General features: G+C 43.5%; 9 protein-coding genes and 2 long non-coding RNA genes across 16 annotated transcripts; 8 read left to right on the plus strand and 3 right to left on the minus strand.

Annotated features, from left to right (window-relative positions):
- Positions 1-2241: 2241 nt before the first annotated feature.
- Positions 2242-23833, plus strand: LOC105006089 (guanine nucleotide-binding protein G(I)/G(S)/G(O) subunit gamma-4). Its single transcript, XM_010864431.4, has 3 exons — positions 2242-2406; positions 10548-10655; positions 18729-23833. Exons 2-3 carry the CDS (start codon positions 10557-10559, stop codon positions 18855-18857), a joined length of 228 nt encoding a protein of 75 aa, XP_010862733.1. The 5' UTR covers positions 2242-2406; positions 10548-10556; the 3' UTR covers positions 18858-23833.
- A 2228-nt stretch (positions 23834-26061) lies between these two features.
- Positions 26062-37963, plus strand: b3galnt2 (beta-1,3-N-acetylgalactosaminyltransferase 2). The gene is made up of 12 exons (XM_034292216.1): positions 26062-26456; positions 26893-27019; positions 28497-28597; positions 29719-29921; positions 30036-30131; positions 30519-30629; positions 31480-31558; positions 31728-31911; positions 32525-32650; positions 33685-33844; positions 34647-34703; positions 35685-37963. The coding sequence occupies exons 1-12, from the start codon at positions 26354-26356 to the stop codon at positions 35823-35825; spliced, it is 1488 nt and encodes a 495-aa protein (XP_034148107.1). The 5' UTR covers positions 26062-26353; the 3' UTR covers positions 35826-37963.
- Positions 36615-59160, minus strand: ggps1 (geranylgeranyl diphosphate synthase 1). 2 transcript variants are annotated; one of them, XM_010864432.4, is made up of 6 exons: positions 58807-59160; positions 55434-55543; positions 50645-50715; positions 38406-38570; positions 38066-38281; positions 36615-37753 (listed from the first exon to the last, which is right to left on the minus strand). In XM_010864432.4, the coding sequence occupies exons 2-6, from the start codon at positions 55513-55515 to the stop codon at positions 37352-37354; spliced, it is 936 nt and encodes a 311-aa protein (XP_010862734.1). In that variant the 5' UTR covers positions 55516-55543; positions 58807-59160; the 3' UTR covers positions 36615-37351. The 2 variants fall into 2 exon arrangements, with proteins under 2 accessions (XP_010862734.1, XP_010862735.1); XM_010864433.4 differs by lacking the exons at positions 55434-55543; positions 58807-59160 and having other exon boundaries at positions 38406-38602.
- Positions 59161-59466: 306 nt separating this feature from the next.
- arid4b (AT-rich interaction domain 4B) lies at positions 59467-141891 on the plus strand. Of its 4 annotated transcripts, none has more exons than XM_029119750.2 (25): positions 59467-59677; positions 62414-62467; positions 80479-80589; positions 83852-83917; positions 84387-84477; positions 87272-87351; positions 91764-91855; positions 94930-95083; positions 97030-97109; positions 103134-103210; positions 105049-105197; positions 105284-105356; positions 108300-108394; positions 110112-110209; positions 111266-111518; positions 112527-112720; positions 125918-126133; positions 128144-128228; positions 128666-128819; positions 129949-131532; positions 133891-134070; positions 134641-134748; positions 136652-136939; positions 137748-137894; positions 138132-141891. In XM_029119750.2, exons 2-25 carry the CDS (start codon positions 62462-62464, stop codon positions 138275-138277), a joined length of 4527 nt encoding a protein of 1508 aa, XP_028975583.2. In that variant the 5' UTR covers positions 59467-59677; positions 62414-62461; the 3' UTR covers positions 138278-141891. The 4 variants fall into 4 exon arrangements, with proteins under 4 accessions (XP_028975583.2, XP_019902037.3, XP_028975584.2 ...); XM_029119751.2 differs by lacking the exon at positions 59467-59677 and adding an exon at positions 60174-60192; XM_034292215.1 differs by lacking the exon at positions 59467-59677 and adding an exon at positions 60712-60730.
- A 1288-nt stretch (positions 141892-143179) lies between these two features.
- Positions 143180-145898, plus strand: tomm20a (translocase of outer mitochondrial membrane 20). Its single transcript, XM_010864730.5, has 5 exons — positions 143180-143407; positions 143968-144011; positions 144250-144331; positions 144675-144817; positions 145298-145898. Exons 1-5 carry the CDS (start codon positions 143284-143286, stop codon positions 145340-145342), a joined length of 438 nt encoding a protein of 145 aa, XP_010863032.1. The 5' UTR covers positions 143180-143283; the 3' UTR covers positions 145343-145898.
- A 4022-nt stretch (positions 145899-149920) lies between these two features.
- LOC114839357 (extensin-1-like) lies at positions 149921-152299 on the minus strand. Its single transcript, XM_029120044.2, has 2 exons — positions 152231-152299; positions 149921-151468 (listed from the first exon to the last, which is right to left on the minus strand). Exons 1-2 carry the CDS (start codon positions 152297-152299, stop codon positions 149921-149923), a joined length of 1617 nt encoding a protein of 538 aa, XP_028975877.2.
- Positions 152300-168900: 16601 nt separating this feature from the next.
- LOC117594484 lies at positions 168901-175792 on the plus strand. Its single transcript, XR_004575735.1, has 3 exons — positions 168901-171958; positions 172983-173145; positions 173456-175792. It is a non-coding gene; the product is annotated as an uncharacterized LOC117594484 (long non-coding RNA).
- A 24168-nt stretch (positions 175793-199960) lies between these two features.
- irf2bp2a (interferon regulatory factor 2 binding protein 2a) lies at positions 199961-203211 on the plus strand. Its single transcript, XM_010864729.3, has 2 exons — positions 199961-201366; positions 201811-203211. The coding sequence occupies exons 1-2, from the start codon at positions 200559-200561 to the stop codon at positions 202572-202574; spliced, it is 1572 nt and encodes a 523-aa protein (XP_010863031.1). The 5' UTR covers positions 199961-200558; the 3' UTR covers positions 202575-203211.
- Positions 203212-227559: 24348 nt separating this feature from the next.
- LOC105006277 (E3 ubiquitin-protein ligase TRIM39) lies at positions 227560-229259 on the plus strand. Its single transcript, XM_010864728.3, has 2 exons — positions 227560-227808; positions 227962-229259. Exon 2 carries the CDS (start codon positions 228049-228051, stop codon positions 228805-228807), a length of 759 nt encoding a protein of 252 aa, XP_010863030.1. The 5' UTR covers positions 227560-227808; positions 227962-228048; the 3' UTR covers positions 228808-229259.
- A 5393-nt stretch (positions 229260-234652) lies between these two features.
- On the minus strand, positions 234653-237702 carry LOC105006276 (pyrin-like). 2 transcript variants are annotated; one of them, XM_010864725.3, is made up of 2 exons: positions 237608-237702; positions 234653-236978 (listed from the first exon to the last, which is right to left on the minus strand). In XM_010864725.3, the coding sequence occupies exon 2, from the start codon at positions 236558-236560 to the stop codon at positions 235331-235333; it is 1230 nt and encodes a 409-aa protein (XP_010863027.2). In that variant the 5' UTR covers positions 236561-236978; positions 237608-237702; the 3' UTR covers positions 234653-235330. The 2 variants fall into 2 exon arrangements, with proteins under 2 accessions (XP_010863027.2, XP_010863028.2); XM_010864726.3 differs by having other exon boundaries at positions 234653-236981; positions 237608-237641.
- Positions 237703-251372: 13670 nt separating this feature from the next.
- LOC117594529 lies at positions 251373-253776 on the plus strand. The gene is made up of 2 exons (XR_004575768.1): positions 251373-253070; positions 253130-253776. It is a non-coding gene; the product is annotated as an uncharacterized LOC117594529 (long non-coding RNA).
- Positions 253777-288358: the final 34582 nt, after the last annotated feature.

Here is a 288358-nt window from a genome sequence, read left to right on the forward strand (position 1 = left end):
TGGACACAACTACCCATTCAAGGGTATGTTTTTATCTTTACATTGTAGAAGAATAGTGAAGATATAACTGGTGAAAAAACACATCATGTAGTAACCTAAAAAGTGTTAAACAAATTTACATTTATGTTTTTGATTTTTCAAAGTAGCTCCCCTTTGCCTTCATGTTAGCACACTTGGCATTCTCTCTACCAGCTTCATGAGGTAGTCATCTGGACTGCTTTTCCAAAAGTCTTGAAGACCCTACATATGCTGAGTTTGTGTTTGCTGCTTTTCCTTCACGCTGCGGTCCAACTCATTCTAAACCATCTCAATTAGGTTGATGTTGAGTGATTGTGGAGACCCGGTCATCTGATGCAGTACTCCATCACTCTTAGCTGAATAGCCCTAACACAACCAGGAGGTGTGTTTGGGGCATTGTCCAGTTGAAAAACAAATGATAGTCCCACTAAGTTTCAACCAGATGTATTGCGGCATAATGATGTGGTAGCCATGCTGGTTGAGTGTGCCTTGAATTCTAGATGGATCACACTGTCACCAGCAAAGCACCATCACCCCCCCCCCCCCCCCCCCCCCCGCCTTCATTCTTCACCATTGGAACCACATTTGCACTGATCGTCAGTTCACCCATTCTGCTTCTCACAAAACCTCAGCGGTTAGAACCAGAAATCTCTAATTTGGACTCATCAGACCAAAGGACAAATTTCCACTGGTCTAATGTCAATTTCTTGTGTTTTTTGGTCCAAGTCTATATTTCTTATTTCCTTTGGCCATAAAGTCCTGATTCACACAGTCTCCTCTGAACAGTTTATGTTGAGATATGTCTGTTACTTAAACTCTGTGAAGCATTTATTTTGGCTGCAATATGAGTTATAGTTAATTTCTGAGGCTGGTAGCTGTTCTGATCTTGCCTTCCCTTCCTGTGATGGTCCTCATGAGACACAGTTTTATCGTAGCACTCTATGATTTTTGCGACTACACATGAAGAAACTAAGTTCTCAAAATGTTCCATATTGACTGACCTTCATGTGTTAAAGTAATGATGGACTGTCATTTCACTTTTCCTATTTGAGTTTTTCTTGCCATAATATGGACTCCTACAGTAGAGACAATGATGGTCTTCTGTATACCAACCCTACCTTGTCACCCTCTGTATTCCCACGCTAACACATTAAGAAATTCCACAAATGATATGTTAAGGCGCACCTGTTAATTGAAATGCATTCCAGGTGAGTCCCTCCTGAAGCAGGTTGAGAGAATGCAGTGTGCTGTCATCAAGGCAAATGGTGAACACTTTCAATAAACTACTATGTGCAATGCATTTTGGGGTTGCTACACGAGTACATGTGCTTTTTCATGGTTTTGATGTCTACACTATTATTCTGCAATGTGGAAAATAGTCAAACTAAAGAAATGCCCCGAATGAGTAGGTGTGTCCGAACTTCTGACTGGTACTGTAGGACAGAGTATAGTCAATTTAGGACACCGTATGTAGGTTCTGTTATCTGTTGAGATCTTTCCAAAATGCACAACCCACATTGATGTCCAAGCGGATTGTGGAATCCAGAAAGGATTTGTCTCCCGTCCCGTGTGCCTCAGGGCTTTCGCTATGTTGCCAAATGCACGCAAACTGAAAATGAGGTGGGTGCCATTTTCACACCTAGGTTGTAGAAGGAGACAACTACAGCTCTATATTAGTTTCCCAACTGGCAGCCTGCAGGCTAAATTCGGTACATTGGTCATTCCATTTTACTGACTGGAGGAGAAAAAACGGGATGGGAGGCTTAATACAGTGTGCATTTAAGTGTTCCTTCGTAGAATACAGCGCGAGAACGCGTGGTTTTCCCTTTCGTTCCAGAATTATGATACCGAGACGGTTCAGCGATCCAAACTGATGAATGGTATACTGTTTGGTGTTCGAGACAACTGCCCTTCCAACCTCTGAGAAACGTTCCTTGCTGCATCAGGGACTCGATACAGAGGTTCCTGACCCATATTTCCTCGTCATAGTGAGGTCTCCCTCAGCTGCCAGCATAATTCTCTCCTCCAGATACAGCTGTTAGCCTGCTAGGCTACTGATGGTAGCTACTCTGACTGGCCGCACAGACAGACCCGCCGCGGCGACAACATCCCTCCTCAAACGGAATATGCGTAAACGCACGGCACAATTTTTTTGGACGAGACGCAGCACAACCACAGCAGGCGGTTGATCACACAATACCTCATCGTCAACAATAAATATAATATTCGTGGACATCGTGCTCATCCTTCTATCTGGTCTGCAACGTTCCGGGGGATTCCTTTTTGAAATCGTTCATCCCCCTCGGTGTGATATTTGACAGGTCCCTTTGTTGGGTGGAGTCAAGTCCAGAATTGTCGACATTAGAATCATCACTGGTATTATTTCAGGTGGGTGAAAGAAACCGCGTTCACATGACGCCGTACGACATCTCCAAATGTTGCATGTACGTGTTGAAACAGGGATTATGCCATATTGGTTTTACGGACTAATTTACTCTTTGTAGGCAATAGGGGCGCGTGAAGGTTTATTCTGCCAGAACAGCCCATATTGAAGTGTTGATCAATAATCGGATTCAGCGCCTTAGATGCACAGTTAGGTAGCCTTGAGCGAATAATGCTCATAATTAAGTCGGTGTGTTCAGTTTTAATAGTCTCCGATTGTAAAATGTGTGCACATGGTTGGGATTAGGTTATCAAACCATTTATGTTGACCAGGTCGGTAACGACCGTTATGACCGGGTTATAGCGAGGTGTTTTGGGCGCACCCACCCTGGAAAATGATTCCATTGAATAGCCTTAGCTAGTCCGTCTAGTTACAGCCAGCCTCCTATCCAACCCAGCCGTGGTAGAGCTTTGACAAGAAGTGGCTTCAACAACCGTTACATTAAATGCAATAACCCGACGGATTGTCCATGCAAAGCTGTGCCGTATAGGAGACTGTTTTATCTGTTGAGACTTAGTTACCCATGCGTATGTATTGGTGGCCCCGGCAATCGAACACGTTACTCTGGAGATGCAAACATCACGATCCAATTTGCATACATGAAGGCAGGCAGGCAGGTGTGTGTGTGTGTCTGTGTGTTTATATGTATGTGTGTCTGTGTGTGTGTGTATATATATATATATATATATATATACGTACATACGTGTATATATACATATACATACATACATACATACATACGTACGTACGTACATACATACATACATACATACATACATACATACGTACGTACATACGTGTATATATACATATACATATACATACATACATGTGTATATATACATATACATACATACATGTGTATATATATATATATACATACATACATGTGTATATATATATATATATACATACATACATACATGTGTGTGTGTGTGTGTATATATATATATATATATATATATATATATATATATATATATATATATATATATATATATATATATATATACATACATACATACATGTGTGTATATACATACATACATACATGTGTGTATATACATACATACATGTGTGTATATACATACATACATACATGTGTGTATATACATACATACATACATGTGTGTATATATATATATATACATGTGTATGTGTGTGCGTATGTATGCATATATGATTCTGCGTGTGTGTGTGTGTGTGTATATACACTCACCTAAAGGATTATTAGGAACACCTGTTCAATTTCTCATTAATGCAATTATCTAATCAACCAATCACATGGCAGTTGCTTCAATGCATTTAGGGGTGTGGTCCCGGTCAAGACAATCTCCTGAACTCCAAACTGAATGTCAGAATGGGAAAGAAAGGTGATTTAAGCAATTTTGAGCGTGGCATGGTTGTTGGTGCCAGACGGCCCGGTCTGAGTATTTCACAATCTGCTCAGTTACTGGGATTTTCACCCACAACCATTTCTAGGGTTTACAAAGAATGGTGTGAAAAGGGAAAAACATCCAGTATGTGGCAGTCCTGTGGGCGAAAATGCCTTGTTGATGCTAGAGGTCAGAGGAGAATGGGCCGACTGATTCAAGCTGATAGAAGAGCAACTTTGACTGAAATAACCACTCGTTACAACCGAGGTATGCAGTAAAGCATTTGTGAAGCCACAACACGCACAACCTTGAGGCGGATGGGCTACAACAGCAGAAGACCCCACCGGGTACCACTCATCTCCACTACAAATAGGAAAAAGAGGCTACAATTTGCGGGAGCTCACCAAAATTGGACAGTTAAAGACTGGAAGAATGTTGCCTGGTCTGATGAGTCTCGATTTCTGTTGAGACATTCAGATGGTAGAGTCCGAATTTGGCGTTAAACAGAATGAGAACATGGATCCATCATGCCTTGTTACCACTTTGCAGGCTGGTGGTGGTGGTGTAATGGTGTGGGGGATGTTTTCTTGGCACACTTTAGGCCCCTTAGTGCCAATTGGGCATCGTTTAAATGCCACGGCCTACCTGAGCATTGTTTCTGACCATGTCCATCCCTTTATGACCACCATGTACCCATCCTCTGATGGTTACTTCCAGCAGGATAATGCACCATGTCACAAAGCTCGAATCATTTCAAATTGGAACATGACAATGAGTTCACTGTACTGAAATGGCCCCCACTGTCACCAGATCTCAACCCAATAGAGCATCTTTGGGATGTGGTGGAACGGGAGCTTCGTGCCCTGGATGTGCATCCCACAAATCTCCATCAACTGCAAGATGCTATTCTATCAATATGGGCCAACATTTCTAAAGAATTCTTTCAGCACCTTGTTGAATCAATGCCACGTAGAATTAAGGCAGTTCTGAAGGCGAAAGAATGTCAAACACAGTATTAGTATGGTGTTCCTAATAATCCTTTAGGTGAGTGTATATAATGGAGTGTTTTGAATCAAAAATGCTAATTGGCTGGTAGACGTGGTATGAGACTGTTTAACACAGGTATGATATCACATCACTTTCTACTGCTCTAATAACTTTGGTTTATAAGAGCAATAAGGCATCGTGGGGGTTTGTAACATATAACCCACACACCACTGTTAAGCATTGTGTCCAGGGACTCCGTGTGTATGTTTGTGTGTATGTATTTGTATGTGTGTGTGTGTATATATATATATATATATATATATATATCAACGTGAACAGTTAAGAGGTGACTCCGGGATGCTGGACCTCTAGGCAGAGTTCTTCCTCTGTCCAATGTCTGTGTGCTTTTGCCCATCCTAATCTTTTCTTTTAATTGGCCAGTCAGAGATATGGCTTTTTCTTAGCAATTCTGCCTGGAAGGCCATCATCCCAGAGTTGCCTCTTCACTGTTGATGTTTAGACTAGTGTTTTGTGGGTACCATTTAATGAAGCTGCCAGTTGAGGACCGGTGAGGCATCTGTTTTTCAAACTAGACACTTTAATGTATTTATTCTCTTGCTCAGTTGTTCACCAGGGCCTCCCACTGCTCTTTCTATTCTGGTTAGAGCCAGTTTGCACTGTCCTCTGAATGGAGTAGTACACAGCTCTGTACGAGATCTTTAGTTTCTTGGCACTTTCTCACATGGAATATCCTTAATTCCTCAGAACAAGAATAGACTAATGAGTTTCAGAAGGAAGTTCTTTGTTTCTGGCCATTTTCAGCCTGTTATCGAACCCAAAAACGCTGACGCTGAAGTTACTGAACTAGTCTAAAGAAAGACAGTTTTATTGCTTCCTTAATCAGCACAACCTTTTTCTGTGGTGCTAAGATAATTGCTAACAGGTTTTTAAATGATCAATTAGCTTTTTAAAATGATAAACTTGAATTAGCAAACACAACGTGCCACTGGAACACAGGAGTGATGGTGCTGATAATGGGCCTCTATATGCCTAAATAGATGTTCCATAAAAAATCTGCTGTTTCCACTACAATAGTCATTTACAGCATGAACAATGTCTACATTGTTCTGATCAATTTTGTTATTTTAAGTGACAAAATAAAATGCTTTTCTTTCAAAAACAAGGACATTTCTAAGTGACCCCAAACCTTTAAATGGTAGTCTGTGTGTATATGTATGTACAGTACAGGCCAAAAGTTTGGACACACCTCATTCAATGCGTTTTCTTTATTTTCATGCCTATTTACATTGTAGATTCTCACTGAAGGCATCAAAACTTTTAATGAACACATATGGAATTATGTACTTAACAAAAAAGTGTGAAATAACTGAAAACGTTATATTTTGGATTCCTCAAAGTAGCCACCCTTTGCTTTTTTGATAGCGCTGCAAACCCTTGGTGTTCTCTCAATGAGCTTCATGAGGTAGTCACCTGAAATGGTTTTCCCTTCACAGGTATGCCTTGTCAGGGTTAATTAGTGGAATTTTTTCCCTTATTAATGGGGTTGGGACCATCAGTTGTGTTGTGCTTAAGTCAGGTTGATACACAGCCAACAGCCCTATTGGACAACTGTTAGAATTCATATTATGGCAAGAACCAATCAACTAAGTAAAGAGAAACGAGTGGCCATCATTACTTTAACAAATGAAGGTCAGTCTGTCCGGAAAATTGTGAAAACTTTGAATGTGTCCCCAAGTGCAGTCGCAAAAAACATCAAGCGCTACAACGAAACTGGCTCACATGAGGACCGCCCCAGGAAAGGCAGACCAAGAGTCACCTCTGCTGATGAGGATGAGTTCATCCAAGTCACCAGCCTCAGAAATCGCAGGTTAACAGCAGCTCAGATTAGAGACCAGCCGAATGCCACAGAGAGTTCTAGCAGCAGACACCTCTATAGAACAACAGTTAAGAGGAGACTGCACGAATCAGGCCCTCATGGTCAAGTAGCTGCTAGGAAACCACTGCTAAGGAGAGGCAACAAGCAGAAGAGATTTGTTTTGGCCAAGAAACACAAGGAATGGACATTAGACCAGTGGAAATCTGTGCTTTGGTCTGATGAGTCCAAATTTGAGATCTTTGGATCCAACCGTCGTCTCTTTGTGCGACTCAGAAAAGATGAACGGATGGATTTTACATGCCTGGTTCCCACTGTGAAGCATGGAGGAGGAGATGTGATGGTGTGGGGGTGCTTTGCTGGTGACGCTGTTGGGGATTTATTCGAAATTGAAGGCATACTGAACCAGCATGGCTACCACAGCATCCTGCAGTGACATGCCATCCCACCCAGTTTGCGTTTAGTTGGACCATCATTTATTTTTCAACAGGACAATGACTCTAATTGCTGCGCCAGATGACCTGGCCTGCACAGTCACCGGACCTGAACCCAATCGAGATGGTTTGGGGTGAGCTGGACCGCAGAGTGAAGGCAAAAGGGCCAACAAGTGCTAAACATCTCTGGGAACTCCTTCAAGACTCTTGGAAAACCATTTCAGGTGACTACCTCTTGAAGCTCATCATGAGAATGCCAAGAGTGTGCAAAGCAGTAATCAGAGCAAAGGGTGGCTACATTGAAGAAACTAGAATATAAGACATTTCTACAATGTAAATAGTCATGAAAATAAAGGAAACGCATTGAATGAGAAGGTGTCTCCAAACTTTTGGCCTGTACTGTGTGTGTGTGTATATATATGTATGTATGTGTGTGTGTGTATATATATAAATACACACATACATACAGTATCTCACAAAAGTGAGTACACCCCTCACATTTTTGTTAATATTTGAGTATATCTTTGCTACAATGTAAAGTAGTGAATGTACAGCTTGTATAACAGTGTAAATTTGCCATTCATGTCTAATGGCTAATGGCAACAAAAGTGGGTACACCTCTAAGTGAAAATTATATATATATTTTACCCCATTTTACCCTGTGTAAAATGGAAATAAAAACAGAATGCTATGATGTGCAAATCATTTAAACCCTAAATTCAATAAAAAAAAGTACAAAGACAACATATCATATGTTGAAACTGAAAATGTTTGCTATTCCTTGAAAAATATATGCCCACTTTGAATTTGATGCCAGCGACATGTTTCAAAAAAGCTGGGACAGAGGCAACAAAAGACTGGAAAAGTATAATACAAAAAAGGCTAACATGGTGGAACATCTCACAACTTATTAGTCTATTAACAACAGGTCAGTAGCATGATTGGGTATAAAAAGAGCATTCCAGAGAGGATGAGTCTTTTCGGAAGTAAAGATGGGGACGGGCTCACCACTCTGTGAATGTCTGTGGGGGCAAATAATTTAAGAATAAGTTTGGGAATCTCAATCTACAGTACATAATGTGATTAAAAGATTCAGACAATCCAGAGAAATTTCTGTACGCAAGGGACAAGGCCAAAAACCAATATTGGATGGCTGTGATCTTAGGGCCCTCAGGCGACACTGTATTAAAAACAGACACAATTCTGTAGCGGACATCACTGCATGGCCTCAGGAACACTTCCGAAAACCACTGTCTGTGAACACAGTTTGTTGCTGCATCCACAAATGCAAGTTAAAACTCTACCATGCAAAGAAGAAACCAGATATAAACAATATCCAGAAATACCACTGCGTTCTCTGGGCCCAAGCTCATTAAAGATGGACTGAGGCGAAATGGAAAACTGTCCTGTGGTCAGTTTCAAAATGTGAAATTATTTTGGGGAATCATGGACACCACGTCCTTCAGGCTAAAGAGGAAAGGGACCATCTGGCTTGTTATCAGTGCACAGTTGAAAAGCCAGCTTCTGTGAAGGCACCATTAATGCTGAACTATATATACAGGTTTTTGGAGTAACATATGCTGCCATCCAGACTACATATTTTTCAGGGAAGGCCTTGCTTATTTCAGCAGAACAATGCCAAACCACATTCTGCATGTATTATAGTATGGCTCTGTAGTAAGAGCCTGGGTGCTAAACTGGCCTGCCTGCAGTTCAGACCGGTCACCCACTGAAAACATTTGGTGCATTATAAAATGAGAAATACAACAAAGGAGACCCTGAATTGTTGAGCTGCTGAAATCCTACATCTTGCAAGAATGGGAAAACATTTCACTTTCAAAACTACAGAAATTGGTCTCAGTTCCCAAACGCTTACGGATTGTTGTTAAAATAAGAGGTGATGCAACACAGTGGTAAACATGCCCCTGTCCCAACTTTTTTGAAATGTGTTTCAGGCATCAAATTCAATATGGGCTTCTATGTGTGAGATAATTCTGTGTGACTGTAAATGGATCACTGGTCCTTGTCCCCTTGAGCAAGACACTTAACCCTAATTTCTCCGGTAAGTTAATTATAAAAGTGTTGAAGAAATGTAAATGATATGTAAATCATAAATGCAGAACATAATTTGTTTTCCTGGTCTGGGTGGCAGCATAACTAGGCCAGCAGTGTATAATGGTGTGCAACATAATGGTGTGGACAATAAAATGATGTTGGAGTACCAAGCCCACTGCCATTACAAAGGACCCTGTTCTTCTACTTGACAATTTAATCTCATTCACTTTTATTTTACTTAATGAGGAGATGCTGCCTGCAACAAACAACATACAAAATACACCGTACATTATCAATAAATATAAAACGTAATTATAGTGTCTTGTAGTGCTGACCGTAAACAATTATATTTACTCCTACTGAGTAACGTGTGAATTACCTGTAAGTCAGTGGATAAGTGTCGGATAAATGGCAAAGATTTAAATGGTGTACTAGTTTATTGGAGGAGGAGATGGAGTCTGTACAGCAGGGAATAGATTGTCAGTATCAATGAGCCCCTCCTGCTGCAGGGAGTATAACCCAGTTCACTAAGGTCAGTGGACTGATGTCCTTCATCACTGGGCTCAGGGTTGTTCTGGGCTATCAGTGATGTTGAGAGGCATTCGATTAGTAATTAAATGTAATCAGGCTATTTACTATGATTCATTTAGGTAAGGCTGGTGGTGGGAGGCAGCCAGATCCATCGTCCTCCTGTCTCTGGTCAGCGTCTCTGATGGAAGTGTGGATTGACCTGTAGTAGAGGGGTCCAGCCTTGCAAAGGGGACTCTGACATCATTTATTTAGGTCTAGAAACAGGCGGAAAATAATTTCTGCCCTATGGGCCTTGGTTAGAAGCACAAAACTAAATCAAGGGAGGCTTGAGCAGCTTAAGATGAGCAGCAACTCCCCTCTCTGCAGACGTATGGAAGCCCCTGGTTGGTATCTGTATGGAAACAGCACTCAAACTGTTTCTACAGGTCAGAGCATGGCAGGGGGTCCCACAGGGCCAGGCTTTACAGCTGTGAATATCTTAGTGATTCTTCTACCTAACTGAAGATGAACAGATACAGAAAAGGCCAATTGTAATCACGGACAAATTCTGACCAGGCTGATCCGCCGTCCAGAGGAGTTCACTAAAATATTTTGTTGTGAGGCAGGGGGCACCCAAACTGTGTCAGCGGCCGCAGGGGCACAGCCTGCTTGCCCCCCACCCACGCCCTCCTGGGGACCAGTCACGACATCTGGAAATGCTTTTTATTTCTTCTACTCAAACTCTTGATCATCGTCATTATAATGACTGATGACAACATCACATCCATACATGTAGAAACCATAGCTCTTCATTTGTTTTCTTCTCCCAGGTCATCATCATGAAGGACAGTGTGGTAACCAACAGCACAGCCAGTATCTCACATGCCAGGAAGGCTGTGGAGCAACTGAAGATGGAGGCGTGTATGGACAGGATAAAGGTATGGTACTGTGCATGTGCCAGTGTGTGGAGACAGCAGAAGGCGAGTAAAACATAAATAAATTGCCATGTGGGGGCAATTTCCTGGCTTAGGGGTTAGGTTTAGGGTGAAACTTACAATCAGGGTTAGGTTTAGGGTGAAACTTACAATCAGGGTTAGATTTAGCGTGAAACTTACAATCAAGGTTAGGTTTAGGGTGAAACTTACAATCAGGGTTAGGTTTAGGGTGAAACTTACAATCAGGGTTAGGTTTAGGGTGAAACTTACAATCAGGGTTAGGTTTAGGGTGAAACTTACAATCAGGGTTAGGTTTAGCGTGAAACTTACAATCAGGGTTAGGTTTAGGGTGAAACTTACAATCAGGGTTAGGTTTAGGGTGAAACCTACAATCAGGGTTAGGTTTAGGGTGAAACTTACAATCAGGGTTAGGTTTAGGGTGAAACTTACAATCAGGGTTAGGTTTAGGGTGAAACTTCTAATTAAGGTTAGGGTTAGGTGTTAGTGCTCGATTAAGTCCAGATATTAAGGCTAGATTAGGTTTAGGTATAACTTAGATCATTGAGGTTAATAAAGTTAAGATCTGTTTAGTGTTATAAGTTGTGTGTGTGTGTGTGTGCCCGCTGGGAACTGCTGCCCTCCAGTCTGCAGGTTTGGGGTGTGTTGTTAAAATTTCGGAGTGTCTTGGTTGAGGTGGAGGGTGTTTTGTATTTCGGAGTGTCTTGGTTGAGGTGGAGGGTGTTTTATATTTCTGAGTGTCTTGGTTGAGGTGGAGGGTGTTTTGTATTTCTGAGTGTCTTGGTTGAGGTCGAGGGTGTTTTGTATTTCGGAGTGTCTTGGTTGAGGTGGAGGGTGTTTTGTATTTCTGAGTGTCTTGGTTGAGGTGGAGGATGTTTTATATTTCTGAGTGTCTTGGTTGAGGTGGAGGGTGTTTTGTATTTCGGAGTGTCTTGGTTGAAGTGGAGGGTGTTTTGTATTTCTGAGTGTCTTGGTTGAGGTGGAGGGTGTTTTGTATTTCGGAGTGTCTTGGTTGAGGTGGAGGGTGTTTTGTATTTCTGAGTGTCTTGGTTGAGGTGGAGGGTGTTTTGTATTTCGGAGTGTCTTGGTTGAGGTGGAGGGTGTTTTGTATTTCGGAGTGTCTTGGTTGAGGTGGAGGGTGTTTTATATTTCGGAGTGTCTTGGTTGAGGTGGAGGGTGTTGTTCATATTTCGGAGTGTCTTGGTTGAGGTGGAGGGTGTTTTATATTTCGGAGTGTCTTAGTTGAGGTGGAGGGTGTTTTATATTTCTGAGTGTCTTGGTTGAGGTGGAGGGTGTTTTATATTTCGGAGTGTCTTGGTTGAGGTGGAGGGTGTTGTTCATATTTCGGAGTGTCTTGGTTGAGGTGGAGGGTGTTGTTCATATTTCGGAGTGTCTTGGTTGAGGTGGAGGGTGTTGTTCATATTTCGGAGTGTCTTGGTTGAGGTGGAGGGTGTTTCATATTTCGGAGTGTCTTGGTTGAGGTGGAGGGTGTTGTTCATATTTCGGAGTGTCTTGGTTGAGGTGGAGGATGTTTTATATTTCGGAGTGTCTTGGTTGAGGTGGAGGATGTTTTATATTTCGGAGTGTCTTGGTTGAGGTGGAGGGTGTTTTGTATTTCTGAGTGTCTTGGTTGAGGTGGAGGGTGTTTTGTATTTCTGAGTGTCTTGGTTGAGGTGGCGGGCAGCAGTCTGACAGGATGTTAACAACACACATCCTCCACAAGCGTTGCCCTCAGTGTCATGTCAAAGTGACGTTCAACCTGCTACTCCAGAAACCCCTTCAATGTCTATCCTTCATATTTCCATTAACCAGACTGAAAACATGTCAACCATCGAGAATTGAACCTCAGCGTTTGCTGAAGCTTGGACGCTGCCATTGGATCTAAAGCAATGCAAGTAGCGTCACTGAGTTATTTATTAACTGTTGATGGCTGATGGCCACGCTGAACAACTGATGGCTGATGGCCACGCTGAACAACTGATGGCCACGCTGAACACCTGCTGGCTGATGGCCACACTGAACACCTGATGGCTGATGGCCACGCTGAACACCTGCTGGCTGATGGCCACACTGAACACCTGATGGCTGATGGCCACGCAGAACACCTGATGGCCACGCAGAACACCTGATGGCCACGCTGAACATCTGATGGCTGATGGCCACGCAGAACACTTGATGGCCACGCAGAACACTTGATGGCCATGCTGAACACCTGATGACTGATGGCCACGCTGAACACCAGATGGCCACGCTGAACACCTGCTGGCTGATGGCCACGCTGAACACCAGATGGCCACGCTGAACACCTGCTGGCTGATGGCCACGCTGAACACCAGATGGCCACGCTGAACACCAGATGGCCACGCTGAACACCTGCTGACTGATGGCCACGCTGAACACCAGATGGCCACGCTGAACACCAGATGGCCACACTGAACACCTGCTGACTGATGGCCACGCTGAACACCAGATGGCCACACTGAACACCAGATGGCCACACTGAACACCAGATGGCCACACTGAACACCTGCTGACTGATGGCCACGCTGAACACCAGATGGCCACGCTGAACACCAGATGGCCACACTGAACACCTGCTGACTGATGGCCACGCTGAACACCAGATGGCCACGCTGAACACCAGATGGCCACACTGAACACCTGCTGACTGATGGCCACGCTGAACACCAGATGGCCACGCTGAACACCAGATGGCCACGCTGAACACCAGATGGCCACGCTGAACACCAGATGGCCACGCTGAACACCAGATTGCCACACTGAACACCAGATGGCTGTAGTGTAGCTTCTAGGTGAAGTGGAGGGAAGCATCGAGGTGTTTCTGTTCTGTGAGGTGTGTGTTTCTGTTCTGTGAGGTGTGTGTTTCTGTTCTGTGAGGTGTGTGTTTCTGTTCTGTGAGGTGTGTGTTTCTGTTCTGTGAGATGTGAATGTTTTTATTCTGTGAGATGTGTGTGTTTCTGCTCTGTGAGGCTTGTGTGTTTCTGTTCTTTGTGGTTTGTCAGTGTTTTCATGTCTGGAAGGCTATATTGTTTATCTGTTGTAATTAGGGTTATCAGATCATCTAATGGCGGATATTGTTCGAAGCAGCGTTTGACCTTTATTAATAAGGTGGAGTAGCTAATATCATTATACTGGTAGAGATCATTTCAGGTTTATAGACTCAATTTCTTAGTGAGTTAGTCAGAGAGGGGTTTTAGTCAGAGAGGGGTTTTAGTCAGAGAGGAGCCTCAATGTCCTTGTCATCTGAAACCAGCTGCTCACAGGATCAGGAGGCTTCATGGCCTGGAGGACAGGAGCGCTGCAATGACACACACCTAAACTGAACACACACACTCAGTGTCATCTCCTGGCCTGGAAGGCTGCCATTCCTCATCACCCTCTTTCTCTAAAACATAGATGCAGACCTGGTCTTTGCCAGGATCAGCTGCTGTATGAATGATCTTAAATGGACCAGTGATGTCAGGGATTGCATCATCTCCATGACGTCTGTTGGTTCATATCTGAATAAAGTCTTGGCCCTTGTTGACCTCAGAGCTATTTACGGGTGCTGACATTTGGGGTTTTGGGTGTTGCTCTCCTCTCCACCTCAGAGTGTAAAAGAAGAGTGCTGTCTGTGACAGTCTGTAGAGTGCTGTCTGTGACAGTCTGTAGAGTGCTGTCTGTGACAGTCTGTAGAGTGCTGTCTGTGACAGTCTGTAGAGTGCTGTCTGTGACAGTCTGTAGAGTGCTGTCTTTGACACTCTGTAGAGTGCTGTCTTTGACACTCTGTAGAGGGTTGAACATTAACAATGGCCCGCTGGCCCGGGGCCAGTACACAAAGATAGTCAGTAACCCATCCGGGCCAGTGCTCAATTTCCACATTTAAATTCATAGTACTGTCATTACTGGTTTCATCTTTTTGACCAATAATATTAGATGGCTCGTCTGTTTAGACCAATTATAGTTCATAGTGTATTCTAGAGAGGGACCCAAACATGGTATTGTATGAGGCAAAGCAAACGCAATATTTTTTGTTTGTTTCCTGGGGCGAAAACTATAATGGCAAGGGTCACGTGTTTAGCCATACGTGTCGTGTGTTCCCGACAAAAGCCGATAAGGCAGGGTTGTTTTTCAAGGGATCGGACAACTCCCAAAAATGTGCTCTTGACAGCCATGATCAGTCCCTGCAGCGTGTTGCCTGTATTGCTCCGAATGAATTAGGTGGCGCTTATCCAAATTGAAAAACGAATTGCGACCACCTACCATGTTATGATGAGGGAGAAACCATTCACTGACTACTATTATCAAGCTTTTTATTTTACAAGTATCTTCATGAAAAGATAATAATGACATTTATAGTAATATTTTGATTACTATTTATTAAAAAGTAATGATTTACATTGTGTCATATTTATGTAAACAGCAATTGCTTGCATCAGCTCATGTCATATTACATGCAAAACGGTGGCATAAATCAAAACTATATACCCAATAAGGCCAGTGAGTCTAACTGGCCCAAACTAAATTAAAAAACACACACTACAATTGTGTATTAACATTGTATAAGTATTGTGTGTAAATATCAAATCATCAGAACACAATGCTTAATGGCGCCGAGCTACATATTACAGGCTAATATGCTTTTAAAAGGGGGGAGGGGGAGTCTGTGACTGTCTGCAGAGGGGGAGTCTGTGACTGTCCTCAGAGGGGGAGTCTGTGACTGTCCGCAGAGGGGGAGCCTGTGACTGTCCGCAGAGGGTTAGTCTGTGACTGTCCGCAGAGGGTTAGTCTGTGACTGTCCGCAGAGGGTTAGTCTGTGACTGTCCGCAGAGGGGGAGTCTGTGACTGTCCTCAGAGGGGGAGTCTGTGACTGTCCGCAGAGGGGGAGTCTGTGACTGTCCGCAGAGGGGGAGTCTGTGACTGTCCGCAGAGGGGGAGTCTGTGACTGTCCTCAGAGGGGGAGTCTGTGACTGTCCTCAGAGGGGGTGTCTGTGACTGTCCTCAGAGGGGGTGTCTGTGACTGTCCTCAGAGGGGGTGTCTGTGACTGTCCTCAGAGGGGGAGTCTGTGACTGTCCTCAGAGGGGGTGTCTGTGACTGTCCTCAGAGGGGGTGTCTGTGACTGTCCTCAGAGGGGGTGTCTGTGACTGTCCTCAGAGGGGGAGTCTGTGACTGTCCTCAGAGGGGGAGTGTGTAGAGGTTAATCTGTAAAAGTCTCTAGTTGGCTGATTAAATCTGTCTGATTGAGGGATTGCTGGAATCACTAAATGTCTTATCACAAATTCATTCTATCTGTGGTAATGAGCAGGACTCTCTTCTCCTCTCATTGGATCTCAAGGGCTATACTGTCATGACTGCCCATTTGGTGAAACAGAAGGAACCGTCGTTATTTCCCCCTTTTTTGAAACACTGGTGATACCATTTAGAAACAGGAATGGACAGAAACGGCATGTTAGCAAACAGTAGCCTAGCAAAGCATAGCATACTAGCATTGTGATGAACTAAATTAGTAACAATAGTATTAAGCGTTATTGAATATGCAGGTAATAGCAATAGACTTAGGGCAGTCTAAGTGAGCACAGCATTTGTAACCCTTAACGCAGAGCAGCGGTAATCAAACTGATAGAGTACTTCTATAGCATTGAGCTAGCATGTGAGCATTATCCAGTTAAATGATGCTAAACAGCATATAGTTGTTTAGTGCAGTGATGACAACTACTGACCAATAACAGGTGAACAGTACTAGACTTCACACAGTGACTGGTTTGGCACCTTGACAACTGTTCGACTGTCCGTCACATCAGGGGGCTGCTGCCAGCTCTGACTTGACAAATCAGATTAATGGAAAGATGCCGGCCTGTTGGCCAGGCCATCCCATTCTGAGAGTACCGCATGCAGGCGTGTGGTTGGAGTAGACACGAGAAACCAGACAGCCCCGTCAAAGATGTGCCCCCAGTTTTTGGATCCATGTTGTTCTGATAATTGCACCACAGAGAAATGCTGCAGAACATGAAATCTCACTCACACATCCTGGCCGTTGTTGCCTCTCCCTCTGGCCGATGATGCCCTGAAAATCATTGCATGCCCTACAGCCTCCATGGCTTTTGTTCCCCCACTAATGTCTAAATCTCATGGTCAGTAGTCGGTTTGTTTGTTCATAAGTTTGGGAGTAAAGTGTGTCTTAAACCAAATGTAAATGTTACATTGTAGTTGGCACAGAATTATGATTTCACCATGGACTATCAAGATTATCATCTGATGATTTTGGGAGCAGCGTCACACATCACGTTATTCAATGCCACTTGCAGAAGCTCAACTGAGAACAACCACAACAACGGACTACATGTAGGTAGGCAAGCTAGCTAATTATCGATCGACAGATAGCTGACTTAGGCCTAGTCCACACATATGTTTTTAAAATGGGGGGTTTTCTATGCATTTTTGTGTCGTTGTCTCTTTTGTTTGATGTCAGAGTGTGCGCTGTTGTCTTTGTTCACATGAGGCGATTTTGTGCAATGGCGGACCTAGCCAAAATAGTGCTGGTTTTAATCTTTTTAACAGGACTTTTTACATGTTTACACAAAATGTACAGTTACTCTCCCACTGTACTGAGGAACAGAGGCGTCAGAATGCAACGGAGGTCACTGCTGCACCCAACACCCGTGCCGTTGTTAGCCGACTGGAACCGGTAATAACCTTTTTCAGGCTTCTGATTGGCCAGCATGGTTTTTAAGTTAGGGTTGTATTGTTGCCTATTGGTTTGGCATGCTCTTGACAGGGCTTGACAGACAGATTTTTTTAAAACAGTGCTTGTATTGACAGGATTTGTTTGTAAGAACAAAGGCGATAAAAACACAGTTTTTAAAAAATCTGTGTATGTGTGGACTAGGCCTTATTTAGCGCTTAACTGAATCAAACCTGTTTTTGAAGGTGCATTCATAAGCAACAGAGAAATGGAAAGTTCTGACCTCCGAGTGGGAGAATACACCTGAACACCTTTTAAGAGATCAGAGAAGTAACGTTGAGTTTGACATCACTCGACATGGCAGCGTTTGTGGTGAAAGATTAAAAAACAAAAATGACTTGCTCCATGCACAAATAAGTCACTATATTTGTTTATTTAGGTCATACTCAGTAGTGCAGGTGATTGTGATGTTAAAGGGTACTTGTGGTTTACTTTTGTATGACTGAGGTAATGTAAGATCCAAATCCTTTTATTTCACTCAAGCCTGGACCACAGTCAGTTCAGCTTCTTAACGCCACAACGATCAGAAAAACATCTGACAGTGAAATGTCTTTCTGGGAAATTCAGGAGACATTTGAGGACATGAGAAACACCAGAATCTTAATATTGGTCCCTACACTCCTTCAAGGATCCAAATGGGCTCCAACACCAACATTAGCTTGAAGTACCTAAACAATAGCCACAAAATGATCAATATTCAGTTAGGCTGGGCGGAACATAATACATTCCTTACTGACCTGTGAGATTCACATCTCTTGATGACGCTTCTCTTTCTTTCCTTTTTATTTACCCTCCTTTCTCTTTCTCTCTCCTCTTGCTGCTCCTTCTTCTCCTCTGTCTTTCTCCTCCTCCCTCTGCAGATGGCTCAGGCCTCCACACCTATCCCAGAGCCCCAGCCTTTCCTGAATACACAGCTGTGCCTTTCCTCTCCCTCGCTGAGCAACAACCCCCACTTATGTTCCTTTCTGTCCAGAGGGGAAACACACAGCTCTGAGAGACTCGGTCAAGAGATTCACTGACAGCTGAAATGTAGTTGATATCGTGCTGTTGCAAGGGAGTGTGCATTCAGTGTGAAGCTCAAAGGGGTGATTTAAAGCTGTCCATAACCCTTGGTCCAGACCCAGTCTGATAACTACTGCTGCTTCCTATCGTATTCAGACAAGTCAGCCTTTAAGGTGATAATTCAGGAGTATGGCCCTGTGTCCAGCCTGGGGTCCAGGTTAGGTACTTGCACATGAAGCTGCCTGAACTATTTTGGCACCTGGCTATTTATGCCTATTTTTATTGGTATCTTTCTCCCCTGCCGCTTTTGTAGGTTTCCAAAGCAGCCGCTGACCTGATGGCGTACTGCGACGCGCACATACGCGATGACCCACTCATTGTGCCGGTGCCTGCTTCAGAGAACCCCTTCCGGGAGAAGAAATTCTTCTGCACCATCCTCTGATGCCCGATAGGGGGCAGACCAGCCCTAGGCCGGGCCCTGGTTCAGGCGTGGAATAACGCCTGCCGTCTCCTCTTCTGTCTTCACAACACCTGAAGCTAACAACACGCTGTGAAAGAAACCAGGAAGTGGCTGCCCTCTCAACCTTGTAGTTTTTCAACTTTTGTAGTTTTTTTGAATGGTCTTCAAGTGCAACTGTATGAAAATGTTCTTCATGAAGAAAAAAAAAACTTGATAAAAGGCATCTGATAGATGTAAATTCATTCACATATAGTTTTATGTATATCTTAAATGATCAAGTTTTTATTTTTTTTATTATATAACCTTGAAGCTCATTCAAAAGTTTATGGGATAGTGTCTGGAAGTAAAGTTTATGGGATAGTGTCTGGAAGTAATGTGAAAGTGTTCATCAGTTTTAAAGAAAACTAGCCAATGTTAATGCAGGTGTGACATTCTACTGGCTATTGTTGAGGTTAAGCTGAGGTTGCCAGGTGTGGACTGGGTGGTGGGTGAGGGCTGTCTCTGCTGTGTTTGGTGGGGCGGGTTACAGTTTCCTGTATTGTTTCAAACTGTTGGTTTCTTCTTATTGCCTGGGTATTGTTACAGAATAGCCTTGAACAGTGCTTTATGTAGGGTTGCAAAATCCTGGTAACACTCCCAAAACATGGTTTTCCAGAAATTATGATTTACAATGGACTATGGGAATCTAGAAATCTCTTGGGAAGATTTCTGGAAAACTGTTGGGGGGGTAATTGTAATTTTGCAACCCTTTATGATGAGATAATAATCTTTTTATTATTACTATGTCTTTTGAGATAATGGTTTTTTATTATTATTTTTTAGCCCAGTATTTTATATAGTCTTGGATCTTGAAAATATAGACTTTGTTAATCCATCCCTAGGATGAGGTGTAAATAGCATGTTAGCTCATGTGTTGTTTTTCCAACATAGTCCCATCTGGTGTTTTAGTAGGAAGGTAACAGTCACACTATATATACATCCCCAAACAACCCACCTGAGGCCTTGTTCCACCTGAGGCCCTGTTCCACCTGAGATCCAACTCTTTTATACACAGTAAGCATCTGCTCAAGAATGGGGGGAAACAAGCTTTCATCCAGGAGGATGGGGCAGGAAATGGGCAACAAGCAGTAATTCTAACCGTAGAACCAAAAATGAGAAGACATTTTACGGCATTATACAGCATCAAATTAATACATATAACTGGGGGTGTAACAGTGAAAGTCACGGTTTGGTACGTACCAAAGATTTTAAGGGACAGTTGAATACAATTTTGTTACAGTGGGAAAAGACACGCAAAACATGACATTTCTTTTAATTTATTATTACAATTACAGCATTTTGCAGTTACTCACTGGCAGAGGCGTCGCTAGGATCACAATACAATCAGGGCTTACCTGTTCCAAAAAAAGTGCTAACTCTGAGTTTGACATTCCTGGCCTTGCTAACATTAGCTTAGGGTTCCTGGTTGCTAGCTATAGACAGCTAGTCTACCTGGGGATGTCCATCTGCTTTTTGGGCTTTCGCTTGATTTTCTCATCGCTAGCCACTTGTGGGTATGTACACTTTGTTGTGTTTATCAGTGCCGGGAGTTCATGTTTACAAGCTCCTATAGCTAGCTAGCTAATACAGCTACATAGTAGTAGTATGAAGTCAATCCACACAGGTAGGATATCCAATAATTAGGTTAATGAAATTGGAATTGCTCTATAGGAGATGTCTGGAAAAGTGTACCTGACATACCTTTCTGATTGGCTGTTGCCCACCACTGGCAAGTGAAATTACATGTTCTAGGCTACTTCAGTTGCTATGTTACAGCTCCAAGATCCGTCTCCGGAGGGAAACTCATTCAGAATGTTAGTTTCACACAAAGAAAGAAACTTATGTGGTTAAAACTAGGCTATATTCATTCGGATCACAACGCGTACCCAACCGAATGTCCTGTACTGAACGGTACGGTACGGACACGTGTGCTGTTACACTCCTACATATAACCATTAAAACGGATCTGACTCATTTTATAGGATCTTATTTTCTTCTGGTGTCGCCCAGGTCTGGGTACCAGGTCCTCTTTAATGTCTTACTACTGGTGTCCCCCAGGGCTTAGTACCAGGTCCTCTTTAATGTCTTACTACTGGTGTCCCCAGGGCTTAGTACCAGGTCCTCTTTAATGTCTTAATAATGGTGTCCCCCAGGGCATGGTACTATGTCCTTTTTAATGTCTCACAGCTGGTGTCTCCCAGGGTTAAGTACTATGTCCTCTTTAATGTCTTACTACTGGTGTCCCCCAGGGCTTAATACCAGGTCCTCTTTAATGTCGTACTACTAATGTCCTCCAGGTCTTGGCACCAGGTTGTCTTTAACATCTTGCTACTGGTGTCCCCCAGGTCTTGAAACCAGGTCCTCATCAATGTCTTACTACTGGTGTCCCCCAGGGCTTGGTACTAGGTCCTATTTAATGTATAATTACTGATGTCCCCCAGGGCTTAGTACCAGGTCCTCTTTAATGTCTTACTGCTGGTGTCCTCCAGGGCTTGGTACTAAATCCTCTGTAATCTATCCTACAACAATCTTAAACCAGTCAATCCTGCTGTAACTGCAGAATCTAACATTTTGACAAAAGCCATCTGAAATTTTGAACATGTATTTTAATATTCTATGTTGATTGTTTCTTTATTTGTTTCATTTCTTCATTTATTTTGCTTGCCCACATCACTGGGCTGGTTTTCTGAGCCTTTATCGTTTTCTCTATATTTTTCTTGTGTCCTGAATTAGTGAATGGCAGTGAATGACTGTGAATGGCAAGGCCTTGGTCTCTCCTCTCGGCTGTGTCCCACACTAGGATGTACAATGTGTGTATCTTTCCCAAAATCTGGTGAAGTGTAGATGGTTGAAAGATTGTGGATTATTCCCTGCTGATTTTGGGGATGTCTCTGAAACATCTGGGTATTTTGGATATTTGTCAGCCCTATGTCCAACACATGTACCCCTCTGTTGTCAGAGCGGATTTGTTTGAGTTTGTGTCACAAATCACATCTGATTCCCTAGATTGTGCGCTACTTTTGATGATGGCCCATGTGGCTTTGTAGTGGACTAGTTTGGGAAAAGAGCGCAATTTGTAGGGCAGGGTTTAGACCAGGGGAGGGCAAACATTTCGGCTCAGGGGCCACATCAGGATTTAGAAATTAAATGGAGGGCCGCTTTTGTTTTGTAATTTGTCAGTCATAAAAGATTTATGGGCCAGAAAAGGGCAGTAATTAAAACATTCATACAGTAGGTCCATTATCTCTAAATAATTAAAACCAGATTCCAATGTATAGGACTGGGCTGGTGAGTTTTTTTTTTTTCCCTCAAAACTCTTTTATTACTACTGGATAGAACTGCCCCGTGGGCCAGATGAAACTGCCTCATGGGCCAGATGAAACTGCCCCGTGGGCCAGATGAAACTTCCTCATGGGCCGTATTCACCCGGCGGGCCATAGTTTGCCCTCCTCTGGTGTAGACTAGAGATGATACATCATCAGTGCCAATTTATGTGAGAACAGTGGATGTAGGAGGGGCCTATTCTCTACAAAACTGTCAATGTGCAGCCTTTTTATTTTATTTTATAAAAGCACAATGTGGCAAATGTTTCCTCTTCATAATGGTAGTTACTCATATAGCATTTGTAAATGTTTACAAAAAAAACTATTAAAAAAAGTCATTGTTATTATTACTGGTAATATTATTTATGATTGATCGGAAGAGAAGCACTAAAAAAGAAAACGTGAAATTTAGATAGTTTAGCTAATGACTGGAGCTTGTATGATACTTCGGTTTAAACCATTTATAAAATGTGATTACTGATACTTCTTTCTGAATCTTTTTTTTAACAAACTGAGGATCTGTTTACATGTTATAAGATCCTTGTCTTGTCCAGGTTTGATCTGTATCAACAGAAACTCTTTATGTTCTGTGAAAATCAAACAAAATGTTTGGTGTGTTTGCAACATTCTACTAACTTTCCCAAAATCCATGGAATCCAGAATAAACAAACAGGACATCCTTCAACCAGGAGTTTTGGAACGCCTGTGAATTTTCTGAGAAGTTACAGGAATCTTGCAATCCTACAATATTTCTTAAATGTTGGTCTTGGTACTGTATAGTAGTAGTGAGGTATCAAACACCTTTCCCAGAACCATCACAGAAACCAGATATTGAATTTAGCTTAGTCCTTCATTTTTAAAAAATGTTATTAAGAGTGTTTTTTTCTGTCTTAGTGATCTGAGATGTTTCTCAGGGTCTCTGATTATAGCTCTGGTCCACTGTCATGGCAGAACACTGTAGCTCTGGTCCACTGTCATGGCAGAACACTGTAGCTCTGGTCCACTGTCATGGCAGAACACTGTAGCTCTGGTCCACTGTCATGGCAGAACACTGTAGCTCTTGTCCACTGTCATGGCAGAACACTGTAGCTCTGGTCCACTGTCATGGCAGAACACTGTAGCTCTGGTCCACTGTCATGGCAGAACACTGTAGCTCTGGTCCACTGTCATGGCAGAACACTGTAGCTCTGGTCCACTGTCATGGCAGAACACTATAGGTCCAGTGTAATAACAGAAAGTTCAGTGACACTCTGGGCCAGAGCTTGCCTCTTACACAGACCTCAGTTCCTGATTGGGGCCAAATCAGAACAGGAGAAGTGGAATGTGTCCCAAATGGCACCTTTTCTCTAAATAGTGCATTGTATTACATTTAGTATTATATAGGGTTATATAACTTATTACATAGCATTATTGAACATTATGCAGTGTTATTTCTACAGGGAACCCCTTTGAGTAACTCATTGTAACATTACATAATATATATCACGTGACTAATAATTATACAACATTGCGTTATATAACCTTATGTAGCAGTATATTACATTACAATATATACAGTGGGGAGAACAAGTATTTGATAACCTGCTGATTTTTCAGGTTTTCCTACTTACAAAGCATGTAAAGGTCTGTAATTTTTATCATAGGAACTCTTCAACTGTGAGTGACTGAATCTAAAACAAAAATCCAGATAATCACATTATGATTTTTAAGTAATTAATTTGCATTTTATTGCATGACATAAGTATTTGATACATCAGAAAAAGGAGCCACTCCTTAGTTGTGTGTTTCAGGTTGTTGTCATGCTGGATGACTCATCTTCAATGCTCTTACTAAGGGAAAGAGGTTGTTGGCCAAGATCTCATGATACATGGCCCCATCCATCCTCCCCTCAATACGGTGCAGTCGTCCTGTCCCCTTTGCAGAAAAGCATCCCCAAAGAAGTTTCCACCTCCCTGCTTCACGGTTGGGATGGTGTTCTTGGGGTTGTACTCATCCTTCTTCTTCCTCCAAACACGGCTAGTGGAGTTTAGACCAAAAAGCTCTTTTTGTCTCATCAGACCACATGACCTTCTCCCATTCCTCCTCTGGATCATCCAGATGGTCATTGGCAAACTTCAGACGGGCCTGGACATGCGCTGGCTTGAGCAGGGGGACCTTGCGTGCACTGCAGGATTTTAATCCATGACGGTGTAGTGTGTTACTAATGGTTTTCTTTGAGACTGTGGTCCCAGCTCTCTTCAGGTCATTGACCAGGTCCTGCCGTGTAGTTCTGGGCTGATCCCTCACCTTCCTCATGATCATTGATGCCCCACGAGGTGAAATCTTGCATGGAGCCCCAGACCGAGGGAGATTGAGCGTCATCTTGAACTTCTTCCATTTTCTAATAATTGCGCCAACAGTTGTTGCCTTCTCACCAAGCTGCTTGCCTATTGTCCTGTAGCCAATCCCAGCCTTGTGCAGGTCTACAATTTTATCCCTGATGTCTTTACACAGCTGTCTGGTCTTGGCCATTGTGGAGAGGTTGGTGTCTTTTTGATTGAGTGTGTGGACAGGTGTCTTTTATACAGGTGCAGTTAGTACAGGTAATGAGTGGGGAACAGGAGGGCTTCTTAAAGAAAAACGAACAGGTCTGTGAGAGAAGGAATTCTTACTGGTTGGTAGTTGATAATACTTATGTCATGCAATAAAATGCCAATTAATTATTTAAAAATCATACAATGTGATTTTCTGGATTTTTGTTATAGATTCCGTCTCTCGCGGTTGATGTGTAACTATGATAAAAATTACAGACCTCTACATGCTTTGTAAGTAGGAAAACCTGCAAAATCGTCAGTGTATCAAATACTTGTTCTCCCCACTGTACCATTTAATAACAATATCTAAGAAACAAGGTGCTCATTTTGGAATGCAGACAGCTTTCATGTTTCAAACATGACTTTGCATAGATTTATTTCTGACTATAAGATGGAGAACTGAGAGATCTTGTGCTGAGAATTACTGCCTCTTTTTAATGTCTTCGTTCCAAATGCCACCCTGTACCATACTGGTCCTGGTCAAATGCAGGGCACTAGGGAGTGGACCGGGTGGCATTGGGGAGTTAGCCTTGTGTAGGGCCTATAGAATATGGGTGGGTTATTTAACTCTAGAGGTTTGGATGTGTAGACGTGCAGCTGTACAAATAAATGGAATTTCTTTAAAAAATAAAGTGTATAACTAATTGCAGGCTTTGTATTAACCCTCTAGCTGGATCAACCATGAATTAAAGGAAATGGCAAATCAAGTGTTATGTGCTCCCTTTTTCTATAAGCCATTGAATTATTACAGTTCGTGTATAAATTAGACAAAGCTTATATCGTTTCAGTAATAGATCAGTGATAGCCCACGATTTGTTCAATGACCGTCATCATCGCCATCAGGACAGGAGCGAGGCATTCATGATACATTCAGCACCGACGTGTGTCCTGGGCGCACCGCTAGAACCGATCAGTAGACGAGGGGCAGCCGAAGCTTTAATATACCTTTGAGGCTTGTGTCGATATACGGTTCCTTAATCGAAGCTTTTACAGCAGTACACAGTAGGGACATCTGCTGGTTAGAAATTATATTAGAGGTTCAATGTCTTTATTGCCATATTTTCCCATTCTGTCCGTCAAAATTCTTGGCTTTATGGTTTGCTGTGCGCATTGACAATGGGAATACGTTAAAGTGCGGATGCGCATCCTACATATCTCTGGCATACTGTACAATGAATAAGCGAATTATATCAACATCATTAGTGTTGTTTAATCTGAAAACTGTTTTCTAAACTCTGAAAGGACTCGATCTTGTGCCACTAGAGAACAGCTGAATTTACTGATGTTGAAAACTAGCACCTAAATTCGTTGAATCAAGTGTCCAGTAGAGGTCGGTGTTTAAAAGCTCTTTGGAAGCCTGCATTTTGCAACACGCTGTCGAACAGCACGTGATTAAAATAAGTGGTTGACGTCATTAATCACGTGCTATTGTCACTAGAAACGACCATCCGCACTCTCTTGTCTACTCGCTAGTGCTTTAAAAACAGGACAGGACGTCGGGGCTCCGGTTTTATTCTTCCCATCACTACTGATCAGTCTGTCCATGCGGAGCCTGGCGCTACTTCTGATTCCATGTGTTGTCGCGGTAGTTTTGCATTTGTGGTTCGGGACTAACAGATCGAGCAGCTCCTCTGAGAACAATTCTGGTACAGTAGACGTGTTTCCTTCATAATCTGAATTTTGTGTTTTAAATGCATGATAGGTAGGCCGTTTTAGTTCCTCTGTGCTGAAACGGCATTATATTGTATGTACAGTGCAACAACACCGTGATAATGTACAATTACAATACAATGTTGCCACTGTGTAGCTGTACGGTAGAGATGTTTCTATATAGATGTTTCTCTATGATTGTACATTTTTCCAACCTCTCCTTCCCGAATAAGAAGTGATATGATATTAAATGCGTTGATGTGCATAATGTCACCTGTCCTTTTAATTAACCTCTCTTGGTATGAGGTCGCATGAAGCCATTATTTATCTGTACACTGATAATTGATACACAACAGATGATGCTGGGTTTTTGGAATTGCCTGTAAAGGGATATGAAAAGCATGTCTTTATTAGTATGCATGTTTTGATCAGGTGATCAGTCTGGCCTTGGTAAGGTGATGGTCGGGGTGGTGTCTGCTAGACAGCATTATGACCAGAGACAGGCCATAAGACAGACCTGGGGAAGAAACGTCCAGGACCAGCCACTCCACCCACACAGGTGCACAGCTGCTATTATCTGTTACATTCATCCTACAGGCAAATATGTCTGACTAAATCAACACAATCAATTACATATTTCCTCCACTATCACTTGACCTCAACCCAGTGGAAATGGTTTAGGATCAGTTGGACCGCAGAGTGAAGGAAAATCAGTTGTTCCTGGTTAGTGTGTTCAGTGGTTTGCAGTACAGGCCTAGCAGAGTGGCACCACAGGACTGCCTGTTGGGCTCAGTGGGTTCCAGACTTCAGGCAGTTGTTGCATGCAAAGGATTTGCAAACAAATAGTCAACTCGAGTACATAATTTGGTTATTAATCTATCCCAACATGGTATGGGAGCATGGTATGTGAACTACTTTGTGAATAAAAGTTTAAATGTATAAATTACTGAGAATCTATTCCATAATCATGCAGTAGATTTCAAAACCTTTGTAGAATAGATCCAAAAGAGGTAAAACTGCGTCCCAGTGACTAGAGGAGACCGTATGTCACCACAATGGAACAACAAATGTTTTGGCCGCCCAGTAACCAAAGTAATGTGAGGTAGTGGATTTATCTGGACAGATTTGAGAAATGGCTCTGACTTGTCTGAAATGAAATGCTACTGAATGTCCTATATAGTGATGTAATGTACAGTTACGGAATGTCTTATATAGTATTGTAATGTACAGTTACTGAATGTCCTATATAGTATTGTAATGTACAGTTACGGAATGTTCTATATAGTATTGTAATGTACAGTTACGGAATGTTCTATATAGTATTGTAATGTACAGTTACGGAATGTTCTATATAGTATTGTAATGTACAGTTACGGAATGTCCTATATAGTATTGTAATGTACAGTTACGGAATGTTCTATATAGTATTGTAATGTACAGTTACGGAATGTTCTATATAGTATTGTAATGTACAGTTACGGAATGTCCTATATAGTATTGTAATGTACAGTTACGGAATGTTCTATATAGTATTGTAATGTACAGTTACGGAATGTCCTATATAGTATTGTAATGTACAGTTACGGAATGTTCTATATAGTATTGTAATGTACAGTTACGGAATGTCCTAGATAGTATTGTAATGTATAGTTACTGAGTGTTATACAGTTTGTAGGGCATACATTTAATTGGTGGAGGGATTGTGATGTTGTATTGAAATGTTGTGGTGATATATTGAAGTGGTGTGTTGCTGTGGATTTTTAATGTTTTAAAGTATTGTTGTGTTGTTTTTATGTAGTGTGTTAATGTAGGGTGAAAGAACAGTTTCTAGAGGAACTATCTCTGCTCACAGTCGATACCTGACACCCACTAGGCAGACAGCGCTGTAATGTTACGCTGTCTTGAAATCACATTCTGTCTGAAATCACATTCAAAACAACATTGAAATCGAATGGAAAAAACCTGTCAAATCATGATGTTATTGATGTTTACGACTAGGGACACAGTTCCTCACATAGCTGTACTGTTTGTTGCAGGATGCAGGTGAAGTTCATCATAGGGAAACATGGCTGTTCAATTCCAGTGGAGGACAGAGAAGACCCCTACTCATGTTCCCTCCTGAACCTTACTGGACCAGGTATGCCTACAGTCTGACAAGCTATTACACACCCAGATGTCATGTAACACCACTGACTTCATCCAACTACACAGAACTCATCCACCCAGACATTCAGCCTGTACTATATATGGTAGTTATGTCCAGTGACGGCTTCATCAGCCACCACACAACCAAAGGATTAGTTATTTTATTCTTCACTAAATATTGGAACAAAAACTGTGCTTCAGTTTCAAATGTATTTTATGAAGCTATTTCTACATCAACATTTGTCACAACCTGGGTCAGAACCCAGGAAGAAACCTATGGGGGGGCCGGTTTTGGTGTGTGGCTAGTCCTCTTCTAGCTGTGCCAAGTGAACATTTTAAAAGTACAGTACTTTTGCATGTTCAGAAGCCAGTCAATAAATACATTGGGCCCATATCCAGAGTCTTTAGACATTATCCAGATCAACTGCAAAGCCAGGACAGGGACGCCCAGGTGGGCCAGGACAGGGACGCCCAGGTGGGCCAGGACAGTGAATCAGGAATCATCACGCAGAAACTAGATCAGCAACACAGCCAGAAGGACTTTAGACCGGGACAACCAGGAGTCGTCAGACTAGCTAGTCCTGAGAGATGGGCCTGGGGCTCTGGTCCTCCTCAGATTCATCAGGAAACAAGAAACATTAGGAGCCTTCCTTGAATCAAGACTTCAGTCTTCACCAAAAAAATGTACAGTAATATATTCTGTCTCGTCTCTGTTCGTCATGGACCGTCCTCCTGGCAGAACTGTTCTGCTCCCATAGTTCAGTATTACCTGGCAGAACTGCTCTGTTCCCATAGTTCTGTTTTCTCTCTCCGTGTCTGTTTAGGGGCTTTGGGTGGGTCTCAGATGGCACCCTAATCCCCACATCCTTGGGCACCTTTGGGAATATGGTATGGTTCGGGAGACCTCCTGTGGTTGGGGGAGTCCACGTTAACCAGACTATGTTAACTATAATAACCCTATGGTCTGTCTGTTGAGGGGAATTATAATTACATGCACGGACAGGGTGACAGAAAGCTTTATTCTTAGTTCTAATAATTGGGAAAACTGGGGGATTGAGTATAGACTTGGATTCAGCCCATCAGTTTCTTTCTCGTTGTCTTGTTCTGTCTCAGTTCCAGGCGAGGAGGAAGGTGACGTAGAGGCTGTGAGGTTGTCTGACCCGTCAGTGCTGACTCCTGGGGAGGTCTCCTCCATGGCGCTGGACTTCAAAGTCCTTCACCCCGTGGTCATCACCAGGCTTGGGGCGTTCCCTAGCGGAGCTCACTTGGGCATCAAGGGCAACGTCACAGTCAGGCTTCTACAGCTGGAACAGCAGGTACTGTGACACCAGCCACTGAAACAGGTCTGCCGCTCTAATGTGGTGCGTTCAGAACACACACGCACACTACAGGGTCCGCTCATGACAAAGACCAGTGTGTTCTGTTTGCAGGAGGCGGTGGTCACGGCCCTCTTCAGCTCTGTCAGTCCTGGGACCCGTGTTAATGGTATCTGGTACAAACCGGTGGAGCAGTTCATTCTGCCTAAGGTTGGTACTGCCACCCATTCTGCCTAAGGTTGGTACTGCCACCCATTCTGCCTAAGGTTGGTACTGCCACCCATTCTGCCTAAGGTTGGTACTGCCACCCATTCTGCCTAAGGTTGGTACTGCCACCCATTCTGCCTAAGGTTGGTACTGCCACCCATTCTGCCTAAGGTTGGTACTGCCACCCATTCTGCCTAAGGTTGGTACTGCCACCCAGCCAGTATGTCCAAAGTGATGGCCTCTGAAATACTGTATGGCTAGATACAACTAGACAGGGATTTACTAAGACCGTGCACATTTCACATTTTGGTTTGTATTGAATGTGTTGGAAATCCCTACTGACGCTCTCAAGATAAGTCAGTAAAAACTCTGCTGTGTTTCTCTCTTCAGGGTTTTGAGGGATCTCTGGTCTGGGAAAGTAGGGACTCTGCTGGTCTGACCACCATCAGCTCCTCTATTGTCCAGCTCAACACTGGGGGAGGAGTACTCAAGTTTTTCTCTGTGCGTAAAATATCTACTTTAATACTTTCAGTTATTGAGATTTGCTACAAACATGAAGTGTATAAAACTAACTTAAAGGACAATTCCAACCTTTGTCTCCACTACTCCTCAACAACTTGGTTGGAGCCCTAGTAATCCAAATCTGTTGGAATCTTTCAAATATTTGACCATTTGGGCAAGAAAATACTAACTAATGTGTTTGAGTTGAGAGATTCCTACAACTTCCATAGTGCTTTGTGGTGTGGGTGTGTGTAATTTGAAGACTACGAGAGGGATGTGCAGACCAAGGTGATGGGTAGCAAGTTATCAACACAACAACATGTTTTGAAGCCACATGCTTTTGTCAATATTCTAATGTGGGCTACACAGAGCTGTACGAACTGCAGCTTACACCTGCAACCTTGAGAGAAATGCCATTATAGCCCTATTATTGTAGCTAGGTTAGCTAATGTAAAATGTGTGACAGGTTTATAAAAAATTTCAGAACATTTATCTAATGTTTAAGTGAATAACAACATCAGGAAGTTAGTCTCACTACTGTACATTCTAATTCTTGTTGTTTTAAAAAAAACATGATTCCTCCCAAATATGTCACTGAGTGTAACATTTTGAATCTTGTGGTAGCTAGCTATCAAACTACAGACCGCATTGACAAGCTGTTTTCACCATTTGACATGTTGGAAATGTGATCTGAACAAAGATTTTGAGGTGTTTTGGCGTCTGGACTCAACGATGTTGAGGTGTTTTGGCGTCTGGGTTGCCCTTTAAGGGCAATACATGAATGATTCACATCAGTCAGTCACACGGATACGTCTTCCTGCCAACCTCCCCTTTTCCTTTTCTCTTGCAGATCAGTGAAGGGACATTGCCCCACAGGAGTGCTCTGGGATTCCCTGGAGTGGCCGGAGGATTCATGTTCAGAATCTATGGTTGGTAAAAACGGTCACCCAACGATGTAACAGTTGTGACTGAAACCATCAGGAGATCATATTTTTAGTCCAGTCAAATGTCTGATCCCTTGTAGCTGGGACATCCCATCCTTCAACTGTTTTCTGGGGGGCGGGGTCCGTTTCTCTCCCCCTGTCCCCTCCATGCTAGACATGGACGTCCTGTCGGAGGTGTTGCGTGGCCGGGTGGGAAGGTTCCAGGCCCATGGCTTCCAGCTGCAGGGGGAGGATCGTGCCCTGGAGCAGGAGAGTCTGCAGTATGGAGACATGGTGTTTGTGGATGTAGTGGACACCTACAGGAACGTCCCTTCCAAGCTGCTACAGTTCTATAAGTGGTACGACCTCTGACTAGGTCTTCAAAAAACACCTGGTTTGGTAATTCACTATTTTGGCTGAAGTTCTCATTACCATTTACAGAAAAGTCTTCCCTGGATTACATTTTCTACTGGACTGTTAAATACTTTTGTTTTAATTTAATCAATCCGTTGTATATAATAAAGCCCTTTTTGTATCCACAGTTTTCACAAAGTGCTTAAACAGAACAATAACAAGAAATTCAAGGACATTTCTGTGTCAGGAATAATCTAAAATCAAGTGGGAAAATCCAGAAATTCACAGCCTTTAAGCTTTGTTCAAACCAATTATGACTTTCTACACTAAAACATATTAGGATAAACTTAAAGATTTTAAATAATGTTCTGTGCTGCCTAGCGTAAACAAAGTGTGTTTATTCTAATTATGCTTTTGTTGCTTCATTCATACAAGAGGAAAACAAAAATAATAGAGATTAATGAAATATGCTAATTGCTTCAGCTGTGATGTTGACAGCATATTGGTCATGAATGAAGCATTCAATTGTGCATCAGGAAATGGTTGCTTATTGTCAGATTGCAGAACATAACAGTATTTAGAATGAATGTCAATTAATTAATGTTTTTTGTTGGGTAGGTCACTAGGAAATGCTGTGTTTGACCTGTTGCTGAAGACCGATGATGACTGTTATATTGACGTTGACCAGGTGTTAATGAAGATTGACCAGAAAGGCCTGAAGAGACAAAACTTCTGGTGGGGAAAGTAAGCACAGAATGGTGACAGACTCTGAGAGGCGCTGTCTGTGTTAGCGTGTCTGTCTGTGTTAGCGTGTCTGTCTGTGTTATGTTGGTGTTTAAATGTGTATCTTTCTTTGGGTAGGTCAGTCTGCCTGTCTAAACATGTAGAATACAGTACACAGGTTGGATGGAGCGATGGGTGGATGGAGCGATGGGTGGATGGAGCGATGGGTGGATGGAGCGATGGGTGGATGGAGCGATGGGTGGATGGAGCGATGGGTGGATGGAGCGATGGGTGGATGGAGCGATGGGTGGATGGAGCGATGGGTGGATGGAGCGATGGGTGGATGGAGCGATGGGTGGATGGAGTGATGGGTGGATGGAGCGATGGGTGGATGGAGTGATGGGTGATCATGTTCTCTGGGGGGGGGGGGGGAGCTGCAGTGGTTTGGGTGACAGTTTTTTTCATTTTAAGTTTTTATCTCAAATTAGTTCAGGCCTCAGAAAACAGGTTCTGCTGCTGTTTCTCCTGGCACAAATGAACAACAATCCCTTTAGCACTGAAAGCATTGTCTTCGTCACCAAAATAATTTTATGGAAGATTCCACCCCCATAACCAGAATGCATATTTAAAAAATAGGGGTGAAATTGGGTTGAAAGTTACCCTTTATAAATATTTTAAAATTTTATAAGTACACATTAATATGCTGTATATTTCGTTTCCACTCTGGATGCCTTTGTCCTAGTCTTATCTCTTCTGACTCACTTTAAATAAAATAATCTCTCATTAGATAATATTCCTGCCCTGATGTCATAGTGCTGGGAACATGAATACAGGTTTAGTGAGTCAGATCTTATGCAGATGTTCTTCTTGCCCTAGTTTTAGTATTGAAAAGACACTACTCTTGGGATAGTACAGGGCTGAACAGTACAGGGCTGAACAGTACAGGGCTGAACAGTACAGGGCTGAACAGTACAGGGCTGAACAGTACAGGGCTGAACAGTACAGGGCTGCTGTACAGTAGTGCTACTATAATGCTGATGTTTCTCCTATCCCAGTTTCCGTCAGAGCTGGGCGGTGGATCGTGTTGGGAAATGGCAGGAGCTGGAGTACACCAGTCCAGCCTACCCTGCATTCGCCTGTGGTTCGGGGTACGTAGCGTCCAGGGACCTCGTACGCTGGCTGGCCAGCAATGCAGAGAACCTGAAGGCTTACCAGGTAACACACAACATCAGCACCAGGGAAAAATGGCGGTCAGCCGAAAGGGTAATTAATAACAGTATTATCAGTATTAGCTAGGTAAAGCTACTTTTAGTTACAATGCCCCACTAACGTTTCTCCTTTTTTAATAGTATTTGTAGGACAGTTGTAAATGAGAACCTGTTCCCAGTGTGTTTTCCCCTGAAAAAATAAATCAATACTTTGAATTATATAGCAATTATATAAGCTAAATGATCACTTCAAATCAGCACTGGAGCTTCATTTTAAATGATCCCCTCACATCAGCACTGGAGCTTCATTTTAAATGATCCCCTCACATCAGCACTGGAGCTTCATTTTAAATGATCCAATCACATCAGCACTGGAGCTTCATTTTAAATGATCCCCTCACATCAGCACTGGAGCTTCATTTGAAATGATCCAATCACATCAGCACTGGAGCTTCATTTTAAATGATCCCCTCACATCAGCACTGGAGCTTCATTTTAAATGATCCAATCACATCAGCACTGGAGCTTCATTTTAAATGATCCCCTCACATCAGCACTGGAGCTTCATTTTAAATGATCCAATCACATCAGCACTGGAGCTTCATTTTAAATGATCCAATCACATCAGCACTGGAGCTTCATTTTAAATGATCCAATCACATCAGCACTGGAGCTTCATTTTAAATGATCCAATCACATCAGCACTGGAGCTTCATTTTAAATGATCCCCTCACATCAGCACTGGAGCTTCATTTTAAATGATGCCCTCACATCAGCACTAGAGCTTCATTTTTAGTCTGTTCCTTCAGGGGGAAGATGTGAGCATGGGGATATGGATGGCTGCGGTTGGACCACAGAAATACCAGGTAAACAACATACTACATACAATTAATATAGTAGAAACATACCAGGTAAACAACAAAAATAACTAAATAACACTAATATAGTAGAAAGACCAAGCAAACCATGACTAGATGACACTGATGTAGTAGAAATAGCAGACAAGCACTACTGCTAATATTACATCCCGTTTCCAAAAAGGTTGGGACACTAAGTAAAATGTAAATAAAAATTCAATGCAATGATGTGCAGATCATTTATTCCTGTATGTAATTGGAAATAGTACCAAGATAACATCAAATTGTTGAAACTGAGAAATGTTTTGAATTTGATGCCAGCAGCACATTTCAAAAACAGCTGGGACAGGGGAGTGTGTACCAATCTCCTCTTCTTTATACAAAACTCATAAGCATTTGAGAACTGAGACCAATTGCTCTTGTTTTGAAAGTGAAATGTTTTCCCATTCTTGTTTGATATTGGATTTCAGCTGCTCAACAGCTCGGGGTCTCCTTTGTTGTATTTCTCATTTCATAATGCACCAGATGTTTTCAATGGGTGACAGGTCTGGACTGCAGGCAGGCCAGTTTTGTACCCAGACTCTTACTAGGGAGCCATGCTGTTGTAATACATGCAGAATGTGGTTTGGCATTGTCTTGCTGAAACAGATTTCTCTGGATTCTCCAAATCTTTTAATGATTTTATGTACCGTAAATAATGAGATACCAAAACCCGTTGCAATTTGAATTTGAGAAACTTAAATTGTTGCACTATTTGCCCAAACAGTCTTTCACAGAGTGGTAGACCCATCCTGTCTGGAATGATCCTTTAAAACCCAATCATGTTACTGACCTGTTGCCAATTGACAATATGCTGTGAGATATTCCATCAGGTTTAGTTTTTTGAGCATTACACAGCTTTTCCAGTCTTTTGTTGCGCTTGTCCCAACGTGAATCTGATGGTCCTCTGAATGCTTATCTGATGGCTGTGTTGCTTTTCTTTCTACTAAGGACTCTGGGTGGCTGTGTGAAAAGGAGTGTTACCAGGACATGCTGTCATCTCCCCAGCTCTCCCCTCAGGAGCTGCGGTCCCTTTGGGACAGTAAGAGGGCCTGTGGAGACCCCTGTGGGTGTCCCTCTGGACCCAGCTAGTCAACAGTCCACCTGGGACCTCCTCATCTCTGTTGGATTCACAGGGGAGACTCTGGAGTCTGTCGTAGTAACATATTCACTGCTAACAAGAGATTCATTGAACTCTGGGTCTGTAGGTATTAACAGTTCCAGATTAGGGCTGATTTAGGATCAGGGTTCCCTGGGCTTATCATCTTAACATCATAACACAGGAATGAGGTGAAACAGACACTGGTTTCTGAAGAGGCACCGCTTGATATGGTCTAACTGCTTGATACCAGGTTCCTATGATAATAGGGTGGTCAGCCATGTGTTATTCTACTGTGTCAGCAGACCAATCACAACACCTGAACACCTTAAAAGAAGGTTCACAGCCTGACAATGGAATTATCATGATATCTACATATGTAAATATATTGACTCGACTTAACTTATGCCTGAATTTGACCTAGCTCTAACGGCTATCCTTATACCTGAATGTAACCCCAATTCTAACACTGCCCAACTGTACATTTTCCCTAGATGGGACCTACCAAAAATGGATGAGAAACAGGCAAGAGTGTGTGAGGTCATTTATCTTCCTGGTAGATAATTGTGCTCTGTTCTGAAGTAATGTCTACCACACTGGTAGTTTGGAAGTTGATAATTTACTGGCAATGTTGTCTCCGCTAACATGTGAACATTACAGTCACATTTAAATCCCTCGGTGCCCAGCTTCAGTGCCATGCATTGAATCCAGTCCTACATTTTAAGTAGAAGCATCTGCGACAGCTTAGACACACATGAACAATGATGTGAAACAACACCACAACTTCTTAAATAGGTTTATTTGAGAAATTCAAGTTTGGCGCATAGTTCCCATTTGCAATGTACAGCATAAACTTAAACATCAACGTTAATGAACGAAGCAGCAGGCTGTTATATTAGACACTGCCTGACAGGGGACATTGCTGTGTAAACAATCTGTTGTGCTGCCCTTTATCAAAGGAACAGTAACTGAACGCCTCCATACATCAAACAGAGGATCAGGTTTTACGTCACACCACAGTGTTATCACCAACACTGATAACAAAATACTCCTTCTTGGCACTCAGCCAGTAGCATACTTCTACACCTTCCGATACTGGCAGCAAGAAAATAATATTTGCAGCAATCATCCACTAACCCAATTTCTTGTTGGTGTTCACACAGAAAAACACATTTGTATTCCACAAATAAGGCTTTTAAGTGTTTTGGAATACAGTGTTAGTCGGACAATGTGCTGTGAACATCTATCCTGTCTTGTCCTTACAGGTGTGGTTAGTTCAGCCCCTTCATATCCACTGCTACAGACCTAACAGAGGCAACTATACACATTTTACCCAGGGTATCCAGAGGAGCTGCAGTAATGTAATGTGAAGGCTGTTGGGGTCAGCCAGGGGTCAAGTGTTGTTGGGGTCAGCCAGGGGTCATGGTGCCATGTGTTGGTCTGGGACAGGAAGTGGACTGAGTGGAAGGTGTGTTTGTAGCAGCCCATAACACCAAGCTATGGTTCTGGTACCTGTGGGTCAGTCCTGTTTAGGCCCAGCTTTGGGCTCTGGTTCTCTGTACAAGGTACTGAGGTGGTCCACCAACCCTTCCAGCTCCGGATTCCCCCCCAGATCGTTGATGAGGCGGTACGCTTCGGCCTCCAGACCCCTGAGCGTCTCCCTAGTGTAGGCGAAGGAGCCCACCTTTTCCAGATAGTCTACACAGTACTTCTTGATGTCCACATTCTCCGTCCTTTGCCTCAAGATGTTCTGGACCTGGGTGCTCTCTGGACGAGACCAGATGGCGTGGATGGTTGGGAAGGAGAACTTCCCCTCTGTGAGGTCTTCACAGAAGCTTTTGTTCTCGCTGTACTCAGCTGAGTTCAAGTTGGCGTAATCATCTCTGATCTGGAAGAAGAGTCCCAGTGTGTCCAGGAGGGGCTTGGGAAGTGAAATGAAATGTTAAAAAAAAAACACTCAAACTGATGACCTTTTGGTTCAAGCTGAGCTGAAGAGCTTCTTATCAAAACCCTCAAGTGATCCACAGCACCATTACATGTTCTAAAATCTCAACATTTACTATGAAATATCTTTGTAAATAAACTAAGATACAAATACAAATTTATCACAAATAAAAACCAACTTGCTTCAGTTGTATATTTGTTTTGTATTCAGTTTCAAAGCAATCTCACACACACTTGGTATGCTGGGACTAAAATAGGAATACATTTACATATAGAACAGTCTATTTACCTTAAGGTCTCGGTCCCAGGCAGAGAACAGCTGCATCAGACCCACAGCGAGGCCAAAGAGCCCCCCGGTCTTCTGGAGGACCATGGCCCGGTACTGGCTCTCTGTGGGGCAGGTGTAGGTGTCCCTCCAGTAGATGTCCAGACCTTGGCCGCAGTGGAGCTCCAGTAGCTGTCTGGTGAACACACGCACCGCCTCTGGGTGCTCCAGCGTCAGGACCTGATGGGAAGGAGATTTGAGGGTGGAAACAATTAACAGTTGAAAGGCACACAAAAAATCTAAACTCAAAGTAAAAATTGGGAGACATCTGGATTTTATTATTTCAATGAATGAATGAAATCACCTTCTCTAATCCCAGGAAGTAGACGTAGTTGGCAGAGTTGATCACAGAGGGGACTCCGTAGATGCTGTGGGCGACGGGGAAGCCTCTCCGCAACGTAGAGTTGTCTTCGATGTCGTCGATAAGGAGGCTGGCATTGTGGAGCATCTCGGTCACCTCTATGATGACCTACAACCAACATGGTGGATTTACATGTGGACCTATTAGAAAGGTAGTAGGAGGAGTCCGGATGAAGCAATGACAACACCAAGTCGTCTGTATTGTCTGGTGATGCCCAGTCCAGGTCTGCTGTGATGCGCTACAGATTTCCTCCAGTAAGGGGAGACACTGACAAGGCTTGGTAATAGCAGCATTTCCCTGTGCAGATGCAGACAGGCAGGAGGGCAGACAGAATTTCTACACCCCTTCTGAAATCTGAAGCACACAACCGCTAATTCCCTACTTATTCAAAGAACAGTAACTAATACAGCTTGTCATCTCATGCATACAGTTGTGTCAGGACAGATCTATGCTCACATCTATGTTTACAGAATCTTTCCAGGGGCAGATGAGAACAACTGCAGCCTAAACCAGGAGAGGGACAGCAGAAGGTCTGGCAGCCTAAACCCCCTGGATCTTTTGGTTGCTTTGACCGTGGGAGTGGTTTATTACTGTAGTCATGTCAGTGTAGGAGGTGGGGACACCAGTGGTCAGGACTAGTGTGTGTCTGTCATGTCAGTGTAGGAGGTGGGGACACCAGTGGTCAGGACTAGTGTGTGTCTGTCATGTCAGTGTAGGAGGTGGGGACACCAGTGGTCAGGACGTGTGTGTGTCTGTCATGTCAGTGTAGGAGGTGGGGACACCAGTGGTCAGGACGTGTGTGTGTCTGTCATGTCAGTGTAGGAGGTGGGGACACCAGTGGTCAGGACGTGTGTGTGTCTGTCATGTCAGTGTAGGAGGTGGGGACACCAGTGGTCAGGACTAGTGTGTGTCTGTCATGTCAGTGTAGGAGGTGGGGACACCAGTGGTCAGGACTAGTGTGTGTCTGTCATGTCAGTGTAGGAGGTGGGGACACCAGTGGTCAGGACTAGTGTGTGTCTGTCATGTCAGTGTAGGAGGTGGGGACACCAGTGGTCAGGACGTGTGTGTGTCTGTCATGTCAGTGTAGGAGGTGGGGACACCAGTGGTCAGGACTAGTGTGTGTCTGTCATGTCAGTGTAGGAGGTGGGGACACCAGTGGTCAGGACTAGTGTGTGTCTGTCATGTCAGTGTAGGAGGTGGGGACACCAGTGGTCAGGACTAGTGTGTGTCTGTCATGTCAGTGTAGGAGGTGGGGAGCCCAGTGGTCAGGACTAGTGTGTGTCTGTCATGTCAGTGTAGGAGGCGGGGACACCAGTGGTCAGGACTAGTGTGTGTCTGTCATGTCAGTGTAGGAGGCGGGGACACCAGTGGTCAGGACTAGTGTGTGTCTGTCATGTCAGTGTAGGAGGTGGGGACACCAGTGGTCAGGACTAGTGTGTGTCTGTCATGTCAGTGTAGGAGGTGGGGACACCAGTGGTCAGGACGTGTGTGTGTCTGTCATGTCAGTGTAGGAGGTGGGGACACCAGTGGTCAGGACGTGTGTGTGTCTGTCATGTCAGTGTAGGAGGTGGGGACACCAGTGGTCAGGACGTGTGTGTGTCTGTCATGTCAGTGTAGGAGGTGGGGACACCAGTGGTCAGGACGTGTGTGTGTCTGTCATGTCAGTGTAGGAGGTGGGGACACCAGTGGTCAGGACTAGTGTGTGTCATGTCAGTGTAGGAGGTGGGGACACCAGTGGTCAGGACGTGTGTGTGTCTGTCATGTCAGTGTAGGAGGTGGGGACACCAGTGGTCAGGACTAGTGTGTGTCATGTCAGTGTAGGAGGTGGGGACACCAGTGGTCAGGACTAGTGTGTGTCTGTCATGTCAGTGTAGGAGGTGGGGACACCAGTGGTCAGGACTAGTGTGTGTCTGTCATGTCAGTGTAGGAGGTGGGGACACCAGTGGTCAGGACTAGTGTGTCTGTCATGTCAGTGTAGGAGGTGGGGACACCAGTGGTCAGGACTAGTGTGTGTCTGTCATGTCAGTGTAGGAGGTGGGGAGCCCAGTGGTCAGGACTAGTGTGTGTCTGTCATGTCAGTGTAGGAGGTGGGGACACCAGTGGTCAGGACTAGTGTGTGTCTGTCATGTCAGTGTAGGAGGCGGGGACACCAGTGGTCAGGACGTGTGTGTGTCTGTCATGTCAGTGTAGGAGGTGGGGACACCAGTGGTCAGGACTAGTGTGTGTCTGTCATGTCAGTGTAGGAGGTGGGGACACCAGTGGTCAGGACTAGTGTGTGTCTGTCATGTCAGTGTAGGAGGTGGGGACACCAGTGGTCAGGACTAGTGTGTGTCATGTCAGTGTAGGAGGTGGGGACACCAGTGGTCAGGACGTGTGTGTGTCTGTCATGTCAGTGTAGGAGGTGGGGACACCAGTGGTCAGGACGTGTGTGTGTCTGTCATGTCAGTGTAGGAGGTGGGGACACCAGTGGTCAGGACGTGTGTGTGTCTGTCATGTCAGTGTAGGAGGTGGGGACACCAGTGGTCAGGACGTGTGTGTGTCTGTCATGTCAGTGTAGGAGGTGGGGACACCAGTGGTCAGGACTAGTGTGTGTCTGTCATGTCAGTGTAGGAGGTGGGGACACCAGTGGTCAGGACTAGTGTGTGTCTGTCATGTCAGTGTAGGAGGTGGGGACACCAGTGGTCAGGACTAGTGTGTGTCATGTCAGTGTAGGAGGTGGGGACACCAGTGGTCAGGACGTGTGTGTGTCTGTCATGTCAGTGTAGGAGGTGGGGACACCAGTGGTCAGGACGTGTGTGTGTCTGTCATGTCAGTGTAGGAGGTGGGGACACCAGTGGTCAGGACGTGTGTGTGTCTGTCATGTCAGTGTAGGAGGTGGGGACACCAGTGGTCAGGACGTGTGTGTGTCTGTCATGTCAGTGTAGGAGGTGGGGACACCAGTGGTCAGGACTAGTGTGTGTCTGTCATGTCAGTGTAGGAGGTGGGGGACACCAGTGGTCAGGACTAGTGTGTGTCTGTCATGTCAGTGTAGGAGGTGGGGACACCAGTGGTCAGGACTAGTGTGTGTCTGTCATGTCAGTGTAGGAGGTGGGGACACCAGTGGTCAGGACTAGTGTGTGTCTGTCATGTCAGTGTAGGAGGCGGGGACACCAGTGGTCAGGACTAGTGTGTGTCTGTCATGTCAGTGTAGGAGGCGGGGACACCAGTGGTCAGGACTAGTGTGTGTCTGTCATGTCAGTGTAGGAGGTGGGGACACCAGTGGTCAGGACGTGTGTGTGTCTGTCATGTCAGTGTAGGAGGTGGGGACACCAGTGGTCAGGACTAGTGTGTGTCTGTCATGTCAGTGTAGGAGGTGGGGAGCCCAGTGGTCAGGACTAGTGTGTGTCTGTCATGTCAGTGTAGGAGGTGGGGACACCAGTGGTCAGGACGTGTGTGTCTGGGTCAGGTAAGAACTTCACACAGTGCAGTGGTGTTGTCAGAACCACTGATAGCCTGTTACTCTGCATAATGGCAGTATTTGTTAAGTTCTTTCATTCATTTGAAATAAATGACAGCTGGGAGTGGAAACCTGGTTTGAATCAGGACTTGATTACAGAAAATTATTATTCTTAAATTTTTTTACAATTCAAAGTGTTTTGCTAATATGAAATGTCAAACATTAAAAGGACAAGTGTTTCTGACTTTGAGACCCCCACACCAGATAACACAGATAGAAACCAAAACCTGCATCCCTTTACCACAGCCAGGGGGCGCACTGACAGTGGGAAAGGCAGCGTGTGGAAACAGGAAGTGAGAGCTTGGCTGAGTGTTCGGAAAGTGGAACGGTTGCAGACAAGTTTCCATGTTGTCGGTGTTTGTTAAAGACAGCAGCCAGCCAGGTGGCTTTAATCCTCTCGCTTTCATTTGTTGTTTTTCTATAGTGCACCACTTTTGACCAAGGACCCCTCACATTGAATAGGGGACCATTTTGGCCATGCGTGATCAAGAGGAGGGCTCTTTACACGGAACAGGGTGCCATTTGTGGCGCAGCCCAGCGAGTGGAGAGCAGCAGGCTGGCCAGGCTCTGGCAGAGGGTTGTAATGGGGGCAGATTCACTGGATCTGTTTAGAGAGACAAGTGCTGTGGCTTGGTAATCAAAGCTGTTAGTGTTGGGCTGCATGGCCGTGCAAGTGCACGCACAGACACTCACGCACGCACGCACGCATGCGTAAGCTAACGGTCTGAGCCAGTCAGGCTTGCCATTTCCTTTCCTCTAAACTGGCCTCCTGCCCAGCGGCCCTGTGAGTGAGTCTCTCTGAGCCAATATCTATGCTCCCCTAACCCATCAGGCTCCAGCTATTTAGCTTCAGTCCCAGCTCCATCCAGATCCATTCTGCTCCAGCCCCATCCACTCAGCTTCAGTCCCAGCCCCATCCAGCTCCAGCCCCATCCAGCTCCAGCCCCATCCACTCAGCTTCAGTCCCAGCCCCATCCAGCTCCAGCCCCATCCACTCAGCTTCAGTCCCAGCCCCATTCAGCTCCAGCCCCATCCAGCTCCAGCCCCATCCAGCTCCAGCCCCATCCAGCTCCAGCCCCATCCAGCTCCAGCCCCATCCACTCAGCTTCAGTCCCAGCCCCATCCTGCTCCAGCCCCATCCTGCTCCAGCCCCATCCAGCTCCAGCCCCATCCAGCTCCAGCCCCATCCAGCTCCAGCCCCATCCAGCTCCAGCCCCATCCACTCAGCTTCTGTCCCAGCTCCATCTAGCACTATCCAGCTCCATCCAGGTTATGAATCTACTCTCACCCAAATAGCATTGTCAGAACGGAATTCAGTGAGTGTTTGTAAATATATTACATATTATTTGTAAAAAGTATGGCCTACATAATTGTAATGACTAAAACTAAAAGCTGCCAAATACAGTGCTCTACACACACAGACAACCTATAAAGCTTCTGTAGCTAAAACATAGTTTGTATGTAGCTAGCAAGTTATCCCCAAGTGGCAGACATAGGTTGACAAACATTCAGTTGCTAGCATACAAAACGTTTTGAACTTTTGTACAACCAACAAGTTTAAGTTACTGACATGGTAGCCTTATCCACCTTATTCTGTGGCTTCAACAACAGCATGTTGACCACACATCCGCAACAAATAGGGATTGTTCTTGTGACAAACGGTACAGTTTCCATCGCCTGCCAACAGATGAGGAATACAAAAGAATGTGTCTGAAAAACCTAGCCTTGAAGAGACCACCCAAAACCCTGTATGTGTGCTCATTTCCTTTTGGGGACAAAAAGCCAACCTGCATCCTACTTTGTGGTTGGGCTACGAAAGACCTCCACAGAAGAGACGTCAGTCCTCAAAAGGATTGACAGCAGTGCCAGGAGAACATCAGGAAGGCAGAGGCACATTTTCCCGTTTGAGGTGTAACAGGCTGTTCCCACGTTTTATTTCCCAAACCCAGAAAGACAATTAGTGTACAGCAATGACCGTTTATGACATGGCAATCGTCAGCTCCGGAAGTCGTGCCCATAATTCACGCAAGGTATCATGGGAGCTAGGAAAAAGGTGGATATGGAATATCGGATTAAAATATTCCTCCATGCATTATTTGTAGTATTTTGTCTCTATAAATATCGTCTGACTAATCGAAAAGGGCAGAATAACTGTCGACGCAAAAACAGTGTAGCGATATGGAAAGGGATTGCAACTAAACGCTGCATTCACAACACAAATGGCGTATCTGGTCTGGTCAAGGAGTCACCCTACCAGCACACTGTCCGCTCGCTAGATCAACTAAGAGGCATGCTCTCATTTCCAACGAGAGCCAGCGAATCACGGCGACAGACAAAATCTCCCAGCGACAGTTGAGATGTTCAACTTTATGCTAATTCCCAACGAGCGGGCGTGACGAAGTTGGGCGACTACCAATGGAAGGGCAGATGTTCTCTTCATCTTGAAGTCCCTTCTCTTTTCTACTCGCTAGCTAAAAACCCACTCGCTAGCAAAAATAAATAAATTATGAAACCTATAATTGCGGTGTCCGGTTTCCCCATTATTTATGATACTTCTGTGGCTTCATACAAAGATATAATTTAAAAAAAAATTGATGCATGGAAGGTTTCATAGATCGTTGGGATCACGTGTGAGTGATACATGCACAGCGTAAAACGAAGTAAATTGCTATTTGAACATTGAGAAATAATTGACATGGCGTGGATTCACGCAAATACTAAATAATTATTATTTGCAGAGACGGAGGTTTCCTCTATACTGGTTGTCGCTGGCATTAATTAGGAAGATACGCCCGCCAGAGCAGGCAGTGTGCACGCTAGGAAAGGCTCAGCGACAGCTCGCCAGAGATTGAGCGATTTACGAGTTGAGTGAGCGGACAGTGTCCACGTAGCATGACACAACATGCCTCTCTGCTGACCGAGTCAGATAGTTAACCTACAAACTACATGACTGTTAGCCCCGAGACTTCATCCTGCTGCCACCTTCCTGAGAGAACGACAGAGACCCAAGCTCACACAGCACAACAGAAATTACTATGCAAGTCAATAGATGTGTTGCAAACTGAGTCAGGGAGACAATATACCAATTATCGTATTTTTTGTAAGTAGCCTTCAGAGTTGATTATTTTTATGACCAGCTCTAGAGAGAGTGTTTGGTGCATTATATTCCCTCAAATGAACAGAAGGGAACATGATCATCACAAAAAATGATTTCATATTAACGGCACAACACGAACTATTAAGAGAACCTACAGGAGAACACCACCTAATTTATTTGACTATGCCTTTGCGTGGAAAGCAATTCAATCATTAGGCAATACTATTGGTTGGCAAGTATAGCTCCTTCAGACACCATTACTGAAGGACGTGTACTGACTGACAGGTAAATTCCTGTTTAAATGACTCCTCTCTGCTCCCTGACTCCAACACTCACTACTGACTTCCAAACTGCCTCTGGAAGTAACGCCAGCACAAGAACTGTTCATCATAAACTTTTTGGAATGGGGTTTCCATGGCCAAGCATCAGCTGAAGTGATGTAAATCCGCTGCCAGTGGACTCTGGGGCAGTAGTCGGAGGTCATTAATCATACTTCACAATTATGTCAGAAAAACTGGGTTTGGTGGTTGCCAGAATGCTAACTGCCTGAATGCACATTACCAAAAGGACAACGTTTGGTAAAGGAGGAATAAAGGTCTCGGGTAGTTTTTCATGTTTCGGGCTAGGCCATTAAGAATTCTAGACGATTATGAGCTTCCAACTTTAAGGCAACAGTTTGGGGTAGGCCCTTTCCTGTTTAAGCATCACAGTGGTCATGGTGTCTTGACTGGCCTGCACAGCGCCATGACCTCAACACCCAAAAACCAGGGCCAGGCCTTATGTCCAAACCTTATTGCCTGACCTCACTAATGCGCCTGTGGCTGAATGGAAGCAAATCCATCAGCAACATCTAGTAGAACTCCTTCCCAGAAGAGTGGGGTATGTTATAGCAGCAAACGGGTGGGGGAGACTCCATATTAACAGCCATTATTTTGGAAAGAGATGTTCGACGAGCTGGTGTTCACATACTTTTGGCCATGGAGTAAAAAGAGGTACAGAGTTTATCACTATCAGTCTTTAGTGATGAACGATAAATAACCAGGTGACAGACACATGGGTAAATAAGTAGCTAATCATCTAGGGCAGGTCTCTACAATCACATTTATTACAAGAGCATGTGCTGAATAAAACTATGCTGCACACAAACTAATTACAGCTAGAAGCTTGCATTGAAATTCCTGGTATACATGCAAGTAAACGGGATATCGTTTTCTGCCCTCTGGGGACAGAGATGAAACAGTCACTGGTTGCAGGTATGTAGAGACAAGGTTGCTGTTACCATGGTGTCTGACTGCCAGGGACATGGATGCTGTTAGCATGGTGTCTGACTGCCAGGGACATGGATGCTGTTACCATGGTGTCTGACTGCCAGGGACATGGATGCTGTTAGCATGGTGTCTGACTGCCAGGGACATGGATGCTGTTAGCATGGTGTCTGACTGCCAGGGACATGGATGCTGTTAGCATGGTGTCTGACTGCCAGGGACATGGATGCTGTTAGCATGGTGTCTGACTGCCAGGGACATGGATGCTGTTAGCATGGTGTCTGACTGCCAGGGACATGGATGCTGTTAGCATGGTGTCTGACTGCCAGGGACATGGATGCTGTTAGCATGGTGTCTGACTGCCAGGCAGCTACTTGTTAATGATGACATTGAGTGGCGAGTGTGTTCAGTCTGTCTGTTGGGTTCAGGGAGAGTTTAATGCCCCCCCCCACCGCCCTGCAGAGGGAAAAGAAACACTACCACACCTCTCGCTATCTCACACTGTGCGTGGCATTTACTTACATTATTCATTTAATGAATGAATATGCCTCTGATAAGGAAAAAGTCAACTAGAAACTTGGTTGTAACTGTTTAGATTTACAGTTTATGAAACAAAATGAACATTATCTTTTTTTTACCCACTGCTCCGGCTTAATTAAAAAAAAGATTACGTTGATCTACCTTCTGAACAGGTCTTGATCATATTTAAAACTACTCAAACCACATCATGGCAAAATCTTAATGAAAATCTTTAAATATTAAACCAAAACATAACTAATTAAAAAATCACTGATAATAATTTGCAGGCCCATCAACCCTGTTACTATTCTCAATCCTGTTACTAAAGTGTCAAACCTGTGTTCTTTTGCCCATCTTAATGTTTCCATTTTACTGGCCAGTCTGAGATATGGCTTTTTCTTTGCAACCGGTCTAGATGGCCAGCATGCTGGATACTGTTTTCAGCTGTGCCAACATAACAGCAAAAGGGCTTTCTAAGGATCAATTAGCCTTTTAAAATGATAAACTTGGATTAGCAAACACTTTGCCATTTGAGCACAGGACTGATGGTTGCTGATGGGCCTCTGCACACCTAGATATTCTATAACAAATCAGGCATTTCCAGCTATAATAGTCATCTACAACATGATGAATGTCTAGACTGCATTTCTGATGAATTTGATGGTATTTTAACAGAGTACAAATGTGCTTTTCTTTCAAAAACAAGGACATTTTTAAGTGGCCCCAAACCTTTGAACAGTAGTGTACATTGTCATCATAATCTTAATATATACTTAAAAAAAACCTCAACCTTTAGGTTTTATAAACGGTTTAAGCTTTAAGTTAAATGCAAGAGATCATTATTAAAACAAAACCTGTTTTCTTGGTGTTCTCCAAAACAAGCAAAAAAAAATAATTAAGTGCAAATAAAATACACTGGTGACAGCATTACTACAACCCCAATTAAATATCCTCTTATTTGGAATAGGTTATTAGCAGAATTAGTAATATCGTGATCAACAATAATCTTCATTATTGAATTATATATATATATATATATATATATATATATATATATATATTTTTTTTTTTAAAGAATTTGTTGAAAATCCCCCAGCACTACTTCCACCCCTAAACCAGCCTGGACTAGCTAGTATTAGACCGGTCAGTACTATCCTTCCACCCCTAAACCACCCTGGACTAGCTAGTATTAGACCAGTCAGTACTATCCTTCCACCCCTAAACCCCCCTGGACTAGCTAGTATTAGACCGGTCAGTACTATCCTTCCACCCCTAAACCAGCCTGGACTAGCTAGTATTAGACCAGTCAGTACTATCCTTCCACCCCTAAACCAGCCTGGACTAGCTAGTATTAGACCGGTCAGTACTATCCTTCCACCCCTAAACCACCCTGGACTAGCTAGTATTAGACCGGTCAGTACTATCCTTCCACCCCTAAACCAGCCTGGACTAGCTAGTATTAGACCAGTCAGTACTATCCTTCCACCCCTAAACCACCCTGGACTAGCTAGTATTAGACCGGTCAGTACTATCCTTCCACCCATAAACCAGCCTGGACTAGCTATTATTAGACCAGTCAGTACTATCCTTCCACCCCTAAACCACCCTGGACTAGCTAGTATTAGACCGGTCAGTACTATCCTTCCACCCCTAAACCACCCTGGACTAGCTAGTATTAGACCAGTCAGTACTATCCTTCCACCCCTAAACCACCCTGGACTAGCTAGTATTAGACCGGTCTCAAATTGGTAAAGGAAGACAAGGAGGGGAGAAGTAGTGTTATTGTTTAGTGGCAAGATTCTACACAGTGCCCCTTAAATGCCAATAATTCACTTAAATTTGAAGCTACACACCAATGAAATGTAATTGCCTAGTAATATAAACTGCAACCAGTATTTTCTTCAGTGATCCTAATTTTAAAATAGCCTTTATGCACAAAAAGGCATTTCATAGTATAATAATAATAATAATAATAATAATAGTTAGCATTATTCAACATCTTTAATTTAGACATTTTGAAATATTCAAAGCTAGGTAACATGATTGACAATGTGTTCATCTTTGTCAATAACCTCTAATGATGATAATAAAAAAGACATCCTAAAATGGCACAATGCTGTTAAGGATGTCCTCTGTCCAACAAAAAACCTAAAAGGCCAAAAAAAATATATACTTTTTAAAATCCAAAAGTGAAAGGGCACTATTTTCACAGAATGACCCAGCAACTGTTAAAGACTCTCTCTTTTACCTTAGAGAACAACTCATAAAACATTCAGGAAACAGGGGAAGACCTGTAGAACAGCTAACATGATCTGATAGTCTCAGCATTTACGGTAGCTTAGCTTCAACAGTAATTTAGCACAGTGTAGCTAGAATAAGGCGTAGTATAGTATAGCGAGCCTAACATACCATTTAGCATTGTGTAGCTAGAATAAGGCGTAGTATAGTATAGCGAGCCTAACATACCATTTAGCATTGTGTAGCTAGCATAAGAAAACCACTGCATACAGAAATGGACGAGCCAGGAAGTTATGTGATGTCAGCAAACTAGCTATGAAAATGAAACATGCTATGAAAGCACTTAGCATATCACTTAAACAGGCCTAATGCAACCATCAGCAGAGTCAGTGGTTTTCTAACCCTAGAGGAATAGTTCAAAAGAAGATCATCCTTAATAGTTACAAAAAAAAAATCTTAAATCATGTGATCGTCCGCAGGTTAAAGAGGAAACAATAAGAAATAGTGAATATGCCTATACCCTGACACTAAATATCATGTCATATGTTGAAGATCAAATATGTTTTCTAAAAGGAGCTTACTGGACAATAAGAGGAATTACCAGAACAGCATCACCATCAGTTGTAGCCTATAATTACCGGCCATCTGGATCCAAATGGTCTCCCGCCCCCTCCCCCCAGTCTCTCCCCCCTTCCTCCCCGGCAGTCTCCACCACGCTCCCCCTCTCATTCTATTCCTCTCTACTCACACAGATTCCATCTATTCTCCTTCTCTCCTGTAACGCAACACCACTCCCTTTCCTGCTCAAACTCAATTTGAGAGAAGCAGGCAGTAAATGGCCTACCATCATGGGTTAAACAACTAAATATATTACAATTGATTTCTCTCTCTAAACTGGCTAAGGGGGAGAATATGACGGGCAAAGATGAGAGCGAGCATCTAATGGAGGAGGAAGGGAGCGGACCAAAACTAAAGGTCACATCCACAAGACGGTTTGCCGAAAGGTCCATGCTTTATTTTGGCCCATGGAAGATATGATAAAAATTACAGAACTAAAAGCTACAGTGGAAAGAACATACTTGCTTGTTATGTAGCTTCAGTTATAATTTGAATGGAGTCGGAAGGTATTTTTTTTTTTATTAGCCTTAAGCCTTTTGGCTTAAATCTGCCTAGAGAGCTAATCTATAATTATTATTTACAATGATTGGGAGAAGCTAGTGATCGTTTTGTAAAACATTAAGATGTTTTAAGGGCACTTTGCATCCAGAACCCAGCCCAGGGCACCAGACAGGACTCTCTTGGAAAACTAATGTTACAAGGTACACAATATCTCTAACAACAATAGCTTTGACAGGACAGTGATTATGCATTTGGCAAATTACTGGAGCAGAATTAACAGGATGGCATTTCACCAGCACCTTTTAACCAACAACCCTTAGCAGTCACTTTAAATGTCCATATTTAAAAAACATTTTGCATCGAACTACCTTCAGAATGCATCAGCCATAGTTATTTAAGAGGTAGGGTTTCATTTAGGATACAGGACACAGCCTGATTTGGTGCTTACCTGCAGTTTATCCTCTGGAACATTGAGCCAGTGGTTAAACGCTTGAGAGAGTTTTGTCCTGACTTGTTTTCCTGAAAGAAAAAGTCAAAAGCAAAACACTGAATTAGATAATAAGTAAATTCCACACTAATATCTGACTAGATGTCCGTTTCACTAAGGGCACTACTTGAAGAGCACTAGTGAAATGCAGTGCACTATATAGGGAATAGGGTGGTCTGATGTAGTGCACTATATAGGGAATAGGGTGGTCTGATGTAGTGCACTATATAGGGAATAGGGTGGTCTGATGTAGTGCACTATATAGGGAATAGGGTGGTCTGATGTAGTGCACTATATAGGGAATAGGGTGGTCTGATGTAGTGCACTATATAGGGAATAGGGTGGTCTGATGTAGTGCACTATATAGGGAATAGGGTGGTCTGATGTAGTGCACTATATAGGGAATAGGGTGGTCTGATGTAGTGCACTATATAGGGAATAGGGTGGTCTGATGTAGTGCACTATATAGGGAATAGGGTGGTCTGATGTAGTTCACCATGTAGGGAATAGGGTGGTCTGATGTAGTTCACCATGTAGGGAATAGGGTGGTCTGATGTAGTTCACCATGTAGGGAATAGGGTGGTCTGATGTAGTTCACTATATAGGGAATAGGGTGGTCTGATGTAGTGCACTATATAGGGAATAGGGTGCAAACTGACATGCAACGATCGGCATCAAAATGTGGACCTTGTCAGAATGACCTCAGGGAAGAGGGGCCATTTGGGCATTACCTCAGGAAACTGGTCTAACCTCCTCCTTCCTAAATAGCAGGTAGGTAGAGGATTGCATACAGGGATGATTTTTTGGACACAGATTAAGCCTAGTCCTGGACAAAAAATCCATAGAGATTCTCCATTGAGCTGGGATGTTTTTTACTCCAGGTCTACACTAAATCTGTGTCTGTAAACCCATCCCGCTGAGGGTTTGTGCTAAATGACACCCTTTTCAGTACACTTCTTTTAAACTGGGATTAGATCAAAGTTTGATCATCCTAGTAATATAATTTAGGACTCTCCCAGTAGAGGGACTGCACAGGTCTGTCCCGGCAGACTCAAGCCCCTCCATGAGCCAGAAGCAGTTGTGTTCAAGGTTGCAGAATGAGCACAGTGCCAAAGGAGTAAGATACATTTAATACATTATAATATTCTTTTAAACCCAAAAGGCCCTTTTGGAAACAGGTTAATACACTGTTCCCTGAGCTGATAAGAGGAAGGGAAAAAATAGAGCCAAATCTTTCAGTTTCCTTTAAATAAATTACCTTTTACATGAGCAGTTATCACAAAGTGCTTTTACCGATACCCAGCCCGAAACCCCAAAGGAACAAAAGTTCATGCACTGTGGCTAGGAAAAACGTCCTTGTAGGGTCCAAACTTAAGAAACCTAGAGAGGAACCATACTCAGAAGGGTGGACAGTCCTCTTCTGGCAGTGCCGAGTGAAGAGCACATGACCTTTTGGGCCACGTCAATGTCTTTGCATGTTCAGATGACAAGCAGGTCAATAAATGCATGAGGGCAGTGTCCAGAGTCAGGTGGGTCATGATCTGCAACAACCAGGAGGACTTTACAGGGACAGCTATGAGTCATTCAGGCCTGGTACATTTCAGTAATTTAACAGATGCTTATCCAAAGTGGCTTGTAATGAATTCCTACATTTTACAGCACTAGGAGTAACAACCACACAACGAAGACTTAAGAACATTTCTCCTCAGCAAAGGCGGCTAGTACAAAGAAAAATAATTTATTGGATGAAGAAAATCATCCCCAAAAAGGATCATTCCGAACTAATTTCAGACACTTTGATTTCAATGTCAAATCCTTTTTCATCCCCAAAACTGGTCAGAGCTTGTAGATGCCTGCCCCATAGGTCAGGCATCTACAGAATAACTAGAGGTAATTGTAGGTCAGTTACTGAAAATGTGTAGGAATAGGGTGCAATCTGAGCTCATAATACAACTCAAATCTCAACAGGGAAATGTAGGTCACGTCTTGCATTAATGCTCCATAGAACAAAATCTGTGTCTGGCAGCCTCAGTAGATATCGTCTTTCCCAAAATGCTAAATTCCCCATAATCTGGTTTACGCCATTCTGGAGACTACAGAGAGAAGCTGTGGCTCACTGGTCAGAAAGGCTGTCTAAAGTTCAGTTCTAAAGCAGAAGTCAAGACAAATGTTTGACGGGCAGTTAAATGTGTTATTTACATCAACACCCTCCACCTTCCTCTGAATACTGCCTCCTGTTTCAAGCCTTACAGTGTGAGACATCTTTCCGAGTCACAGAAAGTGATCTAACCAGCGCCTGCTCAAATGGCCTTATCACACTGAATGTTTTTGGATATAGCAGTAGTTTGTTAGACCTGAAAATGAGCAGGTTGGAGAAGACCAGGAGAAATGTGGAGGCCTTCGTTCAATACAGCTCCAGAAGAGTTGTCATTAAGGTCCATGACCTCCAAATGGTCCTGTTATGTCCAATGATCCTGGAATCAGTATTAACCCACTGTTGTTGTTCATTTGATCAGATGTCATGTCTATGCGAGTTTGCTTAGTGAGGTCAGTGGCTGAATATAGGCAACAGCTATTATTAAAGCCTGATTCCGTCACAAACAGTGATTAAGCCATGTTCACCATTAGACAGATCGCTCCAGTAAGCCAGCGTTACACAGGGTTCAAAAAAGCTATTTTGATAGATAAACACAGAATAAGAGCTGCCTAGCCTCACGGCAAACCACTGTTTGCATGGAATGTCTGTATATATGCCTTAGGATATTGAACAGCCTAAATTAATTTATAGACTTCAACCATAAATGACTAATTCCCAAGCAGAGAAAGAGACCTAGTTTTACTGGATTAAACCTCACAGCTGCTAGCATTGTAGTCAACTGAACAAAAAATTATAATTTAAAGTATATTTTGTTACTGATTATAAAAGTATTCTGAATGGAGCATGATAATTAATGAATAGCCTACTTTTATTTCATGGCCTCCAACAGAATCATCTTTCTGTAAGGGTCCAGGCTCAAATGAAAACCTATGAACAGTGAGACGTGCCAGGTAACTAACAGATGTGTATAGATGCATTTATTTATAGGTGACTGATAGAGGTGTTTATTTATAGATGCGTATCAGGTGATGCAACCCTTTTTATTTATATTGTCCACATTAATGTATTCTAACTCGGCTTTCTCCTCAGTTTTGTGATGAAGGCCCTGCACTTCTTACAGTAACTCCCAGCAGACTCCAGAGAGTTGATGTCAAGATGTAACTTCTGAGGCACATCAGAAGGTGTTCTGGTTTGTGTGTGTTATTTGCCTGGTGAAAACACCCATTTCACTACTTTCCCAACTTTCCACTAAATTTGGTTGATAGTTCAAAGAATGGGGGCAACTTTCGTTCTACCACACGTTCCCACTAACTATCCAGAATATTTTCATCCTGGAAGATAGATCCCTATCAAGCATGATGAGTCTCCAATGTTGTAGTACTGCAATTTTAACAGTAGCCATATCCCCTAAAAGTTGAATAGTTACTGTGGCTTCTAAACTACAGTACCCATACAAGCAGTTAATCAATTCCTACAGCATTCCTTAGTTTGTTACACTGTAAGTCACAAATCAATAGAATGATCTTACTTATTAGCTGTCTTGGTCATGTTTAAATGTGATTAGTGAATTCATCATTGAATATGTATTTCAATGCAAGATGTGGCAGTAGAAAGCTCCAGTTCAAACATGAACATAGTCATCTACGGACAAATTGACATGTAGCCTGATCAATACAACACCGAGGCTTTGCTAAATGAAACTAAACACAAACCACATTTATTCCTTCAGTTTGCAGAGTCATGAATTTGTTTACATTTTTAGGTGTGAAAAACCCCCAAAACATTCCAAACACCTTCTGGCCAATTGTGTGTGAAACAAATCTCACCCTCCTAGAAAACTCTCAGACATGATACACACTACCCAAGCTCCTTACAGTGTTACATCCCTTTGAGTCAGAGGGGTTTGGGGTCAGTACACAATCCCAAACAAAACACAGAGCAAAAAAAATAACTGGATGATATACTGGAAAGAACCAGGCAATAATGATCCCTTGTCCTAAACAGAGTACACAGTGGAAGAACGTATGCTTTGTTACGGTCTTAACGACTGAATCCTACTTTAATACAGAACAACTGGACCACTAAATAGTTGAATTGTTATGTAATTGTTAAATATGATATTGATGAGGTTGATGTTTTTGGAGACTTTATTTATTGTCAATTCTTCTTGAAAAGCTACAAATCTGCCTGAAGTGGATTTTTTCTGAGCATCGGACCACGTCCCATATAGGTCCGATGTGCCCAATTTCATTTGTAAGTCATAGACCGGACTATATGAGTCATGTTAGGGCTGTAAAGTGTCTGTTTAGATTTAAACACTACCAGTTTGAGTCATGTTGGGGCTGTAAAGTGTCTGTTTAGATTTAAACACTACCAGTTTGAGTCATGTTAGGGCTGTAAAGTGTCTGTTTAGATTTAAACACTACCAGTTTGAGTCATGTTAGGGCTGTAAAGTGTCTGTTTAGATTTAAACACTACCAGTTTGAGTCATGTTAGGGCTGTAAAGTGTCTGTTCTACTTAAAACACACTGTTCTGATTGAAGGTTCTAAATACATGGAAGTTAATGTAAATCAGTCAATTTTGTGCTGCTTTCTCTAGAACATGAGTACTACAGTCTCAGACTTCAGGTGTGTGTGTGTGTGTGTCTTTACCTGGTAGCTGCAGCAGGTATTTGTAGGGTTCCAGCAGAATCCTCTCCGGGGCTCCACCTCCTGCTTCCTTGTTTCCATCCATCACCAGATGTTTTCACCAATCAATGAACCTGCACAAGTACAACAAATGAATAAAGACAAAACAAAAACTGCCACAAACAGCATCCTAATAAACTCTCTTTGACCAAGATAACTAGAGCCCAATGGTGAAAAGTAGTGCTCCTGTCACACCAGTCTGTGGTTAACGGTGGTGGCTCCAGTCACACCAGTCTGTGGTTAACGGTGGTGGCTCCAGTCACACCAGTCTGTGGTTAACGGTGGTGGCTCCAGTCACACCAGTCTGTGGTTAACGGTGGTGGCTCCAGTCACACCAGTCTGTGGTTAACGGTGGTGGCTCCAGTCACACCAGTCTGTGGTTAACGGTGGTGGCTCCAGTCACACCAGTCTGTGGTTAACGGTGGTGGCTCCTATCACATCAGTCTGTGGCTCCTCTCACTACAGGTGTGTACACGTACACATGATTTATACACCTTGTTTACAAGTAAATAATGTTCATCTTTCTTAGCACAACACCAAACAACCCTGTCTGTGTCCCAAGTGACATCCCATATATTTGCACTAATTTACTCAGGGCCTGTAAGGGAGTGTGCCATTTTGGATGCAACATGTCTTCCAGGTAAGAACATCTTTTCACAGCTTTGCAATAAGATGCACAGTGAGATTTGCTATGGATGCTAGGCTGTAGCATCCAAAATGGCGCCTGTGTTTTTTCACCAATGTGTGCACTACTTTTGACTGGTGCAATACGTGAAGAACACGCCATTTAGGACCCAGTCGTGGCCTCTAAAATGATCAAACACAAACTGGCAGACAGTATCTACATCAAAGGAAAGAGCTGAAACAAGAGAAAGTAATAATTCAGAGGCTTTGGGACAGTGAACTAACTATAATCTAGCAGTTGTGTTCGAAGACAATCAAAATCTGTCATATTTTGCAGCGGCGTTCGGCAGGATTTCATCTGTTATTGGTGTCATATTTACAAGGGAAAAAAATACATAAAAATCACAACTTTGATGTCCCACAGAATTTACACAAAATATTAATGTATATTTTGAGGTCTGTGTAGTTCTGCTCACAGAGGAGAGTATAGTCCCCAAAATGAGCTTTTGTGGAGACCATATTAGCAAGTCTGTAAGCTTTAGCCTTGGTTCAAACATAAATTGTCATTAAGAATTTAGAAAAGACTGTCACTCCTTATTTAAAGAGATGAACTGTTCAGGTGTTGACAACCGCTGTCGTTAAACCCTCCGTGGACAAGTACTGAAGGTGACAATCATTTGATTCTACCAAAGTGGAATGAACGAAAATAATTAGTATGTGGTTGTGCTACTAGAGTGATGAAAGATTCCCACTGGAGGGCATACAGATGGACTTCATTTACCAGTTGAGACCAAAATGCATCTTTCCAACATGCAGGTGATGGACTAGGCTATTTTTGGACTAGCATTAGAATAGTATTGCTGTCAATCCCCCAAAACAGACAGGCTGAGAGTGGTGCCCTCAGTGCTGTACTGCTTTGGATGTCACCATTTTTGCCTGCAGTGGTTTAGATTGAGATCATTGATTTGTTTTACCTTTCAGCATTTAGTCATTTACAAGTGTTGCCAATATTTCAGTGGCTTGGTATTTCATTTACTAAAAAGGTGTAGCTAGTTATTCTTTGATAGACAAAAACAATCTTCAGTACATCATTTATTTTACTGCACATTGGGTATTGGAATATTGCAAACCATCAGGACTATTCCTAGAGCTGACTTTTTGGCCAAACTAAGTAACTGGGCAACAAGGACTGCAGAGAGGAAAAACATCTGGAAGGACAACATCCTTTAAATAACCATCACTCAGACCTTTAAAGTAGAGTGGCTAGTCATGCTGCATGAAGGACTGGGAGTATAGGGAAACAGATCATCTGTTCAGATAAGATCAAATACAAACTATAAAGCCTGAATGCATTGCACTATGTCTGGAGAAAACAAGTACCGCTCATCATCGCTACACAGGAGAATGGTGGTGGGAGCATCAGGCTATGGGGATGATTCTTAGATGCAGGGACTGGGAGACTGGTCAGGATTGAGGGAATGATGCAAAATATAGAATGTTTCTGAAAGAAAACCTAATCAAGAGACACACAGAGACTCAGACAGGGGGGGAAGATCCATCTTTCAGCACGACAACTCCCCGAAGCACACAACCAAAGAAAATATGGAATTAATATGTGAATGCATGTCCTTGAGTTGCGCCGCCAAAGCCCAGACTTGATCGCAGTTCACAGACACTCCCCAACCCAAACTGCCCAAATCCAGGTGTGCCAACTGGTAGGGGCATTCCCAGGAATACTGAAAGCTGTGATCATGGTCAAAACAGCCTCTATAAAGTACTGAATAAAGGGTCTGAATACCTACAGGCAAATTGTATTTCAGTCTGAGAAAAACTGTCTATGCTATATTCACAAAGAGAAATAGATCATGTTCTAGGTTAAATCTTAGGCGTTCTGATTAAAACACTATAACTGGGTATCTGTATAGTCACTTAGCGACAATTGCTGATGTAAAGTAAACAATACAGTTTATTGAGTCATGCAGATTTAAAGTGTTGTGGTGAATCACCATGGAAGACTACGAACACCAAATGTAAAATTCTGGAAAATTGCTGCGGGAAACCTGCATCCCTCTGGCAAAAACTTTGCTGATATTTTTTCTTTACGATATAACCTTTCCCAGAGTATTTTTTTTTCAAACCCTTATTTTAGCAGGTAAGCATGACAGAGAACAGTCTCAGTAATTACTTGAGATAACTTTGGGTTAAACTGCCTTGCTTAGAAACAGATGTTTGCCTAGTTGGCTCAGGGATTTAATCAAGCGACCTTTCAGGTACCAGCAGACGCTCTAACCAGCAGGCCACCCAATTGCCTCACACCAGCTACCTTCCTCTAGAGTAGTGCTATTCAAATCAGGACCTCAAAGCCAGACATTCCTTACCATTGTAACCCTCTAATCAGGGACTTATTTAGACCTGGTACATCCGGGGGGTTCAATTAATGATAAAAAAAATCAGAAAACCAGCACGTTCCGGACCTGGTAGGGTATTGTCTGAATAACCCTGCTATAGACCTTAGAGGCAGAATGACTGTGCAATGATCATGAAAAGGTTAATTGGAGTAAGGAATGATGTCGTCTGTAATATCAGCTCCAACTAAACTTCCAACCATTACTGGAAAAACGAAAATGTGCAGCTTAGTTGAAAGGTTATTTTATTGTGTTCAATGCTATACAATAAAAACTAAATTATTCAGAGTAAAGAAAGCTCCACCCACCTTGTCAGCCAGTATCCGGGGAATTTCCCCACTTCCGCTTTTAGGCTAGACCCTTTTCTTAGCTAGCCAATTTGCTAACATTCGGGCGCAGGTCAACAAGCTTTTCAGATAATTTGTTTCAACATCCAAAATCCTCCAGAAGAAAATCGTAGATCAGAATAAGATTACAGATTGAAACTAAGACACCATACCATCAAATATTATCAAGTAGTTATTCGGGCCCCAACATAACATGATGGCGATAAACTGAGCCAGTCGGATGCGGTGCCAAGATGGTTTGGTCGAAAAATGCTACGCTCATCCGCTGCCGCTGCTAGCTATATACGCCATGGCTTCTTTACAGAGCAAGCGCAGGAGTAGGTGGGGCACTCGACAACAATTTTATGTATGCCTGTCTTGTTGGAACAGAGGGAGTTGTAGTTTTTTTGTGCCTTTTAGTTTCGTCTATCTCCATTCTATGACCCTTGTAAATAACTCATTTATAACTACTTCTCCCATCTACCCCTAACGTGCTGTTTCCATGCCGTCATTAAATTATAATGACACAGTTTTATCTGAAACTAGCCAATCATACAATCTATAGGGCGGCAACCTCAATGTGGTGTCCAATGAGCAAACATATTGATGGCCGTGGGTGGTTTTGTGTACCTGTCAGTCAGTTCCAGAAGGGGGGGGGGAGAGGATCGTAGAGAAAGAGCTTGCTGGCTACGGACACGGCTTACGACTTTGTCAAATTCACAGCCCAACATCAAAACCAACCGGGGTCAGCGGACAAACGCTCAAAAACTCAAATTGTAGGATTAAATGATTTTATGGATAAAACTGAACCTTTCATACGTCGAAAGAATCTATTCTCAACTTGAGTTTATAGGTAAGATGCCGTGCTTGTGCATGCCTTAGGACGGTGAAAAATGTACCAACTGACTACATCGAATTTCGATGCCTGTAAGATAAAAAGGGATTGAAAAAAATATTAAATGTGCCTAAAATGAAGCAAGAGGGGATGAATTAAACATAAATCCTGAACATGGACTTAACTCTTACATACACCCGTCAACCTAAAATGTCCTCGGTGAAACAGTTTCTTTTATGAATACTTATAATTTCGAGGTTAATCTATTTGCTTATTTCAACATGAACATCTCTGACTTTTATCGTGGTAAACAATGCGTCTTGCTAACGTAATTCATTGCTGGCTGCCGTGTTCTCGACCTGTTTCATAATCGTAATGAGATGATCACTTTTTACTCGGCTAACAGTAACAACTGAATGTTGTGGTGGAATTTTCAACACGACGAACACTTTCTGCTGGTGTGACTGGTAGGCATCGAATATCTACTGTTTGGGAGAAAATGCTGCCTAGTTGGAGTCAGAACTAGATCTTACGTAAGACTGACTACATGGTCGCCTGAACTATTTTCGGTTTATATTAATTGTACATATATTTTTCTTTGACTTGGAGTACATCTCTAGAGTTTTACAAGTCTATCGCGAATATGAGCTAGCTTCGTTTCTTTTGTGCTTTGATTTTAGCCGAGCAACAATGTTGCAAATGAATCAGATTACTCGCCCGTGGCTTTAGTTCTTCGGTCTGACACTGATTTGGATGTTTTCCCTCGACGATTTGTTCGTTTTTCTTGCCTGATAATTTCCGCGTAGACACTTCCCTTGCTTGCCCTGGCCCTGTTGTTGGCAAAAATGGCAAAAAGAAGTGAGCGGAGCAGAAATGGCTGCAGTCTACAAGACAGTTATCTCGAATCCGTTTTCCCTGCTAACCCCTCCAAGCTGCAGTGTTCAGCGTGTTGCAGGACGAGGGGGAAATTGGACCTGCTACTCATTTGTGCATTGACATGTCGAGACGGTTTGCTCTCTGCGGGTTAACGTCGAGTTGAGGGCAATGACTGGACCGACGGAATTGTCTGAGGTGACATTGTATTCACGGAGAGAACTCGTTCACCGATAGTTATTTGGTTTTGCGTTATAACCTCAAAGTGAAATGTCACTCGTCCAAAACAATGACTTAATCTTTGGGTAGGAGAATTGTAGAATTCCGTTTTTGAGACGACTTTAATGGGCTTGACCTCACTGCTAAATGTTGTGTCAGTTTTGTTTCTTTGTCAGAGGCACAACCCTATGTACTCGAATGTCAGCAGATTTGTAGCCCACCATCGTCTCTTGTCGCACAGACGGGGGTGAATCAATCTGTCTCCAGTCGTCCCGCAGCAGTGTTACTTCCAATAACTTTATAGTGTAAAGTAACCGTGTAAGGGGATTATACTGACTCGTTTCAGTTAGGAAGGGTTGTCGTGCGTTGTTTTATTGCACTATTTGGCTACGGAGTCTCGGCAGAGAGCTGCGTACCGCGGTTCGGGAGACAAGGGACAGCGACTCACTCGAATAGCGATGTTTAGTAAGCAAGCCATTTATTCCCGATGTCTGAAGAACAATGTCTGATCACTGAAGGCGAGCATTCTGAGAAAGACTGATGAATTCCGACGGCAATCGCGATTGTACACTATGTGGTTTGTCTATTTTCACCGAGTGTTAAAACAGTTTTTGCTGTGTGTGGCAGACTGGATAGGCTGCTACAGAAATGGCGTCATCCACTGCTGCTGTAGCTAGCGCAGTACCGACAGACTAGAATATACGTTAGAGTAATGTTCAGAAGAAACCAAGCTACTATTTCTTTCGCTCATTATCACTTTTTGCATCATTGTTGTTGTTCGAGTATTTATCTTCTTCATTGTCCAGTTGTAACTTTCTCCAAACGATTCGGAAAGTTGGTGTTATTGACTGGCGTTTCTGTTTTTTGAAAAGGGTTTGCTATGTTAGTGTGTTACTTTTTCTTGTTTTTGCCTGGATTTTCTCGGCTGTCGCCATAGAAAAACAAACAGACACCGAGTGCACAGGGGCATTCTATAGACGGCTTTACCGTTTGCTAATTGGAATGATCAGCTTAGTGTGGTTTACAACTAGTTGTACGCTAAGGAAGATTTTATTTTGTTTGTTTGATGGATGCACATTTGTGTCAAAGTAGTAACAAGTGCTTATAACACATTGTTCAGGAATTCAAGCAAGGTGTATTTGTGAATGATTCACTGTCGATCGACTCATTTTGATTAATTCTACATTTTGATTAGCAGTTTAGCGTATGTTATGTAAAAATTAAACCACACTTCGTTCTTAAAAAAATGCTAGGGTATTCATAGCAACTGTACGAACCAAATTGCCTCACTGAGCAATGTCATCATGTCAAGACCTAAAACGCCCTTTTGCCTGATAGGACACTGCTTGCTCAGGCTTCTGTGGCTCTGTGCAGTAACCGTCTGTCCTGGCGACTGTACACTGATGTTGTTGATGTAGTAGAATGGTGTCTCTAGCCTGAATTTCAGTCTGCTTTTGCCACCATGTTTGGCATGATAAATGAGAGGAGGGTATGCCATGATGCCCTATAGACTGTCACTCAGGCTAGTGAACACACTCCTACCAATACAGGAACCCGATATACAGCTGTGGAAGAGGAAGAACAAGATGTGTGGTGTTGAACTAAACTCAGGGCCAACTGACAGTCTTCTTTTTTTCTTCAAACCTTAATTGTCTGACACAGAACCGTTAGGCTGGTGGCCGAAGAGGATCCCGGAAGACTCAGACAGAGATGAAGGTAGTGAATACATTCCCATACTTCTCTCATGTTTCTGGATGCTTCTTTAAACTCCCTTTGACTTGGAATGTGGTGCCCGACTTGCTGTTTCCTCAAGGACAAGATGTCAGAGGAGGTCTTAGTTTGAAGTAGATGCATGGAAGTTGTTCATTTGAAAAGTTTATTAATTAAAAAATGTAAAGCCCTTTTGCATTGTAGAGGAATCTATCTTCATGCGCCTGGGATATTCTCTTTATGATGCAACATATAATAGATGTATTATTGTTATATTTGTAAACCACTCATCCCACATGGCAGTTACTGATCATTCGACTGCATCAGGCACCACCAGGACGGTTATTTGTCTGGCCGAGTTGGGGAACTCGCCTAAACTCTAGTTTCCATCCACTCTGTCTCTATGAAACCTGGTTTCGAGCGTGGCTTTGTTTGTCTGTACTTTGTGTTTTGACTGTGACAGGCTGCCCCTCTTCCTGTTTCTATGGAAACCATCTGCAGACTGTTGCCTACCTGAAGGGCTTGTCCCAGACAGTTGGGCTTGTTGCTGTCTGATGTGAAAGGACCAAAGGGAGTTTAATGTGGGTTTTATTACAACTGGTTGGAAAAATAGGTCTGTATGTGGGGGTGGGGGGCTTTACATTGATGTGTTAGTACAATAGCTCTGGTTGGTTGAAATGACTGTTTTCATGCCCTGCCACATGGCTGTGGTACGAGAACCCGTCAACATGGCAATGGTACAGTACTAGAACCCGTCTACATGGCAATGGTACAGTACTAGAACCCGTCTACATGGCAGTGGTACTAGAACCCGTCTACATGGCAATGGTACAGTACTAGAACCCGTCTACATGGCAGTGGTACAGTACTAGAACCCGTCTACATGGCAGTGGTACAGTACTAGAACACGTCTACATGGCAGTGGTTCAGTACTAGAACCCGTCTACATGGCAGTGGTACAGTACTAGAACCCGTCTACATGGCAGTGGTACAGTACTAGAACCCGTCTACATGGCAGTGGTACAGTACTAGAACACGTCTACATGGCAGTGGTTCAGTACTAAAACCCGTCTACATGGCAGTGGTTCAGTACTAGAACCCGTCTACATGGCAGTGGTTCAGTACTAGAACCCGTCTACATGGCAGTGGTTCAGTACTAGAACCCATCTACATGGCAGTGGTTCAGTACTAGAACCCATCTACATGGCAGTGGTTCAGCACTAGAACCCATCTACATGGCAGTGGTACAAGAACCGTCTACATGGTAGTGGCACATTACTAGAACCGTCTACATGGTAGTGGCACAGTACTAGAACCGTCTACATGGTAGTGGCACAGTACTAGAACCGTCTACATGGTAGTGGCACAGTACTAGAACCGTCTACATGGTAGTGGTACAGTACTAGAACCGTCTACATGGCAGTGGTACAGTACTAGAACCGTCTACATGGCAGTGGTTCAGTACTAGAACCCATCTACATGGCAGTGGTACAAGAACCCATCTACATGGCAGTGGCACAGTACTAGAACCGTCTACATGGTAGTGGCACAGTACTAGAACCGTCTACATGGTAGTGGCACAGTACTAGAACCGTCTACATGGTAGTGGCACAGTACTAGAACCGTCTACATGGTAGTGGCACAGTACTAGAACCGTCTACATGGTAGTGGCACAGTACTAGAACCGTCTACATGGTAGTGGTACAGTACTAGAACCGTCTACATGGCAGTGGTACAGTACTAGAACCGTCTACATGGTAGTGGCACAGTACTAGAACCGTCTACATGGTAGTGGTACAGTACTAGAACAGTACCATGTGGGATTTTGCTGTCAGTCTCAGGAAGAAATTGAAAGGTGTGAGGGCACAGAAACCTGAGAGTCCCAACACAAATGTCCTCACTTGCAAACCTCTGGGGGGGCTCTATAGAAAATGTGACATACTCTAACTCAGAAGGTGCGTGTCAAGACTTTTCCAAGACATTTAGTAGTGAACAACCTTTTAGTCTGGTTTGTTTTGGGAGGTTAAAAAGCATGAATCACACCTGGGTGCACCAAATAACCTCCTTACCTATGGTATGTGTTGTTCCAGGTTCATGGTTCAGTACATTTTTCGGTAAAACACAAAAATGTATTGTCAACATTCAATCATTAATTTGATCAAATTTTCGAAATGAATTTCTGCACACAGTTTCACCCAAGTGTTTGAAAGTCACAATTCATAACAGCAATTGCAATATCTGCAGTTAAATATTTTATCGAAATGATGCAGCCCTAATAAATTTGAAAAGTTGCAAACAATGAGTTCCATCTCAATCCCATGTGTGCTAAATACACTATGTGCTCAGTTTATTGACATCATAGCAGACAAAATAACTTGACCAGGTGTATATTATTTTTCTCGTCCACTATCTACTGACTCAGACATCTCTCCTCAAATTACGGGAGAAGTATGGATCATGTGGTAGCAGTAACATCTCTTTGTGTTGGGCAGGTGATAAACAGCTACTTATTTTTAGAAAGGCTCTGTAGTTTGTGAAGTTGGTGCCCATCACCCTTTCTCCTGTTAAGCAAAACGCTTGTCATCGCCACGGTAACCCTCGCAGGACTATTCCAGTGCTACTGAAGTGACTCTTGCCCGGCTGTTTGGACGAAGACCCGATTCAAAGCAGTGTTATTGTAGTGAGCTTGACCATGAGAATCGTTTAACTAAGTGTCCCAAAGGAGTACCATATCCCCTATGTGGTCCACTACCTCAGGCCACCATGTTCCCTGTGCAGGGAACTACTTTTCAACAGAGCCCTATGGGGTGGGTCTCCCCCAGGATAGCAGGCAGGCCCCTGGCTGGGATCTGGTCAAAAATAGGGTACTATTTAGGGAATAGGGTAGCCTTTGGAAGGCTTCCTAATCCTTTCCTGCATGTCTCTTCTGGGTTGTTTGTTTGACATACAAGCATGTTCATTGCTACAAAACCTGGTGGGTAGATTCCTTCTGTCAGGACCCGAGACATTGTTCCATAAAGCATTTGTCATATTTTTGACAAGCGGTTTATTAAAAAAGCCTCCCTCAGGTTAATTTATCTGCCCCGGAATATGTTGTCCTGAGCTTCAGATGATGGAGCTGCTTTGTTTTATTGATGCCCCAGACTGTGGAAATCACAATTACCTCCAACACGGCTAGTTGTCATTTATAAAACAAAATATGAAAACCGTTTCCAGCATAGTTGACTGTCATAACATTATCTATCTCTGCCTGTCTGTGGGTCCTGTCTGTGGGTCCTGTCTGTTTGGACTCAGACTTAACTCTGAAATAAGTGTCACCAAAGTCCTTTGGTGAAGCTAGCTGGGAACTCTTCCCCAGTGGCATTCTATTCCCTATTTAGTTGACTACAGTTCACCAGGACACACAGGTCTCTGGTCAGAACTAGTGCACTACATTAGGAAATGTTTAGAAGGAGACATGTTTTGTTGCCTTATGAAAGTCTTGCCCATAGTTTCCCAGTATCAGATTAAGTCCTGGCCTAAAAATTTAGCTCAACAGAAAATCTCCATGGTAATTACATTTAAATCCTGGATTAGCATTAATCTGTGTACAGGAAACTATCCCTTTGTGTATTAACCATTTTTCTATTTCAAAAACCATATGGAATGTTCTAGAAGTGTTGTCTCTAACATAATGGATGTTGTGTCCTCAGGCAATTCATCCTTCAAAAAGTAGAATATGGAATGTTCTAGAAATTTGTTATTCAACAAGAAGAATTTAGAATGTCTTACATGCAGAATATTGAAGTAATCCAATTTTGTTACCTCTGATTTCCATTTGCTCTTTACTTATTCGAAGATGGCTTAATTGGATGTGAAAAATTTATTAAAGCTTGTGCTTGAGTAACTTGTGTCCTGAAGGGTTGTGAGTGACCATGAAGATGCACTTGCATCTCTTCTGATTTGTTGCTAACATGGAATTAACATGTTGAAAACCTCCAGGCCTGAGTAACGCGTAGATGAGAGCGGTCGAAGAACGAGTGTATTTTGCACTACTGCAGCGTGGGCTGCCAAGCCAACTCTTGGTTTGGGCCGTGTTTAAATATTAATCAGCTATATTAGGCTAGCTTTTAAAATCCACAATCAAGTTGGCCACTCTGTTTCAACTAGAATTATTTCAGCTTAATCAGCACATTTGCAGCACTGTACTAAGTGCTGAATTTGGAGCTCAGAAAATCAAATCCTTGCAAATGAGAGAGTTCCTCAATATGGCACCTTGAAAAGCAGTTACATTTTTAGTCAGTTCATAAGATTTCTGGCTCTCGTATACTGTATCAATACAATAATTAAATTTCTAATTATAATTTTTCTGGATGCGACATATTTTAGACTGTAATCTTGCTGAAGCAATATTTTATTAAATTGTGAAACACACACACACACACACACACACAGTCGTCAGAAAACAATAGTTGTATTTTGAAATGGAAGATGGTCTGCAACAAGTCAATTGCAAGAATACCTGCAGCTCTCAACCTGTTTATGAGTAGCTTGCAAAACATTTCTGACCTACCTGCAGTTTTCACGTGTTCTGCCACAACATCCCAAACATACCTCACCTGTATCAGACCCCTGCACAATCGATGCAGATGTTGAATCATCCCAGCCCTGTTCATCAATCTGGCCTGTATCTTGGGGGCACGCATTTGATCATCAGCTGAGATGAGTACATGTTCCCTCAGTGAAGCAATAGTACCTGCTACACCACGAACATAAACCATACTTGATCAACGTATTTTTTTGTAGAATCGACTACAAGTTCTTAATTTGCTAGAAGATCAATTAAGAGTCCTGCGTTTTTGGGAAGTGCGTTGACTCTGTGCCAAATGGGTCAACACCAGTAAGATAGATCTCAGCTGTGGCTCAAATCGATCTATGTAGATGTGTACATGATTTGATGGTGCCTAAACAATACCAGAAATCTTCTTTAAATTTATATTTTTTGCCGGACCGCGTAAGCGGAGCCAGCTAAGAAGACTGAATGTCTCTTACTGACTGACTGACTGACCACCCCTTGTTAAGTAGCTGGTGGTCAGAGACGAGGGCTCCGGAACAACGTCCCGCGTTCACCTCCCGTAAGTCAAACACATTATGTCTGAGGTTCAGGACAGAAAAACACTTTGCTGGCTTCACGATTCTCTCGTCTTTTCACAGAAAAGTAAGTTATCGTTAGGGATGGCCATTCAAGACTTCATTAACCTTCTTCTAGCAGCAGGATATTATCCTAGCAGTGCTTACTCCGATGTCTGTTGTAAAATAAAAGCCATAATTGAACTTTATTAGTTAATATAGTTAACAATCTTGTCTGTACATTTTGTTTAATGTCCGTTCCAATGTTATTCTCATCTGTTCTTTTTCACAGACTAGATTAACTAACTATATTGAGTTATACATTTCAAATATGGCTTTTATTGTGATAAAGAAAATCTGAGTGCTGCCAGCATAATGTCCTGCTGAAGCACTAAGGAAGCCTCGAATGGCCATTACTGTTTTTTGTCAAGCTGTTAAAATGGCCAGTGGCAAAAGAGGATTTGTTCAGGATAGACAAAAACCTCACTGGCCACAACCTTGAGTAGATACGTTATGGGAAGCCTAAAATGAAACTGTTGCGACTATTTCTGGTGGATTTTCGAATTATGTCTCAGGATTTGTTCAGGATAGTCAAACACTTCGCTGGCTACACGATTCCCTCGTCTTTTCACTTTATGAAAAAGTCTGTTGTCGTCACCTATATTGATGAAGTAGTTATTGTATCAATTTCATTCACAAATGGCTAAGAAGCTTTCAAAACAGCCAATGGCAAAAGTCATAGAGTTCATAGGTACTATTTGTGGTGGAGGTAAACTTAATAAGAAATGTTAATCAGTTTAACGCTAGTTAATGGTGTCTAACAAAATATTTGAACTTGGCATGATGTAAATGAGTGAAAATAATATAATGCGAAGAGGCTATAATAAAGCCCAGCATGGGTGCAGTTGGATGGCGTCATGGTTAATGACAATGCCTTTCACATGGGCAACCTGGGTTCGATTCTCAAGAGGGCAGCCACAACTTAATGCATTTTATTGCAGGCCGGCTCAACTAGGCTTGCATGGTTTCTTGTTCTCTATGACTAGGCTATTTGTAACTGAGAACTTCAACCAGGGAAAACACAACTAAGACCTTAATTTGGGAATATGTTATAAAATTAATTTCTGTAGAATCTTTTATTTGTCCCTCTGTAGTTTATTAACACCTATTTGACAAGGTATTTTGACTGGAAACATAGTGCTCTTATATTATAAGGATCTAAGGAAAGTTGCAAAGGAAAGAAGAATGTCTTACTGGATGCAGAAAAAGAATTGTTGATGCCTGGTCCCCTGCTCCAACAAGCAAGCGGAACAATGAGTTATCTGTAGTTTACCGTGGTGTAAGCTAGTTAGCGATGGGTTCTTTTTTAGTGTAGATTTAGGCAGGACAATAGAACGCATAAAAATTCACCCTAGCCTCAAAAACGGCAAAAGAACGCTGGCTGAGCTGGAACGCTAGCGCGTCCTCACAGCAAGTGAATTGAAACAATTTCAACCTGAATGAAGCTTAAAATTCCCTAGCCTCGAAAAAGCACCAAAACAGGTCTCCTCTTTTATTTTACTACTGTTACCTAATTTCACAACGAAACTGAAAAATAACTACTGGCATAGGAAGTAAACATCTGGTCCTATATGGTATTAATTGCGCTTAAACCTGCGTTACGTGGAAGTATATAAAAAAAATCGCCTTTTCTGACTATTTCTAGTCTAGCGTTTGAAGTCATTGAATGGCGCAAGCCATATTTTATTAAAAAGAGGACATTCTCCTGATTAAAATGATGCCCCACTTGTACCTTGAAACTTAAATGAGTCACCTACATTATATTTCTTTTTTCCCCCATATAACAGCATCACTCATCTTGTTGTGAGTTTAGGTGTTTACTAATGCGGATGAGTATTAGTAAGTAAACCGGAAACTGCAATGTAGACTTCTAGACAAAAGCGGAAGTTCGTTACTACGCTGGTGCACAGAGCCTATTGGATGGCTGTGATTTTCGTGGTCCCCAGGCGGCATTGCATTAAAAACCCACACGATTCATGGGCTCAGGAAAACTTCCAATCCTACCTGAGCCACCGGTCACGACCTGAAGAAGGTCCGTCAAGCTTTCGTCATTAAGGTTCCAGATGGTGAACCGCTGTGCTTCCTGCTGCAAATCTGACAGCAGGAACCTAAAGGGTGTCGAGGGGGAGTCATTTACAGGAACTTTTCTTGGGTTGTGAAATGCTTTAGTCAACATTTATACATAATTATTCATCAGACAACAATGTTATTTAACGCTGACGTTACAGTTATTTGTGCTAGCGTGACCATTAATACGATTAACTTACTACTAATACATTAGCTAGATCACTTGCTACATCTAATACTAGCTTGTTACATCCAGGCACTCATGCTTTACGTTAACAGGTGAATTTCTGCTGAAGTTCATGATGATGTTGACTGATAAGAGTTCAATAAAAGCTACATAAACAGAACTTATCTGGCAGTACGAGAACATGACTGGTCAACAAGGCTGTGCTGGTCGCATTTGAATTAATGGGGTTTCTCATTCTTTGATTGAGGTTTGTATGTTTGTTTCAATAATTGTGTCCCCTTCCTTGTTTATATGATTATTGTGTACATATGCTTCCACTGCATATTGCAATCCCTTGATTGCATATAGCAATGGCTCGATCTGGAGGATATCGTGGAGGTATTACTCCAAAAAGAATCACTTACACTGACCGGTAATATGCTACTTTTCTCCTCCGTGCTCGGCTGTTTACAGTAGTTGCTGCTTAGAAAGAAGTGCAGCTTGACAGGTGTAGCAACAGTAACTAAGATAGGCGGGGCTTTTGCGAAAGGTCAATTTATGACTCATACATTGTACATTAATATTAAACGTCTGTCATAGGGCGCTACCAAATTAATTTATTGAAGAATTAAATGTGTTTTTGAAAACCCTGTAACTCCAAGGGTATCATATTTACTACATGAGTTTCTTAGACCTCTACGTTGTCAAGCAGTCATCTGTGAAAAGGTTCCCTGGTGGAAACCATTTAAAAAACGTGTTTTAGCCATTCATGTAGTAACCGCTGTGGTTGAAAGTATTTAAAATCTGTTTGTAAGCCACGGTTTATAAATGGGAAATGACGGTAATGCTGAACAATATATGCAGGTTTTGGGGCAACATATGCTGCCATTCAAACAATGTATTTTTCACAGCTAGCCTTGCTTATTTCAGCAAGACAACGCCAAACCCCATTCTGCATGTATTAGAACAGTATGGCTTCATAGTAAAACAGTCCGCCTGCTAAACTGGCCTGCCTGCAGTCCATACCTGTCACCCATTGAAAAACTTTTGGTGCATTATGAAATGAGAAATATGAGAAGGGAGACCCCGAACTGTTGAGCAGCTGAAATTCTTTATCAAGCAAGAATGGGAATACATTTCATTTTAAATCTACAGCAGTTGGTCTCCTCAGTTCACAAACGCTTACAGAGTGTTGTTAAGAGAAGAGGTGAGGCAACACAGTGGTAAACATGCCCCTGTCCCAACCTTTTTTGAAATGTGTTGTTGGCATCAAATTCATTATGGGCTTGTATTTTTCCAAACATAATTAAATGCATCATGTTTCAATATTTTATATGTTGTTTTTGTAATACACTGCTCAAAATGTTTTAAATAACACTTAAATCACACATCACGTCTCGGTATAATATATTAAAGGTCAAATTCTTTACTGTACATTGCGTAATTCGTTGAGAACAAAATGACGTAACAACTCTCAATGGAAACCAAATTCACCAACCGATTTAAGTCATTTTGTAGGGCTCTGGCAGTGCTCCTCCTGTTCCTCCTCGTACAAAGGAGCAGATACCGGTCCTGCTGCTGGGTTGATGCCCTTCTGCTGCCATGTCCAGCTCTCCTCGTGTAACGGCCCGTCTCCTGGTATCTCCTCCATTCTCTTGTGACTGTACTGGGAAACACCGCAATCCTTCTTGCGACGGCACACATGGATGTGCCATCCTGGAGGTGCTGGACTGCCTGTGCAACCTAAATAGGGCCTCTCTGATCCTGCTATTGAGACAGACTGAATCTTCGCTTAATAGCTCAGATTTGCTCTGGTTTTATTTGTACACAATTAGTTTTGGGCTGCCTGCACACCTTGAAGTTCAGGGGGTTGAACTTTGGCACAGTGCTGCATGTCCCTCTCCACACAAAGAATACAGAAGTCTTAACAACCGAAAAGGGGCCACAATGATTAATAATTATTTTGTACTTTTAAGATTTTTTTGAAAAACACTCCTGACACAAATTGAGCCATTAGTACCTAAACCTGTGGTCTTGCACATCCATTCATAAATCATTCAATTCAACATTTGGTACATTGTTGAATCATGGTACATGTTGCAAACACTGCTAAGACTCAATGCATGCAAAAACATTTGTATCCGCCATGCCGGCGCTAATCTGCCCGCCACGCCGGCGCTAATCTGCCCGCTACGCCGGCGCTCGTCTGTCCGCCACGCAGTGGTGCTATTGTTGGCGCGTTTTTCTCTTTAGATCTGTTTGACTCATGTGATTTACATTTCTCTGAGATAAGGATCTCCAATCTACCAACATGACATTTCACATCACCGGCATACTATGTCTTTATAGAGATTCTGCATAATTTACATAAAGCCACTGATTGACCCGGCAGGGTGTTGCTTCAGTGAGGGATCACAAACGTTTCTGTTGCCTTGTTATTCTTCAGCTGACTTGTGATGAGTGGGGGTGAGTGGGGCTTGTCAGCGCAGGCCTTTGGATCAGACCCCTATGATGATGATGATGATGATGATGATACGAAAAATAAAAGGCAATCTTTTTCTGGTAGTAAAATAAAATAAACAATAACGCCATGCTCAGTTTATAATACGGTGTTTGAACTTTATTAATAAAACGAATTCCTTCCTCAAACTTGTGTGACCGGCTCTTTCTCCACCTACACGTGTGACACTGCAACTGTAAGCCAGTGATTCATGATTTAGTCAAAACCGTTGCCTTTAATAGAAGGATTCTGAGTTAATGTTGTGTTGTTATATGTTCTGCGTTGTTATATGTTCTGCAGGCAACGTCTTGGTCTCAGCACTCTGTTTTTCTATTGAGTCAGTGGCATTGTACCAACTTCGGTCGTTCCAACACCTTCAGTTGTGAGTCTTTGCTTCCCTGTACTGTTGTTTTATTTTCTTTATTTTATCAGGGATCTGTTGTTAGATCTGATGAAAACCATTATGAGAAGCCTTATCCAAAACGCAAAAAAAAACTGCAATTGTATCCAACACATTGGTCATAAGGTTAAGTAGTTCTTGTGTAATAGAAATGTGGGACTAAATACTACTCTTCTATTTTAATACACATAAGGAATTCTGCCAAATACTCATGAAAACATGTAATAAAAGGGTGAAAATGTGTACAGTCATCTCATGAAATAATTTCTCGTCCAAAATGCTGGAGTAAATATCCGAATTTAAACTCTGCGTCAACTCTGTTGTTTCTTGCTCTCTGGGGTTTCAGGGCTGGGTGTCTGTAAAAGCACTTTGACAACTACTGATGTGAAAAGGGCTTTATCAAATACATTTGATTGATTGAATTATTTTGCTTCCCTGTCTGAATTAATATGGTGGTGTAGATGTGCAACATAGACATTCACCTGAACGTTGCTCCGTGGACCATTCATGTAAATATGTGACATGTTGAGCAAATCATTACTGATTCCTTAGTCCTGCCTGTCACAGCTGGCTTCAGCTACTGTGTCCCGTGGCAACCAGGCAAGTGTATGTCCAATCAGGCGTCACATGGACGACCTGGGGAGGATTTTACACATCGCCACAGCTGCTAGGGGAAACACCATGTTGTCAAAATGGCCTAAGACATTTTTTATACATATTTATTTTTCCAAATATTTCCACCCTTTTTAGTTTTGTGATGTCCAGTTGTCTGCCGTCCTGTGTCATCTGCCAATAGGTTCAGGAGCGGTTATAGATTGCAGCAAGCCTCACTATGTTTTAAAGGCACTGGCCACAGCCCACATCCATTTATTAATTATTACAATTTGTACTCTTAAAATGTTCACCCGTCACAGCCAGAAGAGGACTGACCACCCCTCAGATCCTGGTTTCTTCCAAAGTTTCAAACCTTTCAGGGAGTTTTCCTAGCCACTGTGCATTTCCTAGCCACGGTTGTTGTTTGCTCCTTGGGGTTTCAGGCCTGGTGTTTATAAAAGCTCTTTGTGACAACCGCTGATGTATGAAGTACATTTGATTGATTGGCTCCTAAACATCCTTGTCCAACCTGGAAGCCATAATGTGTCAATGTGAGGGCACCCTCACACAATCACTCATTTCCTCACACACTCTTCTCAGTTATTTTTCCAAAGATTGTTTAAACAGCTTGATGAGACTTGAAAAATCCCTGTGGATGACACCCCACCTCACCTTGGTTGATGTTGGCCAATTTAGGTTTCTGAAAGCTTCTTTAGGTAAAATCCTAGAGCCTTCATTGTAAAAGGATTGTATTTCCCTGAGCAAGGCAGTTAACCCTTATTGCTCCTTCATCCAATGTTTGAATCCCTGGACCTTCCAAGTCTCCGAACTTCAGGGCTGGGCTTAAGAGGAAGTTAAGTTTTACTGACCCATGTGCACGATTTACACTCACCTAAAGGATTATTAATTTCTTATGAATGCAATTATCTAATCAACCAATCACATGGCAGTTGCTTCAATGCATTTAGGGGTGTGGGCCTGGTCAAGACAATCTCCTGAACTCCAAACTGAATGTCAGAATGGGAAAGAAAGGTGATTTAAGCAATTTTGAGCATGGCATGGTTGTTGGTGCCAGACGGGCCGGTCTGAGTATTTCACAATCCGCTCAGTTACTGGGATTTTCACGCACAACCATTTCAAGGGTTTACAAAGAATGGTGTGAAAAGGGAAAAACATCCAGTATGCGGCAGTCCTGTGGGCCAAAATGCCTTGTTGATGCTAGAGGTCAGAGGAGAATGGGCCGACTGATTCAAGCTGATAGAAGAGCAACTTTGACTGAAATAACCGCTCGTTACAACCGAGGTATGCAGCAAAGCATTTGTGAAGCCACAACACGCACAACCTTGAGACGGATGGGCTACAACAGCAGAAGACCCCACCGGGTACCACTCATCTCCACTACAAATAGGAAAAAGAGGCTACAATTTGCACGAGCTCACCAAAATTGGACAGTTGAAGACTGAAAGAATGTTGCCTGGTCTGATGAGTCTCGATTTCTGTTGAGACATTCAGATGGTAGAGTCAGAATTTGGCGTAAACAGAATGAGAACATGGATCCATCATGCCTTGTTACCACTGTGCAGGCTGGTGGTGGTGGTGTAATGGTGAGGGGGATGTTTTCTTGGCACACTTTAGGCCCCTTAGTGCCAATTGGGCATCGTTTAAATGCCACGGCCTACCTGAGCATTGTTTCTGACCATGTCCATCCCTTTATGACCACCATGTACCCATCCTCTGATGGCTACTTCCAGCAGGATAATGCACCATGTCACAAAGCTCGAATCATTTCAAATTGGTTTCTTGAACATGACAATGAGTTCACTGTACTGAAATGGCCCCCACAGTCACCAGATCACAACCCAATAGAGCATCTTTGGGATGCGGTGGTACGGGAGCTTCGAGCCCTGGATGTGCATCCCACAAATCTCCATCAACTGCAAGATGCTATTCTATCAATATGGGCCAACATTTCTAAAGAATGCTTTCAGCACCTTGTTGAATCAATGCCACGTAGAATTAAGGCAGTTCTGAAGGTGAAAGGGGGTCAAACACAGAATTAGTATGGTGTTCCTAATAATCCTTTAGGTGAGTGTACTGTTAACATAATGTAATCCTCTGATGTAATGAAATCCCTCATGGCAGGGTTGGGTGTTATTTAGGCTTGAGGGCCATTTCAAGACAGAAGAGAGTCAGGTTGAGCTCCATTCGCTAACACTGATTATATGGGGGTAACAGACCTCCACTCACAAACACTAACAGGATCTGATGTTTAGCAGGGAGAAAGGAGGAGTCAGTATCTGATGTGTAGTGGAGAGAGGAGTCATTATCTGATGTATAGCAGGGAAAGAGGAGGAGTCATCATCTGATGTATAGCAGGGAAAGAGGAGGAGTCATTATCTGATGTATAGCAGGGAAAGAGGAGGAGTCATTATCTGATGTATAGCAGGGAAAGAGGAGGAGTCATTATCTGATGTGTATGAAGTATGCAATTTGAGATTTAGCTGATATAGCAATAGTATGCATTTGGGAGCACATAGAGACCAGGTCTCGTATTCACAAAACATTTGATCTTACCACTAGGAGCACTAAAAGTTCCTAGCTAAGAGTTTCCTTTTAACATATTCACAAAGCTGCTACGACCAACTTTTACTAAAGAATGAAAGATATTAAAATTAAAATGATGGCCAAGTGTCACTGATTAAACATGAAACCAAGAATGGTATACTGACTAGTCAAGATATGTTCAGCTAATTGTCAGCCTCTTATATCTGGCAGCTCATAAAGAAATGTGCGTTCATCTTTTGATGGTGCAATAATTTGTGCAATTATGTGTCCCGTCTATAGTACCCAACTAGACCGGGTGGTTGAGCTATGGCCATGAAGTCGGCTTTGTGTCTTTGTAGTTGGCGAACATCATGCGGAAACTAAATTATTTGTCGCATGATATGGTGTCTGGGGAGGGCATTTGTTCGATGTAATATTCTACTGACAGATGACTGAGATTTACTCTTAGATTACTGAGATTACTCTTAGACCAAACATTTAGGAGTCCTAAAATGAGGACTGACATGCCCTTTTTTTTTCTTTTATAGAGTTACACCTAAATCAGCAAGTTAGGAGCTACTTTTCGCCTTAAGATGTTTTGTGAATACGTCCCCTGGACAACAAACTGCCAAATCCTCCCTCGTCTACTGCAGCATACACTGAGAAAACTGCGAAGAACCAATAGCTAGCAACCAGGAACCCTAAGTTAAAATTAGCAAGGCTACGAATAACGTCAAATTATTATTATTATTATTAACTTTCTCTATCGGGCAATGGTGCAGAACCGCTTTCTTACCGGTGGGTAATTGCAAAAAACATAACTAGTGCAGCTGCCTTTGATAAGGCAGTATTCTCCCTTATAAAATACGATTACCATCAAGATCCAGCATTATCAACAACCGACAATGGCTGGTCATCAAGTGCAATGAACTCAGCTAGACCCTCTGCTCGCATTTTTCTTCTGCCCGCGGGCTGTCTCTGGACATTTTATTTTGCTTCTCCAATGTTTGATGTATAGTTCGCTGTTGTGGCTCTGTGCTGCCACTCCGTGAACTCTGCGCTGTGTTGTCTAAGGATGTTTGGTCAAATTGCTTGTGTTAAATTTGTGTTTTTTCCTTTCCTCCTGACAATTTAGCACAGCAGAGCTTGCACTCTACTTGTCATTGCTGACATCTCCATCTTCCCGCTTCACCAATCTGAGTTCTATATTCTATCCTTATGCGTCCAGAGGCGACACAACCATCGAGTTTCACTTAATGTTTCCATGACGCGGTATCGGCGAGGGGTATCGTCTCATCCCTAGTAGTAGGGACTCATTATCTGATAGGAGGAGGAGTCATTATCTGATATGTAACAGGGAGAGAGAAGGAGTCAGTATTTTGTGGTTAAGGGAGGTGGCCATGAGGGAGTCTGTCTACAATGAGGGGAACTCCAACCGAAACAAAATGTTATGTTATGCAGGAGCAGGAACTCATGGAATTCCCTCTGTCTTTGTTCAGCACAGCAGTTTTCAAGTCATTTAATCTGCTGTTTACATCTTTGAGGAAACCTTGCTGTTTAACTGTCAAATGAGTAACTGTACTTGAATGAATCCATACAACTCACACCAGTATTGTAACTGTCATTTTAATGAAATCTGACGTTGTTTTTGTGTTCTTTACATCAGGTACACAACACTATTTAAATTAACTTGTGAAGGGTAGAATTCAGTTACAAGTCACAATGTTATTTTATTGTTTTGACAGTCATTGTAGTTCAGGACTTCTGCACATCAATACACTCAAGTGCCAGAAAAACAGGTACACCAGTCTAATACTTGGTAGGCCTCCCACGGGAGCCCTGAACTGCAGAAATATGACGGATGAATGAACACCATAATTCCTGCAGAGCAGTCCACAATTCTGTTGTATTCCGAGGTGTAGGATTTCTGTGTTCCACACCACGTTGCATGGCATCCCAGAAGTGTTTGATAACAGTGAGATCTGGTGACTGGTGGAAATGGCAAGACCCCAAACTCAGATGAGTGTGTCTCTAACCATCATTTGGTATGTCAAGGCTTGTGTGGTGGTGCATTGTCCTGTTGGAAGAGGCCAAACCCATCAGAATGAACGCAGGACATGAACGGGTGTAACATGTCAGAAAGGATCCACACAGTGTTCACCTGACAGAGATGTTTGTGGATGTACCAGGGGTCCCATTGAATACCAGCTAAACAAACCCCATACCATGACGGAGCCCCCACCAGCCTGTACAATGCCCTGTTGACATGGAGCCCCCACCAGCCTGTACAATGCCCTGTTGACATGGAGCCCCCACCAGCCTGTACAATGCCCTGTTGACATGGAGCCCCCACCAGCCTGTACAATGCCCTGTTGACATGCGGGATCCATGGCTTCATAGGGTGCTCGCCACACACTGATCCTTCCATCTGGCCGAAACAGTTGGAAACACGACTCTTCTGACCAGGCTACTTGTTTCCAGTCAAGTGTCCAGTGGTGGTGTTCCTGAGCCCAGGCGAGGCGCGTAGCGGTGGGTCCAGTATTCATTAGGGGTACTCCAATTGGGCGTTGGCTCCTAAAGCTCATATCCTGGAGGGAACGTTGCACAGTCCTCACGCTGATGTTTGTTGAGGGCCCAGCATTGAATGCAGATGTTTTGCCAGAATTCTTGTATTCACGGTACACCCTTGACACGGTAGTACGTGAAAATCCAAACTTCTCCTCTACCTCCGAAATGCTATGACCCATCTCACGAGCTCCAACTATTAAACCGTGTTGAAAATCGATTAAATCGTGATAACTTGCCATTTTCATGGCGGAAACAGCTCTAGATGTCTATCAGTTTATATATGCACTGGCAGATGCAACCAATGACATGCATGGGTGGCGTTACTGTGTATTTTGTATGGGCTTTGTCTGGACCAGTTTTTCTGGCACTTCAGTTTAGTCCATTGTTTTTCCTTCATGCCATCTCCTCCATCTTTTTAGAAAAGGAGCTAATTCGTTTGGAGATTTTTTTTTGTCATGGCTCCCTTGTCCCGAAGAAAACATAGGCCAGCAATTAATTACTGTTTGAATCCTCATGACTATGCCCAAATCTAAACTACTTCAAACTGAATTTTTCTAGGACACTCCTATTTTTAATCTGTCCTTTTCCTCATTAAATAAAAAATAAATAAATGTGGCCTTGCTGAGGAGGTCCGTGGCCTTGCTGAGGAGGTCCGTGGCCTTGCTGAGGTCGTCTGCCAGTTCTGCAAACGTTTCTCTAAGATAACCTGCTCTCTCTGGGTCCACAGAGAAGAAATGTGGAGCTAATTTGGCGATTGATATAAGGACTACTGTATTCTTCCTGATCCAGGTCAGGTGTATGTCGTTCTGCCGGGCCCGTCTGTGGACTGAAACCCAGAGAGCTGTCATGTAACTGTGGCTTGGCTGGCAGGGCTGAACAGCTGGTTGCTGTAGCTTCCTGCAACCTGTCTCACCTCTGTCAAAATGGGGCTGTAGTTGGAAATAACCTGAGGCCAAACTGCTTCACAGACTAGCAAGGTGATGATCTTTGAGGTGGAGTGTTGGGAAGCCAGAATCACAGAGGTTTCGATCCTGTCTGTAATATTAGATGATGATAAACAAATGCTAGCAGTTGTTCTTGCATGTCCGAGTCAGTCACTAGGAGCGAGAGCAGTGATCTGATACTGCACTACGGTGTTGACCACTGTTGGGTTGTGACGGCGTTGATCAGGGTGTGGGGTGGTTGAACGCTGTCGTCTGGGTTGGTGTTTGGGAGTCAATGTTGAACGCTGTCGTCTGTGGGTTGGTATTTGGGAGTCATTGTTGAACGCTGTCGTCTGGGTTGGTGTTTGGGAGTTAATGTTGAATGCTGTCGTCTGGGTTGGTGTTTGGGAGTCAATGTTGAACGCTGTCGTCTGGGTTGGTGTTTGGGAGTCAATGTTGAACGCTGTCGTCTGCGTTGGTGTTTGGGAGTCAATGTTGAACGCTGTCGTCTGGGTTGGTGTTTGGGAGTCAATGTCGAACGCTGTCGTCTGGGTTGGTGTTTGGGAGTCATTGTCGAACGCTGTCGTCTGGGTTGGTATTTGGGAGTCATTGTCGAACGCTGTCGTCTGGGTTGGTGTTTGGGAGTCATTGTTGAATGCTGTCGTCTGGGTTGGTTCTACTGCCAGGCCTGTGATAGTGTAGGGTAATGAACATTACATCTGTGACACTGTCTGTTTGATTGTACACTGTTGCTGCAACTGGAAGGTTGTTAATTAGTCTGCAGATCTGAGACACATTCCTGACTAGTCATCTCTGGATGTCAACACCAGTAGAAACTCAACTGGAGTCCAAAACCTTGCAGTACATTAATTGATCCAATAAGGGGAGCTTCTTTTGATACAGTGTCTCTTAAAGAGGTACTGACCTAAGTTCTGTTATTGTCCTGCCCAAATCTGACCAGTGTTATTTAATCTCTCTCGCTCTCTCTCTTGTCATTCCTGTCTCTCAACTTCCCTGGCTCTCTCTTTCCCTCTCGTCATCCCTGGTTCTCCCTCTCCCTCCTTCTCTCTGGCTTTATCTCCTTAGACTCTGGAGGAACCTCCATACCTGACAGTGGGCACTGATGTCAGCGCCAAGTACCGAGGGGCTTTTTGTGAAGCCAAGATCAAAACGGCCAAGAGGCTGGTAAAGGCCAAGGTAAGATGTTGTCTAAAATTCCTGTCTTGTCCTCAGGACGTGTGTGTGTGGAACTCAACCTCCTGCGCTGCCAGCTCCATCAGTGATTTGAAGGACTCCGTTGTTGAGTGTTTGTATTAACTTGAGGATGCAGGTTCTTAAAGGTCAACGATCAGCTGTGCAGCCAAATAATTAGTCAGAAGAAATGTCTAATTTGGATGATGTTGGAATTGGGGTAGCCAGACCCATTAGACTGTTACAGATATTACAGACGTTTTTCCTATCATAGAAGTCCTCTGATGGTTTTGTGAGCAGTTTTAAATCCAATGTCCAAATAGTGGCAAGTTTTTATTAATATAAAGGGATTGTGCGGAAACAAATCGGTGTAAATAAACAGTGTATCTTTCAGCGTTATAAAGGACAACCTCTTTTGTGGTCAGTATTACAGTGTTGTCTTTTTATAAACATCTAATTGGTCCCCCAGGTAACCCCCAGTATAACGTCCCACAGGTAACCCCCAGTATAACGTCCCACAGGTAACCCCCAGTAAAAGGCAGCTGAACTAACAGGAAAGGGGTGACTGTTATTTCAAATCAATATCTATATGACTATCATCTATTAAACCTCTAAAGACATTTGTTCTTCATTATATTAAACTAAATGCTGATTCTAGATAAGCCCTTGTGCTCTGGGTCTGTTTGGTATTTTTGGTATTCAGGCTCTTGGAGCCCGACAGGATAAAGGACATCAGCCGTTCAGATGGATGGGCTTGCTGAGCTGATCAGGGCATCCAGTCAGTCAGCCAACCATTCAACCATCCAGTCAGTCAGCCAACCATCCTTCCAGTCAGCCAACCATCCTTCCAGTCAGCCAGTCAACCAACCATCCTTCCAGTCAGTCAGCCAGTCAGCCAACCATCCTTCCAGTCAGTCAGCCAGTCAGCCATCCATCCTTCCAGCCAGTCAGCCATCCATCCTTCCAGCCAGTCAGCCATCCTTCCAGCCAGTCAGCCATCCATCCTTCCAGCCAGTCAGCCATCCATCCTTCCAGCCAGTCAGCCATCCATCCTTCCAGCCAGTCAGCCATCCATCCTTCCAGCCAGTCAGCAATCCATCCTTCCAGCCAGTCAGCCAGCCATCCTTCCAGCCAGTCAGCCAGCCATCCTTCCAGCCAGTCAGCCAGCCATCCTTCCAGCCAGTCAGCAATCCATCCTTCCAGCCAGTCAGCCAGCCATCCTTCCAGCCAGTCAGCCAGCCATCCTTCCAGCCAGTCAGCCAGCCATCCTTCCAGCCAGTCAGCCAACCAGACAGCCAGCCAGTCATTCCTGTACTGTGGGCCTGGTGTGAAAGTACAGTGAGACTCACCTTCCCTCCTCACACTGTGTGTGTGTGTGTGTGTGTGCCATATAAAACAAAGACAATTACCAGGCAGGGGGCTGAGGGACGCTGCCTCTTCAGAACAAACATGATCACATGACACAACGGGGCTCCTGTCATGATCCAAGCAGCCAATTATCAATGTTTAGTACATCTGAGTGATATTACAGCCAGAGGAGTGTGACAGCATTAGAGAGAGGCAGGATTACACCAGTTAGTCAAGGCTGATTGTGATCATCCGGAATATTCTGCTTGTAGTGGTTTCTACTTCACTGTGCTGGTTCATTAATCTCTGTCTTTCTTCTCAACGAGGCTACTAGACATGAGTAGCATATGACATCACACCCTTCTGTTGTCGTTTTAAAACTGATGAGAAGACACCTTGCAGATCCTTTTATTCCCTTAAGCTTGTTTCTGCTGTAACCACTGGATGTGGGACCCAAATGGGACCCTGTTTCCTGATTAGTGCACTACTCTGGACTGGTAGGGACCCAGTCAGAAATATGCACTACTCTGGACTGGTAGGGTCCCCGGTCAGAAATGATGCACTACTCTGGACTGGTAGGGGCCCAGTAAGAAATGATGCACTACTCTGGACTGGTTGGGGCCCAGTCAGAAATGATGCACTACTCTGGACTGGTTGGGGCCCAGTCAGAAATGATGCACTACTCTGGACTGGTAGGGGCCCAGTCAGAAATGATGCACTACTCTGGACTGGTTGGGGCCCGGTCAGAAATGATGCACTACTCTGGACTGGTAGGGGCCCTGTAGCTGGAGAAAACAAATGTATGGTAGCAGAACCAAAGTCAATGATATTCCTCTCTGTCTCACTGACAATTAATATTGTCTGTAAACAAGCCAGTCCTCTCCTGTCCAGGAGGGTAGGTGCAGAGTGGAGGATTGGGGAGAAATGGAGGAGAGGTTAGTATATTAGAGGAGGAGAATGTAGAGGAAGACAATGAGAGGACAGGGAGTAGGGGAAATGGAGGAGTGTGATCTGAACTATTTTTACGGCAGTCTCCTGGCACCTCTGACGGTTCAGACAGGTCTAGAGACTGGCTGAAAGGATCCATTACAGACTGGTTCCAAGCACATATTAATCTTATAAAAGAAGCACACTTTGTAGGGAATAGGGAGTGATGGAGTGCACTTGAAAGTAAAGCACTATATTCTGTTCAAACTGCCAGACACAAGGTTGTCAGACATGACAAGAATATGCTTCTCGGTCTGCAAGGAAAGACTGACTGCTTTCTAGTTGTCCTGTCTTTCTCCTGACATTCTTCCTCCCTCCACTCACCCTCTTCCTTCCCTCCCTCCCTCCCTCCACTCTCACCCTCTTCCCTCTACTCTCACTCTTCCCTCCCTCCCTCCACTCTCACCCTCTTCCCTCCACTCTCTCCCTTTTCCCTCCAATCTCACCCTCTTCCCTCCACTATCACTCTTCCCTCCTTCCACTCTCACCCTTGCTCTCACTTCTGTCTTTCTCTCACCTTCTCTTTGTCTCCTTTACTCCTTCCCACTGTCTCTCTGTCTTTTTGTCTCTGTTGTCCTCTTGCTCACCCCTTAAGCTTAAAGAGGACATCCAATCGTTACTCTTTTTAACCTGGAACTCCTCTAAGCACAGAGACTTTCCCTTTACTTGACTTGTTCATCCCTTCTTTCATCTGAATGACTCAAACAAATGTGTTTCATAAAGCCCTTTTTACATCAGCAATTTTCACAAAGTGACCAGCCAGAAACTCCAAAGAGCAAGAAACCACAGGAAATTCAAGTTTGTTGTCAGGAGGGGATTCTCTGTCCTCACCGTTGTGGGAGGATTTTAGGCCAGTGGTCAGGTCTCCAGACTCACTTCTGTGGGTTTTTATTAACTGTCTCTTACACTCCCAATCTCTCCCTCCGCTTTTCAGGTGACCTTTAAACCAGACCTGACCACGGTGGAGGTCCATGATGACAGCATCAAAGGACCTCTAAAGGTATAACAGGCCTTTATCACTATGTCATCTGTCACTCCAGACAGGCCTTTATCACTATGTCATCTGTCACTCCAGACAGGCCTTTATCACTGTGTCATCTGTCACTCCAGACAGGCCTTTATCACTATGTCATCTGTCACTCCAGACAGGCCTTTATCACTATGTCATCTGTCACTCCAGACAGGCCTTTATCACTGTGTTCTCTAATACTCCAGACAGGCCTTTATCACTGTTCTCTATCACTCCAGAGATGCCTTTATCGCTGTTCTCTGTCACTCCAGAGATGCCTTTATCGCTGTGTTCTCTGTCACTCCAAACAGGCCTTTATCATTAGTTTCTATGTTAGTCCAGACAAACCTTAATTGATTTATTCTCCCAGTATTTAGGACCCCATACTTAATTAATTAGCTATCAGCAAAGCTAGGGCAGAGCAAACTATCTGAATGTAACTTGTGTGTGTGGTTGTCAGGTGGGGGCCGTGGTGGAGGTGAAGAACCCTGATGGTGTGTACCAAGAAGCCTGCATCAACAAGCTGACAGACTGCAGCATTTACACAGTTGGTGAGTGTCGGCCATGAATAATGCAGCCCTTAGTACTCCTACCTCCCGACATGGCCACTGGTTGACCTTCGTCTCTCCCTAGTCTACACAACACAAGCTCACCTTGAGTCATCCACTCCTAGCTCCCAGTCATGTTAGCTCTAGTGTTACCCTGAAGGACAGACGTTAGCGCTTCCTTGAAGATGTTTGTTCTTCCCTTACCTACAAGGACAGATGTTTGTTCAACCTAGGGCTGTTGCAATTATTACATAATTGCCTGATGGCGATTATATTGTTGTTTGAGCCAGATCACAATTATTTTTGCACAATATTTGGATTCCAAAATCATTTGTTTCCAATCTGATTAACAGATTTTTACGCCAATGTTAGAAACGTCTCAACAAATCTCACAGAGATGATGTCCATTTCCATCAGTTAGGATGTGTAGGGCATGGGATCAGAAGAGAGTTTGACAGCTGTGTGGAAAGCTATAGGCTCAGATCATTTACTAAAACGTATTTACTTCTTAATTTCAGTATGTTTAAACCTAGTTTAAAATTATGTAATTTCACAAAATTGTTATTTAATAGATTTGTTGCATCAACTCTGATCGACAAGAGCAAAAAAACACTCAAACGCGTGTCAAATATTTTTACTAATAATGTAAGTTGACTTTTTTGTCATTTCTATCCATATTTCCTAATTAGAAAATGTGCATTAAAGCGCATGGATAGAAATACAGTGGATATAAAAAGTCTACACACCCATGTTAAAATGCCAGGTTTTTGTGATGTAAAAGAATGAGACAAATCATGTCAGAACTTTTTCCACTTTTAATGTGACCTATAATGTGAACAATTCAATTGAAAAACAAACTGAAATCTTTGAGGGTGAAAAATGAAAACCTTACAATAACCTGGCTGTGTTCAGAATGAACCAATCACATTCAAACTCATGTTAAATACACCTGCCATCATTTAAAGTGACTCTGATTAATCACAAATAAAGTTTTGCAGTTCAAGTAGGATTTTCCTGACATTTTCTTTGTTGCATCTCAGAGCAAAAGCCATGTTCCGCAGAGAGCTTCCAAAGCATCAGAGGGATCTCAGTGTTGAAAGATATCAGTCAGGAGAAAGGTACAAAATAATTTCCAAAGCATTAGATATACCAATGGAACACAGTGAAGACAGTCATCAAGTGGAGAAAATATGGCACAACAGAGACATTACCAAGAACTGGACGTTCCTCCAAAATTGATGAAAAGACAAGAAGAAAACTGGTCAGGGCTGCTTCCAAGAGGCCTACAGCAGCATTAAAGGAACTGCAGGAATTTCTTGCCAGTACTGTCTATGTGACTACAATCTCCCATATTCTTCATATGAGTGGGCTATGGGGTAGAGTGGCAAGAATGAAGCCTTTTCTTACAAAGAAAAACATCCAAGCAGGCTGAAGTTTGCAAATAATTCCAAAAAGTATGTTTGGCACAAAAACAACACTGCACTTCACCCAAAGAACACCATACCCACAGTGAAGCATGGTGGTGGCAGCATCATGCTTTGGGGCTGTTTTTCTTCAGCTGGAACCGGGGTCCTTAGTCAGGGTGGAGGGAATTATGAACAGTTTCAAATACCAGGCAATTAAAGGCACAAAAACTTCAGGTGTTCGTTAGAAAGCTGAAGATGAAGAGGACTGTGCACAGGAGATTTCCTTGCAAACTGACAGATGTGGAGCGCTTTTGCAAAGAAGAGTGGGCAAATATTGCCACGTCAGGATGTGCCATGCTAATAGACTCCTACCCAAAAAGATAAAATCAAAAGGTGCTTCAGCAAAGTATTAGTTTAAGGGTGTGTGCACTTATGCAACCAGGTTATTGTGAGTTTTTGTTCTTGTTTTTCTCAAAGATTTCAGTTTTTCAATTGAATTGTTCACGTAATAGGTCAGATTAAAGGTGGAAAAAGTTCTAACATGATTTCTTTTTCTCATTCTTTTACATCACAAACCATTTTAACAGGGGTGTGTAGACTTTATATCCACTGTATCTGTTGTCCAATTGCATATTAACGTTTGCAAATTAAATGAATCATCCGTATACATTTTTAACTGAATTAATTAAGCTTTGAAACACCTTTTGCTACATGGACCGCTATTTCAAATAACTATTTGCAGCAGAGTGAGAAGTGAAACATCATGATGTGTAGGAAAATTTAATTGTCATTGCTTTGCGGTTGCGTCTTGTGAAGAGCAGTCTTTAACAACATTGATTTTGTCGTATTTTGGCGAACTACCACTAAAGCCAAACACAACTGCACCGCCCTGGGCGTGTTTTGGTTTTAATCTAAATGAAAGAGGTGAGCCCAATTATTGAGGAGGCGAATTGATGGATTTGCACCAGAAAGGTGTGCACACATCTGCACCACAAATCTCCAGATCATCAAATGTAATTTTAGGCCTACAACATTATTTGGCTCACACTATAGTAGTAACATACAATTTACAATATAAACAATTAAATTGTTAATCACAATTATTTTTACGACAATTAATCATCAACTACAATGTCATAATCCTGACAACCCTAACTCTCCCCTTACCCAGAAAGACAGACCTTGACTCTACCCTTACCCAGAAGGAAACAAAATAGGGGAGATTTTGGGATGAAGACTTGGAATGAATGACATGACCTGTATTCTGCCTAAATTACTTCTGAACTGACTTTGTTTTTCTCCTCCATCTCTCTTCCGGTCTCCCTGTCACTGTCTGTCTGTCTTCCCTGTCACTGTCTGTCTTCCCTCTCTCCTTTTGTCCCTCTCTGCAGTGTTTGATGATGGAGATGAGAAAACCCTGAGACGATCTTCTCTCTGTCTGAAAGGAGCGCGTCACTTTGCTGAGAGTGAGGCAAGTGTCTATTGTACTCTACCATGATCCTGCGCCCCTATCACACCTACATCCTTGTCACACGTAACTGGGTGAATGGGTCATCTGGGGATGTGTGCAACACAAGTTCAGCATTTTCTGTTTTGCTCAAGTCATGTAAGATATAATAAATAGAACAGTCATCATACATCATACGGAACACTCATCATACGGAACACTCATCATACGGAACACTCATCATACGGAACACTCATCATACGGAACACTCATCATACGGAACACTCATCATACGGAACACTCATCATACGGAACACTCATCATACGGAACACTCATCATACGGAACACTCATCATACGGAACACTCATCATACATGATGATACAGAACACATCACAGAATACTCATCATACAGAACATGCATCATACATCATACTCATCATACATCATACAGAACACTCATCATACTAACTCATACAGAACGTGCATCATACAGAACACTCATCATACTAACTCATACAGAGCACTGTCTGTCTGCCTTTGGAGTCTGGTCAGATGCTCATTGGAATTTGCTTGTAATTACTACAGGCACAGAACCCCACAAAGGCATAATCAATGTTGGTGAATTTAAATTACATATAGATAGCAGTAATTAACTAAATAGCTTCCCAAATCCGGTGCATTTTTGTCTGTTTTATTTCCTGTAAAAATGAATGAATGAAGTAAAACTTCTCTTTAACTAACTTGTATGTGGTGTAGCCATCTTCAACGAAAGGGTTTAAAAATAGAAAGTTAAGAGGTTAAAATAACTAAAATATGCTTTAATTACAAACCCGATTCCAAAAAAGTTGGGACACTGTACAAATTGCGGGTAAAAAAGGAATGGAATAATTTACAAATCTCAAACTTATATTTAATACATAACATATTGAATGTTGAATGTTTGACATTTTGTAATGTCATGCCAAATATTGGCTCATTTTGGATTTCATGAGAGCTACACATTCCAAAAAAGTTGGGACAGGTAGCAATAAGAGGCCGGAAAAGTCAAATGTACAGATAAGGAACAGCTGGAGGACCAATTTGCAACTTATGTCAATTGGCAACATGATTGGGTATAAAAAGAGCCTCTCAGAGTGGCAGTGTCTCTCAGAAGTCAAGATGGGCAGAGGATCACCAATTCCCCCAATGCTGCGGTGAAAAATAGTGGAGCAATATCAGAAAGGAGTTTCTCCGAGAAAAATTGCAAAGAGTTTGAAGTTATCATCATCTACAGTGCATAATATCATCCAAAAATTCAGAGAATCTGGAACAATCTCTGTGCGTAAGGGTCAAAGCCGGAAAACCATACTGGATGCCCGTGATCTTCGGGCTCTCAGACGGCACTGCATCACATACAGGAATGATACTGTAATGGAAATCACAACATGGGCTCAGGAATACTTCCAGAAAACATTGTCGGTGAACACAATCCACCGTGCCATTCACCGTTGAACTCTATAAGTCAAAAAAGAAGCCGTATGTAAACAGGATCCAGAAGCGCAGGCGTTTTCATTTAATTTCATTTCTGGGCCAAGGATCATTTAAAATGGACTGTGGCAAAGTGGAAAAGTGTTCTGTGGTCAGACGAATAAAAATTTGAAGTTCATTTTGGAAAACTTGGACGCCATGTCATCCGGACTAAAGAGGACATGGACAACCCAAGTTATTATCAGCGCTCAGTTCAGAAGCCTGCATCTCTAATGGTATGGGGTTGCATGAGTGCGTGTGGCATGGGCAGCCTACACACCTGGAAAGGCACCATCAATGCGGACAGTTATATCCAAGTTCTAGAACAACATATGCTCCCATCCTGACCTCGTCTCTTTCAGGGAAGACCTTGCATTTTCCAACATGACAATGGCAGCCCACATACTGCATTAATTACAATGTCATGGCTGCATAGAAGAAGAATCCGGGTACTGAAATGGTCAGCCTGCAGTCCAGATCTTTCACCCATAGAAACATTTGGCGCATCATAAAGACGAAGGTGCAACAAAGAAGACCTAAGACAGTTGAGCAACTAGAAGCCTGTATTGGACAAGAATGGGACATTCCTATTCATAAACTTGAGCAACTTGTCTCCTCAGTCCCCAGACGTTTGCAGTCTTATAAAAAGAAGAGGGGATGCCACACGGTGGTAAACATGGCCTTGTCCCAACTTTTTTGAGATGTGTTGATGCCATGAAATTTAAAATCAACTTTTTTTTCCCTTAAAGTGATACATTTTCTCAGTTTAAACATTTGATATGTCATCTATGTTCTGAATAAAATATTGAAATTTGAAACTTCCACATCATTGCATTGGGTTTTTATTCACAATTGTACAGTGTCCCAACTTTTTTGGAATCGGGCTTGTATTTGAGCACAAAAATGCTTCACTTTCACCTTTGTGTGTAAGTTGGTTCCAATTCCATGAACGTAATGTTTTAACATAACAGAGAACCAAACAACATTATTACTGGGAACCAAACAACATTATTACTGGCGGGGTATTTCTGCTATTGTGTCATGCTTCGAGTATGACCAGCCTTGGTATAAGTAACGTGCAAGAATTAACGTTATGTAAAATTATTTTCTAGTCAGCAGTAAAAAAAATGATATTGTTATAGTTACACTAGCTATCGCATTCAAATAACGTTAGCTAATTAATTCAAGACTCAGCGTTAGCTACTGGTGAACACTTGCATTCATGTTGTTTGCTCAAAGTTGACGTTATCTTTGCTAAACCTAGCTACCAGCATGTGAAAACATACGGGCGAGTATTCTGTTATATTATAACGTTAGCTTTCTAGTTGCATTCGCACTGACTTTGTTACACAAAAAATATCATCGCATGAATTAACTCAAACGTTAGCGGTAGCTATCTTTTACTGCAACAATGAGCACTAGGCCGGGATTTCTGCGTAAAAGTAGTGGCTGATTCATCATGTTTGCCCTATTTATAACGGGATCTCAAAAAATCACTTTCCAAAGTCTGTTTTTCTACTAGTGGGCTACACCAACAAATTAGTTTAGGCCTTTTCAGTGGTGTAACGTTAGTCCTCAAAAGAATGTATTGGGTATTGTCGTCATCATCGGAAAAGATCACATTGAGGGTACAGTAATGTTTGTTGCAACTTCAGATTAGATTATTGTGATGTTAAAAGCGACGTCAGAATTCTTACCTCTAGTCTCAGCCATGCATCTCTCTGCGTTCTTTCCTACGTCTCTCTCACAAATATGACCTATACAGTCTTGATTGGCTCTTTACTTGTGATGTATAACCAATCTGAGAATTCTGCGGGCGGGTCATTGAGCCATACAAGCAGAAGCCTTTCGGAGAGATGTGGCCGCTAGAGAAGCACATTCAAAACGAAGTGTTTTATCGGCAGTTGTTTCAGACGAATGATTCTAATTATTGTAAAAAGTATGAATATCGGATCCAGTTGGTCGATCCCTAGTTTCGAATACAATTATTGTTTTCTAGAGTATATTTTGTCTTCAAGAAAATATTGTGTTCCTCAATCTTTTTTCTTGGGGAGTTTTTTTTTAATGTTTGCTATCAATTCTGGAATTTGGTTTGTGATGTTTTATGAACAGACTAATTGAGAGGGAGTAGATAATTCTGCAAAATTGTAATTTGTTACTATATTGTGTTAAGGAGACCTTGTGGTTTTATGATACAGATGTATCATTGCTAACATTATTAATTGGTATATTAGGTAGTTCTGATATGGTGAAATGCCCCTTTATCACTGCAGTCAAAATTCATAGTCCCTTACCCCAAATGGCTCTCAAACTTTGAATGACCTCATTACCAGAGGAATATTTATCCTCTGTAGAACGGCACAACAACGCCACTAAGTAGATATGCTATTCTGCTATTTGGGTTGTCATTTTTTTTTCTCTATATTTATTACTCATTTTGTTTGCAGACAAATGAAATGTGGACTGTTATAGCATCTTCAGTTTACCTCGGGGCCACGGCACAGTTAAATGAATGATGCAGTTTTGTGTGTCTGTGTGTACAAAATGTTTTCCCAAAACAGGAACTGACAGTGACATTAGTATTCAAATATCTGCCGTGTTAATAATCTCATCAAACATATGATGCTAAATGTTCTACCCTAATTTGCTGACCTTAGTTTTTACAGTCTTATACCAATAAATAAACTCATGTCAACAAATATTTCAGTAGGTGGATGAAGAAGTCTGTAGGTTATGTTAAGCTACATTATAATGGCTTCAGGATGCCTGTAATACTGTTATTCTTCCAATACGGCTGTGTTCTAGAAATACAGTCTACGGAGTCTATTGTCATTTTAATTCCATCCTATAGCTGTGACCATATGTGATTGGTGTGTTTTTAACCTGTCTCCTCCCATCTCTAAGCATTTATTTTGTTCTCTGTTCCAGACACTGGACCGCCTCCCACTGACCAACCCAGAACATTTTGGAACCCCGGTCATAGGCAAGAAAGGAAATCGTGGACGCAGGTCTAATCCAGTGTGAGTATCTGTCCTAATCAGGCCTACCTGTCTTCTGCCATGTTTGCTGTTAACTCTGCGTTATTTCTCAACATTGACAGTCACATCCCAATTGAGAACATTGACCTCTCACATCCCCGTTGAAAACACTGGCAGTCACATCCCCGTTGAGAACACTGGCCGTCACATCCCCGTTGAGAACACTGGCCGTCACATCCCCGTTGAAAACACTGGCCGTCACATCCCCGTTGAAAACACTGGCCGTCACATCCCCGTTGAGAACACTGGCCGTCACATCCCCGTTGAGAACACTGGCCGTCACATCCCCGTTGAGAACACTGGCCGTCACATCCCCGTTGAGAACATTGGCCGTCACATCCCCGTTGAGAACACTGGCCGTCACATCCCTGTTGAGATCCACCGATATATAGTTTAGCCCCACTCCTCACTGTTCAAATAAACCTACCAATTAAATTATAGACTGATCATTTCTTTGTCAGTGGGCAAACGTACAAAATCAGCAGGGATCAAAAAAAATAATCCCTCACTGTAGGCTTTATCAAAACCCCATAGGCAGTAAAAGACTACAAGTTTCCACTATCGTCTCATCTTTTTCCCTTGATGAAAAAGTCTGTTGTCTTCACCTAAATTGATAGTTATTGTATCAGTGTCATTCACCAATGATAGAAACACTAATGTCGTTGTGCCATGAAATGAAATAGCTTTGGCAGTGTAAAGTTCATCTTCAGTCTCGCTAGCGATTGCTCAATTCTTATGACTATTCCAAGTAGTAAGTTAGTAGATACTAGTAAGCCTATTACTGGCTAATAAGCTGTTAAAACAGCCAGTGGCAAAAGCCATACAGTTCATAGATGCAATTCAAGGTGTAGGTAAACTTCATAAAAAATTTTAACACAATGCTTAATGGTGTCTAGCGACTGGGCGAACGTATAGCACTGTGGTTTACTGGTTAAAGACCCAGCCTCTCGTGTGGGAGACCTGGGTTTGAATCCAGTGAAGGTACAGACAATTTTCTCTTAACTGTGGGCTGGCTGAACTAGGCTTGCCTGGTTCCTTTTCTGGTCATCATATAATTGATACATTTCCCATTCATTATTGTCTTAAAAAGATGAGAGAGGCCTGTAATTTTCATCATCGGTACACTTCAACTATGAGAGACAAAATGAGGGGGGAAAAAACAGAAAATCACATTGTAGGATTTTTTATGAATTTATTGGTAAATTCCTCTGTAAAATAAGTATTTGGTCACTTACAAACAAGCAAGATTTCTGGCTCTCACAGACCTGTAACAACTTCTTTAAGAGGCTCCTCTGTCCTCCACTCATTACCTGTATTAATGGCACCTGTTTGAACTTATCATCACTTTAAAAGACACCTGTCCACAACCTCAAACAGTCACACTCCAAACTCCACTATGGCCAAGACCGACACCAGAACCAAAATTGTAGACCTGCACCAGGCTGGGAAGACTGAATCTGCAATAGGTAAGCAGCTTGGTGTGAAGAAATCAACTGTGGGAGCAATTATAATAAAATGGAAGACATACAAGACCACTGATAATCTCCCTCGATCCGGGGCTCCACGCAAGATCTCACCCCGTGGGGTCAAAATGATCACAAGAACGGTGAGCAAAAATCCCAGAACCACATGGGGGGACCTAGTGAATGACCTGCAGAGAGCTGGGACCAAAGTAACAAAGGCTACCATCAGTAACACACTAGGCTGCCAGGGACTCAAATCCTGCAGTGCCAGACGTGTCCCCCTGCTTAAGCCAGGACATGTCCAGGTCCGTCTGAGGTTTGCTAGAGAGCATTTGGATGGTCCAGAAGAGGATTGGGAGAATGTCATATGGTCAGATGAAACCAAAATAGAACTTTTTGGTAAAAACTCAACTCGTCATGTTTGGAAGGGAAAGAATGCGGAGTTGCATCCAAAGAACACCATACCTACTGTGAAGCATGGTGGTGGAAACATCATGTTTTGGGGCTGTTTTTCTGCAAAGGGACCAGGACGACTGATCCGTGTAAAGGAAAGAATGAATGGGGACGTATCGTGAGATTTTGAGTGAAAACTTCCTTCCGTCAGCAAGGGCATTGAAGATTAAACGTGGCTGGGTCTTTCAGCATGACAATGATCCCAAACACACCGCCCGGGCAACAAAGGAGTGGCTTCGTAAGAAGCATTTCAAGGTCCTGGAGTGGCCTAGTCAGTCACCAGACCTCAACCCCATAGAAAATATTTGGAGGGAGTTGAAAGTCTGTGTTGCCCAGCGACAGCCCAAAACATCACTGCTCTAGAGGAGATCTGCATGGAGGAATGGGCCAAAATACCAGCAACAGTGTGTGAAAACCTTGTGACGACTTACAGAAAACGTTTGCCCTCTGTCATTGCCAACAAAGGGTATATAACGAAGTATTGAGATGAACTTTTGTTATTGACCAAAAACGTATTTTCCACCATAATATACCAATAAATTCATTAAAAGTCCTACAATGTGATTTTCTTCAATTCTTTTTCTCATTTTGTCTCTCCGTTGAAGTGTACCTACGATGAAAATAACAGGCCTCTATCATCTTTTTAAGTGGGAGAACTTGCACAATTGGTTTACTGACTAAATACTTTTTTGCCCCACTGTCTGAATATCGGCTATCAGTATCTGCCAATTATTTTCTTATTAGTGAATCCCTTGAACCTTCCTCAGAATCTCATTGTTTTGTTATATGTCTTTCCATTCACTCAGACAGAATGATAATTGTAGTTTCCATTGTGTAAACAGTGAGCAGATGAGGTGTAGTGCCACTGCTCAGCTGTTTGGCTCCAGTATGAGCCAACAGGGTGACCGCAACAGGGCAGTGAATACACACGTTGCTGCAGTCTGTCTTGTTAGCACAAGGAGCTCTCTTCTGTCCCTTAATTTTGTTTCTGTATGTGTGTGCTTGTAACTCTGTATGTATGTGTGTGTGTTTCTGTGTCTATTTCTCATAGAGATTATTGTGCCAGCAGACTAGGCTGTGCATTTAAATCTGTGTGTTTGGGTTTTTCCCTGTTGTTCTTTTGTCTTGCCTCACCACCAGTCAGGAAGAGGAGTCGTCTTCGTCATCCAGTGAAGAAGAGGATGGTGACGGGACACAGAATGAAGAGCTGTTTGGGAAGGTGGTGTGTGTGGAGGGGGGCTCAGCCTCTGCCAGTGACAAGAAGACCAAGGGCTCCACCTGGTACCCTGCACTGGTGAGATTAGAAACCTCCACCTCCTTCACCACCTTATATCTATTCACCTTGACCTCTCCATTCGCTGGAATGTCTGAGGTCAGCGAAATGTTTAGAACCCTTTAGTGGTTCATGGATGGAATTACTGATCTTTTAGAATTAGTATCTATGACGAACTTGCAGTGTGAAGACATTTAAATGTGTGTTGCTACTGACCAGTGATGTTACTATGTCGTCACAGTTCCACAGCGATGTTACTAGGTCGTCACAGTTCCACAGCGATGTTACTAGGTCGTCACAGTTCCACAGCGATGTTACTAGGTCGTCACAGTTCCACAGCGATGTTACTAGGTCGTCACAGTTCCACAGTGATGTTACTAGGTCGTCACAGTTCCACAGTGATGTTACTAGGTCGTCACAGTTCCACAGTGATGTTACTAGGTAGAGAGACTGACAGAGAGGAAAAATTAGCATGTTGTGTTTTTAATGGTGACGTCCCTCCTGGGATGATTCCCAGATATGTTCTAGTGCTCTCCTTTAGACCAGATATTTTCTAATGCCCTCCTTTAGACCAGATATGTTCTAGTGTTCTCCTTTAGACCAGATATGTTCTAGTGTTCTCCTTTAGCTCAGATATGTTCTAGTGCTCTCCTTTAGACCAGAAATGTTCTAGTGCCCTCGTTTAGACCAGATCTGTTCTAGTGCCCTTCTTTAGACCAGATCTGTTCTAATGCCCTCCTTTTAGACCAGATCTGTTCTAGTGCACTCCTTTAGACCAGATCTGTTCTAATGCCCTCCTTTAAACCAGATCTGTTCTAGTGCACTCCTTTAGACCAGATCTGTTCTAGTGCACTCCTTTAGACCAGATCTGTTCTAGTGCACTCCTTTAGACCAGATCTGTTCTAGTGCACTCCTTTAGACCAGATCTGTACTAGTGCACTCCTTTAGACCAGATCTGTTCTAGTGCACTCCTTTAGACCAGATCTGTTCTAATGCCCTCCTTTAGACCAGATCTGTTCTAGTGCACTCCTTTAGACCAGATCTGTTCTAGTGCACTCCTTTAGACCAGATCTGTTCTAGTGCACTCCTTTAGACCAGATCTGTTCTAGTGCACTCCTTTAGACCAGATCTGTTCTAGTGCACTCCTTTAGACCAGATCTGTTCTAGTGCACTCCTTTAGACCAGATCTGTTCTAGTGCACTCCTTTAGACCAGATCTGTTCTAGTGCACTCCTTTAGACTGGAGATGTTGGCAACATGTAGTGAATAGGGTGCTGTTGGTGAACCAATGCTGTGTTTGTTGTTCTTGGCAGCTGCTCTCCTCTCAAACCCCACCTACTGGTAGACTGGGGTACGACAGGCAGAGAAGGCAACATGATTGGCTGTGCTGCTGGCAGCATACTGTAATAATTGATATGATTAGCTGCTGGGAGAGGGGTTTACAGACAGACGGGGGAGGGACTGACTGTTGCTTGTAGCAAAGCTTCTACCTGTGACTGCTCAACTCAGTCTTCATCTTGTCGGTTTTGTCCAGCTGTTTGCCTCTTGATGTTTTTTGTATCAGCGTATTGAGATGTTTGTCATCCCTGCTCAATGCTGAAAAACCTTAACTCACCTGGTGTCTCCTTCTTTCATCCATCTCCTTCTTTCTCTTTCATCCATCTCTTTCTTTCTCTTTCATCCATCTCTTTCTTTCTCTTTCATCCATCTCTTTCTTTCTCTTTCATCCATCTCCTTCTTTCTCTTTCATCCATCTCCTTCTTTCTCTTTCATCCATCTCCTTCTTTCTCTTTCACCCATCTCCTTCTATCTCTTTATTCATCCTGTTATGGCTCACCATATTTTTCTAAATCTATTTCTTTCCCTCTCACCTCTCTCTTAACCCCCTTTCTTTATATCATTGTCCATCCTCTTCTCTCCATCTCTCATTTTCTTTCTGTCTCTGTTTTGTCATCCGTCTCCATCCAGGTCATCACGTCCGACTGCCATGAAGAGGCCACCATGAAGAAAGACACAGTCTTCGTCCGGTCCTTCAAGGATGGAAAATTGTAAGTCATAATCGTATACACAAACCGAATTCCTTGTTTTCTCTGGTTGTGCAATTTTGAGACATCATCTTTTTACTGAAGCTGGACATTATCATAAAACTTTTTTCTGTTCACAGGCAATGTTACAAGACCATTGTCTGGTTACTAGGGATGGGTGTTGTTATGAGACTGTTGTCAGTTTACTAGGGATGGGTGTTGTTATGAGACCGTTGTCTGGTTACTAGGGATGGGTGTTGTTATGAGACTGTTGTCTGGTTACTAGGGATGGGTGTTGTTATGAGACTTGTCTGGTTACTAGGGATGGGTGTTGTTATGAGACTGTTGTCTGGTTACTAGGGATGGGTGTTGTTATGAAACTGTTGTCTGGTTACTAGGGATGGGTGTTGTTTTGAGACTGTTGTCTGGTTACTAGGGATGGGTGTTGTTTTGAGACTGTTGTCTGGTTACTAGGGATGGGTGTTGTTTTGAGACTGTTGTCTGGTTACTAGGGATGGGTGTTGTTATGAGACTGTTGTCTGGTTACTAGGGATGGGTGTTGTTTTGAGACTGTTGTCTGGTTACTAGGGATGGGTGTTGTTTTGAGACTGTTGTCTGGTTACTAGGGATGGGGGTTGTTATGAGACCATTGTCTGTTAGCGATGATTCACCGCCCCCAGTTGATATTGTCTACGTCACATTGAGAAAACAGCAGGGAAACATGCTTAATGGGCTCTTCCCTATTTGCCAAAGCCTACAGGATAGTCTATAAAATAATATTTCTATATAGTAGAAGTGTATTTTCATTATCCTGTACTCTGCAATTAGCACTTAAAATAAGCAGGAACAAAGTATGTAATGGTATAGAAATTGTACATTTATGGAAAAAAATGTTTACACTTCTTTATAACTGTTAAAATATTATGTTGATTTAGGCTAAGAATATATTTGCATATAATTATCCCCATTCATCCTCTTCTCTTTCCAAGCGTATGAGCCAGTGTTGATTTGATCCGTTCCACCATCAGATACCTCCCCACCACCACTGGTGTCATTTCTGTTGTTTTGAGAAGAGAGTTGAGAATTCAGTACATTTCTTGAGGTTACAGGTCAAACCGTAGCCAAGAGGCTTATTTGTTGGGTTATTTGACCATAATTTAGGGAGACCCATAACCTCAAATTAGGGATGAACTGCTACCACTTTTCCATTGTCAATGCAGATTCTAAGTACGTATCCAATAATGCCATTTTCATTTTGGTGAGGTGTGCTGTGATTTAATTAATTATTGTACTTGACTGAATTGTGTGTCATACAACTTGTAATTGACAACTCTCTCAATATTAAATAACAATCACGCACACTGAAACTGCTTACAAAAGTTGTCATTTAAATGTATACAGCAACGTTTAGGTCAAAGACCTTCATCAGACAATTTTCTTGCACCTGGTTATTTATTTTCAGGTGTGTGATTTGTTACTTCCTGTTAACTCTCTTAATATCAACTTAAAATTTTAAGTCAAACTTTAACAATATTTTAACAATATAAATCCTATTTAAATATGTTCAAATACTCTCCATGGGTACTCTAAGGTAGAGTTGGGGATTCTGTAGCAGTATGGAATTTGGAAAGTGGATATGTATCAGTCAAACAGTCACTTCAGTGAAGATTAGGAATGTGATACTCAGAATTTTCAGACAAATCTCTGGTGCCAGTATCAAATCGGTGCAATTCTACATCAAATAACTGCCATCACAACTTATAGAAGCTTTTTTTATTGCGTTACAAATCTTTTAACATCATTCCCACCACTGTTTCTAAAAATATTTTGTTTAGTTTTTTTTGTTACTGTCCAAACTGGTTTGTTACTCACAATTCAGGCTTTCTTCTGGCAGTCCTTCTAAACTGGCTACTGACCAGGAGGGTTAAGTTGTAGCTTTTGAGATTTGGTAACCCTGAAATTAAACCAAAATTCTTATCTCCAACAATAGCCCTTGAGTTTCTCTGTCTTTTCTCTGTGTGGAGACTGGGGCCTTGTGTCCTCTAACAGGAAGGTCTACCACTGACCCACTGGTTTCCAACTTCTTAATTACCTACCTAATAGTGATATGTGGTATATTTAGGTTTTTGCCATTGTCTGATTCATGAAGGTGCTCTGCATGCCTTTCCCGATGGTGACAAATTACATTAATTTGACACACATTACCAGTGAAACAGGAAGCCATTGAATGTTCCTGAAGACTGAGATGTAATAAAAATATTTGTATGCAGATTTTCATGATTTGTTGGTGTGCGGCGTAGGGCCCTAATACATTCATTTAGTTGTCTCAGTATATCCTTGCCCTTTAACCCCCTCTCAAAACTAAATCAGTGGAGAGAGGGAGAGACCATTATTGTCAATGACATATTAAAACGGGTCTGAAATCTCTTCTGTGCAATAGCAGCTGGTGGGGCTGTGAGAGAACTGTGGTATGACAAACCAGCTACTGGTGGGGTGTGAGAGGACCTTCATCAGCTGTGGTCTGGCTAAATAGCTACAGTCCGCTAGAGAAATTCAATGTAATATCCTCCTCATCTATCCATGTCTTCATGACAGTTTACCATCAACGTGGATTTTGCTATTATTGTACATTTCACAGACATAAAAGGATGCAAACAAATCGACTGGCCTGTAGTTTCTTTCAGTGGAACGTATCGCTCTGTTGCAGCTAAATGTCTGGTAACTGGTTGTCATGTCCACTTAATAGGAATCATTTATCATTTACTGTGTAGCACTCATCACAGAATCGCAGTGCTTAAAGAGTAAAGTCAAACCAGTAGGGTGGATGTCATGACAGGTCAGCCGATGCCAGTTCTTTGAAACCTGGATCCTCTGAAGAGGGAGAGGCATGTCATTGAATGGCATTAGAGGAGAGTGGTGGTCAGAGCATGGTTGGAGATGGAGTCTGCTGATTTGAGGGCAAGTCTGGGAAACCGAGTGCTAGTCAAGCCACTGGACGTCTCTCCCTGATTCAAAGCTTGGCCACCAGAAAGCCTTCGACACAAAGAGCAGAATAGCCGTCAGCTGTCCTCACTGCCAGTCCCTCTCCTTAGCACTTCAATTCTCATCCATCTCATGGTCCTCCCATGCTTCTAAAAATCATTACTTCTATTATTGTATCCAAAACAAGAGCCTGTCTGCTTGCTAGCTGAAGTTGCCAAGACAACAAGTGTCCCGAATAAGTCTGCTGAATAGCTGTCTCCAGAGACTCCCTGCTCCCCTGACAGTCTATATAGAGTCCATGTCAGACCTCTGCAGTCCATATAGAGTCCATGTCAGACCTCTGCAGTCCATATAGAGTCCATGTCAGACCTCTGCAGTCCATATAGAGTCCATGTCAGACCTCTGCAGTCCATATAGAGTCCATGTCAGACCTCTGCAGTCCATATAGAGTCCATGTCAGACCTCTGCAGTCCATATAGAGTCCATGTCAGACCTCTGCAGTCCATATAGAGTCCATGTCAGACCTCTGCAGTCCATATAGAGTCCATGTCAGACCTCTGCAGTCCATATAGAGTCCAGGTCAGACCTCTGCAGTCCATATAGAGTCCAGGTCAGACCTCTGCAGTCCATATAGAGTCCAGGTCAGACCTCTGCAGTCCATATAGAGTCCTGGTCAGACCTCTGCAGTCCATATAGAGTCCTGGTCAGACCTCTGCAGTCCATATAGAGTCCTGGTCAGAACCTCTGCAGTCCATATAGAGTCCAGGTCAGAGGTAGTGCCCTGAATAGAGAATAGGCTGCCACGCAGTTCTTTCCTTCAGTTTTTTTAATTAACAGGATGTTGGAGGTGTGCTTCCAGGCTTCTCCAGCTTTTAACACGCACACATACTATGCTGTGATGATAATTATGTACAACAGGTCACATGCACCCTGCAGGCCAAAACAGTTTTGCTCCGTGAAAAGAAATGATAATACATTTAGTAAATTCTATTTTCCCTGAAGTGAGAATGTTTTAATGTAATTCAGGTGTGAAATGATTGCTTAATCACATTCTATAATAAGATGGCCTTGTGTCTTTGGTCTTGAGCTGCACACTTTGAATGGTCTTTCCTTTCCTCCCCACCAACCCCCTAAAGCTGTTCACAGTGCTTAGGGGCCTTGGTGCAATTGAACACTTATTTTATTTGGACTATCATGAAAGTTGGGTGGGTACCGATGGAGGTTGTGTTTGTACTGATGGAGGTGGTGTTTGTACCGATGGAGGTGGTGTTTGCACCGATGGGGGTTGTGTTTGTACCAATGGGGGTGGTGTTTGTACCGATGGAGGTGGTGTTTGTACCGATGGAGGTGGTGTTTGTACCGATGGAGGTGGTGTTTGTACCGATGGGGGTGGTGTTTGTACCGATGGAGGTGGTGTTTGTACCGATGGAGGTGGTGTTTGCACCGATGGGGGTGGTGTTTGCACCGATGGGGGTGGTGTTTGTACCGATGGAGGTGGTGTTTGCACCGATGGAGGTGGTGTTTGCACCGATGGGGGTGGTGTTTGTACTGATGGGGGTGGTGTTTGCACCGATGGGGGTGGTGTTTGTACTGATGGAGGTGGTGTTTGCACCGATGGGGGTGGTGTTTGCACCGATGGGGGTTGTGTTTGTACTGATGGGGGTTGTGTTTGTACCGATGGGGGTTGTGTTTGTACCGATGGGGGTTGTGTTTGTACTGATGGGGGTTATGTTTGTACCGATGGGGGTTGTGTTTGTACCGATGGAGGTGGTGTTTGTACCGATGGAGGTGGTGTTTGTACCGATGGAGGTGGTGTTTGCACCGATGGGGGTTGTGTTTGTACCGATGGGGGTGGTGTTTGTACCGATGGGGGTGGTGTTTGTACCGATGGAGGTGGTGTTTGTACCGATGGGGGTGGTGTTTGTACCGATGGGGGTGGTGTTTGTACCGATGGAGGTGGTGTTTGCACCGATGGAGGTGGTGTTTGCACCGATGGGGGTGGTGTTTGCACCGATGGGGGTGGTGTTTGTACCGATGGAGGTGGTGTTTGCACCGATGGGGGTGGTGTTTGTACTGATGGGGGTGGTGTTTGCACCGATGGGGGTGGTGTTTGTACTGATGGAGGTGGTGTTTGCACCGATGGGGGTTGTGTTTGCACCGATGGGGGTTGTGTTTGCACCGATGGGGGTTGTGTTTGTACTGATGGGGGTGGTGTTTGCACCGATGGGGGTGGTGTTTGTACCGATGGAGGTGGTGTTTGCACCGATGGAGGTGGTGTTTGCACCGATGGGGGTGGTGTTTGTACTGATGGGGGTGGTGTTTGCACCGATGGGGGTGGTGTTTGTACTGATGGAGGTGGTGTTTGCACCGATGGGGGTTGTGTTTGCACCGATGGGGGTTGTGTTTGCACCGATGGGGGTTGTGTTTGTACTGATGGGGGTTGTGTTTGTACCGATGGGGGTTGTGTTTGTACCGATGGGGGTTGTGTTTGTACTGATGGGGGTTGTGTTTGTACCGATGGGGGTTGTGTTTGTACCGATGGAGGTGGTGTTTGTACCGATGGAGGTGGTGTTTGTACCGATGGAGGTGGTGTTTGCACCGATGGGGGTTGTGTTTGTACCGATGGGGGTGGTGTTTGTACCGATGGGGGTGGTGTTTGTACCGATGGAGGTGGTGTTTGTACCGATGGGGGTGGTGTTTGTACCGATGGGGGTGGTGTTTGTACCGATGGAGGTGGTGTTTGCACCGATGGGGGTGGTGTTTGTACCGATGGAGGTGGTGTTTGTACCGATGGAGGTGGTGTTTGCACCGATGGGGGTGGTGTTTGTACCGATGGGGGTGGTGTTTGCACCGATGGGGGTGGTGTTTGTACCGATGGAGGTGGTGTTTGCACCGATGGGGGTTGTGTTTGTACCGATGGGGGTGGTGTTTGTACTGATGGGGGTTGTGTTTGTACCGATGGAGGTGGTGTTTGCACCGATGGGGGTTGTGTTTGTACCGATGGAGGTGGTGTTTGTACCGATTGGGGTTGTTTGTACTGATGGAGATGGTGTTTCTGTGTTGCAGTAACACAGTACTGAGGAAGGAGGTCAGACTGATGGATATGGACCTCCCTCCTAAAGCGGACCCAGGACTCAGGCCAGGTGAGTTAACCTGTCTGTCAGGAGGATAGATCAGGTTAACCTGTCTGTCAGGAGGATAGATCAGGTTAACCTGTCTGTCTGTCAGGAGGATAGATCAGGTTAACCTGTCTGTCTGTCAGGAGGATAGATCAGGTTAACCTGTCTGTCTGTCAGGAGGATAGATCAGGTTAACCTGTCTGTCTGTCAGGAGGATAGATCAGGTTAACCTGTCTGTCTGTCAGGAGGATTGATCAGGTTAACCTGTCTGTCTGTCAGGAGGATAGATCAGCTTAACCTGTCTGTCTGTCAGTCTGTCTGTCAGGAGGATAGATCAGATTAACCTGTCAGTCTGTCTGGAGGATAGATCAGGTTAACCTGTCTGTCTGTCAGGAGGATAGATCAGGTTAACCTGTCTGTCTGTCAGGAGGATAGATCAAGTTAACCTGTCTGTCTGTCAGGAGGATAGATCAGCTTAACCTGTCTGTCTGCCAGGAGGATAGATCAGGTTAACCTGTTAAGAGCAGTGTTTCTCAACCCTCTCCTGGGGCCTTCTTGGCCATTCCAACTATTAAATGTATTCCAGAGGTAGTACACCTGAATCACCTTGTTAACCAATTATCAAGCCAGGTCCTTGGTGCTGATAGGGCCACCACAAATGAAATGGATGATGGATGACTAGAAGTTGCTTTGGATAAGTTTTTAAATGGTGTATATTCTATGCTAGTCTCATAGTAGGAGATTATCCTATGTGTTTTCTGGTTTATTATCTAGAAGATGAGTGATCCTAGACCAGCTTGGTTGGGATGAATACTTGTGGAGGATGATCTGATTTCCCCTCTCAGAGATGGCGAACGGAGCTGGGAGATTGAGTGTTCTGTGCTGGTCTTAAGGCTCCTGCCACCTCCTGATGTATTTCGGCTCAATTTAAGGCTCCTGCCACCTCCTCCTGATGTATTTCGCTCAATTTAATGCTCCTGCTACCACCTCCTAATCTATTTCTGCTAGAAACCCACAGCAGAGTCCAGTTTCTCTGGATGACACCCCCATCTCCCTCTCCCTCTTTCTTCCTTCCTCTTCTTCCTCTCCCTCTTTCTTCCCCTCTTCTTCCTGTCCCTCTTTCTTCCCCTCTTCTTCCTGTCCCTCTTTCTTCCCCTCTTCTTCCTGTCCCTCTTTCTGTCTGTTTTATAATTGCAGCTGAAACAGGTTTCCATCAGTATTACAGCCAGTTTGCTGACTTGTCCCTGGGATGTGTGTGCGTGTGTGCGTGTGACTTGTCCCTGGGATGTGTGTGCGTGTTTGTGCGTGTGACTTGTCCCTGGGATGTGTGTGTGTGTTTGTGCGTGTGACTTGTCCCTGGGATGTGTGTGCGTGTGTGCGTGTGACTTGTCCCTGGGATGTGTGTGCGTGTGTGCGTGTGACTTGTCCCTGGGATGTGTGTGCGTGTGTGCGTGTGACTTGTCCCTGGGATGTGTGTGCGTGTGTGCGTGTGACTTGTCCCTGGGATGTGTGTGCGTGTGTGCGTGTGTGCATCAGGTGTGTGTCATCTAAGGAACGTTGTTAGATGCCACTTCAGTCCTCTTGTCAAAGTAGAAGTGGGACTGAATCCAGATGATCTGCTGTGTGGTGCTGAAACAGAGTTGTAGCTACTTAAAGGAGTGTTTGATGTGCCAGCCTCCGATCATGGCAGGTCGTCAGATGGTTGTCATGGATTTATTTTCTTGTTTGTTGAATCGCTGTGGCATGAAGACTGAGACAGACAACTCAGGTTGCTAGGTTACGATTTTAGCACACATTGTATGGACGTTATGTAGATTAGTAGCCCTTTTGAAAAGAGTGTCTGTCTCTCTGTCGGGGGTCAGCGCTGGATGCAGCTCTTCAGTTTGTGCGTCAGGCGGTGGTGCCCAGCTCCTGGAGGACAGAGGTGAAGGCTGAGAGCTCCAGCAGTGAGGATGATGATGATGAGGAAGAGGAGGAACATGAGGAAGACCCCAGCGAAGAGGAGGAAGAGGTATTAACACTATATTGTTCACTCTTTATCCTGCTGGCTTTCGACTAATCTAATAAGTGTACTATGACCTTAACCTGCTCATTTAGGAGGAAGTGGAGCCATTCCCTGAGGAAAGGGAAAACTTCCTGCAGCAGCTCTATAAGTTCATGGAAGACAGAGGTAAGTCACACACACGCTATTCAAATACACACACACACACACACACTCACACTATTCATACATACATACATACATATATATACACACACACACTTTCATACACACACACACTATTTCATACACACACACCCCCACACGCACACTATTTCATACATACACACACTATTCATACATACACACACACACTATTCATACATACATACACCCCCACACGCACACTATTTCATACATACATATACACACACTATTCAGACATACACTCACCTAAAGGATTATTAGGAACACCTGTTCAATTTCTCATTAATGCAATTATCTAATCAACCAATCACATGGCAGTTGCTTCAATGCATTTAGGGGTGTGGTCCTGGTCAAGACAATCTCCTGAACTCCAAACTGAATGTCAGAATGGGAAAGAAAGGTGATTTAAGCAATTTTGAGCGTGGCATGTTGTTGGTGCCAGACGAGCCGGTCTGAGTATTTCACAATCTGCTCAGTTACTGGGATTTTCACGCACAACCATTTCTAGGGTTTACAAAGAATGGTGTGAAAAGGGAAAAACATCCAGTATGCGGCGGTAGTCCTGTGGGTGAAAATGCCTTGTTGATGCTAGAGGTCAGAGGAGAATGGGCCGACTGATTCAAGCTGATAGAAGAGCAACTTTGACTGAAATAACCACTCGTTACAACCGAGGTATGTAGCAAAGCATTTGTGAAGCTACAACACGCACAACCTTGAGGCGGATGGGCTACAACAGCAGAAGACTCCACCGGGTACCACTCATCTACACTACAAATAGGAAAAAGAGGCTACAATTTGCACATGCTCACCAAAATTGGACAGTTGAAGACTGGAAGAATGTTGCCTGGTCTGATGAGTCTCGATTTCTGTTGAGTCATTCAGATGGTAGAGTCAGAATTTGGCGTAAACAGAATGAGAACATGGATCCATCATGCCTTGTTACCACTGTGCAGGCTGGTGGTGGTGGTGTAATGGTGTGGGGGATGTTTTCTTGGCACACTTTAGGCCCCTTAGTGCCAATTGGGCATTGTTTAAATGCCACGGCCTACCTAAGCAATGTTTCTGACCATGTCCATCCCTTTATGACCACCATGTACCCATCCTCTGATGGCTACTTCCAGCAGGATAATGAACCATGTCACAAAGCTCGAATCATTTCAAATTGGTTTCTTGAACATGACAATGCATCCCACAAATCTCCATCAACTGCAAGATGCTATCCTATCAATATGGGCCAACATTTCTAAAGAATGCTTTCAGCACCTTGTTGAATCAATGCCACTTAGAATTAAGGCAGTTCTGAAGGCGAAAGGGGGTCAAACACAGTATTAGTATGGTGTTCCTAATAATCCTTTAGGTGAGTGTACATATAAACACACACACACGACATACATACGTGTACACACACACACGCACACACTTCATACATACATACACTCACACACACTATTCATACATACATACATACCTACATACACACACTATTCATACATACCTACATACATATATGCCATAGGTGGGACTATGTAATTGTTTTACAAGTCACAAGTAAGTCTCAAGTCCTAAACTTTTTTTTGGGTCATAAACAAGTCATATTGTGCTCTTCAATAAGTTTGATATTCATTTCAGATTTTTAACAAGAGTAATAGTTAATGTTACATATATGCAAATCATTAATGTTTTAAAAAATATATATATTTATTACTTTCCAAATAAACATCCTATTTACATGGAAATACATGTGCAGCCATAAGAAAGACACACCAATATGATAAGGAAAAAAAAAAAATTGTGCTCTCAAAACAACTGCTACATAACAACAACCTGGCATTTTAACAGGGGTGTATAGACTTTTTATATCCACTGTACATACACCGATCAGCCATAACATTATGACCACCTGCCTAATACTGTGTAGGTCCCCTTTTGCCGGCAAAACAGCCCTGACCCGTCGAGGCGTGGACTCCACTAGACCTCTGAAGGTGTGCTGTGGTATCTGGCACCAAGACGTTAGCAGCAGATCCTTTAAGTCCTGTAAGTTGCAAGGTGGGGCCTCCATGGATCGGACTTGTTTGTCCAGCACATCCCACATATGCTCGATTGGATCGAGATCTGGGAAATGTGGAGGCCAAGTCAACACATTGAACTTGTTGTGTTCCTCAAACCATTCCTGAACCATTTTTGGTTTGTGGCAGGGTGCATTATTCTGCTGAAAGAGGCCAATGCCATCAGGGAATACCGTTGCCATGAAAGGGTGCACATGGTCTGCAACAATGCTTAGGTAGGTGGTACGTGTCAAAGTAACATCCACATGAATGGCAGGACCCAAGGTTTCCCAGCAGAACATTGGCCAAAGCATCACACTGCCTCCGCCGACTTGCCTCCTTCCCATAGTGCATCCTGGTACCATGTGTTCTCCAGGTAAGCGACTCACAATCACCCGACCATCCACGTGATGTAAAAGGAAACATGATTCATCGGACCAGGCCACCTTCCTCCATTGCTCCATGGTCCAGTTCTGATGCTCACATGCCCATTGTAGGCGCTTTTGTCAGTGGACAGGGGTCCGTTATGGGCACCCTGACTGATCTGCTTTTTATAGGTACTGACCACTGCAGACCAGGAACACCCCACAAGGGCTGCAGTTTTGGAGATGCTCTGACCCAGTCGTCTAGCCATCACAATTTGGCCCTTGTCAAAGACACACATATCCTTACGCTTGCCCATTTTCCCTGCTTCTAACACATCAACTTTGAGGACAGAATGTTCACTTGCTGCCTGATATATCCCACTCACTGACAGGTGCCATGGTAGTGGTCATAATATTATAGCTGATCGTACATGCATACATTCATACACACACACACACACATATAGAAAACACTTTAGAAGGTTCAGTGGACTAAGCATTCTTTTCTCATGTAGGAACGCCCATCAATAAGAAGCCAGTCCTGGGCTACAGAAGCCTGGACCTCTTCAAGCTCTACAGGCTGGTGCACAAACTGGGAGGATTCCATGATGTGAGTACTGCGTCCCTAGGACAATATCACAGTACTGTGTCCCTAGGACAATATCACAGTACTGCGTCCCTAGGACAATATCACAGTACTGCGTCCCTAGGACAATATCACAGTACTGCGTCCCTAGGACAATATCACAGTACTGTGTCCCTAGGACAATATCACAGTACTGTGTCCCTAGGACAGTATTATCACAGTACTGCGTCCCTAGGACAATATCACAGTACTGTGTCCCTAGGACAGTATTATCACAGTACTGCATCCCTAGGACAATATCACAGTACTGTGTCCCTAGGACAATATCACAGTACTGTGTCCCTAGGACAGTATTATCACAGTACTGCGTCCCTAGGACAATATCACAGTACTGTGTCCCTAGGACAGTATTATCACAGTACTGCATCCCTAGGACAATATCACAGTACTGTGTCCCTAGGACAGTATTATCACAGTACTGCATCCCTAGGACAATATCACAGTACTGTGTCCCTAGGACAGTATTATCACAGTACTGCATCCCTAGGACAATATGACAGTACTGCGTCCCTAGGACAATATCACAGTACTGTGTCCCTAGGACAGTGTTATCACAGTACTGCATCCCTAGGACAATATCACAGTACTGTGTCCCTAGGACAGTGTTATCACAGTACTGCATCCCTAGGACAATATCACAGTACTGTGTCCCTAGGACAGTATTATCACAGTACTGCATCCCTAGGACAATATCACAGTACTGCGTCCCTAGGACAGTATTATAACAGTACTGCATCCCTAGGACAATAGCACAGTAATGCGTCCCTAGGACAATAGCACAGTAATGCGTCCCTAGGACAATATCACAGTATTGCGTCCCTAGGACAATATCACAGTACTGCATCCCTAGGACAATATCACAGTACTGCATCCCTAGGACAATATCACAGTATTGCGTCCCTAGGACAATATCACAGTACTGCGTCCCTAGGACAGTATTATCACAGTACTGCGTCCCTAGGACAGTATTATCACAGTACTGCATCCCTAGGACAGTTGTATCACAGTACTGTATCTCTAGGACAGTGTTATCACAGTACTGTATCTCTAGGAAAGTGTTATCACAGTACTGCATCACTAGGACAGTGTTATCACAGTGCTTCATCACTAGGACAGTGTTATCACAGTACTGTATCACTAGGACAGTGTTATCACAGTACTGTATCACTAGGACAGTGTTATCACAGTACTGTATCACTAGGACAGTATTATCACAGTACTTTATCACTAGGATAGTATTATCACAGTACTGTATCACTAGGACTGGGAATGATTGGGGACCATGTGGTACAATATTGTTACTGATTCAAAGTAGTCCAAGAGAGTCCTCAGATGTGTTCAGGGGACACATCATAGTGTTCGTCTGCGCAACTAAAAGGTTTAAATGGAAGAATTAAAATTTGTCTTTTAGTGTTTCTATGTGCTCTATTGGATTTTAGCAATACATCTGTGTGATTATCAATGACAGAAATGAATTGCCAATGAGAAAATGTAAATAATTGCAATATATTGCAATAGCAAAGTGCAGACATAAAGAGTCACAATACTGTTGTATTGCGACCCAAGTAATACTATTGTATAATGAGGTCAAGGGCAATTCCCACCCCTGTAAATGAGTAGGATGTAGTCTAATATGTTGACTCAAACTCTGACTTGGATGTACCTCTCCTCTCCGGAGCAGATTGAGAGTGGAACTGTGTGGAAGACTGTCTACCAGGCGCTGGGAATCCCCGTGCTAAACTCTGCTGCTGGTTACAACGTCAAATGTGCTTACCGCAAGTACGTATTGACAGTGCTTTACTGATAGTACTTATTGACAGTGCTCTACTGATAGTACTTATTGACAGTGCTCTACTGGTAGTACATATTGACAGTGCTCTACTGGTAGTACATATTGACAGTGCTCTACTGGTAGTACATATTGACAGTGCTCTACTGGTAGTACTTATTGACAGTGCTCTACTGATAGTACTTATTGACAGTGCTCTACTGATAGTACTTATTGACAGTGCTCTACTGGTAGTACGTAATGACAGTGCTCTACTGATAGTACTTATTGACAGTGCTCTACTGGTAGTACGTAATGACAGTGCTCTACTGATAGTACTTATTGACAGTGCTATACTGGTAGTACTTATTGACAGTGCTATACTGGTAGTACATAATGACACTGCTCTACTGGTAGTACGTAATGACACTGCTCTACTGGTAGTACGTAATGACACTGCTCTACTGGTAGTACGTAATGACACTGCTCTACTGGTTGTACGTAATGACACTGCTCTACTGGTTGTACGTAATGACACTGCTCTACTGGTTGTACGTAATGACACTGCTCTACTGGTAGTACGTAATGACACTGCTCTACTGGTTGTACGTAATGACACTGCTCTACTGGTAGTACGTAATGACACTGCTCTACTGGTTGTACGTAATGACACTGCTCTACTGGTAGTACGTATTGACAGTGCTCTACTGGTTGTACGTAATGACACTGCTCTACTGGTAGTACGTAATGACACTGCTCTACTGGTAGTACATAATGACACTGCTCTACTGGTAGTACGTATTGACAGTGCTCTACTGGTAGTACGTATTGACAGTGCTCTACTGGTAGTACGTATTGACAGTGCTCTGCTGTTAGTGATAACAGTTGATTAATTAACATCATAGCTGCCAGGCTGGTTTGCTATTATTGACATGTTTGTGTTGCTGAGGACGTGTTTGGGTTGTTGTTGGTGTGGGTGTGGTTGGAGTAATTGTTGATGTGTTGTTTGTGCTGGTTATTGTTGATGTGGTTGTTGTTTTTATTAATTGTTGACTTGGGTTCCTCAGGTACTTGTACGGCTTTGAGGAATACTGCACGTCCTGTGCCATTTCCTTCCGTATGGACCTCCCTCTGAAGCAGCCCAAGCCAGAGGGGAGGCAGACTGAGGGGGGGGGGGAGAAGCCTGGGTCTGGGGGGTCCACCATCGTCCCTCCTGATGACTCTGAAGAGGAGCAGAAACAGAAAGCCCCCTCTGAAATAGAGACGCCATCAGCAGAAGAGACCATCAAGTCCAACTCTGCTCAGCTCATCCTCTTTAAGGTGGAGCTGAACACCAACATATGTACTATAGGTTAATCATCCACCAAGCAAACCATGAAATACAAACCAAGAATCCCATTTTAGGCTGGGTATCTGGGAATCACATGATTTAGGCTGGGTATCTGGGAATCACATGATTTAGGCTGGGTATCTGGGAATCACATGATTTAGGCTGGGTATCTGGGAATCACATGATTTAGGCTGGGTATCTGGGAATCACATGATTTAGGCTGGGTATCTGCGAATCACATGATTTAGGCTGGGTATCTGCTCAACTCACAAATCACTCAATCTCTGGCGAACTGTTGCTGAGCCGAAACTAGCGTGCACACTGTCCGCTCGGGCGGAGCATATCTTCCTAAGTTTATCCAGCATTAACCAGTCAACCGGTATAGGGGAAACTTTTGTCTCTGCAAATAGTAATCAGTATTTAGTATTTGCATGACTCTACTACTAAAAATGTATTACGACAATGCTAAGTCAATGATTTGTCAATGTTCAAATAGCAATTTTCTTTGTTTCAAGTTATGCATGCATCCCTCACCAGTGGTCCCAGCGATCTTTGAAAACGTCCATGCATCCATTTTTTAGAATGATATCTCTGCAAGAAGCCAGAGAAGAATCATGAATAATGGGGAAATCGTCCATTTATTTTAGCTAGCGAGTGAGTTTTTAGCTAGCAAGTGGAAAAGAGAAGGGACTCCAAGATGCAGAGAACATCTGCCCTTCCATTGGTAGTCGCCCAACTCCGTCACGCCCGCATGTTGGAAATTAGCATAAAGTTGAACATATCTCAACTGTCACTGGAAAATTTAGTCTCAGAGAGTAGCTCTGCCCGCTGTCGCCGTGATTCGCTGGCTCTTGTCGGAAATGAGAGAGTGCCTCTGTGCTCTAGCGAGCAGACAGTGTGCATACACCTTTAGGCTGGGTATCTGGGAATCACATGTAAAAACCCAGTCTGAAGAACATGAACAGGATATAATGTAATAACACTGTGTTACTTCTCAGCCGGAGGAGACAGAACCCCTTAAGGCAGAGCAGCGGAAGACTGAACAGAAAGATGAAGATGAGGAAGATGACGACCATCAGAAGCATGGGTCTGACGATGAAGAGGGCCCTTCGTTTGCTCGCCTCAGAGCCGAGGGAGTGAAGCTGGAGCCGTTTGATGAGGAGCAGGAGGGGAAGGAGGAGGACATCTCTGGGTACGTGGTTGTCTTTCCCTAGGTGTAGGTGGTATGCTGGTGATGAGGGATGCAGAGTTACAGAAGCTTTCCCAAAGTTCCCAGTTTCTTCAGGAAGGTATCGGTTGGAAAAGCAGGGTATGTTTCTACCTACCAGGATTTCTGGAAACCTGAGGAATTTTGGGAACATTTCTGGAATGTTGCAGTCCTAGTAGTGGCATCCTTAGAATATGTTGGAACTCTTCAACTGACAGTGTGCAGAATGTTCAGAACCAATACACCATCTGATCTGATGTCAGTACTGAATTCACAAGTTAAATATTTTCAATGGTTGGTTAAGATGTTGTTGATCTAAGCCCTGAGGGACACCAGTAGTAAGAATATCCACATTTTATATGGAATTTTGAAATGTTGATACATTTTTCATCTTGCTGTTAATGTAGGCCAAAGGCAATGCCAATCATAGGCGTACTATGTTAGGTAAAATCTGGCTTTTGTCTGCTCGCTATCTTCATAAACAGGTTAATGTTTACTCTGCTAGCTGGTTCATTTTTCCCTCATTAACTTGTTCATTTTTGTTTTACTGGTAATCTGCTGCTATAGACTGGCACTTTATCCCCTGGGCCCTGTCTGAGCTCAGGCCTACTGCCTCCCTAACCCTCTGACTCCTCTACTACCCTGTCACACCCCACTACCCTGTCATCCCCCCCCCACTACCCTGTCATCCCACCACTATACTGTCATCCCACCACTATACTGTCATCCCCTACTAGTACCCTGTCACCCCCCCACTACCCTGTCACCCCCCACTACCCTGTCATCCCCCCCCCACTACCCTGTCATCCCACCACTATACTGTCATCCCACCACTATACTGTCATCCCCTACTAGTACCCTGTCACCCCCCCACTACCCTGTCATCCCCCCCCCCACTACCCTGTCATCCCACCACTATACTGTCATCCCACCACTATACTGTCATCCCACCACTATACTGTCATCCCCTACTAGTACCCTGTCACCCCCCCACTACCCTGTCATCCCCCCCCCCCACTACCCTGTCACCCCCCCCCCACTACCCTGTCACCCCCCCACTACCCTGTCACCCCCCCACTACCCTGTCACCCCCCACTACCCTGTCATCCCCCCCCCACTACCCTGTCATCCCACCACTATACTGTCATCCCACCACTATACTGTCATCCCACCACTATACTGTCATCCCCTACTAGTACCCTGTCACCCCCCCACTACCCTGTCATCCCCCCCCCCACTACCCTGTCATCCCACCACTATACTGTCATCCCACCACTATACTGTCATCCCACCACTATACTGTCATCCCCTACTAGTACCCTGTCACCCCCCCACTACCCTGTCATCCCCTCCCCCACTACCCTGTCCCCCCCCCCCCCCACTACCCTGTCACCCCCCCACTACCCTGTCACCCCCCCACTACCCTGTCACCCCCCCCCCCACTACCCTGTCACCCCCTCCCCACTACCCTGTCACCCCCCCACTACCCTGTCACCCCCCCACTACCCTGTCATCCCCCCCCCCACTACCCTGTCACCCCCCCCCCCCACTACCCTGTCACCCCCCCACTACCCTGTCATCCCCCCCCCCCACTACCCTGTCACCCCCCCACTACCCTGTCACCCCCCCACTACCCTGTCACCCCCCCCCCCCCCCCCCCACTACCCTGTCATCCCCCCACTCCCGTCATCCCCTACTAGTACCCTGTCACCACCCCCCCCACTACCCTGTCACCCCCCCACTACCCTGTCACCCCCCCCCCCACTACCCTGTCACCACCCCCCCCACTACCCTGTCACCCCCCCCTCCCCTGTCATCCCCTACTAGTACCCTGTCACCCCCCCATTCCCTTTTCTGACCCCTCTAGTTGTGTCTCAGCCAGTGGCTGCAGTAGGAATGGCTGAAAGCTTAACTGTCTCCAGACTGCTTTCTTCCTCAGTCTTCTTCCTCCATCTGTAGCAGCAGGGCTGTGAAGGCAATACCACTGTGACTAAGTGCAAAACAGCTATTGGAGATTCAGTCTAACTATTGAGGGAGCTCAATGGTGAATGTTCTGAAACCAGAGGATGTAGTATGTTCCTGTCAGTTTCATATCAAATAACTTTCAGTTAACAATGTGTCATGATGTTTGAACATCCCGATGTGTTTACGGAGGCTTGTATTAATGCAAGTATTAACACTGACACAAGTTTCGGTGGTTGTCTTTCTACCATAGAAAGTTGGATTTAATATGAAACAATGACCCAGGTTGAAGTGTAGAGCAGTAGCTTTAGTTTGAGACTATTTACATCCATAAATAATAAACCGTTGTTTACATGATTACATGATCCAATAGGAGCAGAACTCATGATTGTTTTCTTCATTATGGTGATTCATCTTTGGTCATCATTGTCTTCCTACCAGGTCATTTGTCATTGAAGGTCTCACCAGCTGTTTCTTTTTCTTAATAGACCAAACTGTTGATTTTTACATGCCTGCATTTTTGGATGTCTGATCAGTTTTTTATGATTCATCTGCATCATGATGGCCTGCTTCACTTCCATTGACCCTTCATTGGTTCTTGTGTTGTCAGACAGTAGAAACCAATGCCCCAGTGAAAGGCCTAGAATCAAGACAAGAGATGGCCTAATTACTAAATACACCTCGCTAAGAGACTGCTGAGAAGGCTGTCCAAATACCTTTAATTGGGGACTACGAACAAAACGTGACGTCATTTTCAAATATGGATATCAGATGAACCATTACCCTCAGATTAAAGCGGACAGTCATCATTTAACCCTGTCATCTTTGTGTCATTTCAATGTGCTGGAGTACCGAGACACCACAGCAGAACTGGTGTCACTGTCCAAACCCTTTTGGTTGGTACTCTATGGGTCTGCATGCTGTGACATTGGCTCCACTAACCCTGGTCAGCTACCTCACATTGCTGCTGGACTCCTGGCTGGACAACCACCAGAGGTCACTGTGTGGTTGTTATTCAGTATTAGCATGGAATCCAGATGATAAACCTGCTGTATATCAGGGGTCGACTGATGTGTTTTTTATCAGGACTGGTAACGATTATTAGTGATCACCACAAAACTTCCATTAAATAATTAACAAAATAGCTTCCCTAAACAGGTACACTTTACTGTTTACAATCTTGGTCAGGTTTTTTACTGTGAAAAATGAAGCTTATATTATAAATAAAACTTATATTAACCCTTTTCCCCAAGTCCCTGTCTCTAATAATCCCTCAGTACTCCCAGTTCAACAGCTGAGCAACACAAGTGTAGCGGGGATAGACCAATAGGAGCAGAACTCCCCTTATAGGGTCAGGGTTATACACCAATAGGAGCAGAACTCCCCTTATAGGGTCAGGGTTATACACCAATAGGAGCAGAACTCCCCTTATAGGGTCAGGGTTATACACCAATAGGAGCAGAACTCCCCTTATAGGGTCAGGGTTATACACCAATAGAAGCAGAACTCCCCTTATAGGGTCAGGGTTATACACCAATAGGAGCAGAACTCCCCTTATAGGGTCAGGGTTATACAGCAATAGGAGCAGAACTCCCCTTATAGGGTCAGGGTTATACACCAATAGAAGCAGAACTCCCCTTATAGAGTCAGTGTTATAGACCAATAAGAGCAGAACTCCCCTTTGGGGATTAGGGTTATACACCAATAAGAGCAGAACTCCCCTTTGGGGATTAGGGTTATACACCAATAGAAGCAGAACTCCCCTTATAGAGTCAGTGTTATAGACCAATAAGAGCAGAACTCCCCTTATAGAGTCAGTGTTATAGACCAATAAGAGCAGAACTCCCCTTATAGAGTCAGTGTTATAGACCAATAAGAGCAGAACTCCCCTTTGGGGATTAGGGTTATACACCAATAGGAGCAGAACTCCCCTTTGGGGCTTCGCTCCACTCAGAACTGAAATAACTTCGGCTAACTATCGTTTTTGGCTGAGTATTTCTGCCATTGCATCATCGTGCAGTGAATGATCAGCATTGGTGCATCACAATTTGGCAGTGGTGGAGCTGCTCTGATTACAATCAGAGGGAATCACTGAAGGTTTTTTTCAAATTCAACATAGATTATTTTGATGTTTATTGCAACTTCAACAACGTCAGCATTCTTACCTTTTGAGAAAACAGCCTCTTGTCGCAGCCATGCATGTCTCTGCATTCCTCCCACGTCTCTCACAAAAAAATTCAAATACAGTGCATGTGTTGATTGGCTATTTACTGTGAGGTATAACTAACCAATTAATACTGCATACAGTGTTGATTGGCTATTTACTATGAGGTGTAACTAACCAATTAATACTGCATACAGTGTTGATTGGCTATTTACTGTGAGGTATAACTAACCAATTAATACTGCATACAGTGTTGATTGGCTATTTACTGTGAGGTATAACTAACCAATTAATACTGCATACAGTGTTGATTGGCTATTTACTGTGAGGTATAACTAACCAATTAATACTGCATATAGTGTTGACTGTCTATTTACAGTGAGGGAAAAAAGTATTTGATCCCCTGCTGATTTTGTACGTTTGCCCACTGACAAAGAAATGATCAGTCTATAATTTTAATTGTAGGTTTATTTGAACAGTGAAAGACAGAATAACAACAAAAAAAAACAGAAAAACGCATGTCAAAAATAGTATTATTTGATCCCCTCTCAATCAGAAAGATTTCTGTCTCCCAGGTGTCTTTCATACAGGTAAGGAACTGAGATTAGGAGCACACGCTCAAAGGGAGTGCGCCTAATCTCAGCTTGTTACCTGTATAAAAGACACCTGTCCACAGAAGCAATCAATCAATCAGATTCCAAACTCTCCACCATGTCCAAGACCAAAGAGCCGTCCAAGGATGGCAGGGACAAGATTGTAGACCATCACCAAGCTGCTTGGTGAGAAGGTGACAACAGCTGATGCGATTATTTGCAAATGGAAGAAACACAAAAGAACTGTCAATCTCCCTCGGTCTGGGGCTCCATGCAAGATCTCACCTCGTGGAGTTACAATGATCATGAGAACGGTGAGGAATCAGCCCAGAAGAACTGAAATCCTGCAGCGCCTGCAAGGTCCGCCTGCTCGAGAAAGCACATGTTCAGGCCCGTCCAAAGATTTCCCAATGAACATCTGAATGATTCAGAGGAGAACTGGGTGAAAGTGTTGTGGTCAGATGAGACCAAAATTGAGCTCTTTGGTTTCAACTCAACTCGCTGTGTTTGGAGGAGGAGGAATGCTGCCTATGACCCCAAGAATACCATCCCCACCGTCAAACATGGAGGTGGAAACATTATGCTTTGGGGGTGTTTTTCTGCTAAGGGGACAGGACAACTTCACCGCATCAAAGGGAGGATGGGCGGGGCCATGTACCGTCAAATATTGGGTGAGAACCTCCTTTAACCACCTTTAACCCATGGAAAATCTGTGGAGGGAGCTGAAGGTTCGCGTTGCCAAACGTTACTTGACTGAGAAGATCTGCAAAGAGGAGTGGGACAAAATCCCTCCTGAGATGTGTGGAAACCTGGTGGCCAACAACAAGAAACATCTGACCTCTGTGATTGCCAACAAGGGTTTTGCCACAAGTACTAAGTCATGTTTTGCAGAGGGGTTGAATACTTATTTCACTCATTAAAATGCAAATGAATTCATAAAATTTTGGACGTGCGTTTTTCTGGATTTTTTTTGTTGTTATTCTGTTTCTCACTGTTCAGATAAACCTACCATTAAAATTATAGACTGATAATTTCTTTGTCAGTGGGCAAACGTACAAAATCAGCAGGGGATCAAAAAAAAAAAATCCTCACTGTACATTGAGGTATAACTAACCCATTAATACTGCATACAGTGTTGATTGGGTATTTACTGTAAGGTATAACTAATCCGATAATACTGCATATAGTTTTTATTGGGTATTTACTATGAGGTATAACCAGTCCGATAGTACTGTATTCAGTGTTGATTGGGTATTTACTGTAAGGTATAAAAAATCCGTTAATACTGCATATAGTTTTTATTGGGTATTTACTGTAAGGTATAAAAAATCCGTTAATACTGCATATAGTTTTTATTGGGTATTTACTGTAAGGTATAAAAAATCTGTTAATACAGCATATAGTTTTTATTGGGTATTTACTGTAAGGTATAAAAAATCTGTTAATACTGCATATAGTTTTTATTGGGTATTTACTATGAGGTATAACCAGTCCGATAGTACTGTATTCAGTGTTGATTGGGTATTTACTGTAAGGTATAAAAAATCCGTTAATACTGCATATAGTTTTTATTGGGTATTTACTGTAAGGTATAAAAAATCCGTTAATACTGCATATAGTTTTTATTGGGTATTTACTGTAAGGTATAAAAAATCCGTTAATACTGCATATAGTTTTTATTGGGTATTTACTGTAAGGTATAAAAAATCCGTTAATACTGCATATAGTTTTTATTGGGTATTTACTGTAAGGTATAAAAAATCCGTTAATACTGCATATAGTTTTTATTGGGTATTTACTGTAAGGTGTAACCAATCCGTTAATACTGCAGGCTGGACATTGAGCCACACTACAAGTAGAAAGCGTTCAGAGACATGTGACTGCATCTGAGCCAGAGGAATGCATTAAGAAAAGTATTTTATCAGTATTTTGTCAGACAATTTAACATGATTTCGTTATCTGGAATAAGTATGAATATCAGAACCAATAATCGTCCTGGCTGATAATTGGTCGACACCTAATCTATATCAATATTATTTTTCAAATATGTTGGACTCTCGATGGATAGATCTGTTTTTATTAGAATAATTTTTAAATTACATACAATCCAGGTGCTTAGATTTATGTTTCTTAGGACCGGTTTCACAGACACGGATTAAGCCTAGTCTAGGACAAAAAGATCATTCAGCTAGTTTTTTTAGTCTAGGCTTAATCTGTCTGCGAAACTAGCCCTTAGTGTTATTTTGTCAGGGGAGCTTGCTAGCTACTGTGGGCACACTGATACAGCCTCAAGTTGGCATCACCCCAATACAACACAGGTCCTTCGTGAAGATGCTGATGCTAACTAGCCAGTTAACATGCTACTGACACTAGTTAGCGGTCATCACAGGTAAATTACCACTCTACGGTTAAAAACAGATATTTTCCTTCTTCCCTGAGGGACTCCAGTTAGTTACTTTTGTGTAGCTATTGTCGTAGCAACCCGAAAGTGCCATGTCATTGACTAGCTTTAATATTTTTGCCAAAAAACTCTGTATTTCAGTGGTAAATCTCTTCCGTAGATGAATTGTATCCAGTCACAAACAGCTTTTCCCAGCCGGCAAGCCTGTGCTACAGCTCTGGTCTGGCTTGAAGTCAGTGACACAAGTCTTTTCTTCCTCTGTCATCTCTCACTAATACTCTTGTAGCAACGCTGTCTGCTCCTAGCCATGTCAGCCTGTTGTCCCGCCAACCATGGCTTGTTGCTCTGCCCCTGCTGCTTCACTCACAGCTTCGTGCCAGTAGCTGGTCGCTCCTCAGCCGGCGGACAGGGAAGGTCTGTGTGGTTGACATCTGAAATGAGGATGGACGTCCAGATGTGGGAGAGCCTTGGTGGATAGCCAGTGGTTTTTTACAGCTTTGGGAAGCTGCTTGATGAGGAACTAAATGGATTGGCTTTCATTCAGGCATTTGTGTTTTAGACGATTTTGTACTTAAACAAAAACAAGTCCACTGGCTAATCATGCTGTGCTCTATTTAATCCTGTACTTTAGCCAGTTATTAGTAAAGGAAGAGAATGGCAGTAGCTATCACAAGAATGGATTCTGCTTTGTTAGTTCTGGATTCAGATTCAAAGGGCAAGGAATCATGGGCTTGTAGAGTCTTGTCAGTCTGTCTCCTGCATCCAGTACTGCTCAGGGAGAAGAGGGGGGGATGTAAAGGGACTGACCCATTTAGGAATCACGTAATCTAGATTATCCCAAGTATGATGGACTGTTGTTCCAACGCGGACATTAGTTTTGGCAACTAAAATATTGTGAGCATTCACTGTGTAGAGAGCCCTATTAACAGGAGTTATTCTGTTGTTCACACTACATAGGGGAAGTGGGAGAGGGAGGAGAGGAGTGAGGGGAGGAGAGGAGAGGAGTGAGGGGAGGGGAGGGGGAAGAGGAGTGCGTGGACGGGGTCAAGGGGAGAGGAGAGGGGAACACTTCCCGGGGGCCCTAAGGAAGCATTTAATTTCTAAGGCATTGTTCAGGGCCTCCTATTGGCTCCTGTCTACTGGATGGAAACGGGCGAGTTTGAATAGTCCTCACTGTCTATAGCAGGTCTTCTGTCCATTGAATGGTGATCGTTTTAGTAGTATTTTAATGTAGTGTGGAGGTAGTGCTTTTGTAGTATTGCAGTGTAGTAGTATGGTAGTAGTGCTTTAGTAGTATTGTCATGTAGTGGTATTGTAGTGTAGTTGTATGGTGGTATTGTTTGTGTGTGGTTTTCTAGTGTAGTAGTATGGTGGTTGTGTTTTAGTAATATTGTAGAGTAGTAGTATGGTATTCTTCTTTCCAGTTTTATTGTAGTGTAGGTGTATGTTAGTAGTGTTTTATTAGCACTAGTGTAGGGGTATAGTGGTAGTGTTTTAGTTATATTGTTTAGTATGGTAATAATATTTTAGTAGTATGGTGGTAGTGTTTTAGTAATATAGTTTAGTATGGGAATAATGTTTTTGTAGTATTGTCATGTAGTAGTATTGTGGTGTTTTTGTATGGTGGTAGTGTTTTAGTACTATTGTGGTAGTGTTGTAGTTTGACTTTGTTCTGCAACAGCCTCTGCTACTGTGCTGCCAATCTGTGCTTTGCTGCGCTGTCCTGCATAACCTGCCCTGGAATCCTGTCTTCCCTTCTCCAGTTGCACTGTTACTGAAGGGAATAAGGTACCAGTTGGGACACCACCCACCCCTGCAGCTTATCATAGCACCCCCTGTGGCTGTTCAACCTCACTACAACTCAACTAAACCCTACTATGTCACTGTGAATGATTAGTGTTTGTGGTGTGGATGTAGGGTGCTGGGCTAAGTGTTAGCTACTTTATATGCAGTTAAATGGATGTTAGACGTGTGCAGCGTAGTGGTAATGGTGTTAAAAAGACGTGTGTAGCGTAGTGGTAATGGTGTTAAAAAGACATGTGTAGCGTAGTGGTAATGGTGTTAAAAAGACGTGTGTAGCGTAGTGGTAATGGTGTTAAAAAGACGTGTGCAGCGTAGTGGTAATGGTGTTAAAAAGACATGTGTAGCGTAGTGGTAATGGTGTTAAAAAGACGTGTGCAGCGTAGTGGTAATGGTGTTAAAAAGACGTGTGTAGCGTAGTGGTAATGGTGTTAAAAAGACATGTGTAGCGTAGTGGTAATGGTGTTAAAAAGACGTGTGTAGCGTAGTGGTAATGGTGTTAAAAAGACGTGTGCAGCGTAGTGGTAATGGTGTTAAAAAGACGTGTGCAGCGTAGTGGTAATGGTGTTAAAAAGACATGTGTAGCGTAGTGGTAATGGTGTTAAAAAGACATGCAGCGTAGTGGTAATGGTGTTAAAAAGACGTGTGCAGCGTAGTGGTAATGGTGTTAAAAAGACGTGTGCAGCGTAGTGGTAATGGTGTTAAAAAGACGTGTGTAGCGTAGTGGTAATGGTGTTAAAAAGACATGTGTAGCGTAGTGGTAATGGTGTTAAAAAGACATGTGTAGCGTAGTGGTAATGGTGTTAAAAAGACGTGTGCAGCGTAGTGGTAATGGTGTTAAAAAGACGTGTGCAGCGTAGTGGTAATGGTGTTAAAAAGACGTGTGCAGCGTAGTGGTAATGGTGTTAAAAAGACGTGTGTAGCGTAGTGGTAATGGTGTTAAAAAGACGTGTGTAGCGTAGTGGTAATGGTGTTAAAAAGACGTGTGCAGCGTAGTGGTAATGGTGTTAAAAAGACGTGTGTAGCGTAGTGGTAATGGTGTTAAAAAGACATGTGTAGCGTAGTGGTAATGGTGTTAAAAAGACGTGTGTAGCGTAGTGGTAATGGTGTTAAAAAGACATGTGTAGCGTAGTGGTAATGGTGTTAAAAAGACGTGTGTAGCGTAGTGGTAATGGTGTTAAAAAGACGTGTGTAGCGTAGTGGTAATGGTGTTAAAAAGACGTGTGCAGCGTAGTGGTAATGGTGTTAAAAAGACGTGTGTAGCGTAGTGGTAATGGTGTTAAAAAGACATGTGTAGCGTAGTGGTAATGGTGTTAAAAAGACGCGTGTAGCGTAGTGGTAATGGTGTTAAAAAGACATGTGTAGCGTAGTGGTAATGGTGTTAAAAAGACATGTGTAGCGTAGTGGTAATGGTGTTAAAAAGACATGTGTAGCGTTGTGGTAATGGTGTTAAAAAGACGTGTGTAGCGTAGTGGTAATGGTGTTAAAAAGACATGTGTAGCGTAGTGGTAATGGTGTTAAAAAGACGTGTGTAGCGTAGTGGTAATGGTGTTAAAAAGACGTGTGCAGCGTAGTGGTAATGGTGTTAAAGTCAGGTCAAGTTTTATTTTATTGGAAGGATATTATATATAGCTCCGGAAAAAATTAAGAGATCACTGCAACTTTTTCTTTCCCTTCCAAAAAAGTTGAAAAGGAAGGTTTTGAGTGAGGAACAGAAGGGTTAAAATTAAGAGACCACTGCAAATTGAACACTTCTGATCCTCACCAAAACTTTTTTTTTCAACTTTTTGGAAAGGAAAGGAAAAAGAGCAGTGGTCTCTTAATGTTTTCCAGGGCTGTACATGGATATTTCAGCCAAATTCCAACCATATTCATTGATGAATGGTAACCCAATTTAACAAAGCACACAAACAAATTAAATATTGAAACCATAAATGCAATTAAAATGAACAGAAATGCAATTTCCTTATGTGGAAAAAGGTACACCCCTACCATGAAAATCAGACACTTGGTCTGGTTTAGTCTTTACCATATGGAAGAAAGATTATTGATGCCCATGAGTCTGGGAGGGGTGTCAAAGCAACGATCAAGCAAGATAATTGCACTTCCTAATAGATTATCTGCAAATGGAGAAAACTCTAGGCCATTGGCGTTCTATTTAGGACAGGCTGTCCCACCAAATTCATCCCAAGAGCTGCCTGATAGATGCTCATAGGAGTCTCCAAGAACCCCAGGGTCGTATCAAAGGTTCTACAGGCCTCTCTGGCCACAGTCAATGAAGGGCACAAATCAACAGATAGAGACTGCATAAAGTTGGCATGTGTGAGAGTCCGGAAGGAGGAAGCCACTGCTCTCAAAATATAATATTAAGACAGGAGTGACTGTAGAACAACACCAAGGTAAAGAGCCATGTTACTGGAACAATGTACTCTGGACAGATGAGTCAGTGGCGGAGTTGTTTGGCCGCCTTCAAACAGCATGTCAGCATGCCCTGGGCCGGTGCAAGAAAGCCCTGCAACACGCCACCGGGGACGCAGTACTGCAAAGACGAGTGTGGAAAACGTCCTTCCAGTCGATGTAAGGGACAGTTACAGCTGTAGTTACTGTTCAGAAAATGTGCCATTGACAAATGCTAGATAAAGAACTTCTAGGTTGGACTGGCAGACTTGAGACATTGAGAAACTTATTAGAAAAGCAAAAGCAGACTGCTACTTAAAAAGACTTCCAAATTCTGGAAAACAGTAGACCTCCTGAAGAACGTTGCACCCAGTAACTGCCACAGTATGTCGTGCTGGTCAAAGGAATGATAGAGGAATACATGAAAATTCCAGTAACTATCCAGGACACTGGTTTTAAGAGTCAATGGTTTATGCTCAGTCTGTTAACTGAAAAGTATATTAAAGAAATCTAACTCTAAGGTATTGTGCTTTTCATTGTAATGCTGACAGAGTACTACATGCTATGGCTCCTCCTAAACCATGTGGCACACCTGCTGTCTGATTTCCAACTGAAAAGATAGTGCAAACAACTTCCATGTCGCCACTAGACTATGGTGATATAGTATACATGCATGCCTCAGCTTCTGTACTCAAATCTATAGATGCACTCTATCATTCGGCCCTGCATGTTATCACTGATGCAAAGTCTTGCACTCATCACTGTCTGTTATATGGTTCAGTTGGCTGGTAGTCACTGACATCGAGAAGGGCCAGACATTGGTAGATGTTTGTATATAAAGCAGTTGTGCAACTTCCTGACTATCTAACAGAGACAATTAGTTGGGTGAACAGCAGTTACCAAACAAAACTAGGGGTGTACTTTGCTTTTTCAGAAACTGCATTTCTGTAAAGAAATTATTTTAAATTATTTGAAGTATTATATTTCAATGATATTTGTAAAAAATCTGGTTGCCTTTATCTGGCAGAAGTGTTAAAGCCACGATTATATGTCCATATGTTCGATTATAGTTAAAAAAAAATAGAAACAAAATATATATATATATATTGTGTAGCAGTAATGTTAGATGGATATCTGTGTAGCATAATGTTTTTAGATGGAAGTACTTAGTGTAGTAATAATGGTGTTAGATGGATGTTTGTAGCGTAGAGTTAATGTTGTTAAATGGGTGTGTGTAGTTTAATGTTAATGTTGTTAGATGGGAGTGTTTGTAGTGTAATGGTAATTTGTATATTGGATTTATTATATATATTTATTATATATATGTATATATGTCTGTGTATACATGGGAATGTATAGAGAGAGAGTGTTCTGGAAGTAGGATGATGAGGAAGAGCGACCCGGGTTAGGTGACCGTTCATTCTGGGGTCGAGCTTCGAGGTAGGGTGTGTTATTGAGGTCAAAGGTCAAGGCTTGAGAGTGTTTGGGCTGGGGTCACAGTCAGGTTAGTCTATTTAATGAAAAGGTGGGTGGTTGTTTGGGTTGTTGTGGTGGAGGTGCATATTGGGAAGTTGAGTTAACTAAACGTAGGGCCAGAATGAGGAAGCTAGGTTGGAGATATCCAGGTTAGGAAAAGAGGACAATAATATCCCAGGCTCTCTGCAGAAATGAGTTAACTCTAACCAGCCATGCTAGTTAGCAGTACCACACCCGCTGGCCTACGGGTCAGCATTCTGAAGCTTCCATATTGGAATGCAGATTAGTCCTAACCTGGCTACCTTCAACTTAGAGAGCGAAGTAGCAACAGAGATTGAAGTACAGGAAGCTGAACTGTGATTGATTGATTGATTGATCATTGATTTCAGGGATGAGAGCTGCAGTCAGGAGGGCGATGGTGGTGATGATGATGATGATCTGGGGGAGGAAGGGGAAGAGTTTGAGTGTTACCCCCCGGGGATGAAGGTGCAAGTGAGGTATGGTCGCGGCCGCAGCTTGAAGACATACGCGGCCACTGTGAGAGAGGCTGACGTGGAGGGTGGAGAGGTGCTCTACCTGGTCCACTACTGTGGCTGGAACGTCAGGTAAGATTAGCAGGACACTTAGCCCTGGGGGCTACCTCGGTACTAGCCATCACCTTAGCCCTGGGGCCTACCTCTGTACTAGCCATCACCTTAGCCCTGGGGCCTACCTCTGTACTAGCCATCACCTTAGCCCTGGGGCCTACCTCTGTACTAGCCATCAACTTAGCCCTGGGGCCTACCTCCGTACTAGCCATCACCTTAGCCCTGGGGCCTACCTCCGTACTAGCCATCACCTTAGCCCTGGGGCCTAACTCGGTACTAGCCATCACCTTAGCCCTGGGGCCTAACTCGGTACTAGCCATCACCTTAGCCCTGGGGCCTAACTCGGTACTAGCCATCACCTTAGCCCTTCCTAACCACCACCACCAGTCAGATTACTCATCCTCTGCAGAAAGGGCCAACATTGGCAGCAAATACAAACGGGTTACCTTTTACACTGGGATCCCTGTAGCAATGACATCATGTTTTATTTATGTAACAGTAATCTTATCTTACCGTCCAATAACATAGCGCTCCCTGTGTCAGGACTAATGAATCATTACACTGGGGCCCTCTGGTGGCCAAAACAGAGAATTGGGTCATTCACTGGGAACCCTTTATTTCTTAGGTGTTGACTGAAGTTTCTATGCCACCTTCGTCTGTCTGTCCCAGTAGTCTGACCTTTTAAAACATTAACTCTGTGACTTTAGATGGCCCTAAGAGCTTTCTTGTTGAGGTATCACTTGTATGTTGCCCAAAGCCACTATTCAGAACAGCCATTTAAGCCTGATTCACACTATATGGTCAAAACATGCTGTGGTCAGCTGGGCTGTGTTCATTCTGTTAAACAAAACGGTTTCGTCAAACAGTTTCAGAAGTCAACACTTGTTCTGTTTGGCAGATTGAACACACCTGGTTCCAGCTCTAGCATGGCTGCTCAAACCGTACTGGAACCTGGGAGGGCAGTGTCCTGATGTCCAGCCCTATAGTGTGAATGTGAAAATGCAGCTTCCTGAACTCACCTCCACCTCTCCCCCTCCTGGGCCAGACAGTCACTGGGTCAGGGTTCATACATGAGGGTCAGGGTTCGTATAGTAGAATGGGTCAGGGTTCATACATGAGGGTTAGGGTTCGTATAGTAAAATGGGTCAGGGTTCATATAGTAGAATGGGTCAGGGTTCATAAATGAGGGTCAGGGTTCATACACGAGGGTCAGTGTTCATACATGAGGGTCAGGGTTCGTATAGTAAAATTGGTCACGGTTCATACATGAGGGTCAGGGTTCATACATGAGGGTCAGGGTTCATACATGAGGGTCACGGTTCATACATGAGGGTCACGGTTCATACATGAGGGTCAGGGTTCGTATAGTAAAATTGGTCACGGTTCATACATGAGGGTCAGGGTTCATACATGAGGGTCAGGGTTCATACATGAGGGTCAGGGTTCATACATGAGGGTCAGGGTTGGTGTAGTAGCATATATGAGGATATTAGGAGATAGAATAGCTTCTTAAAGCAATGCAGGGATGTCATTGTTTTCTTGTTGATTTGTGGTCAAGTTCAATTCATGGGAGACCAGGGATTACTGCTCAGCATTACTGTGGCACAGCCTTGTCATGCTCATTCTCCTTCTCACCACTCAAGTAGACAATGGTAGGAATGTTCTGGAGTTAATTTCTGTTGCTGTTTGTATTTTCATAACATTTATTTAGGTTCTCTGATTCCATACAATGTTGTATCTTTATGTGAGATCTACTTTGATCCTTGTTTTAAAGTAATTTTGGGTGAAGTTGGGGACAGCGGTAGATAAAGGGGTGAATGTCTGTTTGATGGAGAATGTGGTCAAACTCTCTGTGCTTCCCAAAATGCCACCCTAATCCCTAGGTAGTGCACTATGTTTGACTAGCGTCCACAGGGAATCTCATAGGGCCCTGGTCACTATATGATTGCTATGTGGTACCAATGGGGAGAACATCTTTTACAGTGACCTTTGACCTGTGGTTGACCCTGTTTTTCTGTCTCCCGTCAGATATGATGAGTGGGTCAAAGCTGACAAGATTGTACGTCCGGCCAATAAGAATGTCCAGAAGATCAAGCACCGCAAGAAAATAAAGGTACTACAGTGTTTAGTCTGTGACAGTGTTTAGTCTGTGACAGGGTTCAGTCTGTGACAGGGTTCAGTCTGTGACAGGGTTCAGTCTGTGACAGGGTTCAGTCTGTGACAGGGTTCAGTCTGTGACAGGGTTCAGTCTGTGACAGGGTTCAGTCTGTGACAGGGTTCAGTCTGTGACAGGGTTCAGTCTGTGACAGGGTTTAGTCTGTGACAGTGTTCAGTCTGTGATAGTATTTAGCCTGTGCTGATATACGATTTATCTCAATACACAGTTCACGGGGGTTTTAAGGAAGCATTTTGTTTATTTCATGGGGATATTTATTTGAAATTCTTAAAATGCACATCGATACCCTTCCGTCCTAAACATTGTTGTTTTGAGAATTATAAATGCGTATTTATTTTACAGCCCTAACAGTCATTATACTCTTGATTCCCCAGAACAAATCAGATAGAGAACGTGACCGCCTGACACGGCTAAATGAGGACCTGGGAAGTCCGTCCCCAAACAACCTGCGCATCCCTCGCCCCTCCTCCAAGTCTTCTGGTCCTGGCCCTGCCCATGACCGGCATGTTTTCTCCCAGCTGGATGACGGTAAGAACCAAACACCTTAGCCCTGCGGTCTTCAGTCTGGTGAAATCACTTCTAGCGCCGTAGGTCTTCAGTCTGGTGAAATCACTTCTAGCGCCGTAGGTCTTCAGTCTGGTGAAATCACTTCTAGCGCCGTAGGTCTTCAGTCTGGTGAAATCACTTCTAGCGCCGTAGGTCTTCAGTCTGGTGAAATCACTTCTAGCGCCGTAGCTCTTCAGTCTGGTGAAATCACTTCAAGCGCCGTAGCTCTTCAGTCTGGTGAAATCACTTCTAGCGCCGTAGCTCTTCAGTCTGGTGAAATCACTTCTAGCGCCGTAGCTCTTCAGTCTGGTGAAATCACTTCTAGCGCCGTAGCTCTTCAGTCTGGTGAAATCACTTCTAGCGCCGTAGGTCTTCAGTCTGGTGAAATCACTTCTAGCGCCGTAGGTCTTCAGTCTGGTGAAATCACTTCTAGCGCCGTGGGTCTTCAGTCTGGTGAAATCACTTCTAGCGCCGTAGCTCTTCAGTCTGGTGAAATCACTTCTAGCACCGTAGCTCTTCAGTCTGGTGAAATCACTTCTAGCGCCGTAGGTCTTCAGTCTGGTGAAATCACTTCTAGCGCCGTCTCTTCTGATCTCACTCTTACAGAGTTCACCTGGTCACATTCAGGTAAAGATTTTGACATCTTAGTGACTTTTCTGTCCAGTAGCTTGTTGTTTGAGGTTAGTGAGTCTTTCATGGGCGAATGTGTTAAATGTTCATGTATTTTAAGGGTTATATCTATGGTGTATGTAGCTATGCTTTTTCCTCTTCTGAAATATCCGCTAGTTAACTTGTCATTATAGCAGGTTAAGTGTTAGAGCTGGTCGTTTATCAATATTCATAATTTGCAAAGAAATAGCCACTGAACATTGTTGCATGTCATTTTCACCTGTCCCAAATTCAAATAGTTTTGGTCATTACAAAGCAGAAACCGTTTGCGGTGTTGTATCTTGAATGATGGGATTCAGGTTCATTAATGGGATTCAGGTTCATTAATGGGATTCAGGTTCATTAATGGGATTCAGGCTCATGATGGGATTCATCACAGTACTAGTGTGGCTCCATTGCCTTGGTATTAATTTATTTTAATTTTTACCCATGCTTCCTTTAGCTTCAGAGACTTCAACAGATGACAGTGATCATGAGGATGAGGAGGGTGAGCGTGATGATGAAGATGACCGTCCAGGGGGGCGCAGTAGTCTCAGAAAGGGGGGTCCCCCAGAACCCCCTGATGCCTCAGATCAACAGGAGGGTTCCAGCCCTGCCGAGGTCACCGGAAAGAGCCAAGAACCAATTAGCGTTGAGACCCAGGATGCCGGGAAACGGCGTTGCCAACCAGAGTTTCTGCCTGAGAGGGAGGGGCCTGAGAGGGAGGGGCCTGCTCCCAGCAGCGCCGCTTCCAGGAAGAGGAAGTCTGAGGGTGCAGCTGTTGACCAACGCAGCCCTAAAGGACCCCTGTCCAAAACCAAACCTCCCACCCGCTCCACCAGAAGTGCAGATTGGCTTCCAGGAGGTTCCCCTAGGAGGACAGAGGAGAGAGGGAGAGGAGGAGCAGTAGGAGGTTCCCCTAGGAGGACAGAGGAGAGAGGGAGAGGAGGAGGAGCAACAGGAGGTTCCTGTAGCAGTAGCGACGATGATGATGAAGTGCCCAATGATCCCCAACAAGAGCAGTCGGACCGAGAACGCCCCAGCACCCGCCCAAAACCCAAGCCTTCCCCCTCCAAGAAATACAACGGCATGAAGGACAAGGCTGTCAAAGGAGGCAGTGCTGGGGTTGGCGGGGCCCGCCCTGCGGCATTCTGGGAGATCCCTGAGAAGAGGGCCAAGATGACTGCAAACAATACAGAAGAGAGAGAGAGATCAGCGGGTGGCGGGCGCACCAAAGGCCAGAAGGATGTGTGGTCCAGTATTCAGGCCCAGTGGCCCAAGAAGACCCTGAAGGAGCTGTTCTCTGACTCTGACACAGAGGCTGCTAACTCTCCTCCTCCTGCACCAGCCGTGTCCTCTTCCTCTGGTCTGGAGGAGAGAGAGAGTAGTGGGGAGCGGGAGGAAGAAGAGGTGGCAGGAGGAGAGGAGAGGAAGGATCCAGATTCCTCAGAGGAGCAGCTGGAGGAGAAGGGCAGGAATGTGCTGGAGGAGGAGGAAGAGGAAAAGAGGAGATGTGAGCTGGAGGAGGTGAAAAGGAGGAGTGAGCAGGAGGAATTCCCATCCAGCGGTTCTAACTCAGTTCTCAACACGCCTCCTACCACCCCAGAATCCCCTAGTGGAGCCATGGAGCAGGGCTCTGGGTCTAATGGGAATCAGCCCTCCTCTCCTCCCCCAGCTGTGGTCCCTAGCCTGGGCACAAACTCCTCCCCTGACCCACTTACCTTGGGGCCTCCTGGACGGCTCAACCCCCTGGCCGAAGGGCCTCCTGGACGGCTCAACTCCCTTGCCGAAGGACCTGCTGGACGGCTCAACCCCCTGGCCGAAGGACCTGCTGGGCGGCTCAACCCCCTGGCCGAAGGACCTCCTGGACGGCTCAACCCCCTGGCCGAAGGACCTCCTGGACGGCTCAACCCTGTGGCTGAGGGGCCCCCTGGGCAGCCCAACCCCCTGGCAGAGGAAGGCGGTGGGGTTCGCAGTGAGACTGACAGCAGTACACTGGAAGTGGAGAGCCTGGGAGGAGAGCTGCAGGACCAGGACACGACCCCAGGTAAGACAGCCAGAGGAAGGAGTGTTGCTCTAAACGTATGTCCTATAGGTCTGTTCAGAAAGGAGATGCTGGGTCCTAAATAACACCACACACAGACCTGTCATCCTGTTTACTGGTCTCTAGACACACAGACCTGTCATCCTGTTCACTGGTCTCTAGACACACAGACCTGTCATCCTGTTCACTGGTCTCTAGACACACAGACCTGTCATCCTGTTCACTGGTCTCTAGACACACAGACCTGTCATCCTGTTCACTGGTCTCTAGACAACCTGTTTTTTATATATCATTCCGACAGTTGTTTTTCGCCAGTAAAACAGCCAGACCAACACAGCCAGACCAACACAGGCCTCGTCAGGTCATACACGCTTTGATTTCTGCACTAGTTGGTGTGAGTGCTTTCACTATTAGCAGTGAAAGGTGCAGTGTTGTGGACATGTAGTGCTCACAGCTGGAAACCACTAAGCCGAAACAGAGCTGTTCTGGTAGTACTGTCTTTCACAGAAAGTTATATTTCTATGTTGATTAATCAGTGATCTGTCCCCTTAATACAGCCATTTGTCAATGTTCGGTTTTTTCAAATACAATCCATTTCCTTTAGTAATTGAGTTGTTCAGAATTGTCAGTAAAATCTTTCATATTTATATTTAAATTAATATAAACATACATTATAAAAATGTAAAGAAAAATGTATAGAAGTTTACATTTTACTACCCTGTTTCCAGAAAATATGGGATGCTGTGTAAAATGAAAAAAAATAACAGAATGCAATGTGATGTGGAAATCATTTAACCCTGTATTTAATAGAAAACAGACAATTTATCAGATGTTGAAACTGAGAAATGTTAATGTTTTTGGATAAACACATGCCCATTATGAATTTGATGCCAGCAACATGTTTCAAAAAAGATGGGACGGGCATGTTCACCACTGTGTTGCATCACCTCTTCTTTTAACAACACTCTGTAAGCGTTTGGGAACTGAGGAGACTAGTTTTGAAAGTAAAATATATTCCCATTCTTATGGGAATATAGGATATAGGATTTCAGCTGCTCAACTGTTTGGGGCCTCCTTTGTTGTATTTTTTGATTCATAATGCGCCAAATGTTTTCAATGGGTGACAGGTCTTGGCTGCAGGCAGGCCAGTTTAGCAGCTGGACTTTTTTACTATGGAGCAATGCTGTTGTAATACGTGCAGAATGTGGTTTGGCATTGTCATGCTGAAATGAGCAAGGCCTTCCCTGAAATGGATGGCAGCATATTTTGCTCCAAAACCTGTATATATTGTTCAGCATTAATGGTGCCCTCACAGATATGCAGGTCACCCATGCCATGTGCACTAATGCACCCCCATACCATCATGGATGTTGGCTTTTGAACTGTGTGCTGATTACAAGTCGGGTGGTCCCTCTCCTCTTTAGCCCAGAGGACGCAGCGTCCATGATTCCCAAAAATAATTTCACATTTTGATTTGTCAAACCACAGGACAGTTTTCCACTTCGCCTCAGTCCATCTTAAATGAGCTTGGGCCCGGAGAACCCAATGGCGGTTCTGGATCTTGTTCACGTATGGTTTCTTCTTTGCATGGTAGAGTTTTAACTTGCATTTGTGGATGCAGCAACAAACTGTTCACAGACAGTGTTCCTGATCCCATGCAGTGATGTCCACTACAGAATTGTCTGTTTTTAATACAGTGAGGGCCCGAAGATCACAGCCATCCGGTATTGGTTTTTGGTCTGTTCCCTTGCGTACAGAGATTTCTTCGGATTCTCTGAATCTTTTAATGATATTATGTACCGTAAATGATGAGACCCAAACTCTTCTATTTCATTTTGAGAAAAGTCATTCTTAAATTGTTGCACTGTTTGCCTGCCCAGTCTTTCACAGAGTGGTGAACCCCTCCCATCCTCACATCTGACAGGCCCATCCTCTCTGGAATGATCTTTTAATACCCAATCATGTTACTGACCTGTTGCCAAGTTACCTGATTAGTTGTGTGACATTCCACCAGGTTTAGTTTTTTAACATTACACAACTATTCCAGTCTTTTGTTGCCTCTGTCCCAATTTTTTGTAAATGTGTTGCTGGCATCAAATTCAGTGGGCATATATTTTTCAAGAAAAAATCAAAATATCTCGGTTTCAACATTTGACACGTTGTCTTTGTACTATTTTCTATTTGATATAGGGTTTAGATGATTTGCACATCAGTGCATTCTGCTTTTATTAACATTTTACGCAGCGTCCCAATGTTTTTGGAAACGGGGTTGCAAGAATGCTACCCATGTAAAGACACAAACAGCCTGAACATTAACATCACTGTCCTGTACAGCTCAATACGGTTTTGTTTGTCCATCAGACCAAGAGCAGAGTGAACTCCCCCCGCATGGGGTTGAAGGATCTCCCTCCTCCCAGACCAAGGCCTTCCTGGCGGACGGTCTAGGCAGCTTGTCTTCCTCTCACTCCCAGTCCAACTCCACCTGCAGCCTGGAACTCAGCAGCAGCAGCCAGCATGAGAACACTGAGCACAAAGCCAAAGGTGAGCAGCCAATGGGCTTTGTGGATCTGAACAATGTGTCCAATAGGAGAAACACAAGGCGACTACACTAGTGTTTGCCTTGACTGGTACCATTCTCCAATAGACAATTGACATTGATGCTGATAATGAAGTTATTCCACTGGCATCTTGGAGATGGCAACGCTTGTTTATTATAGTAATGGATGGCTTCTGAATGCTGCCTTTCCATGGTATGTCTCAGAATCTCTAAACCAAAGTAGGTACATTATGTGAATGACACGTTACTAGACATATTTCACTACCATTTTACTTTGGCCATTTTGAGGAGAAAGAATTTGGTTTAAGTGACTGAACCCATAAGCAGTAGTCTGTACTGGTCTATATCCTCAGTCTCCCTGACAGATAATACTGGTCTATATCCTCAGTCTCCCTGACAGATAATACTGGTATATATCCTCAGTCTCCCTGACAGATAATACTGGTCTATATCCTCAGTCTCCCTGACAGATAATACTGGTCTATATCCTCAGTCTCCCTGACAAATAATACTGGTCTATATCATCACTGTCTCCTCCTGTCTTCTCCTTCTAGTGTCTGCCAGTCAGAAGCGTCCGAAAGAATCACAGGCAGGCGGAGTAGTGAAGAAACACAAGCCAAACAGAAAGAGCTCCGTCCCTCCCAAGAAGAACAGAAAAACTGGTAAGAGTACAACTTCATTGAGTATGGTGTAACTACTACTTTAACTGAGTTGTTTATCCCACCTAGCTATCTTAATATGAGCACACTAAAATGAATGGGAAGTCAGTCTAGATAAAAGCTTCTGCTGAATGACTGAAATCTAAATGTAGTGCTTCTTGTCTGCCAGCACTCTTACTAAAGTAAAAAAAAACAGATTGAGAAACAAGAAATTATGAAATTCACCTCTAGCTCTCCACAACATCCAGAAATGTCTCTCTGGGGCTGTCTTGTTTGACACGCTTGTGCAACATCGCGTGGCGGTCTGGGACAGTGCCTCTGGGATGGCAGACCGGGGTGGTGGTCCCTCTTTTTAAGAAGGGGGACCGGAGGGTGTGTTCCAACTATAGGGGGATCACACTTCTCAGCCTCCCCGGGAAAGTCTATGCCAGGGTTCTGGAGAGGAGAATACGGCCGATAGTAGAACCTCGGATTCAGGAGGAACAGTGTGGTTTTCGTCCGGGCCGTGGAACACTTGACCAGCTCTATACCCTCTACGGGGTGTTGGAGGGTTCATGGAACCAATCCACATGTGTTTTGTGGATTTGGAGAAGGCATTCGACTGTGTCCCTCGCGGCATCCTGTGGAGGGTGCTTCGGGAATATGGGGTCCTGGGTCCTTTGCTAAGGGCTGTCAGGTCCCTGTACAACCGAAGCAGGAGCTTGGTCCGCATTGCCGGCAGTAAGTCAGACTTGTTCCCAGTGCATGTTGGACTCCGGCAGGGCTGCCCTTTGTCGCCGGTTCTGTTCGTAATTTTTATGGACAGAATTTCTAGGCGCAGCCAGGGGTCGGAGGGTGTCAGGTTTGGGGACCACACAATGTCGTGTTAGCCCCTTCTAACCAGGACCTTCAGCATGCACTGGGACGGTTTGCAGCCGAGTGTGAAGCGGTGGGGATGAAAATCAGTACCTCCAAATCCTAGGCCATGGTCCTCAGTCGGAAAAGGGTGGCATGCCCACTTCAGGTTGGTGGAGAGTGCCTGCCTCAAGTGGAGGAGTTTAAGTATCTAGGGGTCTTGTTCACGAGTGAGGGAAGGATGGAACGGGAGATTGACAGACGGATCGGTGCAGCTTCTGCAGTAATGCGGTCGATGTATCGGTCTGTCGTGGTGAAGAAAGAGCTGAGCCGCAAGGCGAAGCTCTCGATTTACCAGTCAATCTACGTTCCTACTCTCACCTATGGTCATGAGCTTTGGGTCATGACCGAAAGGACAAGATCCCGGATACAGGCGGCCGAAATGAGCTTTCTCCGCAGGGTGGCTGGGCGATCCCTTAGAGATAGGGTGAGAAGCTCGGTCACCCGGGAGGAGCTCAGAGTAGAGCCGCTGCTCCTCCACATCGAGAGGGGTCAGCTGAGGTGGCTTGGGCATCTGTTTCGGATGCCTCCGGAACGCCTTCCTGGGGAGGAGACCCCGGGGAAGACCTAGGACACGCTGGAGGGACTATGTCTCCCGGCTGGCCTGGGAATGCCTCAATGTCCCCCCGGAAGAGCTGGAGGAAGTGTCTGGGGAGAGGGAAGTCTGGGCATCCCTGCTTAGACTGCTGCCCCCGCGACCCGGCCCCGGATAAGCGGAAGATGATGGATGGATGGACCTCTAGCTCTAGGATGTGATCTAGCACCCACTAGGCCCTCACTAATACAATTATTGTAGGGAGTTGGTATAGAACAGGGCTAAAAGTCAGTGTTTTCACTATTTATCCTGTTTTACTACACAGTATTTGGATTATATATTTGGGTAACGCTTATGTGATATCAACAAAGGTACATTTTCTGGGCAGTCATCATATTCCACACAAAAGACACTTCAAACCAGTCACATTACACTCGTGGCTAATAAATCTCTTCTGTTTTGCCCGCCCCCCCCCAGCCCACAGTAGTGACAGTGAGGACCAGTTTGTAGGGGAGAGCAGAGCCAAGTCTCCGGCCTCCAAGACAAACACGGCAACGGACTTGAAGGGAGCAATCTCTCCCAAATGCCAGGGGCCTGGCCGCACCCCTCCGTCCAGCCAGAAGTACCACAAGCAGCAGTCGCATCACGCCGACCCAGACCACAACCCTCAGCACCACCGGGACCATCACCGCGACCACCACCACCCTCATCACAGGGAGCACCACGTCAGGACACCAAGGGTGTACAAATGGAGCTTCCAGATGTGTAAGTGTCCCCATACTGAAAACATAATGCTCCTCCCCCTTTTATTTACTGAAAACATAATGCTCCTCCCCCTTTTATTTACTGAAAACATAATGCTCCTCCCCCTTTTATGTACTGAAAACATAATGCTCCTCCCCCTTTTATGTACTGAAAACATAATGCTCCTCCCCCTTTTATGTACTAGGAACATAATGCTCCTCCCCCTTTTATGTACTAGAAACATAATGCTCCTCCCCCTTTTATGTACTAGAAACATAATGCACCTCCCCCTTCATGTCCTACCAAACTTAATGCTCCTCCCCCTTCATGTCCTACCAAACATAATGTTCCTCCCCTTTCATGTCCTACCAAACTTAATGCTCCTCCCCCTTCATGTCCTACCAAACTTAATGCTCCTCCCCCTTCATGTCCTACCAAACATAATGCTCCTCCCCCTTCATGTCCTACCAAACTGCTTGTTACTTTGCCATCAGACCCCTATCAGACAGATATTTGTGATCACACAGAAAGTTGTGTAAAGAGTATTTGTAAATACAGTCTGGATTTGAATATGACCTGCTGCTCCTTCAGTAGAAACCCTTTTGCCACTTCTCTGTCCAATAAAGCGAAAAGGCCTGAAATAATATTCATTTAATGACCTGTTTTACCTGGACATCACAAAACATGGTTTAGACTTGCTGATAATAAGCTGTGTTTTTTCCTCTCATACAGTACATCCTCTCCCCTCCCCTGACAAAGCTGGACAGCAGTAACGTCTTTGCAAGCGTCCTGACATCCCACTGAAACTTGTCTTTTTTCTTTCCCCTAGCGGATCTGGAGAAGATGTCGAGTCTGGATCGTATCGCCTTCCTCCAGGACAAGCTCCAGGACATCAGGAACCACTATCTGTCTCTCAAGTCGGAGGTGGCCTCCATCGACCGGCGACGCAAACGCATCAAAAAAAAGGAGAGGGAGAGTGAGTTGGCGTTTTTCTTTTTTGCTGATAAACCCAAAATTTGAAAAAGTCTTAAACAAGTGCAGAATCCTTCCATGTGATGTGCTGTCTGTCTGATGGCCGTTAATACAGGCTTGTCATCAGGACATGGAGGTCTGACACTGTACCACCATGTTGATCTGACCATTCTGTTGCTTTGTCTGGTGTATAACTGTCCCCATTTGATTCTGACCACCACATTTGTGAACTGCTCCCTAGGTACAGTGGCTGCCTCTTCCTCCTCTTCCTCATCCTCATCCCCGTCCTCCAGCTCGCTGACGGCAGCCGTGATGTTGACGCTGGCCGACCCCCCTGTGTCCTCCTCTTCCTCTCAGAACTCGGGGGTGTCTGTGGAGTGTAGGTGACAGGATATCCCCTCCCCCCGAGGCCCAGGACACAGCACTGAGCACTTAACCAGCACCCTCCTGGTCCCATCCCAAGGTGCCCAAAACCCAGGTTTTCATCCACCCTTGCCCGACCCCACTGCCCCAAGAACCAATCCCAACCTCTGGCATCACCCTTAGACCCTCCCACCAGAACTATCAACACCCAGGCTCCTCCTTCAACCACACCTCCTCCCTCTCTCCCCACCAGCCCAACACCTTTTCAGGCCCAACCTCACCCTCAACCCTTTCTCCCCTCTTCCAGCAGGACACCACCTACAACTCTGCCTCCCTACTGTAGTAACAGCAGCAGGGTCCTAGCAACACAGACGACCAGAGACAACAAAGGCAACAAGCACTATTTTCTATCCACAACTGTTTCCTAGGCAAGCTAACTTTTATGAAGATTTGGTGAAAATACACTACAAAAAGTACAGAATTCCTATTCCTTAAATGTATTGATAAACATTTATAAGAGTTGTTTTCTTCAAGCAATAATTTTATTCCATTTGATGTGGTTGTTTTACTCTGGGCTAGGGATGTTGTACTGGTTTAGTCTGAGTTATGGTGTGTGCAATAAATTGAAGGCCCTGTTTTGTGTTGCTCTGTTCATAAGAAGAGGGTGTACCTCATTGGCAGGTAGTACACTGGCTAAATCTCAAACCAAACACATTTAGCACTAGATCATTCAAAAGACGCATTTTAGTTTTCAAAGTTACCCTATCAAATTGGTGTCCTAGGTCGATGTTATGAGACGCGTTATCCCGGTGAGACGCGTTATCCCGGTGAGACGCGTTATCCCGGTGAGACGCGTTATCCCGGTTATCCCATTAATATCAGATTGTTATGTTGGATCATCATACCAACTAGTTGGCTCTTAACTAATCAGAACTTCTCAGATTAGAGAAATCTGTAATTGATTTGGAAATGTTGCTAAGAATGTCACACAAAAATTTAAGAGGAATTTGGTGCTTGAAGGTCTGTTATTTCGTTTTTACATTAATACACAGCAACTAGCTAAGTCTGAGCCAATCGCATTGTTCATTGACGAAGCAAACCACGCCTAGTAGTGTACAGTTGAATAAAATGTTCCTTTATCTAGCTACTGTAGTAATACTTTAGCACAATGAACACAATGTTTTATATCAAACAGTAACTACCCGTTCTAAAACGAGTAGGCGACGCAGGCAGTATAAAAGTCTGAATCAGCTGATTACACCACTAGCAACCCGTAGTCTTGACCATATATATTGTACATGAGTTCGATGTTTTGTTTTTACTACCTTTCCTGTCTGTTGGAGTATGTGTCTTGGTCACTGCTTGGGTGCACTGTCTGCATTTCATAGTGAGTCGTGTGACAACAGCAGTGAAAGGATTGAGGAACATTGGTAAATGGCAGCTGTGACTTTGCAGGCATCGTTTCAATGGTCATTTAGGCCAAAACACAGCAGTCTGGTGACCACGACGAAACCCGTCAGCCAGAGGCCACTCGGTACAGGGCTCGGCAGCTAACGGTTTGGTTTGAGATTCAGCTACTCATAGTTACTTTGTAAAGTGACACTCATCTTTGTTCACCTTCAATTCTACTATGAAACTGCCTGTTGAAGACAACACTGTTTTAAGGTTTTGATTTGAATGGTTCTTTTATATTGACCCAAGCATAGGACCAGCTCTATTCTGTACTCATTCAACTGAGGTATTGTGGAGGAGAAAGGGGCTCTGAGTGTGGGGCTCTGGAGGTCGATATGTGATTGTGGAGGTCTACCGATAAACATGTAAGGATGCGATACTATAGTGCCTTGTTGTTCTTTACTACTTCTAGAGAGGAGAGACACCACTTTGTCTTTCTGTCTCTCTCTCTGTCTGAATGTGTTGGTCTTAAAGGTCCTTGACATTAGACTGTAGAAAAAGAGTGTAAATGAGACAGGTTATGTACTAACATGCAAGTTAAGGAGGGTTTTATCAACATATGTTTATATTCATATTGTAAACATGATGATTGTAGAGGTTAATGAGAAGGAACTGAATCTTCTGAAGGCCAGTCTCTAATGAATAAATCTACTACTGAATACAAAGAGCAGTTCATATGACCGGTAAAGAGCTCTATATGGCAGTTGAAACATGTGGTGATGGAGATTTCTATGCCTATGAATGAAGATGGTTTCAATTTCTCAGTCTTTGAGTCTTTTCGACTCTCGTGGTATATCAATGTCTACCACTTATTTTAGCCCATTGTTAAAGGGATCCAAATAGATGAACCTCCATGTTGAGAAAGCAGCTCACTCTGCAGGCTCAGTCAGATTGAATAGAAACCACCAAGGAGTACAGAAGTGTGCTCACACTGCAGAAGACATTTTAGAAGTTGTATAAAAAAGATTCCCAGTTTTTTTTATTGACTGTTTCCAGACTTCCTGAGACAAATGCACAGACACTAAAGTGTTCCATGAGTTTTATTTGTCTGATGGTCATTGATGGTTTTTCCAACCTTTGACCTCTCGACCTCCCCTCACCCCTGCCACCTCAAAAAAATGTGTTCTTTCTTCATACTCTGACCAGGAAAATGGTGACAACAATATTGTAAAACGTGCATTTATGACAAAACAAAGTGGACATATGGTATGTGTGTACAATATTTCCTTTTTATTTTCTCTTCAGTGTTCGTTCCCTCTTGGTGTGTGTCCTAAATAGGCACCCTATTCCCTGTATAGTGCACTACTTTGAACCAGTGCCACAGGTGCATAGGGTGCCATTTGGGATGTACTCTTTGTATAGATCCCTACTGTATGACACCCTGAGGGTGTGTCTGTTGTTTGGCACTTGTATGTAATTGTATGCCTTTGTTATACATTTGTATATTTGAGAAGAGTGTTTTGAGTCAAGCTATTTAATATCTTGCACTTGTTAATAATGACAATGACATCTACTTTCCTGTACAGGCAGTTGTGTTGTTTTATTATGTTGTTTCTTTAGTGAACATGCATACAGAAGTGGGTCAAAGCATGACTGGCTGGGCTTTGATGGCACCCCATTGACTCTGAGGCCACTACTCAACAGAGCCCTATGGGCCATGGTCAAAAGTAATGCCCTATTTTGAGACAAGGGGGGCTGTTTGGGACACATGAGATTTATTTGGTTTCATTTGGTTTCTTGTTGTCTTAAGATTTTCTTATTGTTTTTTTCTAGACTGGTTGGTTGCTTTGTATACATGTCTTGGCTTATTTGTTTGTGTCTTTCCGTTAGCTCATGATTATATCAGAAGCATTTTAGTGGGTTTTGAACTGAGATGGTTAGGTTATTAGAAATATAATCTATAGAAAGAGCTTGGAACCTCTAACCCTGGCAATATGACTGGAGGCTTGTCCTATGGATTATATTTCTATGGTCATTGTATTTTTCCACCCTGTACATGGTCTGTACAGTTTCCTGGATCTCTGAAAAAAAGGTCTGGGAGCAAGAGAGAAAGTTTAGAAGAAAAGCTCAATAGTATTTATTAGGCACATCAGAGGATGGTTATTCAGTCATGTGTAATTTATTGTACAAATGTAAGCAAAAAAGAAGCCTCTGTTTGAAATAAATGCCATAGTTTGTGAACTTCATTGTATTCTGTTTGGTCTGATGAAAATGTCACGCGATTTGGTGCCAATGTATCAAGTCTCAGAATCGGGGTATGGTCCGAACTGATCTTACAAGGTTAGAATAATCTGGTTCAAATGAAAGTTAAATAAATTACAAATATTATTGAATAAGAAACGTTTCTGTAATGTACACGCATTAACTCTGCTAGTGAAGTGTATTCATGGGGACCAGTAACAGTTGGGCAAAAATTATTCATACCCATGCCAAATTTTTACCCATAGTGAATTTTTATTTGACCAATAGGTTTCTTCTGGCTGGAAATGACAAACAGGTGACAAAACACGGTAAGACATTGTGTTGGAGATACAAATGAATAACGGAACATTATTCATACCCCTTGAAATTGTTGCAAATATTTGAGAAAATGCAAGATTCTATACCATTTAAAATGGTCTTGTAATTTCCACCATGAGAAATCATTCTAGTCAGCAATAAGCTGAGAACAGCAGTAGTTGCAAGTAAAAACAGGAACAGTTTCGTAATTCATTTGTGTCTCCAGCACAATGTCACAATGTCTCACTTGTTTTTCATTTATAGCCAGAAGAAACCTATTGTTCAAATAAAAATTCACTATAGCTCACAATTTGGCATGGGTATAAATACTTCTGAGTTTAACTGTAAGTCAAGTTTGCGTTCGATTTGCTCTGATTTTGTAGCATCCTTTAGGACCTAACACTTTCCCAAAAATGATTTACTTAAATCAATTTTAGATAGCTAGCTGTAATTAATCACTTCTCTGGTAAGGTCGTAGAGATGCTGTCCCTATATTCAGACAGTTACCCGAAATAAGTCTGTAGTCCGACCAACATTAACGTTATGATATTTCCGGACAGCTATACAGTCTACAGGAGCAGCTGACACTGGTTTCTACTGTATCGTCACAGTAAGAGTTGCGGCAACAAAAAAAGCTGGCTTTAGACCTCAGGTTAGGTAGTAGTTAATAGCTTATCAACAGTACTATTGTGTCATTTATTTCACTTTCATGTTCTGCACTATTCGCTACGTCGTTTTGATTTACTTATCAGTTGCTGGCTTAAAGTTAGCAAGCTAAGCAAATCATGTTAAATACTGATAATTAGTGGGCACAACTACTGTATATTTTCTTATTCAATAATGCCAACATTATTTACAGATGTATTGTTTAAAATGTAGGTCATTTAAGCCTGTATTGGGCGACATAGTTGTTCTAAAGATTGCGCCACAACATTGACGTCACGCGAAATACGTAAATTTACAAAATCAGAGGTCATGGGCCATGCGCTATGCGCTCTTATTCTAGTCGCGGTGGAAGGTATCATTTACTAGCTTGTTGGCTAGTTCTCGGCTAGTCGGTGTGTCTGTACTCTCTGGAGATGATGGGGAGTAAATCCAGCACCATTGCGGCAGGGGTGGCCGGAGCGTTGTTTATCGGTTATTGTATTTATTTTGACAGAAAACGACGGAGTGATCCGAACTTCAAGAAAAGGCTGCGAGAACGTAAGTCATGTTAGTTGACGTTACTAGGTAATCAAATGCCAACACTGACATTGGCCTGCGACAGAAGGCATGCTGCCTAGCTAGCTAGAAGCTAGAGAGTTCACGTTAGCTGAGCTAGCTTTCGTTTTAGCTAGCTCAGCTAACATGAACGTTATAGAGTTTAAAACTGACAAATCAATTTCTTAACTATGGGTAGTACCTACCGTTAGGCAAAAGCAAGGTTACGTGTTCTAGCGAAGAGCCACCATTTCCTTCAGCTCGTAATAGCGTATAAGCCACCGTTGCTATATAGTCTAGAGCCGATGTCATGAACCTGTGCCGATGTCATAAACAGTGTTTGTAAACTTCAGTTTCCTTCACGTTAGATCAAGGAAACACCTATGGTCTGCCATTAATTATATTTAGCAAGAGTTGACCAGTACACTTAGCCCTCATTATTTTGACATTGTGCCTGTAGCGTAGTTTTGCAACCCATTAATGCTCGTTTAGTGACCATCAGGCAGGCTAGTCGTGTCAAACTACGTTTTCCATTTCTATTATCTTTATCTCATTATCTTCAGGCAGAAGAAAACAATCTACCAAAGAAAAGACTGGTCTGGCCAGGGTAAGGCACCTGTTTTGATGTATGGGAAAACATCCAAACAGCACAGGCGGTAACAAAGATTCTGTTTTGAGACCAAGTCATTTGTTTGGGAGTTGATTGTTGAACACCCTTCCCCAATGATTCAGTGCTTAACGTAGCTTGGGTTTTCTCCTGCTCCTCTCAAGGATTATTGTCTCAAAGGGTGGAGTTTCTGCATCTACATGTAAAACAATCTGTTGATTACTTTTGTGATTTGCAGTTGCCTGATATGAAGGATGCAGAGGCTGTACAGAAGTTTTTTCTCGAAGAGATTCAGTTGGGAGAAGAGCTGCTGGCCCAAGGTGAGCCTTACTACCCCAGCTTAGAAACTACTCTACGCCATCACAGCAATCCTCTAGTGACCTTATAATCAAGAACCTGTGGACCTACAATATATTGAAAAATCTATGCAAGCTGAAATGTAGGGTCCCTTCAGGGGTGAAAGTGATTGCCCCCCCCCCCCCCCCCCCCCCAGTTAATTCAACCCAATGAAGGGATTATATGGGGCAGGTGTTTGAAAGCTTTAACATATTTCTCACTTTAAAAGAAAGTACCTCCTTGTTTCACCTCTTCAAATTCCTGCATAGTGGAAAACAAGCTTGTTTTATTTAACTAATAAGATCAACTGTGTCTGTCACGACTCAGGAGACTATGAGAAGGGTGTGGATCACCTGACCAATGCCATCGCTGTGTGTGGCCAGCCCCAGCAGCTCCTACAGGTTCTCCAGCAGACCCTGCCTCCTCCAGTCTTCCAGATGCTGCTCACCAAACTGCCCACCATCAGCCAGGTAGGTCGGTTCCAGGGGTCGGTCGGTTCCAGGGGTCGGTCGGTTCCAGGGGTCGGTCGGTTCCAGGGGTCGGTCGGTTCCAGGGGTCGGTCGGTTCCAGGGGTCGGTCGGTTCCAGGGGTCGGTCGGTTCCGGGGTCGGTCGGTTCGGGGGTCGGTCGGTTCGGGGGTCGGTCGGTTCGGGGGTCGGTCGGTTCGGGGGTCGGTCGGTTCGGGGGTCGGTCGGTTCGGGGGTTGGTCCACTCTAGAACAGACCACATTACAGCCGGGACTGATACTTGTCAGGTGTCCTGAAGGAGGGTTTTTAATGTCCTGTTGTAGCTAGTTATAAGATGAGAATATTTTTCATTATTTATTGTCCGTTGTCTTGAAGGCAGGTTTTTAATGTCCTGTTATAGCTAGTAATAGGATGAGAATATGATTCAGTCATTAGTCTGTCCTGGTTGCTGAGGTTTCTTTCCCCTCTCTTTTCTACTTTTCAGAGAATCGTGAGTGCCCAGACTTTAGCAGAAGACGACATTGAATGAATGAATACGTGAGGTGCGTGCGTGTGTGCGTGCGTGCGTGTGTCAGACAAAGAGCGTGTGTGTTTCTTCATGCATGAGTGCTTGTTTTAGTGGCTAGCCCAGTCGAGATGGCTGCCCTTGGGCATTGGATGACGGGAATGGGAATCCCCCCCCCCCATCTGTGGCCTGTTAGAAACACTCTTGCCATTCTTCAATCTACTGGAACACATTCCCAATGCGGTTGCCCTCCTTCCCAGTTTTCACTGTCTTATATCATGACCAACTGTAAAAGACACTTAAATAAATGTGCCCATTCCACATATGTCATTCAACCCAAACTGTGATTGTTTTTGTAGAGCTCTGTTGATTCATGTAGATTAAGCCTGAGGGACGATGTGGTGCTACATCACCATGATTCATCTTTGTTTGTCACAGTGTCATATCATGTCGTCTCTGTGGACAACATGTTCTCTTTACTGGGTTGGTTTTTCTCAGATGTCCGTGGTAGCTGTTTTTTACTTTACCCCGCATTTCAGAAATCATCCCAAACAATGGAATAAAATGAGGAAATGTTATAATTGTTGTTTCTATTGTCTCTGTGGCCAGTAGATGGCAGAAGCAATACATAAATAAACGGTTGCCTGACAAGTCTGAAATGTAGGGCAATGTGTTTAATCCTGAGGCCTCTGGAATGTAGGGCAATGTGTTTAATCCTGAGGCCTCTGGAATGTAGGGCAATATGTTTAATCCTGAGGCCTCTGGAATGTAGGGCAATGTGTTTAATCCTGAGGCCTCTGGAATGTAGGGCAATGTGTTTAATCCTGAGGCCTCTGGAATGTAGGGCAATGTGTTTATTCCTGAGGCCTCTGGAATGTAGGGCAATGTGTTTAATCCTGAGGCCTCTGGAATGTAGGTCAATGTGTTTAGTCCTGAGGCCTCTGGAATGTAGGGCAATGTGTTTAATCCTGAGGCCTCTGGAATGTAGGGCAATGTGTTTAGTCCTGAGACCTCTGGAATGTAGGGCAATGTGTTTAATCCTGAGGCCTCTGGAATGTAGGGCAATGTGTTTATTCCTGAGGCCTCTGGAATGTAGGGCAATGTTTAATCCTGAGACCTCTGGAATGTAGGGCAATGTGTTTAATCCTGAGGCCTCTGGAATGTAGGGCAATATGTTTAGTCCTGAGACCTCTGGAATGTAGTGCAATGTGTTTGCCCTACATTCCAGAGGTCTCAGGACTAATGTGTTTAATCCTGAGACCTCTGGAATGTAGGGCAATGTGTTTATTCCTGAGACATCTGGAATGTAGGGCGATATTTAATCCTGACAAGTCTGGTAAGTAGGTCAATGTATTTAATCCTGACAAGTCTGGTAAGTAGGTCGATGTGTCATTGCCACAGCTTTCTGTGCTGCAATGCAGTTTACATGATAGACTTATGGCGTTTTGAGGTATTTTTAGTATGTTCTCAGCTGTGCATTTCCTATAAAAACTGCCGTCTTTTCTTACTGGCTCCCATTGTCTTTAGAGCCCTGATCTGATTGTTAGCTAGTGTGTTAACATGTTAACAGTGCTCAGGGTTTTCAGTAAAGCCTGTGGAAGAAGGCAGCACCAACCTGGGACAAATCCAGACAAACCTTCCCTGCCCTGGCATGACTCAGAACCGCCCCTGCCCTGGCATGACTCGAGGGACTGCCCCTATGTTCTTACAGATACAGTGGTTCTCAAAAAGTTTTTGTCCCCCTTGGATTTTTCCATATTTTATTATAACATAAAAATCCAAATGATATAATTAGGAGTTTTTACCCACTGATCAACATAATGTCAAATGGAATAATTAAATAATGTTTTTCTAAATAAGTTCAGCCGTTTGCGAGTACAAGCGGCTGAAATGGGTTTTCTCAGAAGGGTGGCTGGCTTCTCCCTTAGAGATGGGTGAGAAGCACAGTCAACCCGTGAGGAACTCGGAATAGAGCCGCTGCTCCTTTGCATCGAAAGGAGCCAGTTGAGGTGGTTCGGGCATCTGGTAAGGATGCCCCAGGACGGTTCCCTAGGGAGGTGTTCTAGGCACGTCCAGCTGGGAGGAGACCTTGGGGTAGGCCCAGGACCAGGTGGAGAGATTATATTTCGACACAGGCCTGGGAACGCATCGGGATCCCCCAGTCAGAGCTGGCAAATGTGGCTCGGGAAAGGGAAGTTTGGGGTCCCCTGCTGGAGCTGCTGCCCCCACGACCCGATACCGGATAAGCGGATGAAGATGAGATAAATAAGTTCAAAATATAAAACCGTAAATTATCTATTGCTTGAGTATTTACCCCCTTTAGTCAATATTTGCTAGAGTCTAGTTGAAGAAGTCTACCAGTTTGCACATCTGGACACCAGTTTTAGCCTGTTGTTTGCAAAATTGCTCAAGCTGTAAAGTTTTGTGGGGAACACTGGTGAACAGCAATTTTCAACTCTCCACATGTGCTCAGTTGGATTGAGGTCTGGGCTTTAACTGGGCCATTCCAGGACATTGGTCTTTGGGGGTCATTGTCCTGCTGGAAGTTGAGTTTTCTCCCAAGTCCCATGTCTCATACATACTAGGAGTTTTTTTTTAGGATTTATCTGTACTTTCTTGCATTATTTTTGCCCTTTTCTCAGTCCCTCATCCAGAGAAGCTTCCCCATAGCGTGATGCTTCCACCACCATGCTTCACGATAGTGCTGGATTTCTCAGGATGATGTGTGAGGTGTTAGGATTGTGCCTCACAAGACCATAGTCTTCCACTTGGTCTTAAAATCTCACGTGTCTTCTGGCTGAGTCCCGCTGAGGTTTATTGTGAGTTTTCTTTTTGTTGCTCTCCCGTTAAGACCACTTTCAGGAAGCTCCCAGGCTATTGCAGTATGCAGTGTCTCCCAGCTGAGCTGTGGAAGATTGAAACTTTAGTGTTTCCAAAGGCTGCTTAGTGATGCCCCTGATTATCTTTCTCGCCCAGATACTGTTTTTTTTAGGACCAACTGTTCAACAGGTTTGCAGTTGTCATATTCTCTCCATGTCATAATAATGAAATTTACTGTGCTATGGGAAATATTCAATGCTCTTACCCCCGATGGTGGCTTTGGAAGAACATTATTATATATTTTAGAATTTTCATTCGTCTTCATGATGTGGTATCTCTTGGGATGTGTACACATCGACAATTAGGTCTGCTGGTTGGGTGGTTAAGTCGTTCAGAATCAGTGGGACAGTGATACACCATCCGGGTGAAGGACACAAGGGCCCTTACCGTACTGCACAGTGAAGAAGATGGTTCAAGAAGCCAAGATGAATCCCAGGCCCACAGTTGGTGGGTTACAGTACCTGGTTGCATCTTATGGCAGACTAGAAAAGCTCCAATCTCAAATTGAAATCCACCAGGAAATCGCTTTTACAAGTCCACTAAATGAACAGATTTTTTTCTGGTCCCCACAACAATAGAAAAACATGACTGTCTCCTGTTACATCTTACCCCGCTGCTCCCTGTCTGCCTCCCACTGCTAAAAATAAATGTAATTTTTTTTTTACTAAAGCAAGTCCTGCAAATATATCATCTGCAGAGACGGGGTTGTCTTTTATATTGGTGTCAAACCTGGAGTGTGGCCTGTGTGGTTGGTGTCAAACCCGGAGTGTGGCCTGTGTGGTTGGTGTCAAACCCGGAGTGTGGCCTGTGTGGTTGGTGTCAAACCCGGGTTGTGGCCTGTGTGGTTGGTGTCAAACCTGGAGTGTGGCCTGTGTGGTTGGTGTCAAACCCGGAGTGTGGCCTGTGTGGTTGGTGTCAAACCCGGAGTGTGGCCTGTGTGGTTGGTGTCAAACCTGGAGTGTGGCCTGTGTGGTTGGTGTCAAACCCGGAGTGTGGCCTGTGTGGTTGGTGTCAAACCCGGAGTGTGGCCTGTGTGGTTGGTGTCAAACCCGGGTTGTGGCCTGTGTGGTTGGTGTCAAACCTGGGGGGGGTCCTGTGTGGTGGTGAAATCCCTCTGTTCGTCAACAGGGGGCAATGTGGCTCCAGGGGGACAGCCATCAGCATGCTTCAGTCTGTAAGGTTCCCATGAAGGGACTGAACTGACTTCAAAACATCAGTGTTCTAGTGAGAAAAAACAGAAAGATTCACAAGACAAAGGTGAAATGTTGGGCTTGAGTGAGATGTTTTAGGGGGAAGTTGTTTTTAGAAGGAATATGTTTCTAGGGGGAACATGTTTGTAGATTGAAGTGTTTTCAATTCCACCCATTCTTATCAGCTCTCTTGATGATGACTGTGTATTGTGCAAATGCCCCAGTTATTATGTTCTGAATGTCATAGATACTAACTTCTATTGTTAGTGAAGCCAGTCTGTTTGGTAGAAAATAATTACTGGGTACTTTGCCAATGGAGAAAAATTAGTTGTTGTGGTGGGCACGAGAAGTGGAGGAAGAGATCAAGGAGTAGGTATGAAGATGGAGGAAAAGATCTAAGAGGAGGGAGAGACTGAGGAGGGAGGGTTTGTACAATGGAGGATGGTTATTCTAGTGAGAGAACTCAATGTCAGATGTTTTTCTAACTACTTTTGTCACTTTATATATATTTCATATTTTCTACTTTTTTGTTTTAGCTTTCCCATGCCTGTTGGTATGGTGCCAGGGGACACTGGTTGCCCTGGAGGGTGGAGGGGGGTTGGTATGGTGCCAGGGGACACTGGTTGTATTGGAGGGGGGTTGGTATGGTGCCAGGGGACACTGGTTGCCCTGGAGGGTGGAGGGGGGTTGGTATGGTGCCAGGGGACACTGGTTGCACTGGAGGGGGGTTGGTATGGTGCCAGAGGACACTGGTTGCACTGGAGGGGGGTGGGGGGTTGATATGGTGCCAGGGGACACTGGTTGCACTGGAGGGGGGTTGGTATGGTGCCAGGGGACACTGGTTGCACTGGAGGGTGGAGGGGGGTTGGTATGGTGCCAGGGGACACTGGTTGCACTGGAGGGGGGTGGGGGGTTGGTATGGTGCCAAGGGACACTGGTTGTACTGGAGGGTGGAGGGGGGTTGGTATGGTGCCAGGGGACACTGGTTGTATTGGAGGGGGGTTGGTATGGTGCCAGGGGACACTGGTTGCACTGGAGGGGGGTGGGGGGTTGATATGGTGCCAGGGGACACTGGTTGCACTGGAGGGGGGTTGGTATGGTGCCAGGGGACACTGGTTGCACTGGAGGGTGGAGGGGGGTTGGTATGGTGCCAGGGGACACTGGTTGCACTGGAGGGTGGAGGGGGGTTGGTATGGTGCCAGGGGACACTGATTGCACTGGAGGGGGGTGGGGGGTTGGTATGGTGCCAAGGGACACTGGTTGTACTGGAGGGTGGAGGGGGGTTGGTATGGTGCCAGGGGACACTGGTTGTATTGGAGGGGGGTTGGTATGGTGCCAGGGGACACTGGTTGTACTGGAGGGTGGAGGGGGGTTGGTATGGTGCCAGGGGACACTGGTTGTATTGGAGGGGGGTTGGTATGGTGCCAGGGGACACTGGTTGTACTGGAGGGTGGAGGGGGGTTGGTATGGTGCCAGGGGACACTGGTTGTACTGGAGGGTGGAGGGGGGTTGGTATGGTGCCAGGGGACACTGGTTGTACTGGAGGGTGGAGGGGGGTTGGTATGGTGCCAGGGGACACTGGTTGTACTGGAGGGTGGAGGGGGTTGGTATGGTGCCAGGGGACACTGGTTGTATTGGTGGGGGGTTGGTATGGTGCCAGGGGACACTGGTTGTATTGGTGGGGGGTTGGTATGGTGCCAGGGGACACTGGTTGTATTGGTGGGGGGTTGGTATGGTGCCAGGGGACACTGGTTGTATTGGTGGGGGGTTGGTATGGTGCCAGGGGACACTGGTTGTATTGGTGGGGGGTTGGTATGGTGCCAGGGGACACTGGTTGTATTGGTGGGGGGTTGGTATGGTGCCAGGGGACACTGGTTGTATTGGTGGGGGGTTGGTATGGTGCCAGGGGACACTGGTTGTATTGGTGGGGGGTTGGTATGGTGCCAGGGGACACTGGTTGTATTGGTGGGGGGTTGGTATGGTGCCAGGGGACACTGGTTGTATTGGTGGGGGGTTGGTATGGTGCCAGGGGACACTGGTTGTATTGGTGGGGGGTTGGTATGGTGCCAGACCACTTACTCTGCAGAGAAAGAACTATGGTGAGTTGTCATAGGGAGGACAGACATATAGGCTGAATGACTGGTTGGTTGACAGACATATAGGCTGAATGACTGGTTGGTTGACAGACATATAGGCTGAATGACTGGTTGGTTGACGGACAGACCGGCTGAATGACTGGCCGGTTGACGGACATATAGGCTGAATGACTGGTTGGTTGACGGACAGACCGGCTGAATGACTGGCCGGTTGACGGACATACAGGCTGAATGACTGGTTGGTTGACAGACTGGCTGACTGGGGGAAATATGAGCCATATTGAAGAATGAATGGCCTTTCTGTTTCTCTGGCTTTCTTCTCTCTCTCCTCTCCCTCCTTTCTCTTCACCAGCTTACTGATTTAATTTCCCAGCAGGCTCTGTGTCAGAATCAGGAAAGAAAAAATAAATTCCGAAGCACATCGTCCTAAAATAAAGCCATACTTTACGTGCTTAGAGTACATCTCCTCAGTAACACAACCAATTTTTCCATTTGAAAGGAGTGAGGCTGAAGAGAGGGAAAACAGAGAAGTAATGTGAATGTAGAGCTCCAGGTCCTGTAGGATGTTCGGTTCAATGTGCAGTAATGTTATGCTACATCCAGCTTTTATTTAATTGCTTGTTTGCTAGGGTTTTTCCTACCCTTTCCCATAGTGATTTAACTTGGTTAACCTTTTGTTTCATCAGTCTTTCAATCCCATGTGATGTGTAATTCAGTCAACGGTTTCTTCCCTGGCTTCTGTTTACCTTCCCGAGTTGTGATATTTGCAGGGTGTGGGTGGCCTGTTGATTACTACCTATCTGTTCCCCAATCATCTCTGGTCCCAACCTCCACCCTGAAATGTATACCTGTTCTCTTGACCTCCACCCTGACTTCTATACCTCTGGTCCCGATCTCCAGCCTAACTTCTAAACCTTTGTTATTAACCTCCACCCAGACTTCTACAGTTTTACTTTTACAGGTCTGGAAATGTTTTGGGAACACTGACACACGTTTTGTTTCCCAAAATATACAGTTAAATAATGAATATGGATTTAAAAGTGCAGTCTCTCGGCTTTAATTTGAGGGTATTCACATCCAAATTGGAAGAAGGGTTTAGGAATTACAACTCTAACATTTAGCCCCATCTTTTTCAAGGCACCAAATATAATTGGACAATTGACTCAAAAGTTGTTTTCCTGGACAGGTGTGGGCTATTCCTTTATTTCTTCATCAGTTAAGCAGGTAAAACGTCTGGAGTTGATTCCAGGTGTGGCATTCACATTTGGAAGCTGTTGCTGTGAACCCCATTACATGCAGTCAAAGAAGCTCTCAATGCAAGTGATACAGGACATCCTTCAAAAGAAAATCCATCAGAGAGATAGCAGGAACATTAGGGGTGGCCAAATCAACAGTTTGGTACATTCTGAGAAAAAAAGGCTCTGGTGATCTCTGCAACACAAAAAGTCCTGGACGTCCATGGAATACAACAGTGGTGGATGATCATAGGATCCTTTCCATGGTAAAGAAAAAACCCTTCACAACATCCAGCCAAATGAAGAACACTCTCCAGGAGGTAGGCATATCATTATCCAAGTCTACTATATAGAGAAGACTTCACGAGAGCAAATACAGAGGGTTCACCACAAGGTGCAAACCATTCATAAGCCTCAAGAATAGAAAGGTCAGATTAAACCAAAAAACATCTAAAAAGTCAGCCCAGTTCTGGAACAGCATTCTTTGAAAAGATTAAACTAAGATCAACCTATACCAGAATGATGGGAAGAAAAAAGTATGGAGAAGGCTTGGAACGGCTCATGATCCGAAGCATACCACATCATCTGTAAAACACGGTGGAGGCAGTGTGATGGCATGGGCATGCATTGCTTCCAATGGCACTGAGTCACTTGTGTTTACTTACTATGTGACAGAAGACAGAAGCAGCCGGATTAATTCTGGAGTGTATAGGGATATTGTCTGCTCAGATTCTGCCAAATTCAGCAAAGTTTTGATGGTGTTTCACTTTACAGATGGACAATGATGGACAAACATACTGCGAAAGCAACCCAGGAGTCTTTTAAGGTAAAGAAGTGGAATATTCTGCAATGGCCAAGTCAATCACCTGATCTCAACCCGATCAAGCATTTCACTTGCTGAAGACATAACTTAAAGCCGAAAGACACACGGACAAACAACAACTGAAGACCGCTGCAGTAAAGGCCTGGCAAAGCATCACAAAGGAGTAAATCCAGCGTTGGGTGATGTCCATGCATTCCGGACATCAAGCAGTCATTGACTGCAAAGGATTCTCGACAAAGTATTAAAATGAACATTTTATTTGTGATTGTGTTAATATGTCCAATACATTTGACCCCCTGAAATAAGGGAACTGTGTATGTAAATGGAATATGCAATTCCTAAACATACAATATTTTTGTTCAAAGCCTTGAATTAAAGCTGAAATTCTGCACTTCAATTGCATCTTGGTTGTTTTATTTCAAATCCATTGTGGTGGTGTGCAGAGAGAAAATTATTGAAATTGTGTCGGTATCCAAATATTTCCAGACCTAACTGTATATCTATGGTCCTGCCCTCCACCCTGACTTTTATATCTATGGTCCCAACCTCCACCCTGATCTCTATATCTATGCTTCCAACCTCCAACAGAAGGGTTAAAATTAAGAGACCACTGCAAATTTAACACTTCTGTTCCTCACTCAAAACTTTCCTTTTTACAGTGGGGCAAAAACGTATTAAGTCAGCCACCAGTTGTGCAAGTTCTCCCACTTAGATGAGAAAGGCCTGTAATCTTCATCATAGGTACACTTCAACTATGAGAGACAAAATGCGGGGGTAAAAAAATCCAGAAAATCACATTGTAGGATTTGTAATGAACTTATTGGTAAATGATGGTGGAAAATAAGTATTTGGCCAATAAGTTAATCTCAATACTTTGTTATATAGCCTTTGTTGGCAATGACAGAGGTCAAACGTTTTCTGTAAGTCTTCACAAGGTTTTCACACACTGTTGCTGGTATTTTGGCCCATTCCTCCATGCAGATCTCCTCTAGAGCAGTGATGTTTTGGGGCTGTCGCTGGGCTAAACAGACTTTCAACTCCCTCCTAAGATTTTCTATGGGGTTGAGATCTGGTGACTGGCTAGGCCACTCCAGGACCTTGAAATGCTTCTTACGAAGCCACTCCTTTGTTGCCCGGGCGGTGTGTTTGGGATCATTGTCATGCTGAAAGTCCCAGCCCCGTTTCATCTTCAATGCCCTTGCTGATGGAAAGTTTTCACTCAAAATCTCACGATACATGTCCCCATTCATTATTTCCTTTACACGGATCAGTCGTCCTGGTCCCTTTGCAGAAAAATAGCCCCAAGGTATGATGGTTCCACCCCCATGCTTCACAGTAGGTATGGGGTTCTTTGGATGAAACTCCGCATTCTTTCTCCTCCAAACATGGCGAGTTGAGTTTTTACCAAAAAGTTCTGTTTTGGTTTCATCTGACCATAAGACATTCTCCCAATCCTCTTCTGGACCATCCAAATGCTCTCTAGCAAACCTCAGAAGGGCCTGGACATGTACTGGCTTAAGCAGGGGGACACGTCTGGCACTGCAGGATTTGAGTCCCTGGCGGTGTAGTGTGTTACTGATGGTAGCCTTTGTTACTTTGGTCCCAGCACTCTGCAGGTCATTCACTAGGTCCCCCCGTGTGGTTCTGGGATTTTTGCTCACCGTTCTTGTGATCATTTTGACCCCACGGGGTGAGATCTTGCGTGGAGCCCCGGATCGAGGGAGATTATCAGTGGTCTTGTATGTCTTCCATTTTATTATAATTGCTCCCACAGTTGATTTCTTCACACCAAGCTGCATACCTATTGCAGATTCAGTCTTCCCAGCCTGGTGCAGGTCTACAAGTTTGGTTCTGGTGTCCTTTGACAGCTCTTTGTTCTTGGCCATAGTGGAGTTTGGAGTGTGACTGTTTGAGGTTGTGGACAGGTGTATTTTATACTGATAACAAGTTCAAACAGGTGCCTTTAATACAGGTAACGAGTGGAGGACAGAGGAGCCTCTTAAAGAAGTTGTTACAGGTCTGTGAGAGCCAGAAATCTTGCTTGTTTGTAGGTGACCAAATATTAATTTTTCAGAGGAATTTACCAATAAATAAAATCCTACAATGTGATTTTCTGGATTACTTTTCTCATTTTGTCTCTCATAGCTGAGGTGTACCTATGATGAAAATGACAGGCCTCTCTCATCTTTTTAAGTGGGAGAACTTGCACAATTGGTGGCTGACTTACTTTTTTGCCCCACTGTAACTCTTTTGGGAAGGAAAGAAAAAGGTGCAGTAATCTCATAATTTTTTCCTGAGCTGTATATACACTGCTCAAAATAATTAAGGGAAAACGTAATCATCACAGTATAACACCAAGTCAATAAAAATTCAGGCATATCAATCTGTCCAGTTAGGAAGTATAAGCTATTGGCAATCAATGTCACCTGTTTTGGTGCAAATGAAAGTGACAAATGGTGCACTGGAGAGGCAACAGCAAGACAACCCCCAAAAAGAGAATGGTTTTGCAGGTAGTGGCCATAGACAGTTGCTTTCTCCTTATCCTTCCTGATTCTTCTCTAGTTCGCCAGTGTCCTTGTCACTACTGGTAGCATGAGGCGATACATGCAGCCCATTCAGGTTGCACAGGTAGTCCAGCTCCTCCAGGATGGCACATCCATGGGTGCCTCCACAATAAGGTTTGCTGTGTCTCCCAGTACAGTCTCTAGAGCATGGAAGAGATACCAGGAGACAAGCCATTACATGAGGAGAGCTGGACTGGGCCATAGAAGGGCATCAACCCAGCAGCAGGACCAGTATCTACTCCTTGGTGCGAGGTGGAGCACTTCCAGAGCCCTACAAAATGACCTCCAGCGGGATACTGGTGTGCATGTTTCAGATGCCATTGACTGGTCCTCAATTTCCCCAGACCTGAATCCTGGGAGATCCCCAGGACACCATCCGCCATCTTATCGGGAGCATGCCCAGACGTTGTCGGGAGTGCATACAGGCACATGGGGGCCATGCACACTACTGAGTTGCTGTGATGAAATTCACGCAAGCTGGAACAGCCTCATCTCATCTTCATCCACTTGCAGGGGACCCCAAACTTCCCTTTCCCGACCCACATTTGCCAGCTCTGACTGGGGGATCCCGAGGCGTTCCCAGGCCAGTGTCGAAATATAATCTCTCCACCTAGTCCTGGGCCTACCCCGAGGTCTCCTCCTTGCTGGACATGCCTGGAACACCTCCCTCGGGAGACGTCCTGGGGGCATCCTTACCAGATGGGCACCTCAACTGGCTCCTTTTCGATGCAAAGGAGCAGCGGCTCTACTCCGAGTTCCTCACGGATGGCTGAGCTTCTCACCCTATCCCTAAGGGAGAAGCCAGCCACCCTTCTGAGAAAACCCATTTCAGCCGCTTGTACTTTCTTTAGGTCATGACCCAGCCTTCATGACCATAGGTGAGGGTAGGAACGAAAATTGACTGGTATATCGAGAGCTTTGCCTTCCGGTTCAGCTCTCTTTTCGTCACAACGGTGCGGTAAAGCGAATGCCATACCGCCCCCGCTAGTCCGATTCTCCGGCCAATCTCCTGCTCCGAGATACTTGAACTCCTTTACTTGGGGTAACGCCTCATTCCCTACCTGAAGGAAGCACTCAATTGGAACCATGGCCTCAGATTTAGAGGTGCTAATCCTCATCCCAACCGCTTCGCACTCGGCTGTGAACCGGTCCAGTGAGTGCTGAAGGTCACAGACTGATGATGCCATCAGGACCACATCATCCGCAAAAAGCCAACCCCCACCTGGAATGAGTCTGACTTACTACCGAGAACCCGAACACAGCTCTCACTTTGGACGTACAGGGATTGGATAGCCCTCAGAAGGGACCTCCTCACCCCATACTCCCGCAGCACCTCCCACAGTATCTCCCGGGGGACCCGGTCATACGCCTTCTCTAGATCCACAAAACACATGTAGATAGGATGGGCATATTCCCAGGCCCCCTACAGGATCCTTGCAAGAGTAAAGAGCTGGTCGGTTGTTCCGCGACCAGGACAGAATCCGCATTGTTCCTCTTCAATCTGAGGTTCGACTATCTGCCGAACCCTCCTTTCCAGTACCTTTGAGTAGACTTTCCCAGGGAGGCTGAGAAGTGTGATACCCCTGTAATTAGCAAACACCCTCTGGACCCCCTTTTTGAACAGGGGAACCACCACCCCGGTCCGCCACTCCTTAGGCACTTTCCCCGACTCCCACGCAATGTTGAAGAAGCATGTCAACAGCCTGTGGCTTGAACAGCCTGTGATTTCAATTGTTTTCAGTGATTTTCGGTGTGAGTTTGAATCCAGCCCTCAGTCAGTTGGTGATTTTAGTTTCCATTGACCTGACCATTGTTATGTCATTTTGTTCTCAATGAATTACACAATGTACAGTAAAGATATTGATCTTTTATATATTTTGTGGGGATTTAAGTGTTCCCTTCATTTTTTTAAATACAGCCCAAGGCTGAATGACCCAAAACGTATTCATACATATGCCAAATTTTGAGCCATAGTGAATTTTTATTTGACCACGAGGTTTATTCTGACTAGAAATGACAAACAAGTGACAAAACACGGTAAGACATTGTGCTGGAGATACAAATGAATAATGTATAATAATGTAACCATTTCAAACAACTGTGCACAATATAAATCAGTTAAGGTAAAACGATCAGAGTTAACACAAAGATAGCAGCAGGTTGTTATGTCTCTTTTACAGCTGGACCCTGTGTATACAGAGACTGAGACCAAGGTCCCTTTAACACAAAAAAAAATCTAATTGTTACAGTTCTTATTCCACCACCCTCCGGGAGTACTCGCAAACCTGGTATCCCAATCCTTGCACTCCAGCACTTGAATAAACTCGTCAGTCCTTTTGGGAGATAATATCCTGCATCAATGTCTTGATTACAGCAGCAGCAGCACAATAACTTTCATTACCAGACAGCAGCAGAAATCCAATCCTCCAATAAATGTTTAAAATGGGCAAGGGAGACAAGAGTCCCCAGTTTAAGTTTGGTCTGCAGGCTATTCCATAAGCAAGGAACATAACAGGAAAAGGCAGTCATATCCAATTCTGTGGAGAATACAGGGGCCTCGAGTGTAATCCAGGCTGGAAATCTTGTTTTATGAGCCATATTTCTAATGTTGTTAAGAGATGCAAATTGAACGCTTCTGTTCTTCACTCAAAACTTTCCTTTTGAACTTTTTGGAAAGGAAAGAAATGGTGCAGTGGTCTAAATGTTTGGGGGGAGAACAACTATTTGATACGGGGGTCAGATTTTGCAGGTTTTCCCAATTACAAAGCATGTAGAGGTCTGTGATTTATCATAGGTACACTTCAACTGTGAGTGACGGAATCTAAAACAAAAATTCAGAAAATCACATTGTATGACTTAAGTCATTCATTTGCACTTTGAACTGTCAATTTTCGTTCCTACCCTCACCTATGGTCACGAAGGCTGGGTCATGACCGAGAGAACAAGATCGCAAGTACAAGTGGCTGAAATGGGTTTTCTCAGAAGGGTGGCTGGCTTCTCCCTTAGGGATAGGATGAACTGTTATGATGAACCTGATGTTGTGATAAGCTTCCCTATTACTTCAAAATAGCATAGAAAGAAGTGTTAAATAAAATTAAGTAATTTAGATTTGAAATAGTATTGATATTTGATATATTTTCTTTTTTGGCGGAAGGTTAAAAGAGAAACATTGTGTAAATTGTGTTTTTGAGCAGTTAGCATAACTAAAAGCATTTTCTCGCTACAGAATTCATTTATGTCTGAGATACATTTCCTGAAAATGTCAATTGGTGCACGCCACCTTCAAGGTAATGTGGGAACATTTTGGAAAGGCTTTCCTGAGAACTGAAGACGATGTCTATCTCAGTGTGTATTAGTGTGGAAAGATTTCCTGAAGACGGAAGACAATGTCTAACTCAATGTGTACTGGAGTGGTAAGATCTTCCTGAAGTCTGAAGACTATGTCTAACTCAATGTGTACTGGAGTGGAAAGATCTTCCTGAAGACAGAAGATGATGTCTAACTCAATGTGTACCGGAGTGGAAAGATCTTCCTGAAGACTGAAGACGATGTCTAACTCAATGTGTACTGGAGTGGAAAGATCTTCCTGAAGACAGAAGATGATGTCTAACTCAATGTGTACTGGAGTGGAAAGATCTTCCTGAAGACTGAAGACGATGTCTAACTCAATGTGTACTGGAGTGGAAAGATCTTCCTGAAGACAGAAGATGATGTCTAACTCAATGTGTACTGGAGTGGAAAGATCTTCCTGAAGACAGAAGATGATGTCTAACTTGATGTGTATTGGAATGGAAAGAGCCATGACAGCCAGTCTGGTTCTGTAGGTCATTACAGCTGCATAAGTTTTTAATTGGGAATCTGCTAGTGTAAATCAACATTTTATTTGCATTTAATGTTCATATTATTTTAAAGAAGTGGGGCCTCACTAACTGTAATCTGGTTGGGACTGATGACCTCTGGTCTGTTCTAATTACCACTGGTTTCTGATCTGATTACCACTAGTCTAGTCTAACTAGCTCTTGTCTAACTACTGCTGGTCTCAACTCTGTTCTAACTAGCCTTGCTGTAACTAGGTCAGGTCTGATCTCTTTAAACTAGCACTGGTCTGAAACATTTCAGTCTAACATGCGCAGGTCTGGTCTTACTAGCTCTTGTCCTGTCTAAGTGCCTTTGGTCTAGTTGAAATAGCTCTGGTCTAACTCAGTTCTGGTCTGAGTTTTCATAGACAGTGTTTTGTGTAACCGCAATTGTTTATGAAGACTAGAGCTTAGTGTATCTCATTTATTCCTTCAGGTGGGCTGTATTTGAAGATGAAGAGTACCTTTTGTAGTAAACTCTTTTAAGGGTAAAATTCACTCAATTGGTATAATTACATGATGAAGTGTGTGTGCGCGTGTGTGTTTGTATGTGCGCATGTGCATCAGTCAGTACTGAGGCAATCCAGTACAGCTGTTTAACACATGGTTCATTAATCCTTAACTGCATCTTAATGAGACATAATAATGATGCAGAACATCTACTCTCAAAATGCTCTGAACATGACATCTTGTGGATAGGTGTTCCTATGAGGTTAACCCTCTATGGTGTCAATAATCATGTGGACGGGTGATTACATGAGGTTAACCCTCTATGATGTCAATAATCATGTGGACGGATGATTACATGAGGTTAACCCCTCTATGGTATCAATAATCATGTGGACGGATGATTACATGAGGTTAACCCCTCCATGGTGTTAATACTAAACTGTATTGTATTTACCCTACTAAATAAAACACAGTTCTTGCAAGCTGCTGTAGTAACATTTTTGGTGGCTTGCTCTTTGGGATTTTAGACTGGGTATCTACAGTGGGGAGAACAAGAATTTGATACACTGCTGATTTTGCAGGTTTTCTTACTAACAAAGCCTGTAGAGGTCTGTAATTTTTATCATAGGTACACTTCAACTATGAGAGACGGAATCTAGAACAACAATCCAGAAAATCACATTGCATGATTTTTAAATAATTAATTGGCATTTTATTGCATGACATAAGTATTTGATCACCTACCAACCAGTAAGAATTCTGTCTCTCACAGACCTGTTCATTTTTCTTTAAGAAGTCCTCCTGTTCTCCACTCATTACCTGTATTAACTGCACCTTTTTGAACTCATTCCCTGTATAAAAGAAACCTGTCCACACACTCAATCAAACAGACTCCTACCTCTCCACAATGGCCAAGACCAGAGAGCTGTGTAAGGACATCAGGGATAAAATTGTAGACCTGCACAAGGCTGGGATGGGCTACAGGACAATAGGCAACCAGCTTGGTGAGAAAGCAACAACTGTTGGCGCAAGTATTAGAGTTCAAGATGATGGTCAATCTCCCTCGGTCTGGGCTCCATTCAAGATCTCACCATCCCAACCGTGAAGCATGGAGGTGGAAACATCATTCTTTGGGGATGCTTTTCTGCAAAGGGGACAGGACGACTCCACTGTATTGAGGGGAGGATGGATGGGGCCATGTATCGCGAGATCTTGGCGAACAACCTCCTTCCTTCAGTAAGAGCATTGAAGATGGGTCGTGGCTGGGTCTTCCAGCAAGACAACGACCCAAAACACACAGCCAGGACAACTAAGGAGAGGCTCCATAAGGAGCATCTCAAGGTCCTGGAGTGGCCTAGCCCGTCTCTAGACCTGAACCCAATAGAAAATCTTTGGAGGGAGATAAGTCTGTATTGCCCAGCGACAGCCCCTAAACCTGAAGGATCTGGAGAAGGTCTGTATGGAGCAGTGGGCCAAAATCCCTGCTGCAGTGTGTGCAAACCTGGTCAAAAACTACAGGAAACATATGACCTCTGTAATTAAAAACAAAGGTTTCTGTTCCAAATATTAAGTTCTGCTTTTCTGATGTATCAAATTCTTATGTCATGCAATAAAATGCAAATTAATGACTTCTTCTTAAGTTTTAGATTCCATCACTCACAGTTGAAGAGTACCTATGATAATAATTACAGACCTCTACATGCTTTGTAAGTGGGAAAACCTGCAAAATCGGCAGTGTATCAAATACTTGTTCTCCCCACTGTAGATGAGCACTTTGTGACAATATGTTAAACCATACTGGCTGTAAGATTCTTAACAACCTAAGGACCTTGGGAATAGAGCCCTGTTCATACCTACATCACCTATAATTGTAAATTACATCTTTGTTTGTAGCGTCCCTGCACCTTTTCTGTTCATATCAAGTTATTTGGCTTGGTAAGCTAGTTTACCAAGTTTAGCTGACATTAGCTGGCTAGTGAGATTGTAGATAAAGCATGTAAACCTAATATTTGTGACCGATGGAGACCAATGATGTGGAGTTGGAGGCACAAGATGTGGAGTTGGAGACCAAGAATGTGGTGTTGGAGACTGGCTGTGGAGTTGGAGACTGGCTGTGGTGTTGAGGTGATTGCAGCTGGAGACACAGGCAGACACATTCACATTGCTGGCCTCATTACTCCCATTTTCTTTTCATCCAGTGGGATAATCTGCCATGAAATACAAAGCCTTCAGCTTCAGGCAGCACCAGTCATCTTGTTGTTCTTGGACGGCCTTATTTTATTGCATGGGTGCCTGGAGAAGCCAGAGGGAGAGCTGCACATAAAAGAGAGACACTGAGAGAAGACTCTCTTCTCTTTAAACCCAGGGAAACATAAATAAATGTATTTTCTGCTCTGCGTAGATGTTTGTCTTACTGTTTTCACATTTTGTTCTACCTGGGCCGTCTGTATCTGAATAATCACTCATGCCTCCATCCCTCCTCACACATACCCCCCCACACACTAATCAAAACTCAGCTGTTACTTGGCAACATGTTCCAAGCTGGTCGTTACCACGGCAACACAATGCACATAACAATGATTGTAGGTTAGTTTTTCTGTAGGAAATGGCACATTCACACATCACACACTCACACACACCAGATATACACTGGTCTCTCAGCTAGGCCAGCAGTATGCATGTTTAGGTAAAAACTTTGAATAACTGCTCATGTGTCTCTGAGGACCAGTAGAAACCTTTCCTCCTCTCTGAGGACTAGTAGAAACTGTCCTCCTATATGAGGACCAATAGAAACCTCTCATCCTCTCTGAGGACCGATAGAAACCTCTCATCCTCTCTGAGGACTGATAGAAACCTCTCTGAGGACGAATAGAAACATCTCTTTGAGGACCAGTAGAAACCTTTCCTCCTCTCTGCGGACCAATAGAAACCTCTCCTCCTCTCTGAGGACCAGTAGAAACCATTCCTCCTCTCTAAGGACCAATAGAAACCTCTCCTCCTCTCTGAGGACCAGTAGAAACCATTCCTCCTCTCTGAGGACCAGTAGAAACCTCTCCTCCTTCCTGTTGTCCTGACCTACGTTGTAGAGCTCCTACCTGTTGTCATGACAACCTGATGTATATTCCTTATCTGCCTGCAGAGGGATCAATTGATACATTATTGAAATTAATGCCCTCTCCACGTCTCCCTCTCTCCACGTCTCCCTCTCTCCTCTCTTCTATCTTCTCTGTCCTCTACCCTCTCCTCTCTTCTCCAAACTACCTTTCCTCTCCCCTCTCTCCCCCTATGTTATCCTCTCTCCCTCCTATGTCATCCTCACCTCCTCCTATGTTATCCTCTCTCCCTCCTGTTATCCTCTCTCCCTCCTATGTTATCCTCTCTCCCTCCTATGTTATCCTCTCTCCCCCTATGTTATCCTCACCTCCTCCTATGTTATCCTCACCTCCTCCTATGTTATCCTCTCTCCCTCCTATGTTATCCTCTCTCCCTCCTATGTTATCCTCACCTCCTCCTATGTTATCCTCACCTCCTCCTATGTTATCCTCTCTCCCTCCTATGTTATCCTCACCTCCTCCTATGTTATCCTCTCTCCCTCCTATGTTATCCACACCTCCTCCTATGTTATCCTCTCTCCCTCCTCAAACCCTTTTATGTCTGCTTTCCACCCCCCCAACCATGTTCTACCATCCATTATTAAAGTGTAATCCTGTCAATCTCACAGAATAGGATGACAGAAAGTAAATGGTACATTAGGATGACCAACAGACAACACAGTAAATAATGGCAGTAATGTCAGTTTTCAGTGATGTGGTGGTAGTTTGTTATATACATCCTGCTTCTCACTGCCACGTTTACCAAGTCAGTACCCTAACCAGGGGTGTCGGTGCCCTAACCAGGGGTGTCGGTGCCCTAACCAGGGGTGTCGGTGCCCTAACCAGGGGTGTCGGTGCCCTAACCAGGGGTGTCGGTGCCCTAACCAGGGGTGTCGGTGCCCTAACCAGGGGTGTCGGTGCCCTAACCAGGGGTGTGTGCTGGGTGTTGATGGTACTGCCATGCTTTCAAACTGATGTGATGAGACAACAACCAACATGAAGGAGGGTAAGTCCTGTTCCATGTCAATGAGCATCAGGCCTTCCCACCCAGGGCGATGAGCATCAGGCCTTCCCACCCAGGGCAATGAGCATCAGGCCTTCCCACCCAGGGCAATGAGCATCAGGCCTTCCCACCCAGGGCAATGAGCATCAGGCCTTCCCACCCAGGGCAATGAGCATCAGGCCTTCCCACCCAGGGCAATGAGCATAAGGCTTTCCTAACCAGGGCAATGAGCATCAGGCCTTCCCACCCAGGGCAATGAGCATCAGGCCTTCCCACCCAGGGCAATGAGCATAAGGCCTTCCCACCCAGGGCAATGAGCATAAGGCTTTCCTACCCAGGGAAATGAGCATAAGGCCTTCCCACCCAGGGCAATGAGCATCAGGCCTTCCCACCCAGGGAAATGAGCATAAGGCTTTCCTACCCAGGGAAATGAGCATAAGGCCTTCCCACCCAGGGCAATGAGCATCAGGCCTTCCCACCCAGGGCAATGAGCATAAGGCTTTCCCACCCAGGGCAATGAGCATCAGGCCTTCCCACCCAGGGCAATGAGCATAAGGCCTTCCCACCCATGCCAAAAGCCACATGTGATGGTAATTAGCACTATTGGGGGTTGGGGCGGGTGTGTGAAGTGTGTACAATGGGATATTTGCGCATGCATGAGTGTTTGTAAGGGACTGTGTGTGCATGCATGTGTGTGTTTGAGGTATTGTATGTGATTGCTTGAGTGTGTTTGAGAAATTGTGTGAGCATGCATGAGTGTGTGTGCATGCATGAGTGTGTGTGCATGCATGTGTTGGCAGGGGGTGTGTCAAAGACTTTGTAGTACTGAACAGATTAACAGGGTTATTAAAACTACAACTGGAATGGTACATGTTGATGACACAGAAATTTGACTTTTTGTGCAAGCACAACATCTTTGCTGTGGATGGACCTTTTATTATGACAATGACCCCAAATGTACATCATAATCAACAAGGAAATGGTTGCGGGACCACAAAATGAATGTTGTACAATGACCATATCAGTCTCTGGTCTTTGGAATCCAATAGAAAACCTGTGGGCTGAATTGAAGAGGGCAGTCCACCAGCAAACCTCAGACTGCCAAGGATGTTGAAATGTGCTGCATCGAGGAGAGTCCAAGATCCTTCCAAAAGTGTGTGCCAACCTTGACTTTACAGGAAGGGGCTCAGTGCTGTTATTATATAATGCCCTCCAGGGCAGGTTTCATAACACATTGATAGTATGTTTGCCAATAATTAGAAAAACTATGTTTTTCCGAAAAATATCATTGAAAGTATTTAGTTTTGAAAATGTACTGTATAAAAAATTCCCTGGCGATGATATGATGACATCATTGGTCTTCCAGTCCTGGCACAGAAGCATGCTGGGAAACCTCCTAATGGATGTCAACAGGCTGCCCTCGCTAGCCTCTCCCTCACTCCCCCTTTGTTCTCCCTCCCCCTCTCAGACATGTCCAGCAGAAGTGTCTCGGCTCTCCCAATGTCTCCTTTCTTGGCTCCCTCCCCACCATGTGTTTCTCACCCAGATTAACTACAGCCTCTCCCCCTTCCTGCTCCATCTCCTTGCTCCTCGCTCCCTCTCTCTCCTCCTCTGTGTGAGTTTATCAGTGTACTCTAATCTGCACTATTAGAATATGTCATCATGCAGCATGGAGACTTGGCTCTTTTGTACAAACACGGACAAACATACACACATACACACAGTCAGTCACAAACACGAACAAAGCACTCAGGCAGGCACACACACATTACTTGAGACAGACCTCATCTGACCTGCCATTTCATGACCTTTCAATGAACTACTTGGTTAATTATTCCATGCATCTGTAATTACACCACTGCTCCATAGGTCCTGGGTGATTTTCCATGTCAACATTGTGCTGCGTCACCCACAGAGGAAATGCTTCATCCAGTAATGACTTCATTAGTCATCTATCACAACATTCCATTCAGGAATAGGTTGTAAATAATGTAATACATATGGAATATGATGTAAATAGTGTACTACATATGGAATATGATGTAAATAGTGTACTACATATGGAATAGGGTGTAAATAGTGTACTACATATGGAATAGGGTGTAAATAGTGTACTACATATGGAATGTGGTGTAAATAGTGTAATACATATGGAATATGGTGTAAATAGTGTACTACATATGGAATATGGTGTAAATAGTGTACTACATATGGAATATGGTGTAAATAGTGTACTACATATGGAATATGGTGTAAATAGTGTACTACATATGGAATATGGTGTAAAAGTGTACTACATATGGAATAGGATGTAAATAGTGTACTACATATGGAATATGGTGTAAATAGTGTACTACATAAGGAATAGTTGTCACGTCCTGGCTATGCCTCTAGCCATCTCTGCGCTGGCCTGGGGCTGTAGTCAGGACCGGACGGAAAGTGGTGCTTCATGGCACCTTTAAATCCAGTTTGGTCTCCCCAATCGGAGGCAGGTGTAAATTGTTGCCCCCAATTGGAGAACCTATTTAGGCTCAATGTTGGCCCACACCCGGTGCTGATCATTGTGGTTCTGTTTTGTGCTTGACGCCCAACGTCACCCGTTGCTGCGTTGTTTTTGTTTCTTTTTTATTCGATTATGGATTACCACACTCACGTCTCCGCGCCTGTGTCCCGCCACCACAACCGTTTACAACAGTGTTCTATTTTGGACCAAGGTCCTATGTTTTTTGTTGGAGAAAACATGTTGGTGAAGGATCTTGGCCAGAGTGCTGCTTGGCGGTGAGGGGTTAAAGTCCTAAGGAAGCATTGACGGGGAATCTATCATTAGGACGTAAGTTGCTTTGGAAAGGACAGTTTTATCTAGAGTCTGATGAAGGCCCAGTGTAGTTACAAATAATATTATTGTGACTATAAATAACACAGAAACTGTGATGAATGATGACAGTGTCATGTCTATGTACAGGTTTCTGGAAAAAGAAATGCATGGAATTTCTGCCTGTTAGGGTGGGTTAGGGTTAGGTGGGATGGGACTTTCTGCCTGTTAGGGTGGGTTAGGGTTAGGTGGGATTGGACTTTCTGCCTGTTAGGGTGGGTTAGGGTTAGGTGGGATGGGACTTTCTGCCTGTTAGGGTGGGTTAGGGTTAGGTGGGATGGGACTTTCTGCCTGTTAGGGTGGGTTAGGGTTAGGTGGGATGGGACTTTCTGCCTGTTAGGGTGGGTTAGGGTTAGGTGGGATGGGACTTTCTGCCTGTTAGGGTGGGTTAGGGTTAGGTGGGATGGGACTTTCTGCCTGTTAGGGTGGGTTAGGGTTAGGTGGGATGGGACTTTCTGCCTGTTAGGGTGGGTTAGGGTTAGGTGGGATGGGACTTTCTGCCTGTTAGGGTGGGTTAGGGTTAGGTGGGATGGGACTTTCTGCCTGTTAGGGTGGGTTAGGGTTAGGTGGGATGGGACTTTCTGCCTGTTAGGGTGGGTTAGGGTTAGGTGGGATGGGACTTTCTGCCTGTTAGGGTGGGTTAGGGTTAGGTGGGATGGGACTTTCTGCCTGTTAGGGTGGGTTAGGGTTAGGTGGGATGGGACTTTCTGCCTTTTAGGGTGGGTTAGGTGGGATGGTACTGACAGTCAACTGCTTGTCACACAGGTGATCTGGTCAAATCAGGCCATCAGGGCTGTGTATGAAAATATTTAGTATAAATAAATTAACAGAAATTGGAGTTGTTTGCAGGGTTATTATGGGGGGTCTCTATGGAGGGTCTCTACAGGTCTCTACGGAGGATCTCTACAGAGGGTCTCTATAGGTCTCTACGGAGGGTCTATATGAAGGGTCTTTACGGAGGATCTCTACGGGGGGTCTCTATGGAGGGTCTTTACAGGTCTCTACGGAGGATCTCTACAGAGGGTCTCTATAGGTCTCTACGGAGGGTCTATATGAAGGGTCTTTACGGAGGATCTCTACGGGGGGTCTCTATGGAGGGTCTTTACAGAGGGTCTCTATGGAGGATCTTTACGGAGAATCTCTACAGAGGGTCTCTATGTTGGGTCTCTATGTTGGGTCTCTATGGAGGGTCTATATGAAGGGTCTTTACGGAGGATCTCTACAGAGGATCTCTATGGAGGGTCTATTTGGAGGGCCTATATGAAGGGTCTTTATGAAGGGTCTTTACGGAGGATCTCTACAGAGGGTCTCTATGGAGCATCTCTATGGAGGGTCTTTACGGAGGATCTCTACAGAGGGTCTCTGTGGAGGGTCTATTTGGAGAGTCTTTACGGAGGGTCTCTACAGAGGGTCTCTATGGAGCATCTCTATGGAGGGTCTTTACGGAGGATCTCTACAGAGGGTCTCTGTGGAGGGTCTATTTGGAGGGTCTCTACGGAGGGTCTCTACGGAGGGTCTCTATGGAGGGTCTCTATGGAGGGTCTTTACAGAGGATATCTACAGAGGGTCTCTATGGAGGGTCTATTTGGAGGGTCTATTTGGAGGGTCTTTACGGAGGATCTCTACAGAGGGTCTCTACAGAGGGTCTCTATGGTGGGTCTCTATGGAGGGTCTTTACGGAAGATCTCTACAGAGGGTCTCTATGGAGGGTCTCTATGGAGGGTCTATTTGGAGGGTCTATATGAAGGGTCTTTACGGAGGATCTCTACAGAGGGTCTCTATGGAGGGTCTTTATGAAGGGTCTTTACGGAGGATCTCTACAGAGGGTCTCTACGGAGGGTCTCTATGGAGGGTCTATATGGAGGGTCTATATGGAGGGTCTATATGAAGGGTCTTTACAGAGGATCTCTACAGAGGGTCTCTATAGGTCTCTACGGAGGGTCTCTACAGGTCTCTAGAATGGAATAGAATGACACAATTAATCCCCAAGGGGAAATTCAGATGTTAAAACAGCTGAATTTACAATACATAAATACACAAATACATAAATACAAGATAAATAATACGGATACAAAGAAATATTCAGACAAGAAAATTGCAGCAATAAATAGTCTATGCAGAAGTCCTGATATACAGGTGGAGAAATAAGACCTAAAGCAGCTGAGGTGGTAGTTTATATAAATAAGTTAAGTGAGAGGTGTTGACAGGGGGGTAATGGTAGAGGGAGTAGTGTTTGTGTTTTGGGGATCACTAACTGGAGATGGGGGAGGTGGTGAGGGCATTTGGGTAGCCTATTGCACACGCTGAATGACCAGAGTCTCCTCAGAAAGAACAACCTACCTTGTTCTTTCTTATAGAGAGCCTCTGTATTACTAGACCAGTCCAGTTTGTTGTTGAGATGCACTCCCAGGAACCTTTATGAGTCCACCACCTCAACTGCCTCCCCCTGGATGGTAACGGAGATCGGGGGCTTCTTGCGTCGTAAGTGATTGTTGTCACACCATCAGAGGAAGCTCTCTACTACACCTCTGAACTCCTCATCGTTGTCCTCCATGATACAGCCGACATTTTCTGAGTCATCTGAGAACTTCTGCAGATGGCACGTTTTGGAGGAGAAGCGGAAGTCAGAGGTGTAGATAGTGAAAAGAAATGGTGACAGTACGGTTCCTTGGGGTGTTCCTGTGCTGCTCAACACCACATCTGATCTGCAGTCTTGCCAACGAACCAACTGTGGTTGATCAATGAGGTAGTCTGTTATCCAGGCAACAACATCATTGTCCACCTGGATTGCCATGAGATTGTCAGCCAGCAGGGGAGTCTGGATGGTACTAAAGGCATTAGAGAAGTCAAAAAACATGACTCTCAATGTACCTCTGGGCCTTTCCAGGTGAGAATACACCCGATGGAGCAGGTCGATGATGGCATCCTCTACGCCGATGTACGCCTGGTATGCAAACTGCAGAGGGCTGAAGTCACACACCATGGGCCTCTATGGAGGGTCTCTACAGAGGGTCTCCATGGGTCTCTACAGAGGGTCTCTAATGAGGGACTCTGCTGCGGGTGAAGTGTCTCTACAGAGGGTCTCTACTGGTCTCTACAGAGGGTCTCTACAGAGGGTCTCTTCAGGTCTCTACGGGTCTCTACAGAGGGTCTCTACAGAGGGACTCTGCTGCGGGTGAATTGTCTCTACAGAGGGTCTCTTCAGGTCTCTATAGAGGGTCTCTACGGGTCTCTACAGATATTTACAGACAGTCTTCACAGAGTGTCTCTACAGAGGGTCTCTATGAAGGGTTTCTGCAGAGGGACTCTACAGGTATTTATGGAGGATCTGTACTTGCTTTAAGGGTGTGTGTGTGTGTGTGTATGGGTGGGTGTGTGTGTGTGTGTGTGGGTGTGGGTGTGTGTGTGTGTGTATGGGTGTGTGGGTGTGTTGACATTTAGTAAAACTTTGACTTGTCTATCCTGTCATGAATCTGTCACCACAATGTGCATGATCCCAATATGATTGTTAAATCAATGCATTTTTTTATTCCTGTTTCCAATACTGTTAAGAACAGCCACCATTTAGTGAAATCCTTTCATGTGAGCTTAATGGCATTGCTGACTCCAGGCATGTTCCGTCTGAGCGGGCTGGGGGGTTGTCATGGAAACTGAACATGAAACGCTTCAGATGTAGTTTAGGTCTGATTGTCACCCTTCTAACACCCACGCCCGCTCATACAAAAGCACAGTTACACAGGTGCAACTCAGAGCAAACAGACAGGCAGACAGACAGGTTATCGGACCCCTTTTCCTCCCCTTATTAATAGTTGGGCTGTGGGAAAGGTTTCCCTGGAAACCAGGGGCCGGCCTTATTATTATACGGTTACCTGGAAATGTTCCCTAATTGGACAGGAGGCAGACATCTTGGGCCAGGGGGCATGGCGTTTCTACAGGATGGAGAACAGAACAACAGGCAGTATTTCCCTAGAAAAGGACAGAGGATTAATAATGGAGAGAGACAAAAAAAGTTCCCTGTTAACAGGAGTTAGATGACCAGGAGGAAAGGAGAGGCAAGAGGAGGCGAATTGGGGGAAGGGGATATGAGGGGAGGAGAGGGGGAGGCTGTGTTGAGGGACATTTTCAGAAACACTCTCCAATAACATTGGTCGGTCTGTCTGTCTCTCTCTCCCAGCCTGTTTGTCTGTCTGTCTGTCTCTCTCTGCCTGTCTCCCAGCCTGTCTGTCTCTGTCTGACCACCAGGTGGGGGTCTCCAGGGAGCTGTAACGTCACACCCCCAGACACTCTTGGGTAGCTACATCTGGTGACAACTGTTGGCCTGACACTGGTTGATGTGCTGAATACTCATTTGTTTGGTTGATTGGCTGTTTGTGTTGATGTGGTGTTTCTAAAGCATCCCATTTCTGAAAGTGGATATGGCCCATTTCTGTAAAAATAACTAACTACATCCCCTGTGTATGTTCATCAATGATAATGAAAGAGCCCAAAGAGTTGTGTAACATCTCCAGCTGTCAGCGTAATCTGGACCAGAGGAACTGCAGTCAGAGTTGAAAGAGACCAGAGCTACTTTGAGTGAAGGTTAGACCTAGAGCCATGTGAGAGGAATGACCTGCTAATGAGTTGAATAACCAGTCCGTTCTATTGGTGGGGATGAAGATGGAGGAGACATGGTGAGGAGGGAGTTAAGAGTCTAACGCCACGGCCAGAGGGGGAGGGGGTGTTCCAGCAGACACAGAAAGGTCACAGTGTAAGCTGAGCGTTGAGGGAGGGAGGACATGGGTGCGTTTCCATCCAGAGCCAGTCAGCTGAGGCCTGCAGCTGTGTTTAGAACATCAATATGAGCCTTGTTCAGATTTTCCCTCCTCCTCACCACTGTCACTCCTCATCCCGCCATCATCCACCCCTCACCCCCCATTATCTCCATCTCACCATTATCCCCCCATCTCCATCCTCCCCCTCCCTCCTCTCCGCTCATCTCTCATCCCCAGGCCTCCATCATCCCTCCTCACCCCCCTTCATCCCTCTATCATCCCCCCCTCATCCCTCCATTTCTCTAGTAGTGGGTTTCTGTTCCTGTATGGAAGTAGGACATGTGCCCATATCTGCTGCATCAAGACACACAGCCTCCCAAAAGACGGGCTAAGAGAGGAGAGAAGGAGAGGAGGGAGGAGGAGAGGAGGGGGAAATAATTAGTTTACATGAGTCTGCCTGGGCCAGAAAACGGCACAGTAGAGAGGAAAGTGTAGGAAAAGAGAGGAAGGAGGAGTACATGAGAGGAAGGAGGAGGGCATGAGAGGAAGGAGGAGGGCATGAGAGGAAGGAGGAGGACATGAGAGGAAGGGGGAGGAGAAGGGATGGTGGGGGGGAGAAGAGAGGGGAGGGGAGAGGAGGGGATGAGGGTTTACATGAGTCAGGCTGAGCTAGACTATATCACAGTCCACTGCATTGCTCAGTCACCCACGGCAACCTGGGGCTCAACTCAGCCAACCAGAGTGTTTACGCAGTAGCTCTTTTTCCAATGTTAAAATGCACTTACCGACTAATATAAGGTACTATTAAACATGTCTGCCAGTGTGATGTCCTGCATGTATTTCCCTTTTAGAACTAGAATACCATGGAGTTCAGACCATCTAAAACCAATCAACACATCCTTTAGTGCTTCTGACTGGCTTCATTACCCTGCAGTTGTGTTGCATTTCCCTGAACAACAGCTTCTTTGAAAGGCAACAAGTAATCTTGGATTAAACTTCATTGAGTGGAAACAGGTGTGTTTTTGCTCTGCTTCCAATAATATACAGCACCAACTGTGTCACTGACACATGCTCCCCAATGATACTCATTGTCCTCAATGACACATTATTCTCAATCATAACATGGTACTAAATGACACATGATCCTTAATGATCACATGATCCTTAATGATCACATAGTCCTAAATGATCCACACACACACACAACATGGACGTAGACACTGTCTCAACAGATGGCAAAGCCCACTGTTGTCATCACAGGGTATTCCTCTCTACTGGACTGCTCCAAATGACACACACCCCTCCTCTCCCGTCTCCCCCTCAGGCCTGTTTCAGACCGTCAGAGGAGGGGGAGGTGAGCGGGGGAGGAGCGACGCTGGGGGCTGAGGCTAGCCGCTTCTCACTCGCTGTTTGACCTTCAGATGATGACATGGCCTGGAGTGGAGGGAGGGTGACAAAAGTTGGGAGGGAGTGGAACAGGTTCTTAAAGCAACATGAGTCCTATTCAAGACACAAGCCTCAAGTCTTAGCCTTCAAGCCTTGAGTCAAGTCCCAAATAACGATGATCAAGTCTCAAGTCAAGTCCCAAGTTTCACAGCTCAGTTCAAGTCAAGACAAGTCAAGTCCCACATTTTTGCTTTCAAGTCTTGAAGTCAATGGTTAAGAAAAGTTTTGTTATATGATGTGGATGATGAAATATTTTTTGTTGTTGAATTTTCCATTAGCTAAAAGGAAACAAATATTATTCAGTAGGTTGCCTTTATGTATTTATGTTGTCAACTGTCTTTATGTATTTAGTTAAAATATATGTTTTAATAGTAAGCCTATTTAAGGATGTTAAAAACAAAAAAAAAATGCTGTCCATGTTGAAATAAAATTATAGTGAGAGCCATTGCATGCTAATACATTTGAGAATTTTACCAGAAATACTTAGCTAAAGAAATGAGGAGATACCATGGGAATCTCTTTGGTAAATGGGAATTGAGGAACATACTGTATAACCCTCCATGAATCAAACTGTTGTTGCTAAACTAATCACCAGGAAAATCCTTGAATACAATCTAGCTAGCATTTTAGCACACCCCTGCCATAATGTTTTTCTTACCTATCTTTGTGGGATCTCAGGAGTCTCATGAAGTTAGATGTTGTCACTCATCAAACATTTAAGTGTTTCATGTTTTGCACACTGCTGTCATTTTCCTGCACACCTCGAAAAAGATGCCATGAAAGCAAGTTCTCAATCCCTTCCGAATTGGCGACCTGAAGCTGACAGCTGAACGCTAGGTCTAGGTTGAGTGACATTGAGAAAAGTGATACTAGAGTGAAGTATTGTTGTGTTGTCCCGCCCACCCTCAGTTGAGAACAGTAAACACAAGGACTTTGAGTGTAGAGTGTTGAGAGCTGAGAGATGAGAGAGGATTGAGGATTGAGGATTGAGAGGAAGGTGCTGGGAAAATCTCTCTCGAGTCAAACAGCTGAACAAAAATTATTGTGGGTTATAAGGAAGGGTAGTACTGGGCTAGAGGTTACAGTGAGGTTAGAACAGGGATAGTGGTTAAGGCAAGGTTAGTACTGGGCTAGGGGTTAAGGTGAAGTTAGTACTGGGCTAGGGGTTAAGGTGAAGTTAGTACTGGGCTAGGGGTTAAGGCAAGGTTAGTACTGGGCTAGGGGTTAAGGTGAAGTTAGTACTGGGCTAGGGGTTAAGGTGAAGTTAGTACTGGGCTAGGGGTTAAGGCAAGGTTAGTACTGGGCTAGGGGTTAAGGCAAGGTTAGTACTGGGCTAGGGGTTAAGGTGAAGTTAGTACTGGGCTAGGGGTTAAGGTGAAGTTAGTACTGGGCTAGGGGTTAAGGTGAAGTTAGTACTGGGCTAGGGGTTAAGGCAAGGTTAGTACTGGGCTAGGGGTTAAGGTGAAGTTAGTACTGGGCTAGGGGTTAAGGTGAAGTTAGTACTGAGCTAGGGGTTAAGGCAAGGTTAGTACTGGGCTAGGGGTTAAGGTGAAGTTAGTACTGGGCTAGGGGTTAAGGCAAGGTTAGTACTGGGCTAGGGGTTAAGGTGAAGTTAGTACTGGGCTAGGGGTTAAGGTGAAGTTAGTACTGGGCTAGGGGTTAAGGCAAGGTTAGTACTGGGCTAGGGGTTAAGGTGAAGTTAGTACTGGGCTAGGGGTTAAGGTGAAGTTAGTACTGGGCTAAGGGGTTAAGGTGAAGTTAGTACTGGGCTAGGGGTTAAGGTGAAGTTAGTACTGGGCTAGGGGTTAAGGTGAAGTTAGTACTGGGCTAGGCGTTAAGGGGAAAGAAGTACTGAGACCGGTGATCAAGGGGGATTTAATTTCTGGATGTAGGATTTTGGAGTTCTGTAACAGCAACTAAATTCACCTGGAATAATTAGCTGTGCTATTTACACACGCTTACACTACAGCTTGTGATAATTAATTCACCTCAACACTGCTAAAGCTTTAGTGACGGGCCTTGCTCAGTCTCTAGAGGCTGATTGTGACCTCTGAGCCAATCAGTAAAGAGGCGAAGATAATGCAGCAAAAGTCAATAATGGAGGGGCACTTTATATTTCTTGTACACATTGTTCCCTGCTGAATTGGAATGACTAGCAATGGAAGAAGGTGGCCTGGTCTGATGAATCATGTTTTCTTTTACATCACATGGCCGGGTGCTTGTGTCGCTTACCTGGAGAACACATGACACCAGGATGCACTATGGGAAGAAGACAAGCCAGTGGAGGCAGTCTGATGCTTTGGGCAATGTTCTGCTAGGAAACCTTGGGTCTGGGCATTCATGTGGATGTGCTGTAGGATGTGTTGGACAAACATGTCAGATTCATGGAGGTCCCACCTCACAACTTACAGGACCTAAAGAATCTGCTGCTAACGTCCTGATGCTTTTAGACCTCAATAATATTATGCAGGTGGTCATGATGTTATGGCTGACTGGTGTGTGTGCAGGTCCTTTAGACCTCAGTAATATTATGCAGGTGGTCATGATGTTATGGCTGACTGGTGTGTGTGCAGGTCCTTTAGACCTCAGTAATATTATGCAGGTGGTCATGATGTTATGACTGACTGGTGTGTGTGCAGGTCCTTTAGACCTCAGTAATATTATGCAGGTGGTCATGATGTTATGACTGACTGGTGTGTGTGCAGGTCCTTTAGACCTCAGTAATATTATGCAGGTGGTCATGATGTTATGACTGACTGGTGTGTGTGCAGGTCCTTTAGACCTCAGTAATATTATGCAGGTGGTCATGATGTTATGACTGACTGGTGTGTGTGCAGGTCCTTTAGACCTCAGTAATATTATGCAGGTGGTCATGATGTTATGGCTGACTGGTGTGTGTGCAGGTCCTTTAGACCTCAGTAATATTATGCAGGTGGTCATGATGTTATGACTGACTGGTGTGTGTGCAGGTCCTTTAGACCTCAGTAAAATTATGCAGGTGGTCATGATGTTATGACTGACTGGTGTGTGTGCAGGTCCTTTAGACCTCAGTAATATTATGCAGGTGGTCATGATGTTATGACTGACTGGTGTGTGTGCAGGTCCTTTAGACCTCAGTAATATTATGCAGGTGGTCATGATGTTATGACTGACTGGTGTGTGTGCAGGTCCTTTAGACCTCAGTAATATTATGCAGGTGGTCATGATGTTATGATTGACTGGTGTGTGTGCAGGTCCTTTAGACCTCAGTAATATTATGCAGGTGGTCATGATGTTATGGCTGACTGGTGTGTGTGCAGGTCCTTTAGACCTCAGTAATATTATGCAGGTGGTCATGATGTTATGGCTGACTGGTGTGTGTGCAGGTCCTTTAGACCTCAGTAATATTATGCAGGTGGTCATGATGTTATGACTGACTGGTGTGTGTGCAGGTCCTTTAGACCTCAGTAATATTATGCAGGTGGTCATGATGTTATGACTGACTGGTGTGTGTGCAGGTCCTTTAGACCTCAGTAATATTATGCAGGTGGTCATGATGTTATGGCTGACTGGTGTGTGTGCAGGTCCTTTAGACCTCAGTATGTATCTCCAACACAAATATGGCAAAAAGTCCTGTTAATCTAAATAAAACTGTTGTATTGTAAAAATGGTCTTAGATTATCAGCTTCCTTCCACCATGAGTCAGCCCTCATCTCTCTCTTTCTCTCTCTGTTTCACTAAGCTATCTTCCTGTGTGTCAGAAAGTCGAGCATCAAGCCAATAAGCTGTGAAGGCTGTGATCTAGCTCCTAGCTATTTACTGTTCTGTGTGTGTGCGTTTGTGTGTGTGGTAGTCTGTTTTCTGACTGTGTGTTTAAAAAAAGCCTAAACAGGACTGAGCTTTTGCTGAGCATTGAGTCAGCACAGCTCCAGTTTGAATCCCTGACCATGACTGTCCCAGCCAGCCGGCTTGACACAGTGTGTGTGAGCATGTTTGTGTCTGGATGTGTGTGTATGCGTCTATGCGTGCGTGTGTGTTTGTGTGGATGTCTGTATGTGTGCTTGTTTGACTGTATATGTGCAAGTGTTTGCTTATGGGTGAGTTTATATCTCTGTCTGTGTGTCTGTGTGTTTCTGTCTAAGAGTGTTTGTCTGTGTGTTTCTGTCTAAGAGTGTTTGTCTGTGTGTCTGTGTGTTTCTGTCTAAGAGTGTTTGTCTGTGTGTCTGTGTGTTTCTGTCTAAGAGTGTTAGTCTGTGTGTGTCTACAGCAGGAAGGTGGAAACCAGGACAAACAAATTACACATAATATTTGCTTCCAACTCTGCACACATTCTCTCTCTTTCTCTTTCTTCTTCTAAGAAACACACCAAGATAGTCACACACAATACATTGCATGGAGCTAGAATGAGGGTTAGGGTTAGGGAGGTCTGTGCTGGTTTGCATGTTTTAGCAACAACCAAGCAACATGAGGCCAGGCTGAGTAGAACACCGTCTCTGTGTGAGATCATCAGCATCTGTGATATAAACAGTCAGCAGGGGTTTGTTCTGGATTCTCCCAGCCAACATTACCCTCTTTCATCATTACCTTATTTCATCATTACCCTCCATCATTACCCTGTTTCATCAGATATGTGGACTCAAGTCACATATTTTGCGACTTAAAACTTGACTTGGTAGAAAGAGAAAACACTTGCAACTCGACTTCATGCCTGACTGGCTGTGTCCACTGACGGGAATATCCACTGACGGGAATATCCACTAATGGGGGTATCTACTAATGGAAGTATCCACTAATGGGAGTGTCCACTAATGGAAGTACCCACTAATGGGAGTATCCACTAATGGAAGTATCCACTAAGGGGGGTATCCACTAATGGGGGTATCCACTAATGGGAGTATCCACTAATGGGGGTATCCACTAATGGAAGTATCCACTAATGGGGGTATCTACTAATGGAAGTATCCACTAATGGGAGTGTCCACTAATGGAAGTACCCACTAATGGGAGTATCCACTAATGGGGGTATCCACTAATGGTATTATCCACTAATGGAAGTATCCACTAATGGGAGTATCCACTAATGGGGGTATCTACTAATGGAAGTATCCACTAATGGGAGTGTCCACTAATGGAAGTACCCACTAATGGGGGTATCCACTAATGGGGGTATCCACTAATGGAGGTATCCACTAATGGGATTATCCACAAATGGGATTATCCACTAATGGGGGTATCCACTAATGGGGGTATCCACTAATGGGAGTATCCACTAATGGGGGTATCTACTAATGGGAGTATCCACTAATGGGATTATCCACTAATGGTATTATCCACTAATGGGGGTATCCACTAATGGGAGTATCCACTAATGGGAGTATTCACTAATGGTATTATCCACTAATGGGAGTATCCACTAATGGGAGTATTCACTAATGGTGGTGTCCATTGATGGTAGTGTCACATAGTAAGGATACATGATAATTAGGTTCATGAAAAGTAACCAAATGAATCCTAATTCAAATTGTTTTATAGGCGGAGAAAATAAAAGCTACAGTGTAGTAATACAGTAGATGCAGTGTAGTAACACAGTAGATGCAGTGTAGTAATACAGTAGATACAGTGTAGTAACACAGTAGATGCAGTGTAGTAATACAGTAGATACAGTGTAGTAGTAGTACAGAAGCCACAGAGTAGTAATACAATAGATTTAGTGTAGTATTACAGAAGCTACAGTGTAGCAGTACAGTAGATATAGTGTAGTGTTTGTGTATTTGATGAGGACGTATATTAGATAAATATTCATTAGCCATTTTTATAAAACCCACCAGGTACACGATAGCCTCAAACACATTTCCCCATACCGTGCCATCAGTCAATCAATCAATCAATCAAATGTATTTATAAAGCCCTTTTTACAACAGCAGTTGTCACAAAGTGCTTTACAGAGACACCCGGCCTTAAACCCCAAGGAGCAAACAACAGTAGTGTTGAATTTCAGTGGCTAGGAAAAACTCCCTAAGAAGGTCGAATTTTAGGAAGAAACCTAGAGAGCACCCAGGCTCAGAGGGGTGACCAGTCCTCTTCTGGCTGTACCGGGTGAGATATTAAGAGTCCAATTGGAATAATTTATAAATTTCTCTGGGCTAAATCCAGAGTCTATTTGATTTTAGACTAGGTCAGAAGTATGACCAGGTGGACAAGGACAGGGACAGCAACGGGCCCCCCAAACCAGGTAATCTGCAGGTGTGGACCAGGACCTCCTCCTAAAATGTAAAACTGGAGGAGACTGAGAAAAGTTAGTAGTGCATTCCTCATATCCCCCAGCACAATAATATAGCAGCGTAACACCTTGGAACTGAGACGGGGGGGTCCGGTGACACTGTGGCCCTACCCGGGGGAGGCCCCAGATAGGGCCCAACAGGCAGGAAATCAATCCACCCACATTGCCATCAACCAAAGGGACACCCACCAACCGCAACCCCCCTGAATGAGGGCCGAGTATTGCTAGCAGCGTACAGCCCAATTGCACAAATGCGCAACAGAGAGTCAACAACAAGCCAGTGACTCTTCCCCCGAAAGGCATTGGAGGGAGGGCATCCCAGTGGCGACGAGAGCCCACCTGGCAAGACAGCAAGGGTGGACAGTATCAAGCCTACTGGTCACCTTCACACCCCCGGGCCAGGCTACACCTAATTATAAACCGTGCTGTAGAGATGAGTTTTTAGTAGACACTTGAAAGTTTGCACTGAGTTTGCATTTCTAACCTTAATTGGCAGATCATTCCACAGGAGTGGAGCTCTATGAGAAAAGGCCCTGCCGCCAACTGTTTGTTTAGAAATTCTAGGTACAATTAAAAGGCCTGCATCTTGCGATCTAAGGTTACGTGTAGTTATGTATGGCTGGATCATTTCAGCAAGGTAAGTAGGAGCAAGTCCATGTATTGATTTATAGGTTAAGAGTAAAACCTTAAAATCAGCCCTAACCCTAACAGGCAGCCAATGTAAGGATGCCAGGACAGGAGTAATGTGTTCAAATTTTTTTGTTCTAGTTAGGATTCTAGCAGCCGTGTGCAGCACTAATTGAAGTTTATTTATTTAGTTTGTCTGGATAACCAGAGAAAAGAGCATTGCAGTAATCTAGTCTAGAAGTAACGAAAACATGGATAAATTTTTCTGCATCAGTTTTTGATAGAAAGTTTTTAATTTTTGCAATGTTTTGAATATGAAAATAAGCAACTCTTGAGACATATTTTATATGTTCATCAAAGGAGAGGTCAGGGCAAAGGGTAACGCCAAGGTTTTTTACAGTTTTTTGGGATACGACCATGTAGCCTTCGAGGTTCACAGTGAGATCTGCTAACAACGTTATTTGTTTTTTGGGTCCTAAAACAAGCATTTCTGTTTTCCTTGAGTTTAAGAGCAAGAACTTCTCTGTCATCCACTTCCTAATATCTGAAACACATGCTTCCAAAGTAGCTAATTTAGTGGCTTCTCCATGCTTCATTGAAATAAATAACTGTGTGTCATCAGCGTAATAGTGAAAGTTTACATAGTGATTTCGGATTACATCGCCCAGAGGGAGCATATATAGTGAGAACAATAATGGGCCCAGAACCGAGCCTTGAGGAACACCAAAGCATACCTTTGACTTGTTAGAGGATATGCCATCCACACTAACAAACTGATATCTTTTAAACCAGATTTAAACCAAGCTAGAACATGTCCACGTAACCCAATATGGGTTTCCAGTCTCTCTAAGAGAAGGGAGTGATCAATAGTGTCAAAAGCAGCACTAAGATCAAGAAGCAACAGGACGGATGCGGAACCTTTGTCTGAGGCCATTAGAAGGTCATTTGTTACGAGTGCAGTCTCAGTACTATGATGGGATCTGAAACCGGACTGGAGTATTTCATAAATGTTATTTGTCTTTAGGAAGGCATTCAGTTGTTGGGAAACACATTTTTCTAAGATTTTTGAGAGGAACGGGAGGTTCGATATTGGCCTATAATTGTTTAATATGTCGGGATCCACATACATTTTTTTTAGAAGAGGCTTAATTTTCGCTATTTTTAGTGAGTTTTTAGTGAGTTTGAGGAAAGGAAGCAATTTATTATGTTCAGCATTAGCTGACCTAGCACAGGAAATAGCTTCTTAAGTAATTTTGTTGGAATCGGGTCTAGCTGAGAGTTTGTGGGTTTAGAACTCATTACAAATTTTGTAAATGTGTCGAGCAATACGGTATCAAAAGATTCAAGTGTCCCCATTGACACCTGGTCAGGGAGGTTCAGGACATTTTTTGGACAACTGAGATTTTGAGGACCATAACTATTTAGGAGTCAGTTATTTGTTTTCTAATGGTGACGATCTTTTCATCAAAGTAGTTCATGTATTCATTAAAACTAAAGTGAAGACCCACTTCACTTGCTAAGCTTGGCTTTTTTGTTAACTTTGCAACTGTATCAAAGATACATTTTGGATTGTTTTTGTTCGCCTCAATCAGGTTGGAGAAATAAGCTGATCGAGCAGACGTGAGTGATTTTTGGTATTGTAGTGAACTGTCTATCCAGGCTAGTCTAAATACTTCCAACTTGGTGGAGCGCCGCTTTCGCTCCAATTTTCTGGAGGCTTGCTTAAGTGCTCTAGTATTGTCTGTGTACCAGGGAGCAAGTTTCTTGTGGCGTATTTCTTTTGTTTTTAGTGGTGCAACTGTGTCTAATGTATTTCGCAGTATTGAGTTTAGATCCTCAATTTGATTGTTTACAGATTTATTTACTCTGTCGTTAATGAGCGAACTTGTAAGAATATCAAGGAATTTATTTGTAGTCCGAGAATTTATAATACGGCTTTTGAAACTCATTGTTTGGGGGGCAAGTGGATTTCTTGTTTTAACGGTAAATGTAATAAGACAGTGATCCGATAATCCAGGATTTTGGGGGTAAATTATTAGATCTACAATATCTATTTCTTGTGACAGGACTAAATCTAAGGTATGATTGTGGCAATGTGTTGGACCTGAGACATGTTGGATAAAACCCATTGAGTCAATTATGGCTTCAAAGGCTTTTTGAAGAGGATCATTGGCCATACCTTTAGATTCGAACATTATACAGCTTTGGAAATCCAGACACCCCAGTGATGAACTTTTCCACCGTGCAGATTGTAGGAAAGATGGTATGGTAGGAACTTTTCACAGGGATACCACGAAAATGAAAAACAGACACAACTTTTCTGATTGGCTATCGTCCAACGGCAGCTAGCAAAATATGCTTCAAAATTGAATATTATAGAAATGAGCACTATTTTCCTGCACCTCTCACGTCAGATTTGCGCTGCCAGGTATCCCAGACCGACGAGCACACGGCCACTTGACTCCATTGATAATTCATTTTGGCAGCCATTTTTTTCTTTGAAATGCCTAGTGGACAGGGCTCATAAGACATGTGACCCCACTTGGACTTGATTTGTATGACTCGAGAGCCTTGTATAGATGCTCCCAGCAGCTTCCTCTCATCCTGTCTCACCTTGCACTGCCCCACACTCACAGACCTAGTGTTCATTGTTCTCAACACATGTCCACTGGGTGGGACAACACCACAACAATACTCAACTCTAATCAGGCTTTTCTTAATGTCACTCAAACTAGGCCTAGTGTTCAGTTATCAACGTTAGGTGATCAATTCAAACGTGATTGAGAACTAGCTATCATGGCACCTGGATTGGTTCTGAAAATCGCTACATTGGCTTTTGAGGATTATGTCGGGGTGGGGAGGAAAATATCAGCAGTATGCAAAACTAAAATGACTGACGCGATAGCTACAACGTCTACATTTTTGAAACTCCTGAAATCCCACAAAGACTGGTAAGAATTAAATTGCAGCTGTGCTGAACCTATCTGGCTAACATGAGCTAATGTCAGAATGAGATATTGTTTGAATAACATTAGCAGAGTGGGGAGATGGGAAACAATTCTATTCAAGGAATTTCCTGGTGATTAGTTTAAGAACAGTCTGATTCGTGGAGGGTTATGCAGTACCTTCCTCCATTCTCATTTTACCAAAGTATTTCCAGTAATATTTTCTAATTCATTAGCATGTGATTGATCCCCCTAGGATTTTTTTTTCAAAGTGGACAGCATTTTTGTTTATGTGCTTACATTACCATTTTTTTTATTTAAAGAAAGAAATACAATTTTAACATATAAGTACATAAAGACAACCTACTAAATAATATAAAGTTCCTTTAAGCTAGGTTCCTTTAAGCTAACTTAAGAATTCCACAACAAATAAATATTTAATCATCTCCATCATATAACACAAGTTATTTACCATTGACCTGAGGTCTTGAAACCACAAATGAAGGACTTGTGACTTGATTCGATCTGAGCTGTGGAACTTGGGACTTACTTGAGACTTGCCCATTGTTCTTTGGGACTTACTCGAAACGTTCCTATTATTACTTGTGAGTTTCTTGGGAGTTTCCCATTACTACTTGGGACTTACTTGAGACTACGCCATTATTACTTTGTACTTAATTGAGACTTGCCCATTATTACTTGGGACTTAATTGAGACTTGCCAATTGTTGAGACAGGTGTTTGCCTTTCTAAATCATGTCCAATCAATTAAATGTGGCACAAATAGATTCCAATTATGTTCCAGAGACTGAAAGATAATTAAAGGACACAGGATGCATCTGAGGTTAATTCTGAGTGTCATGGGTCTGAATAGTTACAGTACCAATAAAAAATGTGGACACATCTATTCACTTGAATGTGCCCAAACTTTTGACCAGTGCTGTATGAACATGAAATATTAAAGTTTTTCATTTTCAATAAATTGGCAAGATTTCTAAAAACTTGCTTTTGCTTTGTCATTATGGGGTATTGTGTATAGATAAATGACAAAATAAATATAGGTAATAAATCATAAATTATGTTTATATTACAATGAAAAGTGAAGAAAATGAAGGGATCTGAATATTTTCCAAATGTACTGTTTGCCAACATAAAACCAATGTCACCTTACAGTAATGGATTTTGAGTGTAAGTGTTGTAAATTAAAATATCACACAGAATTAAATTTCAATGTACAGTAAATGACTAGAAGGAAATGCTCAGGGGTTTGCAAAGCCCTGTATATGAAAATGTCTATCCTCTATCTCATTTTGTCTGTGTGATCACTGTTCTGCTCAGCTTTATGAGCAGGAAGTTAGAGATGTCTTACCTAGGAAATGTTTGTTTCCTGGAATTGTTGAGATGCTTTCCTGTTAAGCAGTTAAACAGCTTAAGCAGACACAGTAACTAAAGGGTATTTTGAGAACTCTCTTAAAAATGCTGATTTCTAACTTATTGAAAAATTAGTTTTTTTGTTCTGGTATTAGCTCATATTATACGTATTGGTTCAATCAGTCACCAGTTAGTAGCTCTGTATAAATTAGCATAAACGACCATACTTAATGACATATTTATTACATAGATATTGCACAGTAAAATACACTTTAACACTTATAGATACTGTACAGTGATATACACGTTACCACATAGATACTGTACAGTGATGTATACATTACCACATTGATATTATACAGTGATATACACATTACCACATAGATACTGTACAGTAAAATACACATTACCACATAGATACTGTACAGTAATATTCTCATTAAGAATGGATTAAGTCATGCAAGAAAGAAACCAATGTAAATTTTGCAGGTGAGCTTATTTACAAAATCAACAGAAAACTACCGCAAAACATCTAGTTTCTCTTTAATAAACAATTATAATCACATTAAAAGCAATAAACATCATGTGGCTTTAACATTGAGACTTTGCAGAGAGGAAGGACAGTCTGCCAGAACACAGAGATGTGTTTGTGTGTGTGTGTGTGTGTGTGTGTGTGTGTCTGTGTGTGTCTGTGTCTGTGTGCTCAACGTGTGTATAGGTGTTTGTGCAAAAAATCTAGGTCAGGTAAATAATAAATGTGAGACTGAACTCACTCTGAACCCTCTCATAGTGACACAAACACCCACACACACCTCAAGTTTGTGTGTGTACAATCCTAAAACTCCCCTAAACCTCCTCCTTTGAACCATGTAAATGTGCCTTTGTTATGTACACAGTATTATATTGTAGAGGACTGTCAGTGTTCTAGAGTGTTGATACTGATAGAACTCTACAGTGTTGGTAGTGTTCTAGAGTGTTGATACTGATAGAACTCTACAGTGTTGGTAGTGTTCTAGAGTGTTGATACTGATAGAACTCTACAGTGTTGGTAGTGTTCTAGAGTGTTGATACTGATAGAACTCTACAGTGTTGGTAGTGTTCTAGAGTGTTGATACTGATAGAACTCTACAGTGTTGGTAGTGTTCTAGAGTGTTGATACTGATAGAATTCTACAGTGTTGGTAGTGTTCTAGAGTGTTGATACTGATAGAATTCTACAGTGTTGGTAGTGTTCTAGAGTGTTGATACTGATAGAACTCTACAGTGTTGGTAGTGTTCTAGAGTGTTGATACTGATAGAATTCTACAGTGTTGGTAGTGTTCTAGAGTGTTGATACTGATAGAATTCTACAGTGTTGGTAGTGTTCTAGAGTGTTGATACTGATAGAATTCTAGAGTGTTGGCAGTGTTCTAGAGCTGTGGTAGTGAACTTCATTCGGCCATTGGATTATGGAATGGGTGGTCGAAAGGGGAGGGGGGTTGTGCCATTATTTCAGGTGGGGGAATTGTATATTGTAATTAATAAATAACCATTGTTTCATAAATAACAATTATTTAGATTACAGTAACTTAAAACCAACCCACAAAACACAAATCACCAGTGTGTTGGGTTTGGACTGCGGGCTGCCTCTTGCCCTGTTCTAGAATGTTATTAGTGTTCTAAAGTTTTGTCAGTGTTCTAAAGTAATGTTAGTGTTCTACAGCGTTTTTAGTGTTCTAGGGTGTGAGGTGGACCTTAAAGCTACTCCCTAGGAGAATCAAACAGTCAAGATGTCCTTTGTTAACCCCAATTAATGTTGCTGCAGGTTGGTCAAGACACATCCTGCCTGTTGAATAGAAACGGTGACTAAGGGCCCTGGGAGGGGCTCTGCATGACTCCTGGTTTAGACATGCCCAAAGGCACCTCATTCCCCATGGGCAGGTGTTAAAAGTAGTCCACTACATAGGGAAAGGAGTTCCATTTGTGGCACAGTTCTGCTCGTGTCAGAGTTCTGCTCGTGTCAGAGTCCTGCTCGTGTCAGAGTTCTGCTCGTGTCAGAGTCCTGCTCGTGTCAGAGTTCTGCTCTGATGATAGAAGAGAATGATAGAGGAGGATGATAGAGGAGGATGATAGAGGAGGATGATAGAGGAGAATGATAGAGGAGGATGATAGAGGAGGATGATAGAGGAGAATGATAGAGGAGAATGAGGAGACAAATAAGAAGTATGATAGAGGCAGAGGAGATAAAGAAATCAAAAATAGAGAGAGGGGAGAAAAGAAAAGACAGGAGAACAGGGGAGTGTTAGTGTGAGAGAGCCTGATGTAATGGGAGTCACGGAGGGCTAACCGCTCTGCAGAAATGACGAGGTCTGTATTAGTACAGAGACTTTTAAATATGAAGGAATGATGAGGTTTGTATTAGTACAGAGACTTTAAAATCTGAAGGAATGATGAGGTTTGTATTAGTACAGAGACTTTAAAGTCTGGAGGAATGATGAGGTTTGTATTAGTACAGAGACTTTAAAGTCTGGAGGAATGATGAGGTTTGTATTAGTACAGAGACTTTAAAATCTGAAGGAATGTTGAGGTCTGTATTAGTACAGAGACTTTAAAATCTGAAGGAATGATGAGGTCTGTATTAGTACACAGACTTTAAAGTCTGGAGGAATGATGAGGTCTGTATTAGTACAGAGACTTTAAAATCTGAAGGAATGATGAGGTCTGTATTAGTACAGAGACTTTAAAATCTGAAGGAATGATGAGGTCTGTATTAGTACAGAGACTTTAAAGTCTGGAGGAATGATGAGGTCTGTATTAGTACAGAGTCTTTAAAATCTGAAGGAATGATGAGGTCTGTATTAGTACACAGACTTTAAAGTCTGAAGGAATATAGAGGTCTGTATTAGTACAGAGACATAGTCAATGAGTTTGTTAGCTCTCACATGGATGCATTGAGCAGGCTAGATACTGAGCCATGGAGAGCAGAAAATAACCGTCAAAATACCTGCATAACAAGGTAAAGGAAATGTATAAAGATGGAACAGGATCCAAAGCCTTGCAAATGCCAGTCAGTACTATTCAATCACTTATTAAGAAGTGGAAAATTCTGGGATCTCTTGATACCAAGTCAAGGTCAGGTAGACCAAAAAATATTTCAGCCAAAACTGCCAGAAGAATTCAATCAATCAAATGTATTAATAAAGCCCAGTTGTCACAAAGTGCTTTTACAAAACACTTAAACCCCAAGGAGCAAACAACAGTAGTGTTGAATTTCTGTGGCTAGGATTTTGGAAGAAACCTAGAGAGGAGCCAGGCTCAGAGGAGTGACCAGTCCTCTTCTGGCTGTGCCGAGTGAAAATATTAAGAGTGCAATTGTAATAATTAATAAATGCATGTGGGCTGAGTCCATTTAAACTTAGTCCAGGTTGGAAGCATGACCAGATCAACAAGGAAAGGGACAACATGGGGGAGGTGTCAGCACAGTGGCAGCTGAAATCGTCAGGTATCGTCTTGATCTGCAACACAACCAGGAGGACTTTGGACAGGGACAGCAACAGGTCTTTCAAGCCATGTACTCTGCAGAATTGTTTGGGATACAAAGAAAACCCACAGGTAACCTCAGGAGAAATACAGGCTGCTCTGGAAAAAGACGGTGTGTTTGTTTCAAGGAGCACAATACGACGATACTTAAACAAAAATGAGCTGCATGGTCGAGTTGCCAGAAAGAAGCCTTTACTGTGCCAATGCCACAAAAAAGCCTGGTTACAATATGCCCGATAACACCTTGACACACCTCACAGCTTCTGGCACACTGTTATTTGGAGTGACGAGACCAAAATAGAGCTTTATGGTCACAACCATAAGCGCTATGTTTGGAGAGGGGTCAACAAGACCTATAGTGAACAGAATACCATCCTCACTGTGAAGCATGGTAGTGGCAGACTGAAGTTTTGGGGTTGTGTGAGGTCTAAACACACAGGGAATCTTGTGAAAATTCATGGCAAACTGAATGCAGCATGTTTTCATAAAATACTTGGAGACAATTTACATTATTTTGCACAAAAGCTGCGCATGGGACTCTCTTGGACATTCCAGCACGACAAGGACCCTAAGCAAAAGGCCAAGTTGATCCTACAGTGGTTAAAGCAGAAAAAGGTGAATGTTCTGGAGTGGCCATCACAGTCTCCAGACCTTAATATCATTGAATAACTCTGGGGAGATCTCAAACATGCGGTTCATGCAAGACGACCAAAGACTTTGCATGACCTGGAGGCATTTTGCCAAGACGAATGGGCAGCTATACCACCTGCATAAATTTGAGGCTTCATACACAACTATTACAAAAAACTGCACACTGTCATTGATGCTAAAGGGGGCAATACACAGAGAAGTACAGGAAGGAGGTGCATCATGGGAGAAAGGGACAGGAGGGAGGTGCATCATAAGAGAGAAGGTCAGGAGGGATGTGCATCATGGGAGAGAAGGACAGGAGGGAGGGGCATCATGGGAGAGAAAGACAGGAGGGAGGTGCTTCGTGGGAGAGAAGGACAGGAGCGAGGTGCATCATGGGAGGGAAGGACAGGAGGGAGGTGAATCATGGGAGAGAAGGACAGGAGGGAGGTGCGTCATGGGAGAGAAGGACAGGAGGGAGGTGCATCATGGGAGAGAAAGACAGGAGGGAGGTGCATCATGGGAGAAAAGGACAGGAGGGAGGTGCATCATGGGAGAAAAGGACAGGAGAGAGGTGCATCATGGGAGAAAAGGACAGGAGCGGGTTGCTTCATGAGAGAGAAGGATGGGGGAGGTGCATCATGGGAGAGAAGGATAGGAGGGAGGGAGGTGCATCATGGGAAAGAAGGACAGGAGGGAGGTGAGAGGAGGATGCTTGGCATGGAGAGATGCAGGAGAGACAGGTGATTAAACATTGTCTGTAAACCAGTTCAAAGTCAAAGAAAAGAGACTGAACAGGACACAGAGGCAACAGACAGAATTTATGGATTTCTGACTCTCACCAGGATACTTTCTTTATTTCTTAGTGAAGAGAGTTCAGTCTGCCCGTTTTGGTAAAACAGTGAGGTGAAGTTAGGATTCAGAGGCCAAATAGCACCACTCTACTCCTCACAGCATCTGTGGTCCCTTGGTCAATGCTATGGAATAGTGGGCCATTTGGGATGTTACCAGAGTGTGACTGGCAGTGAGGAAGACTGCCATGTTTTTTCCAAGACCTGTCTCCAACCAAACCACAACATCTGTCCTCATTCCAACAAAACCCAACATCTGTCCCCTTTTCCAACCAAACCCAACTTCTGTCTTGTTTCCAACCAAACCACAACATCTGTTCTGTTTCCAACCAAACCCAACTTCTGTCCTGTTTTTAATCAAACCACAACATCTGTCCTGTTTCCAACCAAACCACACTATCATTCCTTTATCCAGCCTATAAAATGCTAAAACATTTGAATATTCATCTAAATAAGAAAAGTTCATATTTATCCATAATCCGTATTTAGAATAAATACTGTTGTTGCTAATTTAACATAAGTGTATGAAAAAAAAAAATATAATTAATATAATATAAAATTATAATATAAAACATTTAGGCTGGGTTTCAACAACATGGTTTAAATTAATCTAGGATAAGAGCTAATCTGTTTTGTAAATCGAATTGGAATATTGGGAAATATTTTTTTCCCCAAATGTATCCAATCTTAGTTATGTATCCCAATTTAAATAATCTTATATGTATTTCATATTCTAAAATGTTAATAGAATATGACGGAAGTACATGAAATACATTTAAGTACTGTGTTATTTAAAAACATTAAACTTAACATTAAATCAGCCAGAAGAGGACTGGTCACCCCTCTGAGCCTGGGTCCTCTCTAGGTTTCTTCCTAAAATTCGGCCTTCTTAGGAGTTTTTCCTAGCCACTGAAATCCAACACTACTGTTGTTTGCTCCTTGGGGTTTAAGGCCGGGTGTCTCTGTAAAGCACTTTGTGACAACTGCTGTTGTAAAAAGGGCTTTATAAATACATTTGATTGATTGATTTTCACCCACAGGCAAACCTAAAGTCTAAAACAACAACAGGTTACAAAAACATGCTTCAATACTTGTTTTAAGAAATCTTCTACTCACAGCACACAAATGTAATGTATGAAGGGCAATTAACCATCAAAAAAGGGCTATCAGCTATAACTGGAAAACAAGAACCATTACATTAAAGGGACCATTACAAGGACTTTTAATTGACCATTACAGGGACCATTATAAGTACTATTACACTGACCATTACAAGGACTATTACACTGACCATTACATTGACCATTATAAGTACTATTACACTGACCATTACAAGGACTATTACACTGACCATTACATTGACCATTATAAGTACTATTACACTGACCATTACAAGGACTATTACACTGACCATTACATTGACCATTATAAGTACTATTACACTGACCATTAAAAGGACTATTACACTGATCATTACATTGACCATTATAAGGACTATTAAATCGACCATTACAAGGACTATTACATTGACCATTAAAAGGACTATTACATTGACCATAACAGGGACCATTATAGGTCCTCAGCTTAGCCCCCCTAACCTGAGGACCTATGGTTTTTTTCTTTGGTCAATTTGAGATCCGGGGCTATTCATAAAAGATCCGGGGCTATAGCACCGGTCACCAAGGCCTAAAAACGCCACTGCTCCTTACAATGTTTCAAGACCACAGACAGTATACGCTGTCAGAGAGAAAAAAGCTAGTAGTATTGTAAAATAATTACCTTTATTTTTACCAAACAACCAGTGATCTGAAGCTGAAATAATATTTTACACATTGTATTCAAAATGATATTAACAAGATAGCAACAAAAATGATGCTGTAGATGAAAACAAAAAGTCCACTCACCATTATGATTATCATTTTGAACGAAGTCCATTCTCCTGTCCTTCTTTATGAAATGGATACGGGCAGGTTCATGTAGCTTGTCTTTTGACTTTAAATCCAAAATAAGTTATTTTTCAATTGAGATCAAAGCCAGGGCTGACAGCCAGGCCATCGCCATCCTTACATACACTCAGTGCCAAAAGCTAGCCAGCTAGCTAGGCTCAAGTACGAGAAAACAAGATAAGGCTCGCTTTTGGCTTTGAATTTGTGACATATACATAGGCCTTGAGACGTCATACAATTGTCCCACCTTTTACAAGACAATTTGTGATTTGGTTCACTTTACTGTCATACCTGCTGCTCTAATTGAGCTCAATGTAAATGAGAATGGCTGGTGCCTTCTATTCAAATCCTGAGCATTGAGCACAACTATATAATTTCTACCAGGATACTACCAAAGAAAAATTATGATTGGCTGTTTATTCTCTTTGATATTAACAATTCTTTTTCCAACACAAACTGAAGAAATTCAATAGGAAGATCATTACAATTAAGACAAAAAATATTAAATTAATGAAAACAAAAATTGCAAAATATTATTATTTAAAAATGACAATATTAAAACATTTGGAGAGATTTGTATCGATCTTTAGGGACTTTCTGAGGGCGTAGAGGTCCCTGACGGTTCCCCACTGCCATTACCAGGACTATTACAAGGACCCTTACCAGGACTATTACAAGGACTATTACATCAACCATTACAGGGACCATTACAAGGACTATTACATCGAACTTTACAAGGACTATTACAAGAATAACAAAATAATATAATTAAATAACCTTCTTATCCTGGCCCTTTCTCCTTCTCCACATGGCCCTGTTCCTTCTTCTCCTCCTGGCCCTTTTCTTCCTTCTCCTCCTGTCCATGTTCCTCCATCTCTTGGCCCTCGTCCTAATTCTTCTATTGGCCCTCCTCCTGGCTCCTTCTCCTCCTGGCTCAATACTTCCTTCTCCTTCTGGTCCTCTTCCTCCTTTTCCTCCTGTTCCCCTACCACCCTTCAACTTCTGGTCCCCTCTCACCTTTCTCCCCCTGGCCCTCTTCCTCCTTCTCCCCCTGGCCCTGATTCCTCCTTCTCCCCCTGGCCCTGATTCCTCCTTCTCCCCCTGTTCCCACATCTTCAGCATTGAGCAACATTGAGGGCGGGTCCTAGTAGGCAGGTGTAGGGGCGGGGCCAGCCCTACTGGCTGCCCCCAGAAGGTTGCGGAATCTGTCAGCTTGGTTTTAGGGTCGTTGGTGCGAGGCTGATGAAGCAGGTGGGAGCACATTCGCACTACTACACACCACTACACACTACTACGCACTACTACGCACCACTACGCACTACTACGCACCACTACGCACTACTACGCACCACTACGCACCACTACGCACCACTACGCACACCCATCTGTTTCTACAGGCCTACAATCTGGAGGTCATCTTGACAAATTTTCTCAAGTTAGAGCTCAGAATGAGTAGCCCACTTCCAAGAGGAACAGGATGCAGGTGAACATCTGCTGTTGGTGAGACCACCTATCTGACCTCAGGAGGTCAGGTCAATTAGGAGGTGTTGGGTATGTACCAGTCCTTACATGAAAGGCATCCTTTAACAACATGGACAACATGTGTTGCATTTGACTCCGTGCACACAACAGCTCCTTGTTTTCAGGGAACCAGAATGTAAGATTGTACCTTGGTGTTGGAACTTCTAACCTCTGGTAATTGTATTTCCACACCAGTAACAACATTCTGACAAGGCCAGTTCAGTGATGTCCCATAATCAAGAATACATTGTTTTCATACACACAGACACACACACAGACACACACTTATGGCCTTTTATTTTTATCCTTGTTGGGATCAGAGAACAATAAATACATGTTCCCTATCTCTAACCTCAACCCTATCCCTAAACCTAACCTGACCCTAAGCTTAACCTGACCCTAACCTTAACCTGACCCTAAACTTAACCTGACCCTAACCTAAACATCAATAAAAAAACAATGCCTAAACCTAAAAAAGCCCATAAGCCAAACTCTACACTTGTCCAATCATGCCATAACCTAAAAGTTACCCCAATTCCAGACGTTTCTCTGTCCTTATGAGGACTTCTGGTCCTAATATTATCTGTGAAATGAAAACTGTGTCTGTCACACACACAAACACACACATAGACACACACACAGACTACCCCCCTCCACACACACACACACACACACACACAGACACACACACAAAGACAAAAAGACACATCATCCTTCCGATGTACATCAGTAGGAAGCTGCTGAGTCATAGTATTGTGGTTATTTTGACATTTTCACCATATTACAGACATACTTTCAAACAAACGTGTAGCTTTGGAGATCGCTCTGTGTCTCTACGCTTGTGTGTTTTTTTCAAGTCTTCTTGGATCAGTACGTTATGACTTCTTCATTACATTTTGAGGGCCTCATACTTTTCCTTCCTGACTGCAATATGTATGTAGACCAAATATACAAGCTCAAGTCAACCAGTCAGCCACTCAGTAAATCAGTCAGTCAAAGTAAATGTGTGCTGTTACACATCCAGATACATACACACGTATCTATAGATCATAAACATATAGAGTGTACTTTCTAAAATACTGTGTTGTGTATAGATTTACAATACATCTATGTTATTTTGAACACTGGTCTGTACCTCCATCCAAACAGCATCTGCCCTTCATAGTTGTTCCTCATCATTTTAAACTTTGGTTTCTCATTGCTCACTATAATATCAGAGTATCAAATTGCAATACATAAAGAGACATAAGAACAGCAAAATATGTTGTACTGGTGCCAAAGTGTTGTTCTCTACTATAGAGACCAGAATGTTGTTCTCACCTATAGAGACCAGAATGTTGTTCTATTCTATAGAGACCAGAATGTTGTTCTCTACTATAGAGACCAGAATGTGGTTCTCTACTATAGAGACAAAGAATGTTGTTCTACTATAGAGACCAGAATGTTGTTCTTTACTATAGAGACCAGAATGTTGTTCTCTACTATAGAGACCAGAATGTGGTTCTCTACAATAGAGACCAGAATGTGGTTCTCTACTATGGAGACCAGAATGTGGTTCTCTACTATAGAGACCAGAATGTGGTTCTCTACTATGGAGTCCAGAATGTGGTTCTCTACTATAGAGACCAGAATGTTGTTCTCTACTATAGAGATCAGAATGTTGTTTTCTACGATAGAGACCATAATGTTGAGGGGGTTTCCAGAACAGAACAGGAAGGAAGCTATGTCAGCAATGTCATGAGGTCATGCTTTTTAGCTGCCTTCTGCCACACACACACTCACATGCACATACATACACACACACGCGCACACACACAACTTCCGCCCTCTGATTCATGGCTTAGCGTTTCTATTCATACTCTAAACTCCCCATGTACTCCCCCTGTACTTTGCCTCTTTGCCTCACAGTTAAAACCAAAGTGTTCAAAACAGGTAATTAAATACAACAGTGTTCTACTTTCTCGTTCGGTACCAACTGGGGAATTCCAGTTCTTTTTTTCTTCTTAAAAAAACTTTTCTCTTCTTTTTATACCCTCCCTCCCTGTCTGTCTGTCTTCCCTCCCTATCTGTCTGTCTGTCTTCCCTCCCTCCCTCCCTCCCTCCCTCCCTCCCTCCCTCCCTCCCTCCCTCCCTATCTGTCTGTCTGTCTGTCTTCCCTCCCTATCTGTCTGTCTGTCTTCCCTCCCTCCCTCCCTGTCTGTCTTGACACCCTGTCTGTCTGTCTTCCCTTCCTTCCTCTCTGTCTGTCTTCCCTCCCTCCCTCCCTGTCTGTCTTGACACCCTGTCTGTCTGTCTTCCCTTCCTTCCTGTCTGTCTGTCTTCCCTCCCTCCCTCCCTGTCTTCCCTCCCTGTCTGTCTGTCTTGACACCCTGTCGATTTGTCTTTTCTTCCTCCTTGTCTGTCTGTCTTTTCTTCCTCCCTGTCTGTGTGTATTTTCTTCCTGTCTGTCTGTCTGTCTTTTCTTCCTCCCTGCCTGTCTGTCTTTTGTTACTCCCTGCCTGTCTGTCTTTTCTTCCTGTCAGTCTGTCTGTATTTTCTTCGTGTCTGTCTGTCTGTATTTTCTTCCCCCCTGCCTGTCTGTCTTTTCTTCCTCCCTGTCTGTCTCTCCTTCATCTATTTTATCTTATTGTAAAACCACTCACTGTACATGTGGCAAATCCAAGTCCAAGTCTTTTACCAACTACTCTCCTCACTTCTTTCTCCCTCTCCGTCTCTCTCCCCTCCCCCTCCCTCGTCTCTCTCCCCTCCCTCTCTCGTCTCTCTACCTCCCCCTCTCCAATCTGTCTGCTGCGCTAGTTGCCTTTCGCAGCCATGGCAACATGGGTTGTTTGGCAGAACGCCCTACAGAAAGAGGCAATGGAGAGAGTGAATATAAAGAGAGAAAAAGAGCGAGAGGGAAAGAAAGGGGAGGGAGAAATAGAGGGCGAGGGAGTTAGCCAGCTATTAGTAGTTGACCTACCGAGAGGGAGATAGAGAGCATGAGGCAGAGAGGGGGATGGAGTGAGAGCACGAGGCAGAGAGGGAGATGGAGTGAGAGCAGTAGCTAGCTAGCTTTCCTCTCAGTGCGTAACCTCTCTCCAGTGTAATCATGCCACAGAGCCACAGAGTTCTGGCACACAAGCAAGATGTGAGCCTCTAATGTTGGCCGCCCCACCAAACCCTCCTAACTCCCTGCTTCCCTGTTTGGCATCCAGTGAGTGTGTGTAAGTGAGGTTGTGTGTATGTGCATGTGTGTGTGTTTGGCATTCAGCGCCATTTCCCAGCAGCCTTGCTTTTGGCAGCCAGCCAGGTCTGCTAGCACACGCCCTCTCTGCACTACAGAGTCTGCAAAGACTATCAGAGAGGACTGTCCTGAATGTCCAGTGCAATCAGACCCTCCATTTTATTTGGATTCCTCCATTTTATAATGATGCCACAGAGAGAAATGAAGAAAGAAATACTGTGTATATGGGAATATGAAGAGACAAAATATTGATAAGTCTTAATATACTACAAAATGTAATTGCGGAATCAGAATACATACAACTGCCCTGTTCGGCATGACCACATTCTCTTTAAACAATGTTATATGTGAAAACATGGACGGCAAAGCCATCTCTCTGTCTGACTGTCTGTCTGTCTCCCTGACTGTCCATGTCAGTGTGTCTGTCAGCCTGTCTGACTGTCTGTCTGTCTCCCTGACTGTCCATGTCAGTGTGTCTGTCAGCCTGTCTGACTGTCTGTCTGTCTCCCTGACTGTCCATGTCAGTGTGTCTGTCAGCCTGTCTGACTGTCTGTCTGTCTCCCTGACTGTCCATGTCAGTGTGTCTGTCAGGCTGTCTGTATGTCTGACTGTCTGTCTCTCTTCCTGACTGTCCATGTCAATGTGTCTGTCAGCCTTTCTGTCTGTCTGTCTCTCTGCCTGACTGTGGTTCAGTCAAGAGAAGAGTTCAGGGGTTTCAAATTGGAACTGGACAGATGAGAAATGAAAATCAACACATGAAAATCAATGACCTTTCTGATTTATAAATCTCGCTTTTATTTTTTTTAGAAATTCTTTCAAGTATGATTAATTTTTATTTACAATAGTTAACTATTTCAAAATACGCCAGAGGAGGTTTTTAATAATGTATAATTGTAATGATGTATAATTTTAATAATGCATTATTTTCCATCTCTGCACTCCTCTCGGCTGCTGAGAGCTGTTAAAAATCTGAAGTGAAATTAGAAACCGTGTAAACAGGAAACAGGAAGTAACTGGTCACCAGGGGGATCCTGGGTACTGTGGTTGGTCACCATGGTTACTATTTCCTGTGAGGAACAGCCACCAATCAGCAGGAGAGGAAAAGGTCATAAGATAAGTCACTTATTGCTGCCAACCGTCTACAATGTGTGTTTGGTGCACATGGGGCATGACCTCATCCATCCAGTACCTATTTTAAACCCCTGAACTCTTCTCTTGGCTGAACCACAGTCAGTTAGAGAGACAGACAGGCTGACATAGACAGTCAGGCAGAGAGACAGAAAGACAGACAGACAGGCTGACAGACACACTGACATGTAGACAGTCAGGCAGAGAAACAGACAGTCAGGCCGACAGACACACTGACATAGACAGTCAGGCAGAGGGACAGACAGTCAGACAGGCTGACAGACACACCGACATATAGACAGTCAGGCAGAGAAACAGACAGTCAGGCCGACAGACACACTGACATAGACAGTCAGGCAGAGAGACAGTCAGGCAGACATTGGTATTCTATTTAATCAAATCCATATCTCCCACCTTCATTTGCAGAATATAAGAAACCCCTGAATAATAATAATATAAAAATGTATTACAATAATTCTACAGTTTTTGCAAATTGTAGTTGTTTAAGCTCATGCTAGCAATGTTTATAAAAGGGTTTATAATGGAGGAATTAGGCAACAGAGAATATTATTCATGTGAAGCAGTCTAAAAAAACAACAAAATAAAACATGTTCTTGATGGGTCAATCTGAAGAAACCGTCTGAGGAAATGAGTAATGACTCACAATCTAGCAGAACAAATAAACAATGATTACAACAACACACAAAAACAGAGTGTGCTTTATCTGTTTGCATGGGACTGAGTAAGATGTTCATGAACAATATTATTTATAGAATAGGGATCAGTCTTATAGTAGAATGTAATTTTGCAGCTATTTTAGTACAAGTATGAGTTATTAGGCTATGAGTGTACTAAAACTGGACATCTGGCTTTCTGAAGATGGACAACACCATATGGCAGTTATGAGAGGCAAAGACTAAAATCACATACTAATAACTAATTGTTTTCTATTAAATAATAAATATTTAGAGTCCCTCTAACTTTCATAGTGTGCACATTCAAATAGCCTTGTCCAACTGCAGTAGGTCCGTCATCCGAAGTTTTAGTTTGACTGATGAAAACAAAACAAAAATGAACAATGTAGGACACGGCGACAATAGACTGAAAATAAAAACTCCATTGTTGGTTGCGTTGCTCCCTCGTGTCTAGATGACAAAACACAGACCCGCTAAACTCACAACTCCACAGCGCATGATCATGGTAATGTCAGTGGGTTGGATGTTAGCCAAGGACTATGTTCCCTGGATGGGCGAGGCAATAGACGGATAGTTGGCGTTAAGTGTTGCTACGTGACTACACATCTTACTTCCTCTTTGCTTGCGCAAACATATCCTGCTTTGTGTCTGCAGCGGCTGCATCCCCGCCCGCACACAAATACACACAAACACACTGCAGCAGGTTTCTCTCAGATCAACACATTATTGCCTCAACCAACCTTAAAAGCCCTCCGGCTAGCACTCAACTAGCACTCAGCAATCAGTTGGAATAATTTGAGTCATGCCTGTGGGTGGAATGACAAAACAAATACTAGGATACCTCGTGCTTTCGCCATTTCCACTCACTCATTCCATTAACGACCTCACCAGACTTTACTGAATTAATGGAATTGTATTGAGCTTCCACACGCCTCTTACGTATTCAGTAGCCTAAGAATTAAAAGCTAAAGCTTCGCAGACATAAATAAGCAATTAAAGTACAAGGCCATTATTAGAATATATTGATCTGATTTGTCATGGCTGTTGCTTGTTAATTCTGGTTAGTACTTTCGTGCTTACATTTAACAATAATGAGAAGATTGCATGAGTTATATAACCGTGCTGTATAGGTGGCCATTCCACATGTTAAATCTGGAAATCCCCAAGTCTTAACACTTCCTGAAACAGACTGCAGGCGGTTCAGATCAGAAGATAGACATTACCGCCCTATTTTTCAACAGTAGCCTAGCCTATTTGCAGATCAACAGTTACAATAAGAATTTGCAAACTGAAAGCTGCCGGAAATAAATCCCTTTCATCTTTTGCATGAGCATTAATTGTTAGCCGAATTAGGCTGCTTTGTATCGACAGATGACGGTTTGTCAGGGTTTATTGCGTGGAGCACTTGCCAAGCGCCAATACAAATGGCATGTGTGACGTGTTACTTTGTTGCAGCTACTAAATTACGGTGCGTAGGCTACTACTCCGGACGTAGAGAACATCTGTGAAGAGGCACCTTCGAATATTGCCGATATTTCATTATAATTCTGTTAAATGTATTTGGCAAATCCCAATTAAAATAAATTACACTTTCTTTTGTTTATAATGCAATATGATCCTTTTTAATACAACTTCACAAAACACGCTCCATCACATTTACTGTGCTAACGTCTAATATATTACTGCTGCAAAAAAAGAGATATATCGTGGATGGCATCTCTGTACTTTCATTTTGCAGCAGAAGTCGATAATTTTAGTCTACACAGCTCGCGGTCCCACCCCAACCGGTCGGTGGCTGGTTGGTTGTAGTTTTCTTGGCAAAGATTCAAGAAATGATTACAAGCTAGGGGTGAGAGTAGCTTGAAAGAGCATGCGCCAGAGGGGGTGAGGGGGGCAGCCTTCCGTCGAAGAATCAAGTAAATAGAATGTTGAAGCAGGAATCACAAGAGACCGAGCTGCCTGGGCAGTGACGTCACTGCTCTACATCGGGCTGCAGTAGTAGGCTATAGGCAGTGAGAGACAGATAGAGGACGCATCAGTCGTAGTAGCCTGAAGAACATTCCCACTGCTGTCATGAAGTTCTATTTGTAACTTAATTGTTTGTTGCCATAGTCAGGAGACAGACGGAGACGATAAGGGGAATTTTTTGTTTCTTTTTGAGAAACGGAAGGATCTAACCTTGTCTGTTTTCTAAAAAGGCTCGGAATCCACAAGCAGAGACCGGGGTTAGAGAGAGATTTAAGGTCGTTTTTTGGTGAAAGGGAAGCCATGTCGTCGGCGGCGGTAGCTGCTTCTAGAAGGCAGTCGTGTTATTTATGCGACCTGCCCCGAATGCCCTGGGCCATGATATGGGATTTTACCGAGCCCATCTGCAGGGGATGTGTCAACTACGAAGGAGCGGACCGGATCGAGTTTGTGATTGAGACAGCCCGGCAGCTGAAGCGGGTTCATGGCTTCCAGGAGGGCCGGTCTCCGGGGCCGGGGAAACAGCAGCAGCTGTCGGGGAAAGAAATCCAGGCTAACCACCATGCGTCTGGAGACGCCGTGTCACGGCCGCCTCAGCCCTTGGACCGCTACCCCCTCTCTTCATCGGAACGTCCACCGCGGCTCGGACCTGAGTACCAGTCTGGGAGACAGTCTAACGGGATTCCGGTACCTAATGGATTTCCTAAACCGGATGAACCTCCGGAGCTCAACCGTCAGAGCCCGAATCCGCGCAGGAATAACACGGTTCCTCCAAATCTTGTGCCTTTGGTGAACGGGAGCATGTCCTCTTTGCACGCCGTTAACGGCCGACCGGGCGGACCTATGGCCCACCCGGGGTCTGGTTTGATGGCCGGCAGCCCCAGCGAGCACGGTGGCAAGCGGCCAGCTTCGGTTTCCAGCACCGATCAGCACGAGAAGGATAAGCACCGAGCAGACAGCCTGACGCCGGAGATGGAGTGGATGAGTAAGGGGAAAACGGTCAGGGACTTGATGGCTCTCCATGACAGCCGGTTCAAGAAGGATCTGGTCACCATGCCACAGAGAGTGATGGGGTATGAGCAACAGCAGAACCCCGCGGCGTCCAAATCAGGTTGGTACTGACTGGTGTAGTTTATCTCTGGGTGGCGTAGATTTTATAATCTGAATGTAGCAGTGCAGTATCCTAATCTATTATGGATATTATTGTGCAGGTTACCTGTTTGCTACATAGCCTGCTTGCACATGTATTAAAATCGGTATTGCTTTTATCATGACGCAAACACGTGTAATATGATGGCTATTTTGAGAGTATTTCAGGACAAACATTTGGTTGGCATAAATTGATTTTATTTTTATTGGCACAAGTCCAAGTCTTGGGTTAATTTGAATGTGAGCGATTAAAAAACAGATCATGTGATTAACTATTGTGGATTTATTATTCTGCGTCGTGCAACAATGCAAACGTGTGCTTTTCAATTAAGTATTAATCATAGTCTGACCATCTCGTGCTTAACGTGACTTATTTCATTTTTAATGATCTCTTTCCTTCCTACAGACCGGGGAAAACACCCGCGGAACATGAAGAGAAAAGCGTCGCCAGAACCGGAGGGGGAAAGAGAGGGAACCGCCGCTAAGCATAATGGAGATGACAGACAGCAGTGGTTACAGGGATCACTATCTGACCGTGATGGACATAAAATGCCCCCAGGACCGCCACCGAGCTTCTCCTCCGGCCCCCCCTCCACAATATCCCCTCATTCTCGCACCACCCCACCTGAAGCCGCGCAGAACGGCCAGTCTCCTATGGAGGCGCTGATCCTTGCGGCAGACAACGCAGGTGGTGGCGGGAACAGTTCCCCCAAAGACGGTAACCAGGTTCACTCCACCACGCGCCGGAACAGCAGCAGCCCGCTCTCGCCCTCCTCTATGAACCAGCAAAGGCGGCTCGCGCAAGGGAGGGACAATACCAGTGGCGCGGGTACACCTCACGTGCCAGGAGGAGGCATGGACCAAGGGCATGGACCTCAAAGCATTCCTGACTCGTCAGTACCGGGGAGCATACCCCTCTGCTGTACGCTCTGCCACGAGAGGCTAGAGGACACACACTTCGTCCAGTGCCCGTCGGTGCCCTCGCACAAGTTCTGCTTCCCATGCTCCCGGGAGAGTATCAAACAGCAAGGCGCCACCGGGGAAGTGTACTGTCCAAGCGGGGAGAAGTGTCCGCTGGTCGGTTCTAACGTACCGTGGGCTTTCATGCAAGGAGAAATCGCCACCATCCTTGCAGGGGACGTCAAAGTAAAAAAGGAGAGGGATCCTTGATTACAATTTTTACATATTTCCGGGAAGGGACTGTTGGGGAAAACGATAAGATACGAGTATATAAAATATAACCATACCTACATACCATCCAAGCAAATTAATAGACAATGTAAATATTGGACCCGAACCAACGGGACTATTGTATACTTAAAACATGGCTGTATAATTTTTGATTTTTGAATACATTGTGTTTCTATATTTTTGAAGATGAAGGTATGTTATCATAATGAAACCGGATTGTCTCGGTCCATATTTGTTGATGTTAACACTTTGTTGATGTACTTCTTGCTCTGCGGCACAAATGGCATCATTTTCCCTATATATCACACTACTGTTGGCAGGCCCACAAGGTGACACGTAGGGCGCTGCACAAAATAGTGAGCTACAGGAAGAGGGTGTCATTTGGGCCACGTCCTGTCTGGTGGCAGTTCCTGTTCAAAACGTATTGATGATGACGCGTCTCTGTACGGGCACTTCGCAAACTGAAACGCTTTTAGCTGTAACTTGTATGCACTTGTTTAAAAATATTTGCCAAATACAATTTCTGATCTTGTATGAAAAATTCACTGTCTGAGTTTGCTTTTTTAAATTATGAAATGTTAAGAGGACGAGATTAAAAAACACATTTTGAAATAGATTCATAGAAATAATTTGATGTTTTGTTATATGAAGGCGTGTTCCGCGATATGCATACAACTGAAGGCTGCAATGACTCACTTGAACGGAAGACTGGAATGACTTCAGTTAGTCTGTGCACAATGCTACCAAACGCAACGCTGCATGTTTTTTGGTATTCACAAGGACAAACTTGTTTAGTCAAAGTTCAGATCACGTAGACAATCTGACAACTCTCCCCCCCCTCTCTCTCTGACATCCTGTTCAAACTATTGGCTAACCACCCTTTCAGATGGTATTTGTTGATAACGTATTTTTTTTTCCAAAAATGCCTCTAGCAATGACCCTTTCTCATGGAACACGTGGCGATGATAGTACAAGCTGTGTGTCACATGTCTGACTTTTGTCTGCTGTCCTATCTGCCTTCTGTACTGTAGCTGCTTGTTGAGCCCTCAACTGCACGTGGCCTGATTTAGCCAGCCTGTCAGTCATTCAACCACCAGCTAGTCAGTAAGTCAGCCAGTCAATACAGGGGGAGCTACCAATTAGGTCATGTGGGAATTATGGGCCACTGATGGGACACAATCTTGCGTGTGTATGTGTGTGTATGTGTGTGTGTGTGTGTGTTGGGGGGGGACTGCTTACACTGTGAAAATAGATTTTTGATCGTTTGAGATTTAAGAGTTAGTCCCTGCATAACAATTGCATAAAAAATGTCCCGAAAAACAAACAGCAGTTTTGATAGGAAGCTTGAACATGGCCTTAATGTCACAAAATTCATACAAAAATTAATGATAAAACATGATATTTGTCCTGCAATTTTTTTTCTTAAGTAACCTTTATTCTAAATTCATTATTATGTTATTATTACAAAATAGTTACCTTAACAGTCATCATTTTCAAAATATTGTCACACACGTCCATGCCTGCTGTCTTGCCAGGGGGTATCGTATCTCCCCTGGGATGTCCTCTTTCCAGTGCCATTCCAGCAATGGGAGATAACTCTTTGGGTGATACTCGTCCCTCTTTCAGAGTGGTTGCAGTTGTTTGGTGTCCCTTTGGTTGGTGCTTGGCAATGTGGGTGGACTGACATCCTGCCTGTTGGGCCCTGTTCAGGGCCTCCCCCAGATTGGACCACAGTGTCACTGGACCCCCCCTGTCTCAGCCCCAAGGTTTTGCGCTGCTATATGTTTGTGCCTTGAAGAGTAAGGTCAGTTCTCCTTCTCCATTGAAAATCCTTGTTAATCTAAGGAATGCTCAACATTTTCCTTGTATCCTGCTCTGTTTAAACCTATGAGGACAGGAAGTCTTGGAACACTCCTCAGGAGTACCAGACTTGAAAGACTCGTAGCTGTCCCTGTCAAAAGTCCTCCTGGTTTTGTAGCAGATCAAGACGATACCAACTGCCACTCTACTGATCATTCCTCCCACCTGGTTGTCCCTGTCCTTGTCCATTTGGTCGTGCTTCTGACCTGGATTATGTTTTATAGATTCTAGACATATCCCAAATGCATTTACTAAATATTACAACTGGTACTCTTAAAATATTCACCCGGCACAGCCAGAAGAGGACTGGTCACCCCTCCAAGACTTGTTCCTCTCTAGGTTTCTTCCTAAATTTCTAGGTTTCTTCCAAAGTTTCGACCCCTCTTAGGGAGTTTTTCCTAGCCACAGTGCATCAACACTGTTGCCGTTTGCTCCTTGGGGGTTCAGGCTGGGTGGTTTGTTCAAGTACTTTGTGACAACTGCTGATGTAAAATGACTTCATAGAAACATTGATTGAAATAATGCCGAGCTCAGCTGATTCATTCGCTGAATTATAGAGGTCCTGTTTCAGAACCAGCAATATCATAGCCCCTCAACAATCCACAATGCAATGAAACATCCGCCATTTACGGCATAGAGAAATCCACGGCATAGGTTGTGCATTTCCTGCCCTCATTTCGTAGGAAAAAGATTATCTGATCAATCACATGATCTGTGAAGTATAATTATGCAATGTAATTGTCAACATGAAAATAAGGTAATAGAATTACAAACACATTTTATACAGGTTTTACACATTTCTAGTGCTCTCAATCTGTGGTTTCACTGAGGTGTTTTAAAGGCGTGGCCATGTTTTCTTACTGCTACTGATCTTACTGAACAACAGGAATCCAGTCACTTGCAAGACAACTTTACTAGGAAACTCATTTCTGTAGTATTTTTAGCCGCCACGTGAAACAAGTTGTTTCTCCATTTATCGCGATGCGGGAAGAATCAACAATCAGCAACGGCTGGTCAAGATATCAACTCTTACTAAAGCTTACTAGGTACAAGCTCATAGTACTCTCACACTGATTTAATATGTTCCTTAGGCTTCAACACCTCCCAGACAATTGAACTCCAGACAGTAACCTTGTGAAGTTGTGGACTGTGACGTGACGATGACTTGAATCTCCCCAGGTGGAGAAGGTGCTCCATCTGTGCTCACGCTAGACACGCCGTGTTTACGGAACAGTCCGTCATCCCGCCGGCCTTCATCCCCGGGTCGGATCACCATTGTGTACCTAGCATGTGTTGCCACTGCGGGGTGTGTGTGTGTGTGGGTGTGTGTGTGTGTTTCACTCTGTGTATAGACCTCTGTGTGTCTGTGCGTTTAGGTCTGTGTGTGTGTGTGTCACTATGTGTAGGTCTGTGTGTGTGTCCATGTGTGTATAAGTCAGTGTGTGTGTGTGTCGTGTGTGTGTGTGTCACTGTGTGTGTATAGGTCTGTGAGTGTGTGGCTCTGTGTGTGTGTGTCACTGTGTGTGTGTAGGTCTGTGTGTGTGTGTAGGTCTGTGTGTGTGGCTCTTGCTTGGTGATGTAGCTTGATGTTTTGTAAACAGAGACTATGTAGACAACATACCTGATTATATGATTGTGTAATGGTACTAGTTAGCAGACTATTCGGTCAATGTCTCCACTCAGGTAATATTCCAGTTAGTCATCAGGTTACACATTGACAAAGCCACCTCCTGTTGAAACACACAGACACACGTGTTTGGGGAGGTAAACCAGTCTGGCATGGTAAACAGTACTGAGGTGTCTGTAGATGATTGATGACTGTGCTATGTGTGTGTGTGTTGACTTTAAACATGCCCTTTGCCCCCTCTGAGCAGGCCTGCTGCCTGAACTGTGAATGGATTATAGTCTGTTCATGCTTTCACCAAGCTCAGTCGTGACAGATCAAGTCCACATGGCAACTATTATTTTTACAGTGCACTAGTTTGGACCAGGAACCAGGGGACACAAGTTAGGACCAGGAACCAGGGGAGCACCAGTTTGGACCAGAAATCAGGGGGCACCAGTTTGGACCAGGGACCACGGGGGAACCGGTATGGACCAGGGATAATAGGGCACCAGTTTGGACCAGGGACCAGAGGGGCATAAGATTGGACCAGGGGGCACCATTTTGGACCAGGGGGTCACCAGTCTGGACAAGGGACTAGATGGGCATCGGATTGGACCAGGGGGCACCATTTTGGACCAGGGGGTCACCAGTCTGGACAAGGGACTAGATGGGCATCGGTTTGGACCAGGGGGCACCATTTTGGACCAGGGGGTCACCAGTCTGGACAAGGGACTAGATGGCCACCAGTTTGGACCAAGGGGATCAGTACACAACCAACAGCTTAAAAAACAAACAGCTACACTAAATGTCAAACACAGCTTCAGTAAACACAAAGAAAATCAATAAACAACAAACACAGCTTTCCTAAACAGCAAACATAGCTTCTGTAAACAACAAACATCTTCAGTAAAAATTTTACACAGTTTTTGTAAACAATCAACATGGTTTATAAACAAATAGCAAACACAGTTTCAATAAACCACAAACAGCTTCATTATACAACATACACAGCTTCAATATTAAACAAACACAGCTTCAATATTAAACAAATACAGCTTCAGTAAACAATGAACAAAGCTTGGGTAAACAACAAACACAGTTTTGCTAAACAACAAATACAGCTTTAATAAACTTTAAACATCTTCATCATACAACATACAACTCATTGCACCACAACGATAAGGCAGAAATGTAAACACCCTTGACGAAAGAGGACATTAGATGCATTTCATGCATTTACCTTTTTTCCATCAGCTGACCCTTCTTATTGATAATTGGGATCGGCTGGTTTGTATTTGTCAAGAACAACCCAGTCCAAGGGATTGGACAGAACCGTTTTTTTTGCTCACTTCCCTTTCTTGCTTTAATGCTCTGTATTTGCAGTGAAAACTTAAAAAACTGCATAAGGATTATTTATTCTTTTGTTTCCAGAAAAAATGTGTATTGCCTATTAAACTGGAAACATGGACAAGATTATTCTGGACCTTCTCACAGCTTGTAAGTTTGTTGTTATAGTAACATTTTGACCATATCTCCTCCCTGTCATTTTTCAAATCCTCCTTTTCTCTCCCTCTTTTGTGATCCCTTCAGGTTGCCAGCAGCATACACACGCTGGATCTGAATTTGATCATTCTGTTGTTAAATAGGAATTTCAGACCTGTTGTGTATTCAGAGTTTAAATAGATTTCTAGACTTCTAAATGTTGACTCATGTGGACTCAATCTAGCTCTACCAAATATTTCAAACTATTTTCAAGGTATTTCAAAATATCCATTAGTTCCCTTAACAATTGCCCTTTCTTGTTGCTGTAACATTGTTTTCCTACTTGTTCAACCTTTGAACTGGCTAATCATTGATTAAACATTGAACTTTGTAATCATTCATTTCCTTGTAGGTTGTCTTGGTGTATTCTAGGAAATAACTGGTATACTGAACTGGTAACTGAACTGAAGCCTCACAATGTAGGCATTCATAAAGCCTTTATAAGCCCTATAGCAAAATGTGTAGAATTACAGGAAATAACTGGGACGGGTGACTGCTACCCCTCATGACAAAGTGTTTCCCTGATCTACATCATATCACTGAATCAGCTGCTTTGTCCCTGCATGGGCTCTTTGCCAGTAGTCCTACAAATGTAATATTTAAAATCACTCTTTAGCTCTCTCTCTTTCTCTCTCCTAATCATCTCTCTCCTTCTCTCCCCCCCATCCCTGTCTCTCCCTCTCTCTCGCTGTTCCATCACTACCTCTCTCTTTCTAGCCCCGCCCCTCCCCTCTCAATACTGAAATGCAAAACATTTGAAAATTGATGAAGTTTTCATTGACCATCAACCAGTCTGGGCCAGAGATGTGACCATTACGTCAGAACCAAAAGCAACTGGACCTGATATCAGATGGACCAATGTCCAACGGCCAGGAAAATATTGTCAGTTTCCATGACAACCAAATAATGAAACGGATTGGTTTATTGACTGGGGAATCAGGGTGAGTGACAGGTCTTTGGGAGGGAGCGATAAGGGAGTATGCAGACAGACTATTTCTTTTTTGTTGGCAGCATTGTAAGCTACATCTCAGAGATCTTTATCTGCTGTCCACTACACACCCTCCTCCCATTCTCCTGAACTGGCATTACTGACCAGAACGGACTGACAGTTCCTGACTGAAGCTGGCTGGTGGAGGGGCACCGACTGTAATTAACTCTGGATTACAGAATATATAACATATATAACACGTACATTTATATAAGGCTGTATGTGAATAAAACACAGTGTTCTTCCCAGAGATGGTAAATACACCCCCCCCCCCCACACACACACACCCCCCCCCCAACACCCCCCCCCCCCCCCCACACACACACACACACACACACACACAACACACCTAGAGGAAGGAATTATGTAAACATTTTGCAAGGATGCAGAATGCTAAAAATAGAGAGGCATAGCCAGGCGCTTTCACTAATGAATCTTTATTTACAAGTATTTATTAAAACTGTGCTGTAATCCCACATTATCAAGAAAGACAGGAAGTGAGAATGACAGAAAGAAGGAGAAGTGGATAGAGAGACAGGAGGAAGCGACAGATAAAGATGTAAAGACAGAGAGCGAAAGAGGTAAAGACAGAGAGAGACATGGACAGATAACAATGAAGAGAGAGAAAGAGACAGACAGACAAAGACAGGTAAAGGTTGAGGGAGAAGGAGAGACAGACAGAGACAGGAAAAGGTAGAGGGAGAAGGAGAGACAGACTGAGACAGGTAAAGATGGAGGGAGAAGGAGAGACAGACAGAGACAGGTAAAGGTGGAGGGAGAAGGAGAGACAGACAGAGACAGGTAAAGATGGAGGGAGAAGGAGAGACAGACAGAGACAAGTAAAGGTTGAGGGAGAAGGAGAGACAAACTGGCAAACGTGTGCAGTATACAGCATATTGAGGGAGGTGAGGATAAAGAAAGACAAAGAGAAAGTGAGAAATGCCAAAAGCAGAATCTGGTCCATAAAATGTGTGGGATGGATAATTTTAGATCTGCTGGTGGAAACCAGGTCACAGCAGACAGACAGACAGTGGTGTATCGAGGACACGCTCCAATCAGCCTCACTTAACATCAGTCACACATCCCCATTGGAGGTAGTTCTGACGTGGCCTCCTCAGAGAGGAAGAAGAAAGTCAGGAACCCATTAGCTTCCCTATCAGGGGTCCACAGAAAACCTCCAACAGATCACAACACAACTCAACGCTCATTACACTCAATTAAAATACAGTATATACACACAAATATATAAGAAGTCATCATTCATTTGAAGTAACAAAAGACAGAGACAGAAAATAGAGAAAATAGAAGAGAGAGAGAGAGAGAGAGAATGAGACAAGAGAAATCGTAAGAGAGGCAGAAGAGCAATATGTCGGTAGAGTACAACTTCGACATGTGCCACCCAAACATTGGAACTTTGTTCAACCTTCCCAAATTCCCCCATGTACCCCTGCTCCTCCACATCCACAACATCCACAACAAAACCATGGCACTTGTTTACAGAGCAGCAAGGGGAGCGTAAACTCCCAACCTTCAGCTTCTTATAAGGTAAGTCACTAAAATAGTTCACAAGAGTGTCCGGGAAAAGCCACGAAGGGTTAACCTGTTACCTGGTGCCTATGAACAGGTCATAGCTATGAAACTATATATTAATTACATTTGATTTGCTGAAGCTACAGTGTGTAGGAATAGCAGATTTGTCAGTGATGGTACCAGTTAGATTTGACAGTGATGGTGCTCCTACTTACCTTGCTGAAATGATCCAGCCATATATACCTACACGTAACCTTAGATCGCAAGACGCAGGCCTTTTAATTGTACCTAGAATTTCTAAACAAACAATTGGCGGCAGGGCTCTCGTCGCCACTGGGATGCCCTCCCTCCAATGCCCTTCGGGGGAAGAGTCACTGGCTTGTTGTTGATTCTCTATTGCGCACTTGTGCAGTTGGGCTGTACGCTACTAGCAATACTCGGCCCTCATTCAGGGGGGTTGCGGTTGGTGGGTGTCCCTTTGGTTGATGCCTGGCAATGTGGTTGGATTGATTTCCTGCCTGTTGGGCCCTGTCCGGGGCCTCCCCCGGGTAGGGCCACAGTGTCAACGGACCCCCCCGTCTCAGTTTCCAAGGTGTTACGCTGCTATATTATTGTGCTGGGGGACATGAGGGATGTACTACTAACTTTTCTCAGTTTCCTCCAATTTTAAATTTTAGAAGGAGATGAGGTCCTGGTCCACACCTGCGGATTACCTGGTTTGGGGGGACCGTTGCTGTTCCTGTCCTTGTCCACCTGGTCATACTTCTGACCTAGTCTAAAATCAAATATACTCTGGATTTAGCCAAGAGAAATTTATTTATTATTCCAATTGGACTCTTAATATCTCACCCGGCACAGCCAGAAGAGGACTGGTCACCCCTCTGAGCCTGGGTCCTCTCTAGGTTTCTTCCTAAAATTCGACCTTCTTAGGGAGTTTTTCCTAGCCACTGAAATTCAACACTACTGTTGTTTGCTCCTTGGGGTTTAAGGCCGGGTGTCTCTGTAAAGCACTTTGTGACAACTGCTGTTGTAAAAAGCGCTTTATAAATACATTTTGATTGATTGATTGATTGATGGTACCAGTTAGATTTGACAGTGATGGTACCAGTTAGATTTGACAGTGATGGTACCAGTTAGATTTGACAGTGATGGTACCAGTTAGATTTGACAGTGATGGTACCAGTTAGATTTGACAGTGATGGTACCAGTTAGATTTGACAGTGAAGGTACCAGTTAGATTTGACAGTGATGGTACCAGTTAGATTTGACAGTGATGGTACCAGTTAGATTTGACAGTGAAGGTACCAGTTAGATTTGACAGTGATGGTACCAGTTTCATCTGACAGTGATGGTACCAGTTAGATTTGACAGTGAAGGTACCAGTTAGATTTGACAGTGATAGTACCAGTTAGATTTGACAGTGATGGTACCAGTTAGGGGCCTTGATGGAACACTCCTCTTCCAGCTTAAGCCTCCTCACTCTCTCCTCCCCCCGTCCTTCCCTTCCTCCTCACCCTCTCCTCCCCCCTCTATCCCTTCCTCCCTCTACTTTTCAACTGTGATATTACTGCCAGTAAATCAGGTCTGTGGAAAACAAAAAAAGGACTGAACTCTCTCTTCATCTTTCTCTATCTCTCTCTCCAACTCTCTCCATCTCTATCTCTCTCTCCATCTCTCTCTCTCTCATCTCTCTCTCCAACTATCTCTCCCTCTCTCTCTATCTCTCTCTCCATCTCTCTCTCCTTCTATTTTTCCAGACATCAAAACAAGGCTGTGCCTGCAATGTTGTTTTTTTAGATCTTGGAGTGCTGCCAAATCTGAAAACTAGAGCAGGCAGAGATCGAGAGAAAGACAGGGTACATGGAGTGCAGAGAGAAAATAGGAGCACGAGAGAGAAAAAGACAAACGGACAGAGAGAGAGTGGGAGAAAGAGACAGAGAAAAAGACAAACGGACAGAGAGAGAGTGGGAGAAAGAGACAGAGAAAAAGACAAACGGACAGAGAGAAAGTGGGAGAAAGAGACAGAGAAAAAGACAAACGGACAGAGAGAGAGTGGGAGAAAGAGACAGAGAAAAAGACAAACGGACAGAGAGAGAGTGGGAGAAAGAGACAGAGAAAAAGACAAACGGACAGAGAGAGAGTGGGAGAAAGAGACAGAAAGTTATAGATAGAGGAAGAGAAATACTGCAGTTTTTCTCTTTTTTCTTGTCGTTCATGCAGGGGTGTAGAATTAGGGGGAGATGGGTGGGTCATGCCCCCCCCCAATATTACAGACAGGTCAATGTGACCCCCCTGGAATAGAGTGTAAATCCTGGGATCCACTGAACCTGACCCCCCAATAAACAATACAAACATATGTTGTTGCGCTCATGATGTAACTAATATTTATCTCTTCATTCATTTCCTCTATAATTATTTGTGTGAAATATTTGCTTTGAATTTGTGATTTTTTACTTCCATCTATGTTACTTATTATTTATTTCATCTGAATTATACTGCTCTTGTAAAGCAAATAATAGTTTCCCATGAAAATAAACCCCATTAAATTGTCAACAAAGAATAAGGGGGAGTGACAGACAGACAGAAGGATAAAGAGTGAGACAGAAAGAGTGAGAAAGGTGAAAACAAATAATTAGAGTGGTTTAATAGCAGTCTTTTAGTCTTAGTCTACTGCAGCTCAGTCCCCTGCCCCCATGCTCTCTTTCTCACTCTCTCTCACTCTCTCTCACTCTCTTCCGCTGCCTTTCTGCTGAGCTACTCATGTGTCTTATAGCTCCTGGCTGTGAGCTAACTGGCTGTGGAACAGCTGATGAAAAGAGGCTCTGTATATTGCCCAATTCTAAATGGAAAATCTCTAAGGAAAGGGAAGTGATCTGTGCCTGTTTATGTAACATCGTGTCTGCAGAGAAACAACCTCTGGTGATGCTATGTACATTTTTCAAAATATTTCTGTCCATATTGGATAGAAAAATCACATGGGTGTTACAGCTCTTTGTGAAATCTCTGCATCTGTCTGGTTTCTTCATGTTTATGACTGGGCTCCTATCATTACTGCTTTGTACAATGATGTCTATCTGCTGGACTAAAGCCCAAGTGCTTAGTCTGTCCCAGTGTTGCAGAAATCTGGATGTAATCGTAGAGATTGATGTGTAGATACTCTGTTGTCTGTGTGTGTGTGTGGGTGTGTAACAGTTCTAGCAGGTTTGGGTGAGCTGTCAGACATATCTTTTATTATTACTTTATATTGCCCATATTTTATGAGGTAAGTATGCTAAGATCAAATTCTTATTTACATCAACAACCTGGGATGACAGATTTCCAAACATATGTAGCCAGCTTGAAGAACATGAAGAATTCTGACAAAAACTGTGCAGTATTAAAGCCAAAGAGTTATACATCCAACAGCCCCTTGATCTTTATAATAATATGCTATATCTTGGTTAAGTAGACATTTTATTTCTTGTTTTTTTGTTAAAGTATGCTGAGCCTATTTATTTAAAGAAAAGTTATTTCTATATGTGAGTTATGCCCCGTGCATTTTTGAAGATGCCTGAATACAGTAAATGAAGGAGCTGGCAGGTTCAGGTGAAGGAAGAATCCAGTCTCAGGAAGGGGGCACCGCCCAAGGCGCTTGGTTGGCCAACTGAGAGTTCCATGGCAGGTGATTGACTGAGCTGACACACTCCTCTGGTTGTTTTGGACATTATGGTTTGTGACACAGTACTCCAGTGGACTCAAAGGCTGACCAATACTTTGACCAGTCCAGCAGCTGCAGCTTTAAACTGTCAACAGCAACTGGAATGCCTCTTTTTTTCTCTACCTTCTCTTGTCTTTTTCCCCTCTCGGTCTCTCTCCATATCTATCAATTTATTCTCCTGGATACTCTCAACCTCTCTGTTTCTTTGTCCTTTGCTTTTCCGAGAGGATTATAGAGATGTTTCTACGTATCTCTTCAGATAGACTCCAATGTGTTTCTAGTGACGTCAACACTGGATTTTTATTGTTGTTCTGTTCTCTTGCAGTTTCCATGGCAACGGCTTGGACTGTAAATTGACATGACCAGATCCCTGCCTACACAATTTCTCCCTGACTCTGACACTTTCTGTCCATCTCTCTATTACTGTTTTGATGTCTTGCCAATATTTCTACTTGGTCTCTCAAGAAGAGCTAAGGCCAGACGGGAGTGCCTACATGAATATGTCTGTCAGGAAAAGCAGGTGGTCTGCAGGGATAAACCCTGGAGAAGAATGTGAATCATGTGCCAACTGTATCAGAGGCTTGGTGGGCCAGCAAACGTCAAGTTACAGGGCCAAGGAGGGAGGACACGAAATGAGAGAGAGGGAGGGAACAGAGGACAAGAGATGAAAGAGAGGGAGGGAACAGAGGACAGGAGAGGAAAGAGGGAGGGAACAGAGGACAGGAGATGAAAGAGGGAGGGAACAGAGGACAGGAGATGAAAGAAGGAGGGAGTAGAGGACAGAAGATGAAAGAAGGAGGGAGTAGAGGACAGAAGATGAAAGAAGGAGGGAGTAGAGGACAGAAGATGAGAGGCAGAGACTGATGAAAGGACAGAGGAGAGGAGAAAGAAAGAGGAATGAGAGGGCAGGATATGTGAGAGTGAGAGAGAGAGAGAGAGAGAGAGAGAGAGAGAGGGAAGGGAAAAATAAGAGATGAGAGTGAGAGAAGAGAGGACCAGCAATAAGAGCCACAGGGTCATAGTTATTTATAAAATCTACTTTAGATAATGTGGTCATTGTTCTGATTTGTTATGCTTTATATGACAGGAAACTGGTGAAAGATCAAGAAAAGAGCAAATGTCCGATTCAAACCAGCAAAAGAAATAATTAGATTTCATATTTTTCACTACAAATCTACACAACCTAATTACAAATGTTTGCACAAAAGCATGAATGTTTAAAATTTGTTTTTGGCATTTTCATGCTTTATTTTACATGAAAGTGGGGAAAGAGGGCTACGAGTTGAAAGAAAATATGGATTTGAACCCAATACTGCAGCAGTACATGTCCACTAGAGGCTTTGTCCCAGACTAACTGACCTGGGTCACTTTTACCAAAATGTCAAAAATCCTCCTTTTCCCTACTGACATGTAGGTGGCAACACATCTCTGCCTGGATGTCGGCCACTACGGCAAGCATTTAATCCAAAAAACATCTTGCCACAGGCCACCACCTCAACCTGGATGAAGACAGCTGCTCTGTTTTGCCTGCTCTTTCTTAAGCTTGCCCACTTTAAGGAAAGTTTAGCTGTTTTTAAACTTGGTGACTTTTTTCAGATTATCTAACATAATCCTGAACTATGAAGACAAATGTTTTTGGAATTATTACAGTTTGGATTTGTTTAGATCTTTTAGAGGAATCCTTTCTTTGGGCTGTAATGGAAGTGAATGAGGCAACCAATATAGTGTTTGAAAATATATGATACATTCGGTTTTCCGAAACGGGAAGGCCAGGGTATATTGATAGAGGTCTCCATATGTTCTCTGAAAACAATTTGTGCTGAAATTTGATTTGTTAAAAAAACTGTAGCTCACGTTAGGAGTGGGATTGATTGTTCCTAATGCCATGGAGAACCTTGATGTGTCCGTGGATGAGGCTGAACCGTCTCCAACGTGTGCAACAAACAGTATTAACATTCAAGCTCTTATCAACTGGGGAATTTTGGAAATCTTCCACGTCCCCAAATTAAAGTGAAAGAAGAGGCAGAGGCTGGAGGGACCAAACGGACTCTCAATCCTGTAAATTGGCATGTAATAGCTGTATGAATCATTCTGTCATAAGTCCCGTTCTGCAGGAATAGTATGGGGAGGAACTGACATTATTACTACTACAGAGCATTGGCATGATTTTTATACTGTTGGGAATGTCAGTTATTTTCCCTGTTTGATAACATTCCACAATGATGGTCTGTCTTTTAGAAAATGTTCTAGAATTCTCGAAACATTTTGATAAATCCATAAATTGTGCTTGTTGCTAGCTAGCAAACTCCAACAAGGTCAGCACTGAAGTTCAACTGTTTGAAACAACATGCTGTTAGCTCGAGAGTGAAAGTTATAATGTAGTGCATTGTTTACTGAAGAAAAATTGGAAAAATTCAAAATTGAAATAGAATGTCTCTATGAACTGGGATCAAGCTAGATAATCTGTAAATATGTAAAAATAAGGAACTTTTCCTTTAAAGACCCCTCCAACGTTACCCATTGTGACCCTCCCAGAGTGCAAAGAACCTCGGTGTGAACATTAATAATACCTTTGTTCACCCTAAACAACACCTACAGCAAGTTCAAGCTCCACAACATTTCTTTAGAGTTCGATCTTACCTAATACAGGAAGCGACATAGGTGCTATTCCAGAACTTGTGATCATAGGTGCTACTCCAACACTTGTGATCTCACATCTGGACTACTTCAACTCACTTACAACTCACTACTTCAGCTTCCTGTTTGTGCCACCAGATCCCCTCTGAGCATGGTTCCTCTCTAGGTTTCTTCCAAAATGTCGGCCTTCTTTTTTTTTCTTAGCCACTGAAATTCAACACTACTGTTGTTTGCTCCTTGGGGTTTAAGGCCGGGTGTTTTGTGAAAGCACTTTGTGACAACTGCTGATGTAAAAAGGGGTTATAAATACATTTGATTGACCAGACCCCTGTCACTTATTCAGATCACCACCTGGTGTTCAACCTTCCCAAGTTCAACCACATCACCAAGCTCCTCTGCTCACTCCATTGACATCCATTCGAAACTTGCCTCCACTACAAGGGCAACACTGCCCACACTCCCTACCCTCAGGCTCAAACCCTACATCTCTACAAACCTTTGTTCTACCACTTCACCCCTATGGGGAAGCAGCTGCCAATCTGCCTGCCCAAACTCCTCTCTGTCCTGAAACTTCAATGCCATAACCAGCTTCCCTTTGAGGCTAGGGCAGAAGAGTTTCTGGCTATTTTCCGAAAACATATCAAACCCCAACTTATGAAACATCAAAAATAAGCTTCTCTTGCCACTGTGAACTAAACGTGTTTATTCATGTTTATTATGTTATTCATTGGTTTTGTTTTCTTCCCAGCACCGCCTTTTGCCGATAGCTAAATCATTTAGTAGGATCTTCTTACTACTACTGAGTTGGGTGGTTGATCCTCCTAGCTTTCTAAAGTGTCTATACTAACTATAGGTCACTCTGGATAAGAAAGTTTGGTAAATTAATAACATGATGTTGAAAATACGTGTACCTGAGTCGGTGAATTTGACCAATCGACAGCCCTAGGCCACATTTCTCAAACAAATGTCCAGGTTTTCTCCCATACTATTCTGTAATTTGCAGTTATGGTCTGGATGGCACCATCTGGAGAAGTCAAAAAGCTCAAGACGTGTCATCATCCATGCTGAACATTGTCCTCTCTCGCCTTTTGACCCCTTCATTTTTCCATCATCTGCTTGTCCAGGTCATTTGTACTAGGTAGCCATTCAAGGTAGCATAAGGAGTTGCTAGTAAATTGAATAGCAGGCACACCTGCACACATGCACACACACATGCACACACACATGCACAAACATATGCACACACACATACACGTGCACACACAGGCACGCCCACAGGCACACACACATGCGCACATAGGCATGCACACACCCAGCAATATTATTCATGTAAGAGGTTTTAATGGGGTAAAGGGCAGAAGTTTCCAGAAGCAGCTGTACGTGCTAGTGTGTTTGACAGAAGGCCAGCCAGCCAAAAGGATCTGTCTGTCGCTCTCTTTTCACTCCCTCCCTCTCTCTCTTTCTCTCTCTCCACTCCCTCCCTTGGAATGTCTGGCTCCATGCCTAGACTCCCTCTAACTCACACTAACGCAGAAATACCCTCCCTCCCTCCCCCCCTCCCTTCCCCCTTCCCCCCTCCCTCCCCCCTCCCCCCCTCCCTCCCTCCCTCTCAGCTCTCTGAACATATTCAAGGCTCAACAGACAAGCTGAATGACATTCGATCCTTCTCTCTGCCACAAAGAGAATGAGGTCGGGCGGGAGTGAAGGAGGGAATTGGAAAGAGGAAAAACAGTTTCCTACTCTGTAGTTAAACGATTACAGAGCACCAGATGTGTGTACAGTATTTCAAACAAACGCTATTATTAACGTGTTTGATGATGGCTGTGTTTCCAGCACATTTCCATATAAATAATATCCATCCAGTTATCATTATTGACCTGGTGTTCAGAGAGACCAGGACACATTCAAGAAGACCTGGTATTAGGACCTGGGGGACACCAATAGACATTCAGGAGGACCTGGTACCAATGGGGACACCAGTAGTAAGACATTAAATAGGACCTGGTACTAAGCCCTGGGTGACACTAGTAGTAAGACATTAAAGAGACCTGCCTAACAGTAGGGGTTCATATTGACCCCATTGGCCTGGACACAGACATTATCCCCAGCTGTCTGGCAGGTTTTCTAGAACTCTCCTTGTGTATCTCTACACGAAGCTTTCTTTTCTAGAACTCTCCTTGTGTATCTCTACATGAAGCTTTCTTTTCTAGAACTCTCCTTGTGTATCTCTACATGAAGCTTTCTTTTCTAGAACTCTCCCTATGTATCTCTACATGAAGCTTTCTTTTCTAGAACTCTTTGTGTATCTCTACATGAAGCTCTCTTTTTTAGAACTCTCCTTGTGTATCTCTACATGAAGCTCTCTTTTCTAGAACTCTCTTTGTGTATCTCTACATGAAGCTCTCTTTTCTAGAACTCTCCTTGTGTATCTCTACATGAAGCTCTCTTTTCTAGAACTCTCTTTGTGTATTCCTTCACCTCTTAATTGCTGTAAAAGTCTAATTTCCTCCCTGTCTCACCCCTCTTGTCCCCTCTTCTCCTTTCCTTTCCTCTTCATCCCCCTCTCCTCCCCTCTTCTCCTTTCCTTTCCTCTTCATCCCCCTCTCCCCATCTCTCTCTAACTTTTTTACTCCTCTATATATACCTTGCTTCTTATATCCGCCAGTAGAGTGATCAAGAGTGTCTGATGTGACTGGGAGGAGAGGAACATGTCATGGTGTATTCTGTTATTTTGGGTCAGACGTTGCCTTCCGGGAGGAGTACGCTGGCTACAGGCTCAGTCAGTGTGGCTTTAGAGTTCTAGCTTCAGCTGAGGATTTCTCCCAGAATGCATTGTGAGAAAGCGCTGTGGGATTCCTGGGGCTGTGGTTCGAAGTCCTGATGAAGAGTAAGGGAGAAACAAGAAGAGGGATGGTTTGAGAGGGAGAAGGCAAAAGGGAGAAAAAGGGAGAGAAGGAGGGACTGAGAGAGAGAGAGAGAGAGAGAGAGAGGGACTGAAAAGCAGAGAGGGAGAGGGAGAGGTGTAATCTTCAATTATTATTCACATTTGTTTTATTTTATTCCTTCTTGTTTTCCACTTGCTTTTTCAATATAAACAAGCCATTTAAATAGAAAACTGAATTGAATTCTGGGTGTGTGAGCGAGAGCATGAGGCAGACAGAGATGCAGAGTTTACATTGCTACTGTGGTGGTGTTGGACACAGGTCGGTGTTCTGCTGTTTCTACACGTGGAGATGATTTCTTCTCTCTGACAAAATGACATTCCATTAATTATTATAATTAAATACACTGAAACATGTTTATGAACTGCTCTGTAATAAATCTTCTGTATTCATTGTTCATGCTTCATTCCTTTAGCATGGTCACCTTGTTTATTTCATAAGGTTACTCCCAACCAGCTCACCTCCTATCAGTTACAGCTATGGAGGCATACCAATATCCATGCTATACTCTATATAGTGCCCTTGTTTGTTGTCATGGCAATAAATGAAGTAGTGTACTGTGGGAAAAGGGGTCCAGTTGTAATGACAAATGACAGCTTCATTGCTTGCCTTGCATCTGTCATCCTGTAATACGTCTGACAGGGACCTTTTGGAAGATGGATCGTTTTTGTTTTCTCTGTAATTAAGTGAAATGTAGGTTTAATTTGGGAAGCAGAAATGGCAACTTATTTTCCTACTGTTCCTTGTCTCAAGAAGTGCACTATAGGGTGTAGGGGATCATGTGAGCACCATCCTCAGTGTGCTTGAGTGGCTGGATGTGCACCAGGAGCATGTAACTAAAGAGACCTCTATAAGGTGGGTTAGGGTTATGGTAGGGTGGGTTAGGGTAGGGTGGGTTAGGGTTATGGTAAGGTGGGTTAGGGTTATGGTAGGGTGGGTTAGGGCTATGGTAGGGTGGGTTAGGGTTATGGTAGGGTGGGTTAGGGTTATGGTAGGGTGGGTTAGGGTTATGGAAAGGTGGGTTAGGGTTATGGTAAGGTGGGTTAGGGTTATGGTAAGGTGGGTTAGGGTTATGGTAGGGTGGGTTAGGGTTATGGTAGGGTGGGTTAGGGTTATGGTAGGGTAGGTTAGGGTTATGGTAAGGTGGTTTAGGGTTATGGTAAGGTGGGTTAGGGTTATGGTACGGTAGGTTAGGGTTATGGTAGGGTAGGTTAGGGTTATGGTAGGGTGGGTTAGGGTTATGGTAAGGTGGGTTAGGGTTATGGTAGGGTAGGTTAGGGTTATGGTAGGGTGGGTTAGGGTTATGGTAAGGTGGGTTAGGGTTATGGTAGGGTGGGTTAGGGTTATGGTAGGGTGGGTTAGGGTTATGGTAGGGTGGGTTAGGGTTATGGTAGGGTGGGTTAGGGTTATGGTAAGGTGGGTTAGGGTTATGGTAAGGTGGGTTAGGGTTATGGTAGGGTGGGTTATGGTAGGGTGGGTTAGGGTTATGGTAAGGTGGGTTAGGGTTATGGTAGGGTGGGTTATGGTAGGGTGGGTTAGGGTTATGGTAAGGTGGGTTAGGGTTATGGTAGGGTGGGTTAGGGTTATGGTAAGCCCCCTGCATTGATCTACCTCTGCACCCCACAGCTGAACTGTGTGTCCGTGGTATAAAATATGTTAGGGCTGGGGTTGGAATAGTACAGTCCTGTATCTCTACAGGCTATTTTAGTAGTAAGGACAGTGTTGTATCTGTAGAGGCTATATAAGTAGTAAGGACAGTGTTGTATCTGTAGAGGCTATATAAGTAGTAAGGACAGTGTTGTATATGTAGAGGCTATATAAGTAGTAAGGACAGTGTTGTATCTGTAGAGGCTATATAAGTAGTAAGGACAGTGTTGTATCTGTAGAGGCTATAGAAAGTAGTAAGGACAGTGTTGTATCTGTAGAGGCTATATAAGTAGTAAGGACAGTGTTGTATCTGTAGAAGATATATAAGTAGTAAGGACAGTGTTGTATCTGTAGAGACTGTTATTAGTTAGGGCTGTTTTGTATCTCTAGAGGCTGTTATTAGTTAGGGCTGTTCTATATCTGCAGAGGCTGTTATTAGGTAGGGCTGTTCTGTTTCTGTAGAGGCTGTTTTTAGGTAGTACATTCCTGTATCCGTAAAGGCTGTTATTAATGAGTAATTTTTGTTATTTGACCCTTTTTCTCATACAGCGTACCAGATAACTTAGGTTCAATTAATCTGTTCTCATCACATGACTCTGCCGGAGAACAAAGGCTGGTATAACCATCAGCTCTCAGTGTTATTTCAACCTCTCATGTGATCCGCTGCTAAACCCAAGAGTTCTCTTTCACTTAAAGCTGCCCTCACAGTGAGGGAGAGAGAGAGAGAGGGAGAGAATAATGCCTCACTCATATCCTTCACAGCCCGGAGACTGAGGAGGTCTGTTACCACATAAATAAAGGTCAACATGACATCACATTCTCAGAACACTAGAACATTTGGACCAACATGGCTGCTCAGCTGCAGTAGGAGACTAGGACCAACATGGCTGCTCAGCTGCAGTAGAAGACTAGGACCAACATGGCTGCTCAGCTGCAGTAGGAGACTAGGACCAACATGGCTGCTCAGCTGCAGTAGAAGACTAGGACCAACATGGCTGCTCAGCTGCTGTAGAAGACTAGCAACAACATGGTTGTTCAGTTGCACTAGAAGACTAGGATCAACATGGATGCCTAGTTGCAGTAGGAGACTAGGACCAACATGGCTGCTCAGCTGCTGTAGAAGACTAGGACCAACATGGCTGCTCAGCTGCAGTAGAAGACTAGGACCAACATGGCTGCTCAGCTGCTGTAGAAGACTAGCAACAACATGGCTGCTCAGCTGCAGTAGAAGACTAGGACCATACATCTGACCCAGTCTAAATTTAAATAGACTCTGGATTTAGTCCACATGCATTTATTAATTATTCCAATTAATTAATATCTCACCCGGCACAGCCAGAAGAGGACTGGTCACCCCTCTGAGTCTGGGCCCTCTCTAGGTTTCTTCCTAAAATTCGGCCTTCTTAGGGAGTTTTTCCTAGCCACCGAAATTCAACACTACTCAGTGTGCTTGTGGAACAGGTTAGTAAACATAGACAGAGGACCAACTGGGTGAAGCTTAGCTCGTGGTCTCTCTCTCTCTCTCAATGCCTCCCTCACTCCCTCTCTCTATTCCCCTCTCTCTCTCCATCTCTCTCTCTCTCTTCCACTCACTCTTCCCATCTCTCTTCATCTCTCTCTTAGTGCTCTACTTGCAGGGAGGAGAGATGTGTAGTAATCCTGAACTACTATTCCTCACCACAGTACAACACTGCACTGCTGTCAAATTATGTTATGTGAGCCTCCTGGAGGATGACACATCAGTCTGTCCCTGAGCTCCTGTCAGGGCTGGATTATGGATTGGGCAAATGGGCCCTTTGCCTCTGACAATTAGGGGCCTCTGGCTGTAAGTCACCCCAAGGACCCTAATGGTCCGAGGCCCCTGGGACAATCTACGTTGAATACAAAATGTAGATAGACCAATAGTGCATCAGTATGGGGACACTTCAGCCCATCCAGTGCCCCCAAACTACCAGGGCTCCACCTCAACCCATACCAGGGCCCCTTGGTTCCACCACAACCAATGCCAGGGCCCCTTGGTTCCACCACAACCAATGCCAGGGCCCCTTGGTTCCATCACAATCAATGCCAGGGCCCCTTGGTTCCACCACAACCAATGCCAGGGCCCCTTGGTTCCATCACAATCAATGCCAGGGCCCCTTGGTTCCACCACAACCAATGCCGGGGCCCCTTGGTTCCACCACAACCAATGCCAGGGCCCCTTGGTTCCACCACAACTAATGCCAGGGCCTTCAACTACCGTGATATTAGATCTATTTAATATTATGTATTTAAGATATTATTATATTATATTTTAAATATAGTGTATATATTATATGCACTATATTTATACTAGACATTTTCAGTTGTTGACGTTGTATGCTATGATTGCTCTCAGCCTCACTTGTAAGTCACTTTGGATAAAACAAAACATTTGTAATTTTTTATGTTTTACCATTTTAACTGATATTAACTTGAAATAAAAGCTCATTATATAATATTTAAACCATTAACAATACTTCAGATTATCATGATTTGAGATAATTAGTACATTTCCTAACATCAGGAAAATTGCGCAGATGTTATGCTGGAAGAAAATTGTAGGCCACTGTTATATATATAAAAAAAGCAAGTACGTATTTTATTAAGCCAAAGAAAGCATTTCATAAAAGTAATTTTCTAGAAATGTCTATGTTTTTTCTGTTATCAACATGAAAATCTACAAGGACAAGGAGTGGTATGCATGGGGGCTTCTGTGTGTGCGAACGTTGCGTAACTTTGGGGAAGGGGGGCCTCCAAAGATACTCATGCTCAGGGGCCCCATAGAATGGAGATGTTTCCTGTCAATGTTTCTATCCCAGAAGACGTTTAGAAACTACAACGACCAGATTCAACCTACCTCCATTAACATGGACCAGTCTAGAACAACAACATATCTGGTCCTGCAGGTATAGAGGGGCTTTTCCATGAGGGCTTTTATATGGCTGGAAAGGGCAAGGAAACTCAGCAAGAGAACAACAGAACATTGAAGAACACTTCTGTCTATTTCAATCTGAAACAGTGAGATCAAGTGTTACCAAGGAGATATGCTGTGCTGAAGGAACGGCGTTCCTCCTTAGAATCACAATGCATTCATCACTGTTATTTGTACAGGAAAGTAACGTGCAGGCTTTCTATTGGATCCTTTGGCCATGTTTGGACTGTCTTTAATCTTTCCTGAAGTCTCCTCTGGTGTGGTAGGAGAGCCTGAAGGGACAACAGTTACAATCAGCCGGTGTCAATCAGGGGACATGTTTTTAAACATTCAAAAGCTGTATTTGATGAATATTCCCCATCAGTCATGAAGGGAGGATAGAAGGACAGAAAGAATATCAGAGATGGGAGGAAGAGGAGGGAGAACCTCTCATCTAATATTCTCTAGTTTTCATAGTTCATTGGAGCCTCTGTTTCAGTTGTGATCACATTCAGTGTTTTCATTTTCATAACACATCTTCAGTGTTTTCATTTTCATAACACATCTTCAGTGTTTTCATTTTCATAACACACCTTCAGTGTTTTCATTTTCATAACACACCTTCAGTGTTTTCTAGGTCATTAGATTCAGACTCTCTTGGTGAAGCATACAGTTGTGAATGACATGTAATGTTGTTTTATCCATAGCTTTATCAATAGGCTGTCCCAGATGCCACCCTTTAACCTTCATAGTGCATTATTAATAACCAGGGACCAATGGGGCCGGGTCAAAATTAGTCCACTATAAATCTCATACAGGAAACAATTTAGGACACCCGTAAAGCATCACCTTATTTAATCTAATCATTACTGTGGTGTTGGCATTTCCCCTCCAGGAAGCGTCAGTTGCTCCACTTATATTAATAGAACGCCATTAGAACGCCGTTCCTCAAACGCCGTATCAGGGTCCATCTGCTAATCAAAACAGTAGAACATGAGTCATTGTCATGATGCTGCTTACATAACAGAATTCCACCGCCTTGTCCATTATGTATCACCACAGTGTTTAATGCTGTTTGGTGACTAGTTTAGTGCTGCATTGTTTTGTAGTTTTGTAGTGCTTGGGGTTAAACAGACATTTAAAGGATGACTCCAGAACCCAAAAACATCAAAATGAGTGTGCAGATCTTTTCAGACTGTGACAACAGCTTGTCAGTGAGGTCTGTTTTTTTAAAGCTAAGTTTTGTCTCTAAATTCTTTAATGAGTATACAGTTTTTTTGCATAGTGGTTATGCTATTATTTCTAATGCATATATCTCAGATACATATGACATTATGACACCAGACTTCTGGGGCCAGAAAAAAGCTGACTAGCCTGACAGATCTCCCCTAAAAAACCGCCTCTAGGTTGAGGACATCATCAGTTTAGTGGGGCAGTTAGTCTGAAAAAAGCTACCTGATGGGTTCAGTCACCACAATTTTTTTTTTATCAGAACAACATCATTTACATTACTAGCTAGGTGTTGTCATTTCAAAATTCATAATTTGTTGCTGGTCATATTGGGACCCGATCTGTTAGTAATGACGTTAGTTAGCTATTGCTTGGAACAACGACTCTGCTTGTCTTTATCTTTATCTACCAATGTTACTTTCATTTTTCAATAGAACAAGTGAACATCAAGCAAAACCATTGCAAAGAAAATCCAAAACAGCTGTGGTTCCTGGTCTTTGTTTTCAGAATAGTTCAGTCATTTCTTTTTCAAGTAGCGTTATTTAGTGTGCTAATTGTCACATGCAAAGACCCAAACAGTGTTTCAAAATATTTAAGGTTTCTGAAGCTGCTAACAAATGCTTTCAGTGTCAATATAATCCCTTTTACATTTTACATTGACAATAGGCTGCCACAGCTGACCATTAAGCAAAGTTATTCTAGGAACTACATTTTGTACGGATAACCAAACATATGTTGTCTGCTAACAAACTGAACAGCCACAGAAAAATTATAATTATCAGCTAAATTTGTATCTATATATATATATATCAGATTTGAGAAAACTATATAGATGTACATACAGTATCTAAGGATTAATTTAAGAAAACAATCTTCCTCGTTAATCTTTTAATAATTTCCTGATGTCCATACATGGTGGAAAAACTCCAGGCTAACATTTTGCAGAACCATCACACTATCCTGTGGTGGGTTAGGAGAAATGTATCAGATCACAGTCCCTCATTGATCATCTCTCATATAATGCACTAACGCATATGAGCTTTATAGAAAGTGTTGTTGTGTACACATTAGTACAGGGAAATACTGTGTTTGGGTTAAGATGACTAAGCATCGGGATGGATAATATCCGAGGCACTGAATGTGAGGAATCTGGAAAATGTGTGTGCGTTTGCAGAAGCAGGTGTTATCCATTTCCCTAGGTGTCCACATCTCTCTGCTCTGAAATGTTTCAATCCTTATGGAATTAATTATGACAGCTGCATGTGTGGAAGTACTATATCATAGCTGACACAGTTGAGATGCAGCCTGCTTTCACGGCTCTTTGATGGTACAAAATCTCTGAGGGAGGAGGCTGATAGAGAATTGTGTTCTAGTTAGAGATGGAGAGAACAAGAGAGAGAGTAGAAAGAGATGTGCAACCTAAAATAACCTAAAAACAGAACACATTCAGACCTACCAAAGGCGCTGACTACGAGTTTCCTTTGGGAGCATCATGAAGCATAAACAAATGATTATGAAAAATGAAAGGCTTGACATTTTATTGGTGCAATACTCTGTCACTCCTGCCACTCCCATGCTTAAGCTCTGCCAAAATGTTTTGCACCTTTCACTCCAAAAACCTGGTAACTTTACCACTATGGCCAAGGAACAGGGATATGCTCAGGGAACCATCTTTAAAACATTAGGAATCATATAGCCCAAATGTAGACTACATTTTAATAATTTTTTTTAATTCAGAGCCTGTTGATTGACATTGTAGAACATTGTTTGTATAAGAGCAATTCTGTTGTAGTGAAATGCATCACATAATTTTTTTGCCCCCCATAAACATGTTACTCTTGAACTTGTCAGTCTTGAACCCTACACATGTCAGTCTTCAATCCACCACGAGTCAGTCTTTAACCGTACACACATCAGTCTTGAACCCAATAAATCTCAGTCTTATAGCCTACACATGTCAGTCTTGAACCTGTCACATCTCAGTCAAGAACCCGACACATCAGTCTTGAACCCTACACATGTCAGTCTTAAACGCTACACATTTCAGTCTTAAACCCTACACATGTCAGTCTTGAACCCTACACATGTCAGTCTTGAACCCTACACATGTCAGTCTTGAACCCTACACATGTCAGTCTGGAACCCTACACATGTCAGTCTTGAACATTACACATGTCAGTCTTTGACCCTACACATCAGTCTTGAAATATTCATGGAACTTTGCGCCACAGCTAATCAGTGCTGCAGTTGTTGGCCTATACCAGAATCTGACATTGGGGCATCATTGACTCACTTAAAACTGAACTGTGTTTTCACTACAAATATGTAAACACCACGAGTCCACCTACAACTATAAACATACCAGTTCTAAACAAGCAACCTTAAACAGCTCTCTTTCCTCCATCAACTAGCCAGAACAAGATTCATCATAGTATAATTAGGGATTTAATGGGAACGGAAACAAAGTAGCAGATCCAACATACTTGCTGATAGACTAAGTAGATTTAGCCAGCTAAATAAATAGTGGGCTAGCCAGAGGAAAGATTCAACTGTTCTTCAGAAAGTCAAGCAGAAGTTTGATAGGATCAAATATCAAATCCAGGTGAGTGAAAAAAAGAATGAAAAAGAATAATTCAATTCTAAATAATTAATATTTTGGACTCTGAAATACTGTATATCAATCCAATGATACATCACCATAAACTGTTTAATTGTGGACTGCTCGTTATGCAAAATAATTGTATTCTTATGGCAGGCTGAGAGTGTTGCAGCAGAAACCGGAGCTTTCTTGAATACAACACACTGCAAGACAGACAAATCTAACCTCACTGAGACCTAAGAGATGTTTCCGGGAGGATCAATCACCTCAGTCGTCTGTTTGGTGTGTCTGGTCTGTCTGGTGCAGGCAGAAACGCATGCAGAAACGCAGGCAGAAATGCAACAGACAATCCGGGAGACACAGGAGAAGGTTAAGGAGGTTAAACACTCACTGGAGTTGGCTGCTGAACATGACAGTAAATCCCATGGGGATGAGTTTAGAGATTTTCAGCGGTATGCCGTCGATGTGACTCTAGACCCTGACACAGCACACCCTGCACTCCGCCTGTCTAAAGATAGGAAAGAGCTGAGAGTTGGAGACAAATGTCTGACTTTCACTGCAAACCCAAAGAGGTTCTATCCTGTTATCATTGTCTTAGGAAAGACAGGTTTCTGCTCTGGGAGATTTTACTATGAGGTGCAGGTCAAGGGCAAGACCAGCTGGGAGTTAGGACTGGCCAGAGAGTCCATCACGAGGACGGGTGGTATAATATTGAGCCCTGAGAATGGATATTGGACAATATGGCTGAGAAATGGGAAGTACGTGGCTCTAGCTAATCCTCCTGTCACCCTGTCCCTCAGAAAGAAGCCCCAGAAGGTGGGGGTGTTTGTGGATTATGAGAAGGGTCTTGCCTCCTTTTTCGATATGGACAACCGGAGTCATATCTACTCCTTCACGGGTCAGAACTTCATAGAGAAACTCTATCCATACTTCAGCCCCGGCCGTGGGGGACGAGACAACTCAGCCCCATTGGTCATCAGACATGTCACTGGAACCCACTGAATTCTCACATTTGTTTATAAAATCTAAAATGTTCTTATTTCCTAATCTATGGTAGTGAAATTCCTTTGGTCAGAGATTCAGGTTAGGGTTCAATCTCATATTTCCTAATTTATGGTAGTGAAACTCCTTTGGTCAGAGATTCAGGTTAGTGTTCAATCTTCATGTTCTGTTTTCAATGCATGTTTGAAAATCTGTGTTTCCCTGTTGAAAGATTCCATATTCATGGTCAATAATGCATCAGAATATCCTTTATATACCTGTAATTCAAAGTAGAGGTGTTTATATGTTTCTGCTAATACTCTCAAATAAAGATTGTATATGAATAAACTATGCAGTTCCTAGAACAGTAATAAGAAAATAATTATTGATACTCTGTACATCACAATAACATGTATGTTTAGCTTGGTGTTGTTATAAATGAATTATTAAATAATAAAGAGAGCAAATGAGGATATTGTTGTAATGATGCTTCCTACCTGGTCTGGTTCAGGAAGTGGAGTTTGTGTGTGTGGTGTGATGTGTGTGTGGTGTGTGTGTGGGGTGTGTGTCTGTGTGTGTGGTGTGATGTGGTGTGTGTGTGTGGTGTGTGTGTGGTGTGATGTGGTGTGTGTGGTGTGTGTGTGATGTGGTGTGTGTGTGGTGTGTGTGTGGTGTGTGTTTTGTGGTTTGTGTGTGATGTGATGTGGTGTGTGTGTGTGTGGTGTGTGTGTGGTGTGACGTGGTGTGTGTGTGTGTGTGGTGTGTGTGTGTGATGTGGTGTGTGTGTGTGGTGTGATGTGGTGTGATGTTGTGTGTGTGTGTGGTGTGATGTGGTGTGTGTGTGTGTGGTGTGGTGTGATGTGGTGTGTGTGTGTGTGGTGTGATGTGGTGTGTGTGTGTGTGTGTGTGGTGTGTGTGTGTGTGTGTGTGTGTGGTGTGATGTGGTGTGTGTGTCTATGTGTGTGTGTGGTGTGTTGTTGTGTGGTGTGATCTGGTGTGTGTGTGTGTGTGGTGTGTGTGTGTCTGTGTGTGTGTGGTGTGATGTGGTGTGTGTGTGTGGTGTGTGTGTGGTGTGATGTGTGTGTGTGTGTTGTGTGTGTGTGGTGTGATGTGGTGTGTTGTTGTGTGGTGTGGTGTGATGTGGTGTGTTTGTGGTGTGATGTGGTGTGTGTGTCTGTGTGTGTGTGTGTGTGTGGTGTGTTGTTGTGTGGTGTGAAGTGTGTGTGTGTGGTGTGTGCGTCTGTGTGTGTGATGTGGTGTGTTTGTGGTGTGTTGTTGTGTGGTGTGTGTGTCTGTGTGTTTGTGTGGTGTGTTGTTGTGTGGTGTGTGTGTGTGTGTGGTGTGTTGTTGTGTGGTGTGTGTGTGTGTGTGTGTGGGTGTGTGTGTGTGTGTGGAGAGGTGGCATGTGCTTATCTGGGTCAAATCAGGGGTGATTCCAAGTTTGCTTCAAACACATCTCTCTCCTCCAGGTATTTCTGAATGTCCTTCAGGAGGGTACCATCAGGTTCTGCTACAGTTTGGTATGAATCCAAATAGTTCCCATTGCTCTTCCAGACCTCCCGTGTCTTCCCACTGTTATTAGATATATTAATCATGTAGGTTAGGGTTAGGAGGGTTAGGGTTAGGGTTAGGCCTAGGAGGGTTAGGGTTAGGCCTAGGAGGGTTAGGGTTAGGGTTAGGCCTAGGTGGGTTAGGGTTAGGGTTAGGCCTAGGAGGGTTTGGGTTAGGCCTAGGAGGGTTAGGGTTAGGGTTAGGCCTAGGAGGGTTTGGGTTAGGCCTAGGAGGGTTAGGGTTAGGGTTAGGCCTAGGAGGGTTAGGGTTAGGCCTAGGTGGGTTAGGGTTAGGGTTAGGCCTAGGAGGGTTAGGGTTAGGCCTAGGAGGGTTAGGGTTAGGCCTAGGTGGGTTAGGGTTAGGGTTAGGCCTAGGAGGGTTAGGGTTAGGCCTAGGAGGGTTAGGGTTAGGGTTTGGCCTAGGAGGGTTAGGGTTAGGGTTAAGCCTAGGAGGGTGCCAGGTGGTATTGCCTGGCAGGACATAAAATTAAGAGACCACTGCAAATTGAACACTTCTGTTCCTCACACTAAATGTCTTTTAAAACCTTTTTGGACAGGAACGAAAAAGGTGCAGTGGTCTCAACATTTTTTCCAGAGCTGTATATACATATGAAAAATGTGCTGCTTCAGTCACCCCTTCCTTTGCTGTTCCAAGAGTTTGTGGTGATGATCAGACAACTTGCTGTTCAACAAACCTGTCCATCTCACCTTTTTACAGTAGCCAAGGTTATTGTAAAAGTAACATACTCTGTTTAGGCAATATTACCCAAATGCAAGGCACCAAGCTTGTATATAGAGGTCAGAGTAAATTGAAGAGTTATGGCACATTTCCAACCCTGAACATATAAGTAGAAAATGTTTTAGAAAAAGGCACATTATAAACCTTCAAAAGTAAAGAGGCTTGCTAAAACAAATATAGAAAATATGCTTCATCATATCAATCTTGCTGATTAAAGATTAGTTGTTTTATTTACAATAACCAGTACAGCTAATAAACCTGGTCTCACGAACCTACGTAGACTATTTTATGAAAATCCATGGCACCCGATTTCGTATGATATGTGATGTTACGTTAGGTTACATTACAATGCACCACCAAAACATATGATACATTCCGAAATTATTCAAATGTAACATATCTTACAAACGCTATTACAACGTATCAAATGTTACGAGTGCTATTAAAACATAAAATAACATACGAACGCCAGACAAACGTATGATATTTACTATGAAATAAAACATTTTAACAAAATGTTTGACATGTGTTTCGAAACAGCTACATTTGGACGAGAAGGCAGTCACCTTACCTATTGCCCTACACTAGACACCGGGTTTTAGAATGAGTAACAGCTATAGCAAGGTCACTAGAATATGTTATCAAGGGCATTTTATCATTAACATTACGTTAATGTTAGGCATCACAGCACTGGGGTTAGGTTAAGGTTTAGCAAAAAAGGTAAGATTACGGTTTGGTTAGGGTTACATCTCATAGCTCTGGGGTTCAGGTTAGGGTTAAGGTTAGGTACCTCAGCACTGGGGTAAAAGTTAGGGTTATGGTTAAGGTTAGGATTAAAAAGAAAATCACTTAAAACATATTTATGTTGTGACAACACCACTCGCCAAGGCTGGTTACCTGTTCCTCACTGGAGCAGTGGGTAGCGTGCCAGTCTAGGATGTGGTAAGTCTCCGATTCAAACTAAGGTTACTTCTTTTTTTTTTATTCTGACTCTAACGTTATTTTGCTGCACGTAATATATCTTACAAAATCCCCTGCCTAAAATGTACGTAGAATAGTCTACGTCATCCTTCTGAGACCAGGTTGATAGTCCTCTCAGTTAGGCTCAGCGGTTGAATAGTCAGAGCATGGCCTGAACCCATGGCTTTGCTGTCACAGAATGTAATTGTAGCAAGACAATTTCTGCTAGTTCAACATGTTGGAAACCTGATCTATGTTGAAACCAAGTTACGTGTGCTCTGCAGTGACATACTCTGCAGTGACATACTCTGCAGTGACATACTCTGCCTGGACATACTCTGCTGTGACATACTGACATACTCCGCAGTGACATACTCTGCAGTGACATACTCTGCAGTGACATACTCCACAGTGACATACTCCACAGTGACATACTCCGCAGTCACATACTCCTCAGTGACATACTCCTCAGTGACATACTCCACAGTGAATTACTCCACAGTAACATACTCCACAGTGACATACTCCACAGTGAATTACTCCACAGTAACATACTCCACAGTGACATACTCCACAGTGACATACTCCACAGTGACATACTCCACAGTGACATACTCTGCAGTCACATACTCTGCAGTCACATACTCTGCAGTGACATACTCTGCAGTGACATACTCCACAGTGACATACTCCGCAGTGACATACTCTGCAGTGACATACTCTGCAGTGATATACTCCACAGTGACATACTCCACAGTGACATACTCTGCAGTCACATACTCCACAGTGACATACTCCACAGTGACATACTCCACAGTGACATTCTCCGCAGTCACATACTCTGCAGTGACATACTCTGCAGTGACATACTCCTCAGTGACATACTCCTCAGTGACATACTCCACAGTGAATTACTCCACAGTAACATACTCCGCAGTGACATACTCCACAGTGACATACTCCACAGTGACATACTCCTCAGTGACATACTCCGCAGTGACATACTCCGCAGTCACATACTCCTCAGTGACATACTCCTCAGTGACATACTCCTCAGTGACATACTCCACAGTGACATACTCCGCAGTGACAAACTCCTCAGTGACAAACTCCTCAGTGACATACTCCGCAGTGACATACTCCGCAGTCACATACTCCTCAGTCACATACTCCTCAGTCACATACTCCTCAGTGACATACTCCTCAGTGACATACTCTGCAGTGACATACTCCTCAGTGACATACTCCTCAGTGACATACTCCACAGTCAACCTGTTTGCATGGATGCCCTATTATATGATTATCCAGTTAGAAAAAGGTCTACATGCTGTCTTATAAATAATAATGTCCAAACCGCTGCTCAGCCTGGGTGGGCTGGAGACCACCCCACCATGTCACCACTCCTGATTACAACATAACCGATCATTATGTTCACATCTGGATGACAATCTCTCCATGAGTCTTTATGAGCGAGGCGATCATTAGGCCAAAGACACATGTAGCCATGCTCATCTTCATTTCACACATTTTTAGCATGTTGTGTTACAAATGCGTTCTTGTTGAATGCAATTTGGAAATAAAGCTAATAAATAATAAATGATCATTTTTTTGTAATTCCACATAAAGTCTTGATTAGCTGATATGATTATTTGATCTTCTCCTAACCACAGAACTCAGCTCCATCTGGCTGTTGTTTGGACAATAGGTGCTGGACTCAGATATTGAGAGCTGCTGACTGAAAGCAGAGCGTAGAGAGAGGCTATTTACATTCAAAGGTAGCCAGACAGGCAGACAGGCAGGCAGTAGGGAAAACAGGCAGGAAGACAGACAGGAAGACAGACAGGAAGACAGACATTTAGACAGGCAGAAAGACAGACAAGAAGATAGACTGGCTGGCAGGCATATAAGGAGGAAGACAGCCATATGGGAAAGCAATCAGACAGACAGGTATGCAGATAGACATGCAGAGAGCCATACAGAAATATGCCGCTGATGCTGATGGGTAGATTTTCCCCCTAAAGGTCAGGGTTCAGCACTCTGATAGAGTTTATTTAGAGTTTGAGAGAGACAGAGCGAGTGAGCATTCCAACATACTGAGACCATTCAGAACAATGTAGGTCAAATTGTGTGTGTGCGTTGGTGTTGTGACACACATACATAAGGAGAATAAGAGGCAGTGCTTAACATGGTTTCATCACATCTGTCAAAACAAAGGAAAACCTTCTGTGTACCTAATTTACTTCAGTGTTTCCTTTGTTTATTCACACAAGGGAGACGAGTGTTTCCTTTATTTTGATGGCTGCCAATACACCAGAATCATAAATCATATAATTTCTGAAGCTATTAGATAACTGTGGAATCATGTCATTGTTTGAGCATGAAGACCCCTGAGAGGCCCATTGGTCTCAGCCACTGCCTAGTAGAGCTGTGTTGTTTTGGCCAGCTGTTCAGATCTTGGTCAGACAGAGACAACGGGTCTGGTTCCTGGTCAAGTGTCTGGTTCCTGGTCAAGGGTCTGGTTCCTGGTCAAGGGTCTGGTTCCTGAGAACCCACCCATATATGAACCTTTATTAGGGACAGAATCAGATACATTCACCACACTGAGAACCAACCCATTAGGAACCTTTATTAAGGATAGAATCAGATACATTCACCACATTGAGAACCCACCCATATTGAAACATTTATTAGGGACAGAATCAGACAGATTCACCACACTGAGAACCCACCCATATTGAAACATTTATTAGGGACTCACTTTTCATAATCTTTTCTTTTGAATAAAAAAAATATATATATTATAGTATCAACATAACAATAGAAACTGTATCAACATAACAATAGAAAAGTCACATGTACAATAAAATAACAAGGTATTTGTCATGCCAATAAATGCATTATCACGATAAAGTAAGATTCTTCCTGAAAGTGTTCTACATTCAAAACCTTACTACTGACATGCAAACATTTTCAGGATAGCAGCGAAATATTAAAACAATTTGACTAAAATATACATTTCTATGTACAGGACAAGACAAAAATATTTAATGTTAGAGCAACAGCTCTGACAACTTTGCTGTAGTCATGTTCCATATTTATTTGCTTTGTTTGAATCCGAATCAGAACAACTCTACATTTTAACTAAGGCTGAGATTAAATCTGATCACTGATTGAATGCGGACAAAATGTGACTGGTCAGATGGAATTCCCAAACTGAGTATCTGAAGGAAAACATTTGACTAATTTAGATGAGGAAAGAATTTAACCAAAAATGTTACATTTTAGGCCCCTTTTGTCAAGAGGTGAAAACATTGTCTGGTTTATGAACAGGTGTGATGACTAGTGGGGCTGAGTTATCTCCACCCCTACGGCTGGGACTGAAGTATGGATAGAGTTTCTCTGTGAAGTTCTGACCCGTGAAGGAGTAAATATGAGACCGGTTGTTCACATCAAAAAAGGAGATTAGACCCTCCTCATAATCCACAAACACCCCCACTTTCTGGGGCTTCTCCCTGAGGGAGAGGACGATGGGGGGTTCAGTAGCAGTCAGGTACTCATCCCGATTCCTCAGCACGATGGTCCAATGTCGATAACCAGGGCCCAGATACACCTGGCCCTTCCTACTGATGGACTGTCTGGCCACTCCTAAATCCCATTCAGTCTTGTCCTTCACTTGGACCTCATAGTAGAACCTCCCAGAGGAAAAGCCCTCTTTTCCCAGGACAATGAGATAAATATTAAACCTCTGCGGGTTGTCAGGGAGATCCTGCCATGAGTGCCCCTCGCTCACTTGTTTGCGATCCTCCGACAGCAGTAGTTTGGGATGTGCTGTGTCACTGTCTAGAGTCACATCCACTGCGTACTGCTGAGCCATACTCAACTCAACACTAGACAACTTCATGATTTCCCCCTCAAGTTTCTCCACCAGCCCAGACAGGAATCTTCTCACCATCCCGGCAGACTGATCACTGTGGACGCTGATCTCAGACCAGTCCTCGGATGGAAGACTGTCCTTCTGAAGTAGGTGGAGATGGTCCTCTGGGTCTGATGGTTGCTCCAGCTCATGGCTTCTTCTCTGTAATTCACTGATTTCCTGCTCCAGATCTTCAATGATCATCTCACCATGCCTCGCTCCAGCTTTCTGCTTCTTTCTAATTTTGACAAGCTCAGCCTTGCCTTTCTTGATCAAGACATTTAGCATGCTGATAGACTGCAAACTGATGTCTCGCTCTCTGTCTGCAGTTTTCTTGCTGAGCTCCACCGAATCTTTGACCTCCTTAATGTTCTGCAGTCTCTCCTGGATTTTGCGCTGCATTTCTGCCTTCATCTTCGTTAGCCACTCCACGTCCCATTGTCCCAGGGTTGAAGGTGCATCCTTTCTGTCACATGCTCCGTCTGGTTCTGTCATCTGCTGGTTCTGGGAGCATGTTCCTCTCTGATCTGTCAGCAGGTGAGACTGTCGAAACCCTGCCCGACCCAGACCCACCAGATAGACCAGACTCACCCACCAGATCACTGATGACATTTTTCGTTCTGGAAACCTCTCTTAGGTCTCACTTGGGTTAAATCTGCCAGGCTCGTTGTGTATTGTGTTTTGTTCTTCTGTGTTTTGTTCTGAATGGTGGTTTTCTGCTGGGCTGTGTTTTATTGGGCTGTGTTCTGTTGGGTTGTGTTCTGTTGGGCTGTGTTTTATTGGGCTGTGTTCTGCTAGGCTGTGTCTTATTGGGCTGCGCTTTTCTGGGCTGTATTCCTTTTTGTTGTTTTCTGAATGGCGGTGTTCTGCTTGGCTGTGTTTTATTGGGCTGTGTTTTTCTGGGCTGTGTTCTGCTGTGTTTTGTTCTGAATGGCTGTCTTCTGCTGGGCTATGTTTTATTGGGATGTTTCTGCTGGGCTGTGTTCTTCTGTCTTCTCTGGATTCCCATCTGACAACGTCGCCTCTTACTCTGCTGTCACAAGAACAAATTTGTTTTGTGCATTGGACTGACACATCAGTAGAACTTTCAGATACATCAGTACAACAGTGGCATGTATTAGTAGAACAGTCTGATAACTCAATAGAACAGTTGGATATATCATTAGAACAGGCTGATAACTCAGTAGAAAAGTTGAATACATCAGTAAAACAGGCTGATAACTCAGTAGAACAGTTGGATATATCAGTAGAACAGGCTGATAACTCAGTAGAACAGTTGGATACATCAGTAAAACAGGCTGATAACTCAGTAAAACAGTTGGATATATCAGTAGAACAGGCTGATAACTCCATAGAACAGTTGGATATATCAGTAGAACAGTCTGATAACTCAGTAGAACAGTTGGATATATCAGAAGAACAGGCTGATAACTCAGTAGAACAGTTGGATATATCAGTAGAACAGGCTGATAACTCAGTAGAACAGTTGGATATATCAGTAGAACAGGCTGATAACTCAGTAGAACAGTTGGATATATCAGTAGAACAGGCTGATAACTCAGTAGAACAGTTGGATACATCAGTAGAACAGTTAAATAAATCAGTGGAAAAGGCTATAGTAGAACGTATTTAGATGTTTCTTTTTGTCTCTGTACTCACCTGAACATGTCGGCTCTGTGTAATGTTTGTGCTCTTCTTAGTATTAGTGTACTCGTGTGAGGTGTGTTTTTAAACAGGTAAAACAGGTCAAACTTGGCCAAATACCGTCACCTATTTTTTTCCAGAGGCAGCATTGTCAGTCACCAGATATTCTAATTGTTTGTTTTTTCTCATTCGTCACAAGGTTTGAAGGGACACATCCCTCAGTGCTGCCCGGAGTTAGCACATCCCTCAGTGCTATCAATGTGAACTCTGGACCTTAAAGCAAGTTCTGCTACTTTTGAAATATTTTTATGAGTGCAGTTTACTATCAGGTAGAACAGGTTCCGTGCAGTGTTCTGACCTCACCGGCAGGGTTCTCCTCAGACCCCCCCCTCACATTTTTGTGTTAACCCTAAATGGCCAAAGATAATTAAATTAGTCAGCCAATCATCAAGCCTTTGCATAATCGATATAATTCAACTATTCTTAGAAACATCTGGTTGGGTCTGGGTGGATGGTACACCCTGCTATAAAATATTTTGTAGTATTTGGAAATATCTTTATGGATAGAAAGAAACTCTCAATAAAGGATCAGATGAGAAAAGTATTTGACCTTTGTTTAACCAGGTAAGTTAATTGAGAACAATTGTCGACAACCTAACCAAAAAAGTAAAAAATTGGGTCAGGGAAGTTATGTTTGAACGCAGAGTTACTCTAATCTAAAGTGCATTTACAATACTGTGTAACACCATTTTTGTTCCTTAATGTCCAGCATCTTCCAGGGCTCCACCAGTGGCTCCCACTTGACGTTGTTCCTCCCCACAGAGAACTCGGCCCGCTGTGGCCAGTCCTGCCTGTAGTAGTGCACCTTGGTGTCCCTGCTGTCCCAAAGGCAAAGATAACAGGGAAACTTGGTGAAACCGCCTTGGAGACCCATCAGGAATTCTACCATTTTGAAATCTCCTAGTATGACCTCGAAGTCGTATCCATTTAGGCAGCTGAAACTAAATTGAACTGGTGGGCTTAAGGCCCCTGTATTTATTCAACAATTTATATTACTTGAAAGTTCTAGAAGTTTACTCAGCACTGAATCTAGAATGTTCTAGAATATAGGTACATTTCAAAATAACACTGTCCTGATCACAAAAGCAGTTTGTGAGGAATAATAGCCATAGTCCTTACTAGTCAGAGAGTTCAGGATTTCCTGCATACTTTCTTCCAATATACAAACCTGGATTTCTGGAATGTGGGAAGTTTTAAACCAGTGACCCCACTTTGAGTTTTGCTTTGATATGCAGCCCCAGTCTTCGTGCAACTTTCTACGGACAGTTGACAGCCTTCCAAAAGATTACAATTGTTTCATACTTCAAATCATACAAAGTTTGACAATCGCTGATGATTATTTTTAGTATATTTTGCAGATACACTCAAATTATACAGTTTGATGTGTTTTGTAAGTCCACTAGGGGCAGTGATGAGCAAGGGTATTGCATACAGGAATGGTTAGGCTACAGAGTCTTACTGCAGGCTTTTTAAACATTAACCTTAACCCTTCCTTAATTATTGCAAATGCACACCTAACAGAAACGTTAACACCTTAATATCTAAACAAAAAGTTACTCTACCTTGGAATTCGTAACATAAATGTACACCTAACAGAAACCTTAAGGACTTAATATCTTAACATAAAGTTGGAATTCGTAACATATTACAATTCTAAGACCTCTCCATCTCGATCAGCGCCACAATATTATTCTCCCAGAGTGCAAAGAACCTTGACATGACCCTGGACAACACCCTGTCATTCTGCAAACATCAGTGTGGTGACTAACTCTTACAGGTTAGAGCTCTACAACATTTGTGAAGTATGACATTACCTTATACAGGAAGCAGGGCAGGTACTAATCCATGTCTAACATACTGCTCCCGGCGTCTGCTGTTGGTTCCCTATAACCAGAATGCTGCTGCCTAGCTGGTGTTTAGCTTCCCCAAGTTGTCCCAAGCCACCCCACTCCTGGCTTCTAGCTGATGCTTGCATCTGCTACCAGACCATGGCGCTTGCCTTTGGAGCACTAATGGAAATGGCCCCTCAAGCCATGCAAAGTCTTCTGCCACCTCTGGTCTCCTGGTGGTCCCACACCAACAGGATGGCAACTTCCCTTCAGCCCAGAGCTGTTCTCCATCCTGACACACAGATGGTGGAGCCAGCCTCCCTGTGAAGCTGCAGCATGGAAATCCTTGCCTATTCCCAGAGAACGTCTAACCAAACTTTTGAAAGAGTATTTAAAATCTCTTGACAGCTCTGCCTTTAGTAACCTGTTGTGATGTCAGCTGACATAATGTAACAAATAGTAATTGGAGTGCCACAGATTTACAGTATGTAAGAATACCAATAGGTGCATCAGGACGACCAAATACGATTGAATTGGCTGACAGCTCACTAGGAGTGGTAGATCTAAAGATGCCATGTTTTAATTTGACCATCCCTTTATAACAGAGAAATTGAAAAATACACTCACCTAAAGGATTATTAGGAACACCATACTAATACTGTGTTTGACCCCCTTTCGCCTTCAGAACTGCCTTAATTTTACGTGGCATTGATTCAACAAGGTGCTGAAAGCATTCTTTAGAAATGTTGGCCCATATTGATAGGATAGCATCTTGCAGTTGATGGAGATTTGTGGGATGCACATCCAGGGCACAAAGCTCCCGTTCCACCACATCCCAAAGATGCTCTATTGGGTTGAGATCTGGTGACTGTGGGGGCCATTTCAGTACAGTGAACTCATTGTCATGTTCAAGAAACCAATTTGAAATTATTTGAGCTTTGTGACATGGTGCATTATCCTGCTGGAAGTAGCCATCAGAGGATGGGTACATGGTGGTCATAAAGGGATGGACATGGTCAGAAACAATGCTCAGGTAGGCCGTGGCATTTAACAATGCCCAATTGGCACTAAGGGGCCTAAAGTGTGCCAAGAAAACATCCCCCACATCATTACACCACCACCAGCAGCCTGCACAGTGGTAACAAGGCATGATGGATCCATGTTCTCATTCTGTTTAGGCCAAATTCTGACTCTACCATCTGAATGTCTCAACAGAAATCAAGACTCATCAGACCAGGCAACATTCTTCCAGTCTTCAACTATCCGAATTTTGGTGAGCTCGTGCAAATTGTAGCCTCTTTTTCCTATTTGTAGTGGAGATGAGTGGTACCCGGTGGGGTCTTCTGCTGTTGTAGCCCATCCGCCTCAAGGTTTGTCCATGTTGTGCTTCACAAATGCTTTGCTGCATACCTCGGTTGTAACGAGTGGTTATTTCAGTCAAAGTTGCTCAGCTTGAATCAGTTGGCCCATTCTCCTCTGACCTCTAGCATCAACAAGGGCATTTTCGCCCACAGGACTGCCGCATACTGGATGTTTTTCCCATTTCACACCATTCTTTGTAAACCCTAGAAATGGTTGTGCGTGAAAATCTCAGTAACTGAGCAGATTGTGAAATACTCAGACCGGCCCGCCTGGCACCAAACACCATGCCACGCTCAAAATTGCTTAAATCACCTTTCTTTCCCATTGTGACATTCAGTTTGGAGTTCAGGAGATTGTCTTGACCAGGACCACACCCCTAAATGCATTGAAGCAACTGCCATGTGATTGGTTGATTAGAAAATTGCATCAATGAGAAATTGAACAGGTGTTTCTAATAATCCTTTAGGTGAGTGTAGTTTAACAAAATTGGAAATATCAGACTTGATTTGCCTTACAAGAAATCCATTATTCTAGCACATCCCTCAGTGCTGCCCGGAGTTAGCACATCCCTAAGTTAGCACATCCCTTAACAAATGAAACATATTAAGAGTACAAATTGTAATAATTAATAAATGCATGTGGGCTGAGTTCAGAGTCTATTTAAACCTAGTCCAGGTCAGAAGCATGACCAGATGGACAAGGACAGGGACAACACGGGGGGAGGGGGAGGTGTCAGCACAGTGTCAGCTGAAATCGTCAGGTATCGTCTTGATCTGCAACACAACCAGGAAGACTTTGGACAGGGACAGCAACAGGACTTTCAAGCCTGGTACTCCTCAGTTGTGGGCCAAGACCTCATGTCCTCCTAAGTTTAAAACACCAGAAGAAAGGGAAAATTTAGAAAATGCATTCTTAGCTCTACAAGGATTTATAGTGGAGAAGGAGAACTGACCCTACTCCCCCAGCACAATAATATTTAGCAGCATAAGACCATGGGGCTGAGACAGGGGGGGTCCAGTGACACTGTGGCCCTATTCGGGGGAGGCCCCGGACAAGGCCCAACAGGCAGGAAATCAATCACCCACATTGCAAAGCATCAACCAAAGGGACACCCACAACTGCTTGAATGATTGATTGATTGATTTATTCAGCAGATGCTTTTCTTCAGAGTTACAGAGATTCAGCAGACGCTTTTCTCCAGAGCTACAGTTATTCAGCAAATGCTCTTCTCCAGAGCTACAGTCATTCAGCAGATGCATTTCTCCAGAGCTACAGTCACTCAGCAGACACTCTTCTCCAGAGTTACAGGCATTCAGCAGACGCTTTTCTCAAGAGCTACAGTCATTCAGCAGACGCTTTTCTTCAAAGCTGCAGTTGCTCAGCAGACGCCCTTTTCCAGAGTTACAGTCACTCAGTAGAAACTCTTCTCCAGAGCTAGTCATTCAGCTGACGCTCTTCTCCAGGATTACTTACATTCATCTTAAGATACCTAGGTTGGACAACCACACCACCCAGTAATAGCAAGTTTAAGTCCCATCCCAAATCCTATTAAAACCTAAAGTTAAACTGTCTGAATGGTTGTTTAAACTCAACTATACAAACTCAACATTTATGGGCTAATGTCAAATACAGCCAGACTGTGAGATTTTGTTGTTAGAGAGTTTTATCTGAAGAGTAGCTTTCGTTGAAGGGATCCAGAATTAGTGTTGTTGCTCTTTGCCAATATAAAATGGGTATGTTATTGCATGTCCTTGTGTGTGCATGTGGGGGTGTTTTGTGATTGCATTGGTGATGTGTCACCTTGGAGATGGCAGGTGACAGCTGTTCCAATGCGAGGCGGGCATGGCCTAATTGGCGAGGAAATTATCCTGACCTTGACTGTGTTGGCGTGTGTGTGTGTCGAGGCCCAAACAGGCTGCTGAGTGCTACTGCCTGCCGCTTCAGAGGACATTGTTATAATTCTGTGGGCACGGTAAGAGCGAGCAGTGAAACTCTTTGGACATTAATTATGTGGCGGCAGGCAGCCGAATTGGAATGTGGAACCCGATGCTGCTGTCGTCTCGGTGCTAGAACACGCACAATGAATACTTATGTAAGCTAAGCAGTCAGTCTCCATGACAACTGGCAGCAGCATTCTAGTACACATTCCTCCTTCATTCTCAATCTCTCCTCTCCTGGCGGATGTAGGCACTGTTTCCATGGAAACGGGCGGTTGGAATGGGAAAAGGAGTGGAGTGAGTTTTTCTTTGATGATACCACTTCTCAGGAAAGGACTCCATGCTGAGTCTCAAATGCCCAGCGAGACCGAGAAAAGAAAGAAAAACTATAAATAATCCACTTAACCATCACACAACAACACCATTGCATTGAAGCACAAAGCTGCAACAATATTATATTGCAAGTGTATTTTTTTCCCACCTAAGACTTGCGATGACTGAACCTTGAAACTTTTTCCTTTGATACTTTCCTAATTTGTCCTCATCCACACCTTTCTGAACTCTTGAAAGGCGAAAATGACTTCTTTCACATAACTAAACCCATCAGTATAACTGCTGTTGCATCATGGGAGGAGACTGTGGATTGGGCAGATTCTTTCTCCATTGTTGGGTGTTGCACAACTTCCTTTATAACCCGTCACAAACTGTGACTGTGACCATGAAACTTGTCATCCATAAATAATACAACATGCTATAACTTTGGGGTGATATCACAGAGCCCCTGGACATCAGAATGGAGATGTTTGTCGCATGTGTTTCAAAGTTAAAATAAATATACAAAAATGTGCTTCTTAAGAATATTAAGTGTAAAAAGTGATACCAGCATCTCATATATATCCCAAGTATATTCTCGGGTTTAATATGTTGTTAAGAGGGTTGACATTTTAGAACCAGGTATGATGGCAGACCTATCGAGACGTCAGATGGAACTATATGTCTTTATATCTATGCTGTGATTGCTAGTATTGTTACTGCATAATTCTGACTGAACCTGGCAAATGTTTGAGGGTTTCATAAGAGAGCTACGCTTAACAGATCAATCTCCCAGTTTGAGTGTTTCATAAGTTGACTGGTTTCAGAAGAACAGTGACAATTTGTGTTTTTTTTGTTGCCTAGTGGCCTTAAACCAGAGTTGCTTTTACTGTGTGTGAATGTGTGTGTCTGTGTGTATCTGTGTGTGAATGTGTGTGTCTGGGTGTCTGGGTGTATCTGTGTGTATCTGTGTGTATGTGTGTGTGTCTGTGTGTGTATCTTTGTGTGTCTGTGTGTATATGTGTGTGAATGTGGGTGTCTGGGTGTATCTGTGTGTGTCTGTGTGTATCTTTGTGTATCTGTGTGTGTCTGTGTGTATCTGTGTGTGTCTGTGCGTATCTGTGTAGGGCCGGTACAGGCAGGCTGCATGTTCCTCAACTGCACACTTGATAAAATAACTCAGAACCAGGCGAAACATCAAAGCCCTCAGACACGTAATCTCCCATGAGTCCAACCCAACCAGCTGGGGGACCAGGGGAGGGAGGGGAGGGTGGGGTAGACCGGGGTAGGGAGGGGAGACCGGGGGAGGCATGTACAGCTTCAGCTCATCATTTCATCAAGCAGCAAGATTACTCTGAGGAGGACATGTGAGCTAGGGTGTGTGTGTAGTGTGGGGGGTGTGTGTGTTGTGTGGGGGGTGTGTGTGTGTTTGTGTCTGTGTGTGTGTGGTTCTGTGTGTGTGTGTGTGTGTGTGGGTGTGTGAAGGTGCGTGTATGTGTGTGTACGTGTATCTGTGTTTTGTGTGTGTGTATTTTGTTTCCCCAGTGCGTCTTGATCTTCTTATAAAGTGACTTTGAAGTGAAAGCTGTTTCTATTTGAACTGAAGTACACATTTCCCTGCTAGAATGCACTACCAGTCACCCATGATATATCAGCTGTTGTGTGTATGTGTTCCTGTCTTATGTTTAAGTGTGAATCTGTGTTCGTCTGTGTGTATTTGTGTACATGTTGTGCGAAAGTGAGTGTGTGTGTGCTTTCTGTTTCAACACTGAAATTCCCCGTCATTACCAAGCCAAAGGGCAGGCCTTGACTAAGTGACAGTCAAAAGGCCAAGTCGCTTCAGAAAGGAGATGAATGGGGATATTCTGTTATTGTTGAAACTAGCCTATCTATCTGCCAAAATGTCATCACACCTCTCTGTCATTTAACTACGTGTGTGGTCTTTAATTGGAGCTTATTTTAACCTGACTGCCTCAGTACTGTCTACAGCTTCACTGTGGAAGAACGTAAAATTACCAACTTATAACAATCGACTAAGGCGACATAGAATTTAGGCTTATCAAAAATCTCCTTTTTAAGTTCACAAACATCCACATTCCGATTCGTTCCCCCTTCAAAACTCATCACTGTGACCTTCACACTCTGACCCCATTCAAAACTCATCACTGTGACCTTTACACTCTGACCCTCATTCAATAATTGTCACTGTGTCCATTACATTATAGTGAACAGCCCCTCCCTACAAATGCAACAACAGACTCAAATTGTCTTTCAGGTAAATGCCCTCCATTTTATCATTTTCTTTATGCTAGTTCGATACAGATGATCACTCCATTTTGCTTGAGGAATTGAGCTTGGCTTTGGACAACGTCTGGTTTAAGTATTCCCTTAGTGATTGAACCCAGGACAATATTATAGATGGGGTCTGAACTTCTTGTCGTTCATAAAGGAGTTCCCCAGTTTATTTGTTGTTATTTACTCTGATATAAATTACATCTGTAACTATGAGAACCTGCCTTTTTTTCATAATTGGTTCAGTTTTGGCCAGTTTGTCGTTGAAAATGAAAATATATCTATATCTGAACGTAAAACAATTCCCTGTGGCCAATTTTGTCTCTCCTCCATCTATCTGCAGAAAGTATACTTACTGTGAGTAAGTATAATTTAGAAACCACAGATACTTTCTAAAAATGTAAAAAAAATTCCGTTTGTTTCTGGTGTCTGTGCTGAGGCGACGGTGGGGAGGCTGTCTGATCTTCCACACGATGACAGCAACGGAACACAGCAGCCGGCCCTTACCAAGCTAGTCTGATTCCAAAATGGCACCCTATTCCCTGATCAGTACATTCACATCTCTTGGGTGCAAGGCTTTAGAACAAAGCAGTGCACTAGATAGGCCAGAGGGTGATGTTTGGAACACAGCCTGTGACACATCACAAGACGTCCAATCCCTTCCAAGTTACCCTGTGACCTTAGACTCAGAGTTTCCAGTGCCATGTTTTGATATGCTCTTTCCTTTTTAGTAGTTACTTCTGTTTGGGTCCTTCCTTGTATTTTCTCTGAGGTAAATAACATGTTCCAACGCTAAAAGGCTGGGTGTAACCTCCCCCTCCCTTTTTCCCCTGAACTCCTTCAGTTAGTCCGTGTCCTGAATGTGCTCAATACAGTGCACTTTTCTTAGATAAATGGATTCTCTAAGTAATTCCTTCTGTGTGTTATGTAGATTGCACACAATTAGAACAGCATGTCATCTATTCTGGGAGTCATGGATCGTTGTCAGGACGTTTGTCGGACCTCGTGGAGCCGGTGAGCAAAATAACATGTATTATAGTCCCATGACCACGCCAGAACATGTCATGCTGAACATTTTTAACACGGTGTGTTTATACTAGTTCTTCCGCGTCTGTGTATATCCAGCCATCAGTCTGTAGGAGTAAAAGGCGGATGTAGCTAGAGGAAAAAAAACATTTACCGTTAAAGTTAATCTCTGCTTCTGTTACCATCGAGATTAGTTGCTCTTCTCTCACTAGCTAGTTGAACATTTCAGGCTCTGGATGGAGAAATCAATAGGAGTATAACTCAACCAATCACAACACTTGCAGGTAAGTAGGCCTGCTGCGGTGAAACACTTATTCCAGTTTCACTGCAGGTGCTGACTACTGGGGAAACCTGTTATTCCAGTATCACTGCAGGTACTGACTACTATTACATTCTCTAAATAACAAATCCAAAAATATAATACATCTAAGGGTTTACACTTTTAACAACACACATAAAGGTGGAACACCTTTAATAAACATTAGTCTTTGATAAATCAATACGGCTGCTAGGACTATTACCACACTACAAACTATATGTATGCTACATTCACAGGACAAACACTTCATTCTTCATAGAATGTCTAAACAAACAGCTGGATGCAGTATTTCTCTTATATACCTACATTTCTGAAATCTGTGAATGAGAAAAAGACTTGGTCGCAATCTTCAATAATTTACTGTAGATGACTCATCAGTATGTTCTGCGATAGAGTCTGGCACAGAGCTGTAAAGTGAAGGGCAAGGCACTAGGTTACACTAGGTTACTCTGACCCTTTACCATGACCTTTTGAGCCCATTCCACGGAGTGAGTCATTTGCTTACCTAGTGCTTTCCAACAAACGCAAGAGGATACTTTAGGTCATGCCAGGCTTTTTGCTTCAAGGGTAAGTGAGATGAGTCACTGACATGAACGTTTCGTATGCTTTGCATCCTCTTGGCGTGTCATGGAAGAAGTCTTTTTGAGCAACACTCGGCCTTGCCTCATGGTAGTTAGTTGTCAACATTTTGTGCCGGAGTAATTTTTAAGCAGTGTAATGTAGAGGTAGGATTAGTCTGTCCTATTCCGTGTCATTTATTTTGTCTTATCTGGTGTTCTGTTGACCTTATGTATGGTCCCCCTAATTCTCCTGTGTCTCCCTCTCTGACCCTGTCCCTCTCTGTCCCTGTCTCTCAGCTGTCCCTTTCCCTTTCTATCCCTGTCCCTCTCTGACCCTGTCCCTCTCTGTCCCTGTCCCTCAGCTGTCTCTTTCCCTTTCTATCCCTGTCCCTCTCTGTCCCTGTCCCTCTCTGTCCCTGGTGAAGAGGTGACCTGACGCCTGATGAAGAGGTGACCTGACGCCTGATGAAGAGGTGACCTGACACCTGATGAAGAGGTGATCTGACACCTGATGAAGAGGTGACCTGACGCCTGATGAAGAGAGGATGTGGACGCCTGACGAAGAGAGGATGTGACACCTGATGGAGAGAGGATGTGACGCCTGATGGAGAGAGGATGTGACGCCTGATGGAGAGAGGATGTGACCGCCACACGAGGAGATGACGTTAGAGACATCTGTTCTGCTTCCATTGTCGTTAGTAATTCTTGTCAACAAGGTCTCTATGTTAGCCTCCTTTCATCCAGCCACACTGATACCTGTTTGCTTTCACCAAGGACTTGACCTTTCAGAAGTAGTGCACTAGATAGGGAATAGGGTTCCTTTGGGGATGCATGCTTTGTGTTTAGAGGATTTATTCAGGAGGCTTCAACATACATCACTGTTACCTAACACACACACACACAACTATTCATGGGTTTAAAACAGTGAACAGTCCTGTCCTGTTCTGACAGTTTGAATGGCCTTCTGTTATTTCTAAGCCCCTGGTAACTATCGCTTTCATTGATCAATGTCTTTTGGGAACTGAAGACAAGGACAAAACAATGTGACATTTTGTAAGGATGATGTGTTTACTGGTAATTTGACACACACACACACACACAACACATAAACACAAACACACACACACAAATACACAAGAAAAACACATCAGAAACAGACTGGACAATAGAAGTCAATGAGACGGTATATCTTTACCTCTGACCGCTGTGTATGGGGTGTTCTCTGATCCTGAGTGTGTGTGTGTGTGTGTGAGACATCTGAACCCTGCTGTGTAGGCGATCCTCTTGGCAGGTGTGGGATGAATGGGACACAAAGAAAACAATCAGTCAGTGTGTCTGAGCTGTGGGAAAGCAGTCCTATAGGGGGTCTGGAATTTAAGTTTTGTCGTCTAAGAAATGGGGCATTGCTTTGAATGAGTTGGTTCTGTGTAAACAGAGTAAACAGGACCCTGGCAGGACACAGTGGCGTGAATATCAAGAAATATGAACCAAACTGTAATGGTTATTGCAGACAGCTGTAATACTTGATCCCAGTAGAAAACCAACAGCCTATAGAACTATGTAGAACTATAGAACCATCAGCGGACCAACGTGGAGGTGCTCTTCACTGAATGCTTGCCAAACAACGACACAAACTGAATGCATTTATAATGTAAAGAGTTAGTTCAACTGAATGACGGATCCTGTTAGGATACAATATTACATTACCGTAACATATCGCCAGACATTACCTATTAACATCATTACACATGCCCTTACTGATTAACATACAAGATATATGGTTAATTACACATATCATTAGCTATTTATATTATCACTACACTAATTAACATTATGTTTACTAACATTATCACAACAAATTAACATTATGATGACTAACATTATCACAACCCAAATTAACATTATGATTACTAACATAACATTCGACGTACACCGATCAGCCATCACATTATGACCGCTGACAGGTGAAGTGAATAACACTGATAATCTAGTTGTCATGGCACCTGTCAGTGGGTGGGATATAATAGGCAGTGAGAGAACATTCTGTCCTCGAAGTTGATGTGTTAGAAGCAGGAAAAATGGGTAATCTTAAGGACCTGAGCGACTTGACAAGGGCCGAACTGTGACGGCTAGACGACTGGGTCAGAGCATCTCCAAAACTGCAGACCCGCAGTGGTCAGTACCTATCAAAAGTGTTCCAGGAAGCAAAAGGGGGGAACCAGCGACAGGGTCATGGGCGGCCAAGGCTCATTGATGCACGTGGGGAGCAAAGGCTGGCCCGTGTGGTCCAATCCAACAGAAGAGCTACTGTTGGATTTTTCAGCTTAAATTACAGGAAAGGTTAATGCTGGTACTGATAGAAAGGTATCAGAACACAATGCATCGCCGTTTGTTGTTTATGGGGCTGTGTAGCCGCAGATCAGTCAGGGTGCCCATGTTGACCCCTGTCCACTGCCGAAAGCTCCTATAATGGGCACATGAGCATTCAGAACTGGACCACGGAGCAATGGAAAAAGGTGGCCTGGTCTGATGAATCATATTTTCTTTTACATCACATGGATGGCCGGGTGCGTGTGTTTTGTGTACCTGGAGAACACATGGCACCAGGATGCACTATGGGAAGAATACAAGCCAGCAGAGGCAGTGTGATGCTTTTGGGCAATGTTCTGCTAGGAAACCTTGGGTCCGGCCATTCATGTGGATGTTACTTATGTGCCACCTACCCACACAATATTAGGCAGGTGGTCATAATGTTATGGCTGATGGGTGTATATATATTTGTCTGGCCATATTGCAACATTCTCTTGAGGTAGTGCCTCCATTCAGAATTGGAGTGTAACATGGTGTTCCAGACAGACGTTGCTTGGCTTTTCCAACTGACTGAACTCATTGCTGTGTCAGAAACTGCAATCAGACCCTGTCAAGACACTGATGAATTCTCTGTTCCCTCCATCTATTTCTCTCTCTCCCACTCCCTTTCTTTCTCCCTAAGTTCCTCTCATCTGTCATTCTCTCACTCCCTTCCTGGGTTCTTTCATCTTTCTTCAGCTTTTTGTCGTTATCTAAGCGTCTTCATGGTTTTCTGCTTGAAGATTGTGCTGTTTTTTCCAAGGGCATTTAATAAACAACTCCCCCTGTCTCCATCCTCTTTCTCACCCCTCTTCCTGCCCATTCTCTCCTCCAGTGCAGGATTAGGCCTTGTGACAACACATTTTTTAAATTCAGAGAAGCTCTCAGAAAACCAAGGCAATTATTTGATAATCCTGGGGAGTGTGGGGTTTCATCACCACAGTGTTGGTTCATTGCAGCTTTCAGTGACAGTCGGTAGAGTGTGTGGGGTGGGCATGTGTGTGTGGAGAGTGTGTGTGGAGTGTGGGGCGTTGGGGAGTGTGTGTGTGTGTGTGGGTGTGGGGTGTGTGTGTGGGGAGTGTGTGTGGGAGTGTGGGGCGTGTGGGGAGTGTGTGTGGAGAGTGTGTGTGGGAGTGTGGGGCGTGTGGGGAGTGTGTGTGGGGTGTGTGGGTGTGGGCCGTGTGGGGAGTGTGTGTGGGGTGTGTGGGTGTGGGGTGTGTGTGTGTGTGGGGGGTGTGTGTGTGTGTGTGGGGTGTGTGTGTGTGTGTGGGGTGTGTGTGTGTGGGTGTGTGTGTGTGTGGGGAGTGTGTGTGTGTGTGTGTGGGGTGTGTGGGTTGTGGGGTGTGTGTGTGTGTGTGGGGAGTGTGTGTGTGTGGGGAGTGTGTGTGTGGGGTGTGTGTGTGTGTGTGTGTGTGGGTGTGTGTGTGTGGGGTGTGTGTGTGTGGGGTGTGTGTGTGTGTGTGGAGTGTGTGTGTGTGGGGAGTGTGTTTGTGGGGAGTGGTGTGTGGGGTGTGTGTGTGTGTGTGTGTGGGGTGTGTGTGTGTGGGGTGTGTGTGTGTGGGGTGTGTGTGTGTGTGGGGGGGGTGTGTGTGTGTGTGTGGAGTGTGTGTGTGTGGGGAGTGTGTGTGTGTGGGGGAGTGTGTGTGTGGGTGTGTGTGTGTGTGGGGTGTGTGTGTGTGTGTGTGTGTGGAGTGTGTGTGTGTGGGGAGTGTGTGTGTGGGGTGTGTGTGTGTGTGGGGTGTGTGTGTGTGTGTGTGTGTGGAGGTGTGTGTGTGTGGGGAGTGTGTGTGTGATAGTCGATGGAATTGCCTCACACACTGACGGTGGATCAAGGTTGTAAAGAACGACACAATAAATCATGGCAGTGAGATATGAAGCTTTCTGAGTCCAAAATGACACCCTGATGGTAGTGAACCATGTATGGAATAGGGTTCACTATCTCCTAATGCCAGGACCATTGCAGAGAACAGATAGCAGGACTCTTCTGCGGTTCTTCTGGCTTGATCAAGAGAGAGAGATGAGGGCTTAATATAGCGGTAATTGAAAGCTTGAACCTGTGTGTGTATGTGTGTGAGAGAGTGTGTATGTGACTGTTTGTGGACATCTATGCCCTGAGTTAATCCGTTTTTTTTTCATTGGATCAACAAGTCACATTCTGTCAGCACAGAGGAATGAAACTAAGTGACATCATATCCTCCTTGTCTCAGTCCTCTTAGCCACAGTGTGATGAGATGCCTTCCCACCAGCCAGCTAGTGTAAGACAGAGTCAGTGGTAATGTGGAGACTCTACTAAGGTGATTTTGAGAGTCTGGCTGCAATGTTATTGCTTCAGAAGGGTTTCTGTAAATTATAGCCTCCTGTCAGTCAGCCAGCCAGATCCCCCAGCATGCCTATGTATGTCTTTTTCTGTTCTATGAAAACCTATGAACACACAGAGCCTGCAGCCCAAAAACCCTGTGCAGCAGAGCTCTAGATGAAGCGTAAAGGGAGGAGGGAGTAGAGATGGAGGAGGGGGAGGTGCAGGGTAATAATGACCATGACTCAGCACTTTACACCTCCACTTAAAGACTTCACCCACCACCAACTGTTGTTAAGAGTTGTCTGTGTTGTTAAGAGTTGTCTGTGATATTAAGAGCTGTCTGTGTTGTTAAGAGTTGTCTGTGTTTTAGCAGCTGTCTGTGTTGTTAAGAGCTGTCTGTGTTGTCAGGAGCTGTCTGTGTTTTCAGGAGCTGTCTGTGTTTTAGCAGCTGTCTGTGTTGTTAACTAGTGAATCATGTGGTGTTTATGGATATAGTGGAGGGGTCAGATTGTTCTGTCTCTCTTCCAGGGCACTGCAGCCCTATCATGGTCCCAGCTGTGGAATACCTGCTGCCTGCGCCACTATATATCCAACCAGCAATCAAATAGACAGCAAATAGTTAACGAACCAGCCAATCAAATAGCCAGGAAACAGTCATTTAACCAGCCAGTCAGTCAAATAGCCAGACAAACAAATGGACCAACACTCAGCCAGCCAACCAGGGAACAGCTGGGACCAGTTAACCAGTCAACCAGCCAGTCAAACAGCCAGTCAACCAGCCAGTCAACAGGGAACAGCTGGGACCAGTTAACCAGTCAAACAGCCAGTCAACCAGGGGAACAGCTGGACCAGTTAACCAGTCAACCAGCCAGTCAACCAGCCAGTCAACCAGCCAGTCAACCAGGGAACAGCTGGGACCAGTTAACCAGTCAACCAGCCAGTCAACCAGCAGTCAACCATGGAACAGCTGGGACCAGTTAACCAGTCAACCAGCCAGTCAACCATGGAACAGCTGGGACCAGTTAACCCAGTCAACCAGCCAGTCAACCAGGGAACAGCTGGGACCAGTTAACCAGTCAACCAGCCAGTCAACCAGCCAGTCAACCAGGGGAACAGCTGGGACCAGTTAACCAGTCAACCCAGCCAGTCAACCATGGAACAGCTGGGACCAAGTTAACCAGTCAACCAGCAGGTCAACCAGCCAGTCAACCAGCCAGTCAACCAGCCACTGAACAAAGAAAGGTAGTGGATGTGTGATTCACAGCCCCAGATATAGAATATCACCTCCTTCTCCTCCCTGCAGTGGATTTCCTGGAAGAGGGCTTCTGAGATGGCTTTGGGGAGAAGTGGAGGATCTGGTTCTTAAAAGCTCTTTTTTCTCTCTCAATTGCTCTTTTTCTCCTTTCTTTCTTTCTTTCTTCAGCTCTCTATTTTACTCTCTCTGTTCACAGCTGAATACATGAATGTACAGAATTGTATATGATGAAAATAAATAAAAATAAAAATCTGTATGTGGAAATGTGACGTATTCCCACAGACAGTCTGTAATTAACCAATTTGAGTCAATGCTTTTAACAAGCATGAGGTCAACTTCCTGCTTTGAAGTCAAAGGTGAACCAGATGAGTTAACCACCTCCTGTGCCACTCCAAATTAGATTTTTATGAAGGATTTTGGCATGTGTAGTTTTTTGAGCATGGAATTACTCACAGTTGACATTCAATAAGTGCAGAGGATTTTGTAGTATTTTTAGTTGCATTGCTGACTTTAAAGTGGGTTTAGTATGTAAAGGGGAAACTGCACACTGTACCCTCAACCTACTTTAAAACACAATGTGTGTAGTGATATGTCTCTGTGGCCTTTCTTGTCTGCAAAACACCCCAGGAGAGAAAAAGAGGAAGAGTAGAGGATGACAAGATGGAGGACAAAGAGAGGGAGGAAATTAGTAAGGAATAGAGTATAAAAGGGGAAGGGGGAGGAGAGTAATGGAGGTAGGTCTCTGTTCGGTCCTCCTGGACTCAGGGTGCCGGGGGGGGGGGGTGCTGCTAAATTTGGGAACCATTGTCACACTGCAGGACCCAGAATAGATCTGTTGTTCCTCTTTTGGTGTCAGACTTCAATGGAGGAGAGGAGGAGGAATTGAGGAGAGGAGGAGGAATTGAGGAGAGGCTGTTTCTGACTGTTTAAGGGTCTTTGTGATTTACTTAGCTCACTCCTGGTCCACTTTACACACACCCAATAGGAGTCATAGCTGTGTAGCTTTGAGCCAATAGGAGCCATAGCTATGCTGCTCTGAACCAATAGGAGCCCTATTTTCACGTGGCTTACAGACAGAAAATCTAGGAAGGAGGAAGGGGGGGGGGGGGGGGGTGAGGAAAAGAGAAAAGGAGAGTGAGTCCTAAGAAGGGAGGAGGTCTGTATTTAGATTCTGTCTGTTGAGGAGGGAGGGTGGAAAGGAGGTGTGGTGGTGGGGGTGAAGACGGGAGGGGGGGGAGTGATGACATTCCTTTGAAGTGGTTAGCAGCTGAGGTATTAAATTATTCAGTTGTAGGAGATTAAAGTTTCAGGGGATAATTTGACTTGTCGTCTCCTTTTCTCTCTGCCTCTTCTCTCCTGGCCTCCCTGCCTCTCCTCCCCTGGTCTCCCTGCTTCTCATCCCCTGGCCTCCCTGTCTCTCCTCCCCTGGCCTCCCTGCCTCTCCTCCCCTGGCCTCCCTGCCTCTCCTCCCCTGGCCTCCCTGCCTCTCATCCCCTGGCCTCCCTGCCTTTCCTCCCCTGGCCTCCCTGCCTTTCCTCCCCTGGCCTCCCTGCCTTTCCTCCCCTGGCCTCCCTGCCTTTCCTCCCCTGGCCTGTCACTGGAGGGCAAAACAACTTTGTCTGTAGTCTAGCTGGCTGCAAGGTTTTATGAAGTGTGGTTGAATCATTTCCAGTGTGTGTGTGTGTGTGTGTGTGTGTGTGTGTCTCATCACTGGAGAAACCCTATAGAAGGAAGTGTAGTTAGAACATGCTGCTCTCACACTCACCCTCTTTCTCTCCCCCTATTGGGATGACGCCATTTTCTCTCCTCTCCTCTTTCAGGGGTTCTGATGTTCTGGCTGGCATGTGTTCTGAACAACAAAGACACTGGCTGTAGACTGGCTAATGAATTTCTGAAAACTAGCTGTGGATTGTGCAGAAGACTTGGCTACCCTCCCAATTTCCAGGAAAACTGTTTCCATATAAACATGTGGAGCATGACATCTCATTAGGATAACTGAATGGTTTTTTTACAGAAGCAGATTTATTTGAAGCATACAGTAGATGTGCTTGAGTGGATTTGAATGCTTATCAAGGTCATTAGGGTTTAACTCATAGTTCAGTCAGGAGGTATATTTTATAAAGGTCATTAGGGTTTAACTCATGGTTCAGTCTGGGGTACGTTTTATAAAGGTCATTAGGGTTTAACTCATGGTTCAGTCTAGGGGTACATTTTATAAAGGGTTTAAATGATGGTTTCTGGAGCTGAGGTTTGCAACAAATGTTCACTATTGTCCCACATATAAATCCTGCCATCTTCGTTGGACAAAAAGTTACAGATGCCAGTTACAAGGCCAGTCACAGAGGCCAGACTGAGAGGCCAGACAGAGGCCAGTCATAAAGGCCAGATTCATGGGCCAGTCACAGTGACCAGTCAGAGAGGCCAGTTATGGAGGCCAGTAAATGTGTGGCAGACGTAACCGTAAACTAACGACAGCACCTCCAGGCTCTCACCAAGCTGTAAGGTATAGTCCCCAGGTCGATGTGGGCTCTCTCACCAAGCTGTAAGGTATAGTCCCCAGGTCGATGTGGGCTCTCTCACCAAGCTGTAAGGTATAGTCCCCAGGTCATTGTGGGCTCTCTCACCAAGCTGTAAGGTATAGTCCCCAGGTCATTGTGGGCTCTCTCACCAAGCTGTAAGGTATAGTCCCCAGGTCGATGTGGGCTCTCTCACCAAGCTGTAAGGTATAGTCCCCAGGTCGATGTGGGCTCTCTCACCAAGCTGTAAGGTATAGTCCCCAGGTCTTTGTGGGCTCTCTCACCAAGCTGTAAGGTATAGTCCCCAGGTCGATGTGGGCTCTCTCACCAAGCTGTAAGGTATAGTCCCCAGGTCTTTGTGGGCTCTCTCACCAAGCTGTAAGGTATAGTGCCCAGGACATTGTGTGCTCTGTGGGCTTGTCTCAAGCTGTCTGCAGGATTGCCTGCAGAGAATAATAGGCCCTAAACACCAGGTTGTTAAGTAGGTGGGTGAGTCGTCTGGGGAAGTGGGAACTGACGCAGCCTGTGGCTCTCCTTGATTTAAAATTAGATTAATAATAATATTAACTTTATTTGTATAGCACATTTTTAGTACAAATACTCAGTGATTTACACACAATAAAAATACATAAAAATAATAATAATAAAAATAATAAAAACTTACATATTTTTTTTAAGTAAAGGAAGTAAAAGGAATAAACAAAATATAAAATCACAATGATAAAATATTAATAGAAGCCATGTTATAAAAATGCATTTTTAGGTAAGATTTAAAGAATGCAATTATATAGCATCTCCAACATTCTGTGGTAGGCTGTTCCAGAGTCTAGGGCCCATATAGCAAAGGCCCAGTTCCCTTAGTTTTCAGTCAAGACTCCGGGACCGCCATAAGCATTACAGTAGTCAAGGCGAGATTAAATAAAAGCCTGTATAATTTTCTCAGTGTCCTTAAAAGATAAAATCAATCTTATTTTGGCAATGTTTCTAAGTTGGTAAAAGCATGACTGCACCAGTTTTTTTGTGTTATATTCAAAGTGTTAGTCCCAGATTTCCCAGATTTCTGGCCACAGGCACAATATTTTTTGCTAGTGATCCTAGAGTCAACCGAACTTTATAGATGGGGGGTCAATAATTAAAACTTCGGTTTTATCAGTGTTTAACTGAAGAAAATAAATGGACATCCAGTATGTAATTACTTCCCAGAAATTATGCAGAACACACAACTTGCTCAGGTGATTTGGCTTAACTGACAAATACCACTGCATATCATCTGCATTACAATGAAAAGACATGTCATGCTGCTAAATTATACTACCTAATGGATGCACAAACAGAGAAAACAGGATTGGTCCCAGGATGCAACCCTGTGGAACACCACATATGACAGGAACAGAGGAAGACATATAATTGTTAATGGACACTACAAATGCTCTATTTGACAGATACAACTTGACCCAATCTAATGCAATCCCTGAGATCCCAACACATCTTCTGTCAAATAAAAGTCTGTGAAATAAAATGTTGTGGTCTACAGTAAAGTGTTGAAACCTGCACAAAGATCCAGTAACAATAAGATTGAACATTCTCCAGAGTCAGCATTCAACTAGTTATTTGTAACCTTAGCAAGAGCAGTTTCAGTACTTTGTCTCTGTCAAAAGCCTGAATGGAATTTCTCAAAAATAAAACTGTGTTCCACCACCTGTAAACGTTGCTTTGCAAAAATGTTCTCTAAAATGTTCATTAAGAAGGGTAGCTTGGAAATTGACCTGTAGTTATTAAAAACAGAGGTGTCAAGATAAGTTTCTTAAGAAGAGGCTAAACACATGCTGACTTAAATTAGTCAGGGACACAACCTGTGTGGAGAGAGCTGTTTATAATGGAGAGTAATTCAGGGTCTATTGTTCCGATCATTTCTTTAATCAGTCTGGGTGGTATAATGTCTAGAGGGTAAAAGGAGGGTTTTAAATTAGATGTCATACCTAAAAGGTTTTCTTAAACAATTGGAGTAAACGTGTTAAATTTACATTTAAGTTCACCTAATCATAATGTTTTCGGTACACATATTACCGTGTTGTAACATCACATGATACAGTGTTGTCACAGGCAGATAACACAGTCTACAGATGAGCGAGTATTAAAGGTAATCTAAAATGTCATCCAGAGGCAGAGATAAGGGTCTAGACAAGATAGGACAATGGATAACCTGTAGTTCCCTGGAAGAGATTTATTTAATTGGTTCAGAAACAGATAGTACAATGATCTTATACAATGAGCCTTGTCCTGCTATTGCAGGAGACACCTACAGTCACACTAGAATAACACAGACTAGTGGAGTTTAGAGTAGAGAATCCGGAGTAAAGTGAGTTATGGTTACAGCAAGTAAAGGGTTAGCAGTTCTCTCCTCGGGTCTGTTCAGTATCGGAAAAAGGCTACACCCTTAACCAAGAGCAAATCATTCTGACCGTTTTATAAAGAAACAATGCTGTCTTGCTAGAAAAGGTTTGTCAAAACATCCTGTGTTGAAGGCCTGCATCGGAGAGACAGATAGTCCTGTAAACACAGGTAACTAGTGCCACTGTAGTTTTGCAAGGTCTTTTTGGTTGTAAATGCCAACACTAATGGAAAGTAGTCCAGATGACACCACCCCAGGTCATTTGTATCTAGAGCTTCGTGTCTTTCCACAATCTTTTTGTCTTAGGTGATAATCTCCCTCAACCTGTTCCACGTTCTCACCCTTTCACGTACATCACCCGCTGAGTTTCAGTTGTTGGAGAATGTTTTGAACCTAAGGCAACACTCTTGGATCTACACTGCGTAACCTGTAACCAATGACACCACATGCATTGGGAAAAAGAGAGAAGAGAAGAGAGAGAGGAGAGGACAGGGTAGAGAGGAGAGAAGAGAGGGCTGGGGGGGGCAGAGAGGAGAGTGAGGGCAGGCAACCACATGAGGAGAAGTGCCTACAGTGCAGGAGAAATGAGGAGAAAGGCCTACAGGGCAGGAGAAATTAGGAGAAAAACCTACAGGGCAGGAGAAATGAGGGGAAATGCCTACAGGGCAGCTGCGGACTCAGTCAATGTCTGAGTATTTGCAAATGTACTTGGCAAATGAAGTGATTCAGATTCTGATTCTGTACTGCTGGGAAAGCAGAAAATTTTATTTTCCTCCTGACTCCCCCTCCCTTTCTCTTCCTGTCGTTTCAGCAAAACAACATTTCTGGGAAAAGGAAGTGTCCCTTCCTCCCTTTGGGTCAGTGCAACACCATGTCAGTGTGTCTGATCTGATTCAGCCTGGTCATTTTCAGACACCAACACCACTGATCTGACTGAGTCACCCACCCATTCTGTTTCTCCCCAGCTCTTTCTTTCTCTCATCTCTCTCTAGTTTTTCTATCATTATATGACTCTTACAGAGATGTTCTGCCTGCATGTGTACAGAATTTAAATATAAAGGAAGAAAGAAAACCTTGAAAGATCTTGAGGTTGAGAGGGTGGAGGGCACACACAACATTGTCCTGAGTTGTGCTCTTAGGGAAAGTGAAAGAGCGGTCTCTCTCTCTCTCTCTCTCTCTCTCTCTCGCTCCTAGACCGAGACATGAGTCATAGCATTCTTGTCTTTCTTCCCCAGGAGGCTCGTCTGTTCGGGCTATAAATGGAAGCAGTAGAGACACTGTAGGCTTCCCTCATCGCCCACCCAGGGACTGAGTTATGCCGTATTACAGTGTAATGGCTTCTGACTGGGCTGGGCCTTAATGAAGACAAATGGCAGCCAGGGCTACTGGGGCATTGTGGGATACGACGGCTATATTTCTCTTTCTCCTCCATTTTGATTTCTCAATCAACATTGCAAATAGAGATAAAGCATCTTATGTAACTGAGAATTAAATACAGATAAATATAAAAATGTTATTAAGTATAAATGATACTAGCTAATTTTGTATATTTTTTCCTCATTAACTGTGTTTGTCGGCACAATAGAACTATGAGTGATGCTTTCACAAGAATTTCACATTCAAAACAATCGTCTTCAATCCCTGAGGAACATGAGGTACATATTCCTAAAACCTGGATGGCTGTCAGAACTAATGCAGCAATATGTTATAAAGGTCAAGTGCTGTTTGGTCCACATCTGAAAATCTATCCGTATAGAAATGATACTGACTGACATTTATTAGTTGGCTAGTCTCCCTCCCCCTGCAGTGTCTATCAATAATGTCTGCTACATCCCAGGGACAGACTGCTCCTGATCTGAAAATGGCTCAGATAAATAAATAATGTAATTTCTAATAATGTCTTTCTAAATCATATACTTATCAAATAACTGTGACCCATTAAGTACACATATGATCTGCTACAGTGGATATAAAAAGTATACACACCCCTGTTAAAATGACATGTTTTTGTGGTGTAAAAGAATGAGACAAAGAAAAATCATGTCAGAACTTTTTCCACTTTTAATGTAACATATAATGTGAGCAATTCTATTGAAAAGAAATCTGAAATCTTCGAGGGGGGAAAAATTAAAAATAAAAACTTTACAATAACAAGTGTGCACACCCTCTTATAACTGGGGATGTGGTTGTGTTCAGAATTAACCAATCACATTCAAACTAATGTTAAATAGAAGTCATTACACACCTGCCATCATTTAAAGTGACTCTGATTGATCACAAATAAAAAAGCCATGGTCCGCAGAGAGCTTCCAAAGCATCAGAGGGATCTAATTGTTGAAAGATATCAGTCATGAGAAGGGTACAAAATAATTTCCAAAGCATAAGATATACCATGGAACACAGTGATGGAACACAGACAGTCATCATCAAGAGGAGAAAATATGGCACAACAGAGACGTGACTAAGAACTGGATGTCCCTCCAAATTTTATGAAAAGATGAGAAGAAAACTGGTCAGGGAGGCTTCCAAAAGGCCTTCAGCAACATTAAAGGAACTGCAGGAATTTCTGGCAAGTACTGGCTGCGTGCTGCATGTGACAACAATCTCCCATATTCTTCATATGAATGGACTACGGGGTAGGGTATCAAGACGGAAGCTTTTTCTTACAAAGAAAAACATCCAAGCCTGGCTGAAGTTGCAAATAATTCCAAAAGGTATGCTTGGTGAGAAAACAACACTGCACATCACCTAAAGAACACCATACCCACAGTGAAGCATGGTGGTGGCAGCATCATGCTTTGGGGCTGTTTTACTTCAGCTGGAACTGGGGCCTTAGTCAGGGTGGAGGGAATTGTGAACAGTTCCAAATACCAGGCAATTTTGGCACAAAACATTCAGGCGTCTGTTAGAAAGCTGAAGATGAAGTTCACCTTTCAGCACGACATCGACCCAAAGCACACTTCCAAATCCCCAAAATCATGGCTTCCCCAGAAGAAGATTAACATTTTAGAATGGCCCAGCCAGAGCCCAGACCTGAATCCAATTGATCATCTGTGGGGTGATCTGAAGAGGGCTGTGCACAGGAGATGTCCTTGCAATCTGACAGATTTGGAGAGCTTTTGCAACGAAGAGTGGGCAAATATTGCCACGTCAAGATGTGCCATGTTAATAGACTCCTACCCAAAAAGACTGAGTGCTGTAATAAAATCAAAAGGTGCTTCAACAAAGTATTTTTTTAAGGGTGTGCACACTTATGCAACCAGGTTATTGAGGTTTTTATTTTAATTTTTTCCCCTCAAAGATTTCAATTTATTTTTCAATGGAATTGTTCATAGGTCACATTAAAGCTGAAAAAAGTTCTGACATGATTCATCTTTGTCTCTTTTATACCACAAAAACCTGGCAGGGGTTAACAGGGGTGTGTAGACTTTTTATATCCACTGTATGGAGCTCCTTGTGACTTAATGTGATGAGCATCAATTTCACGTCTTGTTTTCTAGTTCAAGCGGCTGCTCTCAATAACTTGTTTTGTTGAATTCTATTTTTATTACTGGCATTTTGCTATGTCATGGATCCGTGCATTTAGCTTGGCCAATATTTTTTTACAAAGCCATCTTAAATTTTCTAATAAACAATATCCTGACAAATAGGAAAACTTTTCTATTTCAGACAAAACCCAGTATTATTAGCTCATCATCACTACCGATTAGAGACAAACTTTCAGCTGCTGTTATTCAGGCTGCAGTTTGTTGAGACAGTGCTAATGCTATCTGGCTAGCTAAAAGCAATGCATAGGAATGGCAAATTAATGCTCAGAACAAACATATTCTAGTTCCTCTATGTATGGCAATAGAATTGATGACCAGATTTAGATGTGACGAATGGCTTTGTGCTGTACACTACCTGGGAAAACGGATGCTCAGATAAATGCTGTGTTAATATATATAGGTCTAAGGAACTAAATTCCCAAGTGCAACATTAACATATTCAGTTGTTTATGGATGAGTTTGGCATATATTATTTTGTATTTTCATACTCAGTTTTAAGACCCATGTAGCTTTCCTGAAAAAATAATGGAAGATTATTTGATATTACAATAAAAGGAGCTTCAGTGTTATTGTATATAAAAGCAGGTTTGTTTAATTATTTACTGCTTTGTATTCCAAAAAAATTTATAAATAAAATAAAGCTTTGCTTGTGGTTTATAGCCTGGCTTGTGGCGTCTTACAGCAATACTAAACACCGTTGCTAGGATCACAATACATTCGGGGCTTAGCCCCGCACCCCCGAGACAGAATGTAGAGGCTTTTGAATGTACATGCTGGAGGAAAATCTCGATGTACATGCTAGCAACCTACACATCTACATTGTCATCATACGCGACCAGAATTCTAGATGAATAGAACATGGGCAGTGATTTTCTTTCTTTGGTCAATTTGAGATCTGGGGCTGTAGCACCGGATGCCCAGGCCTCACAACGCCACTGCTAAACATGTCCACGTGTTGCGCATGTTACTCATGCCTTTGTAGCTCCAACCATTTGGTGACTATGTAACCAGATAACCGCTGACCACCCTGGACCAACTCAGCAGTATCTTGGCCTCTGTGGTGATGACCAACATGTTCCCCTGGCTCTCCCCACGATTCATAAAGTATTTGATACACTGCCGATTTTTAAGGTTTTCCCACTTACAAAGCATGTAGAAGTCTTTAATTTCTATCATAGGTACACTTCAACTATGAGTGACGGAATCTAAAACAAAAATATGATTAAGTAATACATTTGCATTTTATTGCATGACATAATTATTTGATACATCAGAAAAGCAGAACTTAATATTTGGTACAGAAACCTTTGTTTGAAATTACAGAGATCATACGTTTCCTGTAGTTCTTGACCAGGTTTGCACACACTGCAGCAGGTATTTTGGCCCACTCCTCCATACAGACCTTCTCCAGATCCTTCAGGTTTCTGGGCTGTCACTGGGCAATACAGACTTTCAGCTCCCTCCAAAGATTTTCTATTGGGTTCAGGTCTGGAGACTGGCTAGGCCACTCCAGGACCTTGAGATGCTTCTTACGGAGCCACTCCTTAGTTGCCCTGGCTGTGTGTTTCGGGTCATTGTCATGCTGGAAGACCCAGCCACGACCCATCTTCAATGCCCTTACTGAGGGAAGGAGGTCTTTGGCCAAGATCTCATGATACATGGCCCCATCCATCCTCCCCTCAATACGGTGCAGTCGTCCTGTCCCCTTTGCAGAAAAGCATTCCGAAAGAATGATGTTTCCACCTCCATGCTTCACGGTTGGGATGGTGTTCTTGGGGTTGTACTCATCCTTCTTCTTCCTCCAAACACGGCGAGTGGAGTTTATTTTTGTCTCATCAGACCACATGACCATCTCCCATTCCTCCTCTGGATCATCCAGATGGTAATTGGCAAACTTCAGATGGGCCTGGACATGCGCTGGCTTGAGCAAGGGGACCTTGCGTGCGCTGCAGGATTTTAATCCATGACGGCATAGTGTGTTACTAATGGTTTTCTTTGAGACTGTGGTCCCAGCTCTCTTCAGGTCATTGACCAGGTCCTGCCGTATAGTTCTGGGCTGATCCCTCACCTTCCTCATGATCATTGATGCCCCATGAGGTGAGATCTTGCATGGAGCCCCAGACCAAGGGACATTGACCGTCATCTTGAACTTCTTTCATTTTCTAATAATTGCACCAACAGTTGTTGCCTTCTCACCAAGCTGCTTGCCTGTGGTCCTGTAGCCCATCCCAGCCTTGTGCAGGTCTACAATTTTATCCCTGATATCCTTACACAGCTGTCTGGTCTTGGGCATTGTGGAGAGGTGCAATTAATACAGGTAATGAGTGGAGAACAGGTGGGCTTCTTAAAGAAAAACAGGTCTGTGGGAGACGGAATTCTTACTGGTTGGTAGGTGATCAAATACTTATGCATAATGCATATTAATTATCTAAAAGTCATACAATGTGATTTTCTGGGTTTTTTATTTTAGATTCCGTCTCTCACAGTTGAAATGTACCTATGATAAAAATGACAGACCTCTGCATGCTTTTTAAGTAGGAAAACCTGCAAAATCGGCAGTGTATCAAATACTTGTTCTGCTCACTGTTCTTAATTGCTAGTCCTCACTTTTATGATAAGACCCTTTGTATGTGGGTGTGTATATGTGTGTGTGTGTTTGTGTGTGGATGTGTATATGTGTGTGTGTGTGTTTGTGTATGTGTTTGTGTATGTGTATATGTGTTTGTGTGTGTGTGGATGTGTATGTGTATATGTGTGTGTGTGTGAGTTTGTGTGGATGTGTATGTGTATATGTGTGTGTGTGTTTGTGTGTGTGTGTGTGTGGATGTGTATGTGTGTGTCTGCCTGCATGGACGCCAAATAACGGCAGGATGACAGGTTACCATGGCAACGTCCCTGGTTCCATGGATGTGAGATAAACAACCTTTTCAACTGGAGAGAGAAAAGGCAAGCAGCTGAACCTTCAGCCATGAGATGACATCACAACACAAACAAAGGTCTCTTTTTTAAAGAGACAGTACCCTATAATCTTTTGTCCTAACAGAAACACCTCGCTCCAGAACCAGTGCTTAATTTTTGCCCGATGCTGTTGGAAGACAACCAGTACCTCTCAGCACCAACGGTGGCATTATAAAAAAAAAAATTATATAACAAAGTCTACAAATGTATTCACTCACTACTGCACAGAGTTCCTGCTAAATTACAAATGTAAATATCAAACTAATGTTAACAGTTTTTTTGAACTGTGAATTACTCAGATTACAGATTAGAGGTAACTATTGTTCCCTGGTAATTTCTCATTCCCACAACGGTGAAAAGTAAGATGCTATGATGCTGTGCTACCCTGGGCAACGTTGCAGATACGTGTCTCCATCGTTCTGGTGATGTTCGTATAGAACCATCGTAGACTGGAGTCCACGGGGGGGAGATGAAGTGGCTCCTGATAAATAGAAACTGAAATAGAAATAGAAATCCGCCAGGTGTTAGAATTAGGACTTTAACAGCTGTCTGATCAGGAAGACAATTATTTCCGATTAACTTACCATGCCAACAGAATGCTTACAGATTTGCTAAAGAGGATCAATATTTCCCAAAGAAATAGTCTCACTGTCATTGAACAGCATGCAGCCAAAAAGACCTCTCTTAATGTTTCAGATAAAATCAATTGGAAAGCAACCTTGCTCCTGCTAACAAAGGACAGAAGGTGTAGGATATACAGTGTAGAATGTACAGTTTAGGATGTAGAATGTAGAATGTAGTGTAGGACGTAGGATGTATGGTGTAGGATGTAGGGTGTAGGATGTAAGGTGTAGGATCTAAGGTGTATGATATAGGGTGTAGGATTTAGGCTGCTGGCTCAATAACAAGGAATCTGTTTTATTCTGTAATGTTCTAACCCATCAGTGTAGAATCAGACATGCTCACTGCTCGCTGCTGTGTCAATTTGTTCACATGGTAACCATCTGTAGTGCGTTTACCATGGCAACCGTCTCCTCATCCCACTGAGCTGTTATCTGCAGGTTGAAGCAATAAGGACCACTAAAATCACAAAACGGGTCTCGATGAACGAAAAATATTAAAGATGAAAGTCTTTACTCTACATTGTGTAATTTGTTGAGAACAAAATGAGGAAAACAATGGTCAGTGGAAACCAAAATCACCAACCGATTGAGGGCTGGATTCAAACTCAACGAAAATCTAAATAAACAATAGAAATCACAGGCTGTTCCAACTTCTGTGAATTTCATCACTTTCATCATCGTCTGAGCACGCTCCTGATGTGATGGCGGATGGTGTCCTGGGGGATCTCCTCCCAGACCTGGATCAGGGCATCAGTGACCTCCTGGACAGTCTGTGGCACTACTTGGCGGTGTTGGATGCACGGATACATGACATCCCAGAGGTTCTCAGTTGCGTTCAGGTATGGGGGACATGAGGGCCAGTCAATGGCATTAATGCCTTTGTCATCATTGCAGTCAGCCTAACGTCTGTTGTGTGTTCAGTGTGAACCTGCTCTCATCTGTGAAGAGAATGGGGTGCCAATGGCAGACCTGGCAATTCTGGTGTTCTCTGGCAAATGCCAATCAAGCTGCACGGTGCTGGGTTGTGAGCACAGGTCCTACTAGAGGATGACTGGCCCTCATGCCACCCTCATGGAGTCTGTTTCTGACAGTTTAGTCAGAAACATGCACACCAGTAGCCTGCTAGCCTGCTGGAGGTCATTTTGTAGGAGCTGAACTGCCTGAGCAACCTAATGGGCTGCAGGTTGCACCTCATGCTAAAAGTAGTGACTAGCAAAAACGCAAATGCAAAGAATCTGTCAGGAAGAATAAAGAGAGCAATAGTCTGTGGCCACCACCTGCAAAAACCATTTTCTTTTTAGGGGTTATCTTGCTGTTGCCTCTCTAGGGCACCTGTTGTAACTTTCATTTGCACCAAAACTAGTTGACATTGATTCACAATCTCTTATGCTTATTTGACGTCCCTGAAGTTTATTTGACTTGGTGTTTTGACTGTGATGATTGTGTTCCCTTAACTTTTTTGTGCAGTGTATTTAACCAGGTAGGTTGGGTTTCCATTCGAGCAATCCTTGAACAAACAAAGGTGAATTCAGAATGGTGAGATCATTGGAGATGAGATGTTTGTGTGTTTGGTGTCACTCCTTGTCCTCCAGATATATGTGTGATCTTGAAGCCAAAAAAATGATTGTCTGAAGCTGGGTCAGTCCAGGTCAGTCCCTGGAAGGGAGTAGCGGCTAGGGTTGGTGGTGGATATGGTGGATGGGGTGAGGGACAGGTTGCTTTTTCCAGATGGTGCTACACATTGGTGGTGGATGTGGTGAGCTTGTCAGTTAGCACAAGGCTGTGTAAGACAATGTCTAAGTGGCTGATAACCCCCAAAGCAACCCTCTGTCATACAGTCCTACTATCCTCTGTTGCATCTCCACCTCTGTCCTACATTCCTGTTTCCCACTGTTCTCTGCCCTACTGTCCGTTGTCCCACTTACTCTGTTCCAGTGTACTCCGTCTTACTGTCCTCTGTTCCAGTGTGTTCTGTCTTACTGTCCTCTGTTCCAGTGTGTTCTGTCTTACTGTCCTCTGTTCCAGTGTACTCCATCTTACTGTCCTCTGTTCCAGTGTGCTCCGTCTTACTGTCCTCTGTTCCAGTGTGCTCCATCTTACTGTCCTCTGTTCCAGTGTGCTCCGTCTTACGGTCCTCTATTCCAGTGTGTTCCGTCTTACGGTCCTCTATTCCAGTGTGCTCCATCTTACTGTCCTCTATTCCAGTGTGCTCTGTCTTACGGTCCTCTATTCCAGTGTGTTCCGTCTTACGGTCCTCTATTCCAGTGTGCTCCGTCTTACTGTCCTCTGTTCCCACCCACCCACACCATACCCACACATCCATGCACCCAGACAGCCACCCACCCACACCATACCCACACATCCATGCACCCAGACAGCCACCCACACACACGTGCATGTTCTGAAACTTCATATGTTCACAGGAAATCATACTATCTCACTGTCATCCCAGGTGTGTTCTCCTGTCGCCTGCCCGGCCACTCTCCTGTCCTTCCATCTCTCAACCTCACCATGCATATCTGTTCTTTGAAGGTTCTAGTCTTTCATCTTCTTTTATTTAATCTCCTCTCTTTTCATGACAGCAGCTCCCTCGTGCTCCTCCTCATCCCAGTTTTTGTCAGAGGGGAAGGAGGCGCGGGGGAGGACAGGGGGAGGATGGGTTGATTGATACAGCTGGGCTCTTATGGTTCTGGTGAAACCAAGTGTTCCAAAATGAGCGTTCTCTTTCTGTCACCAGAGCGGTGTTAAAATGACAGATATATCAGAAGATAAATGATCACTGAAAAGTGTGTGTGTATAACTGTATGAAAAACAATCCATTTTACTTCCACAAGGATTCTTTATTTACTTTTTGTAGTTCATTTTTTTTTTCTTTTCTTTTTTTTAACGAAAAGCATTTAACAACAAAGTAAATAGTTTGGTAGAGCCCTACCCTTCAGTGGCTGTTAAACACAACAGCTACATCCTCCTTCACTAGCTATAAAATACAACAATGACATCTTCCTTCACTAGTTGTAAAATATAACAATGCCATCCTCCTTCACTAACTGTAAAATACAACAATGACATCCTCCTTTACTAGCTGTAAAATACAACAATGACATCCTCCTTTACTAGCTGTAAAATACAACAATGACATCCTTCTTCACTAGCTGTAAAATACAATGACATCCTCCTTTAATAGCTATAAAATACAATGACATCGTCCATCGCTAGCTGTAAAAGACAAGAACGACATCCTCCTTCACTAGCTGTAAATTACAAATAACGACATCCTCCTTCACTAGCTGTAGAATAAAACAATGACATCCTCCTTTACTTGCTGTAAAATACAACAATGACATTATCCTTCACTAGGTGTAAAAGACAATGACATCCTCCTTCAGTAGCTGTAGAATACAAGAACAACATCCTCCTTCAGCAGCTATAAAATACTAAATGCTGCTTCAGACACATTGTACTGCTCTACACAGTACAACACGGTACACAATCAACATCAGACAATATTTTGAATCTCTAACATTACGAGTATCACAAATAGTCAGTCAGAAACAATGTGTGAACTGTGTGAACTGTGTTGTAAATCCCAACAGACAGCTGAGGACCCATGACTGTTCCTCCTCAAGGACATTTGGTGTCATTGTTGTTGCCGTTTTGGGAGGAGAGCGTGAAAGGGTCTTCCTCTCAGGGATAAGCTAAACCAATCATCCATGATTATTATACGCCACTTGATTATTACACACCACTTGACCCCCCCCCCCCCCCCCACACACACACACACACACACACACCAACACACACACACACACACACCTCTTCTGCTAACTCTCACCAATCACGCTACAAGGCTGGCTGAGCTTGGATGTTTTCCACACTATGAATGTCCTCACACTCCATCTCTGCTAACACTGTCACACTAGGTTACGCTAGGCTATCCTCTCCCCTCAAGCTAGGTAAAGCTAGGCCACTCTCTCTCCTCATGCTAGGTTAAGCTAGGCTATCCTCTCCCCTCAAGCTAGGTAAAGCTAGGCCACTCTCTCCCCTCAAGCTAGGTAAAGCTAGGCCACTCACTCCCCTTATGCTAGGTTAAGCTAGGCCACTCTCTCTCCTCATGCTAGGTTAAGCTAGGCCACTCTCTCTCCTCATGCTAGGTTAAGCTAGTGATGTACAACGCACAGTGATGTACGGAGCAATGGTAGAATGGAACACAACCAAGCGTGCCGCACAAGCCCTGAAAAGTGAAGCCAAAACGTCTCGATCGCCCCCTGGTGAGTGGTCCCAGTATAGGTCATAAACCCCGCCCTCCCCATGTTATTCAATGGGACGCGAGACCAACTAAACAATTAAATTACCCTTCAAATATATTTTTTCCAAAGCTGGTTTCTGTCATTTACTGTAGTTTGTATCACGCTAATGTAAATTCAAGAGTTTGTTTTTAAAATAAGTTTTTTTTTTAGTTAGTTATTTAATGCTCTAAAAACGGTGGTGTGACGTCGTGATTCACAGCTGTGATTGACAGCTATCTGAGCCGAGGAGCCACTGAATCTTCGGAGGACTGAGGAGATTGGAACTTTACATTTAATCTCTAAATTTCTATAATTGATATAATTTCACACGGACATAATGGGTTGTTCTGCAGTACATTGTGCTAACCGATCTGGCATTTCCAATCGATCTTTGAATTTTTTTTCGGTATGTTAAATTTATAAGCTATTTAATTAGTAAATAAATGTAATGGGCTAGCTAACGTTAGCTAAAAGACAACAAGCCTCGTTAATAGCCATGTTAATAGCTAGCAGGTGATTGTTAGCTAGAAGTTACCAATTATTTTTGTATTAGGCCTATTCTAAATTAAGGTTAAACATGATGTAAGTTAGGCTATAACATATCGTCTAGGTTTAACAAGCAAAGGTTGTACTGTACTTGGACTTGCGATTGATTACGGTATGCGCATTCTGCGAGGGAGAGTGACGGCGGGGCACAGGGGTGGGGCCGTTGATTTCGCGGCTTTACGGCTTTACTTCCTTCTCGCTACTGCGCATAACTACTGCGCAGAACTGGTCCCAAGATCGCTATCTGCGCAGACGCAAGTCCAAGATGTCAGCGCCGTATCAGGACACTGGTGGCTTCATTTTTCACCAATGGAAAAGAGCGAAAGGGCGTCGTCCATTATATTTACAGTCTATGAACACAACGCACAGTGATGTACGGAGCAATGCTAGAATGGAACACCGTCCCAGCTCATATTCAGGTACGCCAACAGGAATCCCATGGCCTAGGAACACGTAGGACCCAAATCACGGGCCCAAGAAAAAGTATGATATTACTGTCCAAATCTTTTTTAAATTCAAAACTAGTCTATATTCAAATCACTTTGCTTTCAACACAGGTAATTTAAAATGCCTTCTTTTCAGTTCATTACTTACTCTGTCACAATCAGCCAAAATTAAACAAGCTATGTCTGCGCGCATATAGCCTCCAAGTGCTGGATACTAACAATGAGTGACTTATAAGTAATTTTATCTGAGCCTGCCAAATGGGCCCCCCCAAGCCTGGGCCCAGGACAATGTTCTTGGTTGCCGCCCCCCCCCCACTGCTCATATTTCAAAAGCAGATAACAAAGCTGGTTTCAAAAAACAAGTAAAGCAAGATCTCATGAATGCAAACTTCATTCCTAGTGTCGATTACTGACCTGTGGTAAAACTTGATTGTGTATTTGTTTCTTGAAATAAATGAGAATGTGTCAACATTTTGAGTATGATAATGTGTAAATATGTGGATATACTCTGCAGATCTGGTTTGTGTTGATGTGTTTTGTTTTGTCTTGTTGTTTGTTTTATGAATGGACTCCAGGAAGTGTAGCTGATGGATCCCAAACGGAAATTAAATATATTTTTGCAATGAAAAATGTGTGTAGAATGAATGATGAATAAATGTTGAATACATTTAACTTTATTCAAAATACATTTAATATATGAAAATGTATTTAATCTCTTATTCTTATAAATCTATACATACTTTTAACTTCATTCAAAATAAATTTCTGGCATCAAAATGAATTTTATTTAGAAATGTATGGCAAAATGTATAAATACATAAAAATTTCACGGTCCAAAATGACATTAATGTAAGTCTTGTTATATTTGATCATTTCAGAGCAGACCTGAATATTATTAAACCTTTATTTCTACAAGGAACACAGACTGGGACGTCTCTTTTACAGCTGGACCCTGTGTATAACATGTTTACATAAACAGTTTAGGTTCAGTGATTAAAAACACAGAGAACACAAGGATGTGCCTCCCCAGACCATCATGGACCCACCGCCAAACCAGTCATGCTGGATGATGTTGCAGGTAGCATAACGTTCAGCAAGTTGTCTCCAGACTCCTTCACGTCTGTTACGAGTTTATTTTGAACCTGCTCTCATCTGTGAAGAGAACAGGGCGCCAATGGCAGACCTGCCAATTCTGGTGTCTTCTGACGAATGCCAATCGAGCTGCACAGTGTGGGGCTGTGAGCACAGGTACCATTAGAGGATCTGACAGTTTGGTCAGAAACATGCACACCAGTAGACTGCTGGGGGTCATTTTGTAGGGTTCTGGCAGTGATACTTCTGCAGGTACCACCTCATGCTACCAGTAGTGACAAGTACACAACCAAAATGCAAAACTAGAGAAGAATCAGTCAGGAAGGATAAGGAGAGAGCAATTCTCTGTGGCCACCACCTGCAAAACCATTCCCCTTTTGGGGGTTGTCTTGCTGTTGCCACTTTCATTTGCACCAAAACAGGTGACACTGATTCATAATCACTTACGCTTCCTAACTGGACAGATTGATTTCCCTGAAGTTTAATTGACTTGGTGTTAGACTGTGGTTGAACTTGCAAGAAAGAATAGAGCCTTAGACAGAGACTGGTATTTTATACAATTCCTGTGTTTCTTACACCACACAACCCCAGGAAAAAGTGACTTCATTTCACACGTCCCAACCCCATCACTCAACACATAGTCCCTCAAATATCCAGGCTGCCATCGCTGGCAAGTATGCTGCTTTGGCCTCACAGAAAGGAGAGAGTCACCTTGAGTAGCACATGGGGAGCTGCTGTCGGCCTCCTCCCCAACAGGTGGCGCAAGCGGGCGATATCCTGAAAGTCTGTCCCAGTGCAGCACCACCGTGTGCACCACCTCTGCCAGGGCACCGGAGCCATCAGGGTGCACTAGGGAACTTCCATCACTGGCGGATTGTCTTCTGGGTCTGCTTGAGTGCTCTCTCCAACTCTTCAGTCTGTCTCTCCATCCCACTGCTGACACCAATGTAGCTTCTGCTGGGCAGTGTGTCGAATCCGCGACCTTCGGCTCCCCAGTTGGGCACACTACCCACTGCTCCACATTATCATATCCCCTTTGGAGGGGCGAGTAGTGGCCTTACCAAGGTCGCGACAATACTTTGATGATGACATGTTCCCTTAATTGTTTTGAGCAGTCTATAAAACAATTAGTTCCATTCAGACAGACATGTCCACTGTGACTGTTTGTCTCCCTGAACATACATATCAGGGACGCTGACAGGAATGATAGAGCCCGGGACAGAATTTAACATTTAGGACCCAAACCACGGGCCAAAAAATGTATTAATAGTAATTAAATGACTGTCCAAAAAACAAGTCATAACATTTTTATTGTTTAATGTTGTAATTCATAATTAGGCCACAATCAAATCCCTTTGTTTTCAACACAGGTAATTAATTATGTCACATCTTTTCAATTCATAACCTATTCAATCCCAGTCAGCCATTACTGAACTGCTACACATATTTAGACGTTCTCTTAGATTTGTCCTTCCTTTTCTTTGCTCCTAGTTTTGGTTGCATGGTGGCAATGTTTTCGCCAGATAGCTACAGTACTGTAGTTAGACACATTAATTGGTTACATTTGAAATAGATTTAAGCTCCACTATGTAGGATTTTTGCTGTAAGAAAAACAATTACAGCATTTTGCTCAGAGTTCGACCAAGTTCTTCTTAGCCTTGCTAATGTTAGCTTAGGGTTTCTGGTAGCTAGCTACAGAGAGTTGGTCTAAGCCTTCTTTTGCTTTGCTATTTTTGTAGTGTATGCTGTAGACAAGGGAGGAACTGACGGTTTGTTTCCTGGTCTCTAGCTGCCATTATAGTTGTTTACAGTAAGCAAACTTCGTGCCTTACGGCATAGTTATGCTACATGTAATTTTATCCAGGTAAAATAAGCGAAGGAGGAAAAGCCTACCTTGCAGAAGGCGATTGGCTGGAATGGGATTGGCTGGGAAGTAGCGGCATGCTCCAGTAATGATAAAATGACATTTCACTGGCACTAAACTTTTTTATTTTTAACTGAATAAATCCTATCTAGTGCAGCTTTAACAAAGTTATGTTGGCACTGGTGTTTAGGGTATCACCCTGATTGGCTGTTGGTATTAGGGTATCACTCTGATTGGCTGTAGGTATTAGGGTATCATTGATTGGCTGTTGGGAGAACAAACCATTTTTACAGAGAAGGGTTTAATCATAATGCTTTATAATTTTTTTTTTACAAATATGAATCCCTTCATCAATGCAATTCTTCTATTTAAAAACTGTTAACCTTCTCGACAGTACTGAATACAACACTGACAGACCAATTAATAATTAATTAATTAGTCAGTTGGTAAGCCAACCAAATGCCACCCCCCCACCCCCCCACCCCCCAGGCATGGGCCTGCACACAACCCAAACAGACAGACAGGTCCACAGTGGCTGTTCATCTTCATGAAACATTCATGTCTGTCCGTTTCTTCCGTAACAATGTAAAATGATAGAAAAAGACCAAACCGGCTGTCTGTTTCTGTGGTAACGATGTAAAATGATAGAAAAACAACATCACTGTCTGTCTGTTTCTGTGGTAACGATGTAAAATGGAGACTTCAGACACATCAAAGGGTTGACTGGATCATTCCATCCTCCGGTTGCCATAGCAACATTAAACCTGACAGAGTTGAGTCAGATAGCGCAGATAGGGACCATGGGAAATCAAACAGGAGAGGGCAACAGAAAGTGGGGCGGGACAAACATATAAGGGGAGGGGCATGCTTGTTTGTTTCTATTTCATAATCTGTGATTTACTGAGAGCCCCAGGCAGCAGTGCAAACAGAGGACAGTCTGTTACTGAACCAACCCAAAAAAGAGCTAGATGTACCAGCAGCATCTTGTGGTGGGATTCCATGGTCCTCTTCTCTCCATCGCTTTCTCGCTCTCTCTCACCTCCTCATCTGTTGTCCTCCCTGCCTCCGTCTCTCCTCCTGTGAAATAGAGTTGATACCCTCTGGGTAATTGAATTGCCCTTGTGATGGGAGTATTAAGCTCTCTTCCAATCTATTGCCCCACTCCCTCATCCACTGCTCCCCTCCCTCACCATTCCTCATCCCGTGATTATGGTCTTGCTAGTCTGTTACTACGGCGTCAGTTGGCACAGGTTACCTTACTTGTTTGGGGGCATGGACAGATCAGACGTGAGGGGGTGGGCTACATGGGGGGGTCACTTGCACAGGGATGATACTGTTCCCCCCACTCTTTAAGATCAGCACAAGGTCTGGTGGGGTCATGATTTTGGGTCTCGTCTGGGTCTCGATCTGGTCTCTGTCAGGGGCCGGATCTGGTTCTGGTCTGTGTTTGGGTTAGGATCTAGTCTAGATCTGAATCTGGTTTGGGTCTGGATCTGGTCTGGGTTTGGGACTGGATCTAGGCCAGATCTGGGTCTAGTCTGGATCAGGTTGGGGTTAGGGACTGGATCTGGGTTCTTCACAAGGAGCCTGCATGTACACAAAGATTATTATTATTTTGCAATTATTTATCCTCAGAGGAATTGTTGTGTACTGAAAAAACAGTAAAAGGGTTAGGTTTAGTAAAAAGGAACCACTTAGTAAAATGCCTTAACCTCCAATATACACCTCCGCTCCCCAAGGGAAACCTGCATGATGCATTCTAAAACACTGACCTAAGTTCTGACTGTCATTAGAAAACACATAACTGGTGTGTACAACATAGATCTGTCCTGTTCTCATTGTCCTGACTCGTCTGATGAAATGATCCCAATCAGGGTTGTTGTGGAAGACAACATTTAGGGACAGAATACAAAACATCTATTCAAAGGTGCATCAATGCCTGGAGAGGATGTGAGCTGATGGGATGTGAGAGGTGAGTATATTCTGTCCATCAATTAACAGCTGATGGGATGTGAGAGGTGAGTATATTCTGTCCATCAATTAACAGTTGATGGGATGTGAGAGGTGAATATATTCTGTCCATCAATTAACAGCTGATGGGATGTGAGAGGTGAGTATATTCTGTCCATCAATTAACAGCTGATGGGATGTGAGAGGTGAGTATATTCTGTCCATCAATTAACAGCTGATGGGATGTGAGAGGTGAGTATATTCTGTCCATCAATTAACAGTTGATGGGATGTGAGAGGTGGGGTATATTCTGTCCATCAATTAACAGCTGATGGGATGTGAGAGGTGAGTATATTCTGTCCATCAATTAACAGCTGATGGTATGTGAGAGGTGAGTATATTCTGTCCATCAATTAACAGTTGATGGGATGTGAGAGGTGGGGTATATTCTGTCCATCAATTAACAGCTGATGGGATGTGAGAGGTGAGTATATTCTGTCCATCAATTAACAGCTGATGGGATGTGAGAGGTGAGTATATTCTGTCCATAAATTAACAGCTTATGGGATGTGAGAGGTGAGTATATTCTGTCCATCAATTAACAGCTGATGGGATGTGAGAGGTGAGTATATTCTGTCCATCAATTAACAGCTGATGGGATGTGAGAGGTGAGTATATTCTGTCCATCAATTAACAGCTGATGGGATGTGAGAGGTGAGTATATTCTGTCCATTAATTTACAGCTGATTTTCTTGTTGATTAACTATTTCCGTATTGAGTGGGCTATATGATTTAGGCTTGAAACTTCACAAAGTATAAATAAATAATGTTGTACTGGGAATTGCAATAATGCCCACACACAATTTAAAGACTGTGTTTCCAAACTGAAATCTGCTAGAAGACACCAGTATCAATCCATTAGTTATCACTAGCTCGGGCTTGGCATTTCTATGCCCACTGTGTTCCATCAGTGTCCATCCCAATGGAGGTGACAGCTACTGGCCCATCTTGGTTAAGTTATAAAAGTGTTTTCCTCGCCTGCTGTGCTTGTCGAGGAGCAAGCTTTGTGTCGGCTGACAGGAAAATAAAAAAATAAATGTTCTGGTAAATAAATCATGTTTGAAAGGATTTCCTCTGAGGACATCAGCTGACTGTTGGACATCCGCAGCTGCTTTCTGACTTACAAACGGTTACCACAGCAACAGCCGACGACTAAGGAATCTGACTCTTCGTCTACCCAACCCCCCTGCTCTCATCCCCATCGCTTCTCCACCCCTCCTCCCTACAGCCTTTCTCCCCTGCTATAACCCTCCCTCCAACGTACCCCTCCCCAACTCACATCTCCCATGACAACAAGCTCATCTATTGATGTGTCTGTGGAACGCACTGCTGCCCGCTCTGTCTCTGTTGCCAGGGAAACCTGAGGTCACAGCTGCAGCTGCTCTCTGTCACACACACACCCACACGTCACACACACACACACAGTTTAGCTTTGTGTTGATTGACTCTCTATGCTAAGATACCAAACAGAGGAATAACAAACTAAATGGAAAACACAGGAATGTTAAGAACGTGTAACACACTAAACATTTTAAAACATGACACTCAAGAATGTTTAGAACGTGGAACACACAAGAATGTATAGAAAGTGGAACACACAAGAACGTTTACAATGTAGAACACACTAGAATGTTTTAAATGTGGCACTCAAGAATGTTTAGAACGTGGAACACACAAGAATGTATAGAACGTGGAACACACAAGAAACGTTTACAATGTAGAACAAACTAGAATGTTTAAAATGTGGCACTCTAGAATGTTTAGAACGTGGAACACACTAGAATGTATAGAACCTTGCTTGTTAGAGGAAGTCACAGACCTACATTCTCTACTCTGACATCTACTCCTCTGACTCCTGCTACTCCTTGTCTACTCTGACATCTACTTCTCTGACTCCTGCTACTCCTTGTCTACTCTGACATCTACTCCTCTGACTCCTGCTACTCCTTGTCTACTCTGACATCTACTCCTCTGACTCCTGCTACTCCTTGTCTACTCTGACATCTACTCCTCTGACTCCTGCTACTCCTTGTCTACTCTGACATCTACTTCTCTGACTCCTGCTACTCCTTGTCTACTCTGACATCTACTCCTCTGACTCCTGCTACTCCTTGTCTACTCTGACATCTACTCCTCTGACTCCTGCTTCTCCTTGTTTACTTTGACATCTACTCCTCTGACTCCTGGTACTCCTTGTCTACTCTGACATCTACTCCTCTGACTCCTGCTACTCCTTGTCTACTCTGACACTTCATTTCCTCTTTCATTAGGGACTCATGTTGGTCTCCTGCCAGTGAATTGGGTTTCAGTGAAGCATCGCAGAGTCATGGGGCGGAGTCATGGGTCGGAGTCATGGGGCGGAGTCATGGGTCGGAGTCATGGGGCGGAGTCATGGGTTGGAGTCATGGGGCGGAGTCAAGGGGTGGAGTCAAGTAAACATAATTAACTACCTGAGTGACACTGATGACAGTTGAGCAGGGTGTGACGTCCGGCAGTGCTCGGTTACCAAACAACATCACCTGGGGCTACACACACACACACACACACACACACACACACACAAACATGTACACAGTCATTCTAGGTTACCAAACACCTGGGGGTTGAGGTAACCTGCCGTCTCACCTGCCGTCTCAGGTGATTACATAGGATAATAGGTGTGTTTGGGAGGAAACGTTCTGGTGGGCGTGGGATTTGTGACCATGTGTATGTGAGAATTTGTGCGTGTGTGTGTGTATATATATGCAACATTGCTCAACCATTGACTGTGGGAAAGAATGCCTGGTGTTAACTGTAATTGTTGTTTTCACAAGGGGTGTGGAGTCAGAAATGAATGGAGATTCAACTCACCGTGAGACGCTGCACGACTTCCCAGAATGCATTTCTGTAACAGAGCAAAGACACACCTTAATACTGTTCATATCATCCCTGCCCGGGGAGGTCCATGTGATACAGGATATGACTGAAAAGAATAAAGTATAAAGTTAAATACATAGCACATAGAAACGACACGGTATGGGGTTGGCCTATTGTAAGCTTCGGCAGCTATATGTCCTTTATCATTACTTATGACTGACTTACTGTAGATTACATTAGATTCAACTTAGTCATTGAACAGTACGAGTACAGTACAACGAAATGTATTTAGCATCTAACCAGAATTGCAAATAGAAGAGGGCAGAAAATTCACAAGAATTTAGTATGGCGTATGTTACAAGTGGAATATATCGATGTGAAATGAAAGCAAATAGAGTACAAATGGAAATTCTAAATGAGCAATGAAGGCAAACGGGATGGCAGAAATTTTACAAGTATTAAGTATAATGTATGTACAAGTGGGAATTAATAGTTGTATGATGAGACAAATGCAAGTACAAATGTCGATTCTGACTGTGCAATCTAGCAAGTTGGAGGTGTAAGGTAGTTTGTGTAACTGAACGGCTGACTCGTCATTGTCACTGATCAGTCCTACCAGTCCTTCATCGTGTGTGAACTTGACGATGGTGTTGGAACTGTTTACAGGAATGCAGTCGTGTGTGAAGAGGGAATACAGGAGGAGGCTCAGCACACAGCCTTGTGGAACACCAGTGTTCAGGATCAGGGTGGAGGAGGCTCAGCACACAGCCTTGTGGCACCAGTGTTAAGGATCAGGTTGTAGGAGGTGAAATTGTCTAACCTGAAAGATTGGGGTCTGTTGGTTAGGAAGTCCAGTTGGAGAGAGAAGGGCTGATCCCCAGGTCATGGAGTTTGTTGACCAGCCTAGAAGGGTTGACAGTGTTGAATGCTGAGCTAAAGTCTATGAATAGCATTCTCACATAGGTAATTGGTTTTGTCCATGTGGGTCAGGGCAGAGTGTAAAGCTGTAGAGATGGCGTCCTCTGTAGACCTGTTCAACCGGTAGGCAAACTGGTAGGGATCCAGTGTTTTGGGGAGGCAGGACTTACAATGGGCCAGAACTAGTCTTTTGAAGCACCAGTGTGACTGGTCGGAAGTCATTCAGGCACTGGCACAATGGTTGTGGTCTTGAAGCACATTGGGACAACCGCCTGCTTTGGCACTGGCACAATGGTTGTGGTCTTGAAGCACATTGGGACAACCGCCTGCTTTGGCACTGGTACAATGGTTGTGGTCTTGAAGCACATTGGGACAACCGCCTGCTTTGGCACTGGCACAATGGTTGTGGTCTTGAAGCACATTGGGACAACCGCCTGCTTTGGCACTGGCACAATGGTTGTGGTCTTGAAGCACATTGGGACAACCGCCTGCTTTGGCACTGGCACAATGGTTGTGGTCTTGAAGCACATTGGGACAACCGCCTGCTTTGGCACTGGCACAATGGTTGTGGTCTTGAAGCACATTGGGACAACCGCCTGCTTTGGCACTGGCACAATGGTTGTGGTCTTGAAGCACATTGGGACAACCGCCTGCTTTGGCACTGGCACAATGGTTGTGGTCTTGAAGCACATTGGGACAACCGCCTGGGCCAGTGACAGGTTGAAAATGGCAGCAAATGGAGTTCTTGTCAGGTGTATAGAGTGTGAGCCAGGCTGTACTGAGTAAATAAACTAAGAACTATTAAACTAAAAAACTAAAAACTGGGTTGAAGCAGGGCCTTGCCAAGTACACGCGCCGCCATCTTGGTGAATAGAGTGAATTAGATTTCTCGAGGGGTACCCCAGGATTATCTGTGTGGTTCACACTGTATGTTACTGACATTGGGTCTCATCAGTGTATTTTATGAAAAGGTGGGAGGGGCATCACTGAATGTAAAACAACAGGACATACGAGGCCAAAACGTCCCACATATCTGACACCAACATCAAAGTTAAAACAGTGAGATATACCAAGAGAAGCCAGGATTGGTTAGACACGCTGCTGAACTATGCCTTAGTTTGATTGAATCAGGTGTACTTCAGTGTAGTAGGGCTGAGGAGAGATGTGACAAACCTTGCTTTACACCAGAGCCCAGAGAGCCTGAGGAATGTTGACATACGTTAACATGCTTTACATTCTTTACCAACTTTAATATACATTAAATTCTTTAGACACTCTAACATACTTTAACATACTTTACATAGATTAAAATACTTTAACCTCAGTTAACTCTCCATACTGCTAAAACAATAACAGCTCTGTGTAAAAACAAAGGTCAGGATTGATTTAGCTATTACTTGGTTTACAGTTGTGCTCAAAAGTTTGCATACCCTTGGACAATTGGTAATATATTAACCAATTGTAAAGAAAATGTGTGTGAGTGAGCAGGCAAAACACGTCTTTTATTTCTTATGGGATTCATATTCAACTGTAGGTTTTAACAGAATGGCACAATCATAAAACAAAACATGGCAACATAGAACAAAAGGAACTGATCTCTGTTCAAAAGTCTGCATACCCTTAGTTCATAATACTGTGTATTGCCCCCTTTAGCATCAATGACAGCGTGCAGTCTTTTCGTAATAGTTGTCTATGAGGCCCCGAATACATGCAGGTGGTATAGCTGCCCATTTCCTCCAGGTCATGCAAAGTCTTTGGTTGTCTTGCATGAACCGCACGTTTGAGATCACCCCAGAGTGACTCAATGATATTAAGGTCTGGAGACTGTGATTGCCACTCCAGAACCTTCACCTTTTTCTGCTGTAACCACTGGAGGGTCAACTTGGCCTTGTGCTTAGGGTCATTGTCTTGCTGGAAACTCCAAGAGCTTCCCATGCGCAGCTTTGATGCAGAAGAATGCAGATTGTCTTCCAGTATTTTCTGATAACATGCTGCATTCATCTTGCCATCAATTATTACAAGCTTCCCTGTGCCTTTAGAACTCACACACCCCCAAAACATCAGTGACCCACCACCATGCTTCACAGTGGGGATGGTATTCTGTTCACTATAGGCCTTGTTGACCCCTCTCCAAACATAGAGCTTATGGTTGTGACCATAAAGCTCTATTTTGGTCTCGTCACTCCAAATTACACTGTGACAGATGCTGTGAGGCGTGTCAAGGTGTCGTGGATATTGTAACCATGCTTTTTTGTGGCATTGGCATAGTTTTCTTTCTGGCAATTCAACCATGTAGCTCATTTTTGTTCAAGTATCATCATATTGTGCCCCTTGAAACAAACACACCGTCTTTTTACAGAGTAGCCTTTATTTCTCCTGAGATTTCCTGTGGGTTTTTCTTTGTATCCCCAACAATTCTTCTTGCAATTTTTGCTGAAATCTTTCTTGGTCTACATGACCTTGGCTTGGTGTCAAGAGATCCTTGAATTTTCCACTTAATAAAAAATTGAACAGTACTGACTTGCATTTGCAAGGCTTTGGATATCTTTTTATATCCTTTTCCATCTTTATAAAGTTCCATTACCTTGTTACACAGGTCTTTTGACAGTTATTTTCTGCTCCCCATGGCTCAGTATCTAGCCTGCTCAGTGCATCCACGTGAGAGCTAACAAACTCATTGACAATTCATAAAGACACTAATTGCAATTTAAAAAGCAACAGGTGTGGAACATTCACCTTTTAATTGCCATTTCCACCTGTGTGTGTCACATTGGGTCTGTAACAAGGCCAAACATTCAAGGGTATATAAACTTTTGATCAGGGCCATTTGGGGGATTTCTGTTATCATTCTAATTTAAAAAGGAGCCAAAAAGCTATGTGATAATAAATGGCTTCATATGGTCGCTATCCTTAAATAAAAGACAGGTTTTTTGCATGATCAATCATATTTTCAAAATCAGTGCAATAATTTCCCAATTTCTGCCAGGGTATGCAAACCTATGAGCACAACTCTATATGGACTGATGAGATCAAATGGCTGGGTGTCACAATTTTGAAGAAGCAGAAAAACAGGCAGGCAGGCAAAAACATGGGCTGGTGGCAGGGACAGACATAAACAAAGCAGGAAAACACAATGACTGACAATGGGCTAACAGAAGAGGATAAACTTTATAGGGAGCTAAAGAGAACTAAACGACAAACAGGTCAAATCAATCAGGACCAAAGGGACAGAACACGTTCAGAAACGAAAGACAAAAACCAAACAAAACAGACTACAGGCAAAAACAGAACACCAAAGGGAACAGAACTTCACACTGGGGACAGACTAACTGAATGACAGACTGACTGAATGACAGACAGCAAGGCCACTAATAGGGGGAGGAAATGTTTTCCCAATCCCTTGGCCTAGGGGACCCCTGGGCCTCTCCTATGGTGCAAGTAATTAGATTAATTGTTTGTAATTTTAAATATGATATGCGTGTATCTATAATCAGGTCAATGAATGTATTTTGTTTTCACATCAAACATACTGAAAACCTAGTTTCAATTTCCCCTATTTTGTAAATGTGATTTGTTTGGCCAAGCTCCCAGTCCATGCATGAATTTCCTTTCACTTTGCTAAGTAGCATTGTGTGAAAATGCCTGCGATGAACCCAAAGACAGGAAGAAAAACATAAAAAGAAAAAGATGAAGTTACTACTAATGTGTAAATATTAAAAAAGAGATGGAGCACTGGAGAATGATCTTGGCAAATATGCTTTACCTAGATTGTGTCTCATGATGAAAGGAAATTAACTTCAAAGCACTCCAAACTAAGACTGGGTGCCCCAGTTATCTCAAGAAACCTGTCAATGTTTTCTTCACTGAGTGAAAGTTTACATTTTTACAATGAATTCATTATTATTATTGTCAACTGCTCTGTTTTGTTGACAAATCTTGTTTTCTAATATGAATAAAATAATTGCAATACCAACAATACAAAGACATTACATTACAGTTCATACAAATTACAGTTTGTTTACTAGTCAGCTCATTTGCAATCTAAAGAGGCAATATCGCCCCCCAAGGGGAATATAGCGATGAATGTACCTTGTGTTCTCAGATGGATCAAATTACTGCAATTCCAACAACACAAAGAAATCACGTTACAAACAAACTGTGTTTAGCTGGCTAGTAATTTGCAAGGCTCTCTCTAGCCCCAAGGAGAAGATATCGTTACCATCTTTGAATTCTCACTTGCATCAAATAATTCCAAAACAAAAGCATCACGTTATTCAAAATAATATTTTTTAAACCTCTTGTTTTGGGTTTGATCTGTAATATGTTGTTTATGTGCGGAATTTATAACCCTGTTTAAAAAAAGTAAGGACACTGCGTAAAATCCAAATAAAACCAGAATGCAATGATGTGCAAATCATTCATCCCTATATTTAATTGAAAATAGTACAAAGACAACATATCGAATGTTGAAACTGAGAAATACATGCCCATGTTGAATTTGGTGCTAGCAACATGGGACAGGGGCATGTTCACCACTGTGTTGCCTCTTCTTTTAACAATACTCTGTAAGTGTTTGGGAACTGAGAAGATCAATTTCTGTAGTTTTGAACGTTAGATGTTTCCCCATTCTTGCTTGATATTGTATTTCAGCTGCTCAACATATCAGGGTCTCGTTTGTCATATTTTTTGCTTCATAATGTGCCAAATGTTTTCAATTGGTGACAGGTCTGGACTGTAGGCAGGCCAGTGTAGCACCTGGACTCTTTTACTACGGAGCCATACTGTTGTAATATGTGCTTTGGCACCATTGTGGTTTGGCATTGTCTTGCTGAAGTAAGCAAGGCCTTCCCTGAAAAACATGTTGTCTGGATGGCAGCATTTGTTGCTCAAAACCTGTATATATTGTTCAGCATTAATGGTGCCTTCATTGATGTGCAAGTTACCCATGCCATGAGCACTAATGCACCCCCATACCATCACGTATGCTGGCTTTTGAAAAGTGTACTGTTAACAAGCCAGATGGTCCCTCTCCTCTTTAGCCCGGAAGACACGGCATCCATGATTCTCAAAGATTATTTCTAATTTTGATTTGTCAGACCAGAGGACAGTTTTCCACATCACCTCAGTCCATCCTAAATGAGTTCGGGCCCATAGAAGGTGGCAGCATTCTGGATCTTGTTAATATATAGTTTCTTCTTTGCATGGTAGAGTTTTAACCATCCATGGTCGACGTCCGCGATATCGCGGACAGTGCTCATTTGCATAAATATTTCGAAAAATAGATTCGCCATAATCGTCCGATTCCAATGGTATATTATTTGTAGCCACTTTCCTGAAGCGTTCCGTGTATAATTGGGGTTGTCCGTGTATAATATGGGTTGTATAGTTGTGTAGTTTGGGTTGCTATGAGAACCTTTCACCAGGCAACGACATTGCCAATGCATCTTAGAAAGGCTCATTTGTACACTACTATGAATATTACAAGCGTGTACATCACTATATATGATGTTTTGAACCATAATACATCGTTTGTATTATATATAAGATATAAAAATTAATATTTAGTCAAAATAGTATGGGGATGTTCTTGAGTTTTTGGGAAGAAGTTGGTAATTTTTCTGAGTTTATAAAATATATAAGTCCAAACGTAACTAGCGATCTAGTGCTGCCACCTGCTGGCCGTTTTGTGTCACACGTAAAGGAACCGTTTTATTGCTTTATGTTATAGTGTTTCATTTCTAGGTTGAAGAACCAAATTTTTTGGGGGTGCCTATATTTTTTACCTTCTATTATATAATTATTTCATTATTTTCAACCCAATTACAGTGTAATTTGATAGTAAAGGCATGAAAGTATGAGGAAATACCATTGACACAAAATCTCATAATGCTTCTTGATGCTGAATGGCAGAAATGTTTTCCGAAAACAATTTTTTTGCCTTTCAAACAGATGAGTTTTATAAATAGTGACCCAGAAGTCTGTTTTTATGTGTTTTTATTGTAGCCAGAGGGGTTGGTATTACCAGGATACATCATAATAGGTTGTATCTGTTACAGAAATGAATCTAGGACCCAAAATGTCCCAGTAGTGAAATCCGGCCGAAAGCCCCATAGGCTACCAAGGGTTAACTTGCATTTGTGGATGGAGTGATGTACTGTGTTCACAGATACTGGTTTTCGGAAGTGATCTTGTGCCCAGAATTGTGTCTGTTTTTAATGCAGTGTTGCCTGAGGACCCAAAGATCCCAGCCATCCAATATTGGTTTTCGGCCTTGTCCCTCGTTTCTCTGAATTCTCTGAATCTTTTAATGATATTATGTATCGTTGATGGTGAGATCCCCAAACTCTTTGCAATTTTACGTTGAAAAACGTTATTCCTAAATGTTTGTCAAATACTTATGTCATGCAATAAAATGCAAATGAATTACTTAAAAATCATACAATGTGATTTTCTGGATTTTTGTTTTAGATTCCGTCTCTCACAGTTGAAGAGAACCTATGAAAAAAATTACAGACTTCTACATGCTTTGTAAGTGGGAAAATCTGCAAAATCGGCAGTGTATCAAATACTTGTTCTCCCCACTGTATGTCATACTACACACATACCACTTTTGCAACCTGTGGCTAAAAATTCCTAAAGGCACCTTTAAGCAATGCTTGTATTTAGAAGTGTATGGGAGAGTCTGAGATTCCTGACGGCAGCACTGACAGAAGTTAGCAGAAGTAGTCATAGGGTGAGAATGTCACAGTGAATCCACACTGATGAAGTAATGGTGAAAAAGATTGTTAATAAACACGCAGAGGCACTATTTCTTGGTGTTTTGCACTATTTCTTGGTGTTTAAACTGTGTTTACAATACTGCACTTCCTCTTGTGCCTCATTGCTTAGCTGGGGCTCTACTGGTGGAAGTGTTTCTGATTTCAGGGGCCCACTAGACCTACAGGGAGGGCTATAAAAGTGCTATAATGAACCAGGCTTAACTTTGAGCTGGTCTGTTTATAACAATAATTATATTTAAATATACAATATGATCATCCTGAGACTTCCCCCTGATTATACTTTCATCTTTACTACTTGTCTCTCTCCTCTCTCCTCTCTCCTCTCTCTACTCTCCTCTCTCTACTCTCCTCTCTCCTCTCTCTACTCTCCTCTCTCCTCTCTCTACTCTCCTCTCTCCTCTCTCTACTCTCCTCTCTCAACTCTCCTCTCCACACTCCTATCTCCAGTCTTGCTATGGTCCAATTAGTTGGCTGGGAGAAAGACATGGGAAAGTGGGAGGATGAAAGGAGGGATACAATAGGAGGACAGGGTGAGGGGAGGGGGGAGGGGGGGGAAGAAATGAGGGGTACGTGGAAGGGAGAGAGAAGAAGGGGAGATGAAGGGGGAGAAAGAACAGTGTCATTACCCCGTGTCCTGTAATCAAAATGTCTAACATCAAACTCTCATGACCTACCCACTGAATATCTGCCAAGCCCAGGACACTATCTAGATTCCTGCTAAACAAGTAATTACAGGATAATTACAAAAATGATTAACAGTGTTGTCTGGAGGCATGGTTAAATGAGTTGTGTGGAGGTGTGGGTAAAGGTGTTGTGTGGAGGTGTGGTTAAAGGTGTTGTGTGGAGGTGTGGGTAAAGGTGTTGTGTGGAGGTGTGGGTAAAGGTGTTGTGTGGAGGTGTGGTTAAAGGTGTTGTGTGGAGGTGTGGGTAAAGGTGTTGTGTGGAGGTGTGGGTAAAGGTGTTGTGTGGAGGTGTGGGTAAAGGTGTTGTGTGGAGGTGTGAGTAAAGGTGTTGTGTGGAGGTGTGGTTAAAGGTGTTGTGTGGAGGTGTGAGTAAAGGTGTTGTGTGGAGGTGTGGGTAAAGGTGTTGTGTGGAGGTGTGAGTAAAGGTGTTGTGTGGAGGTGTGGGTAAAGGTGTTGTGTGGAGGTGTGGTAAAGGTGTTGTGTGGAGGTGTGGTTAAAGGTGTTGTGTGGAGGTGTGGGTAAAGGTGTTGTGTGGAGGTGTGGGTAAAGGTGTTGTGTGGAGGTGTGGGTAAAGGTGTTGTGTGGAGGTGTGGTTAAAGGTGTTGTGTGGAGGTGTGAGTAAAGGTGTTGTGTGGAGGTGTGGGTAAAGGTGTTGTGTGGAGGTGTGGTTAAAGGTGTTGTGTGGAGGTGTGGTTAAAGGTGTTGTGTGGAGGTGCGGTTAAAGGTGTTGTGTGGAGGTGTGGTAAAGGTGTTGTGTGGAGGTGTGGGTAAAGGTGTTGTGTGGAGGTGTGGGTAAAGGTGTTGTGTGGAGGTGTGGTTAAAGGTGTTGTGTGGAGGTGTGGGAGGGAAGGTGTGCAACAAAGAGGTCCATTATGTTTTATTCCTCTAAAACAACCCTGTCCAATTCTCCCCCAATTACCTCTGCATCACCCACCCAACTCAATCCGCTAAACCTCTTACAACTACCCTCCCTGCCCCAAACTCCCCCACACCCTCCCATCCTCCCCCATCCGGTGGTGGAGGCCTGTCTCCAATTATCCGCCTGCAGGAATCCCCAGTAGTCTGGGCTCGGTGTCCGTCGGGGAATTTGATGTTGCCATGCAACGCTTCAGAGTGAACAGACCAGAGAGGCCTCGAAAAACCCCCGGCATGGAGACTGGTTAGTTCAATCTAATGTGGGACAAGGGAGGGGGAGGAAGAGGGAAGGAGGTAACCGGAAGAAGAGGGAGTGGGGGAGCAGGGAGGGTGTGGAATTAGGGAGAGGGTAGGAAGGAGTAGGGGAGGGAGGGAACGTGTCTCTGAATGGAGGAGGGCAGGGGGGTGGAGGAGGGCAGGAGGAGGGCAGGGGGGTGGAGGAGGGCAGGAGGAGTGCGGGGGGGGTGTTAGGGTGAGGTAGGCAGGGGGGTGGAGGTGAGGGGGGAGTAGGGAGGGGTGGGGGTATTAGGGTGAGGTAGGCAGGGGGGTGGAGGTGAGGGGGGAGTAGGGAGGGGTGGGGGTATTAGGGTGAGGTAGGCAGGGGGGTGGAGGTGAGGGGGGTGTAGGGAGGGGTGGGGGTATTAGGGTGAAGTAGGCAGGGGGGTGGAGGTGAGGGGGGTGTAGGGAGGGGTGGGGGTGTTAGGGTGAAGTAGGCAGGGGGGTGGAGGTGAGGG

Source organism: Esox lucius, chromosome 5, assembly GCF_011004845.1.
Source record: "Esox lucius isolate fEsoLuc1 chromosome 5, fEsoLuc1.pri, whole genome shotgun sequence".
NCBI classification, from domain to species: Eukaryota; Metazoa; Chordata; class Actinopteri; order Esociformes; family Esocidae; genus Esox; species Esox lucius.

Bases quoted from the DNA above. Each gene is read 5' to 3' on its own strand.
- b3galnt2 (XM_034292216.1), top strand. From the start codon at position 26,354: ATGCGGAGCCTGGCGCTACTTCTGATTCCATGTGTTGTCGCGGTAGTT. The intron at 33,845-34,646 runs GTAACACACAAC...CTGTTCCTTCAG, and splicing joins AGAACCTGAAGGCTTACCAG to GGGGAAGATGTGAGCATGGG. The intron at 34,704-35,684 runs GTAAACAACATA...CTTTCTACTAAG, and splicing joins TTGGACCACAGAAATACCAG to GACTCTGGGTGGCTGTGTGA.
- LOC114839357 (XM_029120044.2), bottom strand. From the start codon at position 152,299: ATGATTGGGGAACAGATAGGTAGTAATCAACAGGCCACCCACACCCTG. The intron at 151,469-152,230 runs GTAAACAGAAGC...CTTTCTCTGCAG, and splicing joins AAATATCACAACTCGGGAAG to AGTAAGTGGTCTGGCACCAT.
- LOC105006277 (XM_010864728.3), top strand. From the start codon at position 228,049: ATGTTTCCGGGAGGATCAATCACCTCAGTCGTCTGTTTGGTGTGTCTG.
- LOC105006089 (XM_010864431.4), top strand. From the start codon at position 10,557: ATGAAGGACAGTGTGGTAACCAACAGCACAGCCAGTATCTCACATGCC. The intron at 10,656-18,728 runs GTATGGTACTGT...CCGCTTTTGTAG, and splicing joins CGTGTATGGACAGGATAAAG to GTTTCCAAAGCAGCCGCTGA.
- ggps1 (XM_010864432.4), bottom strand. From the start codon at position 55,515: ATGGATGGAAACAAGGAAGCAGGAGGTGGAGCCCCGGAGAGGATTCTG. The intron at 38,571-50,644 runs GTAAGCACCAAA...TGTTGGTTGTAG, and splicing joins TTCCAGAGGATAAACTGCAG to GTCATCATAGAGGTGACCGA. The intron at 38,282-38,405 runs GTGATTTCATTC...CCTTCCCATCAG, and splicing joins ACTTCCTGGGATTAGAGAAG to GTCCTGACGCTGGAGCACCC.
- tomm20a (XM_010864730.5), top strand. From the start codon at position 143,284: ATGATGGGGAGTAAATCCAGCACCATTGCGGCAGGGGTGGCCGGAGCG. The intron at 143,408-143,967 runs GTAAGTCATGTT...CATTATCTTCAG, and splicing joins CAAGAAAAGGCTGCGAGAAC to GCAGAAGAAAACAATCTACC. The intron at 144,012-144,249 runs GTAAGGCACCTG...TGTGATTTGCAG, and splicing joins AAAAGACTGGTCTGGCCAGG to TTGCCTGATATGAAGGATGC.
- LOC105006276 (XM_010864725.3), bottom strand. From the start codon at position 236,560: ATGTCATCAGTGATCTGGTGGGTGAGTCTGGTCTATCTGGTGGGTCTG.
- arid4b (XM_029119750.2), top strand. The intron at 105,198-105,283 runs GTATTAACACTA...CTGCTCATTTAG, and splicing joins CCAGCGAAGAGGAGGAAGAG to GAGGAAGTGGAGCCATTCCC. The intron at 134,749-136,651 runs GTAAGAGTACAA...GCCCCCCCCCAG, and splicing joins CAAGAAGAACAGAAAAACTG to CCCACAGTAGTGACAGTGAG.
- irf2bp2a (XM_010864729.3), top strand. From the start codon at position 200,559: ATGTCGTCGGCGGCGGTAGCTGCTTCTAGAAGGCAGTCGTGTTATTTA. The intron at 201,367-201,810 runs GTTGGTACTGAC...TCCTTCCTACAG, and splicing joins CCCCGCGGCGTCCAAATCAG to ACCGGGGAAAACACCCGCGG.